The 240,399-nt window shown below is 40.6% G+C and overlaps 4 protein-coding genes and 1 long non-coding RNA gene across 13 annotated transcripts; 2 read left to right on the forward strand and 3 right to left on the reverse strand.

Moving 5' to 3' along the window:
* Positions 1 to 16,007: 16,007 nt before the first annotated feature.
* UTP25 (UTP25 small subunit processome component) lies at positions 16,008 to 31,907 on the reverse strand. The gene is made up of 12 exons (XM_052806554.1): positions 31,753 to 31,907; positions 30,214 to 30,253; positions 28,759 to 29,002; positions 27,770 to 27,976; positions 25,568 to 25,656; positions 23,788 to 24,198; positions 22,495 to 22,714; positions 20,237 to 20,439; positions 18,803 to 18,985; positions 18,027 to 18,139; positions 17,364 to 17,609; positions 16,008 to 16,549 (listed from the first exon to the last, which is right to left on the reverse strand). The coding sequence occupies exons 1-12, from the start codon at positions 31,851 to 31,853 to the stop codon at positions 16,303 to 16,305; spliced, it is 2,304 nt and encodes a 767-aa protein (XP_052662514.1). The 5' UTR covers positions 31,854 to 31,907; the 3' UTR covers positions 16,008 to 16,302.
* A 635-nt stretch (positions 31,908 to 32,542) lies between these two features.
* Positions 32,543 to 34,296, forward strand: LOC128150395 (uncharacterized). The gene is made up of 2 exons (XR_008238051.1): positions 32,543 to 33,029; positions 33,260 to 34,296. It is a non-coding gene; the product is annotated as an uncharacterized LOC128150395 (long non-coding RNA).
* Positions 34,297 to 37,756: 3,460 nt separating this feature from the next.
* On the reverse strand, positions 37,757 to 49,291 carry MRPS10 (mitochondrial ribosomal protein S10). Of its 2 annotated transcripts, none has more exons than XM_052806555.1 (8): positions 49,174 to 49,290; positions 46,278 to 46,336; positions 46,101 to 46,173; positions 44,759 to 44,898; positions 44,106 to 44,214; positions 42,340 to 42,429; positions 41,967 to 42,063; positions 37,757 to 38,704 (listed from the first exon to the last, which is right to left on the reverse strand). In XM_052806555.1, exons 1-7 carry the CDS (start codon positions 49,207 to 49,209, stop codon positions 41,977 to 41,979), a joined length of 594 nt encoding a protein of 197 aa, XP_052662515.1. In that variant the 5' UTR covers positions 49,210 to 49,290; the 3' UTR covers positions 37,757 to 38,704; positions 41,967 to 41,976. The 2 variants fall into 2 exon arrangements, with proteins under 2 accessions (XP_052662515.1, XP_052662518.1); XM_052806558.1 differs by lacking the exon at positions 37,757 to 38,704 and adding an exon at positions 40,401 to 40,927 and having other exon boundaries at positions 49,174 to 49,291.
* Positions 49,292 to 50,226: 935 nt separating this feature from the next.
* On the reverse strand, positions 50,227 to 155,070 carry TRERF1 (transcriptional regulating factor 1). Of its 6 annotated transcripts, XM_052806550.1 has the most exons (18): positions 154,717 to 155,070; positions 154,373 to 154,540; positions 125,102 to 125,157; positions 81,789 to 81,886; positions 72,012 to 73,652; positions 71,350 to 71,399; positions 70,431 to 70,581; positions 69,244 to 69,492; positions 65,446 to 65,815; positions 64,784 to 64,844; positions 63,855 to 63,994; positions 63,025 to 63,128; positions 61,765 to 61,840; positions 56,763 to 56,851; positions 55,835 to 55,948; positions 54,845 to 55,033; positions 54,148 to 54,356; positions 50,227 to 53,494 (listed from the first exon to the last, which is right to left on the reverse strand). In XM_052806550.1, the coding sequence occupies exons 5-18, from the start codon at positions 73,383 to 73,385 to the stop codon at positions 53,173 to 53,175; spliced, it is 3,498 nt and encodes a 1,165-aa protein (XP_052662510.1). In that variant the 5' UTR covers positions 73,386 to 73,652; positions 81,789 to 81,886; positions 125,102 to 125,157; positions 154,373 to 154,540; positions 154,717 to 155,070; the 3' UTR covers positions 50,227 to 53,172. The 6 variants fall into 6 exon arrangements, with proteins under 6 accessions (XP_052662510.1, XP_052662509.1, XP_052662511.1 ...); XM_052806549.1 differs by lacking the exon at positions 154,373 to 154,540; XM_052806551.1 differs by lacking the exon at positions 154,717 to 155,070 and having other exon boundaries at positions 71,350 to 71,396; positions 154,373 to 154,685.
* Positions 155,071 to 171,660: 16,590 nt separating this feature from the next.
* On the forward strand, positions 171,661 to 232,179 carry UBR2 (ubiquitin protein ligase E3 component n-recognin 2). Of its 3 annotated transcripts, none has more exons than XM_052805278.1 (47): positions 171,661 to 171,833; positions 177,278 to 177,537; positions 180,577 to 180,655; positions 182,196 to 182,309; positions 185,168 to 185,295; positions 186,319 to 186,457; positions 188,149 to 188,211; positions 189,463 to 189,583; positions 192,827 to 192,934; positions 194,622 to 194,710; positions 195,388 to 195,486; positions 197,999 to 198,162; positions 198,255 to 198,354; positions 199,391 to 199,519; positions 200,289 to 200,472; positions 201,535 to 201,596; positions 202,412 to 202,522; positions 204,427 to 204,492; positions 205,889 to 206,011; positions 206,396 to 206,459; positions 206,760 to 206,884; positions 208,172 to 208,224; positions 208,522 to 208,624; positions 209,198 to 209,246; positions 209,626 to 209,780; positions 211,791 to 211,893; positions 212,645 to 212,754; positions 212,975 to 213,055; positions 213,830 to 214,011; positions 214,709 to 214,908; positions 215,763 to 215,856; positions 217,294 to 217,455; positions 217,818 to 217,915; positions 218,139 to 218,211; positions 219,018 to 219,166; positions 219,262 to 219,317; positions 219,746 to 219,842; positions 222,018 to 222,085; positions 222,596 to 222,731; positions 223,355 to 223,445; positions 223,965 to 224,095; positions 225,862 to 225,970; positions 226,224 to 226,280; positions 227,807 to 227,884; positions 228,174 to 228,344; positions 229,020 to 229,121; positions 229,880 to 232,179. In XM_052805278.1, the coding sequence occupies exons 1-47, from the start codon at positions 171,756 to 171,758 to the stop codon at positions 230,019 to 230,021; spliced, it is 5,256 nt and encodes a 1,751-aa protein (XP_052661238.1). In that variant the 5' UTR covers positions 171,661 to 171,755; the 3' UTR covers positions 230,022 to 232,179. The 3 variants fall into 3 exon arrangements, with proteins under 3 accessions (XP_052661238.1, XP_052661237.1, XP_052661240.1); XM_052805277.1 differs by lacking the exon at positions 195,388 to 195,486 and adding an exon at positions 195,561 to 195,659; XM_052805280.1 differs by lacking the exons at positions 195,388 to 195,486; positions 205,889 to 206,011; positions 206,396 to 206,459; ... (25 more) ...; positions 229,020 to 229,121; positions 229,880 to 232,179 and adding exons at positions 195,561 to 195,659; positions 204,936 to 205,038.
* The last annotated feature ends 8,220 nt before the right edge of the window (positions 232,180 to 240,399 follow it).

Here is a 240,399-nt window from a genome sequence, read left to right on the forward strand (position 1 = left end):
AATGGTATATATAAATTCACCTTTGAGTCAGCATCTCGTGTTTCAGCACTTCTAGTCACAGCATCTTTCAGAGCAGTACATCATCCATATGCTTCATAGACATCTTTTACCTTCTCAGTAAATCAGAAGATGGATGCTAAAATCCAGAATGCAACCTTAAAAATTCTCTTGTTTTTTTAGCAGGTTTTATTGATACTGCTGGTTGAGCATATTTTGTAGTGGGAGATGGCAACCTCTCCTTTATAATTCAGGCAAACAAGTAATTGGAAATGAGAAAGAGGTTATCAAGCAAGGAACATCTGCAGTAGCTAAACAGGAATATTGTAAACTAATGGTGAAAACCAAAATATATGCAGATACAATAAAGAAGAATAAACTCCTTTTCACTGTAATTTGTATGAGGTGTGGGAGAGACATAAAAGCATCATATGGGTCCCAGTCCTACATGAACCTCAAAATGATGCTTTTGTTTTAAGGAAAATGGGTGGGGTTGGTTGGGGGGGGGGTTTATGGGTTTTTTTGGTCAGGATTTTTGCCACTGAGAAATAATCTCAAGATCAGGTTTCCAATAAAACAGATTTACTTGATCAGGAGCTAGAAGAAAATAGAGACCGGCCAGGAATCATTATGGATGTACATGGTAACTGATATCTTTGTGAGGTTTTTAATCAATCTCATCCTTGGAACTTTTCTTCAGATTAATTTCTTCAGATTAAAAGAGCATAACTGACAAAGTTTACTAAATGTCATATGGTGCATGATCAAGCCTCTTTACTTCTGTAACACTCGAACAAACACAAGAACAAACATTTATGGCTTTTAGGCCTGTTGCCGCCATTTTACCTGCATGTACTATGATCCACACATATTAATAATGCATAATAACTGCATTATTGCATGTCTTGGTGTCCGTCAACCAAGTGATGACATTGAGTCCTAAACCACCCTCACATCCCACTAATACGATGACCCCTCACTTTTACTATAAGAACATAGTTAACTGATAAAGTAAAATTAAGAGAGTGAGAGCACAGAGTCATTTACATCTGGAGCTTGATAAGAATGTCGTGCTAGGTAATTCTGTATGCTTGTTTGGGGTTTTGTTACAAAATTGAGATTAGCACACTAACTCAGCTGGTGATGCTTATCATGCCACCACTCCCACTGACTTTCAACTGAGTTTGAGTATCCACAGCCCTCCCAGACCCTCAGAATCACAACTTAATGCCATAAACATACTTTTCCAACTGTACTCTTACTCAAAAATCATCTGCTTTGTACTCACGGCTTGTCCTCTTCCCTATCTGCATCTAAGCACCCTGGTATAAACCTGACCATTTCTGTTAATGTTTTCTGGATAGCGAATGCTTTATATTTGGCATTTTCAAGCCTTCCAGGGGTCAAGAAGGAAGGAGGATTTGCTGTATTTCCAAACAATCCTTCTGATGACAGTTGTAAATGTTATTAACTAGATGAAAAGTTATACCTGTTCTTGCTGAGGATTTTGAATGTAATTGGATTTCTTCCTTCCGTTAGGTTAGGGAGAAAATTAATCCTATAATTCATCTGGTGAATATGAACTTTAGGAGCGCTGTCAATTTGCAGCTCGTGACTGAGCTAAAGGGTTGCCAGTTTTGAAATGTTTGTTCTTATCCAGTCCAGTCCAGTCCTCCTTATTTGACTTTGAGCTTTTACATTAAACAAACATGTTTTTCAAGGTGCATTTTATAAATTAAACAAGTAAATGAATCTGAGGTATGTGATCTAAGTCAATTTATCTTACGTTTTGAAATGCAGCTGTGGGTCTCAGTATTCAAGTAAGTTTCTTCATCATGTCATTCCTTTGGTTCAAGAGCAGGGAGGGCATAAATTGGCAATGATTCCAACCTCCTGGCCTGGTTGTAGTAATAAGATACTTAAAAAAATAATAATAGCAGTAATTACCCAAAGACCCTAAAATTATGCATTTATTAAGCTATGTAATATTTTGTAAGATAAACAGGAGTATATTGGAATAATTTCTCCCAGCAGTGGAATTTAATCACTTAGAAGAACAAAGCAACTGCTTAGCACAAGAGGCAATTATTATACTAACAGTTTAGGACAGGAATCGAAGAACGTAATTTCCAAATAAAGGTTCACCCAGAAATCTGGGAGGCAGAAGGTGTCTTCAGGAGTAGTACCTGGTCTTTACACTAGACACCTGAGCAGCAAAAGGTTCTGCAGACTTTAGGAGGAGGCAAATCAGTCTTGAGCTGAGCTGTGAGTTGCACAGTGGAAGGCTCCATCAATCCTCGTGCATTAAAAGCAGTGTCTTCCTCCTTACCAATACATATTTGTAAGAGCATGATTTCTTTTTATATTACTTTTGGTTGACACTCTACTTCCACACAATACAAATATTTTGTGTTTGTTCATAGAAATTAAAATAATTAACTATAGAATTTTTAATAAAGTATCTTTCAGAGAACTTAATATAGATTTACTGGATTGTTTTAATATCACTTTTGAATGCTTGCTCTCTAAAGAAGCAAAAGAACATCAAGAAATTTGTTTTCCAAGTGTAATCTCTGAGGGGACCCATTGACATAAGCATTTCTTGTATAGTTTGGTTTTGCAGCACTTTGACACAGAAATATTAAACTTTTTTCTGCAGATAGATGCTGAAGTGAGAACGTACATCCTCTCAAGATGCTTCAGGAGCACTGTTGCTCTTCCTTCAGTGTGAGCCCACTGTAGCGGAGGTCATGAACTGCTTCCCCCAGGTCAATTTTACCGTGACTGTTCTCAAACATGAAATTTTAAACCTCACCTTCAGGACTGCCAGCAGCAAAGAAAGCATTAATTTCATAGCAAAACAAGAAAATGAGATTTACTAGCTTTGTGGGACTCTACCTGGACATTGTAAGACACTAGAGCTGCAGCACTGGGGACATCCCAAAGACTACTCTGGAGACAGCACTAACACTTAGAGGGTAGCAGATAACTTCTTTCATTTCTTTCGTTTTTATTCCTGGCGGAGGTACACCACCATCCAAAGTCTCAGACCCCCGAACCTGCAAGGTATTATGGCAACTTTCCCCCTACACCCTGGCTGGTGATTACATGGCTGCCAAAGATACTGCTCTTGGTTTAGTCAGCACTAACGTTTTACAGGATAGTGATTTCTTAGTGGGACAACTTCTTTCTTTTTTATTCACAGAAGGTCTCCAAAAACCCAGAATAGATAACAGGACTTAGAAAGGAGGATGAGTAATTCAGTGGGTTGTATTTAGTTAGTGAATAATGATATCCTTGCTGAGAGAAGCATGTTTTCTATGTTTATTCCTCAGTTGATAGCATACTGCCTGTAATTATTGTTTTTGTACAATTACAGAACAGGGGGACAGGCAGGGGTAGAGTTGATAAGATTAACTAATTAGACTTCTGGTGGACATGTAAACAAACTGTGAAGGCAAAGAGCTATTCAGATGGACACAGTGGCTGAAAAGCAGCCTTCAGTCCTCCCACTAGTCCTCATTGCCCTGGCTTTCTGAGGTCATCCGTTTTGGTCTAAACACTGATCTGTGCCACATATTAAGTCGTTTGTTCGCACCAATGCTTGAGTAGATCCCACACTGGGTCCCACATGGGTTGCCTGGCAACTTAAATTCGTTTAGCAAAATTTAATTTCCTTTATATTATTACTTTTATTCTGTAACACGCAGGGCCAAGCAACAAATTCTCACATTTTGCTACCAAGAAAGGACTTAATTTCTGTTAAAACTTTCCTTTGGGGTGAATACAAAAGCAACCAGAAGAAAGAAAGGAGGGAGGGAGGTGCAGTAGAGACCAACGTTTTGACCTAGCTTTAAGTTACAGTGAAGCAATAGAATGTCACAGTATGCTAATTATTTAATCAACCCACATCTTCTCTGCTGTTCATGTATTATTCTGACTATCAATCGAACACCATCTGCCCTCACAGAAAAATGTTCCTGCAACATACAGAATATTTAGTTGGCAAGCAACTAGCACCATGTTCGCACTAGAAAGTCATGAACCTGAAAAAACTTGAGGAGCTTTGGGACATTGAAAACATCTCTGGCTCTCTCTTGGCCTTCCTCTGGAGAAATTTATCATTTCCATTTAAATTTCAAATAATGAAACAGTTTCATTAATGGCTTTGAATGCAAATAGGAGGCTGAGCTTTGGAATCCAGTGTTCCTTTTAATGAAAAATTTCTGTCACTTGAAGCGTGGGAAGCAGCAGCAGTGAGGAGAGGGAGAGGAGAGGAGGCGGCTCCAGCTCTTCTCTCCTGCTCTGCTCAAGCGGTGCTTCCCCCCTGGGGGGCTCCTGGCTGCCCACCTGGACTGGGCTCAGGTTGGCACCCAGTGCTCTCCTCCCCGGTCCCAGGCAGGGACCCTTCAGGGACCTGCCTCGTATACCCTGGGAGAAGGAGCCTCTGGCTATATTGATGCTCATGCCTTGCCTGGACAGCAAGTCCTGGCAGGGTGTGCATTTTATAAGGTAAAGAGATAATTCCAAGTCTCAGACAGGAGAGCAACTGGCTTTGTCAATGAGATCCTGGTAAAATACTCAAGGGAAAGGATTTTGGAAAGGTTGTTTAGTAAGTGTAGATTATAAACGGATGTTTACCTCAAATAGATAAAATGAAGTATAAAACCTTGCTAAGTGCAATGAATAACACAAAACCTGTGCCAAAGGAGGATAATACTACTTAATTAAGTTACTTTTTTTTTTTAACTACTAAAATAGGTAGGCAATTGTGAAACTTCATCCTAAATTGCTCAAGTTGGAAGTGCAGCACAGTTGGCCTCTTCATCATTTTCCAACCAAGCACCACCTGTTAAGGAATCCCAACAAGCTCTCCAAATAAACAGGTACAAGGATGGCATGTGCCGTAAGAAATACCAAGTACAGAGGCAGCCAAAATGTCTTTGGGTGCTATTTAGAAACAGTTTTTGGAAAAAAGCCACCATTTTTAGTTACTAGATCAGTTAGTAGGCTAGTTACTAGATGTTGAGTCACTCCCTCATCCCCTTCTGTCTCAAAGCCTGGCATGGAGCATCTAAGTAAGTCCACACCTGACCTGCCAGGACAGCCAACAGCTTTAGAGCTACACCCCGTACACTGGTGAAGAGCTGTCGATAAGGCATGGATGGATCCACCTACCAGAATAAAAACACTGGGCCTTGACATCTCTGTTGTCCTTATCCTAGATTCTTTGGAGCAGGACCAGGGATTTCCAGTGGGACTGGAATTTGGCCCAGTGTGCCACAATCCCATAAAACACAACTGTCTATTGGTTAAACAATGCCAAGCACGTCTCAGCCAGATGCCTGTTTACTGACTACTGAGAGAGGAAAAAAAAAAAAGCTCTCAGATGCTATTGCTTGGGTTTGCAGGATGTAGGACATATTAATTATGAACAAATGAAACGATCACAAAACAGAGATGAGCCATGTAACTCAGTTTGGCTGCAATTCTTGGTATATGAGAAAAATGACAGCACAGGGCTGGATGAACATAACAAAATAATTTATTTTTAATGCAGAATTTATCTAGTATCTATTTGCTTAAGATTGTAGTTCATTTTCTTCTACTATATAGGATAATGGACCATAAAATTGGTTAAATTATTGTCCATTTAGCACAGTAAAGGAAGAACCCTGGTTCATTTGGTCAACAAAAAGCTGTTCTAAAAATGTCTGTTCTTTCCTAGAAACAGAGAACTCCAGCAATATCAGGTGGTGTTCACTTGGGAAACATTGCTGAGGCACTTGTGGCAGGATGGTGGGTAGGTAAGCACTTTAAAGAGCAGCCTTTCCTGGGACTTCACCCACCTGACTCAATTCAAAGCCCAAACCCAAGCTCTTCATGTGCCCCTTGACAAACCACAGAGCAAGCCCAGCTCTGCCAGGCAGCATCACGCCAGGGCACCCCCACACCTTGGGCACCGAGGTCTGTCCATCCCTCCCCTGGGGCACCCATGGAGGAGAGCAAGCAGCAGGATGGGGCAGAGGTGATAGACCTGCTGGTGCCCTCAGGGCCCGAACCACTCTCCCATTTCAAAACACAAACAAAGACACCCCCCCTCCCATTTCTCCCACCCCCTGGCACAGATGTGCAGCTTTTCTGTCTGTGGCAATGCGCGCAGCAGCAGTTTTGCTTCCATTTATGCCAAAAAGGCAGCAAAGTTCACACAAATGCCACCTCCCTAAGCAATCAGTTCCCGTGCCTTCCTACCATCTCCATTAAAATGTTTCTCCTAATTTTGAACCTTAATTTTCCTTGTTTACCCTACCCACCATAAAGAGCAGGTGTTCCTGGTCTCTGCAATAGGATTTTATGCATTTGAGGACCTAAGTATTTCACCTTTCAGTCACCTCTTTTGTTTTCCAGTCTTCCCCAGACTAATTGGCCCACCTCTGCCTGCTCTGAATGCATGTCCCAGATTATATGGATACTCCAGGCCAGACAAAGTCCGATGTTTTTGAGTAGAAGGGATGGATTACTTCAAAAGTCCGAAAAGTTATACTCCTATAAAGGTAAACAACTCTGATATTTATTTTTTTTTAATCAGTATCATCATACTGTAGACTCCTGTTTAATCTGTGGTCCACAATACCACCTTACTGTATTTTTGCAGATCTTTTTGTTAAGCAGCATATTTGGTACCTCATATTGGGCATTTGATTATTTCAGCCTAAGACCATGATCTTGTCCTAGTTGAATTTTTTTTTTCTTTCCCAGGCCATTTTTCCTATTTGTTGATAACATCTTGAGTTCAAATCCTGCTCTTTAAAGACCTTGAAGCTTCTTTTCATTTGCAAATGTAATAAGCATAGGCCTTTGTCCAGCAGTGGCTATTAACAAACCCATTAACAGACATGCTCCAGAACAGACTATAATAGAAAGCTTGTAGTGTAATATATGCTGCCACCGCTGCCCTCCAGGGATGCTACCCATCCAGCTTGGCATCAAACCCCTCCCTCAGGCCTTTCAGTGTTTTCCTAGCTTTTCTAATGGGAATGTTGTGCCACACTGCGATAGCCTTGCAAATCAAGATAGAGAGCATCTATGGCTCCTTCTCTGGCCACTCTTTTCTAGAAGGAAATAAGCTTGGTGTGATATAGTTTCCTTTTTTTTTAAAAAAAAAATCAGTCACTTCTCTTGCAGGTTCTTTTAAACTGTTTGGGGAATTTGTCCTAAAAGTTTTGAGCTGATGCATACTGCTTTATCATTCCCTAACTTTGCTCTACCTGCCCTCAGATATACCTCTTAAAGACAGGCGTTGTCTTAGCTTTTCCCAATCTGCTGGTATCTTGCCTGTCCACAAGAAGTTTTCAGAAATCCTGCATCACATCTCTGTGTATTCAGGGATGCAGTCCACCAGGCCTGGTCAATCTTAAAACATTCTGCTTAAGTCTTCCCTGCCTTAGGCTCACCTTATCCCTTTGCCTGTAGCATTAGCTGCACTAGCCATCTGTTCCTTGTAACTCTCTTTCAGTGAACACAAATGTAGACTAGGCATCAAACACCCAATTCCTCTGCATCATCTGTACATAGCGCTTCTTCTCCATTGAGAGACAGGCCAAAACTTTCCCTGGTCTTCCTACTACCAAGGAGATAATTACTTTTTCTTGTAGAAGTTATCTTTTAATAATTGCAGAGGATGAAACATGACCTACAAGAGAACTCTTGAAAACCCTCCTGAAAGCTGCTTTCAAGGGACACTATTTCTTGAAGCCCTCAGTTCAAGGAAGCAGCCTAGAGAGATGAACAGAGCAAGGGAGAAGCAAAACAATCGTGTAAAACTCAGACCCTGTTGAGCACCTCCCTCTCACCAAAAGCATGCAAGAGGTGAGAGAAGAAGGTGCTGAGTGTAGCCATTTCCTTGCTCCCAAGACCCTGACTAGAGGCCAGAAAAGTCTCCAGGGCACATAGCCTGAACCACAAGAAAATATGAAAGAAAGTTGGCTTTAAAGATGGTAGAAAGGGAAGAAAAAAACCTCCCCACTCCCCCTTTCTTGAACTTCCTTAATGACAGTGAGATGTTTCTTTCCCAGCAAAAGCTAACTGCTACTCTTGACATGCCTGATGTCAGCTGGAGGAACAGATGGCTCAATGGTTCATTTCAAACTGTTCGCTCAGCCAAACAGCACAAATTGCATTAATTGCCTCACAGTACGAGCAGACAACAGAGCACTTTGCATGTCCTAGCCATGAATCACTGAGACTTCTCATCATTATTCGCATTTGACAGGTCAGTTGGGAACTTATCTGCATGCTGGGAGAGGGTAGCACAGCACAAGAAAATGCCTGAGGTAGAGGGAGCACAGCACAAGAAAATGCCTGAGCTGAGCACTCTGCAGGTGACAGAAGATCCCCAAGTGCTGATTTGGCCTTCGACTTTTGCCTTGGCATTAAAATGGTTTCCTCAGCACAGAGCCACTTTCTGAAGTATAATTTCTTAACATGGGAACGTACGTAATAACACACCTACTGACTTACCCCAGGGAGCAGGAAGCACAAGACCTGATTACTGACCTTCTTCTCTATGTCCACACGGAGACCAGGAACACCCTAAATGCACTGGATGCGTTTCTATAGTCTACCCCTTGCTTTGCCCCTTCCTGTGGCAAGGGTAGCTTACACACCATTGGAGGTCTTGGTAGGCCACCTAAGAGAAAGTGGGTGTCCCAGAACCTCCCAGCCAGAGTACCTGGGGAAGGAAACCATGAGAAAAGACTCTCCATGTCAGCCTTCAGCGAGCCTCTGTATCCAAGAACTGAAAAAACTGATGGAGCCAAAGAGTTCGAAACAAGTTACCCCAAATATCTAATTTTTTTGTTTGTTTCTATAAGCTGGGAGCCTTGTATATGTTTAATTTACTAGTACACATGCACATGAGCATCCGAAAAGTTCATGCAGAAGGTGAGTCCAGGCAAAGATCTCTCATTTAGGTTTGCTCTAAACCTTGCCTAATAAAGTGATTTATTAGATGCTCCCTATGCTGTTGAAAAGTCCTGACACCTTGGTCATCACTTGCAAATGGAAAGTGTTAGCGATTTGCCCACTGAAGACATTACATTTCTTTTGACCAAGGAAAAACATTTGGTAAATTACCACATAAGACCAGAAGGATACGGCTTCTCTGTTACCTACTGAATATATTTTCTTTATTTCAACAACATTAGTAAAATACAATACCGGGAAAAGACTAACCTTAGTCTCCCACAGACTGTTAAGATTCCTCCTGCAAAACTTACCAGCAAGTCCTGCTACTCTTTCCTCCCCTCTGCTTTGGAGGGAGCAGAATCATTGTGGTTTTACCACCAAGGGCAAAATTTCTGTACCACGCCTATATGCATTGCCAAATTCTGCCTGAGTCCCTTCTGCAGGAAATGAAAAGAAAAAGCAATACATACAGAAAACCAGCCCCCCCTGCTGTGCTGTAGCCCTGCCTAAATCACAAAGTGGCCTTAGATCTGGTTATTGTAAATGGGTGACAGCTGATGGGTGGTTCATTTGCTCCAGCCCTGCTTGGCAGAGGTTCTGCCTGCACCCTCCTTCACAGCTTGCTCTGTGCTAACCTCAGATCCCACATGTGCCTAGAGGAGAGAAGATCTTCGCTGTTTTCCTCTCTTAAGCACAAGTCAACAGAAGGGAAAGGATACCTCATTGTATCTGAATGAGGAAAAACCAGAAGTATTTCAGGGCTCTGCTTATGCAAAAGTTACTTTATACCATTAATTGCTTTGCGTCTCACAAAGTTTGGGGAAAAAAACCCATATCTAAGTTTGTTCCACTCTCTCTATTCTGTACCTCTAAAAGAGGTGCAGCAAAATTCCTGCTGCACGATAGTGTCAAGTGTTCTCGCACTGGGAAGCTTTGCTCTTGGTGCTCTGTGCCTTGCTGCTTCGGTCACGCTGTCTTGCTCACTCTTCGCTTACACTGATGGCTGTTTCTGCACTGCCAGAAACACCCCGTCCCCTGGCGCTCGCAGAACTACTGTGGGACCTCTTCTGGTGTGGGACCTCCCCACACTGCGGGAGCTCCTCCAGTAACTAACAGAGACTTTCCCTGGTATATTTTCCCCCTCAAAAGTAGCTTGTGTGGTGCATTTAGGTGCTCAAATTTTGAACACTATCATTCAGACTCCCTTCTTTGGAAACAGGACCTTACTGTGCTGCTGACATCTGCCTCAGTTCTCCTCATCCATGAGGACAAGGTGGCCTCTTTCATGCCTACAGGCTCCCCATCTCACCAAACATACCCGTGCCTGGATTTAAGGTGAGCTGTCCCACAAAGTTTGTAAGCACCCAGAGAGCCTCTGCACTGCAACACAATCTCTGAATGATCTCTCCTTCCTTTGGACTCAAGCAAGCAGCCTCTGAAGTTACTGGAAAGCTTCCAGCTTGTAGCAGGAATTAATTCAGACACTAATTTATTCCTTAGGGGCTTCTTCCTAGTTTAGCTGCATTTATACCAGCATTTAACTGCATTCCACCCAACTCTGCTCACAATACCAATGCGGGAGAAGGGGAATAAGAACTGAAGTACAAAGCAGCCTCAAAGATCTGGAATGGCAGAAGGAAATGGTGTTCATTACCACCGGCTCTACCCCTGCTCTGGGAGAGGGTAACAGGCAGCAGAGCAGCAGTGAGTCAAGCTACAGACCTGGAACCGCAACCGTCGTTTTCTCAGTTATTTTAATCATGTCCTTTAATGTAACAGGGAAAGAGTGAGACCACGCTTAGGAGCAGATAATTTTAAGTCATAGTGCTGTGTTCAGTGATGCAAGAAACACGAATTGTCAGAATATCTGGCTTATTCTCCAGCTACTCAAGTTTTCTGTCAGCACCAGCTGTGCCAGAGGAACCCACAAGGTCTCTTTTAAAGAAAGCAACCCCCAATTGATCATCCACTGCTTGATGCTCCAATAGTCTTTTCTGGACAGGTCTACCATGTTGACCCCAGCCCCAAACAGCTGCAAGGCCAGGTATGGCCACCTCCCTGCAAATTCTTTCCCAGGCTAAAGGACTGTTAATGATGTGATTAAGCTAATGAATAGGGGGAAGTGCCCAGACCAACACACAGAATAATAACAGAGAGGGAAATTTAATAGTTCATGCTATACAGGGTCAGTAGAGGCGATGGCACTGAAGTAACTTAGAGCCTTCTGCTGTGATCCTTCCAGCCTCACCAAACACTTTGTTTAGGAGTCCCCCATAAAGGAACTTCTCAAAGATCTTATAAAAGTCCAAATAAAATGTATTAACTGGTTCCCATTTATCCATTTTGTGTCTATGTTCATGACCTGGTACAAAACTGATCCAGCTTTTCCTGCTTTGATTAAAAAAAAAACAGAAAAACATTATTAAAGCTAAATATTCATTCTTTACTAACCTATTAATTAAATGGCAATGAGGGCTTTTGAAACCTGATGCCCAGCGCAAGTAAATAACATGAAGCATGCTGCTTCTTACCCAGTAATAACAAGGTACTGGCAACAGTTTTTCAGTTACAGCCCCTGCTACCAAATTTCCTTTTTGTAAGAGTGTAAATGAAGGGCTAATAATAGACCTTACAGCATCCTGATAAACCTCTGTTTAAGCAATTCTGGAAACATCTCTTTAGATTTATGCCAGTATCAGTGGTAAGAGTTTGACCCAGGAAACGTAACATCACATGCAGCACATAAGACTTTAGTATGATTTTGCTGTTTTGTCTGAAAGACTAAGGCCAAATTTCTGCTTTCGGTTGCAGCAACATAATTATGTTGTCAACTGCTCCAAGATTACCATCCTATTTTTGTCCCGTGTCCTGTTGTTTCTCTGTACCTTACCTTGATCTCTCTCATGTCCTTTACTGAAGATTCCTGCATCTCTCTTACATAATCAAATATTTATTTCTTAAGTACCACTCAATATTACAGCCATTTCAACATCTCCATTTCAGGTAACTAATTCACAGGACCAGCTCATACCTGTTAGCTGTTTATCCATCCAAGAGCTGGCGATCTCAGCCCAACCCACAGTCCACCTGGTGAAACAAGCAACCCCCAAGCACAGCTGAAGCTAATGGTTAATTAAAACGTAACCAGCCCTGTGCTAATCTATTACCATTTACTGTCAAGCTCAGCACAGAGGATGAGATTTAAAGCCACAGGGACTGAACTATGTCTTAGATCTAGTGTGCATGAAAGCATCCCGTTGACCAGAATGAGAGCTGGCTACAGTAATATACAAATATCATAAACCCTGTGCAGTGTTTTGCAGTGAGGCTGCTTCTGTCTTCGTGCCCTCCTAGTCCTGGGCTGTTGCACAGCACAACTCCGCTAGCGTCAGTGCCCGCCTGCATACCAGCAGCACCTCCACCTTCTCTATGGGATTAACGGTCACCTGGCACCTCCAGGGAGGGGAAAAGATGAAGCCTCACCCCAGTGACCTTCCCCGGGGCACCTGCTTCCTTGCCAGTGCAGAACCTCTGGGAGCTCTCCGAACAGATCGATCTGGCGGGGAAAGGAGCCCTCCGCCGTGCAGGTCAGTCCCTGGGCAGGACAGCAGTGGGGCAGCCCAGCAGGCTCTGCGACGGGAGGGACTGCCATCCTCCACTTGCTCTCACCCCTCTCTCTCCTTGCACAGACCCCTTGTACATCCACCATGTAGGCTTTTGTGGACAGGCTTTCTGAAACCGCCCCCACAAAGCAAACTCTTTCATCTGACACGCTTGCCTACCAAGTCCAAAAAAACCCCAAACCCTGGAGAGTAACTCCTAGGGCTGGGGCCATGGGAACATGACTAACATGGAGCTGAGAAATCCTGGCAGCCTGTGACAGCACAGCTGTAAAGTAATTGTCAATTCTGCTGTTGTTAACAAGAATGCTCCAGTTTCTCTCTCACGTGATCCATCCCATGTCTCCCAATGAATGCTGCAAAACTAACCTGCCTCCTTACAGGAGGCAGCTCCCCAGACCTGGAGACAGACTGTCCTTAAGTCACCTTTCCCTCCCTCCTCCACATTAATACAGTCAGCAGCAGAAGGCTGGCTCCTATCCTACAAACACATTTTCAGGGAAGGAAAAAAAAAAAAAAACCCCACCCAAACAAAAAAACCCCACACAAAAAACTATTGCCTTTCTGTCATCTTTGAAAGGAGCAACAAAATGTAACAAACCTATTATCCTGATTAGGTCTTAATGGTGAAAAAAGGAGCCGTTACAACATGAGCTCATTAGCTGGAAGAACAATCTTCCTATAAACAGGTATGTCTTGCTCTTGGTCATCAATTACTAGGATTTCCTGAGAGACAGGAGATGCTGAAGAGAAATTCTTGTTTAACATCTTAATCCCGGTTTATTTTTACCCTTGGGTTTGAATTCCCAAAAGTTAGCTGCTAATGCTTCAGTATTACCGTACTTCAGCAGTCGGTGCCCGGAAAGCCACCTGCCTGATGCTGGTCAGTCAACTCTCACACTGTGTTACGACGTCTTTCAAAAATAATAAGAACACAGGATTAGTTTTCAGTACTCTGAGATTCTCTTGAAACAGCAACAAAAAAAGATTCTTAAAAAACATCATCACCCCTTTAAAGGTATAGTACTGACACCAAAATGAACAGGGTTTTATTTCAAATTTGTTTCCTCAAGATGAGGAGTTACTCATGATTGGTGCATTCTTGTGGAAAAGTTGCAAAAAAACTTGCCATGCCAAGATTGCATGCTGTCAAGTAAAATAGGTAAAATGCTGTATTTACCAACATCTTTTCTTATTCCATTTGTCAGAATTTGAACTTTTTCCAAGTGTTGAACAATTAAAAAAAAAAGACAAACCCCAGATGTACATATTTCCTTTCTAAAATTGACTAAGAGTGTCCACAAGAATGCATTAGGTTCAGCCACCTCTCTGAAAGCTGCATTATTGTCAAGAAAATGCATAATAAGATGGGCTTTTAAGTAACTCATTTGGAGCCAGCAGTTGCCCCAGCAAGTGAAGCATTGCTATCTGTGAATGCACATCCAGGATGGGCCAAACTCTGACCTTGGCACTCACCATCTCCCAGTAACTCACTGACTTTGGAGCCGCTCTTGGACAAACCACTTTGCAGAGCCCTGCTGTGAAGTGCACCAGGGAATTGTTTAAAGTAAGATAGAAAGAGGGCAAAGGAGATGTTTTAAACAAGACCAAATCCTCTCCTCAGTTCACCGCAATTCTGCTATCAAGTGGGCCAACACCTGAAGTGCAGGAATATCACAGCATGGGGGTAAGAGGAAGCACCTGGGCACAGAAACTCCTTCACACCAGTAGAGACAGGCACCCCATGTCACCAAACCTGTCCGATCTGCTAGTGTGACCTCCTAGGCAGGATTTCTAGCGTTGGCTTATGAGGCTCCGTACTAAAGCAAGTAAGATTTTGCCAAGGCGGAAAAATCTCACGCATGAGCTCTCTAAAGGCAATTGCACATCAGCTTTGTGCCTGCATCTCAGAGCACTAGCTGAAGGCAGTGAAGAAGCATTTACATTTTTAATGTTGATTACTAATCATAACTCAGTCATTTCCAAAGTAGTGTGTAACATCAGTATATACATTTCAAATTTCAAAAGTATGCTTGTCTTAGGAGCAAACCCAGGTAGCCAATGTAAAAATTATGAGGGTCTTGGACTACGGTTTGGCCCTACTCCCATCAAGGCACTTTGCTATTAACTTCAGTGGGGGCAGAAAAACCCTTGCATAGTTAAGGCTCTGGCACAAAACTCTTGCTGCTTCTTTAAACAGTAGCTGCACTGCATCATGTTATCTCCCTAAGTAGCTATCCCACTTTAGCTTCCTCAGAGGTCAGCTATTCATCTCTGCTAAGTACATCCGGTGTAGAAAGAAAATTCCTTAATCCTATTTTGTGTGCTTGCTTTCATATGCACAGCCACAGTTCTCCCACATCGAGCCTAGGCCATACAAGAAAAATCCTTGTTTTCCACGGCTGCTGTCTCTGCCGTACAGCAGACAGATGTTCATAAGAACTTTGCTGTGGCTGGCTCTTAATTCTTGTGTGCTACGGCAGAGGTACATAAAATTAACATAACTCATTACTTAAAATGCAAAGCAAGAAACTGCATGGATTTGCATGTCTACTAAATGATTTCAGGACTTCAATTACTACCCAAGTTCACAGCCTCTGAGAAATACAGGAATCAAGAATATGATAAAAAAATTGGCTGAAGTTATGTGCCTCATCTACTCAAGGAGTTTATTTCACTTTGGTATATTTACTTAAGCCTCCCAGACAAGAACTCTGTCAAAGCTTATCACACCATGGATGTATCTGTCTTGCATTTGGGCTCACGCAAGGCTCACCTGCCCCTCCACAGAACAGTCTTCCTGCAGTCCTAGCACATGCTTACAAAAACTGTTCTACTTTTAAATTAGGCTTAGCTTCCTGGAAGGAGAACAAAAGAAGAGGCAGCACCATGACACTTCCATGCTGTCCATAAGCAACCATTAAGAGGAAAGAACAAACCAACCCACCCAACCCCACCCATGGTGCGAGATATGAGACCACGGGTATTTGCAACCGTACCGCATGGTACTCTGCAGCGCTGCTTTGGTGATCGTGGGGCTAGGTAGGCCTGCCAAGGTCAACTGTTTTCCTTTGGAAAAACTTACCCCTGGTAAAACTGACCGGCCAGAGGGGCTGTTGTAAATAGGAGGCAAGAGATATTTAGGTCACTCAGGAAAAAATGCAAAACCATAGCTCCTAACCCAGCACATTCACAGATTCCAATTTTCACAACTGTCAAGTTGAAGCAAGTTTAACTCTCATTCAACAATACACTTGTGTTGAAGAGCCTTCACCTGCACCTTCCTTACAAAGGCTTACAGAATTGTGACTGCATTAATACTTGGGCACATTTTTTCCCCTAGATTAAAGGAAAATGTTGCCTTTGATAAAAGAAGTTGAGTTTTCTACACCCGAAAATGAAGTGAAGCAATCCAATCAAAAGTTATTTATCACAGCATCGATCTTTACTGACTAGTGAGTTTTTCAATATACAAAAATAATAGTTCTGGATTGATTTTGTTTCTATGTAGAAGAAACCCCCAACCCCTGCTTTCTTGAATGACATCTTTCATTTCTTCTTGGACAAAGTACTGAAATACAAAATACTATATTAACAATTTCAACAGAATATTTAGTAAAAGGGAGTAAAAAGTTTAATACTTTTTTAAAAAGCAACACCAGAAAGTGCATTAGGAGTAAAATCCAGGTCCATCCAATCATCTAGTCTGCAATATCACTTATTCATTTTCTCCTGTAACAAAGAGGTGCACATTTTTCTTGGACTGTATCATTTGAGCTGTGCGATCTATGCCAACCACTGCAGCCAATTTCTGAGCATCATACTTGGAGTAAAGCACAGTACAGGTCCAAGTAGCATCCACTCCATTGTCTGTGGCCTTCATCATATTACAAATCTCACTGTAGAAGTGGGAGTAGGTTGGTAACTCATAGAAAATGAGGTTCCTAATGCCTTTTATCGTATACCTGTAGCAGGAAAAAAACAAAAACCAAAAAAGTGACTTTGTTGCCCATTTTTACAAAATGTGCATGTTAAAACATCAATCTTATCTCAGTTCTTCCAACTTCCATTAAATTCAACGCACATTAGTTGTAGCTCAAGTCTACCAACCCCGTGTCATAGACTGAAGGCTGAACACAGATGGGGAATTTAAGGGGGGGAATATCTAAGACTGCCAGGCAAAATGACTTCCTCTGAAGTACACACCACCACCAGTTTCTGCAGTATTCAGCCTCTTTGGCTTGGATTTTAAGAGAGTGAAGCTTGATCAGACTGAGCCTCATGAAACTTTTCATATTTGCCAAAACACCTTCTGCTAATAGAAAAAACTGTTCCATTCGGAACTTCTGAACAGCTCCAGTCAGGACATAGCAGATTCTCCAGGTGGCCTCAGCTTGCTGTGTTGCATTATGGAACCAATTACATACCCTTTTACAGAATTTTATGTAATTATTGTGGCACAAATGAACACAAATAAAAGGCACGATGAACCCCATTTTGCAAGCTATATCATCCTGTCCTGACATCAGTGGAGCTTGGCAGTGCTTCCATTCCTGAATAAAGCCCTGTGCATACCAGAGTATTAGAGTCTCTGCAAGGGACTGCTGACAACATGCAAAAATTTTAAAGTCAACTGAAAAGCTCTTACTTCAGTCAAAGAAGTCCTCAGAGAGATCCAACAGATTCAAAAAGCAATATAGCCCATCTATCATTAAGGTCAGACTCTACTTCCAAAACAGCACACATGAAACTCAAAAGAAAACTTGGTCCACAATTCACCTTTTGTAAAAGTGGAAGCGCTCAGTGAACAATAAAAACTGCTTCTCTCCCTTAAGAAAGAACCGTCTTGCTCTACAGACGCCAGCCTTTTTAGTGTATTCACAAATGTGAGTAAAATTCAGCTCCTCTTTCTTGAAGTAATTTCGAAGACGCACGTAGTCAAAATATGATGGAACGTAAATGAGGGTGTGTGACATGATGGCATCACGGTACTCCGGCAAAACTTTGTCGATGAAAAACTGAAACCTCAGTTAAGAAAACAAATAGGTTTTAACCAGAGTTAACATTTAGCTTTCCAATACTGATATGACCTCAAACAGGAGTATCATCAGACCACAGACTACAGAAGATTTTGGCTACATTTTTCCTTCTCTAACTTCATAGGATTTCTACATGTGTAGAAGATAAAAGGCAAAGGCTTTATCAGTACTACACAGTTATGGTAGAGACTGGTATTCCTTTCCCAGACTTTATTCTTCAGTGCCTTTGGCAAGGAGAAGTTCACTATTCCCCTCCACCTGTGCAGAGCCCAGCCTGCATCTGAAGACTAACGAAGGTGTACTTCTGTGGTAAAATCACATTGTGCTCTGCAAACAGTATGCTCAACTAAATCCGCAATTGCAGTCATTAAGGCATAGCAAAATAGTCTGGAACACAGAGTACCTGGTATCTATTACAGAATTGACATTTTCAGCTTCTAGCCTCCGAAAAACATGAGGAAGCTGGACCACAACGTGGCTAATGGAGCCACTGAGTGGTACGTTGCGGACGGCCACCTGCAAGAAGAAAGTAGGACATTTAGGGAAGCAGCATTTCATAGGCAGCCACACTCCAGCCAGCTTTTGGCTTGTAACTCACATTTCCCAGCAGTGCACAAGGCTGCTTTTAAGAAAGCTCTAATACAAAACTACATTCATGTATACACATACCAGATCTGTTAAATATACATGACCACTGCTTATGCCCTGACTTACGTATATTTGAGATGGACAACTAAGGTTTTTACTTTTCCTGTTTCTGTCAAAGTAATAATAGTTAGTGCTTCTTATACAGTAGGAGAGGAAAAAAAAAAAAAAAGGAAGCAGGCAAACCCTCCATTTAACAACAAAATAAATAAAACAAGATAACTTGTGTGTTTAAAATTAAGAAAACACAAAATCTGATTTCTGACATGAAACAGCTACCCATAAAAGAAAAGGATCAAATAAGCATCGCTGCAAGAAGAGTAGTTCTTCATGCCTTTGGCACAGCATTAGAAATTGTCATGCAGCATCATGGAGATTCAGACTGAAATACTTGGGTAATGGAAATGACTGGCACACAGACAGTCTTTCTGCAACTGAGTTATGGAATTTTTCCATGTGTTGGGTTTTCTGTTCCTCTCCCCCTCCCTTACGCCAGTATTTAAAAGAAGGCTTTCAGCTCATCTGTGGACTCACCTGCCCCACGTAATTGAAGCAGTGTTTGTTGAAGACAGAGTTAATCTGGGGATCCTGAAGAGCGCTGAACAGCAGCGTCTGGCGGTAGTACTTGGACCAGTTACTGAGATTCAGCATTCGCACTCGGGAAAAGTCTACCCCATGGGAATCCAGAGGCAGCAGGTTAATGTGCTTCATCAGGTGCTACATAGAGAGATGGAAACACATCGCTACTGACTGACATCCTTGCACCCAGACTGCAAGAGCCTTAACTGCAGCGAGAAAGTGGGCAGGGACAAGCAAGACAGCACAGAATATAAAACAATAGTGATGTCCCAAGACATGATTGTCTGGAATTTATTGACCACAGCAAGAGTAATTTACTTGATTTCCCACCACAGAACTGAAAGCTACCATCTCTTTAGTCTTCTGTAACAGTAACCTTTGCTTCCAATCTTCTCCCATGGGGCAAGTATAACGGATTTGTTTGTATTAAAGTCAATGGTCCCAAGGTTTCTGAGCTAAAAGAAGCCCAAGTGCAGTTCCCATCGTATTGAGGGAGAGTTTGGGTGCAAGTGAAGCAATTCACCTCATTTTGGCCTCACTGAATGATGCTTAGGTCTGCCATCACCCCCACTGTATGGCTGGCAGTCACACCCAAAGGAAAAAACAGGAAACAGGCTCCAGGCACTCACTCCTTGGATATGGTGTAGGCTGACATGCTTTTCCTGGGACTCCCCAAGAAATAATACACCTTCTGGGCTCATTCAAAATGTACAGTAACATCATGCTGTCAGAATGCCGGGCCCAGGTACCTCAAAGGTGTTTCTATGTGGAAAAAACCCCAACCTTTCAATCTTGAAAACTTTTATTAACCAAAAGCCAAAAAGCATGGATACTACTGCATACTAGCCACAATCCAAGAGCTCTATTTTCATTACACATACAGGAAAATCTTCATACTGTTTAACTTCAGACATGACTAACGCTTAGTATCTCTGCAGTCTATCTGTCCAGAGACAAGCACCAGCTCCTATTGCTTTCTGGAGGAACCCGAATTAGGTTGTACAGATTCCTCACATGGCTGCAATCTGAGACACTGGGCAGTCAGACAGCTGGCATATTTTCTCCCAGATGTGATTAAAGGAATCATCATTATCTCATGCTGCAAGATAATTAAAACTGTCAAAAAAAAAAAAATCTCTGATTAAATATGCCACTAAAGCACCAAATACAAAGATTTACAGAGAACAGGTGCTGAACACTACCAAAATCTGTAGAAACAATATTCTTAGTATAAGGAAAATATCAGGGTGGAGGGAGGAAAAGGAACAAGCATACATGTCTGGAATCAAGTCAGTAAAAAATAGCAATGCTGCTCACTGCCAAAACTAAGTTCTGTCAGACTAACAAGACACAGTATGACACAAAAATGAATACATATGGAAAACGCACCAGAACATGTTCCCAGTTCTGCATCAGGTAAATATCTGCTTGATCAATTATGAGAATTTCTATTGATGATAGAAAATCAAAGTCTCTCTTCTTCTCCCCCTCTGCGCCAATAATAGTCCTCATACCCAGGGGAGAGGCAATGATGATATCCGATGAGTAAAATGGTGCATATAGCCTCATACTCTTTTGAAGAATCGCAACCCCTGTCCAACAACAACCAAGAGCATTTTCTTAGTTAACGTCAATTATCAACCATATTCTTCCAGCAGCCTCTGTAATAGTAACTCCCTACATTTCCTCTCCCTTAACACATACTAACAATTATAGCTGGACGAAACCAATCTGTCTGAAACTCTTCTTTCCATGAAAAGTGCTTACCCACCCCACCCCCATTTAACAAGCATTTGGCAGATTTTCATGACGTTCAGCAAACTCTTTCAGTAGTACTTTTTTTCCAGATTTTTCATAGCCTGGACAACATTTTTAACTGAAACACATTTTTTGTGATTTTCTGCTAAAAAGGGGGATAAGGGGGCTTATCCTTAAGAACTTAAGAAAAAAAATTAAAAGCAGAAATTATTAACTACTCCTTTCTCCCTAAATTCTAGACTTTAGTCTCTGCCATTAGGTACTATAGTAACTGTTGCCTTAATCTGTCAGGAAAAATTCAGTGTGGACCTCTTGACTATAAACTGCCTTTATTCACAGGGCCACAAGAGTTGCTAATAAAATGCAAAAGGAAAAGGTTCTTCATGTTGCAATGACTGAAAGCATGACCAGTCTTGCACCTTCCCCAGCATTGCTTCTCACACCACATGTTGCGGTGTACGTGCCGAACTAGCTTATGCATCACCTCTCATGTTAAAGAAAGGAAAAGGAAGGAATCAGAGGCGTTTGTTACCTGCGTCATAACTACATGGCAGCATTGCTAGGATCCAGTTTTCTGATCTTAAAAATCCAGGTACTCAGAACCATATTCAAACCACCCACTACAGTCTGCCCAACAAAGGTGTCTCTTCAACTTCTCTCCGTCTCTGTGTGAAGCCAACTATCATGGGCACAGCTGAAGGCACTTGCAAGAATTTCACACAGACAGCAATAGGGACCCCTCCCGCTATCTATTTTAACCCAATCATAAAAATGGAGGAAAAAAAAAAGGCACAATTGGTTGAATTTCCGGGAAGAAGGTATCACTTGTCACAGCATATACACAGTTTAACAACATCAAGTCTTTTTTCTGTCTAAAGATGTGAAAGGGTGGTTTTAGTAAGGCATAACAAATATGCTTTAAATTAGATCTTTGTGCAGAAGTAACAGGGTGTGAGGCACAGTAAGAAAGAATAATTATTCTGCTTCTATGATTTGCTTCTGCAAGTAACAGCACTGAAAGTTTCTTCAAGCATTTCTCCACACCTCATAAGCGGATCAAACAGACTGTGGTATGGGAAAGGACTGAAAGGAAAATTACTATGCTACTGAAAGTAAGATGCTCTTAGCCAGAGAGATATTCACTGGGGAAGGAAGAAAGACTGAGTGGGACCTGCCTGCATCCTCCACTGTATCATTAAATTTCTTGGGATGCCAATTTATCTTTCACGGGGCAATAATTTCAAAAGCCTCTGATCTGTCAAGTTAAGTTAGAAAAACTGCCTACTCATGATGGCAGCTCCAGGAACCAAGCCACCAGCTAATTCTCTGCATACTGAGTTACTAAACCAGCATGAGATTACAATATTATGAAATAGTCTCAAATGTGCTGCTTGTCCAACAGTCCTACTTGCTGGCTACCTCTTTGCTTTCATGAAAACAATGGGCAGCACAGTAGAAAACCGCTTTGCTCAGTACTGACCTTTAATTTTGTTCCAACCATTACTGATTACAAGAGACATTGTGAATAGGCTGATTAAACCCAAAAGATTTTTTTTTTTTAATAACATGAAAGACTTTGCTGCATAACCATGGCTATCCTCTTTAAAATGAGGTGTGGGCAGTCCTGCTACAATAAAGCAATCATTGCATTTTAAGTGATTCTGAACTTGATATGAAAATCCTTACTTTTGTATTTTCTCTTCAAGTTCTGGTAAGGCGAGAAAGACTTCCAGAAAAATCCAAGTTGCCAGTGCAAAACCAGCATGAATACCACAGAGCCTAGAGTCTCACCAGAACTTCCAGCCCTGATAGCTCCTAGACATTTAGGAAGAATTTGTTACTTCTCGGTTCTTTACAAGCTAAAAATCATCTGTTCAGTAGGTCGTTACCAATTCTGAAATGGTCGTCAATGTTGCCAGCAAAGACAGCTTCATAATCTTCAGGTCTTTTCAGGCTGGGAGGCTTCTCTTCTGGGTCAGAGCCAAACTCCCCTTTGAAACGCTTTTTATTACTTACATCTATTTTTCTTTTGTCATTCACTTCAAGAAGACTGATGAAAATATGCACAATTCGCAAAGCACATTCCCTGAAGGGCACTATCATCAGTACCTGCGTAGATCAACAGTTACAACAGAGTAACCCATAAAATATGAACACTCAGTTAACTGTACGTTAAGTAATTTTTTTGACTTACATCTGCCCCCACAGGGCATCCCAACAATCAAAACAAAACAATTCTGACATGCAGCAAGGAGGGAGGATGCACTGGGACACAATGTGCTCATGAACAGGTACTGGCCAGTAGCTCAGTTTGGTTCCCTATCTCACACCCAGGGTACCATTACAGGGGAACTGAAAACTAAGCATGTTCTCCTCTTCTGCCTATCCCCCAAGCAAGCAAGAGCTCCCACAATACACAGGGTCAATGGCTGGCTCCTGGAACAGCACTCTGAAATGTAAACATCTAACTGGGGAGTCAACACAGAAACAAAAGGCATTTGCCAGACGTGCAGCAAACACTGAAACCCAACTTTGAAATCATTCAACGGGTAGTTGGCACCACCAGTGACAAGCTAGCCCTAGCTGAATCCACCTGGTTATCAACTAGAGGATGCTGTGAATCCAGGGAGTCTTAGTCTGAGGCCCACTCCACCAACTATGACAGGTGGCCTTGACAATGAGACTGGGATTCCCTGACGTCTCCCAGGTACAGAAAGATCCTTCCATGCAGGCAAGTCCTTACAAGTGCCTAAGGACAAAAAAAATTTCTGGGACATCCCACATTGGGTGACAGCCTACCACTACCTGCACTAATACTGAAGACTGATGTGGAGGCACCTTTCTGTACCGGTAGATTTAGAAATGGAAGCAGGAAAAGGCGACGTGTCAGTGTGTAGTGATAGGGAGACAAAGAAAAGAAAAGAAACTCGTAGCTCAGCACAGAAACAGGCTGGCTAACAACCCTGCGCTCATGGCTTCTCACAGCGTATTTGCCCTGGCCATGGCAGATGACTTCCAGGCACGATAAAGGGGATGTGGAAATGCACATGCCCAGGAACATGTCACGTGAGAGAGCAGCAACAGAAGTAGTTCTGGATAAACTACCAGAACGTTTATACAGCCTGGCCGGACAGCCAGGGTGGGGAGGGGATGGGGGAATCACGGTAACAAAGCTCTCTTACCTTAGGTCTAGTGAGCCCCTGATCCCTGTAGTCGTCATTGTCAGTCCCTGGCTTTTGGTCTCTTCGTTTGGCATTGTTGCTGAGCACCTGGGCATTTGCCTTCAGAACATGGTTCAAGGCATGCAAGCAGTAAGCATGCCGGATTTCTTCTCCATTTGTTAAAGCATTTCTTTCTGGATAGAACAAGTCCCGGTATGTATTCATGATACAGAAGAGCTCTCTTTGTAACGGAGTAAAAGAGGGATCACTTGGTTTGTTGACTGAGGACAGAAATTGTTTATTCACTTTTGGCCAAGTGGATTCTAAAGGCTTGTGAAGATAAAGCTGTTTCACATCAGCTTCTTTGTCTACTTTCAAAGTTTTATGTTTCTCCAAAGTCGAAGAAAAAGTTAGTTGGCCCAACCTTGGCCACTGAAAAAAAACCAAAACCAAAGAGGAGTCAGATCTACCAAACTTAGTACACTTAAAAGCACATCACCACAGCTGGCAGTTTAATCAAGCTCATGAAATTTCAGAAATTATCTTTTCATAATACAAGTTGAAACTTTTTTTTCAATATGCAATTTCTTTTAGAATCTGCCAGGGTAAACAACAATAAACTTGAGCTCAGTAGATCTGGATGTATTTTGCAGTAATGTGTCTAGAACTGTCCTCATTTTACAGACGAGAAAACCGAGGAAGAGGAAGGATGTCATTTCTGCCTAACCCATCCAGCAAATCAGTGGCACAAACCAGGGACAAGAGGAGAACACTGGAGTCCAACTACGCTTATAGATCAGCCGCACTAAGGTATGTACTTTGTTTAAAAATGAAAACAAAAACCCATCAGGAACTAAACCCAGAAGTTGTGAATCAGTTACTAAATGCAATCTTGTTGGAAGTCTGTCTAATTTCGAGGGCAAAAGCTATCGGTGTAGTAGGGGAAAATTCTAAACATTAAGCCTTCTGCCATGCAAGTTGTCCCTATCTATCTCCGTCAAGTAGCTAAACCAAGTTAAGCAAAGATACATCAATGCATTGCTTCAGGTGGCACTGGTATTTTTGGCCACCATATTACAAAAAGGAAAAAAATAAAATAAAATTTAAAAAATCACAGCTTTCTCTCTGACTGACTAACCATTGGATATCTTCCAATGAATGTCACTCAGCATATGGCTGACCAGAATGCTAGGCAACTCTCCAAAACAAAATCAGATGTGAAAAAGTTAGGAAGCAAAGGTTTGTCTAAAAATGACTATTTTGAAAACCAATATTCTCTCTCAAGCAATGAGGTGGTTTTCTGGTACTGTAATTCACCTATTATTTCCAGTATTAACAATCTAAGTATTAAATTCCCCTTTACCAGCTTGTAAGTGTGTACAGAGATACAGCCATCTTGAAGCAAGAACGTGAAAGTGCATAACAAGTACTTTTAAGACTGTACACGGTCACCTCAAGTTCAGCTGCAGAGCACATGCCTGGCATAGTGCTGTTACCACACAGAAACCAGCCCTGTTTCTACCTGGTGTCAAGAGTACTAAACCTGTGGGTCTGGGACAAACTCTAAAGCTATGTTTTTCACATGTGTCACCATATGCCCACATAAGAGCAAACCGTAGATTTCAACTCTCGCTCAGCACTAAGTGACAAAAACACTTCAGCAACAACACAGTGACAAAATCTTGACAATTCCACTCCCAACAGCTAATAGCAATTATGAATCTACTTCACTCGTATAAAAAAAGAATTATTTTAATCCAGGCATCTTTAGGATCTCTAGATGGCTACAGAACACTGTTACCTTGCTTTGACTTGAACTTTTAGGAAGCGTAGACATTTTTTCTACTTCTTTTTCTTCAAGTTCTTTATCCATGTGCTGTTTAAATGGATCTATTTATAACAACAACAACAAAAATATCCTGAGAACTATTGTAGCTAATACAGGAAGCAAGTTTCAGAAAGGATTTGCAAATGAGACAAACAGTTTCCATGCTGGCCAACACCACAGTTAAAACTAGTTATTTCAAAGCAGTTAGAGATGAGAGAAAGGATGTCAAATTCTCTCTACAAGAACGGAGAGAACAGATTTGACAGATTGCTTTCAAAAAAAAAAAAAAGAGAGAGAAAGAAGCACTTATGGAAGTACTAGAACTTTCAGTCACAAAACAAATGTTGGACAGGAAAGCAATATGTAGTAGAAAACATTGTGGCAATTTTCTGCCTTAAGCTCTGGCACATCCGTCCCTTGCAGGTAAAATAGGCTGTCAATAGTAAAGACCCAAGTGAACTTACTGCCCTTCTTAATTTATAAACAATTTTGCCCAGGGCTTTGCACCTTTGGCCATTGATATGAATACAGTTTGTGATAAAGCAGAGTAAGATTAGGCGGGTTTTGGGGAAGGGAGGCAAAAATTGCCTGAAGTGAACAAAAGTCTCATTTATCTAATCAGCATTTCTTTTTGCAAAGAAAAGGAGAGGAAAGGAACTGTAAAATCATATTATATTCAAAGACACTGGCATGCACAAAGTCACATGCAAAGCTCCAAGCCGCTTGCAGCACAGCAGCGCTCACTGCATAAAGGAAACTAATTAGAGACCACTAGTGCTTGCCAACAGATATCCAGCTCACATACAAGTTATCCAGGCAAAAGTCAAGACATTCACTAATCATGACACTGTTGAGAAAATCTTCCCAGCAACGCAAATGAATAGAATATCATTTAATTGTAATACAGGCTCTCTCTTTAGCTGAGTTTTACTGATTCCAGCATTCGTCAGATAAGGTAGAGGGAATAATGTGAAGCATTTTCGGGAATTCTAGTGACCTCAGGACCAGAGTAGAAATTCATCCCCCTTCCTGCTATCTTAGGTGACTTATTTTCTGTGATAGATTATAAAGCCACTTCCAAGCTACAGGAACCCACTGAAAAGTAGTACATCATTTATAGGTTGAACAAAGCTGTTAGGATACTTAGCATGCAGTTGGAGAGCTACGGTTCTCATTAAAATGCAATGCCAACAGCCTAAGTAATATTCTCATGGTAACAAGAACAAGCTGTTTTTTCTATCACATGGCCCTTTGATGCTTCCACACATTTCATGTATCAGCTAGGCTGCCTCCCAGATCTAATGTCAGCTGCTGCTCCAAGATGACAAGCCAGCATCACTATGGATGCTACAAACGTATTTCTCTCTCTCAAACTATGCCATTTGCTATTAAAACCACAGAGCACGAAAAATGAATAGAAGCTCTGCAAGTGCCGATGTGTGGCATATCACTGAACGATCACATACCCGTGCACACAGTTATCTGTAGTACGCATGGTGGGATGACTCCAACACTGGAGCTCAGATTGCACCCATCAGCGCACTGCAGCATTGAGATTCTGGGCTGCACCCTTAAAAGATACCACAGATGCTCCACTGATGCCTCACGCCCTCCCGATCCTGGTGCAGTCGGGCTCCTCTGCATAACCTTCAAAATTCAGAGAGCCCTGAGCATTTGTCTAAATTACTGTGGCTGCCCCAAGCTTCCCAGAATCTCACCTCTAACTCCACTGAGTTGTGAAGGATGCCCTCACAGGTCAGCTTTGTGATTATCTCCTGTGCTGTCTGTGCCAAGAATATCTTCCATAGTCAAGCACAGGCTTGAAGGGCCCTTCACATTACACTAGCTTTTTAAACTACTCTTAAAGCAACAGAACAAGATAACACCCTCCACACACATTTCTAGTTCCTGATATTTCAAGCTTTATCAGTCATAACAGAAACTACACACGAATCCCAGTCCACAGGGGCTACAGAAAACAAATGGTTCAGCTAGACATCTGCATTAGCATTAAGCGTCCCTTATGGACCCAGATCATATGTGGGCAATACAATGAATAACGTAGTGGAAGAACTCAGAAGCTATACAGCGTATCATTAGGGTGTTTGATAATTTACACATTTACAGATACTCCTCTAGAGACAGATCACTAAACACAAACATACTGTGTTTTACCTTCTGAAAAAACTTGTGAAGAATTGCTGTCTCTCTTATCTGCATTGCAATCTCCACTCTCTTCTTCCATGAAATTGGTTTCCAAGCTAAATTCAGATTCGTGTTTCACATCAGTAAACTCCTCAATTACTCTATGACTTGGGTCACAAGAGGTATCTGCGCCATCAGCCTGCTCCTGCCCAAGCGTCTGCTCTGCTGTGTCTGTAGCTGTGAATTGTTAGAGAGAGAAATGGGTTATATTCTCCTGGAAAAGTTAGTGTCTATAGCTACCTCTTGCTAGCTAGGTTGTCCCTTTGAGTTACCAATTTTTTTTCTCCCAGTACTCTATCCAAAAAGATAGAAGTGGGCCTTGTATTCTACAGTAAAGAAGACTTTTGGCTAGCATGCCAAATGTTATGCAATACACAACGCAGGTTATTTCTTTAATTTTCTCTGGGGAAATACATTTGGGGAATATAAGTTTTAGTTTCCAAAGACCCCAAATAACTGAAAGTAAGAAAAAGTTGACTTCTCTCTCCCAGAATTTCTTTGCAGACTTCATGAATGAAGATGCCTTGTCATAAAGGAGGAGGTTTCCTTCCAATTTACATATTCTTTCCTCTGCTACAAGGCAAACCTTTCCCTCCTCTCGGTGGCAGCAGCCAAGCCAGATGCTGTGCGAGAGAACAGCTTGCGTCTCCCATGAGTGGGTGAGAACCCCTGGTATGCTGCTCCATGTGGATTTCCTCTGTGCTGCCGCACAAACAACATCTGAGGAAGAAGCAGTGGGCTGTCTGCCGGAAAATGAGCACAGCTTCCCTCTCCCCTGCTAAATCCTTCAGCAGTTGTTGCTCCCACCCACGCAGAGGCAATGGAGCAACAGAGTCTCCAAGCCAGAAGAGCACCCAGCCAACAAGCCAGTCTACACCAGGATCCTGGCTAAAAACATACGTTATTCAAACTTTCTAACTGAAACAACATTTACCAAAGCATGGGAAAAGACGGACTACCTTTTTCCTGCTCTGGTACATCATTCTTATCTTCTCCACCTCCATCTGCTTCTCCAGTCTCCTGGGACCCTTCACTGTCCACTTCTGCCTCACTTTCCCCAGCTTCTTCTGATTCACTTTCATCTTCCTCACTCTCAGACTCAGGAGAGGTCTTCAGGGTAGCCAGGAGCTTATGATATACAGAGACCTGTTCCACTTCAGTTTCTGAATCACTTTCTGCGCTCGATTTATCAGAATTCTCAGACTGGAAGGGAAAATGCAAGTGTAACAGCAACAACAGTAACACTCTACTAGGCAGCAGGCAAATACCCTCACCTCTAGTTCCAATGTTATTTTTTCCCTCTCCCATCCTACCCTTATGCAGATGCAATGGCATTTTTCAAAAATTGCCATTTTACGCAAATAGTTATGTTGGATACCTCCATTTGGATTTTGAAATCATCTTGGTAGACTTAGGCCAAAGTGCCTCATTATGCACTGATTTGACTTAGAGCACCGCAAAATTTGGTTATTTCAGTCTCACGTGAGTGAGTACACTTGATGTCCACAGACAAGGCATTTAGTGAACTGGCACTGGATTTTCCTAAGAAAACCCGACACAGAGCAAAAATTGCAGAAGGGCACACACACAAGGGACAGAACACACTGAAAATGCTTCTGGCTCTCAAGAAGGTAAGTGAAATAGCCATCAGTTGACAACTAGACCACTGGGGAGTCGGTCAGGTTTGGCTCTGCTGTAAAGCTCTAAGCTTCAAACAAACCAGACTCAGAGCCAGTTCTGTCCCAGGCTCGCACAAGCCAATGACAGCCTGCCAGGTTATAGGCAAAATTATAGTGAAACCAGGAGTATAAGCACAGCACCATTTACTCCTTTCTTAGTTCCTTTTGGCCACAAAAGGAAAAAAATCAGTAAATACGATATTAATGCACAAAATTGCTAAAGGAAACAAATGAACCAGAATAATTATTTTTTCCACACTGAAACTCTGAAGTCTTTTATTAATCTGATGATAAAAGGAGGTCACCAAATCCCGACTGAAACAGAAGTAAAGCACTGGCAATCTGAAGAAGAGGAATGAGCATTAATATATTCCTTCATTCAATAGAGAACAAAACATCTCCTAACTCGTGCAACACTAAGTTTATTAACATTATTAAAACAACTTAAAGCACGATTTACTTTTCACAGTGACTAAGTAATATGCAAAAAACCCATGAACAGCTATGGTGTTGCCTGCTGCTTCTGCCCTCTCATAGTATTACAGTTTTGAGTTAGACGCTGTAGAGAACAATTCAGAGCCACACAAAAATCTCATTCATTTTTTTCTCTTAAACACAGGTTTTCTAAAGGAACAACTTAATCAGCCTGAACAACTTGGTAACATGAAATGGTAAGTGTTTCACTTCACTCAACTACACAAAGATGAAAGTAAGGAAGAAATAAAAATATATTACCAGTTCACAGATTTGAGTTGCTTCTGGTCTTCCAGAAACCCTGAAAAGAAAGCACTGAAATATCTTACTTTGTCAATCTTGCTATACACAGGATGAAAGAGATGAGAGGGAGAAGGAATTGATGAGTTACACAAGTCTCAGAGAAGTTAAAAGAAAGCTTAAACCCCACACATCACACAATTTTCCCTAAGAAAACAGACTTGGCACTAACCCTGAGAGCTCACCCTCTCAGGTGATGCTACACTCCATATGTGAAGCCTAAATGCTCAAGCGTTGTAACTGATCAAGAAGTGAAATGTTTTAAAGTAGAATCTGGCTTTAATCAGAAGACGAGGTGTTAAAAGGAATCTAAGAAAGCTAACGACAAGGGTAGTTTGTACAACAAAGTTAGCCAGAGCAAGAGCCTACCTCTAGCAGGAAATATTGATCTGTGAAGTGGGAAAAAGACAGATACTACAGGAAAAACAGCATTAATTAACCAGCGTTGGGACTGCAGTTCTGCAAACAAGACACTGTACAAGCTGGGCTTAAACTAACCTCAACTCTTTCAAAAAGATGCGGAGCCTTGAGCGGGACGGAGTGTCACTGCACAGGGGAGGCACCGGACACTGCTCCCCGGCAGGCTGGGACTCTGCCTTCCACCCCAAGCCACACACGCCGGGGAGGGGAGGGGGGTTCCACACGGGGGATACACACAAACAACAGACCTTAACGCTATCTGCCTGCTACTAAGGGCACATAACTTTAAAACTGAACAGGTGACCCGACGGTGTCTTCCTCGCAGGCTTCTAAGACTTTACAGCAGCACCAAACGACACAGCATCTGGACTAAGCCGCTCATTCCTCACAAGTTTACGTGGGGGTCCAAAAGTACGGTGCCCTTTTTGACAGAGGGGCATCCCGCCGAGAAAGCCACGGTTCTTGTCACACGAGACCTTCTGCGCTGTATGTCCGCAGCCTTTGCCAGATCAGAGGGCCGTGGAGCAACAGGGGGAAAGCTGGAGTCCCAGGAAGCCAAGGGACCAGCCCGGCCTCCAAGCTGGACCCTAACTCGCTCCTCCGCTCTCCGCTCTCCCGCTTCTCACGGCAGCCTCCGGGCTGCGCAAGAAGACCTGGCGACGTTTGTTGCAAGCAAATCTGAGCCCAGGCTCCCCGCCTTCCCGTCTTCTTTCGGCATTTCGAGCTCGGGAGCGGCAGCGCAAGCTGCCGATGCGGCTCCCCTCCTCCCCTCAGGAGCCCAGGGAAGGCATGAGCGGCAGCAGCCGCTGCCCAGGGCCGCCCCGGGCTGAGCGGGGCTACTCGGGCTCGGAGCCCCGGGGCAGCCGATCCCGCGCCGGGGGCCGCGGCCCCCACGGCCGCCCGGCGCAGTCCCCGGCGGAACGGAGCGGCCCGGCGCGGGCTGGCTTACCCAAGAGGAAGGGGAAGGAAGGGGAAGGCCGGCCGAGGGGATCGGGGCTCCCGCTCGGGGCCTCCCGCACGCTGCGCCCGGCGGATCCCGGGGCGGGTGGCCGCTCGGAGCCCGCCCGCCCCAGTACTCACTTGTCATAGAAAGGGTGCTCCTCCCCGAACTCCCGCAGGTGCTTCTTCTGCTTCTTGCTCAGGCTGCGCAGCAGCTCCCGCCCGCCCCGCCGCTTCCCCATGCCGGCCCCGGCGCCCACCCACCCACGTGGGGCGCTCCGCCGCGCTTTACGGCACGCTGCCGTACGGCAGGCCGGGCGGGGCCCCGCGGCGGTACCCGCGTCTCCCCGGCAACGCCGGGGCGGGTGTCGCGCCTTCCGCCGTTGGTTCAAGCGGCGCCCGGGGAAGGCGGGACCGCGGGCCGGCTGGAGGGGGAGGCCGCGGGCCGGGTCCCGCTGCGCCGCCGGCCAGCGTGTGGCGGAGGAGGTGGAAGCGTCCCGCGGCGGGCGGCTATGGCTGCGAGCCTCGCCAGGGAGGTCAAACTACCGGCAGGGTCTGTTTGTCCCGGATTGCTTTCGAAAGCCACAGCGCCCCGAAAACGCGCGCCGTGACCGGGATCTTCGGGTTGGCCGTGGGGCGCTTCCGCCGCCGTCACAGTGGCGTGGCCGTCGTGATGGCCGGAAGCGGCAGGGGGGCGGACTGGACGCCGGCCGCACGGGCCGCCGCCCCGCTCCCGCCGGCGGCCGGGCCGAGGTCGCTCTGCGGGGCCCGAGGGCAGCCCCAGGCACGGTTCACGCTCCCCGGGGCCCTCCCTCGATCCCCGCCAGCCGAAGGGGCGGCCGCTACGGTCCCGGGGGGGGGGGGGGGGCGGGAAGCGAAGCGCAGGCTGCGGCCGGGGCGGGGGGGGGGGAAGGCGGTGAAGCCCGGCGGCGAAGCCCGGCGGGTTCCCTCCCCGCGCTGCGCCCGCCGGAGCATCGGGAGCGTCGCGTTTTTGCCGTCTGCGCCGGGGGATGGGATCAGGCGAGCGCAGGGCCTCCACACAAGCTCCCGTTTCTGCTCTGGAAACGGTCATAAGAGGAAGCTCCGAGCTTTATTCTCGTGAAGAACATTTTTCTCGTTCTCGCAGCATTACAGGTTAACGTGATGTTACTTCTGATCTCCGCTAGATACAGAACCAGTAATAACCAGTCTAACCTCCCTAAGAGGCCGATCCTCTGCACGCGACAGGGAACGCCACAGACGACGCTATTCGTGCAGACACCGCTTGAGTTACGGCGTCTTCCCGAACTGACCTGTGGAATGCGGTGCTTTGCTGAAAGCTACACGTTCTCTGGGAAAACCTCTACCACAAGGCTAGAGGAGAAGGAGGAAGAGGCCCAACAGAAGTCCTGAATGTTCAGACTGCTTTAATCGAAAAGGTAAAATCAAAAGCTCCAAATGAAATCACACTAAATTCTGGACCTTCCAACACCTTGCTGCTGAATCCTACTGAACGCTGCTCTAAGGGTGAAGCTTAAGGCTTTAGCGTGTTCAGAGATACACAATTCCCCAGAAACCACCTTACATTACGTCAACTAAGAAACTAAATTCAAACTCAATTCTTTGCCTTAAAGTTCCTTACATTCCTCATGTCCCCGTGTTTCTGCAGGATCTCCTCTGATCCTCAGTATGGAGGGGCTGCACACAGGGTTGCAATGCAGGACTCTGCAGGCTACGGCTGCTCTCCCTCCTGTAAAGTATGCACAATAGATTCCAGTTTGTCTCCTGGAGAAGATACCAGTACTAAGTGAAAGCAGGTAATTACAAACAGGATGGAGGCATGGAATATTTTGGGGGGAAGATGGTTTAGCAGCTGGTGACTGTAGCTTCCAGGTAGTCTGTCTTGACTTGAGGGCATCCATGCATTTGCCTGAAGCAAGCAAGCATGTTAATTGCATTTCAGTTGCACACAAGCCTCCAGGAGTTACTCCTGCGCGTTGGTAATACCACTGCCTGCCCGGTGCCTAAAACCAGTAAAGTTGGCCAACTTTACAGATAAACCCTTCTGGTGTGGAGGAAGTTGTCTTAATCCCAATCATTCTACTAATCCGGTTTACCGAGTACCCCGCAGCAGATGTACGTGAGCAGTAGTCAGCTGTGGCCCAGCAGTAGAAATTTCCTTGGTAGGCTCCGTCAAAGCCAACACGTTATGTAACAACACTGACTGAAAAAAACTATTTCCAACTATCAGGATTTTTTGTGGAGTTGGCAGCCATGCTCTTTAAGAGGAAAAATACTGCAAATCAACCCTACCTCTGTCAGAAGTGTGAAAAAGGAGGTTTATTTGTATGTTGCAATAATTGTTTCTTACTGACTTCTACAATTTGGCATTGGGAGACAGCAGGAAGAACCGGAGCCTTTGTTCAGAGCTGAACCATGAGGGCTCGGGAGCTTTTTGGGGACTGAGCTTGGGCACAACTGCTAAGGCAGTGAACAGCGTGAAGCCTGTGCATTCATCTATGTGTTAAAACAAACAGGGGAAATTACAGGAACTTGGTGGTAGAGGTGGTAAGGATATAGCTTGGATTCAAGTGTTGTTTGTACACGCTTTCAAAAATTCTGGCTATGATAATATTTCACACTACTTAGTTGAGTTTCATTCTGCTTTGTAATGTTGCCTTATGAATTAAAAATGTGTTAACCTTGTTCTTCTGTGATGCTCTGAATGCCAGCACTTGCTTCTGTGATCATTTATTCACGCTTCCTTTGACAATAACGGGAATGGTTTTCTACCAGTTTACAGAACTTGGGCCTGTAGCTTACCATCTACTGTCGGGCGGGAAGAACGCCGCGCGGGGGGCACCGGCAGGGCTCCCTCAGGTCAGCGGGCCCGAGCCCACCGCCATGAGCCCGGTCCCTCTGGTCAGCGGTGAGGGCCCTACACCGGGCCGGGCCGGCTGCCACCCGCCGGCGCCTCAGCAGTGAGAGCGCAGGGAAGCCCGGCTCAGCCCCCAGGTGCCGACACCCTTTCGGGGCCGCGTCCCTTTCCTCGCAGCGGAGGGCCGGTGGGTGGGTGGGTGCAGAACCCGCCGGGCGCTCTCGAAGTCACCCTGGCAGCTGGGAGCGGCCCTCGCCGCTGCCGGGTGATGGCGGGGGGAGCGCCCACCGCCCACCCTGGGCCCGACAGCCTGAACAAGCGTTGAGGAAAGGGAAACGCAGCGGGGAGCGCTGAACCGGAGGCTCCCTCCACAGCCTTTCCACAACGCGGTTTAAAATTCTTAAACCAAGTTGCTAGCTGAGCTTGTGCTGCTGAAGAATTGAAGTCACATTAACTTGCACTGGAGCTTCTAGTTGCTAGCATGATAACGCATGGCCAGCAGTGTTCTTTTTACAGATTTCCTATGCACCAGTGTCTTTGATTCCAGCAATAATATTGGAAAGAAAACCAAGGCAAAAAGCTTGGACTGTTTGTAATCTGTTCTGCTGACCCAGTTCTGTCAGCAGCCAGGATTAAACCCCATCAGCAGAAGTCTGCTGCTGCTACCTGTGTATCTTCAGCACTTTTATCTGCGTGACATGTTCCAGAGACACATGGTTTGTAAAAGCTGCTTCATTTATTTCAGAGAACTCTGCTAATCTGAACATAACAGATTCCTCGGTCCTAGCTTGCTGCCTTCATTCTTTTGTCTCCTTTCATTTATCAGTGCAGCAACTCAATTTTATCCTTTTCTTCATCCCCGCTTTTCTACTTCTGCTTTTGCCTTTTCCATTGTGAGATGCCATTTTTTCATTTTAGTGTATATTTTTAATTGGAATAAATGTATTGATCACACTCTTTTCCTATCCAAATGCAAAAATGGAGAGCTAAACTTTATTTGCCACAAGTTACTTACGCAGTGTAAGCTACACCATGGACTGCAGCATATAGCTTACAAAGTTGAATGCTCATTTATTTACTATACGCTGGTTTTGTGGCATATAATAAAGATACATAATTTAGGATTCTGGCTTGAAGCAATGTGAAGGGTAAGAGAGGAGTTCATTTCTTCCTTCATCTCAGTCTACCCTTGCTCTTTCTATACATCACTCCTTTCCTGGTTAGCAGCTGGCATGTACACAAAGGCAAGTACCTTGATGTTGCCTTGATGTGCTATTTGCATAAATGTAGAGAATAACAAGAAAATAAACACCAGTGAAAATAAAAAAGCAGAGCCAGACCAAATATAGTGTTTGGCAGCTGCTGACTTAAAATATAAAATGAAATTTTTATCACAAAAACACCCCCAAACTTTCTACTTACAGGCTACTTAACAAAACTGAAAGTTCTCAGCACAAGAACTGAGTGCCTCTGGAGCTGGCCATTTCAGCAGGCCAGTTCAGTTGCAGGACTTTCAGGATGTGGCATGATGTTTTTTGGTGAAAGAACGATAATGATGCTATTATCTTCTAAAGGGTAACACAATCACCCTTTGAAGCTAATTGGAGGTGGTATGCTGACCTACTGAAAGAGCAGGGCATGGCCATATTTAAGGCAACAGATTTTTAGAACTTCTTTATCCCTCTTTCTCTAGCTTTAATGATCAAGAAGTTATTCAGGCAAGTATTTTTTACTTATGTATGCAAGTTACTTGTTTATTCTTAAGCAAAACTAATTTAGCTAAGAACAGAACTGCTGGGTGCTTTTGTATTAAACAGCTGTTTTCAAATAGCTGTATTTAGCCTTATATTCTTATTTTGCTAATGAAAACTAAGTTTAGAAACTGCTTTGCCACTGCCTTTTTCTTTTTTTTTTTTTTTGCCAGCATGAGCTGTATTTTGAGTGATGGTGTTGAAAATCAATCTGCAATTCTTTTGACAATAAAATGGCCGATATGTTTACTGACACTCTAATTTCTTACACTGCGGTTACTGTAATGTATTGTTAATGTAAAAACCACTGCAATGAACTTGGTATTTGTTAAAGAACGACCAAGCTTACACACTGAAAAAACAGGGAATATGGAGAATAAGATAACATCTTAAATGTAAAGTCTCTTAAAATTTTAGTCTGTTGGGGGGGGGAGCATTTTAGAAAGATCCAAGCTACACTAACCACATAAGCTGCCTGAATCCATGTGTTGTCTATAGCGACATTAGCTTAAAAAAACCCAAACCCACAAACATTTATATAGAAGCATATATAATACAGTGGATAGCTTAACTGACAGCTTGGTAGACACGTGCATTCCAGCTTGTACGCCAGAAATAGAAAACTGAATGTGAAAGAACAGGGTGAAGACATGGCCCCAAACCTTCTGTGGACACCCACAAAAATGGATACATTCTTTGCCATCTTTCAAACTAGTTCTGCGGTACATCCATGCCCAGTTTGTTGAAAATGGTTTGGAGAGAGTATGTAAGGCCAGGTTCTCCTACCCTTCATACCCTGCATTGGGACAGGTTACTCAGTGTTTGAAAGTGAAGTAAAGGTATAGATTTGAATGAGACACTAGACAAAAGAGGAAAGAAATCTGCATTAGGACTTTCTCTGCTTTTGGGTGGGTGCCAACGTTAGGGAAGAATTTGTCCGTTTAAAACTGATCCTGTTTACTAGAATTCATTTTTCTCTCAAGTAGTTACTAAACTAATCTGTGTTTTCAATTTTTTATGTTCCCTCTTGGATAACACAGAATAATTGTTTTGGTCTGAAAGTTTCATCACTGCATTGCATTTGATTTTTGATGGCAAACTAAACCTTCTGCTCTTGAATTTCTTAGCAGCATGACCACTACAGGCTAAAGCAGCTCTTATCAGTTCTAGGTATCTGAAGTTGCTGTACGTGTTCGGAGTCTTGTTGGTGTTACTCAGTTACGATGTCACAGCGCCTCCATAATCTAGGTATTTTAACTTTCTCTAAGCAAAAGGTGAAACTTCTGTACTCTTAATGGCTTAGGGAAAAAGCCCTATGAATATTTTCACTAAGTAACATCAAAAAACCTATTATTTTGAACTGGAAACATACTCTAATACTGAAGCAAAGAAGAGCTAGCATTTACATGGCAGGAGGGAATGAAAGATGAGTGATAATAATGCGCTGATGTATGAAAGACTTTGCATCAGCAGATGTGATACACTGATTGCATGCTTTTTGACACTATCAAGTGGCATTTTGTTTAAGTAGAAAGAAGAAAACATGGCCTTTTTATTAATCACATTTCTTGTAATTCAATAAATAGCATTTCCAAAGCAAGGTACTTTTTGTTACGAGAACTAGGAATTTTGGATTGAACAGTGAGACAGTAACTTCTTCTTCAGAGGGACGCAAAACCCCAAATCCCATAATGCTGTCCTCTTACTGTACAAAAGTATGTAGAAAAATGTTATAGAAGAGAAACATTACATGCACTGTGTGCACCTACCCAAACAAATAAATTGCTTTTATTAAATGGGTTGGTTTTGGTTTTGTTTTTTTTTTTTCCATATTTTTACTGTAAATGAAATACCTCTCTGATTCCTCTATCTTAAAGAAACTGGGCCAGTTGAGGTACTGAGTATAGAGGTACGCCCATTCCCTGGTGCACAGATACGCTGTCATACATTCAGATCCTCTGAGGGCCTTTGTGATTTATCATGGTTGACTTATGAATGACTGTCAGAAGTGTAACTTCCACTTTTTACCACACAAATGGACAACAAGTGAATACTAGTTTTTAGTGGAAAAAAACCCCTGAACTTGAGAAGACCACAGCAAACTAGTCAGAGGGAAACCTGAGGATGAAATGTTTTAAATAGGAGCAAGAAATCTCCCTAACTTTTATGACAGGAAAGATATTTTTTAAAGACAGTTGTGCTATTTTTGTGGCTGCAGAAGTGTGGAAACGAGAAAGGGTGGCATTTCCTAATGGTGCTTGCTGGGGAAAGCCATGATCAGTATGGGAGGTTCTATTTCCAAATTTCTAATTTGAAGGGACAAGTACTAGACTCTGCCTGTTTCAGTGCAGTTTGATTTAAGACAATAGCAGACTTGAAGCAGTTGTAACTACAGCTTTGTATTACACAAAGAGCAAAATCTTCTCATATCACAGCTTCCTGGGTGAATGACCTTCCCTTGGACTTGCTGTATTTCCAGTGCTCCCTGGAATAACAGATAGATTGTAATTAATTTACTGGTGCATGAAATTTACTGGCAGGAAAGGCTTCTAAAGCAAGAAGCTTGCAGTATAATCATATTAAAGCTAACATGACAATTAAGTTGTGGTAGTGGTAGGATTAAAACTAACTGTAGAAACCAAAATTGAAGTAACATTCCAGGCATGACTGATGACCCCTGGCATGTATAAGAAAGGGAAATACACAAGTACTTTCATGAAATGCTGAGAATGAATTCAGACTGCATCTTTAAATACCTTTCTAAGTGATACAGAAATTACTGTTCACAAATCGTTTTTGTACTGAAAGATACTGTCATATGGCAAATGAACCCTGGGTATCTGAGAAATGCAGGGTAATTTAGATAGTTTTTAAAAACTCTTTAATCCCATAAGTGATTGGATTCTGCCACAACTGCCTTTGAGCAGTGCCTTTCTCACAATTTTTAAATGGTTAAATGGCTCAAAGAAAAGTAACATGAATGCTCTGGATTTAGTTTTAAAATTACTCTACAAACCTGAAAATTTTATAAACAGCTGTTATATACTATTTACATAATATATTGGTCTGTATATTTTTTGACACCTAAAGTAGGCTGGCAGCTGTCAGTCACGAAATATTTGTGGAAGGAAATCTACCTCCAGCTTACTGGCAGTGACCAAGGATTTTAAAGATTGAATGGACTCAAGAACTTGTTTATCTTCGGTGCCAATATTTAGCACAGACCTAAAGCAATGTTGTGACACAAGAAGTGTTGTGTTGGCACTTCCTAAGAAAGGTGGCAGAAAAAGCAAAACTGGAGAATGGGAAAAGAAGTAAAGAATGGAAATAGTTTATCCAACAAAATAGTTTATCTGAAGTTTTGTAAGGATCAGGAACATGCTGTGAAAGTCAGAAGCCACATCAGTAGATGGAAAAAGGTTATCAGAGTCCATTGCATGGTTACGGTGTTCTACAAATGCATAACTAGAGATAAAGACAAAGATGCTGTTAGGCCTTAGGAAACCCCTGAACATGAAGGGGAAGACAGAGGAAGCAGGGAAGGATCGCAGTCTTAAAAGGGAGGAAGTTTCATACAGCGTAAAATATGGATGAGAAGTGTGGCCTACTAAGGTTAGTAAATGGCAGTGCTAGTAAATATTGGTCTGTAACAATCAGACTGTGCATAGGTCATTCTGCTTTTTTGGGGTGGACGTGATCTGTGATGGCAGTTAGCTATGGCTCTGTCAACATAGTTAAGGTCCAGAGATCGCTTTACATGCACACTGGCTTTCCCCAACATATGATGAGGCTGGAAGCAAGAAATTCTCTAATAACATACCCTTCCCAAGATCAAGCATCCCTTCTGCCAGGGGGTTGCTTACATGGGCTAATAATCTCTGCAGCTGTCTCCTAAGGCCGTTCCTATTGAGGTCTGATAACTACAACTCTGAGCCAACTGAAAAGCCATGCTGACTGGCCATTTAGCCAAAAACTGCAGGCTGAGCGGAGAACACTGAAGATAATAGAAGACAACCTCTTAATCTTACCATGCATCAAACCAAGATGTGGAAAGACTTAGTATTGAGCACAGTCATATTTTGACACTATATACAGCTTGAACTTGGCAGGTGGCTTATGCACAACTAAAGCATGGAAGCATGGCAAATTTGAAGAAAATACAATACAGACTTGAAAGAGGCTGTTCCTCTGAAGCACCAGCTTTAACCAGGTCAGCTCACAATTTCTCCCTTCACTTTATATAGTGTCTGACATGACTTCAAGAAATGCTATTATGACTGACTACTAGGAATGAGAGAAAGGAGGAATAGCTTGAAATCGAGGAAAGCAAACACCTTGAAGGGAGAACTAGGCAGTGTATCTTCCCATAAGGGCTTTGATTAACTTCCTTTTTTCTTTTTTCTGAGGCATATTGTAGAAAGTTCACAGGCAGCTTCCTTTCTATCACGAATGATACCAGCTATAATGACTCTCTTGAAATAGCTCTCCTAAAACAGCTTTGGGCCTCTCTACAGCTAGAAAATGCAGACGATCTCCAAGCACAAGCTTGGTTTCTTGTCTTTCAGCTATTTACCATTAAGATTGTCCATTTCTGTCTGATAATAACACTGGGCTTCTTTTCTTTTATGATTGTATAAAACTTTGAGTGGTCTTGGTAAGTATGATCCAGCCTCTCTGGTTGTCTTGTCCTGTGACCCAGTTGGCTATCCTGTAAATTCTGTTAATAGCAGTCAAATCAAAGCCACTCCCTTAATAGTGAAGCAGATTCCTGCAGCTGTGGCCTTCCTGCTAACCTAGGAAACGTAGAATTGCTTAACGCAATCTGAAGGTAAAGTGGATGATGACTTTGCACCTAGTATTATGTTGTTTGATTCATGGTGAACTAACCTTCAAAGCAGTTGAGCACTCTTTTGCTATTTGTACTGTTTTTCCCCTCTAAGTGTAAGTAGTGTCCAGCTAGGCTGGGTTTACAAAATAACCAACTGAGCCAGTTTAGAAAAAGGCCATGCCTTTCCCTGTAGTGAACTAAAACACTTAATGCACTGTTTGTCCTGTCCATAATGACACTTTGCAGTATCCATTTGCTTTGCAACATGATTCTACAAGCACTTCGTTTAAGTGAGAGATGCAAGCCTGTGGAATTTGTACTGTGATCACTGTGTTCTCTGTTAGCAAGCAGTTACTAAGACTGGAAATGAGGCTATTGGAACTATAGGAGCCTAGGAAAGGCTCAATATGCCTCGGTGTCCTCTAAGATTGTGGTTTTTGACTTACTACAAGTTAATATGCAAGCTGTATGTACACCTGGGATGCAGTTACTTCAAAGGAGCTACAGCAAAAAATGTGTAACAAGCTGTCATCCATAACATTAAATGTTACACAAACATGAAGTGGATTTTGCAAGTATTTCAGAATTCAGAAGCCATTTAGTATCAAAAGGAGATTGAGAATTGTTATATATATTTTTACATGTAAATACACTTTTCTATATATATAAAAATTTTTTAAAAATTACCTTTCTACAAACATATTATAGATTACCATAGCTCTTGATCACAGAGTATAGTCAAACTTCTTCACTTTATAGCTGTTCAGTCTACGTGTACTGGAGATATGATCAAGAATAACTCGATGAAACAAGAGTTTATATAATTACTTTACAAGAGGACTTTTATTTAACAGTAGACTTGTCTCAGTAAATTAGGTTGATAAGAGCAACTAATTTCAGCACTAATGGAGCAAAGTACCTGAGTGAGTTCATGACTTGACTTCAGTTTCTTCTACTTGAGGTAGTGTATCCCAAACTGGTTCCTGAATGTGTTCAGGTATTTTCTCTATCTTAGTCTAAAAGGAAAGCAAAGCAGCCATTTATTATACCAGCAAGTTAACATCTAACTACCTTGCTTTATTTATTCTGGTTTGAGAGATTTATCAGATTAAAAATGCCACCTAGTGGCATTTTCAAGCAATACAGCCTCTTTACCGTTCAACACTTCGGAAAAATGTTCCTTCCAAACCACACACATTTCCTCTGCTGACTTTCTAAAGACTTCAGTAGTTATTGGTACTTGCATCAGGACCTAGCCTCATAACAGTTAATAGTGTGAGGTGGAAACTTACCTTTTTTACTTCCATGGCAACCCCTTCAGGTAAGTTCCGTTGAACGTACTCCAAGTAAACTGCAGCAGTACTACTTGTTAGGTATTTTAACTAAAACAGAAGTAATGTTTTTTTTAATGAACTACTATTATTAATACTTCAAACAGAATTAAAAAAAAAAAAAAAAGAGCTTGCGCTTCTCTAGTTCTTGCTATGGGACCAAACATCTTACAGGAAGGCAGGTTCCATAATATTGAACAGAAGCAGTTGAGCTGTACACAACTCTCATACAAGTATAAAGTAGTTCACAGAACTGCGCATACTGCCTGTGACCACATGCATTGATTATGATGGAAGTGGTGGATCTTAACACTGCAGGTATCAGATGAAATTAATTACAGGTTATGCAAGAATCACCAGCTTTTGAATACTCTCAAAGTTCAAGCTGCTTATAAATCCTGCTACCAGGATTCAATTCCATTGAATTACTGATTTTCTAGTCTCTCCTGGATGGCAAAAATAGTGCTTACAGTCTGTGGGCAGCCATTTGTACTGCACTAATGTCTGGGGACTTAAAGCAAAGTCCTGTTTCGCTAAGCACTGTGCAAATATACAGTAAGAAACCCAGGAGCCACAAAATGCTGGCAGCAAACCTTTCTTCTAAGAAAATCAACCACAGCTGCATTCTAAACCATACAGAAGTCTGTGTCATCAGCCATAAAGCTAGTGGTTTGTATACACTTCCTTTCTGGTATTTCCCCCCCAAAGTTTTAGTTTGCCACATGATGTTGCACAGTGCAAAAGTATGCGTGTTCAAAAACATCAGACAAACCCTTAGTGACTGGTAATGACAATGATTTAGCTGCGTCTCCCTCTGTTCTTGAGAAAGCTCCTATCCCACTGATTCTTGGAAACCAAGAGCATAACACATTGTCGTGGTTTAACCCCAGCCAGCAACTAAACACCACGCAGCCGCTCACTCACTCCCCCCCACCCAGTGGGATGGGGGAGAAAATCGGGAAAAGAAGCAAAACCCGTGGGTTGAGATAAGAACGGTTTAATAGAACAGAAAAGAAGAAACTAATAATGATAATGATAACACTAATAAAATGACAACAGCAATAATGAAAGGATTGGAATGTACAAATGATGCGCAGTGCAATTGCTCACCACCCGCTGACCGACACCCAGCCAGTCCCCGAGCGGCAAATCCCTGCCCCCCACTTCCCCGTTCCTATACTAGATGGGACGTCACATGGTATGGAATACCCCGTTGGCCAGTTTGGGTCAGGTGCCCTGGCTGTGTCCTGTGCCAACTTCTTGTGCCCCTCCAGCTTTCTCACTGGCTGGGCATGAGAAGCTGAAAAATCCTTGACATTAGTCTAAACACTACTGAGCAACAACTGAAAACATCAGTGTTATCAACATTCTTCGCTCTGAACTCAAAACATAGCACTGTACCAGCTACTAGGAAGACAGTTAACTCTATCCCAGCTGAAACCAGGACACACATATAAAGATAACCCTCAATTCTGCCTTATTTTTTAATCATTCTTTCAGCTGTTAAGATGATGGTCAAAATCAGCCTTTTAATCCAAAAATTATATAGGCTGTACATTCAGAATAACTTGAGCTACATTTAATGTACCTAGGTCAGCTGTTTTCTGCTATTGCCTGCACTCTCCTCCCCAACCCAAGTAAATAGGAAGTTTGTGTTCACTCCTGAGTTAACATCTTTGAATTGTGCACCTAGAACACACTGTTTTGGGGTTTTTTTTACATCTTACCTCCAAACACATGTAATGTGTTCTCATTTCATACTGAACTCTGTGCTTCTTGTAAATGTGTACAGATTTTAAAAGTGTCAATCGTTCTATCTTCTTTGGAGGTTTATGTCTGAACAAAGCACAAAAAGAAAATTTCATTTTATATAAAGGATGCTAATACAAATTATCTGAAAGATTATGCTGAAATCCCTGTTCTTATTTGACATTTAGAAGATCTACAATAAAGTATTAAACACTGGTACAGTTTATTATTAACCCACATGGGCATGGTTAATACACAGGTATTAACAGCATTCATTCAGGGAAGCTAGAGCACTGACGACTGTACTTAAGAGTACTGTCAATATCCTTCATGTAGTTAAAATGCACTTCTACTATGGCAGTGCTGAGTGTAGAACTGCTGCTGCCTTCTCATCACTGTGCTGCTATCTACATGGTTTAGTGGGCATGGATGATGGTTGAACTTGATGATCTTGAAGGTCTTTTCCAACCTAAATGATTCTATGATTCTATGATCTAAGAAGTGTTAGATTTATAATCTGAGAAAAAAATGTCAGATTACACCTCTTTCTTCTGAAAAAAAGAAAATACTTCTAAGCACAGAACCTGAAGAAGCATTTGACACCACATCACTCTACAGATCAGTTACTTACACTTTTTCAACAGAGATGCCAAGTTCTTTAGCTGCAAGCACTGCAAAATATTCATAGCTGTCCAACACAGCTTTATCGTGGCCTTTAACTAAAAGGGACAATCTCTTGTACAGTGTTTCTGGTTCATCTGAAATAGATACCTGCATTTTTAAAGAAAGGACAAGAGTTACCACTCCATGTTCTCCTTTATTAATGCATGCACAGCATATTTTCTTAGCCTGTGCGCCCCACTTGTAAAAGAGGAAAAAAACCCACACGCTGTTAGCTGCTTATTTTAGTTTATCTGCAAGAGGCTGACAGTATTACCTTGATTGACAGTCCTCACTCTTATCAGGGAAGGCAAAAGTGTGAAGAGATACCCAACTTCTGAACATTTAGGTAAAATTTCTTGATCAGAAAAGGAAAGGGAATGCCAGATAAATATAAGGAGGACAACACTAGTAAAGGCAAGAGTGAAACTCATTGCTAAAGCAAGTCTGGAGCAGCAGTATCTGTATTTTAAATAGCAGCATGAGAATATGTGAAATTCTCAGACTTTGCTTGGGTATGGACAGTAACTAGAACCTTATGGGCAGCTACCAGAATTCTCACTTTACTAAGTCAGTTATAAGGCTACTTTAAACACAGTAGGCTTCCACAGGCATATTATCCTTCATGTTTGTCCAGGTAAAAGTTTATGACTTTCAGTTACAAATTTATGACTTTCAGTTAGAGCTTCAATTTCTCATGGCCTGGGCTCGCTGATCATCTGAAAAGCTTTGATGTGTCCAGGAAGCACCGATTTTCCCACAGGTTTACTCCCAGGCAGTTTTAGCACAGTAAATCCAAAATGTACCACACATGGCAGGAAGGCTGGGTCTGCACTGTAAATGTAATACTACCTATAAGATTTTGGCTTACTTGCATGTATTATACAGATTGAACATGTGCTTTTGAAGTCCGAGTCAAAAATCAAAGCATTCAGATTCTAAAAGCAAGATATCTACCACATGCCTTCATGAACTTCCCACCTCATCAGCCCTAGGCTCCCAGCTTCCAAGCCAAAGGCCTTAGGCTGCCTAAGCTGCTGCAGGCGCTGAACTGAATGTGGCCAAAAAGCTGGTATTTCATGAGAGTTACAGCTACAAAGAGAAGGAGGAAAGTGAGTAAGAGGCAACTGTGAGCTATAGAAATCTTGCTGGAAAAAAAAATCTCAAATACCAATAATCTGTTTCTTTCTCTACAGCAAATTTGACATCATTAAGACAGAACTTTAAAAAGCTGCAATAAAGGAATTCAAATTTTTCTGTACACCCTCTTTATTACTAAGACAACATACAAAGTATCATTATAAAACACTTACCAAAGGATTAGTCTTAACCTCCTGTGTATCAACATGGGATCCAGCCAGCCGTACTCCCATCAAGTTGGAGTTTCTAGAAATATGGTAATGGGGAAAGCATAAAATAAGTTGTTAAAGTTGGATTTTTTTAGGGAGTGTGGAGGAAAAGCAGGAAGAAGGAGGGTCTTTTATACTTACGGAAGAAAACACTGCTTTTGCATAATTCTGCTTGCATAATTGGCAGGAAAAGCTGATCCCTGTATAAAACAAATAGGTTATGGGGTTATTTGACCCAAACCAGAAACAGGTTTATTAAAGGTACTTTTTTGCATGCTAGAGCGTAACACATTCCTAGGCATTGATCTGCCAAACTAGAAAGTTTGCTCTGTTGGGAAACACAGGAAAACAGGAGCATGGAAATGTGTTTTAGTATACAATAGCACCCAAAAAAAGGAACACAGTAAATGAACAATGTAACAGTATGCACTTATTATTAACGAGGCACCTGAATAGCAATCACAAAGCTTTTTTTTTAGCAGAAAAATATATTTTGTGTGGCATCAGATTTCATCAAGTAACAAACCTAAGTAGGACTTGCTGTTATAAAAACAATTGAAAACAGTATCCTATACATGCAAAAATTCAACCTCTGAATTTAACTGGAAATTTCCTGTTTTTTCAGCAGAAGTTCCTTGTGATTTTGAACACTTGTTCTTTTGAAGAGAACATTTAAATAGAAATACATCTGACAAGTAAATGAACCATATTTAAAAGATAACATGATTTTTCTGTGTTAAAAAGGGAATACAACTGTTAATCAAGATGTAACATTACTGTCTTTCGTACTAGAATAATCGCTCCCTTCTGAACATTATGTGGCTTCTAGCTTCCTTCCACTAATTCTCAATCTGGCAAAGTTATAGACTACTTGAGGGAAAAAAAAAAAAGGAACCAGAACTTTTACTTGCTTAAGAGAAACTCAGGGCTGCAGCAGAATGCTGAAGCAAAATTAGCTACTTATCCAGCCCCTTGATACTCTTATTTAACAGATGCTGGAATCATAGCTTTAAGAGAGAAGACAGATACCCTGCTCATCAGTTATGTAGGTGACTGTATAATCAAAACATCAGAAAACAGCCAGAATTGACACTTTTCCAGGTAATCTCAATTTAGTCGCTCAAGGATGCACATAACTAACTAAATGATGTTATTAGGTCCCTAACCTTCTCCAGTATGCATTATACATTAATTACAGATCAGCAGTGAATGAAGTTGTTTCGTGAAGTAATTTGCTATTTGTCCTACAAATTCTGCATCCAACAAGGAAGATGACTGCAGGAAGAGGCAGGAGAGTTTCCAGTTTACAAAGCTGACTGTTGTTTGGAGAGCACAGCTGAATGTCTCCCCTTAGGCAAGCCTTTCAAATCCAGATGTTCACACCTAAGCACTGGTGTTACATTCTGAAGTGCACGACACAATAAGCAACTTTAGGAGCACTGAATATCTGCCACTATGGTTGAGGACCGTTCAGAATGTTTCAAAGTTCATGTTGAGAAGTAATTGAGCCTTAATACCTAAAAATAAAAAAATATATCTGATAAAATTACCTTGATATTTGCACCGCAATTCAGTATATCTGAAGTCAGAGTACTGCCTCCCTTTCATTCAATGCCAATATGAAGTACACTAACATCATCACCTGACACCACTTCAGGGAGCAGATAGGCCCATGAGCATAAAAGACTGTATTCAGTGCAGGGCTTAAACTATGTGTGCAAGTATATGGCACAGAACCTGACCCCAGATGACAAATGTAAGACTACTGACTGGAAACTTAACTAGAAGTTGTACCTGGTTTTGGTTTTTTGTGGGTATGCAGTCTCTGCTATATATTCTTTTACTTCTAACTGCTTAACCTTGTAACACGGCGTTGTTATTGCAAAGATATGCACACTCATAGCATACTGTGTTATGTGGTTTTGGATGCAAACATTTCAGTCTTCATATAATAAAAATGAATAAAACAAAACACAGAACAGTAGAGTCCTATCCCACATACTGAGCTCTGCAGCCTTTACAATATTCTATGATTGTGCTTATTATTCCCACCACATGCTGCCTCCTTTTGTTACTAATTATGCAGGTATGGATCAAGTCAAAAGTTTTTGTAAAATAAAGGTGCTCTGTGCAAGTTTTGACAAAATGATATGTTGAGTAGCTCAGGTAGTAAAGATAGCATTCAGCAGGCAGTTAAGTATATTTTAACAGCTTCATTCATTCTCCGATTTAAATACACTTGATGCACTCTTGCTAATATGACCATCATAGAAAGTGGAAAAGACGCTCAGACTGCAACATAACAGAATTAAATTTCCTGTGTGAACTAAGACCTTGCACAAAACAAAATTACACCTCTTCTAATGCAAAATAGCGTTCATTTTGTTTGGCTGAGAGATTCTGAAGTACTCAGGAAGAGACACATGCCCAAAAGGTAAGCAACTCCAGAACACAGCACATAGACAGAAAAGAGTTTAGGGCTTCAGAAGATGAATAGGAAACCCCCAACATCAAATTTTCTCAACTTGAGAGAAAGTAATCACCCTTCATAAGTCAAAACCAGTAGAAAACATCGTTAATGTAAAAAGTTTTCCTATTTTTTTTACGTTATAACTTCGAGATTTGAAACTTTAAGACTAGAAACAGACTTGGCACACGACCTCCAAACCCAAGTCATCTATTCTTCATCATTCCTTACACGCAGAGCAACCGCCGCAAAAACAGGACTGCAGGAAAGTTTTGAGGACCCGCTACGCCGATGACAGCGGGCAGAGACACAGCCCCACGCTGGAAAACCCCAACTCTGCCGCAGCCAAGAGGAAGCCACCGAGAAGGGCAGGCCGGCTCCAATACAGCTCGCACCGGGGACGCGATACCGGGTTTGCACAGCGCCGAGCACCGGCCCTCAGCCCTGCGCGGGGACCGCTGCTCCAGCCCCCTTTTTCCTCTCCCCTCAGCAGTGAAGATGCCGAAGGAAGGGAAAAAGAGATGAAGGAGAATGGGCCTCACCCGTCCCCTCTCCCGCCACACATCCCACCTGAAAGAGCCGCCGCCACAGCCACCCCGCCGCCATCTGGTCTCCGCCCCAACCCGCCGACCATAGCGAGCGGCCCGGAAGGAGAAAAGCGGCTTCATCCGCCGGGCCCACAGGCGACCGAAGCGCGCCCCCGCCGCCATGGAGGAGCAAGCACCCCCGCTGAGGCGGAGGCACTGCGGCACGGTCGGGAAGGGCCGCGCTCGGGGGTGGGGAGACGAGTTGGGGGTGGGGAGACGAGTTGGGAGCTCGTATGGCGCCGTCCGGCGCCATACGAGCTCCCAACTCGTCTCCCCACCCCCATCCCCGCCTCCCCCGAGCGTTGCCTCAGTACTGACCGACGATGTAACGGCTCTCCTCACCTCCGCGCGCGCCCAAACCGTTTCCCGCCAACGGTCGCTCCCCCCGCCCCCTTCCCCTCACAGACACTCTCCGTCCTGTTTTTCCAGGAGAGGACACCCAGTGCCGGAGGGAAGAAAGGAGGAATTGTTAATTTTTCCGACCCCGAGGCAGGGCAGGTGACATTACTTTTTTTTGCTGAAGGTGAGAGGTAAAGGGGGTTTCTTCAGCTTTCTCCCCCTTTCTGAGAATGCTTTTTACCACAACTCGTTCTTACTAAGAATACTCATGTATAGAGGTGAATACATGATTTTTTTTTTTTTTTTTTTTTTGCCTGGAACGAGTCAGGAATTCTTTGAAAAACAATTACACATGAAGCTAGTTTTCAACCGTCCCCCCCCCCCTAAAAGTACTTTAAAAAAAAAGTTATACAACCCTGTTAGCAAAACCCAGCCAACTATATTTTACCAAAGTATAAAAATGACTGGAAACATCATATAAACCCTTTCTTTTTACACATATAAATAGCAGTTAATATTATAACACAGGTTCTGATCAGTACCAAATATGTAAGGGTGGGGAATAAACAAGTACTAATTCATGCCACTAAAGCCATCCTAATACACACATCCAGGCAGGTAGTAACCTGAAATTAAGCTGTGTGCAAGTCAAATGCTAACAGCAGGAACCTGAAACCAGCATAGATCACAAGCTATATCAAATGTATATTTTTTTTATTTTGTTACTTCCTCTGCCACCTAAAATTACAGTCTGCTTTTTACACTAAAGCACCTAAAATATTTACAACCATCTTCTAATAAAATAACAGTTAAATATTGAAAATAAGATTTTTCTTATAAAATATGTTTTCCTATATGTACAGGTTTTATCAAAGAGGACTAAGTTCAATAGTGAACAGTTTTCCATCATCAACCATCAGCAAGAAAACAAATTTTCTGAAATAAAACTATGTCCAACTTATGTACAAATAGGCAGAACAGCATCTGTTTAACATCAGCCAATGCAACACTTAATAATAATAATGAAGTCAATGTTTGAGGCCTAAATCGTGTACTGCTTAAGAAATGTGCATTTTCTTTCCTTTATGAATAGCTTCTTTGGTTATCGTTGTTCTAATATCTTCTTGGCTGTACAATAAAACAGCACCCGATTAATGTTACAGAACCAGGCATATATATGTATATATATTTATATATACTAGGTTTAGCACAGATACCTGTCCAATTGTTGCTAGAAAAGTTCCACTGTAGATTCTTTAATATAGAGCTGCTCTTCAGAATCAAGCCCACAAGTTTCTACTATGTTTTACTTTTCTTCAAGCAGAACTCCCACTGACTTCAATTATCACTTTGCTTAAACACTCATTTTTTTCCCCACCACTAACAGGGGAATCTGAAAACATGTTTCCGTTTTCCAGTGCAGCAGCCTTTCTCAGAAAGATCTTTAAAAGTTCAAAATGATCGAAGTTTGGAAGAGAAAGAGTAGACTCTGCCAGGTTGTCTCTAACACAGGCTCCTAAAAGTCAGCACAAGTTACTGCTCACAAAAGCCTCTACTTTGCAAACCACTAAGACTTGAACAATCTACAAAATTTATTATCAGTGGATCTAGTTGGCAGCATACAGCTGAACACCCAGTCTGCTGAACCTGGGTTGCATGGCCCCTGTGAAAGTAGCATGTCACAGCACGGACAGGAACTGCTGGGAAGCCTGCTGCCTGGCAGTTCGTGAAAGAAAAGGCAACTGCTGCCTGATCTCCTGAAACTCACAGGTACAGTCATTGAGAACATGATCCCTTATGCAGCAGAGGGAGTGAAATTCCACCCGCTGATCAAAACCAACTAAAAAAACCTCTGAAACAACCCCAAAAAGCCCACTAAAACAAACCATGTACACAGGAACGTCACTAACCAGAAACTGTGAAGTGATTTCAATTCTCCTGAAGGGTTGTTCTTTAGTATCAGAAGATTTGATCTTAAGTAGAAACTTCAGGTCATTTGGCTTCACATACCTGGCTTTCACAGAGAAGGTACCTCTCTGCCAATGAGTCCCACTGGTTTTGAACTTGTGTGGTCCGGTACTCCTATACAAAAGTGCTGTGATTTACCCTCATTTTGCATAGTTATACAAGGAAGAAAGACAGTAGAAAATAAGATCCACCATCTCTCAGATTCTGTTTAAGATGTTAGGACATGGCAAAAAAACCCCAATAAACCAAAACCCAACCCATAAAAAAACCCAAACAACCCTGAAATCTGGAAGATCTGAAATCAGCCTTATAAAATATTTTATAAAGTCAGCAATACTCTTCTACTGTGCAAAATTCACAAGAAAATCAGTGCTGCTACCTGTGAAAGCTCTAAAATCAGTATTCATATTCTGTAATTAAAGGTCCACTCAACCTAACTCCAATTCTTCCTTAATTCTTTCATTCTGCAAGGTACAATTCTTTTGAGATCTTATTTACTTAGAGAACCAAATCTATATTTATATAAATGGTGTTAGACATCCAGCATATAGATCTGAACCTAAGGGAGAAGAAATGGTAATTAAACAGCAATGTGAACTCACCTTTAGAGTATGTTTTACTAAATAAACAACATTTGAATTTCATGTAATGAGGAGGACTGAAAATGGCACAAGAATAACATTTTTATCCCTACAAGTAATAACTAAAATGTGCTGAAGGCATATACTCCATCAATCTCTGTTCCACAGGCAAGAACCTCTCCCTATATTTGCCTGGTGAGAGAGCAAGCTCCTGCATTGCTCAAGCATACACTCTCCTAAAACCACTGAGATGGCTGTTCAACAGTGTGATTTATTGTCAGCAAAATATATTTCCAGTGCAATCTGATTTCCAAGGCGGTGTTCCTGATTCAGTGCTCCCATCAGATGATGTGAACCACAGTACAATCATCTTCTTTCTTCAATTCTTGAATTAGGTCATTTTAAAATCAGCAGATCAAAACCTTGCAAAAATGGAAGCTCTAAAATGTACAGTGTAACCAATGCTTTTACAAACTGCCTAACATGTATGCATTAAGGCAAGACAGAACTGAAAAAGTACTGCAGTACTACAGATGATACTGTCACTCCTGTAATTATTTCACAGTTCAATCAGTCCGTCCGTCCCCCCCCCCCTAAAATGACAGCACAAAGACAAAGAATGTAATCATCTCCTTAACAGAGGTGACATTTAGTCTCTAGAAGATGCTGGAAGTGATCCAGTATAGGCAAAAAAAAAAAAGTTCCATCAGAAGTGTGTGAAGATCACTCTTGTAATTGGGCTAAAATGAAAAGAGTTAAAGACTAAAGATCCTACCAGGATCATCTGGCAGGAAGTGATAGCAGAATCATGAACTTCTATAATTAGTGGCCTTGGAAGTTATCAGCAAAATGAGCTCAGATAAAAACACCTTATAAGAATATTTGTACCAATTATTTATTTTTTTCCCCCAAAACACAAATTAATAAAAAAAAAAAGGGAAAAAGCAGATTTCTTTTTTTTTCTAGACCTGGATAAAAGAATTCTCATTTTCAACAGGTAGTTTACAATCAATGGGGAATAAACAAGCAGTCCAGGTTTCCTGATTGATCCATTCAGGGTGTGCTCAGTAGCTGTCTTTATCAAACAACTTTATTTACAACTCAGCATCATCCTGCAGTAGATCTGCGTCTTCATCATCCAATAAAAGGTCAGCATCCATGACTTCATTCTCTTCCATGACATCACCCAGCTCCTGAACAACATCGTCGTCAATGTCACCAACATTTTCAACATGTTTAACCAAACTCATGTGATCCAGAGGGATCAAACTATGCCCAACTGGCCCAGTAGTTCTTGCAATAGTGGCTGCCATTTCTGCTGCCACAGCAGCTTTCTGAGCCTTCTGCCTTTGCTGTTCTTCTTGTTGTCTGTGAGTCTTCATATGAGCATTGCGGCTTTTGATTTTGAAAAATACCCTAAATTTTAAAGGAAAAGAAAATCAGATAAAAATGCATTGCTTTTGATGAAGCGAGCCAAAAAAGACTCAACAACCTATCAGTACATTTGCTTCCTTGTCCTGAAATAGAAGTCAGTGAAGTCTGCAATGCCATGGTGAGAATTTCAGGGACAGACTACCAGATTTATACATCTTGACAGTATCAAAATTGCCTATTCAGACTCTGCTGGAGGTATTTTGTAGCTCCCACAGTTGCTTCAGTATCTCTGCATATCCTAATTCTCCCTGTACTGAGTTTCACTAGAATCTTGCACACCAGGGAAGAAGTGAAGAAACCCCATCCCATGTTAGGATGGACAAACTCAAGCACTGAAACACAGAGAAAGTTGCCCACTGTCACATGCAAGTCTGTGACAAAGCAGGAAGCTGGACTGTCAGATGTAGAAATTCTAGCAGGTAAATGGATTCAGGAAAATTGGAGTAAGTACTGCAGGGGAAGCATCCAAAACATCATGCAAACCAATCTCTGAAGGCTTTGGTAAGAGGACACGTCATCTAAGGGGAAACTGTTCTTTTGAGACCATCAGAGCAAAATAGAGAGTTTGTTGCATTCATCTGGAATATAGATAAGCAAATGCGATGCGATACTGCAGACAGTCGTATTTCACTTACTTGCCACACTCCTTGCAAGGAAAAATTGTTGTTGGGTCAGTCTCACCGCTTGTTGTACTGTGGGCGGGTGAACTCTTGATGGAGCAGTATCCACTCTGCGTACCAGATTTCTGCTTAGTGCCTGGAATGGTGCACCGTGTTTTTGTCACCTGATTCGTACCTCCATGAATGCGAGCATGGCCATTTAGCGCTTGTCGGGAACTGAACACCTGACAGGGAGTAGGATGGAGGGAAGAAAAAAAATAAAAACCAAGAAATACTGCACTGGAACGGGAACTGCAGAAAGAAGTATGCTGAAGGCATATTACAATAGAACAACTGTACACATCTAATGCACACAATCTACTTGGTCAAATGCTGCTTGCTTTCAGCTATATCCCACTAGAGTTAAAGAAACTTAGTCATAATAAAACAAACCAGTGAGCTATCCTATTATTACAGTCGTATAACAAAAAGGTAATCAGAGCTGTTACCATATAGTATTTCTAATTGATACAACATCTCAGGATTCAATTTTATCTACAGATCAGCATAGTGCCTATATTTTGTGAGGTGGGAATTAAAAGCAAGTAAAATTATTTGTCCATCGATGTTCAGGAGATATCACTGGCCAGGAATAGTCTAAAACCCTGATTCCCCAAATCACAATCCACTAGTATACAAACCCCCTGCTATTAAAGATACTAAACACACGTACAGCGCCACAATTTGGCATTTCACAGATGAAGGAGGATGAAGAAAGTGAAAGGCTCTGAAGGGCAGGCAGATCTATAGGTCCAACAAGAGGGATAGCTGGTGGGTCAGGAGACTTCTGCATTTCCCTTTCTTCCTTTCTGTCTTCTTCGATCTCCTCATCTTCCTCTAACACTTCCTCTTCTCCACTTGTCTGAAATAGTGTATTTAAGAAATACTAGAAATATGGTCAAAGACAGACAGTACTGGATAGCAGGACATAGACAGTACTGCTACAGCATGCTGCTTAGTCAAGTCTGCTTCCAGGTTTCAGTATTTTTTTCCCATCCTGAATGAACTTCTGGTCTTGCTGGAACTACCACCCCTTAACGGACAAGCTACAGCTCATGAAGCTTCACTACAGGGCTCAAAACACCCTCCATCTGCATTACAGAGCTGTGGCTCCAAGAATCTACAGATGCCAAGGTGCAATACTCTCCCCCAGCTGTTAGAATGACAATGTATGCTATATTCATAGTCAAATGACTTATTTGAAAAAAAAAACCAAAAAAAAACCACCCCACAAAAAAAACCCCCGCCACATTTCTTAAGACTACTCAGAGTACCAGTAATACAGACCTTGCACACAAAGAACTGCATTGCCAGTCTGTGTAAATGGTTTTTTGTACTAGAATATTAGAGCAGCCTTCAGGAGCGCACACAGGCACAGGAATAATTTACAGAGGTTCACCTGCTTCATCAGTAGCAAAAGCTGTAACTGCTGGACTAGAGTTAGATAATGCACTAGTCAAAACACTTTTATCTCATTACAGTCCAGGAACACAAAATCGTGGTGTAGCTGAGGTCACAGAATGCTCATACAGAACAGAATTTAGAATTACGGAATAATTTCAGTTGGAAGAGACCTATGTCATCTAGTTCAACCTTCTCCTCCAAACAGGATGAACATAAAAATTATCAAGTGTCAAACTTTCTCATATTCTTTTAGACTTACCAGGCATTCCTCTCTTTTTTTCTCTAAACGTGTTCTGTGTTTCCGTCCCAAACGCAAGATTTTCTTCCAGGTATAGTAGTATTCCACACATTGTGCAACCGTCTTAGACTTAACCTGTAGTTAAGTAATTGCAGAAATAGTCCAATCTCAATTTTTTGCTTTCATTCAACACAATTTTAATATATTCCAAGAGGCAGACTTTATTTCTCAAACATTCAAATGGAGAAAAAAAGGCAGTTTGACTACAACAGGAATACTCTTATAGAATAATTTTTTTAGTTTTTCAGTCAAATTTGTGTTGATTATTTCAGCTTCAGTACATTTCTCCAGGATTCTCTAGACTCTAGTCAGAAAATGACTGAGAATATACTTTTGTAGCTCAAGTGTACAATACCACTGAGAAATCTAGGAATTAAGACTTGGTTCCCATAAACCCAAATGTTTTCAACATTTGAGCTAACAAGTGAGGTATTCTGCCCTGAGATGTATACACCTCATCTTTTCTGCTTTGTGGCAAAACATGAAAATTAAGCCCAAACACGTTCTCTCTTTATTGACCTTTCTGGTACAGGGCTCTACGCCAGTGACACAGGTACCTTTTAAGAAACTGCCACAGAACACCAAGATAACAGCAGAGCACCATACTTTTCCTACATATGGAATGCCATGACTTGGATTCCAGGTGTGAAAACTTTTACATATAATAACAAGAGGAACAGATTTTATTTATTTGTTTTTAAATGTTTTTTACTGGTGCTGCAGTTGCATGCATAGGTACACCAAATAGAATATACCACTCTTATTGGTGTTCTCGTAACCACTGCTGGCTCTATACCTGCAATAAGCTGGTCTGGCACTGGAGGGAAAATGAATGGGAACAGAATACAGCAAATGAAAAAAACAATTGACAGAACAGAAATAACCTTACCATTTTCTGTACAAATATGAAATCTTTGCTGTAGGTGGACAATGCCTCTTTGAACAGCCTCCTTTCTTGATGCGTCCATTTGTCAGAGCCTTAAAAACAAGAGTGAATTCATTATAAACAATAAAACCCCACCACCTTTATGTTGATGTAGTATCTGAAACAAAAACTAGGAAACCTCAAGCACATGCTAGTGATTGCTGCTACCCAAATACAAGTATGGCTGTACTGACTCAGACCTCAAGTCCATCTAACCAGTATTTGGTCTCCAGCAGCGATCACAGGCAGTTGCCTAGGAAACAGTAAGATCAGGGCAAGGAAATACAATGCCTCTCCCTAATTTTTCCTAACCTCTGACCACTTTCAGCACAGGAGATTTCCTGAGTCTGTTGCAATTTGCTTATTTAGTAACTGTCCTTGTAAGTGCTGACCGGCTCTTCCTTTCAACTAATTAAGCTTCTTGCACCCAAAACATCCTTTGCTGAGGAGTTTCACAGACAGTAGACCCTCTGCATGAAGAACTACCCAATTTTCTTTGTTTCCCGGCTCCCAGTAGCTTCACTGGATGACTGACCCTTCGTTCTTCAAGTGGAAGAGAAACTGAACCCAATCTCAACCATCATCTCCATGCTATTCAGGATTGCATGTCCTTTCTATCACTCCCACACCTTTGGTCATTACTGCTGTCCCTCTCAACCTTCTCCAGTACTAAAACATTCCTATAGAGTTGAAGGGACCAGAAAGGCACGTAGTAGTCAACATATAAGCAATCCACAGACTTGCACAGTGGCATCACCATGTTCTCTATCATCTTAACATTTGACTTGAGTTTTTTTTAGCTGCTGTAAAATACAGAGCTGAAACTTTCATAGAACTAGCATTATAATCCCAAGGTCTCATTCTAATTGAGAAGTATCACCACAGAGCTCATAATTTTATATGTAAAGCTTGTATTGTTTATTCCCATATATGCCACTTTACATTTAACTACACAGAAGTTCATCTATCATTTAGTTCTCCAGACAATAACTCCTATAAGGTCCTTTTGCAGCTCTTCACTTGCATGGCTTGAGGTAAGACACTTAAATCCTCTGTGACAGAGGTCACCAGTAGATAAAGATTGTAGCAATGTGCAATACACACAAAGTACTTTCTGATCATTTAATGGAAGCTGTATATAAAACTTTCAAATACTGTTATTCTGTGTTTACTTCACCAGCCTAACTGCCCATGAAAATGTGAAATCAACATTTAAATTGAAATGAATTTGTGCTTCCTCAGTATTAGTCAAACAGAAGAAACACGGGATTGCTCTACTGCATCAAAGCAGTGTCCTGTTTGTAAAAGTGGGCAGCATTACATACATTAAAGGATGGATATGCAAGAAGCCATAAAGTGGATGCCTTTGAAATGACTTACACTATGAGAAGATTCTACTTCAATCTGAGAGTTTCTGAAACATCTGAAACTTTTATCAGAAGAAATCCCTAATATTCCTGTCAATGTTAGCATTCTCCATAGAAATGCTTGCCTCTGCACTGAATTCAATTAACTTGGGCTTGGAACCATGCGTGGTATTGAACTCTACAGGTTACTTATGTCTATAAAAAAATATATAGATTTTGTTTTTATTAACTGCCAATGTTTTGCTTTTCAGTGTCAACTCCCAGGCTCACAAGCTTAAGAGCAGGTACCTCACCAGTCCTTCATGTGCTGAAAACTACAAAATTAACTTTTTTGCAACCTGTTTTCTGCAGGCTTTTCCAGTACTGGATGTAAGTATGCATTAGTTATTTCCACAGAGATTTACTCTAAAGATCTCTTAAGCATCAGAGAAAGGCACTGGCTTCAAGCCACGAGTTTTATTTATTCTGTTATCACCCAAAGATCTTTTTGCTGACACACTGCCTTGCCATCTTTCCCACCCTGAACCAGCATCATTCCCTTCTTACACAACTTGCCAGTCATTTGCATCTACCCTCCCTTTGGACAGGGGTAACTGAACTGATTCAGTCCAGGGGTTTGCTCTGCTATGCCAAAATATAACTTTAAAATGCATGACAACACCAAAGGAGATATTTTAGGTTTTGGCAAACCTCTCTAGTCATGCTCTCTTGCCTCTACCCCATCCTCCTGGAGAAAAAGGAAAAAAAAAAAAAAAAAAAAAAAGACTCACTTCTGTGAACTAATTTTGTTGTACACCTATGGAGGATTCAGGCCTTACAGAGTTTCCCCAATATCTGTGGTATTAGCCGAGACCCTTAAAAGATTATGCGGGTTAATTGGAAGTAACCTAATTAATAGAATAAATCCTGTGTAGGAAAAGAAACAGAAGAAAAGCTGTTTTTAACTCTGGTTGCTGGGAAACCGCTTTTGCTCTTGTTAGCTTGAGGGAGATATAGAGAACGTGTATAGAGAAAGATCTGCAATGCAGTAAGAAACAATTTTGGACTTTGGAATACAGATAAAATTTTAAAGCTGATCTTTATGGTTAGACATTTATTCTACATTTTGTTTTACCTGCCATATTGTTTTTGCACTGATTAACTGACAATAAATATCTTCTACAAATCTAGGGGCTTTGGGCCTAACCGGTTGGTTTCAAGGGGGCTACACCTACACCCAGGGAGCCCTCCTGAGAGGTGGCTCAAATCCATTACATACAGCATATGCTGAGCCTGATCCGCACCCTGTCACAGTATGCACAAGAAGTTTCTGGACCACCTGAAGCACATTATTTCAGAGACCATCTCTCCTGCAATTCTCGCTGCAGGAGAACTTCAGACCTGAGAAATTCCACTATTCAAATGAAAACAATACAAGTGTTTGCAACAGCACTGCTCTTGTATTAGACATGTGTTCCCTCTCTCTTACTTAAAACACCATCCTGACAGATGGCAAAGCATTAGGATAGAGAGATTAGGGTGTTCTTCCAAGCAGCCCTGGGTCAGGCATGCCCAGGTCTCTTGGCACACAACAGAAAAGCCTCAAATTTTACAACCTGCTTCCCTCACAAGTCAACAGGTTTCAAAGGTGAGCTATTTGCTTGTACCCTCATTCAAGGGCAGTGCTGAGGATGAGTTTGGATACTTATTGTTTGTGGTATCAATTAACACTCACTAGTCAGTACCATGCTCTGTTTTGGTCTATTCCACCTTTAAATGTGGTGGTGCCTGAGAGCTGTGATTTCTGACTACGGAGCAGAAAGCCTAAAGAGTTAACCCAAACAAATGCCACTTGAAGTTACATTAAGCTATTCATGCACTAGATTCTGAGAAATTCCCATATGCCTTGAGTGGCTGATTATCAAGCGCAAATAAACTATTATTCAAGAGCCACTGCATGATGCTAGAGCGTGGCTGTCAATATAAGTTACAATCACACGTTGCATTCAAGAGCATTAGTAAGTAATGCTTTGTCTTGTTATTTTATGGTACTTAAATCCAGATTGGTGAGATTTTGTTTCATGCTGTGATAAGCAGAATCAAACTATCAAACTTCCTCTCCTGCTTAAGAAATAGGGATACGCTGATGTCCACAGGTCTCAGTGCTAGTTAACAAGGATTAGTGTCATCTCACATGAAAGATTAAACAAAACAGTCTCTCCTGGCTCCTCCCTGCATCACAATAAAACACTTTCTGAAACTACTTCAGAAGTACTTGCTTCAGTAAAGACTGTTCCTCCTCCTCTGCAACACAGGCAGAAATTTCTTATCTGCTCTGCTAATTAGATCACTTAGTGAGGATGAGGCTGCTGGGATATCTCCTCATCTTCCTGCTCTCATGCCCTGGACTGTCTCACACATATGATTTTGTGTCATCTCTTCAGACAAGAGACCCTGATCAAAGTTCCTGGCTGACGTCCTCCTTCTTCATCCACCCCCATTGTCCACCCTTTGGACTGCAACAGAGCTGTTATCAAAGGCACTAGGCATCTTCCCCAGACAAGACTCAAAACCTGATCTACACATTTATTCACTCTCATTATCTGCTGCCATCAAACATGTTTCTGTTCTTGTTCTCAGGCCAAAGGGTTAAGGAGTTGCTTTACAAAAGAGTCCTTGTTACTTGGGAGTCTTTCCAGTGAGCTGCTACAGCCAGGAAGTAGCTTGCTTCTATACTTAAGTAGCACAATGATTGTAACTGGAAATGAGTATATGACCCTGGACATTGTCATTGACTGACCACCAGAAGATTCTTGGCTTGTTTCCTGTTGAGCCTAAACTAGAGATAAAGTCTTAAATCTCTTACGCAAAACCCTATTCTGTGTGTCCAAGCAGTTGTTAGCCACTGTGAAGCATTAAGCAATAACATGGAGGGCTGCAGAGGCAAGACATTTGCCACCTATGCTTAGGTGACATAAGTTAAGTCCTATGGCTTCACACCACCTTGTGTATTTCACAGGGCACTTCTGCTTCATCACCAAAATGCAGTTCTTGCTGTGTTTGTTAAAGAAGTCACTATGCCAGACCTGTTTCTTTTTGGCTAAATCCACTCAAAGAGAGCCTCTGTATTCAGTACTAAGACACTAGTGAGAGTTACAGCACTGCCTCTTTGGAAGGATGCTCACGATTATCATATTCACTTATGCACCATCACCTCAGAAAAGGAAAGCATGATGGCAGATGTTTACATACCAGAAAACGAAGAACTTACTGGTAGTAATACAATCTATGAATAGCAGCAGTTTTAAAAGGAGATCAACAAATTAAATGTTAGTTTAAAAGAGGAAAAAAAATTACTCAAGGCAGTTTTACATCTGTAGAACCCTAGACAGCAACATGGATGCAGAGTTTCTGTACATCGTCAGTCAGGTAAAAAACTGCCAAACTTGTAACAAAAGGCTCCGGAAGTACCACTTGGCAGTGTCCACATCACCTCTCTATTAGATGCTGCCATCCCTGCAGCAGACAGCAGAGAGTGCAGGGTGATCCCATGCTCCAGCCTGGGATGCCAGCCTTGGACTCTGTATACCAGCAGACACAGAGATTGCAAGGAAACCTACCGGCGTAGTGGTAATTTGCCAAAGGATGACACTTCAATCTCACTGGCTTTCTCAACAGCAGCTTCTCAAGAGCAACCTAAATGAAAAAGCAGGGAAAAGCAGAATTAGCAAATGCAGTCAGCTGCTGCATACAACTGCATTTAGAAGACTATTTGGTATGAGGATATGAATTAATTTTCTCTCTTTTTTCTCTTCTGTCATACAAAATCACATCAAATTACTCCAAGGCCCATTAACACTGCACCTAATGCACACCTGTCCTGCCTTAATTAGCACAAATGTGGCTATTACTTAGCAACTTCCAGCTCTTCCCTCCCTTCTGCTTGCCACATACAAATATGTTTATAGTGTTTGATTTGATAGTGTTAATTAATACTAATATTTAATGGTTGGTTTGATAGCATTAATATTTACAGCATGAAGTCTTTTAGAATATCTGTTTGGGTCAACATCTGTCAGGAATGACAGCAAGTATAGTTAATCCTCCTTTGGTTCAAGGAGACAGATGATTTGTGGATCCCTAAAATTTTTCCCCTGACAATGCAGACCCCCCCTATACAGCAAATTTCATGTCCTGACAGTAAGTTCAGTCACCTGTCTCAGACCCCTCAGATACAGCTAACAGAGCCTAAGGAAACTGGGACGTAAGCTAAAAACCACTGTATTAGACAACCCCGTGAGATTCGTTCCAGCCCTGTGTTCTGTTGCATTTTGTTTTAAATTGGCTTTCCAGGAACTGGTGCAGGGCCTTGTCTTTCCCTAACACTGGGCAAAATGGATGTTTTGCCCTAGTTAATAACATTCCCATCGCTAAACTAATGCAAATATTTGAAATGCATTATTTATATGAGAACTGTGTGCAATTACCTCACAGTTCTGAACAAATAAGTAGATGTGATTGTGGCTACAAAAAACGTTTTTTATAAGGGCTAGAAGAGGACTAAGCTCTCTGTGACCAAATATAAAGCTTGTGAATATCAGGGCTGGAGCAAGCACTGGGAGACATTCAAAGCCCCAAGGCTATAAACTAAGTAATCTTATCTATATGAAATATAGAGTAAGCCTTCAGAGAAGCACTGCTTTGAAATTTAAATTTGTTAAAGAATGAAAGGGAAAAGTCATTCCCCCAAAATGTTACAGGATGTTTAAAGCATCACTGTGAATCAATCAGAAATCTCTTTTTTATATAACCATATCTAAATCCATTTAATAAAGCATGCTAATTTATATCATATCTCCCCTTTCGGCTTCTTATCTTACCATAATATCTCCTTTCGCTTCAAAGAGAGAGTGCAAAGCGTATTCCGAGTTAGTTCCTCCACCAGGTAACACACTGGAACAGCTCATATTTAAAAGGTCTTCCACTGTCAGACACAAGTCAACATTTTACTGCTTATACAGTAGCCGATCAGTCAAACATCCAGAGCCAAGGACTCTGTAATGCCACTCAAAGACAATGTAGTTCAGGGCAGCAGCTTTTATACTCTCTCTCCCCAGCACCTCATCTCTTGGTTTTAGGATCACTCACTGAGGGGGGGATGTGATGGGATTTGCAGAGTGCATCCTTGGGATGGGACAGGCTACTGCTGAGCCAGAGGCAGAGATTTGGCTGTGAGGCAGTGGCTTGCACAGGCCAGTGATGCTGCTGTGCCAAGAAGGCTCCAGCCAGGGTAGAAAAACAGAAATGAACCATGCTGGAAGCAGGAGCAAACTCTGCTCAGGACTGGTAGAAGCCACTGAGCCCATCACATTTACTCTCAGTTATGGTCACAGGAGGAGCCATCAGCTGCCTCACGTCTGTGACCTCTTCCCTTATCAGGCAGTTCAGTACCCAAAAAACCCCCACTTCCCAGCAACGATCTATCCCCCTTGGCTGCCAGAAAGCAGTTCATCCAGACTTCACTTTAAGTGTCACTATATAATATTGTTACTCTAAACCTGTGACATGCAGTTCTGGTCTCCTGTTCTGCATTCTCAGTAAGTAATACTCTCTTGAACATTTTGTACAGTATACACATGAGAAATCAATGTCACTTTCTTCAACAGGCACAGGCTGACGTATGAACTTCTAAAATGGCAACTCATTGTACCTCTTTGTTGGAAGACTTTGTTCTCCAGTTCTGGCCACGGTTTCCAAACCAAAGTAGCCTTGTGCACATCTTTCTCCATTAGCAATCTGTCCTGCAGCTCAGGAATATCAGCCTGGAACCTGGACCCAATATTGATTCGTCTATAAAGACGAATAAATAAATAAATAAGTATTCAACTACACAACGTACAGAAAAAACAGAAGTCACAGTAGTGTTTGCTTTGTTTCCAACAAAATTTTTATTACACTTGAGTGGCAGGAAATTGTGTCAGATTGCTTTACACAATGCTTTACCCTCAGTGGGATAAGTATTTTGAATATTAGAGACAGCCAATCTCTTGTGGGGAAACAAAAATTTCAATACACAATTTAAACTATACTGAGACATCATACCTTACGGACAACCCAAGCTAGCCTATATGCGTGCTGACTAGCAAAGAGGCTAGATGCCAGAAACAGTAGCTTTCTGTTCCATAGCGAATGGCACTCTTCAGCAGAGAGCAGAAAGAGCCATTACTGCTGAGGGACAATCGTGTTTGTAGTCTGCCCTGGGGAACCTATCAGGTAACACCTCTCCAAAGCTCCACAGTTTTTATATATATACATACATACATAAATAAAAGCAAGAGTACTGGATCAGCCTATGTTTTCCTCACAGCCCTCTTCCCAGCCGTCACCAACTGTTGTTTCACCTTCAGTGGCTCCCACCAAGCCTCTCGTAGCATTTTTGAGCCATGACATCTACATCTCCCACAGCCACTTTGCTCCCAATGTCCTCAGCCACCATACAGAGCAACTTAAATGCATCCAGCCCAACATGATTTCAGGCAGTTGAATGCTACCCGCCCAGTTCAAAACACTTCAGGCCACATGCTCTATGCTGGAGCTAGTCTATAAAAGCACTGACAAAAACAGTATTGTTTTTCTTACGGTTCAACAGTCTGTTCTCCAGGCCCAGGTGTCACTGGAATGACACTTCCATCAATACTATCTGAAACAGAGATTGGAGTTTGAGTTTATAAGGGTAATTTGGTAACAACTGTATCGCTGCTGATGTTCCACCTCCCAGGCTGCATTGTTACTTCCCTATTAACATCAACATTACTCCAGTCTATTGAGCAAAAATTACCCTTTATCAATATTTAGACAGAAACAGTCTAAGTTGTTACAGGTAAGAGAAATGTCCTAACCTGCAGAGGTTTCTACTGCCCTGATCATGTACGACTAGACACCTTCTCTCATGAAGCACTGAACAGCAAATACTTAAAACGAACCCTGTGTCTCAAACCAGGTCTTTTCCCTCCATTTCAGAAAGCCCAGATGTAATGAGAGGCATGGTGGTCCTTACTTGAGGCAGACCACATTGCAAGATCACAGCCTTACTCGCTGGTTAGACTCCTCTATTCACTTTATGCTTTAACACCACCTCTACAAAATCCAAGGCAAAAACCCTGATAAAGATGCACCTTTCCTGTGAAGTAACAGAACCAGGCATGCATGTGAGCACATGTCAAAATCATCAATGCGGTAACATCAGAAAAGAGGACAGTATTATTTACTACGTACTGCCACTCCGCAAATGTAACACTTACTAGACCGACACAGGAGCACCCGTGGAGTAGATGTCAGTGGAGTAAGCGGCAGCTGAGTATGCGAGGTGCTATGAGATGATGTGATAACACTGCTGAAGAGACCAGACCCTTGCCGAACTGGACTAAGCATTGGTGGTGGAGTGTAGGGGGGGAGCTCATGCGTCCGGTCTAGCAGATGATCTCCGAGAACACGGGGAGAGCGAAGCTGGCTCTGGTACAGAGTGGCACCAGAGTGGGACACGCTGAAGTTGAAGGAAGGAGGAGGTATGAAAAGAGGTTCGGGTCTGTGCCGATACTTCTTCTTGTCCTGCAATGGTTTGAAGCTTTCTTCCAATTTCACAGCACTTTGATGAGGTTTTTTGCTAATTTCCTAAACGAAAACACGCAGAAATTAGTATTTAGGCATGCTTAAATGTGGTTTGCACACAATCCCCTACAGCTTAGGGCAACAGCCACAGAAAAGCTGTTACCCCCAGGCAGTTATTCAGGTACCACCATAATAAGCCTGGTCAGTACAGTGCTACACAGAAACCTCAGGGGAGCGAGAAAAACCAGGACAAATTACCCTCACCTCCCTCAGCAAGCCCTCTGGGTCAAGGTAGGGCTGAGCCACAGGCACAGACATGGAGAGGCTGCTGCCAACTTTTAAAGGTGCAGGGAACAGCTCTCCCTGGCCATGAGTCTCACACCCTTCAGCTCCACCCAAACACCCTGGGCACTTCTATTTGCACTGAACACACACAGGCTGTTGGGAGTTACTTCATTACCCAGCCACAGTTTATTAGAAACTTTATGTGAGATGTTTTCCTATGCATTTATTTTGTTTGACTAAGAAGGACACATGAGCTCAGTGAAATTACTGCAGTACTCAGCAGCAAGAAAGGAAGAAAAATGTAATAAATTCAAATTCTTTGCCTCTTATCACTACATTCCCATCAGCTTGAGTACAGTCCAGCTGCAACAAATCTTGAACTTAACTCTCTCCTCTTTCATTGGAAGAACAAGGGTAGTAGATGACCATTTGGGAAATTCACATACTATAACATGCCTAGAATTCTAGAATTTGAATATTTAAAATCATTTAACAATAAATCCCTAGAGTCCACAGAAGCAGAAGGCACAGAATTTGTGCAAACCTGGAATCTGGATTTCTGGGGTGTGGGGGTGAGGTGGGAAGAAACAGGTTCTCAGGCTGTGCTTTAAGAACACACAGAAGCTGGTAGATGAACACAGTATTAAATACACTGCCTTTAGGTGTTCAGATTGTAGATCTTTAGGATAAACTTGGAAAGCGGAAGAAAAATTTCTGACAGATAGGGTTGCAGAATGTCTGCATCATCTGGTAAACTCTACTACTACATAGAGTAAATGACTACAATGTACGTTTAGACAACATACATCTTTACACCATGGGCGGTTCTTGAGAATCACATTCACCCAATAAAAATCATGTTAAAGGAGCATTAGCACTGTCACCCTTTATCCCTTATGTTAATACATTCCAGCTTGTGGAAATGTTTTTGATTACAGAGGTCCTGTCCTCTCTGTTAGATCATGGCTGTATCCTCTCCAACAGCTGTTGACATTTTTTCTCTCCAAAAAAAATTAAGAAGAGTTTTCCTTTTGCAGGAAAAAATGCAGCTTTAGATAATTTTGTTGATAACGGACATTCAGAACAGTGAAAGGGTAAGGGTTACCTGTAACCACAGACATAGTCCCTCACAACAGTGAACATTTAGTGTTCAAAAAGGAGAAAGGGGAAAAAACCCTAAACTCAAGGAAAAAAAAACCAAACAAACCAAAACCTAAAAAAAACCCAGAAGGCCAGATCCAACTCTTTGATTAAGGGCTCATTTTGTTCTGCTCTTTAAATGTGAGAGAGCTGGTATTCCTTTCTCACGAGTGTAAAGCAAACTAACCAACCAAGACATGTTAGAAGTCCTATACATCTCCATCTCCTACGCTTTCACCTACAGTATACTTTAGTCTCAGCGTGGTTATGCCAACACTACTTTCAAAAGAGATCACATTGAATATTAAAGGAGATCGTTACGTCCATGGGCTGTCAATGCAGAATCACCCCAATACTTTTCTGAAGCTCCAGGAACTGAACGCCATTATCCAAGACTGAATGCATCCTTGTGGGCCCTGCTGCCGCACCTTGGTAGATCCACTCTGGGTATATCCTGATGGACCTCACTTGACTGCTAGCTTCAGCTCACTATCCTGTACCCCTGCTGAATATTTAGTTTCCTTCTGCTGTTTGATTTTACCAATTCCATGAGCTTTGTGGGAGCTTTTCTGGACAGCTCAAAGCACACTATAAATAAAGGCAACACAGCTCCAGTTCTTTGGTATTAAAAAAGTCTCCAATGGCACAATCTCTTTACAGAAGAAGAGGGAACTGTAGATCTTTTGATCTCTGAACATTTCCAATGCTACTGCTTATATAAAAGGTAGGATCCAGAGAGGAAACTGTGCAAGTTAAGTTTGCTTGGGCCATAACAAAGACTGCAAGCATAATTTTGAGTGAATGAATGCGCAGTTAGCCAAACACTGGCAGATTTAATCACAGTCACTTTACATACGCTGCAGAAATACACAAGCCCAAGCCACCTACTCTGATGTCTCTGGAGAAGATCTCCCACTCAGAGCTCAAGGATTCAGAAAAGACTGTCCCTTTTCTCTCCCGAAACTAGAAATAGAAAAGAAAAATTATACTGCTGAGTTACAAACTAAGTACTGTGAGATGCTGGCTTCCACAGTAAAGTGGAAGTTTATGTGTAAAACCTCGGTCTGAAAGGAAGAGAGTAAAAGATTTTATATATATTGAAAATTAGCCTGTATGTCTGAGTGAAGGGTCAGGAGGGGGGTCATAAATATATGAATATTATAAGGAGTCACCCAGAACGGTATATGCTGTCCCCTCATTTGGCCATCAGCCTCATGAGAAGGAAAAAAAAAAAAAAATCACAAGAGTATTTCTCTGCATTATACAGGTAATACCATACAGTACTTATACTCCCCAGTCATATCTTATCATGGAGTAGTCTGCAAGTGTGGATTTGAAGGAACAAGCAGCATCTATTCCTACACTGGAACATGAAATAAATACTGCTTGCTCCAGGACTCTTTCAGGAAAACAATAAAGAGCATTCTCACATCTCATTCAAGTACTCATAAATTCCTCATGCTGCCTGACAATTTCAGTTTTATGAGCGAAATGTAAGCACTAAGCACAGCTATTTTTCCTATATCAGAATTCCCAGTGATTAACCCTTAGATCTGATGCATGCAGAAAGGGAAAAATGACTTCATTGCAAAACTCTGAGTTGGCAAGCTTCATATTGGCTTAGAGCACACACTGTAAGCACTGCACAGTGCCCTCCTATCTCTGGCTGAAATGAGAAGCACATATATCTGACTTTAAAAAACAGGAAGAAATAAAACTGCTGAATTTAAGCAATAACATAAAAACAAAGCAGCCTGAAAAGGAAAAACAAAAACAGTAAAAAGATACTAAATCCCTTTGTTCTAGTGGGATAAAAGAATGTCACATTCCAATTTCAAATTATTTATTTTCAACTGAGGTCTTGATGCCCCAGCAAAGGGAAAATTAATATTTTCAAATGACTGAGGAAGAAATACTATGGTGTTACAGGCCTTTTTTTGTTTATTAGGCAACATTAAGATTCCAGAAAATATTCTAAAATATAGATGTTTTAGAAAGTAGCAGCACTACAAGCAAAGGGATTTAACAAGCACAGCACAGTTAGTGGCAAGAAACGCAGCACTCACAGAGGATGAGCAGGGGTTGCCCACTTTTGGACTGCACGGTGGAGAGTAAGTCATCTTCACGAGAACGGGCATCTCATCATCTGACACAGAGTTGGCAGGCTTGTCTTTGACTGTGGCAGTGCTGGCAGAGGGCTGCGTGCTGGGCTCGGGTGACAGAAGCTTTACAGGGACAGACACTGGCATGACGATGGGTGCGAGGCTATCCACCTCTTTAGGCAGCAGCTGCTGTGGTGGTTTCTCTCCTTCATCCTGTACAGACAATTAAAGGCTTTCAGCCCGAGTGAGGGAGGGCTACTTCTGGATCGATACGCTACACAACGTATGCACCGTGGCTGAAAAGAAGTGGCCAGGGTTACAAAACACAAAACAGCGTTGCTTCTTGGACTTTTCATTTGCCTTGAATGAAGTTGGCAGATTACTTATGACTCCTACATAGGATTCAGCCTCGGTGATAAATACCCACATTAAGCATCTTTACAAGATAACTTGCAGGAGGGGAGGTAAACACATCCTCTTTTTATTACTATAAAGACAGAATTCTCCATCACCCACCTAAAACCAGACACAGATGGTGTAACTCTGGTAGCTCTTTGCCTTCCTGTGGTATTCTTTGGTAGGACAGAATTTCTAAAATATCAGGACAGAGAAAGACTGACTGACAGGGCAAGTTATTTTTATGCAGAACAATTCAAACTGACATTTTTGGTTTGGTATTTGTTGATACCTATAGAAGTAAAACACTTGGGAAGAAAGCTGTCAAAGATTCAACAATCCTGCTCCTTCAATTAAAGCCTGGGAATGCGTCCAATAAACATCCCTTAGTCATCCAAGTAGCCCAAACGAAAATAAGGAAGACTTGATGTTCCTGATGTTTCTAATATAATAAACAAATATGAGGGGGAAAAAATTTAGACCCTCCTGACATGACTTTGTAGGGTGTTTTTGTAATGTGCGGAGAAACAGAGAGGGACAAAAGCTGTTCTGTCCCACCACTGCCTCTGACTTTAAAGCAAGACTTCTGGCCTGCAAACTAGCAGAATTATGTGCATTTCTACTTACACAGGGTATGACGTAACAAAATAGCGCTGGGAAGAACAAGTTTTGACAGCAAAGCAAAGCATGGCAAAGCAAGCAAACATCAACGTGAAAAGGAGAGCGCCAAATACTGAAGTAAAACGGACTGCTACCTGTTTGAAGTTAGGAGATGCTCTTACTCCTCCATGTGACCTCATGTGACCATTTAGAGCAGGCAAACTCTTAAACTCCTTCAAGCATATTGAACACGTTAGCTTGTTCTTCGCATCAGCTCTCTCAGGAAGCATTTCTCTGTTCTGGCCACTATTTTTATTTTCATTTTTTTTAGCATGGAACAAAGGAAGAGACATTAGTTTAGCATGTTCCTTCCATTGCAGAGGAAGCTTTTTAGTCAAGGAAGTCAATAAAATTTTACAGCTAGATGGTTATGAAGCCACAAGTAAGCACAGGGTGAGTGCTGGGGAATACGTGGGCAATAACCTAGATCAGCTGCTCCCAAGATGGGGAGAAGGAAAGTTTTGAGTAGGACATGCTCATCAAAACATGGCCCTTGGTATGAAAGATTCTGAGAACCCATGAGATCTATCATGACAGACCTACATTTCCCCACTCATGACATCAGTTAACAAGTACTTCAACACAATGCCCCTACTTATGGTAGACAACCATGCTGGAAGACACCTCAGCCCTGCAGAGGTAAGACCTTAAGAAAAACAGAAGAGCCCTGCTGGCAAAGATACAAATCCAAGCCACGCATCATCCCTTCTCTTACAAATGCAACACTGAGAGCAAACTGCTCCCCTGCTTTTGCTTTTTCTTTCGTTCCTTCCCCCCCCGCCCTTCTTTTTTTTGAAAGGCAAAGCATTTATTTGATTTTATTGCTGGGGGGGACATAGGGGACAGTGGAAATCACACAAACTTAAGTTCACAAAGCACAAAACTGAAGATGTTTCTAGAAGAGGGACAACTATTACCTACCCAGAGTACATTCCCCTCCCTCTAAACTGCAGCACTCCTTTGTATTCCTCTCATTTAAATTAGAAGACAAAAAGAAAAATCTTTTAAAAATACCTTTGGTCTGGGGACAGCGGCTGCAGTCTGCCATCTGACAGTTGCGCCTGCTATCAAAGGAGAAGAGGGGAAAAGAGGGGAAAAAAGAGAAAAGAATTTTTCAGGAAATATTAATGCATAAATGAAGGTCCTCACAGCATTATGTTTGCATTTTGCATATGATTTTACTAATACTAAAAGCCTCTGAGTTGAGAGCCTTACATGTCTCTACCGAATTAGTGCCTCTGTGAGCATGGCTAGTGCAAATTTTCTTACACTCACCTGCTGTTTGAAGCCTTTGACCCAGAAGTATTACTTTTGGCAATAGGGAGTTAACTAACTCTTCCTGAATAATCAAGCCTTCAGGTGTTGAAAAATCAGCAAGAGCACTTTGTTGTAACTGGGTCCCTCCTCCCCAGAAACCAAGGCAGAACTTCCCAAAGCCTCTTGTGAGGGAAACAGCAGCCCCACAGCAGCAGTAGTTCTGTGCTGCCACCAGCCTGGCCCAAAGCCAACCGAGCAATGTAGACAGAAGTCTGTTAATGCAGTTCCCCAAAACATCCCAGTGACGCCCACCACTCATATCCTAACCTTCCAGCTCTCCTGCAACCGTTTTGTTTCCACACCTTGCTACTCTTCTGCAAAACAAGTTTGGCTGAGCACAGATCTAAAATACTACCTACCTGAGGCCACACGGCGCTGGGAGAGTCTTGCTGAGAGCTTTTGTTGTTCAGATGAACTCCTGAGGGTGGCAAAAGAGTTCGATGAGGGACAGCATTACCTACAGAATTAATCTCCTGCCGTGCGGGATCCTCAGTGGTCCCTGGTGGAGTGAGGCCAACATGGGAGTTCAGAGATGGTGCTCTGCTCTCACTTGAGTATTGCTTCTGCTGATCTTGCTGCTGCAGTAAACTCTGTGGGTACAAGTGCCTGTACTGTTCATGGGGATCTTGGTAGCAATACTGAGGCACTGCTCCCAACTGGATAAGCTGCACAGGATGACCTGGATCCTGAGAGTACTGGTGTGGTTCATGCATAGTCTTTGGATCGGGTTCCCTGTGATATGGAGGAAGTGGCAATTGCATCTGTTGCTGCTGTTGCTGTAACTGCTGCATGACAGGTTGAGTTTGGTAATACTGAGCTATTTGCATTGGACACTGCCGCTGTTGCTGCTGCCGAGTTGGCTGTTGCTGCTGGATCTCCTGTATCGAGAGCCGCTGATGTACCTGCTGCGGCTGAGCGTAGTATTGAGTCTGCTGCAAGTGCTGCATCTGTTGCGGTAAGAGCTGCTGGGTCTGCATTTGTTGAACATGTGTCTGTCCTTGCTGAAATGCAGAATGCATCTGCGTTTGTGATAAATGCTGCTGGTAGTCGTAGTACAACTGTTGGTGCTGCATGACTTGAATTTGTTGCTTTTGCTGTGTGCTTGCAAAATTCTGGTGTGTTTGCTGTGGCAGTGGTTGATATCTTTGTACACTGGAAGTTACAGGCTGTTGCTCAACCGCTGGCTTCTGGGACAGTAGCTGCCTGAGTGCACTGTCACCAGAATTATCCACCATCGAAGACTCAGTGTGCAAAACCTGAGCCATGTTGTTGACTTGAATTCTCAGGTTTTGGTTAGCAAATACTTGTGTAAAGGAGTCCAATTTATGCAGGACCCCACTGGTGATTTTTTGTGATCGGTTTTCACTGGGTTGAGAGTAAGAATATTGGTATCCGTCATGGGACTCCCCCTGTCCGAGGGGGCTCCACATTGCGCTTTGATTATTCAAATTGTTCCTCACTGGGACATGGTTTCCTGAGCCAGAATGTGTCCAACTGGTTTGTCTAGATGTATCCATTGACCCAAGACTTTTTGAACCTACAGGCAAAGCTATACTGTCTCTTGAATCTTGGGGAAAATGGGGGGAGAGAGGGGATGCCTGGCGAGCATCCATAACAGATGTCCCATAGCTATGATTTAGAGATGGAAGGGAGTTCATTTGGTGTTGTTGGTAGTACAAGTTCTCATTGCTGTTGGCAGTATGGTTAGTTTTATACAATTGCTGGTCCCCCATTTTTGGTCACTTCTGTTCCAAACTTACAGGCACACAAACCATTGAAATCTCTATGAACCCTGAGATAACTGAGTGAGGGGAAGGGAGGGGAGGGAAAAAGAAGCTAGAATTACTTATAATTCAGCATGTCCATGTGCATCACAAGGACTAAGATTTCCTCCAGTCTGTCAGTAATTCCAATCTCAGACTCAACGTGGCTTCACATCTTCAATAAATGGACCACAGCACAAATCCTACACAGATCAATAGGTTCAGTATGCCAGGCACCTGTGGAGAAGGAGAAAGACAAGGTAAGTGCTGGCTCTCTGCATAAACTGTTATTGTTATTGTCTCAAAGGAAACAGTAAAATCTCCTAGTTTGAAATACATAATCAGATGCAAAATTGTAGCAGCTGGGCTAATTCAGAGCAGTTAGATTACTTCATCTCATCCCATTATCCTGACTCTTCTCTAGTGCTCTGATAAAATCATTCTGCCAAACCAATACAGGCTTTTTCTTCAAAACTGTTTTTTCCTTTAAAGTATATGAATATTCAAGCAGTTTTAGCTGGCCACATACTGCTCTCTCATGACTAGTTTTAGCCAGACAGTTGACTATCAAGCCAAGTCACCTTCCTAGTGTTACAGCCTTCTTGTCAGAAGCAACACACCCATTTTATAACACAAAATCAAGTACTGCGGACACCACGGGTGCCTCCACAAAGTCCTGAAAAAGCAGGTAAAAGAAAACCATGGCTTTGAACGAAGCTGACCGTACCTAGATACCAGCATCTAAAAGGACACACAGAAAAGTTAATTGCAATCTGGGATTTGCACAGAGCCTTCCACAGCTTCTCCCAACTTCCAGGGTAACTACAGGAGGTGTCCACTGGTAGTACAAAAATAGAGCAGCACTGAAGAGTAAGATGCAACACTAATGCTCATTGCTGTGACAATTAAAAAAAAAAAAAATCATGAGCATAGTTATCCAACTGCATCTGTGCACATAGATTTGTTTGCTACATCTGTGTGGAATCTGATTAATGCTAAGACCAAATCAGCCCATGGAAATCTTTTATCAGAAGCGCTGAACTCCAACTTCTGTTCTACCCTCTCACCCTTCCTTCTTCGCTTTGCATTATTTTAACAAAATAATTTATACCGAATGCAACCTTTTACCATTTGTACTGCATAAACTGTAATTCAAAGTAACACTTTGCAGATGTCTGTACTGTTTTCGACAAAATACATAGGTACATTATAGGGTTGTCTTACTACTCCACAGTCTGAAGAAATCACTGTGTCGAAAATCACATACATGCATAGAGGTACAATATGCCTACACACACATAAATATGTTTTAACATAAAAGTTGATTCTGAGCTTTAAGAAGAGCACAAAAATATTAGACCACAACCTTAACTCTGCCTCCTTCACATCTGCCTTTCTAAACATAATGCTTTCCGGCAAAGACTCCTGCGTACTGATGTCCTTACCTTTTTAAACTTAGGAGAATCCTTGATCTAGGTGGATGAATGTGAAGTTACTGATGGAGAAAATTTTAACCATTGCCAGATGCATATTAACGAGGTCTGTGCTAGCAGCAGCGAATAAGGGTAATACATAGCTGCAGGCAGAAAAAAACCCTTTTCCGTTCTAGCATAATGTATGACAGAAAACCATAGCTCCCAATGAAGAGGGCTTTCAGTGTGTACAGTTTTTGTGTAAACCATCTGCAGCCATTAGCATTTTAACATTTTCACGTTACAAATAATGGCTGAGAATAATTGCAAAGTTTATTTCGCCTTTCCAGAAATATACATTGCTTCATAGTTTCTCTGAACATACTCCCTTCCAGATTTTTATAGATGCACAATTAAAAAAAGATAGGAGTCAACAATGAATGGTCAGGCTGCCAACAAGATTTTTCAGCCACAACCCAACTTCAAAGACTTCCTATTAAAAATTATGAAGGGAAACTAAACAAAGCCTCCACAAAACATTCAAAGGGCATAAAAATAAACACTGTGTGATATTTCACACTGAAAGGCCATCAACTTTTAGAGGAAGAGAGGGATCCTACACAGGAATATGCATCTCCTCTTATGCCTGCCAAGTTAAGAAAGCTCAGCCGAGATGCTCTGAACACCTCTTCCCATGAAAACAGGGTATTATTGGATCTCTCGATACACCTTTTGTATAGGAGATATGTCCCATTTCACCCATTAGCAGTGTTGTAATTTACACCAAGTTTCTTGGTTTTGGCCCTTCCTTTTAAGGTTTGAAGTGACAAATATTAGACAAAGGACAAGAAATAATAGTGATACAAACCAGTGAGCGAGAATAAATGTCTCCAGGAGACAATTAAAAGACTGCAAGAATTTCAGGAGTAAGGACAGTAAGAGCACTTATTCTTAAGGCAGCAAACAATATGATTTCAGTATAAAAATGAATCAAGTGGCCAGCCAGGCCCCTGACCCCCTACTCTTCCCACAGGCAGGAGCACCATGGTGGCAGATGCTACCGCCTGTACCAGCAGCCACAGCTAGTTTTGTAGTCACCAGAGAAAATGTCAGCCCTTTGGCATGCACCAAATTCCACTTACTGCACCCCTTCACCTGGGGGTTACCTGTTACTGTTCTCAGGGTACTGGAAAACAGTCAAGAAGGTTTTATATCTGAAGCATTAGCACAAACCTCTCTCTTCCCCTCTCTCAGAGGAAAAAAACCCAAAGCTCAGAAATTTTCTATCCAGCAGCTTCAGCACCCTCAACTCACCTCCAGTTTGGTAGGTGGGACATACTGCTGTCTATTAGGTAGATTACAGAATTATCATCACAGTTACACAGAAACATTTGTAAAAATCTGAAAAAATTATAATGGAATATTATATTAAAATACCAGTCAAGTCACAAAAGGACTGGAAAGTTCAGTCACTATGAGAATCACATTTGAAAAAATTTGCATTGTTTTCAAACATCCATTTTCCGCCCTCCCACCCCCCAAAAAAGAAAAAAAAAAAAAGAAAAAAGAAAAATAAAACATTCCTTTCAAAAGCATCACTGATCTGGACGGAGAAAAGTGCAAATGTTTAAAAAGCATTGTTATTCTACCTTCAGGTAACAGAAAAAAACCCAGATAGGCACATTGATAAAAGCATAATCAGTAATAAACCCATCCCTTAGATAACAAAAATTTTTTTTTAGTACTTGAACAGGCTTAAATTCAAGGGCTTGATTCTGTATACACTGAGCATTTGCTGTCAACTTTAACAAAATGCTAACAGTACACATTTCTTGTTGGATTAAAATCTAACAGTATTTCAGTGCTGTACACATCATCATTAAGGCTTTAGGGGCACCAAAGTCAGTCTCCGGCCAACTGAGAAGCCATTGGCAGTGTACTGAATGATTTCTATTTCTTTCAATGATAGGAAGAAAAGGGTGCTTTTTCTCCTTTTTGTTTAGCACTCATGCCCATGCATGCATCCATCACTGCGATTTATCAGAACAACTCTAACTACTAAATGGTTAAATCAAACAACTAAAAGCAGCAGGAGTTTTAAAGCAACAATGGTTCTGCAGTTCTGTTTCTTCTCTTCCCAACAGTCATTTATGCTACTTAACCTATTACATTTCTGACATTACAGATATATCCCAATTACACAATCATTACAAAGAAACACGAAAACAAATGCAGAAGGACAGAAACATTTCTGTACACTGCCTAGAAAGAGAAATACCCTACTTAAGTTTATGCATGGAATCTGGACTCTAATGGGAGTTCAACTGATTTCAAAAGAGACAAGGTTTCGCTCCAACTCTTTTCTCATCATTTCAGCGTAGTCCCCTGCAACTTGCACAGCTCCATTCTCCAGACTGAAAGCCAGGGACATGCCAAGGTGGCTGAAATGCCTTTACACACTCCAACTGTCTCCCTCTTCAAACACAAGCAACTGTAAGGCAATACAAGTAGTAGTCTCTTCTGGAAGCATGCCATAACTTAATTCTGGTAAACATGAAATGGAAGAATATTCCAACGTTATCAGTCTTCAGTAAAGGTGATCTGATTTTCCTCCTTCATAAACTGTATCACTGGAGGGTAAGAAGAACTTAGAGAAGACAGGCAGTGAAATATCAAGGAGATGGTAGTTACATAAAAAAACCACTCCCAGCTTCATCACACACCACAGAAGCTGAAACCTGCAGAATTTTTCAACTCCAGTAAACAATAGATCAAGCCAGTCACATTATTGAACTGCCTGAATCCACATGAATTTTAGAGCAAGACATCCACTCCAAATAAGTCAGTGCACGAAAGTTGGGCTGGGTGTAGGCTGCAAAACCAGGACTGAATGCCAGCCAGCGCCAGTTTCAGAACTGAGTTAATGGAGAGGGATGACAAAAGACTGTAGGAGAGCAGGTGCTGAAGGAAGCAGACTCATTAAAAGGCCATAAAGTTATTAGAGCACTGATCTAAGCCATCTCAGTAGGTTGCATGGCTGTGTATCAAAAGGGAATTGGATCCTATGCTTTGTCCAACTTACTTCAAGTTTTTCAGCTGTCACTTTAAGCAAAAATCTACATGCTTTTATAGATTAATTACTAGTTAGCCTGAAAAAAAAGAAGACTGGATAAGATGGCAGATGCAAAAAAGACCTCCATGTTCAACCAGCTTCTGCAGAACATAGCATCTGCAGCTACTCACAAACAGCAGTATCAGCAGATGCTCATTTGCTGGGGCACCATCCCTCCTCATGTTCCTCCCTCCAGGACAGTAACACATCAGTTAAAGCAAGTTTAACCACCACCCTTAGCAGTCTGAACTGTTTTTTATAACACTTAACTCAAGGCATGCCTGCTTACAGAAATGTGTCATCGCTATGTGTTCTCCCAACACTGCAGACATGTTGTGCATTAATTGTGCCTTACCAACCTTCAGTCACACAGGCTGAGACAGGGCTTTCTCAAGTGGCTATCTCTTTGCTATTAGAATATAAGCTTCATTTTTAACTGCAGATAAGATGAAATCCAAAATCATAAGTTCTCTGCTTCCTTCCTTCCTTTGAATTCCTGCCCCCCCGCCTTAGCGTCAATAGAAACAAAATAAGATTTATCTTACTCAATTTTTAGTCTTTTTTATGAGAATGTTTTAATTGGCCTGTCTTGTTATCTTGTTATTCAGAACTGTGAGACCTTTTGCTAAGCTGTTCCTAAATCAAGACAGCCATCATTCACATCATCTTGCTCTCTGATTTCCTTTAGGACAGACACAGGAATACACAGCAGCTCCTTCCCTGATAGCCTCCGTTCTGCTAACACTGATGCTACCAGCAGCCCCCACCACGCAGGCCAACTGTAATCCAGCCTTTAAGCAATAGCACAGGCAGGCAGGATTTTCAGCTGGACACTACCAATGTACAACCACCACTAAGAACCCACCAAGAAGAGCAGCTTTAAAAACCAAGGGAATGCTACCTAAGAATGGACGCACGTGCATTACTCAAACCCAGCTCTTGGAAGCAAAGCCGGCACTACCGCTATATCTTCAGATGTGATGACAGCGGTTAATGCTGGATGGCTGAGAAGCACCGAATTGGAAGAGTGACATATTTCAGAGACTCCTGTGCTCTTGCAGGCTGTTTAGATACCAGGTTTGCCTCTGTAACTCTTTGTGTAGCCACAGTTCAAGCCCTAGCTCCAGGGTTTTTTTGGCACAGGAAATAAGCACATGAAAAAAGCAGCATAGGACTGAAACAGAATGAATAATTTCTAACACCAAGCAAGGTGGTTGGGTGAACTAGCAGAGAGAAAAGGGGAAAGAGAGGTGAGAAGATAACAACTCAAAGATCTACTTTTTTTAAAAAATATCTCTAGAAACCCTGAAGACATCTGATATGGCAACAGAGGCAGAGACTGCAAACAAGGGTCAAAAGGTATCAGGATCATTGCTATTTTGGTTAGAACAAACACCGAAATAGCAATATGGATTTCAAGGACCAACAATAATTTTCTATAGCTATCTCGAGGAAAAACGCTTATAGGGCTGAAAACCTTTTCATCCCCATCCAGTATACAACTGCTCGTATGTTTTCTCCTGCACTTCAATTTTGGCTTGCTTTAGATGGCAGATATCTCAAATCCATGCCCATATCTGCACACAGACCCCAAGGTTGGTGTCATTAGGCAAAACCAACAATAACAAAAAACCCACTTCAGTATATGAGAACATAAGCAAATAACTGCAAAAGTGAAAAGAGAATGGAAAGGAAGCAAAATATTTAGTACGCTGATTTTATAGCAAGCATAAGGAAGAACATAGTAGGAAAGCTATACACTCTTAAAACGGAAGAGGAAAAACAGATTAGCTGCTTTTTAATATTAATGCTGGTAATTCTTCAACAGTTGCACAAATCCTTCAAAAATTATCATTCGCTTTGCAGCTGAGCTCCTTCTGCAGTGCAGTTGGAAAGGCTACTGAGTCTCATGTGGCTGCTCATTTAAGCTGTTCCCATTTCCACTCTTAAGAGAGACTAGAATGTCCTAATTCAGTTTAATAAAGAACACATTGGACTTGGGGGAGGGGAGAGCAACGACTGCATTGGGAGGGGAACCGAGCAATTTCTCTACTTCAATGAAGTTTAAAAAAAAAGGCAACAAAAAAACAACAGCAAAACCAACAGTTGATCATCTCAGGAAAGTCTCTAGAAAAGGGGGAGGAGAAAGGAAGACAAACAAGCAGAAACATTTTCCTCTCTTTTTGATCTAAGTTCTAAGTAGAAAACACACTTTGAGGCACTGGTAATTTAATGACAAATTTTTTTTTTCCAAAACTAGCAGAATTCTGGTTATTAAAGAAGAGGAGGCTGATGTCTAAATAAAGACATTAACTCAATTTAGTTTAAGGGAGATAAAGTTCCATGAGTCCCAAAGAAATGAAGAAGGTTGCTTCAAAAAAATCTGATTATCTTTGCTGTCAGTGAATTGGCATTACAGTTTCAAGGTACTTTGAAGGGTTCAGAGAACTGCGACTGAAGCAGGTATCGCATTACTTCATAAAAACGGCAAATATAAAATGATGTGATCTCACAATAGTGATTAAAAATAAAAATAAAATAAAAACCTTGAATAAGGCCAGAAGGGCACTTGAATTGCATATTCCATGACTAAGTGACTAAAAAGTGTACAGAAGATAGCATTAATTAAAAGGGTTGATGACCTGTGATAAACACAATTATTTTTCTAATATTTACCAATACATTACTCCAGATTTGATCAAGGCTGAAGATGTCTATGAAACTTGATTTGAAATCTCTTCAACCAATCTCAGTTTACTGACTGCTTAGATGAAATAAATTGTAGTACCTTCCGCTGAGTCCTGTATCACGGGCAATACTCTCAAATGCTCCCTGGAAAATAAACATGTCCTATTACCAAAATTGCCCTCAATTTCATATTTTATTTTACTTCTATTACTGAACTGACTTGTTTTTCCCCAGCAAGATCTTAGTTCTGCAGACATGACAAGAGCCCAGCATGAAAATCTTGGGACAGAGAGGTTAGACCTTGCCCACTTATCCTATGTGGCTATGTTAGAACCTCTGGTCACTGCTGTTGGTTTGGGGCAGGATGGGAAATTTTTATGCCTTTCCACTCAAACATCAATCCATCAGCTATTGTTGTGACCACAGCCATGATAAGCGTACAATTTTAGTATAAAGTGAGCATCCTTACAATGCACTTAACCAGTTTCTTCCTGACCTCTGCAGTATTTACTCACTGAAGCCTGTAACGTGATTGCCTTTTTCTGTAACTGTAAATGCTGTGAAACAGTCGGAGAACATATGCTAGGATTTGCAAAAAGCGGCAGGAAGGAAACATCCTGAGACAGACAAACAATTAAAAAAAAACCAGGCAGAAGAAATAGTATGTAGAAAATAGCATATGGCTAAGCTTTCAGTAGGGAGGGAACAGCTATTTTGAGCCCAGTGTCTCCCCCAAAGGAGACAGTTTTCAGAAATGCAGCTGCAGGACCCTCTGAAAAGTCAATCCCTCTAAAATGCATCATGTTGGTACCTAGCAATGGAGCCAAGTAAAGTCCAATGGCTATACAGAACTGACCACCATGGCTGGTTTGTTTTTTTAAATTAAGGTAATGTCCATTTTGCTTGTATGAGACAATATAGCCAAGGTAGTCCTTCAAGAAAGATTTAAACGTGTGGGGATCTCCTGTGTCATACATACTGTGGTAAATAAAATAATGTTTTAACAGGACACAAAGCCAACACACTGGTCATATTTGAGAACTCCATCAATAAAGCCACAGAGGCTCAGAAGCCCAAATTCTGGAAAACAGTCAAAAAGCATTGAGCCTTATTAAATAAGCCAGCCTCATAGAAAGTGGGCATATGATGCTGTAACTTTACCTGATTTTTGAGGATTTGCAAGACTCCTGTATCTTGCTGTGCTGTCTTTGCCATAACATTTCATGCTGCTTTCATTCTGTGATCTCAAAGTGATGTATCTAAACATAAAGCAAAAGAATGGAAATTAGTTTTTCCCCCCATGTGATTATCTTATAAAATTATCACCAGCTTGCCCCAAACCATGAGCAGACCTGCAAGAATGAGCTTCCTATTGTAACACAACCAAATACTACCTTCTATTCAATATAGTATCTCCATGCTACTCTGTTCTTCAAGCCACTGTTGCAGAGGACATCTATCAGCACTGTAACACCCTTAAAGAACAACCAAGAATCTCTTTCCCATATCAACAGTGAGAGACTGCTTCACTGTCAAATCTTTGGGATTGATACATCCATGGTCCTTCAAATTACAGACTGAAATACAAGTAAATTCATCTTTTCTTCTTACTCAGCTTGGTGCCTACTGCAAAATGAGGAGTGGGTTATGTTGATGCAATAAATAAAACAAGATTGTGCCTCTACTGCAAAGACCATAAAGATTTCACAGCATCTTACACTGCTTTGACAGAACCCAAAGACAGGCTGGATGCTCTCATGGAGAGGAGATTTGCTGGCCCAGAGCCTGCAAACTACATGATGAGCATCACACAAACAAGAGAAGGTATAGCAATCAGGAAGGGAGGGATTAATGAAAGTCAAAGGTGTGGGAGATACAATCAGGTTGTCACCCAGTGCAGAAGAGATATCTAGACAAGGCATCTTAAATTATTTAAATGAAAACAACACATTTGTTTTTGTAGGTGCTGCTGCCAAGACGGCTTTTAGGGAAGGCCCTGAACACCCAAGGGTGTTAAGAGAGCTGGCTGACAACATTGAGAGGCCGCTCCGCATAATCTTTGAGAAGTTGTGGAGATCAGAAGACTGGAAGAAGGCTAATGTCATGCCCATCTACAAGAAGGGCTTAAGGGAGGATCCAGGAAATTATAAGCCCATCAGTCTTACTTCAGTCCCTGGGAAAGTTATGGAACGAATCCTCCTGGGGGCTATCACAAGTCAAACGAAGCACGTGATTGGGAAAAGCCAGCATGGGTTCACCAAGGGCAAATTGTGCTTGACAAACCTGATCACCTTCTACGACATAGTACCCTGCTTGGTTGATGTGGGGCAAGCACGGGACGTTGTCTACCTGGATTTCTCCAAGGCTTTCAATACAGCTTCCCACAACGTCCTCCTAGAAACATGGATGCATTATGGTCTAGACAAGTGGTCTGTGCAGTGGGTGGGGAACTGGCTAACAGACTGCACCCAGACGGTTGTAGAAAATAGCTCCTTTTCAAACTGGCAACCTGTCACAAGTGGGGTCCCCCAGGGATTGATATTGGGCCCGATGCTGTTTAATATCTTCATAAGTGCTCTGGATGATGGGATCAAGTATACCCTGATGAAGTTTGCCAATGGTATCAAACTGAGTGGGGAAGTGGGCACTTCGGAAGGCAGAGCCACCCTTCAAGGAGGACCTGGATAGTCTGGAAGAGTGGGCTAACAAGAACCTTATGAAGTTCAACAAAGGCAAATGTAAAGGTCTTGCACCTGGAAGAACATAATCCAGGAGTGCAGCACAGGCTGGGATCTACCCAGCTGGGGAGCAGCTCTGTGGAAAGGGACCTGGGGGTCCTGGTGGACAGCAAGCTCAGTATGAGTGAACGGTGTGCTGCTGTGGCAAAGAAAGCCAGCGGAATGCTGGGTTGCATCAACAAGGGCATTACCAGCACAGATAAAGTCATTATCCATTCTACTCAGCACTTGTCAGGCCACACCTGGAACACTGTGTTCAGTTTTGGTCCCAGCTATACAAAAAAGATGTGGCCAGGCTGGAGAGTGTCCAGAGAACGGCCACAAAGGTGATCAAAGGACTGGGAAGCCTGCTGTATGAGGAAAAGCTGAGAGAACTGGGTTTGTTCAGCCATGAGAAAAGGCAGCTTAGGCAACACCTTATCACCATGTTCCAGTATTTAAAGGGTAGCTACAAAGAAGATGAAGACTCCCTTTTTACAAAGAGTCGCATAGAAAAGACGAGGGGTAATGGGTACAAGTTACTCCTGGGGAGATTCCGATTGGACACAAGAGGAAGTTTTTTCACAATGAGAACAACCAGCCATTGGAATAACCTCCCCAGGGAAGTGGTGGATTCCCCAATATTGGACACTTTGAAGATTCAGCTGGATAGGGTGGCCATCTTGCCTAGACTGTGCTTTTGCCAAGAAAGTTTGGACCAGATGATCCTTGAGGTCCCTTCCAACCTGGTATTCTATAATTCTATGAAACAAGCCTGGAAGTTTAAGGTGTGATTCAGAGTTCACTGATGTCAGTGGGAAACTCGTCATTCGCATCAAGCCCTGCCAGGTTTGGAAAGTCATTCCAGTCTTAAAATGAAACTGTATGAATGACCACTTGTGGCAAAAGGGCACAGATAATCTCAGTGACCTCAGTCAGCATTTTCCTCCTCTCACCTTCATGCTAGATTCACTTGTTTAAATTATTCTTTAAAGATCTCTGATAATAGGTCCCAAGCCCTGCGACACTACTGCATACAGCAAGAAGCCACCCCCTAAGTCCAGCAGCTCCTTGCACAGAACAAGTGCCCCCCCTTAGCCCACCAGCAAGGTGGGGGAGACGAACCCAAGCAGCTCCCTTGCCCTGCCCAGCGCCAGCCTCTGCTCTCCCCCTTTGCCTTCCCCCAAGCCCACGGGAAACAGGACCGCAGCACAACCCAGACACCAACCCACTCCATCAAAACATACACCAGGGGAGACAGTGGAGCTCCTTAAAAAGCCTGACCTGCCCAAAATGTCTTTCTTTGACAGAACACCTGAGCTGATGGTAAATGCTGGTAGCATCGCACAGGGACACATGGATTTTCTTGGATCCAAATAAGTTTTTGCTGACAACACTATTGCATTGAGTCCCAGTAACTAAAACCTGTGCACATCCATGTCTTGCTACAAATGTGAGCTGAGATGCTACAAACATCCCCGAAAGCAAACCGTTCATTACCTGCTTGCATCCTATCTGCTGACAGCTTTTCTCTGCAAATCCCATGAATTTGCCTCTTCGTTGAAATAAGACAGGTTTTAATAAACCCACGTGTACTTAATGCTTTATCTAGTTTGTTTTTTATACTGGTATTTAATACCTTTAGGTCTGTAACAGGCATATTGAATCTTCTAGATGACTGACGACTATATATCATTGCTTTGTGTTTGTAACAGAAAATATTCAGAGACACAGGGAAAATCTGAGGTTAACATCAGTGGAGCCAAAAGAAGAAACAGGGGGGTTTGCCCCACTTTAACACAACTCTTTAGAACCTGCCAAGATGTTTAAATTTCATTAAAAAAATAACTGCTATATCATGAGCAGTGACCAAAGTCACAGTATGTAGTTTTGCTTTCTTTTTCATTTATCCATCTGCTCTGGAACAATGAACACTAGTATTAAACCTAAAAATGCCAAAGTATTCTGCAGACAAACCATCCTTGCCAGCTTCCTACAAAGGCCAGGCCAATGGACACTGGGAAAAGCAACAACAAGAATGACCAGGAAAACTCTTTACTGTTTTTCTTATTTGTTTTGGCTGCTTTTCCCACTATACCACCTTCATCATCAGAGCTACAATAGTACTCATATGCATTTGTATGTAAATTAGCAAATACATGCACAGCTCTCATATGTAATACCATCATTAAAGAGTAAAACTTTGGGCGTTTTAGAGTCAGAGGCAGTGAACTGATGGCTGATAAATACTGAAAACAGTCCCAACATAATTAACACAGGACCAAACGCTGCAAAAGTACATAAAATTCACAAATGAGGTTTTAATTCCTTTCATTAAATTTTAATCAGCATCTCATTTTTTGAGGTTTAGATTAAAAAGCAATCTAACTTTATGTTCCTTTGCCATATTCTTCAGTTTTGCTCCCATCCCAGCCCCTAGATTTTGCATATAACTGAAGCACAGTAAGGAGAAGCTGAGAAGTGAAGCCTACAGCAACATTTACAAATTAAGAGCTAAGTCAGAGATCAGCTATCCCATACACACAATATAAATTTTTGTTCTTCTCTCTTCATTAGGATTGATGACACTGCTGGAAAATAAGGAGCACATAATACCTTTTATGGGAACGTAAAGCACAGATGAATTAGCAGAGAGAGAATGCAGCTAAATCAATTTCTCATCTCAAGATAGTAATGGAGACAATTTCTTGAACTTTACTATGCTTGTAATGTATTGATCAGCAAAGCTTCACACTGAAAGTTAAACTAGGTATTTTTCCAGTGATAAAATGGAGGGTGGCAGTAAAACTCTAGGCAATGCACCAAAGAACGAGGATTTTCTCCAGCCATGTTACAGTTCAGAAACTCAAAGTTTCCACCTACCTGCCAGTTACTGCAATACACGAGAGGAAGATTTCTAGATGAAAGCTGAATTAGTCCTGCAGGAGCCTTCACAGAGCAGATTTAAGGAGAAGCAGAAAGACACAGAGCTGCTCTAGGAGTGATGGCACAAACGCCAGTACTGGTTACGCTACCTGTGGCATGAGCCTGCAGCAGCAGTTTAGAGGTAGCATTTTTGCTGCAACATTTCAGCTCCCCTTGGCTGCAGGTTGCCATAAAGAGCCATTTCCCAGAGGTCTTTCAGCCTCTGCTGTGACTACATCGTGCCCTAAGGTGCTGATCCCCTTCACAAACTTCTGCTACTCCTCTGAGGCCTCACAGCAGGTTAGGATGAGGAGAACCTTTGTCTGGCCGACGAAGATGCCCTACTCAACCACCATGAAGAGCAGTGACACCAAGGAAGGCCACGCATGTGCTCCATGGGCTGGTGAAGTATGCCTGGCACAGGCCATTTGCTTCCAAGGACAACACTACAGCTGCATGGCAGATTTTAGATATTAAAAGAACAATGCAGATCAAATATGAGGATACACGTATCCTCTGCTGAAGTAAAGTGAAACACTGGACATATATCCTTCTGGAATACCTATATTTACTTTAGCAGGATGGACTTTTGTATCATTTGACATTAAGAACTTAACTGAAGTGTTAAAATTGGGAACTCAGGCTTCCTACAGATCATCATCAGAGCATCCAAAAGGTGATTCTGAGAGAACACACACACAAAAAAAAAAAGTAATTTGGGATTTCTCTTCTCCTGCCCAGTGGCTGCCTGTCTACCTAACCATACACAAACACCAGCTGATAACCTTCCATGAAATGAATAAACCTCACCTACTTTAAATCAATGAAACACAAGAGTTTTCTCCACTGTATTTATCATTATTTTTATTACAACAAGGGTGACCAAGAGCATCCTGTTATCTAAATTGGTTGGTCATGATTAAACAGTATTTAATTATTTTGGGAGCAGAAAAGGGGAAAGTAAGCCACCTTAAGATAAGAAACATAAGAACAACAACAGAGTACATGTATTAAATGAGCAATACCAACAAAGACTGTAATATCAACTGGCAAAACCAGCAACAAAAAAGTTGACAGTAACAGAATTATCATCATCAATCATGTACCATTACTTTGGTTCACTTAACAGAATTACATCAGAGCACAGTCTCTCCCCACATGCTGGAAGTCCTTTCTTGAACACCAACATGATGATTTTGTTGCCCTTCCCTCATCTATGTTCAGCTTTCTGGTTGCACCTTCCTAGAAGAACTCCAGGAATTCAAATTCAAAGTAGGGTCCAATGCTTCAGTTAACAGATACTGTACAACGCTAGATTATGTTTAAAGTGGGTTTTGACTCGAGTTACTGGTCAGATGCCTACCAGTCACACAAAGAAAACGGGTACTCACGCTAGAAGAGACCACCACAGGTGTAACCACTGACTACCCAGGAGATGCCTGCCTTGAGCGACTGCATCAAGCGGCTACTCTGTGGCACTGGCGAGAATATAATCCAGCTCCCTTGGGCAGGGCTTAGCTTGTCCCATTCAGGAGAAAATAGTCTTTCTTGCAATTCCTTCCATCTTTCATTACATAACTTCAAACAGCCACAGCAAATGAATCGGGGATCCAATGCAGCCTCCTTCTACAGGAGTTTAATTTATCTTCACAGCAAATCCATCATATGCACCAAGCTGAACAGGAGTTTTGTTGCAGGGGAAAAACAAATAAATGCAGTTTACAGTTTTCTCAGGAAGTGCATTTATGTAAAACAAGGCTAAAATGAAGTTATAAAAGCATACTTCCATTCTAGCGTTTAATCTGAAAGAGGTTGGCTTAATATCTTATCTGTGTGGTGTCATTTAAAAAGGATATTCCACTACCTGGTATTGTCTAAAAGCTGGAATAGTTCTTCCATCAGTCTAATACAGCCTCTATGCAGTCAAGTTGAATAAAGCAGAATTATGGCACTGACAAGCTGTACCCACCGGGGGAATGCATGCTAGCGGGCTGCTCATCCGAGTTGGAGAGGTATTTGCCAACAGCAGAACCTCAGATTCACTCTGACAATCCTGTCTCCATCCCCACCTTGTACGCAAGTGTGTTTGAGTAGGTAGAGGTTTGCCTGCCCATTCCCACAACTCCTGCACTTGTCTGCTTCTTTCCTTTCTCTTCGTTCCCTAAGCCACTCCCTTCTCCAAAACAGACCCCCTCTCAAAAACACATTTTCTTCTCCCCTGTCATGCCAGGCTGTCACTCCTCCAGTACCTAGCCAGTCTCCTCTCCTCCGCCTCTACTCAGCTCTCTTCCTTCAGGTCCACAACCTATACCTCCTGCCACACAACCATTTCTTGTCCTCTCCTTACTGAATTCAGATAGCATCCTGGCTGGCAGTACAAGCTTGACACCCCGAGAGCTGCTGAGAAACCATCACGTTTCCCTTGACAGCTCTCACACTTGTTTCATGCTCATCTCCTAGGAAGGACAGTGGACACTCACTACCCATCTCCTTCTTCATGACGTTCATAATTTTTGCAGGTCTCTTCTATGTCAAGTACTTTCCAGACCAAGGACTCCTGGTAGCTCTTTGTCACCCCATACTTTGGATTTTTCTTCTTCTTTACATTTTGTGGACTGGGGAAGGTGAAATAGAAAACATGGAGGACCAGAGCTGCACATAGTATTGAAGACAGGGAAGCGCCAGGCATTTACACAGTGGCACACTCATGCTTTCTGTTTTGTTTTCTGTTCTTCACTAATGAGTACTGACACTTGTTTCACTAATCATTACGCTGCCATTTTTACAGGACGACCACAAAGTCTCCTTCCAGAGCAGTAACACCTGGTGCAGCACTCATCAGGGCATACGCTGCATTGTGACCCCCTCCCTCCTCCCACACGCATTGCTTTCTTTTATCTACAAGCAATTTCCTCTGGCATTTTATCGTCCAGTCATTCAGTACAAGGAGTTCTCCTGCAACATATTTCAGTCAGCCCTTCTTTTTGTTTTTCTTAATACCCTAAGCCTACACTCTTGCAAAACTACAGTTCCTTACTTTAAACTATGAGGTGACTGAAACCATTCAAACAAAATCATTGCCAAAAATGACATCAATAGACAACCCTGCTTCCTTGAAAAGCGCTCAAACTATTCTTTCCCTTCACAAAATTACTGGAAAACAGCCCCTCTCCTAAATGAAATTCCCCAATCACTCAAAAAAAAAAAAAATCTTCAAGCAGGCACTCCCCATAACAAGCTTTAGCCCTAAGCGTTCCAGTTTGGCAGAGTTGAGAACACTTTAGAGCAACATCTTCTGTCAAGAGCCCAACAACATAACGCTTGGACCTCTTGTGCCATGCTAACATGCCACCCCTGCCCCAAGAAGATGGAGCAAGAGCTCCACAGCTCAGGAAACAGCACTGCCAGGCCAAAAAAACCCCAACCTCAAACAAATAAGCAGACAAACCTAAAAGTCTAACAGCTACTGCTTGGCTCCAGATCTTCCACGCAGAAGGTAGGAGGGGAAAAAAAAAACCAAACCATCCCACCCCTCTGCAGACACGCTCCTATGCAGTGCCAAGAATATTTTGAAAGACAAGATGTATAATAACTTTTCAACTGAATATTCATTTCTGAATTGAAGGGAAACATCTTAAGGGAGAGTGGGTGTAAGGAATGATTCCTCCTCAGCACCACCGTGCTATTTATTAAAGGCTGTGAATACCCACAAGAATTCAGCTTTGGCCTTCGCACTGTACACTAACAAGCTTAGTTTACTGACATTCACAGAGCATATGGAGCTCTGCTTCAAATGATCCCTTTGAAAGAGACAATTAAATCAGACAACTGGAGATTGAACGACCAACAGAGCTAATTAAATTCTTACATCCTGTTTGTATATTTATCCAAATCTTTCTCACCATTCTTGCTGGGAAGGGGAATGGATTGGCTTGGGAGGTCAAGGGAACAAAAGCAAGCCCTTCATTTTTTTCCCCTCCCCTCCATAGTTACAGATCTGTTTGGAACAAAACTTGAGACACGAAATCAATGCACCCAGTGGTGGAATTCATCTTATTGTGACAGAAATATTCCATTTTCCCTAGCTTACATTTTAAATTGCTTTCTGATATACCAGGTTATTATTTTTTTAGCCCCTTTGGTTCCTTACATAATTAAATGCCATGCCATTCAGCTTTTACAATTACTTTTACCATTTTCAGAGGAACATTGACACTCAGCAGCTTTCTCAACTTTCTGTGAAGAATTTATTCCCCACAAGTATTAGCTCTGCTGAGTATTTTCTTCCTCATTACATTAAAAGCTCTTAGGCATCCCTATAGAAATCTTTTCCTTGTACAGGCTTTTCTGTAAAGTAGGTAGTATTTGCCCATCCTCAGTTTCCTTTCCTAGTTTTTCACGTAACCAGAAGTAGCATAGAAAAGGGGAAAGGACAATGCTTTTTAATACCATGGTGCCTTCAGCTTGCAGGCAAGGGAGAATGACTAAGCACAACTTACTGACACATTTTTGTAACAAGTTCAGATTTTGCATTTAATACTTGCAAAAATAACAACAATGCTCCCAAAATGTCTCCTAGGCAAAGCTAAGAACATTTTGCCCAGCTGCCCTACAGGTACAGATACACAGCCTCTGAAGCTTTGAGAACTGGCTTCTATGATTTCTCTTAGAAAACTGCCTAAATTTTGGAGCATGCATGTTCCCAGCCCTTCTAACTTCATTTTCAAGGTATTGCCCACACTAAACGCAGGTCCAGCAGCACAACGCTCTCTCCAATTTTGCCAACTTGTGAGAAAGCACGCAGGACACCTTACAAAAGTACTTATTGATATAGAAGTGACAAAGTAAACGTATCATTCTGCAAGGAGCAAGTTCATCCTGCTTAACACTTACCTGAGAAAAATATAAACATCGAAACACAGATTAGGGTAATATCTCCCTTCCAAGGTAGGCTAAGGAGAATTATTTGGCCAGTGGATTTTTTTGTTTTGGGTCTGTTTTGGTTTTGTTGTTTGGTTTTGTTTTTTTTTTAATTTTGTGGACCACTGGGGGAAAAAGAAAAAAAAAAACCACACACAAAAGAGCACCTTAAGGAAAGGGCCTTTTAAATAAATTAATGGCTAAAGCTTTATTTCTGACAAAATTGCCAGCTTGTTTCTTAGCAGAACAATAGGAAGGAGTTTCCAGAGAGCACCTAACAGGCACCAGGGAGAAAGTCTTCTCTATAACAAACACAGTACAACACCATAGGATCTTCCCCAGGAATGAACTATAAGCAGGAAACACTTTGAAGAAGGTGATAAACTTGCTTGTCATCTATGGCTCTACTTTATGTACTAGTTGACCAAGCCATCCTTCAGAATTACTGTAATGTTACCAAGCATCACCCTTCTAACTGAAAGCAATGTATGCCTGACCGTTTCATAACACTTTCAGCTCTATCACAGACAGAGCTTGAATTATTGTCCCAGACAATTCAAGAACCAAAAGGGTCTGCCCGCATTTCCCCACGACCCAACTGGCGTCCTGGCACAGTGCTTTGCATGAAGGTGAAGGAACTGGGGGCTCTGCAACAGGGAGCCCAAGGATCATCTCTCATTTCAAGTCCCAATTTTGTCTGAGGTCACAGTGACCTGAATCTAGCATGAATTTACGCATATCACCCTCTGAGCAAGTGGATCTGCGCCAACTGAACCTCATAAAAGTTTTGGTTGCTAGGAGGTAGCAGTGGACATATTCTAAAGTCCTGTTTACTCGAGCCATCGAGGTTCCCCTCTGGAATAACCTTCCACAGTCTGCTCACTGGTTTCTCCTTCTCTTCTTGAGACATCAGACTTCTGCTAAAATCTGCAATTTCCCATCTGCTGTCATCTAGAGAAGCCTCTCTATGAATTACGTCTCCAACTAGTCTGCAAAAGATCTCCAACATCTTCAGAACAAGCTCATATCTTTAAACAAGCTAGATAACACACCTAGCATAAATTCTGTTCAAGTCAGTCTTGCATTCAGACACAGTGTTGTTCAGATGCCCACGTATCAAGTTCCGAGTCTCAAATTCCACAAGACGGCACAGCAGGCAGAACCTCAGTACCCCTTTATAGAGCTTGCCTCAGCTTTTCAGCCTGCTCTCTCTCTCTAAAAGACTGTTATCTCAAATGGATACACAATATTTTTACATCAACGTTTTTCATCAATTGTTTTATGTGGATATTAAGTTTCAGAGTGTGCTATCTGGAAATCCAGGCTGCTCCAGATCATGCTTTTAAAGACTTACTCTATAATTCTCCTACCAGTTTGTTGGAGATGCATTTTAATCCTCTGATTTAGAAACGCATAAAAGGATTTTCCATGGTTATTTTAGCTAAGATGGGACTTAGAGTATTTATTTATTGCATTGTTTACATGTACTGTGAGGCACCCAATGAGGAAATGGAGAAATAAAAATAAAAACAACCTCTTCCTTTAGGCCACATGTCCTGGTTTTGGCTGAGATAGAGTTAATTTTCTTTCTAGTAGCTGGTATAGCATTATGTTTTGGATTTAGCATGAGAATAATGTTGATAGGAACAACTGAAAACATCAGTGTGTTAAGTAATGTTTAGACTAAGTCAATAATTTTTCAGCTTCTCATGCCCAGCCAGCAAGAAGGCTGGAGGGGCACAAGAAGCTGGGAGGGGACACAGCCAGGGCAGCTGACCCAAACTGGCCAAAGGGGTATTCCATACCATGTGACATCATGCCCAGTATATGAACTGGGGGGAGTTGGCCAGGGGCGGCGGATTGCTGCTTGGGAACTAACTGGGCATCAGTCGGCAAGTGGTGAGCAACTGCAGTGTGCATCACTTGTTTTGTATATTCCAATTCCATTATTATTATGTCATTTTATTATTATTATCATTATTATTTTCTTCCTTTTTGTCCTATTAAACTGTCTTTATCTCAACCCACAAGTTTTACTTTTTTTCCCCCGACTCTCTCCCCCATCCCACTGCAGGGGGTGGGGGATGTGAGCAAGCGTCTGCATGGTGCTTAGTTGCTGGCTGGGGTTAAACCACAACACCACATCATTTCTGACACCATTTCTACTTAGAGATCAGCTCAGTTTTGTTTGTTTTATGAAGAAAGTAAGCAAACACAGACTTCAGTTTTTTATCATCTACTGAACCTATGGCATGTAAAGCTCATTTATCATCAAGCCCTAAACTCAAGCTGAAATGTTAATTACAGACACAAAGAAAAGGTAATGTTTTTTCAATAATTAGTAAGCAAGCAATTCTCAGAACAGTGTTATCTGATTTATCACAGAATTCTGGAAAGAAGATGGTGGTGCTGACACACTCGCGGTTTCTCTTCTGTTCACTTTTCACTTACAGCAGATTCAAGCCTCTCTGGAGTATCTACTCAAGAGATCTGACCAGGAAAGTAATTTGTAACTCTGAGCAGAATAGATGCTAACCTCCCCACTGATGCATCCTTGGGAACAGCCCAAGGAACAGTGGCTACAAGCAATGTGACCAGAGGATTAAAAAGTAATGCCATGAACCTCAGGTATTTTTAGTTCTGACTGTGGACTTCTTCATGACTAAAATATGCAACTGATAATGACATTTCTAACAACCCTCATCACCGCAAATACCAGCAAACGTAACTTGGGGCTGTAGAAGGGGAGTGAGGAAGGATTCTGAGTTGATTTAAAAAACACCATTAAAACAGGAGGTAAAAACAACTGCAGCAGAAATGAAAGGTGAGAGACACTGCAAACGTGCTGAGCAAGTCGGAAGCAAAAGCAGCTCCTGCAATACCATCCAAACCTGAGCAGGCAGTGCTTCAGCCTCTCTTACCCAAAGTAAGCAGCGAAAGATCTTCCCAAAGCTTCAACGCAGCCAGACACAAGGGAAGGTAGAACAGGGCCACAAGTCTCCAAGAACCCCTCCCATGATGAAAAATATTCTCACTCAGAAAGCATGGTGGCACAATTCTAGAGTTAAAGCTGGCGTTACCGCTGTGTGGCCTGAAGTGCGTGAAAAGATTCTAAGCCTTGCCCTTGTTTCCATGCACTTAGCTCCAATGGCACAACACTAGCATTCACGTTAAGGAAACTCCATTACTCCTCTTGGTCAAACCTCATGGTCCTTAACTTAGGTGCAAGGTGCAAAACTTTCTCTTTAGAGTGGTGGGGTGGTTGTTGGGGGAATGGGGTGCATGTTTTTTTATGGTTTGGTTGGGGGTTTTTTTAGCATTGAAGTAAGTCACAGTAGCACAAGAAAAGCATCTCTTAGAAATTATTTGAATAATGAATTTAATAGTTATTATTGGATATTGAAATTTGATATGTTACTTTTCTTGAAAATTGATACAATATTACTGAAAAGAAAAATAAAAGAATTCTCTTAAAAAAGCATACAGGTTGCATGTACTACACTGCATTATCTGGGAGTCAGGACTCAGCCTTACCAACAGCAAGGCTGACAGTAGGCATACGGTGACCGAACCCAGGACAGCGCTGAGGCGTTCCAAAACAGCCTTCCTCCAAGACTACATCCAAAGGATGAAAGCATCAACCTGCATGAGCATAAGGTAGGTGTTCAAATAGCAGTCTCATCTGACAAAGATCTTGAGCAGAGACCCCACGGGGAAGGCTACAAAATCATTACAGCATTTTCTCCAATGTGCGTACAACCTTTATCTCGCAATGAAGAATTCTTATTACCATGCTTCAGTTAAAAGATAAGAAGGACGGATAATATATAATGAAGGTACTGCGTATATGATTTAAAGTTGCCTCCAAATACCTAATGTACAAACATTTGTTTTCCTTCAGATGCCAAGAATCAGGCCAGCACAACAGTAACGTGATTCTGGCTTGTGCAAAATAATGCTTTCTTTTTTAATAAAGCAATGGTCCTACCTAAAAAAAATATATATTTTTTTTTAAATCAAATTGTCCTTATGGAAGATTCAGAGACAAGCCTTCTGGATAAGAAGTAACTGCATGAGACAAAAGACAATCAAAAGAGTACTGTTTTCTGCCGTGTTCTTAGCATTCCTGGACTGCAAATTCAAGTTACAGGAAAAAGTCTGTGTATCAGATGCTGTACTAGATAATGTAACAACATGAATGTCTAAAGATTATCTTTGAAAAGTGAAGAGTCACAGTGAGCCTAAATTTTTTAATTTTATTTTTTAAACATTGAGATCCCCACTATAGATTTGATTTTCATTTTAGTTTTCCTACAGGGCATTGGCCTGGAGGAAGCCCACCTTACAGAAGAACCTTTAAGGCATTCTTTACTTCATCTCACCCTGCATTAATGTCTCCAGTAATCAGGACTCTGATAAGTCTACGTGGTCCCATACTGTCCTGCTGGTATATTTTCCAGTAATCCCTAGCCATCTCAAAAGCTGCACCTCTCTTTTCATCTTCTGGATATGCATTTTACCCAGGTCTAGATTCAACAGTGGACTGAAATTCCTTGCACACTGAAAGTTTCAGTTGTAATCTCATTAACTCCAGGCACTAAGTTTTTCAGGGCTGAAATGGTCTGAACGGACCCTCCATAATGCCCTGTTCCTTTGAGTTCTCCTGCCCTTGCCAGAAGGAGGGATAGTATAAAGTCATCTTCCATCACAGGAAGACCTTATGATTGATGAGATAACTGTCTTTTCTCAAATACTATTACAGTGGTTTTGCAGAATGCAAACAACTGTTGAAAACAGATGAGTGCTAGTCTGGTGTGCCTTACTTCTAGCCAGCTCCAGCCGCCTTTTTTATCCGTGGTGTACCAGCAGAAGCCACAACCCAGAGGCTGTTCTTCCATTCAGATGCCTTTTGGAGTGCCCTCCTTCCCAATGTGACCTATTGCAGGCCACAAATACATCAGGAGGATGATGAATGCAGACAATCTTTCTGTGTTTGTGTAAGAGGAAAAATATCTCTCAGGTACACTTTTTGCACAACTAAATGCAGGCAGTGCTGAGGCAGCTGGTGATGCCTCCCCATGTTCACCAGCAAACCAGGGTACAATTACAGATCATGGTCCTGGAGATCCATCTGATAAATTATTATATCCTTATTTCCAATAGATATGCCCATTCCTGTCAGGAGAACCCGAAGATGCAATTCTGATGATTTATTCACTAGTCTGAACTATGAAGTCCTGAACTCAAAAAAATTTCTTATAGTAAAACATACATTACTAGTCATTTTCTCTGGACAACATAGGACTACTTAAGACATGAAATCCTGAGATGAATAGACCTTAGACCTCTCCAATTTGAGGTTTCTGATTAGTTTGTTGAGGAAGATGAGATTTGGGAATGCTCATAGGTCTTCATTCTTTTCAAAGTGCAAAGAACAGCGAGTGCAGTCTGCACAACTTCTCCACCGGTAACAGACATATAGCTTCATTCTACAATCTGTGGTTGATCGCTATTTCTAATTCTTTAGGGGGTTACACAGTCCATTTAACCTACGGAAAAAATGGTATCGTAACTCTGTGGACATGACTTTACTGGTTTGCTGTCCAAGGTATAGAGCTTTCACACAAGCAAGAGACTGGTATGTTTTATATGCCCGCAAGCACAGGACACTAAGTCAGCAAGAGGTTTCTGGTTCATACTACCTGAACGTTTTCAGATACTTTAAACCACCATCATGTACTTCTTCCAGATCCTACTTCTATTTCTCAGGTTCTTACAGGCTCTTAACAACAAGATGATGCTCAATAAAAATAAAATCTTTAACAAGACAGTAGGCTCATTTCTATTTTCATTTTAGCCATATCCTCAAATGGACATATTGCCTCCTGGGTATCAGGTTAATATCAGAAGGAACTTGCTCTGGACTTGAGAATGTCACAATTTCCAGTGGGTTCATGTCTTTTGGAAATCCCTAAACTGAAAGACTTTAGGTAAGATGGAAAATCCTGACACAATTCAGGCTTTGACTCCATTCCTATGCCTAAAGGACCACCACAGATGGCCAGTTCTGGCCTCACAGGGCTGTTAGCATCTGCTTTGTTTCTAATAAGCAGGGGAAAGGAAAGACTCACATAGTTCCTACTCCTAAGTCTGGCAAAGTAGTAAGAAAAGTGTTCTCCCCCTCCCACCTGAGTGCTTTGGGAAAAAAAAAAAAAAAAAATCACCGATGTGAATCAAATAACTTACCAAATGATTCATGACTCACATCTGAACAAAAAAGTACCATGTCAATAAACAGAATCAGAAAATTAAAAGTTATAACTGCAGATGATTAGAGCGAAGCACATGAGTATTATGGATTCTGAGTCTTAAGAATGGATGACATACTCGCTGCATCTCCTTAACACTGGGAGAAAAAAAAAATTAAATCTATTTAGTGGCATAGCACCAGCCTTTGCAAAAAGGGTAAAAATAACATTCATCACAAGAGGCAGGAGTCCAACACGTTAGATAGTTTGTGATGAGAACTCTGAATACACCAGATAATATCAAATTAGTTAACTAAAAAACTCAACAAAACAGCCATTTACAGATAAAAAGAATTCTTGCCTATGTGTTTCCAAATTAACAACTAACTGGAATTACATGTATTTGCTGTTTTAAAATAAGAAAAGAACCAGATACACAAAAAGATCTGGATTTGCCCACCCTCTCAGACACATTGGGTTTTAACATTTACAGAGTACTGAAGAAAACACCCCACCTCTTTTCTCTTGATCTGATGTTACATTTGGCACAAAACTTTCATGTTCAGAAAGAGATTTGGCTAGACAACAGATGGAGTATTCCATTAAAACACGAGTGGCAAAATGTACCCACCCCCCCAGTCAAAAGCAGCAAACCACCTCTCAGTAATATCTGCCTGCAGATCGCAAGCTGCTCACACGGATGCTTTTCCACAGAATACCTTTTCCTTACTCCTATCTAGAAGTGTTCTTCTCTGTAAGTGAATTCTGTAATTTAAAAAAAACCAAAAAACCAAAAAAAACCAAAAACCAAAAAAACCCCACCAGCCTCAGGTATTCTTCCTAGCACCATTCACTTACCCAGAAAAGCGTACAGAAACACTAGCATCAGAGGTAGGCACACCTGCAGAAGGCTATAAATGTCAAAGAGAGGTCTGGAGCACTTGAAATAGTCACTTCTTGCTGAACCAAGTTAAGCGTAACTAGGAGGAAGAGAAACTTTGTTCACTTTATAAAGAAAGATATGTGGTAATATAAAAAAAAAAAAAAAAAAAAGAGAAAGAGAAAAACCAGAGGGTACATTAATTATAATGGTTCTGTGGTTCTCCTGTATTTCAATTAGAAACCACTTTATTTACAGCTCCTGGCTCAGCAGCAGGCAACCCAACAAAGAACATTTTTCACGCTGCAATTTCTAATGCAAATAAAAGTAAAGGTAACCCTAGAGTGGTTTGCTAACTTATATAATGAGACAGGAAACAAACGGTTCAAGTGAATAACGAACATGTCAAACGCATTCATAAAGACCACACGACTCAAATTCTTTGACAAGTACATTTACCTCAAAGAACTATCTAAAATAGCTCTTTTTTCCATAAATATATAAACACTTTTCCTAAGATATCATTTTAATAGTAATTTGAACATACAGTCCATCAAAATGTAAAGTTAAACCCATTCTCTCCACCCTCAAAACCAAGAAGTGACCACTAGAGATAGAAATCTGTCTTTTTTGCTCAGCAAGTCCACAGTTACTGATTTCAGACAAAGTGAAGAAGAGCCCTAAGAGGCAATGCTGGGGTCTGCCCAGGCATCCCCTTTTGCACTACTTGCAGCTAGAGCAGCATGCAGGAGGTGAATGGGAGGAGTAGAGAAGACAAGTGGAAAAATCCATGTGTGAGAGAAACTAGTGTACACAAGTAGGTCTCCCAACAATGACTGAAACATCTCCCTGAAACCAGGGCAGGTTCACCAATGACTGGCCTTCCATGTTTGAGCAAACCCTCAAATTTGCCACCAAATTCAGTTTGGTGATGGAGTTAAGGCACAGCCCCCTTGCAGACAGCGCCATATACTCCTCAGATGCCAACAGCACAGGTTGGAGTTCCACCACCTGCATCCTTCTGCCCCCAAGTTTATAGTTTACAGCCATAATGACCAACTCCAGCAATAAACAACAGACCTGCTTGTTCAGTAAAAAGGGTCACACCCACTCACACCACATTATTTCTCCCAACCTTTCCCTATGAGGACAGCCTTATACAGACAAAGCTTCCAGCAGCCAGCTACCAGCCCTGTCCAAGTTGTTATGCTTTTACTCAAAAATGTAACATTATGGGGGAAAAACTCCTACAGCAATTTTTCATTTCATTTTTAAAATGGAAACAGAATAAATTTTGTGTGGTTTAACAGCACTTTTCCAAATTGTGCCAGATACAAAATTTTCCATCTTTTCAAATTCATAAGGTTGCATCAAACACTGGCATGCTCTCTCAAATGCTCTTCTCCCCTCTGACTTGACAGTTCACTTAAAAATACCTACAAGAACATTTTGGGCTTCTGTTTGGCAGAATGTTTGGAAGCAGTTTCTAATATCATAGAAAATGCCTATCAACAGTTGTTAGCAGCACAGGAGTAATGTGTCTGTATACAGATGCTCATATGCTAGCAAGCACTTCACTGAAAGAAGTGATGCGTGTTACTTTCTGCAACCTATTTGACTACGGGTAGTTTCAATTTGTATTTTGCTCTCAACAGTGAGGAGATTCAGGAGTGGATCTTGTATCTCTATCAATTTGCAAAGGCCTACTGCATTTAGAAAAGCAAGAAATGCAGGTTCTTTAATATTTCTTTAAGATGTAAGCATTCCTTCAAGGCTGTAGAAAGTATTTTGCACTAGGTAAACTATTTAAACTAAAGACCAATGCCTTCATTATCACCCTCCAAAGATGTCCTACTTGACAACCGTGGGTGCAGCTGTGCAACTGATACCACCACCAATTTGGTTGGCTCATCTCTCCAGGTTTCCTATACAACCAATTAAAAAAAAGGAGGAAAAAAAAAAGAAAAAATAAAATTTCCAGAAAAGAAGGTGACCCATAGCACTGAAATTCAGTTCCTCCTGAGCTGCCCTAAAGAAAAAACCCTCTGTCTCTACTGATTGCAAAGGGGCCTAACAAAGTTAGGAGCCTAATGTAAGTAACTGATCTGGTCAGAAGCCTAAACTTAGGACAACTCAGAACAGCCTGTTATTGATACTGCTATCCTTTGCAGTTTATATCATAAGCTGCAACAGCAACAAGTTTGGTTAAACCTTTTCTATAACTAACCGGTATCGGCTTTTTAGGGACCAGACGTCATTTGGTTTGTAGATAGGCTCAACGCATTGCTAACGAAGACAAGGTTACAAGAAAGCAGGCTGTGACGAGGCAGGTGCAATGGTACAAAACGCAGGGGAGGGAAAACTTTATGCAAGGCAAACATCAAAGATAAAACACTTTTCTGCTGTTATGCTGGAGAACCACGAGAGCTCCACCTCTAGAATTGTATTTAACAGTATAACACGCCAAACCCACCCACCCAGCTGAAAAGCCCCCAAACACAGATATCTGCCCACTACACCAAACCACCCCTAAGAGCCACCTAAATCAGAATGACCACTGAACGTACCAAAGTGTCGTGTGTGCTATGAGACCACCGTGGCAGCAAAAGCCGAACAGCACGTAGCAAATGCCCGAGCTGCACCTCCCGCACCACATACAAGCCACCAAGCAGGTGGCCTTTTCCACTGGACAGCACCGTAAGGAAAAAATTTTGCGAGAATCTCAGCAGCCCTGAAAGCTGCTGTCACATCTCTGAAAAAAAATCCTAACACACAGTACCACTCCCACAAAAAAAGGCAATAGAGCTTGTCCTTATGTAAGTATGTATATTATTTAACACTCAAAAACAACAGTTCCATCACATCTATACAAAACCAGAAGTGCTGAAGAGCGGGGGGGGGGGCGGGGGGGGGCGGGGGGGGGGGCGGGGGGCGGAGAAGAATTTCTACTCTGTTGTACCTATCCATTTTGTCTATTTGCCTCAGGGCAAGTCAAGGGCCCTCAACACACTCCAGAACAAGGACCACTGTGCATTTTCTTTCTCTTCTTTTGTTGTAGCACAAGGTGACTAATGTGAGTATAATTCACACAGTATTTGCATCTATTAACTATTATCTCCGAGGAAATTATCTTTTGGATCTAGGAAAAAGTGATTACAAAACACCTTAAAGGTGAGCTGAACAGATGCATGCCATCATCTTCAGGCAAACAATTGTTCCTGCTTTTGCAGTCATCTGAACAAGTTTTGCTGTTCCTCAGATTAAACAAACACATGCCACTGAGATGCATGCATTGCTTCTGAGGTAGATGTGAAGGAGAAGGCCTGGGTGACAAAAATAACTTTCAAATAGATGTTAGTATATTCACATTGCAAAGAACATGAAAGGAGGCAGGAAGCAGGGGAGGGAAGTGTGTCTCTCATATCATATTTAAGTGACAGTAAAAGTAGCAGTAACTTTTTTTCCCTGAACTGCTAACAGATATGGGACCATTGCATAATCTTCAATAATCTTGTAAATTCTATTCACATTTTTTCTGAACATTACAGGAATTCACAGAATTAAAAGCAAAAATCATGATTTTTTTTTCACTCATCACTCAGAAGAAACAGATGCAAAATAGAGCAAATTTTCCTGTAAAAACAGCTTCGTCCTACTTTATGAACTAGTTATTCCTAACTGTAACCACCTCCCCTCGCACAGAATATTATGTAGTGCTAAGAAGCTCCTCCAGTCTCTACAAACCAGCCATGATAAACAAGTTGGTTTATGGCAAACAGAAATCCATACACACGCAGGACTGTAACAGCTCGCTGATGGAAGCAGATGTGCCTGTGCATCCCCAAGTCATCTGGGCAAGTAGCACTAGGAAAGGACACCCAAGGGAAAGGAGAAGAGGCACACCTTGCCATAGAACCGGAAAAAAGAGGGTGACGGGAATGAATGCATACATTTTTGAGATTTTGCCCTGGTAAAATCTGGGACTAAGATAAATTTCACTGACATTTCTGCAGATACAGGGATAAAAATCTCAAGAGACTGAATGTGAAAAGTTATTTAAAACATGCACAAATTTAATTTGATAGTCAGCCTTCCAGTCAACCTATTTTCTGCACTTCGGTGAGGGCAACAGGGGAAAAAAGATTTAAATCTTATAAAATAATATGAAGAAACACATTTTCCATTTCAGAATGTATTATTTTTAGGACCACATGGAAAATATCCTTCAAGGATACCATCCCTTGGTGGCACCTTAGATGGCCTGCATGACATGTATATATCCAATAAGCAGGTAACTCAGTGTCAACACAATATGATTCTAATATAAAGACAAAAGCAGGTCAAATTCAATTTTACTTGAAGATGTGGGTTTCTAAAATACCACAGAGGAAAAAAGGCATTTCTGCAGTAAAAAGACAGGGCTTTGCGTGGCTTACTTCAAGAGCAGAAACATACAGTCTTTGTTATATCAAAACCAAAAGCATTTTGCTTGAACCTTTTCCAGACCATCCTTGTTCTCTGACAGTTTTTCTCTACCTGATGTCTTTTCTAGTTTTTCATTCACATTTCTGATGATTCTTGACAGTTTCCCAACATTGTTCTGGAGGACTTTTTAAAAATAAACCCAGAATTCGAATCAATGTACTCCTTAGTCCATCTCCAGGCCCCTTTGCTATTTGTCATACTGGTACTGCCACATCCCAAGCAGTCCCTGCAGCACACGCAACCTGCTTCTCCATCCAGCTGCATTACTCAGTTTGCATTCCTGTAAGGGTCCACTCCAAGAGAAAGAATGATTTCCACCTTAATTTAACTTCCTCTGAAGCACCTAATGTGTCTTTCATAATTAGTTTTCCTTACCTGGCCTATACTAATCTACTGTAATCTATTGTACAAATTTCTGAACCTACCTTTAAGAAATCTGCGAGGCCATTAAATGCACCAATTGCAGCGATACGTTTTCCTGATTCAAGATAACATACAGGAACAAAATGCCTAGAACTGCTCTAGTTAACCATCCTGCAGAGTTTGGAAGAAACTTTCTTGTAATTTTGTAGAAAAGCATGCTGCATCTTTTCTGTGTGAAGGATTTGAAATTTAGAAATAACATTTACTGGAAAAATATATTTTGAATATGTCCGAGTACGCTTTTGAACATATGAAGCACATTACAAAAGATGGTACTTCATGATTTCTGAAGTTAAATACACAGTGTTAGAGAGTCTCTAGCCAGACCAGCTTAGCGTGTCCCCTCCACAATCTTACCCCCTCATCAACCCAGGCTTTCAAAGTTGAACTCACAGTGCTGTTTGGGTGTGTGCACATGTGTGTGTGCATCCCTGCACATCTGTGTAACATCATTTTCAAAGTGCCTCTGAGGAGGCGTATTCACTTTTTCTCCAGGAAAGCCATGGACTGGAAAGAATAAGCTCTTGCAGTATTAACTTATTTAATACTACGATACTGTAACAGATTAAAAAAAAAACAAAAACCAAACAAAACCAAACCTTGTACAAAGACCTTTTCCCACAGTGGTTTTAAGGCAGAACCAAAATTGGTTTACATCAGTGAAGCCCTCCAAGTGAAATCTATAACTGGGTCAGAAATTGTGTCTTGGGAAGAAGAGTGGGTATTCCTTAACTCCTGAACTTCAAAGAAACTTTAATGTTTCCTTCAACAGACCTCAAATCATCCTCAAATATTGCCATCTTACACTAACCCAAACAGAACAGGCTAAAGGGAATCAAACCCCTCCTAACAACCACAGATGCTGGGAGATCACTGATGTGAGTTACAGAGGCTCCCTACCACTTGCCTTAGTAGTATTTACTTGAAAAAGATGAAGTGGCATTACTTGGTAAATTTAGTTCCAGTGAAAGGCCTGGTAAACCCCACTTTACAGGCAGGGGAGAAACATACATTTACAAGCTAGGGCAAAACAGCATCTATGTTAAACACCAGAAGGGTTGAAGTCTATCTTGACAACAGAGTAACAGCACTCAGCGGGCTTATGGCAAGATGGAAGAAGTATGACATTTCTTCTAGGGCTCCAATACTTTCATAAGCAGTCTAAAACATATATAGATGTCCTGGCTTCAACTGACATGTACGGAAAGGGAATCTTTTCAGCAGAAAGCAGGGGTGGAAAAGCTGAGGGACCTGCTACGAGAACCAAAATCCCTTCAATAAACTCAAACCACAACTGTCCTTCAGGTAGACAAATAGTAAGGCAGGACAATTACTGTCACTAGAAATAGTTTGAAAGTCAGAAAAACAGTGCTCTGCATTCAAAACAGACTGATCCTAAATGAAGGATTAGGATATAACAATCAGCAATGCAAACAAAGGCTGAAGCAACAGTGTCCTGACGGTGGAAGAGCTATTGACTTGGTGCACACAACTCAAATATTTCCAGTATTTCAGGATACAATTTTCCAAGCCTAGTTCCTCCAACAGATACACACTTCCATACTCTTCTCTGCTGTTCATGAGTATTTTTTGCTTGTCAACATAAGTATGGATTTTAAAAGGCTGGGAATTGGACTTGCAAACAATATTTGACAAAATCCTTTTACGCTACTAAGAAAATTGAGGTTTATTAGGAGAACATCTATGCAGATTAGAAAGCAGCAGAGAGAGACAGAAAATACATGAGAACAAAAGAAACAGCTTTCAATAAGGGAAAAAAAAAAAAAAAAAAAAAAAAAAGATCAAGGGAGGGATGTCCTCAGCTCTATACCAGGATAGCAATGATTCATATACTCTTGAATGAACTGGCAAGACATGAAGGCACCACCTCCTCTCCCCTCCCCCCCCAAAAACCTGAATAGCTAAAATCCACAGATGACAAAATTATTTACAGTTGGTCAAAACCAGAGAAGACTGGAAAGAATTCCTGATGAACCATGCAAGCCCAGGCCAAGGGGCAAATTAAATCCTCTGCAGTTCAATAAAAAGCAAAGTGCATTTAAATGAAAAATGTGAAGCACTCAAAACTGATTGTTGGGTTTAACAGTTCTGGAGTAACTCAATATTTGAATCAAGTCTTCAGCAAATAAATGAAAAACACTGCTAGATATGCAGATACAACTTTAAAATGGAGAAAAAAAAAAAAAGAATATTTTTAAGACAGAAACATTCACATGATTACCTAAAGGATAAGACCTACAACACTGTTGTGCCACAGTATAAATCAGAAACGTGTTCTCCATCGGAGTGCTTGTGTTCAGCTCTTATCATCTGATCTTTTCTTGAGATAGCAGATGTAGTAAAAGGTTCAGAAAATGGGGACAAGAATAATTCCAGACAAAGACATATTTCTGTACAGAAAGAGACAGAGAAGTTTGAAGCAACCACACTAACAGGAAATGGATAAATTACCAAGGATATTAAAAAAAAAAATAAAAAAATTAAAAAAAAGAGATGTGGAAAAAAGACTAGAGTGCTTCTATACATTCTCCTCATGCAGAAGCAAGGGCGTCTTTGAAACAGCAATACCCTTAAAGCTGCTAAAAGGAAATGTGTGTTTGCTTAGTTGGTTTGGTTCTGTGGCAGTGCTCTGTTGTTCTCTTTTTATTTTATTTTTATTCAGTGCTCCGTTTGCACAATATTTTGCCACAAGCTATGACGAAGACCTCTGAAAGAGTCAGAAGACAGTTTTATATAGCTCATGACAACAAGTAATTTACTTTATGTAGGGGAAAGATCAGAAACGCCCACCTTTCCACCCTGTATTTGCAAAATGTAAGATTTTCATGGTACAGGACCAAACTAACAGAAAAGGCTCAGAATTTCCCCTTTGGGACTTGAACATAACTGTCTATCTTAGGACAAAGGACATGTTAAAGTATCAGGTATGGCCCTTGCAAACAGTAGGCAAAGGACACACACACAGGTTGCAGAACTGGTCCATTAAGATACCTAACCCTCTGCAGAAGTGTGGAGTTGTATGTCCAAACAGTAAAGCAGAAGAAGCCAGGAACAAGGAAACACATACAGCTTTATTACGAGGCTTCAGCCTAAGGATGCTAGATATAAGGCAGTTGTGCTCTCTGTTCAGAAGTGGTCTTTGCAATGTTTGGGACAAGAAACTGCATTGATTTCTCATGAGAGGGCTGACACTGAAGAAGCTGCTTGGTTGCATCAGGGCAGTGCCATTGCAGTGGTCCGGCACAAACCACATCCTTCAGACACCATACCTTTGCAGTGTTCACAGAAGTACTCATACACAAGGTATTTACAACAGGAGCAAGGTATTTTTGCCATTAGTACTACAGTGTACACTCTTCACCAACTTATTCCTTAGTGTATGAACCCTGTGTTATGCATGACAGCATGAGAGATTTTTTGTATCTAGAAACCACCCCAGAACTAGGTTAGCCCGGCAGGCTTGCAGCACTTCATTTACATATGAGTCAATCCTTCTGCAATACAAACATTAATGATGCATTCCCCACTGTCCTTCTATTTATACTTACTATTTAACCTGCAGGCATCCCGAGTTAATTAAACAAATCAATCCCATTGAGATAATTGTGTCTCAAGCAAATTAACACAATTAGCCTTTTAAAAAGGAAATCCAAGCACTAGCCACTATATTTCTTCACATAAATCATGTGCTTGTTCCTCCAACTCTAGGTTCATGGCTATCTAGGAATCTGCATTAAAATGAAAAGTATAATGACACATGAAACTGGCTGATGTGTGACTGTTGCAGACAGCAGCTTCTCTGTTTGCATCATTCACTTCCACTGAAATCAGAGGTGCCCGTCAGAAAGAAACGTCCTTAGAGGAGAAAGAAGCAAGGAAGGATCCCACTGCACTGGACACTTGACAGCTGTATCACTTTGAGGACAGTCCCTGCTCCAAAACAGTACATTACACTGGCACTTACAACCACAGCAAGATAAGCAGTAAGCTAGTTAATTGGATATACCATGTGTTAGAGACATTCTTAATGCTTTCTTGTCCAGCTCAAGTTTACAGAAATCCCTCTGGAACAAAGCTGGTTCTACAAATGACATCCTGGTAGCCATCCTATCAGAGACCTGCACCTCCATCACTCATGTGCACCAAAGCCACTGTGGCGGTTTAACAGACACCATCATCCTTGTCCACCCACTGTGTTTTCAGGGTGTTTTTGTTCCCTGGGGCAGCCTCAGAGTAACCCAACATACCTCAGCCTCCCTGGTCACAGCTCACCCTCCCTCCAAGTTCCCAACCACCCTGTACCAGCGTGGCCAAGGCAGGCGTAGGCATCCTTTTCTACCAGTCCTGGTAACAGAAGATGCCACAACTTTCGGCTGAAAGCTAGAGACATCTCCAGCTACTACAGGTACATTGAGCAGAGCTACTCTGTCAGAGCCTCTAAGGAAAAGCAGTGAGAAGCGCTGAGCACACTGCACCTAAAAACAGAAAACTTAGTAAGAGGCCGGTGTGCAAAACCATGACCTCGTCAGCTGAAGCATCAACTCCACTCTTTCAAGAGACAGTAAAACATCTATGCAGTACACTTGCGACACTGCAGACTAAGACCTCACAGTCGCCGGCGACGGTTACTGCGTTATTTCACATGAGCCTGTGAGCAGCAAAGGTTGCTTGAGTGCAGGAGACTCCATTTCACAGCTCGTGAGAAACTGCTGAGCAGAGGCAGGAAAGTGTGCGTGTGTTTATGTGCGTGCGGGAGAGACAGAGAAAAAGCTGTTAACGAACCTAACCAGTAATAACTGTCTTCTCATTTCTCTCGGCAGATGATTCAATGAGGGGTGAGCCGCTCCTCCTGGTGCCTCCCGCCGGCTGCTAGGCAACTGCAGCAGCTGCACAGGGGCAGGAGGGCATCCAGCATTAACTTCTTTCTCTTTTTGAGGGAATTAAAAAGGCTTACTAGTACATTAGCTGCAAAACTGGTAACTGGTACTAAGTTCCCAAGAATAATTACAGGGAGAAAAAAGGGGAAGAGAAGATATGGGGGGGGAGAGGGGAAGACAGCAGGGGACCAGGCTGGTGCACTGCTGCCTGGGCACCATGGACCAATGAGGGAGGGTATGCAGAAGGTAATTTAATGGAAGACTCCCCATCCTCTTTGCAAAGGGAAAATACAGCATTTCTTTGGTTTTTTTAACATACCAAAACTAAAGCATTTTTCCCTCTTGGCACAGTGCTCACCCATGTGGCACTGTAACCAACGTATCACATCGACTCAGCAAATGTGGCTAAGACGGTAACGGTGCTGCTCCCTCCGCAGTCGCTCCAAACATGCCTCCGGACCATGCTGCCCAGCAACCGGGTCAGCCAGCCTCCCACCTTGCCCAGGGCTCCACTGCCAATTTGCCCTGCAGAGCTCCCAGCCTTGACCCCGGCCAGCTGCCCCCCTCACGGAGCTAGCAGTATCCAGCCATGGACCATGCAGAAAAACAGGTTACTGAAACGGGCTGGGTGACAAACTAGCCTTTTCCTCATGGAAAATTATTTTTCCAACTTGGATCTTTTCAGTGGCTTGGTTCACCGGACAGCTGCGCAAGTGGGTCAGTCAGCACAAGCAAGGTCGACCCCTTCAGCCACCCCCTGGTGGGCCATGAATCTGCAGTCCCCCAAGGTGGCAGCTTCTCCTGTGCCACCAAAACGCTCCGCATGCTCACACAGGAGATCACAGGCATGTGGCAAGAAGTAACTAGGTGGGATGCTTCAAGGGTGGTATTAACATTTTGCAGAGGGTACACAGTTTACACTCAGTGTTGCCACTGACTATCCTAAAGAGCTGGAGAAGTTTCCCTAGTGTCCTGTTACGGAACACACTAAAGGAGCGTCCTACACAAAAACAAGCCTTCAAGTGAGTCCTACTCAGACTGCGCAGACAAGCAAGGGAAGAGGTTAGCCCCAAAGTCACGTACTGGGCCAAACACGCAATCATCCCCCATTTCTTGTATGACCATTGTGAATTGCACACTGCACTTAGCATTTTCATTACCTCCACAAACCAGTGACATAATCAGGAACTAGTTCTTATTTAAAAAAAAAAAAAAAGTACTCTCTTAAAAAAATATGGACTCTTCAGGAAAGATAGAAGAAGCAAACTTAACTTATATGGCACATAAGTCTTCCACTAACCCGATTTTACACAGCACAAATATCAGAATGCTTAAAGATACCTACTTACTATAAAATGAACTTAACACGGTATCATCTCACAATAAACAGCAAAAACTTTTACATATGTATCTATGTATCATTAACGAGTCAGTCAAAATGGATAACAGATATAGCAGGAATACAAAAGTACTTTATTACAGGGCAGCCTGGGAAAAGGGATAGATATCTTAGAGTGTATTTAGTAAACTAGTTCTGTGACACAGGATCCACAGATGCAGATGTCCTGTCAAAGAATTCATTATTTACAAATATATTACAGAACACTCCATTTGCAATAAAGTACCATAAATAATTCACACTCAATACATGTCAGAAGTGAAGGCAGTGGCATTTTCTCTGCCATCCTCACGAAGTCCCCCATACTCAGTGAAACAGAGCTCTGCCATAACATCGTAAACGCAACAAGTACACTGAATTTTCATTAAAACACAACACTTCATTCTCCACAAAAAGTCTCCCCAACAACACAATTTAGATAGAGACTTCTACACAAGCATTGCCACTGTGGGGACAAGAAATGCAATTCATTTGTTTTTAAGACATTAAATTGCACATATGAATTTTATTTCCCCCCCTGTAAATAGTATCGAATTGCCAACTTAGGTCCACTGCCCAGGTGCAGCAGTGTTGCACAGCTCTACCTTGTGTCCTCTGCTCCAACCCAAAGAAGCAAATCCAGAGGCAGGCAAGAAACTCAACTAGTGTGATCTCCATCTCTCTGTGGAGACATTGGGCAACGCTTATTGCAAAAAGTGTGCCAGAAGTTTGACACAGTGATGGAAACATGCCTTTATTTGAAATTAGATTAAGACAAACTTTATTTTATATGGGTAAACAGTCACCAGAAAAAAAAGTCCAGTTGCTACTGATATGGAATGACTCTGGAGAACCTACCTAACAGCAGAGGGTCCCTAGTGCACGAGCTTTTAATTTTCCATGACCTGCGCAAATTCACCTATTTCCCAAAAGATCAAGCACAAATTGCATAAACCCCTTGATCATAAGTTCACTTTCCTCTCTATTCTACTTGTACCGTTCTTTACTCCAGCAGGATACCTGCATGGATGTAAAACTTCGTTCGTCTGACTCCTTTAATCTTCCTAAAAAAAAACCAAACAGAAAACCCCAACTCCCCAATACTGAAAAAAAAGCCAAACAGAAGTCCCTCAGAACTCTCCCTGCTCTAACTACAGATGCCCTCTCCACATGGATGGGTACGAAGGACTTAAATTCTGTTTTCTCCCTTTTGAGTCATGAATCAAAACCCAGCAGATTTGCCAAAGAGAGAAAAGCAACAACAAAACAGAAAACCTCACCAGCCTACTAGAGATGGTACTGGGAATAAATATGAGCACAAACACCAGACTTGCCTGGTGCATCATTGCACAGCATCAGGTGGTCTCTAACCACCTCCCACAGACCTGGAAAGCAGAACAGACCATTGCGATCACCTGTCTGACCTTCCACCCAAGGTGTGCCACAGACCTATATGCAGATATATTACTTGTTAAAAGTGCAGAACATATACACATTACCAATAATCTCCCTTGCTAAAAAGGGAGTTCTAACTCACAAGCAAGTGATCAAGAATCCATCACATCCAAAGGGAGTTGTTTCAGTGAGTAATTTATCCTATTTAATAATTTGTGTGTTACAACTAGCCCAGATTCATCCGGTTTTAACTTTCAGCTATTCGATCTCATTACACCTCCTCCTACTAAACTGAAAAGCTTTGTACTCTCTTTCCTCAATAGATATTTGCAAAATACAGCTCAGCCACTTCACTTAAAGTAAGCATGCTAGGCTTTTTATTTAAAAAAATAAGCCTAACAGTAAACCAGATTTTCCAACTGTAATTGATCTCTCAGCTCCCTAAAGCCTTTTTTTTTTCCTTTTAAAGCATTTTTTTCTAAAGCAGGCACGCAAGAACTGGACTCCATATTCCAGTAATGATCCTGTGCCATCATACACTGGTAAAATACTATAAACTCCTACAGGACATGTTTGACTTTTGCATCCAAAGACCGTATCCATTCTTTTAGTAGCGCTGCAAGGATTCTGTATTTTGTTAGCTTTTTGCCATCACCCCACCTCCCTTCCAATGTAAACTGCTCTCCAGAATGTAGCAAGCCCTTCCCTCTGCATAATGTACAGAGATGGACTAGTCTGTGCTAAAACTCATACTACTCAGAAAAATCCATACCAAAAGGAAATTAATCTCATGTGACAAAGGACATGTCATTATTTGTCATACCCCTGATTTTTTGGTGGCATTTTCAAATTTAAGAAAAAATAACTTTGTTCAGAATAATTATCAGTGATCTTGAAATAAAATTATCTCATTTCTACCAACTAAAGGCTTGTATTTACTTCTCCCTTCCCTTTCCACATAATCCCATTGCCTCATCACCCATTTATACTCACTGCCATTATTTCTCTATTGCTTCATACATATAGACATACATAAATGTGACAGAAGTCCCAGTATAAAATGTGCTCCTCTTTGCAGAAAAATGCTGGAGAGAACTGCGTGTATATTTGATGTCCTCACAAGCAACAGTATGGCATTGGTCCATTTTGAGCACTGAATACAGTATTTTTAAACATAACCGTCACTTTCCCCTCACAGAAAAGCTTCATGAGTTAAAACATATCCTGGTTAAGTGAATGCAGGATTGCGGTTTGTTATTTTGTTTTGGGGTTTTTTTTTTAACGTAGTATCTAATAAAGCATCAGCAACATTAACATTATGGTTATTAGTTTACTTAATATGATGATGTTCCATTAGACAAAAAGATAATACAATTGCAGGCTGGAAATTAACTATGGAAACATGTTGATATGGTTATATGGAGTCATGAAACTTTTACAAATGCAGGAGCACTGTATTTACAATACAGTTTAAACAAGTTAACTTATTTCAACTGTATATACATAATAAACTTTTGGTCTATGCTGTCATATCAGATACTCATTCTTCCAATACAAAAGTCTTTTTGTTTTGTTTTTTATATACAATAAAACATTTAGTGATTATTAAAAAAAAACTATGGTTGAAGTTGAGTCAGAACAACTTGTCAGAACACAGTGCTTCTTGTGCTTTCAGCTCAAAAAGGAGAATTCGTATCATTAAATAGCAGTAATATTTATAGACAAAAGTACCAATTTAGTTGTACTACTTCTGCTTTTCTAGAGTAAGAGAACTTTATCTTTTAGACAAATGGCACTGGCGTTTCAATGGTGTACTGGAAAAGTAGCATGCATAAAGAGGAGCAGGGCCAGAAGAATCCGAACCGATTGTCACAATGGAGCTGGATGTCAGTTGGTTACAGTCTGTATGAGACACCTCGAAAAGCAGGGGTCTAGACACCAGACCCATGTACCAAATGCTGTTTTGCCCACATGGATTTATTTAGGGGACAGAAACACCATAATGTAGACCTAAAAGTGTTCTTTTCCTAGGCTAAAGTTTAATAGAACTTTAACTTTTTAACAAAGGTCAAAGAGGCTTCAACACATCTCAAGTTAGCATTGCTTAAGTAAAACCAGTGCAGCCATTTGTTGAACCCTAGTTCAACAGTAGAATTAATTACCAGAATTAATTACTAGCCACAAAGCCTTCCATAGGATATTCAACTGATTAGCTAAGAACATATGTACCAGAGCTTATTTAAAAATAAAACGTTTCATTGGTCAGAACTAACAAAGGACAGCCAACTTGCCATCAGAACACCCTGATCATTACACAGTTGCTCCTAAATAGCTAAGTTGAGGACTCGCTTCTCTGAATAAGAGGGTTTGGGGGTTTTTTGTGTGTTTTGACCTCCATCACAAAGTTAGAATAGCAGTTTCCTCATTTCTAAGCATGCTGGTATCCCAAGCAAGGGAGAAGCAGGCCTTTCACTTCTCACCTGCTCACAGGAAGTTTACACCTCACACTGTTACCAAGTGAAATAACTGAAATAAAGCAAGAAGCTCCAGCCATCCAAGATGGCATGAATCTTTCCCATTCTCTGTCAGCTGGCTTCAAGTGAACCAAGAGATTTTTGTAAGCCCATATCAAGCATCTGCCAGAGGAGAAACAGAGCCTGGGCAAGGCAGACAGAGACACTCCAAAGCTGGGGACAGCTCAGACAGGACAGCAAAGATATCCCCCCCCCCCCCCCCCCATGAAGAGGGCCTGCATCTCAGTGACACTGAGCGGAGCAGATAAAGGCATCACTTGAAAGGACAACCCTTCTGTGGACACGCATCTTGAAGTGCCACTAATTGTTATTCTGCTTCTGGGTTGCATATTGGCCTTTTTTTCAGCTTTTGAAGTATGATCCAAACGGCAAAGTAGGCTGAGAGACCATTTCTTGTAACTTCAGATTTCTAATATAGGTTCCAGCCAGTCACTTAGCTCTGCGCTTGTCTTTTGTGGTTGCATGTATTTCCTATTTAAGAAAAGGACTATAGCAGTTCCTGGTTTGTCACATTTTCTTCAAATAAAGCATTTGAGCAGCAGCTTCCTCTGCCGTGCATTACTCTGCATTGGTGAACACTCTGTTCCCTCTCACCCTGCTCAGAAATGCTCACCTACCTACAAATTTACAGACACAAGGCAACAAGACGAAGGATTTCAAAACCACACCCATGATGACAGTCCATGGTATTTTTTCCTCCGTACCTAGATTTCAATCCTCCCTTCTCCATCTGCACTATCCAGCTCTTTCAAAATAACGAGCAAACGTTTCTCCAGCTTCACAAATCTGGCACACTTCATTTTCCTTGTCATTTAAGAGATACACACAAACTATTTGGTATTAATAGTAAGAACACTGTGCACTTTGTAAAGCTTTATTCAAAGCATCCTGTGATCTTCCACTGAAAGCATTAATTTGGCACCTTCACAGTACTTCTGAGGCACATATTATAATTCATCTCACGCAGGTGGAAACTCAGAGGCACACTCAGTCTGAAGTGATTTGCTGTTGGGCTAACCACCAGAATAACTCGTTTCCCACCTCCCCAAATTAATTCTGTACTTCAGCATTTCTGGCCAATGCTTGCTCCAGCGCTTCCTGCCCCACACCTAACTTCAGAAGAAGTTGTCCCTTCCCTCCTCTATTACCACACCTATGTAAGTCTCTGACAGAACTTCTCAGACATCTTTTTTTCCCCAAGGATTTCCTGAGATTAAGTAATTAAATCATTAAGGAAGAAGTTCATCACCTGCTAAGGAAACTACTTATACAAACAACATGCTCACCAACAGCAACCTGTATGGCTGTGTTTCTACATCCCAGATACCAGTCACACTGGCTGAACATGGAAAGCTGACGTTAACCCCTTCCAAATGAAAAGAATACTCTGAGGGTCTGGTCTTTAAAAATAATTTCCCCGGATAAGCGAGAGACTGCTAGTAAAATATCACGTAAGTCTCAATTTGTTTTAAATGGGAGAAAAAGAACATAGAAGGTCAGTCTCTCTATCTCCTTCAACTATTCTTCAGATGTACTTTTATGTAATTGTATAATAGTATTTCTTTGATAAGAAGTAAATATAAACATATACAAAAGGGGACAAGCAACCAGAAGAGGATTAACACTTCAATATTACGGCAACATCTGAAAACATAAGGAAATAATTTCAAATTTAATCAGTAGTGAAAACTAAAATCATGTATGAAAAGGCGGCAGGCTAAGCAAATGTGAACTTGTCTTGCATGACAGACAGCACAGGAGCTCCTAACTGTATGTGACTCACTAGTGCTTAAACAGCATTACTTGTTTTGATTCTTGCACCAGGATCCACCAACATGACATCTGCACACACAGCCCTCTTTCTTGTTTTAATAAAAGTACTTTAATAATGTGAGAGAACACCTTGTCATTAACCACTGTCAGCTACAGTTCTGGTTAACAGTGGCCATTGCTACTTTTACTCAAACCTCATGCAACAACAGGTCTTGCCAGAAACCAATGACAGAACTTCAGGTTATCCTACAGATGACCCTTAAGCACCTGCTGAAATCTAAATTAAACAATAGTTTTCACCTCCTTTTGTGTCTCAAGTAGTCAGAGCCACAAAGCATCTCAAGACTCCACTCTTCACAAGGGTATTCAGAGCATGCCATCTCATCCCTTTCATCCCTGCGCACCATGTCTGAAAACTGGAGAAACAAGAACACGCTCTCATCTGGCTCCAACCCTCAAACCAGAACTGAGGAACAACAGCTGGTCTCTCTGAGTAAGTGACACATGGAGCACGCATTTATCAATTGCTGGAGAGATAATGCAGACACTACTCGATGGCTCTCCAACAACCTCTCTTGGTAGAAATGGGAAGCTTTCTAGACAGCATGGTCCATCTAGAATATCATCAAAGGAAAAAGTTACACAGCAAGCTGCACAGGTACATCCCAAGCACATTTTTCATGTTTTTCAATCAGTAAAAGCTTGTTGGATATCCTTCTAGCATTGTGTCAAATAGTTCAACTGAGTTTTGTTAGTGGGATTGATGGTGTAACTAGTTCAACTTCAGAGAACACTTCTAGTGAAGACTTCATCATCACCCCCTCTTAAGGCTACAAAAGGGCATAGTATTTTAAGCTGCAAGCCAACAGAAGAAAGCAGAGAGGAAAAGGACAGGAGAATTTGTTCTTCCAAGTTGTCTATTCAAGAAATCCAGCGGAAGTTTAAGTGGGACATAGTCAAGTCTACTCATTTGCCTGTCTGTTTTTAATAGCACAGAATAGGATAAGGGCCAGAGTGTACACTTTTCCTTTGCATAAGAAAAAGCATGCAATCATTAGTATAACATTCAAGTTTTCAAACCAACAATGCACAGAATCAAAGCGACACCACTAGTATTTATTAGAGGTAAAATTCATCTGAACCTATGACAGACAGACCAAATGTAGAGTATTCCCTGACCATCAGAAGATGGCTTTGTGGGAGGGTACCACTACTCCAGTCCCCCCAGGCTTCCTACGCTAAGCAAATTACTCGAGTCACTTCAGAAATGGGCAGAGTGAGATGCATAAAATGAGGCTGTGTACAACATCCCTACAGAAGTAAAGGTCTTGACCTTTTTAATCTCCAGGTGTGTTCAAATACTATACTCACAGGCAACTGTTAGAATAAATCATGAAAGCAATATACTGTTAAGGCTCAGCATCTGAAAGCGAAAGGCTAATGAAGTACTAAAGCAACAAGCTTTTTTTCCTCCTGATAAAATGGAGGAGGAAAAACAGACCCAACCCTGTTGGCACACTTTGTAGATAAATTCCTTTTGACAGTTTATGAACTTTTTTGTTCCTCCTGTTTAACAAAATTACTTCAACAGTATAAAAGTTAACAACATAGCTATCTCAGAACAGGTAAGTTGCTCTATTCCTTATTGGTAAGCAGTGCACACACAAAAAAACCACCCACAGGAAATTGAGAGCTATTCATTTAGTTTTAGCCAAGTCTTTGCAAGACTGTACCTTTTGACTATTAGTTGATGGTAAATGTGCAACTGTCTGGTACTTAATCTCATATAAGAACTAGACCAAAAAAAGTATCAACATTAAATTTTACCTTCAAAAAAGAACACAAGTGGTATGAGTACAATTCTCTAGAAAAATGCTAGTTAGCAAAACCAAAACAACTACTCCCCCACATACATGCAATATTTAAAAGAAAGAATTCAAAGCTGTAATTATGTTCACACAAACCCAAACTGCAAAGTACAAGAAGTTCAATTCAGGGATTCAAAATCCTTTAAGTGTCATCTCTAATGACACCATGTACCCGACTTCCTCTCATATTTTTTCTTTGGTATTTTGGGGGCCTGATGAGATGCTGTCCATTGCCATTACCAGGGATCTGAAAGAAAATATGAAATCACTTCTTGTCATCTGCACAGAACATGAAACCTGGAGCAACAGTAATCGAAACTCAAATCAGGTTACTTTCTGGTAAAGTGTATTTTTTGCTACGTATAGTTTATCTGAACGACAGCTGGTTTTAACAGAGCAATAACACAAAAGTTACAGCCTCCTAGGACTAAAAAAAGAACCACAACAGTTACCCTTGGGGAATTGCATTGCAAAGGCAACAATCCTGTAAAAAAGACTGGGGGTCACTGCAGACACAATCTAGATGCTAAACTTCCTGCACAAATCTGCAACTAAGCAAGGAAACATAGCCTCTGGATGGATAAGAACATTATTTTGAATCAGGCAAGGCAGGGAGGGAGAGTATTATCTAAAGAACAATAACAGCAAGGGCAACATGCATTTCTGGTCTATTCACTTCAGAAAAGAAAATACCACAAGAACAGCTAAAGATTCAGAAAATACATCTTATATCGAGAGTTTAAAAAGTCTGCATATTTGGCTTATCAAAGAGGATAATGGTTATCAGTGACTTACAAAATGGCTAAATGTCTCTACCAAAATTTAGTCAGAAGTTAACAATACATTAGCCAAAACTAGGCCCCAAAAAGATGCTGCTGGGCAGAGGAAAAAGGTTTGAAGAGTTCAGAATTAATCTCCTCTGCCTGACTGTACATAATTACAGTTGACTGATGACATGTAGTATGCTCAGAAGCTCATCAACAGCAAGCTTTCAAAATGCAGTATCCAGAAAAACCACTTTCTATCTTATCCAGCTGACTAAAACCCTGTACAATTTCTCTGGCTTGTACATCTCCATTTTGCAGCAATGCTATCCGTTCAGAAATACAGACCTCTGCATTTAGGTAACTCCAACCGGTATGGCTCTTGGAGCATATCTCTTCAGAAGCACCAGCTGCTCCCTGAATATTAAAATCAAAGTTCATTTGTCTTCAAAGTGCTCCACAGCCTTAGTTCAGGGTATTCAAGGCTTTTCCCAGAGCTCCAGGACAGACTGTGATCCACCGTTCTGCTGCTTAGCTATTGTTAATTGGTACTGGAGACTCAAATTTGTGTGTGTCTAAATGAGGAACATGAAGAGATTTCCAAGTAGAATCACTCATGGCAGATCTGAGCACCAAAGCTTATGATACCCAGATCTTCCTCTCAACACTTTTTAACTCATAGCAACTTGTATTAAACAAACATACCTGGACAATGCATATTACATCCCTCCATGGATAAAGAAAAACCAGAAAAGTTTGCCATACTACTACTACTACAATCATGAACAAAACACCTAAGAATCTCTATAGCACAAAATAGAATTGCCTAAAATTCTTCCAGAGGCAAATTATTGTAATTTACAACTGGGACGTCTCCTTCTGTCATTTATAGTCAGGAGTGGGTATCTCTGTAGAGTAACAACAGAAGTTATGGACTCACTGTAGAAATGACTGAGAGTTCATGATCTGCACTAGTAAGACAGGAAGAACAGATACCAGAAGCTCATTGTGGGGACAGAAGTCTATGAATGTATTTCACAGAATATGTTTTCTAAAACTAAAGCCCATTCCTCAGAGTTTATGAAGTCCACAAGTCGTGAGTAGCCCCTGTAATTTCAAGGCACACTGGCTGAGCATCAAGAGGGCAACCAGAGAGTAGACAAGAGTCGCAGTTAGCTTTGCTTCTTCGGCTGCAGACTGGCACCCACCCAGCAAGAACACCGATGGCTGCCTGCCCCATACAACCCCACCACCCAAGTGGGTGGACTAGGGAAAGCCCTCAGCTTCTTAACACATCAGCTCTTTCAACAGGAGCAGGAAGTTACCACCTGCAGCTGGGGTGTCAATCATGAACCAAGACAGCACAGTTTTTGTGGGAGATTAACAGCAAACAAGCTTCTGCTGTTCTCAGAGCTCTGTCTGGGTACCTTAACTAATATTTTCCTTTAATTTAACATCTAGGGGCTTTTAAGTTTAATCTCATATGTTAATTCTGCAACTTTTCACTCACTGGGCTCCGCCCAACATTATTTTTAGGTTTTAAAAAAAAAACAAACAAAAAAACCCCAGCATGTTAGTGGCATGTTTTAGGTTGGCAACCAAGCCAGAGCCTGGAAACTACACAGCCTCCATGCAGAATGGGTTTCAGAGAAAAAAGCAGGACATTTCTCTATCTCGTTGCACCAGCAGCAAACCTTTAGCCTCACTGCTAGGATTTCACCTACAGCCTCAACTAAAATTTCCCTTTTAACTCTATTTGGTACCCTGCCTTTAATTCATTTAGGAAAGGCTTGATATGAAGAGTGGACAGTCAAGAAGGCAGTTGTGGAGAGGAAGGAAAAGGGGAGGGGGGGGCAAGATTCAAATGGTCGGTAGTGGTGGTTAGCACTTTGGTACCAAGAGTCAATCTGATCTGTTTCATAAGTTAACAGGAAAAAAACCCCAAACAGTCCCCAGAACCTGTTGTGTTCTTGGAGCCAGGGCTTCTTAACAAAAGCCAAGAGGCCTCTCCATACCAATGGTAACAATACATGGCAGGACCTTGACATCTGAAGCACAATAATTAATCATTTCAACAGTAAGTTACAAAGGAGTATCATCCCCTTTTTACTGACAAGGGAGCTGACTCAAAGACAACCAAGGGAGTTGCCCAAAACCACAACACCAGTCATTAGCAGAGCTGCAGTCAGAAGTTCCTGACTGCCAGCGATATTTTCAAGCACTGAAATTGGCAGCCACCCTGCAGCCACAGAACTGGTACCCTGCGCACTCGCCATGTAGAGGGTCACCTGCTCCCCACATGATGCCTCCAAGCTCCAGTCACGCCACCAACATCAGAGAAGGAAGAAAGAAAGAAGGGTGCGTCCAGCCAGGGTGGTGGGCTCAGTGATGAGCAGCAGCAGTGATGCCCATGTCACCCTGCAGACCTGCTCTGGCAGGTGCCTACCCCAAAGGGCCAGCTGCAACCCCCAGGGTCTGCCCTAAAGGCTCCCTCTGTGCCTGCGTGCCCATTGGAGCCCAGGGAACTTGAGTCAGAAGAATAACCCTAAGGAGAAGTCAGAGCTAGTAGTTTCACCAGGTTTAGGACCTTGCATTGGCTCACTGAGTGGGGTGGGGTGAAAGACAGGCAACATGCATCCCAGAGACTGCAACACTAAACTACACCCAACCTTGTTTGCGCTTTATGTACTCCAAGGGGAACTTCAGATCAGTTCGACTCTCAAGCAAAAGCTGAAATGGCTCTTTCCATCTTAGCCCTATAGCTTTAATGTGCATTTTACAGTACTGATTTCAGTTTCTCTCAAAAATTACTTACTTCTTACAGAACCAGCCAGCTCACAACGAGGATATTTTACAGTGAAAGGTGGCCTTTTTTGTAAGTGTAGTTTGAAAGTATTAAATAGGTTAATTTTCCATCTCAATTTTTATAGAAGCAGCACAATTCTTATAACAAGCAGCTTGGGAAACCCAGTGTGACAGAGATGGAGAGGGGGAAGTGTGTTGCCACTTTTACATTAAAAGCAGAACCACAGAAATTTGCTTTTCGTAACATGATTAGTCTTAATTTATATATAAACTTACATCTAGGCCTCTGTTATATAGCTGAATGTATTCCCCTCCTTTCTATAGTCTGCCTGGTACCTGCCTATACCAAGTTCTCCAGACATTCCTTCCAACTCACTTGATCCTTTGAAGCTGACAGTTATCTACACATTCAGGCACTGAAGTAATTTATTCTTTTAGAAGTGTTAAGCATTTACAACTTGCAACATCAGATCGTGCAAATATTCAAATTTTCTGGAAGAAAAAGAAAAGGAAAAACCATTTACCTTGATGTCTACATTTACGTAGATATTTTCTCCACCCACCCACCCCCAACTTCGTTATCTAGAGGCTTTTCCTTATGCATGAGATATTTCCCATTTTTCTCCCTGTGCTTTCCAGGTACTTTCCACATATTGTGACAAACCAGCTAAATAACATAAGAAAAGGAACTCAAATTACCTGATACTGTTTAATTGAAATTAGCTTTCTTATTTCGAAAGTTTGCCTAAGATGGCTTCTGTGGAGACAAAAATATTCATAGGCAATGTCAAAGGAAGTTATTAAAACTAGCAGTGATGCAAGAGTTTTGCACTGATGTGCACTAACACAGGAAGAAACCACAAGGTACCAGTTTAGACAGAAATCATCCCTGGACTTTGCCTCTATTTGATCTCATCCAAATCAAGCGTTACTCCTTGTAAAAAATAACAACAAAACCACACCGAAAATGCAAAAACCCACAAATACTTCAATGAGCTGCTGTAGTTCTGCATGTGTTAAACCAGGGTTTTCATTGCCAAGACTCATTAAAAAAGAACAACCAGAAAACGTTTGCAAAACAGATTGCTCTTATAAAGTGCGTTAACAGCTATTAATAATAGAATATACATCAACCTACTCCTTTTCAGTTAATCAATACTAATTAGCAACCTAACTTGCAACTGTTAAGGCAAGCGACCTTGGAGCTGTAATTCGTCAGCTCTAAGCTAACAGTGGGTGAAAATAGGCCTGATAACAGTTACTTCCTTGTCATTTCCTTCCAAAAATGACACAATGCCATTTCGCGCAATCGAAGTAATTTTTATCTCATAAACATACCTCTGAAAATAGATTAGGCCTTATAGAACAATTTTATATTTATGATTGAGCTATCGGGCAGACATCATGTGAAACCTGACTTGGAGTTCACAAGGGCCCCAGGTTCCTTGGAAGGAAGTAAGATAAAGGCACAGGGAAATATGGGGAAAGAAAAAGAAAATATTGGGGGAGAGGTCTGGCAACATCACTGCAAGCTTGAAGTCTTATAATTTCATCATTAGGCTTCAGGCATATTAAAAAAGCTGCTATTAATTTTTTTTGACCCCATCACATAATCAATAGGATGGATGCCAAAAGCCAGCCATTACAAGGAAGTCACCATGGCTAGGATTAAGACAAGATTACTCCCTGCACAGACTGGACCATCTCTCATTGGTTTAAATGGGACTAAAAGATAGCAACCTCTTTAATTGCAATGGCAGCAAGAAACATGTGAGTGCTTCAGAAGTACTCCCCCAGAAGAAGAAAACAGCAGGGAATGAACGGGGTCAGGAAATATCCATGAAAACTGTAAGCAACCAAGGGAAAACAAGGACAGGAGGCACAGACAGGACCAGGGGGCATGTTTGGGGCAGGATCCAGATGCCTGTCTGGAAGGAGGGAAACCCAAATGTAAATGGGGAGAGGGAATGCAGAAACAGAACAGAAGGTTAAAAAAATAAAATAAATAAAATAACACTGATGCCACAGTAGTAAAGGATAGTTGGAAGAATGAGAGTCACCTGACAACTGTGGCCTTGAGAAGGAACATGACCAGGACAGCCGCTTCTTGCAATACAGGAGGACCTGGAGTGGGACAGTGGCATTTCTCCAGCTCAGGCTGCTGGGGAAGGGATAAACGAAGCCCTCTCAGAGAAAGGGGAACGAGATACACACATTCATAGCTCAGGATTAATTTCAAACCTGAGAAAGTATCACACAAAATGAGGCCAGAATATTTTCTTCTAGAGGCAAAAAGACAAGAGCCAGTGGAAAGTGCTACTTCTTCCTCCCAGAATCTCATTTTAAAGCCAGTCCTGCGATTGCTAGGGATCTGGCTCACAATTTGTACATGCTGGGGGCTGGTAATAAAGCTGTGGTGAGAGAAGGTGTCATGGCCTCAAGCTGCAGAGCTTGCTAGAACCAGAGCCTCCCTGGCGGTTGTTTTATGAGGAAAGGGGAGAACGAGCTTGCCCTGGAAGAGACGGTACAACAGCAGCCAGCTGCTGTGCCACAAGAGCTGCCCATGTTATAGCACACGGATTTAGCAATATCCACTTTGCAGAACAGTACTTAAAATTAGAAAATATATGGATACTATATATGTATAATGCATGAGGAGTAACATCTTAGGAAAACACTAGCAGCTGAGTGAGTATGACTAAAGTGCTGTCCCATGTGCATGCCAAACAAGTCCCCAGCATTGCACTGACACTGGACAAATACACTTCATCAACTGAATCTGCTAGAACAAACCAGCCTGAACACAAGCATTTCTACCTAACCCATCCTGGCCATGGTGCTCTTTGACGGGAGAGTACACATACCGTTGGTGATGCCATAGTGGGCACCGCACAGCCTCCAGCCGCAGCAATGCCAGTGTCAGGCGTGCGATGGCAGCTGAACCGCCTGCGTGCAGAGGGGTGCTGGCACAGGTCTGACTGAACATGCTCTAAGAAGTCCTGAAAGCAATTTTAATTGCCCATTCTTGGAGCATAGGTAGACCAGTTCAAACACGTGCAAGTGAAGAAGCTCGTTTACATAACAAACAAGGCATGCATGCAAGGTGCTTTGTGTAATAGCACTGCAGACTGCAAGACCTCTTACCTGAAGAGCTGTATTTTACGAACTGTACACATACAAGACCACCTTCAGGTAGAGAGTAAGCCATTAAATAAAATATTCATAACACAATTCAACAGTGTCATGAAAGAGGGTAGTCTGAATGGACAAAGTGCCTAACACTTGCAAAAAAACCTAAGCAGCAAGCAAGTCTGATTCTTGCATACTCCACACAGTGCCAAGAGCCATTCAAAGTTTTCAGTTCTTGCTTGGGCAGCCATCCTCCAAAGGTTAACTCTACTTGGCAAACAAAACTTAAATGGGGAAAAAAACCAAAAACAAAACAAAAAAAACCACCACGAAACCCTCAAGAGTGTCTACAAGGGCTAAATCTCTGAATCCAAGGAAGAAGTAATTTAGTCCTGGTCCTCACACAATGACATCATGCATCTAGCTGTTTCCACTGCACTTTCCAACCAACATCCAAAAAGAACAACAGGGATTTTTGAGGCCTGTAAATGGCACAGAGCTCAGGAAGACAGAGGATACAAAATGAAACACGTAAGTGATAGAGCTGGATAGTCACAGGGTAGATTGTAGGTTGAAAGACAGCAACAATCCCCATGTAATACTACTATGGTGTTTGGCTGTTTGTTATTTGAATATGGTTATTCTAACACCTAAGAGTTTTAAAGACATCTACTCCTCTCTGCCAGTGGAAGCCTCTGAACCAGAAACCAAAAGAAAAAAGAAAAAAGTATCTAAACACCGACTTTTAAGAACACTATTTAAAAAAAAATTTAAAAAATCAGCAAACCTACAGCTTCCTTCAGCACATTAGTGACAGCAAATACTCATTTCAAACTCAAAACTAGAGGTTTTCTATTCATATACACTCTGTCCTAATAAAAATAGTCCGAATTCAAAAATACTGCAACAGGAAAAACAAGTTTTAAAGCGTAGAAGTTAAAACAGCTCAGAGATCTTTTTACCTTTCAAAGGCCGGGGGGGGGGGGGGGGGGGGGGCACAATATCTCAAAACTGACCAAAAACTCTAGCTCATCTGCTACTTTATAAGAAGCTCTAAATTAGTAGGATAAGCATGACCTATCTTGCTAACCCCCAAGCCTGGAAAGGCATACATTTTTGTCTTCTGGACTTTGTACATCAGTTCAACAGGAGAAAGGACTGGGACAGAAGCTGTACAGAACAGAGATGGTCAGAGGCAGATGTAACTTAAAAATAAGTATCTCAATTATTTTCAGGGTTCTGTTGGGGAAAGAAACAGTTGTCTTCAACCCAAACAACAAACTGGTGAGACTGTTTTGTGTAGGAACATGTTTATCTTACCCTCTCTCTTACCTTATCAGACACATCTCCTCGTCCTATTCAGAATCCAGCAAGTCATAAAATTCCATCTGTAACAAAAGGAAAAGTCCATTAATACCTCCTGATAATCTCACAACAAAAGGCTAATAAGCAGTTCAACAAAAAAAAAGTTAAACTTCTGCTGCCATTCCAGTATAATCTATACCCCAGGCAAGTTGCCCTCCCATCTGTGGCAATCTGGGAAACCTGAATACAAAGGTATTAAAGATGTTGTAACATGTTTGGTAAGAAACATGCTCTTCCTCCTTCAGCAAGGATAACAGAGGTGGCCAAAGCATACAGGTTGCCCTGCCGAGTCATAAATAAGTCTGCAGCATCCTCTCGTTAAATTACATGAGCATCAATTTACATAATGTGAATGGTTGTAAAATGAGACCAGTGGTAATGGCTAGGAATAATCACAGCGGTGTTATACATCATGGAGACAATTTTCCATCAATGTATCAAACCTGGGTATGCAGTACCTTTTATCTCCAGGCCAAGAAACTGTCAGCATGCAGACTTTCTTAAATACAGTAAAGCATGCAAGAAACGGATGGAACAAAGCTCTCATGCACGAGTTTAAATGATGCCTACCCTGTAGAAGTACGTTTAATTTCCTAACACCTTTACAAACCAATCTTTCATTGCAAAAAAGATGTTTTTATAATATAGGTAAACATGACGCAGTCTGGCATACCTTAGATCAGAGGAAAGAGTACCACGTGCCTAAACAGCAAAACTGCAACCTTGGAATTGTCAATAAAATTTACAGTCACGATAGACTCAGGCTTGAACAAACACTTTTCCGTGGCACGATTAAGAAAAGGATACATGACCTGCAATCCAGCCAGTCTGTAAGTCACTAGGCAGAAGAGAGACCTCCCATCTGGCAACTTTGAAAGGCTTAACAGCCTGCCTAGAATGAGAAATGTGGATCAAGGATCTAAAAAACCAAACAAACCAACCCCTCCACACACCCTTTTAGACTTTTCAGCGTCCTGCCCACAAGCCCTAGAAGCCTGTTAGTCCAGTGCCAGGCTGGAAAAGGCCAGAAAAGTGTAAGAGTGAAACGGCACACTGTATGAGAGAATACTATTTTTAAAAAAACACCAAACAATCCTTAATTTTTCAATCCAGTTATCCAGGGGAAGATGTGGCAGGAATAGAAGTATTTGAAGGAAAGAGTTTTCGTGTTTGCTTACTCTTCCTGTAGTGATGCTACTAAGAGTATCCCTGTGCCTAAAGTACAAAACTAGATGCAAAGACAACATTGTGTTTTAGTGGTCTGACATCCCTGATTTGCACCCTCACTTCATTTTCCTTGGACACCGGGCAGCTGCGATGCCAACAGACCCCAGTGGGAACGACAGGTGCTCAGCACCACGGAAGGATGACATCCTTCACTGCACTGCACTGCACTGCCATTTCCCTGCCAGCAGAATAGGGACGGCAGCACACATGTCCCCCAGCCAGGAGGGCTGCCTGGGAGCCAGGGTCCAAACTGCCTGCTCTGAGATGCTTCTCTTTCTCTGCTTTCTTTAAGTGTACATTAGTGTAGACTTTAAGTGCTAAAAATAAACCTTTCATCCAGTGAATACCATTTTCTTATCTTCTACTGATGATCATTTATTTTTTGGCATTACCAGAATAATATGACAACATACTTCCACCACTATGGAGGCTTTTTGGATTCTTTTTGGTTTTTTCTATGAAGAAGAGATCTTTTATCCATGTGACAAATATTTGAACAAGAGAGAGCCACTGACCAACAGCCCACCTGAGTATCCCTACCCTACTATTCCCCTGCCAACCGAGTAAAATTCCTCAGAGCACAACCTCTTCCTGGCTATTTTCACAGAAACTGCAGCAATCATACAAGAACAATGGGGAAGTTTGTTTTACTCAGAGTAAATGTTTTGCAGCTTCCAATGTAAATATTTTAATTAATGGGGTTTTGGGTTTTGGTTTTTTTTTTTAACTCTCTGCTGCCTTACTTGTGTTCACATTCACACAATGCTATCAGGACAGAAGCAGTACTCAACTTCTATAATAGAGAGGAAGAGAGAAATACAACATAGAAAAATGACACGCTGACTTCAGAAAAAGCACCATCATAAACAAATCAAAATTCACTGGGCATTTGCTGGGGGAGATCTGGGATGAAAAGAATTAAAGAAAAATGAGCCTGCTCATTTCCTGCGTCCGGCTGAGGACTTGTGTTAGTTTCCATCAAGATAGTGGGCCTATTTTAATAGCCAACTTGTAGAAAACCACAACCTAATCTGTTTCCAAAACAACATTACCAAAACAACGACCAGGCTACAAGGAGAAAGAGATTACTATCTTTTTGCCTCAGCCATCAATACAGTGGCTCCTAACCACCCCATCACTCCACATCCACTTCACAGAAATGCTCAAACCTCCTCTCAGTGATCCATAAACCAAGTGTTCTGGTCTGTGTCAGCAGCATGGGACTCAGATTCACTCTCTCTGTGCAGGACTGTTTTGGTACTACAGAAGGTGGCTGGACAGAGATGCCAAGCCATCCTGCACATGCTCCTCTGGTGGTTTCTGGATCCAGCAGCAGCACCCCCAGGTGCAGGCAGTGCTTCCACTCTGAACAGCACATCTCCCCGCAGAAACCATCTCTCTCCTCTGCATCCAGATACAGGGATAGAGTTTGGATGCAATATCAGCAGATGGCTGGCATTCAAGATTTTTTTTTAATTTTCTTTTTCAAATGAAGTGGGACACAAATGGTGCTGTTCCTGCTTTCCCAAAGCCTGACTGAAATGTGAACACAGACCTGTTCGAACTGGGAAGCTCAACCCCGTAGTATGTTTCTGAAGAGCTGCAGAAACTACTGCACAGACCAGTTTAGCCTGAACCAGTCCCACACGTGGCAGTGTTTCCCTTTCCCTGCTTTTATCTGAATGGGAGGTTTTGTTCCTCTTGTACCAACCTCACCACACTTGATGCCCGTTACCAACACCTTTCCAGAAGTTCAACAAGCAGCTCCACAGAAACTGCCTGCCGCCGTCAGCAATACGCACGCTACCCTGGGTGAAATCCTCACCATATCTTTCAAAAAATACTGCATTTGTAGTCGTCCACCACCTCATGCAAGATGTTGTTTGCGTGCTCATAAGACTTCCCAGATTCTGTGATTCTCACAACCACCATCCACACCAGCAGCTCCATCAACTCCAGGCCACCATGGTGTGGCACTTGGCCCATCACATCCCACTGGGCAGTGGCTAGCGCTGGAAAGGATTGGAAGAGGCCCACTGCCCTCATTCCTGCAGGGGCTACTAACTGAAGGAAGAGCGATACTTTCTGATTGCAGTTCATTGATAACAAACCTCCCACAGTCCTAAATTAGTAAAGGCTAACTATCAACCACTCCCTATTAGGATGGGGGGTAGTGAGGAGAAAGAACACCTAGCTGGTAATTGCAAGAGATCCTCTAATTTGGTAGCAGCAGAAGATGACAACGAGGCAATTGCTGTTTCTGCACAGGCAGCCTGAGGCTGGTGCTCACACAGAAGGAACCAGACACGAGCAAATACATCACCCCTTCATGGCGTGCACCCACCTCGGTACCTGTCTCCTGTGAAGGGTAAATGGATACCAAAGGGCAACGTCAGCTCCCCTTGTGGCAGGGTGATTCGGAAACATGTGTTTGCAAGACCTTTCCTGTCCCTGCCAATGCCACAAAGTGAAACTAAATCTCCTGATCCTGCATTTGAGTGTTATCAACCACTGCTATGATTGTACACACATGTACAATATCAGCTTTAGCTTCCACACCAGCAAAGACTTTTTTTTAAAAAAAAAAAAAAAAACAAACACATTTGTTTCCCCATATTCCCCATCAGATTTCCCGGCTATAAACGCAACATTAAAACACAGAGTAAGAATCAAAGTAGTAAGTATCTCTGCTCAAAACAGAGCTCTTGCAAAATAAACTCATACCACTTTTCATGAAAAACCCAAGTGAGGAGGCAGACTTTGCATTAAGCCCTCAATGTGCATGGAGTCTGGAAAAGGAGATCTCTTGGCAAGTGAGCAACCCAAGGCTTATGCCAGTCCTTCCATCTTCCTCTCTGACCTCTTCTACAGAGCTGCTGCACTCAGCTTTTTCATGTGCCAATTTAATCAGCAACGTGAAACTCACACAATCTTACCGGTGTCTCTGTGGTCTTCTCATCAGGGCAATGAGTAGAAATGCTCCCCCAAGGAGTGGCACATTCATAAGTCTCCCATGCCCACAGGATGGAAAAGAGAGTGAGGAGAGAACAGATGAATGTTAATCTCTCCACGTTGCCTCCAGCAGCAGTCTGTACTCTCCCACACAGAGAAAAGGGAGGCTGTACAATTTGTGGAGGCCAAACTGGAAAAATGTAGAGAGAGAGAACTGATGGCAAATTCTCTTCTCTATCGATTCTCTTACCGTAAGGAAAGCGAAAGTCAGTCATTGAGTTGCCGATGGAAGATGAGACCACAGGCTCTTTAAGCGGCTGCTTTTATGCAAACTGCAGAGCTGGACTACGCAGGATTCTATCAGTTCAACATATTAGCTACCTAAAATATTCTGCTTACACACTGCTTGCACTGTATGACTTCTTATGGGGATTACTTTTATTAACAGATTACATTTTTTGTCTGATCATAGGAACACACAAAAAGGACCCAAGACCACTCTGTTATGGATGTTAATTCACAAATGTAGGATTCCTCTCTAGCCTATGTGACTCCAAACACCTACTTCCTAACCATGAGTAGGTACCCAATAAGCACATGAAATACCAAGCTTGGAGCAGTTGCCACCACACACACTTCTTTAACTGATTTGTGTCTCAAAGGTGTCTGTCAGCACACAGTACTGTACATGCGCCAAACGAGAGCATGGGGGAGAAGCTCTAAGCAGGAAACAGAAGCTCGTCTTAGATTAGCACAGCTCACTCAAGCGTAGTGCTATGCTCAGATTTGGTTTTGATTTGCAAACCTTGCTGTCATTGGCTAAGAGGATGTTTGAAGTTTTGTTAAAAAAAGCCAGAAAGCTAAAACAAACACACAAATGAAGTTGCCCTGGCAGCAGTTGGTACCTTTAAAACCTATGTAAGATGCACCTTTCTCAGCCCCTGTTTCTCAGCATCCTGCTTCTTGCTTTCCCATCTCCCCTTCCAGCTGAAGGCAGCCACTCTGATTGCCACCTCCCAGGTTTCCAGCACATCATCTGCAAAAAGATGCAGGAGAGAGAGCAAAAAGTATTTTCCTGCTGCAGGCACCTGAGGCAACACTAGTCACCTCTGATCTTGAGAGTCCCTTTCCACCACCCCCAAATCCCTACTACAAGAAGAGTACTTTGTTGCCTGTTGAGATGTCTTACAAATAAGCAGCAAAGCCCAACACCAACTTGGCTCCAAAGAAATTTTAAATGGCACCCTGGTGAGCTGGTGGGCAGGCTTCCAGCTCTCACCATTAATTCCAAAATTAACAGACCTGGAGTCATCATATTGCCTGAAGATGGCAGATCCTACTCTCAAACGCATGCACCAGCAATTGCAGGCATGGTTTCGATTACGCTAATACCTGCCCAGTAGGAACAACTCCAAAAGAGTTCACTTGCTTACCCTAACTCATGATAAATCACAGTAACAGAGACATACTGCAACTACTAACTTGATCAAGGGCAAGGTGAAAGTTTTTCTCTGGGTAATCTAGAGAAGCAATCTGAGCCTTAAAGGGAAAACTTAAATGAATATTGAGAGAGGGGAAAAAACCCCACTATTTAATGTTAGTATTTATTAATATTTGGGCTTCAACTGTGGATAAACAGACAAGAATCTCTCTGCCTGAGCACATATTTAAGACTGTTTACACATGAAGTCCAAAAGGATGTCCTCATTTTATAAATAATGTGATCTGATGACTACATCAGAAAAAAAGTGCAACTTGAGGCTACATACAGAGGCAAAACACTTGGCTACTGATGTCTAAACGGGGGGGGGGGGGGGGGCAAAGACTAAACATCAGAGTCACTAAAACTCAGCAAATGGTTTATAGTTGAAGCTAAGCACATAACATAGTGCACATTCAACACACCAAACTGTGACTCTTCTTAAACTTCTAAAGCTGTGCTTACCAGTAAGTCATTTTAAGTATTCAATATAAGATTCTCCTAAATGTAAACACTGCATCTGTTACTTATACCTGACCACATAAGCCATCCGGCTATGCCTTACTCCTCCAATGTGGTAGGCACAACACATCAGAAAGAGCGCTTGTGGAGCCGCAGGGCCAGGTTAACACACAGACAACATCGGAAGAAGTTGAAACTTCTCTCTCCCAGGAACAAGGAGAAAAGGTTCCCAAAAGATGTACCAGCTGAGCTCAAACCCTGCATTTTTGTTTTGCTTTGTCACATGCTCCCATATGTGCGCATATATGGTTGTAGTTACAAGTGTATGTAATTTGCTTAAGATCAATCACTTTGCATGCTAGGACAGCGGGGGAAACAGAAACCTTGCACGCAAGAAATTAATTATCCTATAAAGAAATACTATTTCCAGCTAAAATTTGCTCTAAGTTTAGTCAAATGCACAAACTTTGTTTGTTTCCAGTTTTGTTTCTCAGCTGAGAACCTGTGAACAGTAACATAAGAATACCACAAGCAATCTCAAAAAATGGTCAAAGAGGTATTTGCTACCCAAAATTTTGGTTAGACTTCCTAAATTGAGCAAATGATGGGGTTTTTGTGATGTTCCCTATTGTCTGCTGCAAGCCATAATGCCAGGTCATACTCTGAATACATTGCACAGGGGCACGCTTTGAGTTTAAAAGCGAGAGGCAGTTGAGAGGTCTGTATGCAGAAGGAAGGAATAGAGGCTTTGTTTTTAAAAAAACACAAGCAGTATACATGTAATTTTGGTGTAGCTAAATTTTGTATGGCTACTGATACTGTATATGCAATATCTGATATACAGTATCAGGAGAAAGTATCTGATATTCCTTACTGATACTGTGTATCTCACAATAAAGTAGAAGTCTGTGCTTTTAAGAAGACCTACATTTCTGACCCAGAGGAGCAATGAGGACTGCAAGCATTTAACTTGAAATCAGTGACCACATGTGGTAAGAAAGGCTTGCCAGGATGTGATACTTAATTATGACTTCATCCTACACAGCTCCCTTGAAAAAGGCTCAGCTGAGACATCTTGCCCAAAGCAGCTCCTACAGAGCACAGCCCAACCAAAGAGGAGACCAGTGTGCCAAAAATAACAATTAAAAAGTTTTCCCCTCAAATAATGAGGTATCCCTTATAATTCAGCCCTACAAAACCGGATTTGTCAAGTTCTAAATTGGGTTGCAGCAATATTTCATTACAGCATAAATCTTTCTTACACCCTAGTAAAGATGCCTAATAATTTAATATGCTGTAATTTTTTTTTTTTTAATCTGGAACTCGTCAAAAGTCGCCTGAAATAGGCATCTCTCTTACAGTCCATTTTCCATATAGGTATAGATTCCAAAATGTAACTGGTTCACATTCTTTGCATGGAAAAACGTTTGCACAGTGCATTTACATGTAGACTAAGAAAGGTTGTAATTATCTCTCTTGGGTTTCTTAGGTAGGTCAGTGAACATCCTACAAAGGCTTCTGTATTACCTACCCCATGATATTCATTGAGCATCATTTTTTTTCTGAAAGCAGCAGAACTTCTTGAAAAGAATTACACCAACAAGTAAAAATTTCGGAAGAAAAAAGTGGGATTCCAGAGCCAGAACTTTTGGAACTTTTTTTTTTTTTTAACTTTTTATTAAAAGTTTCACAGCCCTTTCTTTGCTGAAATGGATTACTACAGAAAATGCTGAATTACAACTGTCTCACGTACTACTACTTCAGTGGATAACTTGCACAGACTTCACATAAAAAAAATAAAAGAAAGGGGAAGATATTTAAATGGATGGGGGAGGAGGGAGATACTGCCAGTAGTTGTTGTTATTAAAATCTTTAATTCTCATTCCCTCCCAAATAATCAGGTCTGTAATAAAACAAACACCATTTCAAAGCAGTTACCATGTCTGTATAAGCCACCACTGTAAAAAGTTAAGAATACAACCACATCAAGCACTACGGAATATATACATTTTTCTTCATGAAACAGATATGATGAAAATGGCTACATAAATTTAAGATTGCTCAAAGCTTGAAAAAACAGTGATGTCATCATTTTCCTGCTGCTTCTGAGAAGTAAGCACAGTTTACATCCTCACTTCCTGCTGTCCCGCTTTACTTTTCTTAACCCAAGAAACACAGGACTGGCACTGCAGCACTTCAGTGCTGGGATCATCCAAGGAAGTTGGGATAAGTCCATTTTACTCAGCAATTCTCTTTTAACAGCAGTTCAACAAAACCTGCACTGCCAGGAGTTGAAATAAAAGGTGAACTGCCCTCTTATTTGCTACATCTCTGTGAGCATGCACGCTATTTTTTTCTTTACCCTGTTCAGCCAAGGGTCACACCAGTAGTATATGGAGAAGCTAATTCATGGTCCCTACAAAACCCTGCTAGGAGAAGGCCCCTGAAAGCATCTAAATCGAGTATTGCAGCCATTAAGACCTGTTTGACTAGTCTGCTTATCACATGATTGCACTCCCTGGAGTAGAGTCTTGATACAGGCTTAAGTCAAGACAGTGAGTGTCACAACCATTTCACAGCTTGCTGTCAGATCTTTGAGACAATTTTGAAGACAAAGGAAGAGAAAAACATAGTGGGCTTTTTTTGTTTGGGTTTTTCTTTAAACTTCAAGTACTTTACACTGGGGCAAGGCTTTAGCAAAAATGTTATTTTAAGTAACCGACTGACTCACTTTTCCCCGAGATTAAATGGTATCAACCAATTCCTAAAGAGCCAGGCAATCTAAAAGCAGCTCCCTGCAAAAAAGCTGGGTTCATACCACCCAAGGAACTTCCTAACCCTGTTTTTAGACTAACATATAGCCAACCCTGATGATCTCTTGGTTCCCACACTAAAACAGCGGGAACTCTACTTTCCCCTTTACTTCATTCACCAAACCGCTAAATTTTCTGTGCTCCAGACTCCCCTCAGGGGTGCTCAGGCTGGGGTGGCCGCAGGAAAGGGGAGGCTGTCTACAGGGCTTGGGCAGGCTTCTGAGAGGCTGCAGGGGGTGTCTGTATTTTGGGTTTTTGGAGTCAAATGCTCAGATTAAGACTGGTAACAGGAAACTCCTTAGTTAACCATTTCTCCCAGCATTCCTAGGAAAAACTGTCTGAAAAACTTTTTTAAATAAAAAAATAAAATAAAATAAAAAAACCAACAAAAAACAAGAACCCAGTTGTCTAAGATTAATGCCCAGCCAGTTTCCCCACAGTTTTTAAGAACTGGGTTGGCTTTTCCAGCCTAAGAGGAAGCGAGGCCAGACTCCAAGAGCCATTGGGCTGATACCGATCTGCAGAAACTCCATGGAGCTCAGTAAAATTATTCTGCATTTATTTATAGCTCCACCAATAAACGCTAAATCTGGTAAAAGTAGTTTTCAGATATTGAAACTGTACTAGCTTTAAAATTACTTCTACCTGATTTCTGGCTTCTGAATTGCTCAGATAAAGGAGGGACCTGTCTTAGTTCCTGTCTTTCTAAATTCGCTTCCCCAGGCATGTCAGTTAATTCAGTGCATCTGCTACAATTAAAGTTTACTTTTGTTGTTCTACCCCGTACTTTGTATTTTACAACATCTGCAGTTGTATAGATACATGAAATGCACATGTTTGTTTTTAAACAACTGGCACACAATATAAGTAATGTAAGTATCTGACCTGATCACTAATACTTCAAGGAAGGATTTTTATTCAGTTAGCATTCTTCTTTAAAACACACACACATCCCAAAGAAAAACTACATAACGCAAGAAAACACAAGACCTTCTCCCTACAGTAGTATTTACTTGCTGAGAAAAATTAGTATTTCCCTTAACAGGAACATTTTTATAGCTGGGAAAACAATGCATAAAGAACTGGCTAAATTCACATGCTTGTACATTTATTAGTTAAAATATTTCTTCAAGGAAGTTTAACCAACAGTTATGTCTAACACGCATAGTCACAATAAGTAGTGCTGTCCACAAAATACTACCAACAAAAATATTTGTATAAACAGCAGAGGAAAGACATGGTAATGTTTATTACACAGGTGGATCATCTTGCCAATCAGACTCAAGAGCTTTCACAGCATTACAATTAACAGTACAAATTTTTAATGATTACAGCCTTGGTTAGTCTTCATACCTGGCAGAGTTTGCATCTAATACTTCCAATGCACTTAGTTGTGATTTTGAAATTAAGGTACACCAATTAAATTATTAAAATCCTCAACATTCACCACTGCCCTCCCTTTCTTCAAATCACCCCCCCCCCCAAAAAAACCCAACACAAAAAAACCCAACCCATCTCCAACACCTCTTCCCAGAAATATGCTTTCTAGGTTTTCATATACAGAAGAGGCTGAAACTTGCCCCAGCTGATCTGCGCAACTTTGATGACTGCATTTTCAAAATAAAAGCCAGGAAATTAGTCACGGTAGAGCAGCATCTCTAGGGGACAGTTTGGGTGGCCACCAGCAAGATGTGCGTGGAAGGACGTGCGAGAGAGAGAGAGATTGGTATCTACCACTTCCTCCCTTCCGCCTCAAAAAATTAGAATAGGCAAGAGTCCTTCCTCACTTACTGTGCGCTCAACCCCAGGTACAGGAGAGGGCCAATGCTGGTGTTCGTGCACAACACGGAGAAGGGGCAAGACCAACAGATTTGGTGGGGAAATTCCTCAAAGCCACATGGGTTCACCAGTTTGGTTAAATGGTAATTTCTTCAAGCGTCTCAGAGAGCAGTTTTTACAAAAATAAGACCACAAACCTGCAAGGGATGGGACCTCCAGAAGGACAGTCGTTTCCAGTCACCAGCAGCTACATGGTACCTGTTTAGCTCAGGAAGGTCATCAGAACATCCACACCCATTAAAAAATAAAAAAATAATAAACAAACAAAAAAAACCCACAAAAAACCACAAAACAGCCTAAACCACACCAACTCCCCCCTAAGGCAGACCCACAAAACAGGCTCCCCCCACCCTAAAAAGAAAGGGGGACATCACCATGCCCCAAATCACCATAATAGGAAAAACTCACTAGGTGGAAGAGGCTATTTCTCTATGAGCCGGCCCATGCCCCACCCCCAGCAAAAAGAATATGCAGTGAAATTTAAGTGCCTGACTGGACTCACTCTGCAGGCAGCCAGCAAAAGGCAGCGCTCTTCCCAAAGAAATTTTAGAGGCTAAACCAATCGGCAGCTACCCCTTGCACAAACCTGAGCAGCTTCATTTTGGGTATGATCCAGAGCTAAACCAGAGCTGTTCAGCTCTAACCCAGCAGATTTCACCTGTTGCACAAAGTACAAGCCCCCTGTTCACCGTGGCAGCTCAGCACACCTTGCAAGTCTGCTCTCCTCAAGGACATCACCAAAAACGGTCAACGCCCAACAAAGATTTTTTTTTTTTTTTTTTTACCACTACCTGCAGGTCAATGTTGCAGGCAAGGAGAAAAGCGTCAAGTTTTCCTCCAGAGACCATTTTGCTTGTCCTAGCACCCTGCCAGACCCACCCAGCTTTCCAACATGACCATACCTTTGCAGATGGTGGGTTTTGGGCCCTGGACGCTGCCGAGTCTCTCTGTGGCCAACAGGCCTCACGTCCTCCACCACGTGTCCCACCAGCGAGAGCAGAGATGCTACCAACGCTGGCATGGAAGGAAAAGGAGGAGTGATAGCAACCCAGGATCCAGCCCTGCCTGCTGAAAGATGAGGAGCTGAGCAAAGAAGTGGCTCTCACTGAGAGAGGACCCACTCCTAGCACGCCCTCAGAGCAGCGGCACACCACAGGATGCCATACACAGGGCCCAGCAGCCCTACCCTAGTGGAAATGTTTAATCAAAGCCCACTTTTCCCCACACTTCCACATCACTCACACCGGATGACAAAAGAACAAAAAGACGCCCTGGGAAAAGGAGGGAAAACTGTGCAGAAAGGCCTCCCGCTAGACTGAGAACATGCCCACCACCAAGAGGAGAGGGAGAAATGGAAACCAGTGGACTGAATCACAGGGCCTTAGAAGCTTAGTGGACAGCTGAGATAGTCAGGGAGTAACTTCCACAACAGCTCTGAGAGCTACAGGATGGCGAGAGAAGACCCTCATTTCTCTGCAAGGGCATCACCCCTTCCTAAATGATCTCAGGCAGCCTCCACACCACTGCAGCACCCTGACCTCACAAATGCCTTCCAAAGGCCCCAGCCTAACGCTTTGGCCCGCGTTAACTTGTCTCATTTGCCTCTTCCCACTCCTCCCACCGGCCTCCCCTCCCTACCTTGTGGTGCTTTGCATGGGTCTGGGCACAGCAGCATTGCCCAACACCAAGAGGTGAGGGAGCCAGTGTACTCCCTTCCCAACCAGAGCAAGCCCAGGAAGAGGAAGAAGAAGATGATGATGGAGGAGCCCCAGGAGGGGCCCCAGGCAGAAGAGCTGAGTTGGGAAGCCAACCTCAGCTGGCAGCAATCACAATTTGACCAAACCCAATTAACCCACCTGCAATCCCAGTTTCTGGTGGGCTCATGACTCCAGACTGTAAGGGCTTCCCAGGAAACTCCATCTTCCTGAATAATGCTCTTCTCCTTTATCCTCATTAACATCACTTGCTTATTTTTTCAAAGCAGGGAAGCTATCATTTCTGCTCAGAGCTGTATAACACAACTAAAGTCTTTGCTTTTTACACTGAGAAGCACCTTACGGAATAGATTTTAGTTGTCTTTGCTTAGAAAAATACACATTGTTTTCAAGCTTTAAGGGTCTCCCTTTAGCATCTCCACTTTCCAAGCACTAGTATGAGTTTTCCACAGATTTTTAACCACACAGTAATTACACAGGCTAGATCCCTTTCTCTGAAACTTCAGATGTTAATTAACAGTGAAACAGCCACATTAATAGTTTGCTTTTTTTAAGCTTGCTGGGATCATTACTCCAAATTCATACTGCCAAGAAAGAGGAAAATGTATGCAAGCAACGACAGCAAGAAGTAAGCTAGAACTAGGCTGTGGATTAGTAAGAAAAAGAAAAATTGATGGATGAATTATACGGGAATGATGGATTGGGTTATTGAGTTGTATGCATGGATATGACTGTGTGACAGGGCGCATATTTATACCACACACACAAATGTTTGGCAAGTTGGAGTTTCTCTTTTGCCTTCTGTCATGTTCATTTATGTAGACTGCTCTCATGGCTCCTACCAAGAGCCATGCTCTCCAACAGTCTGCACTATCTCCTGGAGATGGAAAAGCCTGCTTTTGTCCCAAATAAGAGTTCACCATTTTTTTTTCTGGGCATTTTTGGAAGTAAATAAAGGGCATTTCCATTAGAAACAATGCTCATCATCCCAGGATAAAAGATGATACAACACGAAACCATACAATGCCATTTGTATTCAAAACACAGCAGCTTCAAGATCAATCTTCTTCAGCTATTAAAACAAGTTAAAAAGATGGTGAGGGGAGGTGAAGCTTACACTTCAGATACACTGCTTCTGATATTTGAGAGATTTAATACAGATACTATCCCATAAACTCTTCAGCATCACATTTATGAGCAGAGGGACACATTTATTTCTGTGGATAGAAAACACGGAGTAGATGACCATCACATCACTGGTGAAAACTGCTATGTTATAAAATAACCCACAGCCACTGAATTTATAAGTTCCTCTAACGAAGTAGCATGTGCCAAGCCAGGCAATCCTGATGAATTACATTAGAAGCCTATAGACTTCCCAGAAATAATGAATTTGCTCAGAGCTGCATCTGCACAAAGACACACATACACTCACACTTCTGAAGGAAAATAAATTCTGACTTCTTACATCCACGTATTTTCACTTGCGCATAAAACTGTAAGATTATTAACTATAATAAAGCTCAAAAATGGATGCTAAAATGGTGTTTGAGGGCAGCATCAGACACTCCAAAAACATATATAAGCTGAAATCCAGTGCACTATATAAAGGCAAGTTTCAACTAGAAAGCTTTACTGTGATTTGTGGTACTTTAAAAGCACTCTTGTAACAATTTTAATAGTTTAAAATATTGGAGCTTAGTCCCAAAGAGATGTAGCTAGCACTAAACTGCCATTTTAATGGAATTTTTGCACCCTCTCTCCATGCTCTACTTTATAAATAAGCCTCTAGACTTCTTATTGATTTTTTTAACATGATAGATTGAGCCTCTCTGGCAGAGAGAACCAAAGAACAGCACATGAAAAATTACAGGTTCACAGTTTGTGAAAGGGACAACAATAACAAAAGCCCCAAGGGAAAACAATTGTAATATAATGCATATATGCCTGTGTTCATTGCTTTTCAGATCTGCACTCAGTGTGTGTGTGTGTATACATATCTCAAGACCTCTTTATTAAATCTACTGTCAGAAACAATTAAAAGAATATCATACACAGTTATATCACGTGCTATACATCTTTTTCAGTTACAAAGCATAAACTTAACTTCAGTGTCTGACTTGAGTAGCACTTGCTCTGAAGTGGTATAGGACATGCCATCAAAACTATCTCAAAGAAGTTTTGTAGTAGTTCAAGGTCTAGGTTCTGGAGATGCAGAAGTAAAAACATTCAAGAAAGTTTTTTATGGTGTACATATAGCAAGAGCTAGCATAAGTTAATACAGTTAGCCAGTCCTGTGCCAGACAGCTCATGAGGATACTGTCCTGCTGACCCAAATTCTGTAACCAGCTCTGCCCGTGTGACCATCACCAAGTGCATTTGTGGTCAAGCTGTGAGATCACTACTCCTCCTGCAACCCAGCTCAGAAAAATACTACAGAAACATACAGTGGCAGAATAAAAACTTACTACCCATGTGCACAGATGCAAGTGTATGGATTCATAACCCACCCACATGAAAAAGACACTGTTAGTTTTCTGACATAGAGAGGGACCTACTTTGGTCATGTGATCCAGTTTTCAGTTAGGAACATTTTGCAAGGGATATGCAGAACAGCTGATACAAGTTACTTTCTAACACATGGAAGAACATGAAGGAGAAAAAAAAAAAAAAAAAAAAGAAACACAACGCAATGCCGGCAGCAAAACCTAAACTTAGTAAGTACAATCATAGATATTTAGCAGTCTCTTGTCTTTATCCAATTTGGTTTGTCTCTCCTTACTGCAATGTACTTTTTTAGATCTGGATCTGTTCACTATATATGTGACTAGATTAAAAAGATTCCTTGAACACATGACTGTACAATATCATTTGAATTCTTTGCAGGATCTTGCAAACTCCCATGTGCTTAATTTTAGAAACAAGGACAACAAAAAAAATTCAAAAACCCGACAACAACGTCTGTCATTTCCATATGTGCTCTATATTTTACTAGTTCTTTACCAGAAATGAAAAAAAAACCAAACAAACAAAAAAAACCCCCCAAAACCACAAAAAGAATGTTAGGGGCATTATGTCTTCCCTGACACTTTGAAATACAAGAAACTTCTGAATTGTCAGTCTCCTAGAAATCTGTTACACCCAGCTATAAGCTCCCCAACTGATATGCAGAAGGAATGGCAATTCAGAGAGCTATCTGTGGGGATGTGAAGATGATGTGACAGGAGTATCAGGGATACTGGGGGACTGGCCATGCAATGCCCCGAAATGATTTTCAGTGGACACAGCTGCATCGTTCCAAGTCCAGAACAACTACAAGTCTCCCCACATCTTCCTCTCAGCGGTTGTTCTTCAGGTGATGGAAGAAGACGCGAAGTCAACAATTACTATCACAGTAGTAACCAGTGGGGACCTAATACACATGCATGCAGTGCAACGGCAACCAGTAATACAACCCAAACAGCTCAGGATGCTCGACAAACATACACGGTAAGGTGGGTTCAAAGAGTGGAAGACTACCAAACTAGAGATTTCATGTCATATCTCCAACCAGCCGATACCACCTAAGTCACCAAGCAAGGGTGCAACGCATATCCAATACAGTTCCTGTGGGCTGGTGCACAAATCAGAAGGGACTGTGCTTTTTCCTCGATTCAGCCAAACCAGATATACAGAACCAAAACCAGACCTCCTGACTTGTTCTTGAAGGTCACACCTCTGCAGGTGAACTGTGGAGCTGAAGGACCAGCACTGCTACCAACTGTGCTGTTGCTCTGTGAGGAACAAGACCTTCAGAGGCTAACGGTTTCAACCTGGCCTTTTTGCTGGTGCTAAACTCACACAATTCTTTATCCCCATTAAGCATCTGATTTTTAAATACTGCTCTGCCTTGGCTTGCAGGCACCTGCTACTGACAATTTTCAGAGAACATATGTAAGAAAAAAGAATAGCATATGGCTACACAAATAACTACAGCGATGAAGTGCTCCTTGCAAGCTCTAAAAGGGACAAGTAATTTCACCATAGTTTTCCAATGGGCCACCTCCACAGCGTGTGCGAGCACCTGCCACTCAAACACATGCACATAGGGTAATACCGACACGTGCCCTCCCAGGGTATCCCTCAGCTCTTCCCCCTCCATCCCCTTCTCAACTGCTACAGAAGAAGAGCTGGGCCAGAATAGACATTAAAAAAAAAATACAAAGTGTGTGAATGGATACCCATAGCTTTTGCATGCTAAGAGCCCAGCCCAAAGCTGTTCCTGCGAGCCTTCCCATTAAAGGCACCTAGAGGCCTCCTCGCCTTCCTCCCAGGGCAGAGCATCGCTGACAAGAGGCAGGAGGAGAAGGGAAATCTCTCCACATCCATTTTGGCGATAGGTGGGTTTGTTTCACTGTATTTTTTTTTAAAGTAATTGGGATCAGTCCCTTTCTCACTGCCTCAGACCTCCCAAAATAGTAAAGATAATAAAAAAAAAAAAAAAATTCTGCATATAGGACATTATGGCTGGAAATTTAGCAACAGGAGAGTCAGGACAATTGTTATCCTTTTGCTTTGTCTCTGTGCACATTTGGTATACCACCATCACAGTACCAAGTCTGCTACATTCAAATACATAAATTCAACATCACATTTCCCCCTTTTCTCTTCTTAATGTATTTATTTTTCCACTGGGAAGTGACTTACTTTAAAAATTGCTTTATGATTAAAAAAAAGCAGCAATCAACTTTTCGAAATGTCAATTTTAATGTGATTTCTGTTTCCCTCCTCCCAGCTCCTCAGGCTCTCACAGGAAACCCCCATGCCTCTATTTCACACTTTGCCACAGTTGCAGCCCTAGCAACAACCCCAGAAGGGCAGCCCCCAAAACCTTGGTGTTTCTGGCAGAGATGAGGCACACTCTATTCCCTGCCATGGAGCTCAGCTTTTTATGGGACATTCAGGCACAGCCTAAGAGCTTTAGTTCAAAAAACCTACTCAATCTCAGAAGGGCAGGAGGTTTTAACCTGCAGGGCTGAGGGGACATACCTGTGTGACAACGTGCCACAGCAAACTCCAGACCTGGTCACCAGATCTGCCAAAAGGCAACACGCCATCCCCTTGCTTGCTTACGCTGCACCAGCGATCCTGGGAACAACATGGTAGTAGGGGGCCACCCAGTCCAGCTGCACGCACAGCAATGAAATAAGTTACGTTCCCACTGATTTCAAAAGGCTTTAGGCCTTATTTCTCTTCATCATACAAAATTCAGAGCATTTATGATAAAGTTGTCAATATGCCACAGTCAGCAAGGGAAGACTCACAGCACAGAGCTAATACTCAGTTAATAACCCAACAGGGAGGAGAAAAACCTCTGAATTTAGCATAGCTGACATAAGCTGTGATGTCATTTCCACACAAAGGCTAGTGAAAAAAAAAAAAAAACACAACATCTTTTTTTCAGATCCAAGATACAGAGATATGTAAATTGCTTGGCCTCCATTTCAAATAAACAGTGTGAGATAACCCAAAAACTTAATAACACTTTCAGCATTCATTCCTTGCTCTTCAGAGGACTCAAAGCCTATGACAGGATCAGATCGCTGGGAGAGCAGCGAGCCAAACCACTTGTACAGGCACGCAGCCTCAGCGCCATCCCACCCAGCAGTGCCAGCAGAGTCTGGTTCTCACTCTTCAACAAGATGTTTGGGTTGGTTTTTTTTATTTTGGAGGAAGTAATTTTAAACAAACTATAAAAAAAAAAAAACTTGCTGTAACAACTCTAAGGGATTTTTGGTATGATTATGGCTGAAATTAACAATTCTCTAAGGACTGATTAAACAAGCCAAGCAAAACAGCTGAAGATCAGAGAGAAAGGGCATCTAAGAATTATAAAAGATGCCCAGCTAAATTAACAAAAAAATAAACTTCAGTCAAACAGGGAAGAAACCACTGAAAAAGTCTGAAAGTACAAAAAAACCCCCAAATTACTGAATTTGGGTAATTCAAAAAAGGCTGCAGAATAATTTTACCATTTTTAAAAAATACTTTTTTTTTTTAATGAAAACCCCCCACTTTTCCCCCCAAAAGTAACTCCTTAATACAAACTTTGCTTTAAGTGCTATGCATACCTATTATGCCAGTAAATAATTTTAGAACTTGAAAACATTTATGAGACAATTCAACCTGGAGGGTAATTTTCCTGAAGTTTCTGCTTGGCAAACGAAAATAGTGTTTTCAACAGATGAATATCCTTCCCTGTAATTGTTATTCTGTTACCATCATGTAAATTGGTGTTTTACACAAATGCAGCTTGAAACCTACCTAATGAAAAAAAAAAAAACCCAACCAAAAATCAAACCAACCTGTACAGGACAGGGCAGAACAGCATTAATAACATGTAAGCACAGGCTTCTAAATATAAAAAAAAAAGTTGTTGCATAATTTATTCACTTTCCTACTAGTTTCACAGATTAAGATAGCAGTACCATGAGATAACTACAAGATTTCTTTTGCCTTTAGCTCAGTAATTTACAAGTCTTCAGGTTTCATTGGGTTTTGTTGTTGTTGTTCAATGGGAAAATACTGTGGAAATAACGCTCACCTGCATTCCCAGTCTACAAAGCTCGCTAACTGCAGCTTGATAGAGGCACATGCCCACCAAGCACCATAAAGAAAGATTTACAGTAAGTGGTGACTAATCTTTACAGCATATACTGTACATGTATCACTGAGTCAGCTTGAAAGTTCCTTCATTCACTCGAACACCGCTTCTTCCATTCTCCTTTCTCTCTGATCTGCAGGCAGATCTGAAATCTGCCTTCCCTTCATTCAAGGAGAGCTTCTTATTGCCTTAATAGGCAATAGGTGCAGGTACAAAAACTTACTGCTATTGTACAGGATTGAGCTAAAAAACATGGAGTTGCCTACACAGCAGCATAAAACCAAACAAACAGACAAAAAAAAAGCCCTACATTTTCTTTCAGCAAGAAACTTCTGTGTACGCAAGGAAGGAGCCCTGCAGGAAAGGACTCTCTAGGGGGCATAAGCTGACCCTGCTACTGGAAAAACTTCCCAGCTCCAACATTTGGCAATCTGATCATACAAAGCCTGTGAGAAATGCCCAGTTTAAGCGATCTGGTTTACTGGTAACAAAAGCAGTAGCAGAACAACACAGGCATGTACTATAGACAGCTGGAATGGCCACATATGACTTCGCATTTGCTTAAGCCCAAAATAAGATGCCCCGCTCTTTTGTTCTCTTTTTTCATTTCTTGCAATTTACATAATTAGCAGTACAGATTTTCCAGAAATAACCTGAAAGTAAAAGTTCTACCTGAAAAAAAAAGCAAGCTGTTTATACTAAGGATAGTGTGGGGCTCAAATGTAAGGATTTTCTTTACATAATTGAAGCCTATCATCCACTTTGTAATTACAATTCTTCAACTAGAAGAATACAATCATTAGAGAGTAAAACAATTACACCAAAAAGCTGCATTCATATACAGACCCAACCTTGCACCTTCTTGCAAGCAGTCACACAGGTAGTTCAACTGACTACAATATGAGCAGGCATTGCTACAGATGACTAAAAATTGAAAAATTTGGCCCAATACTGAGCACACTTAATCCAACGGAAGCCTTTCCATCAACCAGCTTTATGTAGTAATCTATGTGCCACTGCCACAACGTCTGCGCTGCAACCTTATTACTTTTGGACCATCGCCTACTGGCTGAGAGCTAGTCTTTAAAACCAGATGAGCCCATGTTATTTTAATGAACCCTTACTTTAACTAACAATCAAGTAGTTAGCCAAGGGATCGTATGCTGACAGACTTCCAGCATGAAAGTATTGCTCCTTTCATAAATTATTGTAATTCTGTGGTATTAGTCTATCGTTTATATATGTGCAACATCCAGATTAAAATTTCTTCTGAAAGTTGGAAATCGTTGAAATAAAAGTCTGCTAGGACATTATTTTATCACCCTGCTCATGTTAAGCGGTACCTTACTATGCAGGCAGCCACATTTGGCTTAATTTACGTTCTTTTCATTAACAAAACAGCACTTAACCCAATGTCTTTTTTCTGTGCACCTCCCTTTTCAGGCATATTATTTCTTTAAATCTAAAGCTGTTTTTAACTTCAAAGACTAATTTTTTACTACAAGCAAAATGAAGGGTAAAATTCATCCTCTGCAGTGCATCTTCGGTTTTTGAGCATATAAACGGCGAAGGCTTTTTTTGTTTTACCTGCAAGGCATATTCTCTTATTCATGATTTTTCACTATAATAGAACTTTAATACTTTTCTAAAGTTGCTGCATTATGAACCAGCTCTTTCAAAATTTCATAGTCCTAAGAAAACCACTTTTCCTCACTTCAGAAAAATTTTGCTTCTCATTCTCTACTTCTGTCAAACACATGCAGGCAGCAGCAATACTTTTTCACCATGATCCATGCAGCTCAGATACCAATATACTGAACTCTGACAGCATAAAACAAGCTTATCTGATGAAAAAATATAGAGAACTACTGTTCATCACCACAGCTGAGAAGCCTCTTCCAGTTTTGGAAACACACGGCATCAATGGAAAAAAGAGGGAAAAGCTGCCTGCCTGTGCTTCTGCAAACATTTTGGCTTAGAGGGATTATTACCACCTTAAATGGAGATATGTCCCTACCATACTGAGAAATATGTGTTTAATGTAGTTATGAATATGAATCTCACTTTTCCAGACGTAAATTATCTGCTAATTTAGAAACCTCCCTCCACTCGCCCCACACTGTACCCGATGCTTTGCCATACAGGCTTATTGAAACACATGGGGATGGTTCGCAGGGCATTCCTGCGGATGAGGACTGAAAGGTAATTAGTGCTTCACTGCTTGTGTTCAGAGACACCCTCTAACAAAGTAGATACCTGGTTCCTACAACCTGTCCTACCTCGGCATGATCAGGAGGGTAAAAGTCCTTCCGCACAGAGGCAAGAATGCCATTTCTGACACTCAAATGCCTACAGAAAAGACTGCATCCTGCCCTGCTTGGCATGCTACTGCTCGCAGCAATTGTGTTGCCAAAGAAAGCTGGAACTTCAAACAGCTTTACTCAGTCCTTTTATATAAAGTATCCTGGTTCAGCATCTCACCACTAAAGCACGTCAATCTCTGAGATGGTTTTCTGCCCTATTTTTGCCAGGAACTCATTAGAATATCACTGCAAGTACTTGTTTATTATCATTGCTGTGATGCTGAATTCACGTTTTTACACTGATCAATAAAAACTAAATCAACACACTACACACCCAGCCCACACATGAAGAAAATTCATTTAACGAGAAGATCAAAGTTGTCTACCTTCTATTGCTATAAAATCACAACCAGCCTGTTGGTTTTTGCCAGTTATCTTTGAAGAATGATTGGAAATGAACAAAAATAATTCTGGAAGCACATACTGAAATGGCAGATACAAAACAGAGATAGGAGGATGCATGCAAATAACCACGTGGGAGACCTTCGCTTGAATTTGAATTGCATGGCAGGCCAAAGAGACAGCTGGAGTATCAACGCTCCTGCAAAGCTGCACCATTCAATGTAGCTTAACATTAACAATTTCTTTTGTTTTACCAAAATACACAGGGGTTTCTTTGCAACCCTCAATAAAAGCTTTTGAAAAGTAACCAAAAAAACCCCAAAAGTGAGCCAGCGAGTTAGCATCTGAACCGCTTCCACCCATTTCCCCCCAATATATTAGGGGGGCAAGCAGCAACAGAACTGCTGTGCTCAATGCTGAGCTACACGTGACATAAACTTGCGGTTCAGGTGACTACAGCCTGCTGTGCTCAGCTTTGGTAATGGCCACAGAGCTCATGGTTATTTGAAGTCCCACTGTGACCTAGGAGCCATCACAAAGGTGATGCTTTCAGTCTCTGGAGAGAACACAACATGCAGCCCTCTCCCTGCTGCAAGTAGCACGTCACCAACTCCAAGACCACCACCCACCCCTCTGCAAGGTAAGCCCAGCTTTGATGCTCAGGACAGAACAAAACATAAAAGAGGCAGGCCAAAAAGAAGCAACTGGGAAGATATTTACGGAACTCTAAGTCAATGTCCTAAATATTTCAGGGCTGTGGCTGACTACATTTTGGGGAAAAGGAAGCTCAGTTTAGCTATGTAGGGTCTTCTAACTATTCATACTTGTGGCAGATGTGAACCATTTAAAGACTGGTCACCATCCATTTTTTATTTAATACACTGCTATTGTTGCTAACAATGCAAATCTTAACATCATAAAAAGAGCAAATCGCTCGCAAATTTGCTTATGAAATAACAATGACACTATTTACTAGTCGGGGGGGTGGGTGTCTGGTACAATCAGGATCTTCCACCAGGACATCTTCTCCACCAGCAGAAAGAGAGACAGCAGGGTAGTGGCAGAGACAAAGCACTGGCCGTAGAAGTCCAGAAGGCAGCAGCAGTCCTAATCGAACACCCAGCAGCTACAGACTCTTGCCAAAGAAGCCCCATTTACCTGCTCCTTCTTCATGCACTGCTGCACTGTCCAAAGGAGTAAATAATCTTTAGTCTCTGATCAAAATAAGTATTAATAGCATCTTGTCTTATGCCTCCAAACTTTCACAAATTTATATATAATGCAGTATTTCCTAATCTGCAGGATTTAAAAACTGTATTCAAAATTAAAGTACATGGGATCTCTTTGAGGAAAAAATAGTATGACATATGAATAACATACTTCATAATGTATTTCCTGCTCACCAATAAATTGTATTCAATTCTGCATGCAGAGCAGAGGGCTATCTCAACTTATGCAAAGCTCTAAGACCATTCATTTCACTAGGATCCACTTAAGATCATATTCTTGCAAGAGTGCCCGTATGCATTTGTGCCACAGGACAGCAGGGTTTCCCCTGCTGACCAGTCCAAAACTACATGCCAGGATTGTAGTGTGTATTCTGTTAAGAAGATGAAAGAAGTTACTATTTAGGTCAAGTGTAAAATTAAAAAAAAAAAAAGGAAAAAAAAGGAAAAAAGCCTTACTAATATAGCTGTAATTGGCATAACCCTCCAAGAGTAAACAGAGATCCTTCCAGGAAAAGGCATTTCTAGTTCTGATTTGGCATATGAAATATGACAATACTGGGAAAAACACTTTTCTGCTAGCACAACTGGAACTCAAGACAGGACTCTTACCCACACAGAAGTGTTGCAAAACCCCTTAATCCTCTAATATGCACTATTTTACCAGCAGAATTTTTGGTTTAAAGGGGAGGGTGTATTTAAGGTCACTCCTAAACACACCAGCATTAGCTATTTTTTTTTCTTTTAAATATAAAAACTAGAACACAAACTTCCCTCCTATCCTCCCCCACCCACCCCCAAACACACATACACTAAAAATATATAAATAAAGGAAATGAAACTTCCCCATCAATGAAAATGGGGGGGGGGGGGGGGAGGAGAGTGGAGAACGAAGACAAAAATGGGTCTGTACAGCATCTTTTATGGCCAACTAAGAGTCAAATTACTACTTTTTTTTTTTTTTTTTTTTTAATGACAGAGAACTTCAGCCCTTATCACATTTTAAACTTAATAGCCACTTGCTTCACAGGGCTGGATACTTTCTTTCCACAGTCCCATGTTGAAGTTATTTAGGATTTGATATTCACTTAAAGAGAAAGTACCCAAAATAAATTCTGCACCTCAAATGGACCCTGTCCTTTAGGAGCCCTGGTAAGCCTTGTTCTAGCCAGACAGTGTGAACAAAAACCTCTCACTGTCTGGGACCTTTTAAAAAAGAGCTGCTGATAATTTAACATTTAACTTACACCCCTTCTGCTAGGGCAATCCTTCCCCAATTCATATTTTTGCAGTCTTTACATTCCAGGGTTAGCTGGAGATTTTAGTACCCGAGTCTGAGCTTCTCCTCATTACTGAAGAGGAGATTTTTGACAAATGAAAAAACCCGCCCAAATATCAAAAAAGACCATCTGCAACAATCTTGCTTTGCTATAGATGCAATGAAGTCTAAACATGAATAGAAAAAAAAAAAAAGACAAAGCAAAACAAAACCTTGCAGCACTGCACTTCAAGGACACATCACAATGCAGGCTCTATCAAAAATCTTACCATGAGCAGTTGATGAGGGGAGGGAGGGGAAAGACAGCAACCATTTTCTTGCTGAACTAAAAAGACAAGAGAAAATTTGTGATAAGGCCCAGTAAGGCTGCTCTAGAAAGGTCGAATCTGCAGGGTAGGGAAACTCAGTACTTGTGGCCTTGTGCCTGGAAAGTGACCTACACCAGCCCAGCTGACCGGCAGATGGGAAGCTGAAGATCAGTGATTCGCATGAAATTCTAACAAAATTTAAACTGCAAATTGGAGAAAGGCAAAGCAAAAATAAAATTAAAAAAAAAAAAAATCAACTACCTTTTGAGTCTGCATCATATCAGCATTTTGGGTCTTTCCAGAGCAAATCATCAGTCAACTATGAAAACTTAGGTGGGCTGTTTGTGTGAGACACATTGCTCTTTGTTACAGAGTAAGCTGAAACCACAAGACTCATTTCACTCAGAACCTCAAAATATACCCAACGCTACACGACTCCGCCAAAACCCTGCAACATTCCCACTCTAATATGGAGAGTTTAAACTTTAAAAAAAATCCCTATTACAAGCATGCCCTGGGTTCCCCAAACCATTATCCTCTTGAGAAGAAAGTAACATAAATGATGTATTTGCCCTCTAGTTTCTGTGGCAGCAGGTTGTAACCTGAGCACATTTTCCAGTTTTTCCCCCACACAAATCAATGTCTTTTTTCTTTCTGCTGCTGTTCTGAGCAGGACCAGGTGAGCCTGCACCCTCACCACCACGGAGTGATGACGCCAAGCCAGAAAGAGAGAAAATAAACCGCTGTCAGATATACTCTTCCTTCTGCCCACAGAAGCCAATATCCAACAAGAACCAGCATTGATGTGACCGCCCACGTTACCCACTTCATCCTCCCGGCTGGGCTGGACCACATGCTACCTAGTGACACACATGCAATGGCAGCAGCAAGGACATGATGGCGTAAAAGCCCATTCTCAGCATCTCCAGAGCTAAGGGGAAATAATCCCCCAAGCTCTACAAGATAACTTGGCACATAAATAAATGTATGCTGCTCAAAAGCAAATTCAATGGATCTCTTAAATCTGTTTGGTTTCATGCAAAGAGTTAAAGAACAAACCAAAACTGATAAAATTCTTGCTACCTTTCTTTAAACTACGCTCAGACCTACTCTTTGAAGGAAGAGCCGCCTTTCTTAAAATATATTTGAATGCGCTATTTTTGTCTTTATCTTAGAAGGCCTGATTTCCCCTCACAGCCCTGCAATTGGTTACAATAACGGGTTTCTCAGAGCCAGACAAGTTAAGAAGAGGTTTTATAACTTCATATGCAGCAAAACGTAAGGAATTTGCTGCCTTAATTTTTTTAGTTTCGAGTGCAGCCCCCTCGCTCCCCACCCTACAAATACTCACACGTGCAGTAACACTACTCTTCTAAGCCGTGTCATGGAAGTCAGCGCTTCTGACCACTCATGCTTCTCACCTTACGTAAATAACCAAGCGCGTGGCAGCCACGCCAGGCAGAATTTATACGTGCACTTTAAGATGCTTCTGCCTACATCTTACAGGTGGAGGAGAGGCAAAGGGATCCCTTAAATTTTAGGGACAGAAAAAATTATAATTCTGATAATAATTTTTCATTGGAAGCTATGGAGCTTCAAAAAAATGCAAGAGGAGGAAACAAATTGTTTCCATATCAACGATTATTTTGTATCTGTCAAACACTGCTTGCTTTTTTAAAAAAAAGCACGTATTTTTAAGGAAGCTGAAATGAAACTGCCTTATCTCACAAGTTACTATGACACATCATAAGGAGACACAACCTTCCAGCACCAGAATCTCACAATGACATTATGGATCCCAGGGCCCTTCTTCTTTAGTCTACTACTGTCCTATTACGGTATTGGGAAAGGGAGAAAAGAGCCTTCTTGAACACTTTGCTGAGTAAGTTTTTAAGCGACATATTCCCCACCTGATTAGAACAAAACAACAAAAAAAAAAGAAAATATTGACAGCAAAATATTATCTCACTGCTTTAAGAAACCTACAGTACATTCCAGAACTGCTGCTCTTATACTTTGCCCATACTCCCTGCCAGATCCCAAGTTACAAGCTCAATTTACAATGGCAAGCCTCACTATATCCCTGGAAGAATTAAATGACCAGAAGAAGAGAAGTAACAAGAGTTTTGAGTTTATAATCTAGGAATTCTTTTTTCCTACCTAGGCTAGTTGAATGCTACCCAAAAGCAAAACGAACCTGAAGTGAGGACTCGCTTTACGGTCTTAAATGCATACTGGAGTATTCTCAGAGGCGGGCCATCAGCAGTAACATAAAGGTCAAGAAAATTAAATGGATAAGACACGGAGATTTTTTCAGTCTATCTAAATACAACATGAGTTAATGTTAGGTAGAGAGGTTAGTCACGCTGCGGTTTATTTATGCTCACGTTGGCCCATGCGGGAGCGATGTAAACACTAGAGGCAGGACAGCTACCAAGCTACCCCCTGGCCTTATCCCTCTCTCCCAGGGGAGGGATGCCAATGGCAGAACATAACGTTAATAGCAGCGTGATTAAGCTCTGGCCTTATCATTTCACCAAGAGGCCGATTCTCCACTCTTCACTCAGGCCAACTTCCACAGTGAAAGGCATTACTTGTATTTGAGCTTTTTTGGCTTTTCAAGATACACTGGTTTGACTACCATGCCGACGGTGCTGCTCAGTTCCTTGTTGGAGTCTCCCAACTTCAGAAACGCAAGCTGCTTATCAGTGGTAGTGGAACAGATCACAAGAGCGTTTATTTGCGCCAAAACTTTTGAGTAGGGTATATTTAAGCCTTAAATTTTTCCAAAGCGTATCAGACTACCAGGTATAGAAGAAAAATGCATACAACACATTTTCTTCATATGAAAAATCACTTATCTAAATTCTAAACAAATATATTTGCTTCAAGCAAAGCTGCATAGCTTAACTTCCATGCCACATACACATGCATAGAGCATTGATGAAGCAGCACGTTTGTTGTTAAATATGTGCCTTGGACATGCCTTAGGAAAAAAGGTAACACACCAACCAGGGCACATAATGCCCCGCCACTTCAGCGGGTAACAAAGTGAAATGGGTTATTTCCAGATAGATGCGTCTTATTAAGGAAATGGCTCCATTCTGATCCAATTTAACATCTGGACAAGACCACCAAGTAGATAAGCGATCACAGCAAACAGCTGCCTATACCTATACCGCATGCAGGAACGGTTCACGCATACAATGACATTATACGGCTGGGTCACTTCATCGTGACACGGGACCCTGATCAAGGGCAGGGGGCAGGTCCCTGGGGGAGCTCTGCGGGCCAGTGCCCCAGGCAGGAGGGGTACAGGCGGCAGGGGGGCCCTGTCGAGCAGCCCAGCAGGCCAGGCCCAAGCTTGCCAGGTAAACTCTTCCCTCCTCCCATACTTACAGTAAAATTACAGCTGTCAAAGACATAAAACGTCACCCCCAGCGATTACCCGCTTAAAACATTAATCACGCAGTTAAGCACTTTGCAACGTTTTCCATACTTTAGTTAGGGATCATCATATTTATTTTGCTGCTATCATATTGGTCTATAAAAATCTATGAACCAACAACTAACCACTTGAGTCACGACCCGTGTTGATGCACCGGGACAGCAGGTACAGGTCAGATTTTACTGGACAAAGGTATTAACCCTGCTAAGTTTACATCTTGAATAGTCGAGCCGGCTAGTTGATTGGCAGATGTGAAAACCACTCTGTAAAGTCAGCAGAAGGATGAGTAGGCATTATCCATTTATTAACTGGTTAACTGCCAATTAATTTTACTTGCAAATCGCCTCTCTGGTATTTAAACATCTGGCTAAGAGTTTTTGCTCATTACCCCCCGTATTTTGACGGGCCAGAAAAACGAAGCACTTCTGAGCCCCGCCGCACGTTCCGCTCCCGCGGAAAAGAAGGAGAAATCCACGTTTCTCCAAAAGAAGTTCGCACCCAGCGGTGCCGCCCGGCCGCAGGGAAGGGCTCCAAAGCCCAGCCCCGGACCTCCTCGTTGCTAACACCGACTGATACCGAGACCCGGCCGACCGCGCTGCCGGCAGTCGCGGGGCGGGGGCGGGCAGGGAGAAGTCACGCGTGGGCCGGCCACTCGTGTCAGGGGCCGTGACGGGTACGGCGAGACCGCCGCTCGGACAACTTCCGCGGCAAGCCCCGCCGAGCCGGCCTTCCGCGCCTCCACTGCACTCCCCTCCCCGGCACGGCACGGCACGGCACGGCACGGCACGGCGGCGGGGCGCCCCGCGACCGGCCGGCCGCCGCCCCCCTCTCCCCGCCCCGCCCGGGCAGGTACGGGGCAGCGCCCCGCCGCCGCGCCCGCCCCCCGCCCGCTCCCGCCGCCCCGGGCGCCCCCCGCCCGCCCAGCTGCCCGCGGCCGGCCGGCGGGGAGCGGCGATGAGTGAGGAGGAGGAGGAGGAGGAGGAGGCGGCAGCAGGCAGGGCCTCGCCTACTCGGCGCTGCAGACCGAAAGTGAACTGCAAACTTTTCCCCCCCACACACCCTTTATTTTCTTTTTTTTTTTTTTTTTCTTCCAGCGCAGCCCCAGCTCGTGCAAAAATGAAACTTCGAAGCATTCGCCTACCTGGCGTGAAGTCCGCAACAAGTGCAGGCGCGGGGGCCGGGCGCGGGGAGCGGCGGGGCCGGGCGCGGGGCTTATGTCGGTGTCGGCAAGGAGGGAGCAATTGCGATATTAATTTATTACAGAGCTGCCCGGGCTCGGTCCTACTTCACTTACAGTACGGCGCTCATCCTGTAAACAAATATCGCTCCGCCAGGAAACATACTCCCCCCGGCCCGGCCCCGGCCCCGCTGCCAGGCACCCACCCCGCCGGCGGCACATGGAGCGGAGCGGAACGGGGCGGGGGCCCGCCGCACACCACCACCCCCCGCCCCGGGCCGGGGGAGGCTCCGGGCACCGGCACTTACCTCCGGCACGGCCTCCCCCCGTCCGCCGCGCTGCCTTTGCCGAGTCCGTGATGCAAAGAAGAAGAAGGAGGGAAAAAAAAAAAAGAAAAAAAAATCCCGGTGTCAGCAAATCGCTGTCAAATTATTTTCTTGCAGGAGAGAGAGGGGAAAGGGGGAAAGGGAACGGGGGGGGGGGGAAGCAGAAGCAGAAGGGGGAGGAGGCTGCGGGAGGCGGCGGGATCCCTCCGCCGCGATGGGTCTGGCCCTGGGTAGCGAAGCAGGAAGTAAGGTGTCGGCGGCGCCGCGGCTGCGGCCGCCCGGCCCCGCGGCGGGGCGAGGGCGAGGGGCGCCCGCCGCCCCCGGGGGCCCGCCGCCGGCCGTGCGCCGCCGCCGCCGCCGCCTCCCGCCTCCCGCTCCGCCGCGCCGCGGTCTCGCCAGCAGCCCCTCCTCTCAGGGCGGCGAGCGCAGCGCAGGTGCCGGGGCCACCGGCGGCGACCTGTCAGCGGCTCCCGCCGGCGCGGCGCGGCCGGGGCCGCGGGTCGGCGGGAGGCGGGCGAGGGGGTGCCGCGGGCTCCCGCCGCCGCCGCCGCCGCATGCCGCAGGGCGGTGGGGCCGGGGCCGGCTCCCGCGCCCGCCCGGGCGGCGGCGCCGGGGGGGGTGACAGCGGCGCCGCGGGCCGACACCGCGCCAGCCCTGGGGCTGAGGGGGGGGGGCGGGGGGGTCCCGCCGCCGAGGGGCTGGGGCGGGGGGGTGAGGGAGTCTCCGCGCCGGCGGGGAGCTGGGGGGGGGCGGGGAGGGGCGCGGGTCTCCCCTGGCGCCGTGGGGGTGTCATGCGGGGCCGGGGGCGGCGGGGGCTGCGGCCGGGCCTCCCCCAGCCCCGTGGGCGCCGGAGGAGGAAAGTCGCTGCGGCAAAGGCGCTCTCTCACCGGGGAGGTCTCCCGCCTTGTGCGGGGAAGGGCTGCCGCGCCTGCCGGGGCCGCCTCCGGCTCCAGGGAGGCTCCTGCGCTTTGGGTTAATTCGGAAGTTAATTCTCTAATACGGCGAGCCTTGTAGGAACTTGCTCCTGTGGTCACTGGTCTTCGCCACTGGTAGTCTTAAATTATCTTTTTTTTTTTGGTTCGTTTTTTTTTGATTCTACAGAAATGTTTTTGGTGAAATACCTCTTCGCTCCTGCCTCCCTTGAGCTCAGAATTTGCATTAGATTGCACCAAAATGTTCCCTTGCAGGGAAGGATTTTGCATCTTGGGGACGGATATGTATGTGATGCATACAGCTTACGCAGTGCTCTATTTAAGCTCATGGACAATGACAGACAAGTTACTGTAAGAAGCCGTAGCTGGGAAGAGAGAAACTGAAACGGGGGTGGTTATAGGGCCTACTTCTGCCTTCAGAGAGGGGAAAAGAAAAAAGCAACAGACAAAACTCTCAAGGGTTATAACTGGAACAGAAAAAGGTCTTTGGTGTTAGCGTTTGTGATTCAGCCTTACATTATAATGGTTACCAGCAGCCTCATTTTCTTTTTATGGTCATCCTGGTTTCCTGGTTGCATGACACTTCCATTGGGCCACTGTTCTTAATAATTTAACCTTTTATGAGATTGTTTTGATTTACAGTTAGATTAGAGCAAGAGTGAAAAAGTATGATATCACCCGTTGGCTATTAAACTCCTTTGTACTGCACGGAAAGGTCTCAGTTGTTTAAAATGTTGAGAGAAAGGTTCTTTTTTTTTTTTTTTTCCCAGCCAGCTAGTAATTTTCTAATTTTATTTTTACTTAAGTGAAAAATACCATTCAGATATTGTAACTTCTCCATGCTGAGCTATGCAAAATCTACGCTGAGTTTTAGATTCAATGGTTGGCTTGTTTGCTTGCTGGAGTCCTAAGTCATATAAACTATGTTGAAAATAGAATTAAAACCACAACTCGACATGTGCCTTGCCTCTGTTTGTTTTTTGTGTCTAGTCTGAAACCCAGAATAGCCCGTATTACTTGTGATATCCAAAATGACCTTTGAAAATAAGCAGTGGAATTTAACACAGTCTTTCTAGGTTTGTCTCAGCATCTCGACTTGTCCAGCTAATCAATACAAACAAATCTATATTGAGTTGGCTAGGTGTTACTTGGTTTACCTGAAACACGCAGCTTTGTGCTGTAACTCTCAAAATAGAAGCAAATGTATAATTTAAATTTGAACAAAGAATCATTATCAAGCAGCCTTCTGACATACTATAAACTGGACCCGTCTTACTCTGCCGTAACAAGTTTAGCTACGCAAAACTTCTGAATGAAGTAAACTAGTTTATTAGCTTTGGACAACATTTCAAGAAAACTGTGGGGGCTGGCTATAGCCAGACGGTGTTGTTTGTACTTATCCTGCAACTTATGAATTGGTCTCCATCAAAAGCTCAAAGCCTTAATTTATGTTCTCGGTTTTCCTGATCCTTCTTCTAATCTTCGGGGATTTGAGTATCAAGCTTCCCGGCTTTGAATAACAAATCATTTTACTATTTACACTATTAAACCTCAGAATAATTCTGCAGGCTTGTCGGGATGTTGTTCAACGACATTTTGGCAATGATAACTGGCAAGTGGGTGAGCGCTGGGGGCCCCGAAGCTGGGGTGAGGTCCTGGCCGGCCAAGCTGCCCGCTTGCTGCTGTCAGAAGAGGGAGACCTTGCTCTCCCTTCTTTGCCCGCTGCCCTGCCCCACCAAGTTGGTTCAGCTCACCAAGCCGGAGGACTATTCCCTCTCTCTCTGGGTTAATTTCCTGCCATTTTGGTGAGCTCCCTGGAAGGTCAGCTGGGTGCCAGGGGCAGCAGAAGGGGAGCTGGGGAGCTGTGGGGACGTGGGACGGGGAGGGCCCGGGGAGCCACCGCTTGTAGCAGCAGCAGCAGCAAGCTGGCAGGGTGGCTTGGCTGCCTCCTGAAGCCTCCCACCGCTCACAAACAACAGAAAAGCAGCAAATGTCTTATGGCAACTGCCATCGCTCTGTCAGATTTTTGTTAGAGATTAATGAATTTTATTTTTTTCTAAGCAGGGCTGTTTTAGAAATGAAAGAATTACGGAAGTTTAGAAGTGACAGAGGTCTGATCATCCTCCTGGTTCATTCCTTTCTGACGCAGGATTGCCGTGTCATTTTCTTCCCAAACGCCTTAGTTCCTATTAGGAGGCTTTGCTTTAAATTTGTGGGCTTTCCCAGAAAGGCAATGCTGAAGAAAACATAGTATGACTGTGGTAGAAGGCAACATACCTTTCGTTCAACAGCTAGAGTCATTAAAATAAAACCCCTTAAGACTCCTTAATGAATCGCATTTATGCAAGTATCCTACTGGTCAAAGTCACAGCAGCCAAAATACAGATGTCCATCCAGTTTCTCAGTTTTGGATGCCTGTTTCCAGATTGAATTTTGAATTGTGGATGTCATCTTAAAAAAAAAATAATCAGACCTTAATTATCTAAGTTGGTTGGACAAAACTGATGACAGGCTTAGTTTTGTTTTAATATGGAGCTTTTGAGCCATATAGTGTACCGATGCAGGATTTAGGATTAGAAGCAACTTCAGTCTCAGAATCTGACATCCTACATAATGTGGACTGTAGTATTTGTAACTGAGATTATAACCTGCTTAGTTAAAGTTAATTTTCCAGAAAAAAAGAAAAGTCATTATGGAGATTTCAAGAAATGGCAAATACGCCTTCTGCTACCAGTTGTTCTGGTGTAATTACCGATCACCTCTTGGTTAAATGTTTGAACTTGATTTTTCATTTCAATTTGCGAGTGTTCCAGCATGACATTGCTGGCTCTTTGCCTTCTAAATTGTTTGGTATCATCTGAGTCCCTTGGATTTAGTCAGTCATTTACCTTTGTCTCTTTCCTGTTACATAAATAAGAAACACTGGGGCCTTACAGGAGTGACACTAGTAGGGTCAGAATAGTTCAAAAAGCCAAATGTGTGTTTTCTGTGATCACATTCCCTGTGCATCATAAGGGAAGTAGCCACAGCATCCCACATACCTGAACACAAGAAAAATAAATGACAGTTGGCAATGGGCTTGCTCAGACATCAGCAAGTACACTGTTCCAGGTATCCCTGTGCTCAAGAAACTCTGCATCTCTGTTTGAAGGTAACGTTAGCAACCTTGTTCTCGCCTTGATGCTCCTTGCCTTCATGTACGTTCAAGTACGGTGTTTCTCCCTCTTAGGTCCTCTCCCTGGGAAGCTCAGGACATTGAGAGCTTCCAGGATAAAACAGCTTGCGCTCTTTGGTGTCGCTTCTTACCGCATCCATTGCAAGTTAGGAAAAATGGCCGAGGTTGAAATGGAGCCAAATAATTTTTAGCAGAAATGCATCAGGACCCCAGCCGCTGCGAGCAACCACGTACTTCCCTTTGGCCGCTTCTGCCACCTGGGTGAGGAGCAGGCCTGTTTCAGACAAGCAGCAACCCAGGCTTGCTGGTCTGAGTTGCCTCTTGTCCAGTGAAGCGGCTGCTCTGATCCCAGACGCGAGGCGAAGTCACGGATTTCACCAGCAGCCTAATCTGATCTCAGACCCTGCCGCCACCATTTGAAAACTAATACTGGAAGTAAGACTTTTTTTTTCATTCTTCACTCTCAGCCAGATCAGTTTGCTGAGTGCACAGCCTAAGGAATGGTGCAGAAAATGTGCCGAGGAGAGAAGAATATGAAAGCATGCTGCTGTCACGCAGACTGCTGGTGAAAGCCCTGCCTGCTGGGTCTCCTTCCATGAAGGCTAAACCAAAGTAAATTGCCATGGCTAAGGTGCTGCTGTCCCCTCTGCAAGTTACTGCCTCCAGCTGCGTGGTTTTGCCTCCTGTTTGCACCCGACGTTGACACTCACCTCTTCCCGGTCTGCCAGATCCTCTCCCAGCACTGGCAGAAACCCTGTGTAATTTTTCCCTGAACTGCTTCACTGAGTCAGCCAGACGAGTAGCAGAAAAAGGAGGCAGGGTTGTGTGCCAAAAAGTGGGATTTGCAGCCACACTAGTTTAAATTGCCTTTAATTGTCATGAAGCCACGGCTGCTATCTCATCTAGCAGATCAGATGCTCTGTAGAAGGTTGGTCCAGGCAGTGGCCCAGAAAAAAAAAGGGAAAAATGAACCTGCATGGCTGTTTGCACCGTGGTCAGCTCTGGAAGTCCACAAGCACTAGTTTTCTCTCAACTTGAACCTTGGAAACTTTTCCACAAAGCTCAGAGCCACCTGTCTATGAGTCGGTCACGAAGCTGCTCCGCCGGTGCAGCCTGTGGGAGCTGCGGAGCCCTTGGGGCTCCAGCCCGGCACTGATGGAGCCGGGTGCTGCTGAATGGGTGCTCCTCCCAGCAGGTCTTGGCAGGAGCTGGCCTTGACTGTTCTGCGTCTCCCTGCAGTTGTGAGAGATATGATACTGCAGGGATGCTCCGAAACACATGAAAGCCTGCAAAGTGCTTAGGAATGTTTCGGTAAAGAAGTTACAGATAAGCAAGTTAGAAATAGCGACGACTCAGATTTTTTTTCAATGACACTGTTGCTGTTTTGCAATCATGTGGGAGCCCTAGAGAGGGAAATAAGCTAGAGACACTGGGAGTTTTAAAGGGGACATTCTCCTACATTTGGTTTGTGTCAGTTCCCGTTCCTCTTGGAAGAGTCACTTATACTATCATGCTGTCAGGAATAATCTGCGGGCATGTACATGTGCGTGCAAGAGAGACAGTGACATGGACCATCTTGCGGGATCACGTCCTAGTGAGCAATGCTCCAGTTTGTGTGGCTTTTGCACATGCTGGAGAAGAGGAAATGTTTTATTTTATAAAATACACTGACATATGTATTTTTAAATTTACAAATGTGTATAATATATACATAGTATATAAATTATATTACATACATTTGTAAATTATGAATGCATAAATGTATAAAACTCATGTATCTTTATAAAACTAACATAAGTGAAAATATCATCTTTTTATTTTTTGAATAATTTCCAAATTTTAAGTTGATGGTGTCGTTTGACGTATTCCAAACTTTAAAACCACTCACTCTGTTACAGCTTTCTGTATAAGTAGATCTGAGAGGGTCTTATAATCAGGGGCCAGTAATACTGTCCCCATTTTACAGATGGGTAAACCAGGGAACAGAGGTGGTCCAATGTCATCCAGGAAAGTAGCTGCAGAGTTCAAGTATGAAACCAAGTCTCCTAAGTCTTTGCACTTTGTTGTGTCTTAAAGACAGGCCAGTATTTTTCAAGTAAGTCTTATGCCCAGCTCAAAATGGTTGGAGCATTGACTGATGTGCAAGAAGTTTTATCCTCCTGGCTTTGTATGCACTCCCAGTGGTAACAGCTGAAAACTGCTGTATGAAGAAACACACCTTATTCTAAATGTCCTGCTGTTGTACTACCAGAAAGAAATACACAGTCCTGTTTGCAAAGATTCAGTTCAATTACAGTATTCAATGGAAACTGCCTCTACAGAGACACTGTCAACTTGAAATCCAGTGACATATAGTGACAGATTTAAGATAGTGTCTCCTACGACTTCTTCTGAATGCCCCTACCAATCTTTGTGAATTGTTTTTTCTTGGCTTTAAAAATCTGTTATGTGGTAAAATTGACATATACAAAAAGAGGCTTTAGGATGGCTTGTTACACAGAGCTGTACTAATTTCTAAGGTGTTTGCTGAACAAGAGAAATCACGCTTTTGAGTACGGGAAGGAAAAATGAAGCTGACTGTATGCAAAAATTTTCTAAAGATAAAAGGTAAACAGTTACGGAAAAGATGTGTGATGAGAGTAGAAGGAGGCCTGGCATCTTCACTTTAAGTTGCAGTTAATCTAAATAATTTTCTATAACAGAAGGGTAATATCTAAATACAGATATGATTAAGTCAGTGTGGTTCCCTACCACAATGTGCAACACATCCAAGTCCACACTGACAACTGAGATCAAGATGAAAGTTTTCCAGTGTACGTAGTGAATTTCAGTGCAATGGCAGCAGTGTTATTTTTTCAGGATTTTGTCCATCAGAAGTGGGTACGATACTGGCAATAGCACACCGCATGTTGTGTGGAAAGAGCTCAGGCAGCCATCTCTGATCAGAACTCTCTCAGTCATCGTATCACCCTTCTTTCAGCAGTTTCTCAGTTTTCTATTTCATATTCCTCAGCGCAGAAGCAAATTATTTTGCTGATTTTATGCAGAGTTGAATGTACTCTGTGTAGGGTTTGTTGAAGGAAAACAAGCATCCGCATCTTCTGCTCTGAACTTTCCCATTCAGAACTGTAACCTGAATTTTTATACAAGTCTTGTATAGTCATAGATACCAGTCACTCCTAGGTCTCACTGTGTCTTACTTATTTGTTTCTTACATATGTGACAGCGGGCAGATAGACATTTAAACTGTAAGGATACAGCTGTCATGATTTAAAAAATACTATTAACTAACATGGCTAGACTCATATTGTATATCTAATGTATATACAGTATATTCTGTTTATAGTGATGTAAGGCACTTTACATCATCAAATTTAAATAAGCTGTATCGTTTCACATTTTTATTGTGATGGAAAAGCACTTGCAGTAGAAGACATGCACATTTACGTTTCTGTGTCAGTGTTTTTGTTTGATGGCCCCAAAACACTTGAGGAGGTGAGAGCTGCACTGATAAACAGAAAGCAGAAAATGTGATGGAGTTACTGTATAGCTGCAGTGAGACAGGGAACTGCAAAGGACCCCTATAAAGCAGGTTAAAAAAATTAATAGTAAAGGAAAACCAATTTGCTCTATAGCTGAGACAGTTTTGCCAGTAGCAGCTGAAGGGCAGCAGATGACAAGTAAATCCAAGGATATGTAAATACGTGAAGTCTTACAGTATGTTTTCTGATGGACAAATTTTGCTTCTAGAGATGGAAAAACTACCTCCATCCCATTCAAATGGCCTGTGAGTCTCCAAACAAATATGGAAGTTGGGAAATTAGACAGAGGGTCCCCAAAACAATCTCCGTGTACTGCTCCAGATGCAAGCTTAGGTCTGTGAGACTAGAGATCTCAGACTTTTGGGTCTGTTCTGTTGAGAAGAGAGCTAATGGTGCAAATTGGGAATGAGATTGTTTTCAGAGGGGAAAAAAAAAAAAAAGACTCTCTTGTGGGTCAATAATGTGTGGAATTTTCCTATAAAAGTCTCCAAAATTTTCTTTGAGCCATGCATAGTACCAACTTGTCCTGTCCTATCTGAGAACTCCCTGGGAACCCACCAGTGATGACTGGATAACCTAGGGACCAGAAGGCTCATCTCTTAGTCTGCAGTACCCACAGCATTGCCAGCTTGCTAAAAAAGCTGAAAATATGGGGAGTCACATCTAGGGAGGGAAAAGAGATTTCTCGAATCGACATTTGCTTTAGTTGATGCGTTAGTCTGCAAAATCCATTTCACTTTATTCAGAAATTCTAACAATGACGAGGCATGCATTTGTGTTTCTCTGAGTATATATTTTACAGCTTCTATGTCCTCTTACCGTGCAAACATCTCTAAACCCCCTTGGGAGGACAGGTACAGCTCCATGGCTTTTTGTTTTGAGTCCCACACCAGCTGACTAATCTAGCAGCTAGTGATAGCTGAAGATTGAGACACTGATAATTCCTTTGCACCCCAGAGAGAGGCAAAGGACCTAATTATACATTGGTTGTATATCAGTTGAGGAAGTCCCCAGATGAGGAGTTGTGGGTGTATTTCACTTTCTTTGCACTACTCGAGTGAAGCACTGGGAACAAAGGAGAACAAGAAAATAAATTCAGCCCTAATTATTCATACTGAACCTGTGGCCTTCTTAAAACCTGCTCAACGCAGGGAGCAAACCCAGGGTTGAGTGAGGCTTCTTCCAGACTTGTTTTAAGACTGCACCATTAGAGGCTGTTCCCGCTGAAGTGTTTGCCAAAAACCTCTTGAGTCTGTTTAAGGGGCAGTCCTGTGCAGAGGTCCTTCCCTAGTGGTGTGCCAGTGTTTTTCCCTTCCTATTACAAGGCTATCAGAAGATCTTGGACCTGTTCCACACTTAAGGTCCAAGCATCTTTGTTGTCTATCTGAGCTTGCAATATGATAGGCTGGAAACTTTTACTGTCTGGCTTGTTGTAAGGCTTGTTTCACAATCTGGGTAATGTAGATTTCCCTGCTTCCCATTTCCACTTCTGTAATGTTTATTATATTCAATTGTATGTCTGGTTTGGTGTTCATTTCTGCAGCTCCTGCCTACGTTGCATGCAGTTCTTCATCTTATCTGCAATTGCTATCTGCAGTCTCAATCAGCTCATCTCTTTTTATTAGTAATAGATTGTCGGTTCATACGCTTGCATACGCTCTAGGATGGTAATGCCTTGTCTTGCCAACAGATAGAGATTTTAAGGTTGTGATAACCTATATGCTTGTCTGAGGGATGTGAAAATAATGTTATGAATGTTGTTTATGAAAACCGGGTTTTGCATAGCTTCAGTAGTTTTCATGTACTGTAGTCAACTGTCCTCAAAGAAGTGACAAGTAGAACTGATAGCGTTGCAAGCCCATATTTTACATCTGATCATAACTAATTGAACATGAAAATTGCCAGCATTTTCCCTCAGTTACCTCTGTGTAGATACCATTGTGAGGACAGTTTTCTTTAAATTATCCTACGCTTTCTTTGCTCCATTTTAACCTCTGATTACACCTTGTTTCCTCTTCCCAATTTTTTCTTCTACTGACCCTGCACTATGCATAAACATTCTTCGTAAGGAAATCAGTGAGATATTTGTAGTTAATTTTTTATGTCTTAGATTTTGTGCCCAGCACATAATGGTCCAGTTACATCTCAACTTGCATGCTGTAACCCCGGCTTTCCACTTCTTCTCTCTACTGCCAACAAAGCAAGTTTATTTTCTAATAACTTGAAGTACCTCCTTTCATCCTTAACTCTCTACAGATGCTTCCCTCCTTTTTCCTTACTAATTCAAGTCTCTCTGCTTCCAAGTATCCTCTGCCTAGGATTGTGCCTGTCTCCTTCTGTGCCATTTTCTGTGCTGAGATGGAAGGCGACAGGTAGCTGCTTCTGTCCCCCTCCCATTCCTGAGCATCGCAGAAGAAAGATGCCAGCTTGCCTAAAAGGGGCTCTCAGCTGTACTTGTAACCAGTTTTCAAGCAAGTATTTTGAAAACTAGTTAGGCAGTTTTCCCAGTGTAGGCAGGCTCATAGAAGGACCATTAATTACTCAGCGCAGGCTTAACCATGGGCAGAAAAAGGGGGCTTTTGTGCGATTGTCAAACCCTCACCATTATTTGTACATGTTGGTTTTGTATTTAATAGGATTACATGACTTCTTCGCTCTATATGCCAAAATGGATGGTTCCTTTCAGTAATAAAACAAAGCCAATAACCTGAAAGGAACCACGGCTCAAAAGCACAAACTTGACCTCTGATTGACCTTGACATTTACAGACTAAAAAGAACTTTTCCAAAGAAAAGACAGAACAGACAGAAGAAGTCAGAGAGCCAGCAAGAGCCAGGAGAAAATGGTTTTGTTGCTTTGTGATTACATTGTTTAAACCAACATACTACATGGTTTACAATACTTCATTACAATGTATTAGGGCCTGGAGGTGATTTAATGTCTGTTTATAACTGCGACTAATCTTGAAATAAACAAATGAATGTTTGGAAAATGGATGAAGCTGTTCTGCTGGAGACAGCGTTAAATGCATCTCTGAAGAGTAAATCATGGCTGTACAGCACTTAAATGCTTTTTATTTCAACCTTCAGTTGTATTTCAGTAGTTTTATCTAACAAAATTAATCATGATGCAGTAAAAAAATTTCTGATTGGTTAGGACTGTCTAGCAGCCATACATTCTATAACAAATTCACAATTTAAAAACTGTTTAGCCCTTTAAAATCGGAGAAAAAGATAAACTAGAAAATGCTGTAGCATTATACTAGGCACCATGGTGATCTAAATTAAATCTGTTACAACCTGTTCTAATTTAAAATTGCTCCGTTACGCGAACGAAGGGGAAAAGAAGAAGAGTTAGTTCATTTGTTCAAAGCATTTTTTATATTCCCAGATAAATCTTTCATCTACCCTGCCTTTGCCTGTGGGCTGTATGTTCCTATTATTTCCTCTATGTATCCCCTGCGTAACTGCACATAAACAGAGCCGAGAACCCTTCCTTCGGCGGTTTGGTATCAGTTCTCGTCTCTATCAGCTGAGAACAAACAATGTCGTTGAGCATCACCATTGTGGTGTCCAGCTGCTCACAACACCCAGAAGCTTCTCTGCGCTGCTGTAGGCAGAGGCCTTGCTAGAGGAGGTTGCTCCAGTTTCTCCTGCTGTCCACCTCTGCGGGCGACTCCTTGGCCTCTCCTGCTTCTCTCCCTCTCCAGCCTCTACCACCCAAGGCCCTTTCCGCGCCCCCAGGCATCTCACAGCACAGTTCTTGTCTTCCAACACCTGACTCATTCCAAATGACATTCAAAAATGTCTTGAATTTTCCTAAGTACCAGTCACTAAGCAGTTAAAGCCTGATTTGAGAGACAAAAAATCTGAAGTTGGATGGTTCCTCCAGTCCCACCACCCACACCCTTCCGGTTGCAGACTGGAGTGAGTGGGAGCTGGCGAGGGCTTGGAGGGGAAGCTGCAGAAGAGGACTTGTGCACCGCCATGCCTGTGCAGTGTATTGCCACCTAGTGCTGCGAATATGGAAAAGCAAGCTTTTTTCTTCTGCTCACGACCGAGACTCCAGCGAGGCAGCCACCAAAGTGGTCCATGACTCAGAAGGTCCTCTTTCGTTGTAGCAGCACTGTTTAACCTACCTACTTCACCATATCCTACACCCATTCTAGCAGGTTTAGAACTCTGAACTTTGACAATGCACTTTCTTGCCCTGCACTTCATGCTAAATACCATGACTGCTCTTCCCTAGTGCAGGTGTTTCAAAAGTCTGGTCCTACAGCAACATAGCATACACAATTACACCTCATATGGGTGGCTACCTGTCTGTATACTTTCCTTCCTATCGCTTTGTTTGCCACACAGACATGAGTGGCAGAGGTCTCAAGGATAATTAAGTTTGTTCAAGCTTGAAAAATAGTCAGCCACATGAAAGAAAGGCCTGCTAAAGGGAAGGTTGCAACATAAACTTCTATGTTCATTGGCATCAGTGAATAAGTGGGGGGCGAAGGGCGTTAGCTACAGCAAAAATTTCAAGTGCTGCTTGCGCCTTCCTGGGTGTCAAAGCTGACCACCCATGCGCCACAAACGCAGGCTTTCTTGGTACCACCTCACAGACCTATTTGTATTAACTTCTGTGTCTAAATATACACTAGCAGTGTTCTGAATTTACAGTGAAAACAAATGAGATCGGGGTTTTTTTGTGCGTGTATTTTTTTTCCTTTGCTCCCATGTTAATTTCTTCCCCCTGTACAACTTGTTACTATTATCTTAGCTCCCCTTAAATCTCTTTTAGAGGTTGGCATTTTAACTTAGCAGCTTGAGCTCTAGACTGTTGACACATTACACCGCAGAAAGCAGCAAAATTATCATGGACTGACTTTGCATTGTATTTTTTCTAAGACACTGTGTGATAAGAATAAATCATGTTGTCACCCTGACATGATCCACTAATGAAGATGCACACCCTCTTGCCCTGCCCTCTTACTGGATGTTAAGTGAGAACCCTTTTGCTGTCTTTTTTCTTCATTTCCACTGTGGAAGAAGCTTCTAATTCTGCACATCAGTTTGCTTAGCAATATTGCTGTTGCCTAATGCAATAAAAATCAGTTATGTAACTGCCTTTGCTAAGACTTGCAGAGAGCATTCACCAGACGGGAAGATGGCCGCAGTATCTTTAGGCTTTCCATTATGTCTCCTGTGTTCACTGTTATTATGCAATATGCTCTGCTTTTAGTATCTTTTTAAAATCATTTTTCTTGACATCATGTTTAGAATATTATACACCTATTATCTAAGATCATGCAACGACAAAGCAGGGAAAAGAAATAAGCTGCTTCTGATTTATTGCTAAAAGGGCTGGTATTATAGCACTAGTGCCTCCAAGAACAAAGAATCGCCTACAGTTTGTCAGATAGTATTTTTAATACTCTAAATCTGAACCAAATTCCTAAAATAACCTGTGTTTTCAGATTACCGTGTGCTCTTTTGTTCTGAATAATGTCTTGCTTAGTGAACTATGTCTTATCAATCCACCAAGTACTGGGTGTCATTGTTCACCTCATTCACAATTCATCTTTTAATTAACATTATCACAGGCAAAATTCTATTTTGGTCAGCATAATTTGTCATTGGAATTGGCAGTACAGAAATAAAAGAATTACCATCTGAATTTATCTGAAGACGATGTAGGAGATGGTGACTACAAACCTACCTCATCTGGCACTGAAGAAGAAGGGAGGGAAAGCATGTAAATCATAATGGCTTTAAAAATTATATTTGCAGTGCAAAAATCACTACTTTGGTCATTCAGTATCTGCTAAGCAAACTGTTTTATCAAAATTACAGTTATTGAAAATATAAACGTGAATCCTACACTTAGACACATGCTTTGTTTGGTGGAAAGGGTTGCTGACTTAGGGAAGATTAAAGAGATACAAATGTCTTTGCAAGGTGGTGATCTTAGATACAGGTATGTAAGATCAACTTAATGCAGCAAAATGCTGATCATTTTCTTTAACAGTTAATCTTTGAAATTAAGTTACAACTGCAGCATTGTTTTAGAGAGCAGGCAAGGAAATAAATGCTTTTAAAATGTTTTTTAACTGTACCAGGAAATGAACCTCTCCCAGAGAATAGAACACATTTCTGAATCCTTCTCACAAGATTCGACTTTCATAATGATTGCTAGAAAACTCCATCAATGTGGGGAAAATTAAATAGCTTTTTGGTTTTTCGAGTCTATAAAGAAGACATCTATCGCTGCAGTCTAGATATGCAATATTTTTCTATTTACATTCAAATTAATACAGTGATATTAAATTGACTGCATTTAAGGTACAGTGAACACACCAACAAACCAGCCACTTAAAAATTCCCTGCAACATCCCTTTACCTTATGATTTCATCCATTCCTACTCACAAATGCAACAGGCCCTGAAGATGATCACATTCAAGCAGTAATCAGCCAAGATGACAATAATTTCTGTAAGCAGAGCACCTCTTTGGAGCATGCTCTACTGGAGGCCCTTTCTCTTTCAAAATAGCTAGGCTTCAGCTTGCCACTGACTTCTGTTGGACTTGCATCAAGAGGCAGTCTTCTAGTGTGGAAGACCCTGTTTCATTAGTAGCTTCTATAACAGTTTCTAGAAAGGAAATATCAGTCTCCACTGTCATAATTAATATTTTCTCAGTTGCGCCTATTTACATTGTGTTTTTAATGGATGCAGCGTTTATTAAAAATACTGGAACCTAATAAAGTTAATTGACCCCCAGACAAAGTACCATTTAGTTTTTTGGTTTCTTTTTTTTTTTCTTTTTTTTTTAATAGCAGAGGCAAAGTGCTTAAACAGACACGTCAGGAGGTGAAAGAGATACAGATGATATCTGCATCTTTCATAACCAGAGTCTGTAGCATTCTGTGGGCTATCTTGTGTGTTGAAAGCAAGGTGAGACCCAGAAACATTTCAGCTAGAGCAGGAAAATGCTATGAAGGTTTACTATTAACCCTGTTGAAACATTAAATTCTCTAGATTTCTTTTCTTCAATTTCTATCGGATAATAGACCTCAGAAGAGTTAGGCTTTTTGGCAGAAGATAAAGGCAGTCTCCTCAACCTTAATTATTGTTCCTGAATTTGAATAATATCTTTGCTTATGAAGTTAATGGCACAGGCTAAAAATTATGGAAAATTCTACCTAAAGTAATAAAAAGTTATACCCAGGAAGTTGTTATGCTCATATTGAAATAATGGCTTTGCAATCTAATTTCTGTTTGGGTTGCCGACATTTCCAGGTAAAATAAGATGCCTTTCACGTTACTAAACCCCAGGATTTTTCTAACATTTTCTTCATGCAGCCCAGAAGGAGAGACAATTAAATCATACAGCTTGCTTTCACCCTCTGCCTTCTTCCAAAGAAGCGTCATGTTCTGTGTTCCTTAGGCATCAACAGCGCATGGATGAGAAACAGTGTGGGCGTTACTGATCTTCTAAGGAATATATAATCATTTTCTGTGTTCTAAGAACGATTACTCAAAAAGTGGCAAACAATATAAAAATAAATACAGTAAAAAGATGTACCCTGCACTTAGTAAGGTACAATCAGACAAAAGGAAATTACGCTTATTCTTAGAATATTAGGAGGTGAAATTAATATTCTAAAGGCCATCCTTTTACCATTCTATGATTCCCTCATAGCACTGGCTAAACCCATCTTTTTCAGTTCTTGCAATCAGTCTTTCCAAACATGTATGTTCCCTTCATCTCAAAATTCCCCAGAACTCCCAAACACAGTATGTAAGTAAATGCAATGATTTATAAACCCTCGAGGTTTCAGAAGCAAGTGCTTATACAGTATGACTAATACACGAGCATGCGTTGCTGCCCCCTGATGCGGGGAACGTTAAATCTCTTCGAGAGTAGCCAGGCAATGGCACGCAGCCCACCTTCCTTCTTATATTAATATATGGCCATAGATGTATTTGTTACTGCTCGGACAGATATAAGATAATGTCTCCCCCTTGGGTAACTCAATATTTAAATTGTTAGTTGAGGGGAGAATGAGGAGAAGGAAGAAGAAAGAAATGAGACAAAAAAGGGAAAAACCGACTATGCCTACCCACTGGTGAGAATGTTTAAAAATCGTTAAGGAATATAAGCTGTGAACTGGGACTCACTTTTAATGCACAGTTTTGTTGTAGGTTAATACTGTTTGCCAGAGGCAACATTTATGGCCCCCTTCGGCTAGTACTTCAGGCAATTACAACTCCGTTTGTCTTTCCTGCCTGTTTATTCCCCTCCCATGCATTGCCTCGATTTGGGAGTGTAAGTTGTCCAGAGCAGAGACTTCCTCAGCAGGGTTTGCTGGGCTAGGCTCCTGCAGGGTGGGTCCTTATCTCCGTGAAGGCTGACAGAGGGCGCGAGGTGGAAATATTGTTTAGTGTGTGCGTGACGCTTAGATCCGTAGAGAAATTCCCAGCAAGCAAAGGAAGGTGTGGTGTGAAGCCCTCCGGGTGGCTGGCGCAGCCGCTCCGGTGCCGTGTGGCCGCACACAAAGTGAGGCACGTCTGCCCGGTTCTTGGCCCGGCTGTAATTGCAGTGGCGCAGCCCCGACGCGCAGGCAAGCCCCTGGGTACGACAGTGGTACGACAGGTTTTCGGAAAGACCTCGTAAGAAGCAGAGCCTGTATTAAGTAAAAGGAAGTACAGTTACGAGGATGATTGCTGGTTTTGGTGGTGATGACTTTTTTTTTAAGTTGCAAACCTGGAGCGCTACCCGAATGCGCAAGGCTGAGCGAGGACGCTACAGCTAGGGTGGTGCGCGGCCCCCGTGGAGCTGAGCCACAGGATTTATAGCTTCTGCAGTCTAGTAACGTTTGTCTTAAAGCCGTAGTTGCCCGATTCACGTAATTTACTGATTTTTTTTCTTTTCACCCATGCTGGGGTGCCCCCTCGCCTGCGGGCCGCGCTGGCGAGCCGGGCCCGCCAGGGACTAGCTGGCTTCAGCCGTGGAGGCCACCCGGCTTTGCCAGCGAGACGGGAGATGCCCCCCGCCCCGGGCATCGCTTCGCCTTGGAGGAGACGAGAAGGGCGTCCGTGGCGCGGGGGTGCCGAGCCGCCGGCCCTCCCCGGCGCCGGGCTGGCTCCCGCACCAGGGCCCCGGGCAATGGGCGCCGTCTCCCGGGAGGGGCGGGGGTGGGGGTGGCGGGGAAAGACTACAACTCCCAGAATGCCCCGCGGGCGGAGCGGCGCCGCGGGCGGCGACGTGCCGGGCGGAGGCGGGGCGGAAGTGGGTTCCCCGGGCAGAGCGGCCGGCCGGGCCCGGTTCCGGGTGTCCCTGCCTTGGCGGCGGTGGTTCGGTGTGGGGGGGGGGAGAGAAGATGGCGGCGGACTTGGAGGCGGAGGTGCAGGCCATTGACAAGAGCCTGCTGGAGTGCTCCGCTGAGGAGATCGCCGTGGTGAGGCGGCGGGCCTGGGGCGGAAGGGCGAGAAGTGCTTGGGGCGAGGAAGGAGCGGGGGCTCGCGAGGCCGGGACCGGCCTGCCCGGCCCGCGGTGGGGCCGTGAGGGCCGGGGGCCGTTCCGGGGGCCGGGGCGAGGCTGTGCCCGGGGGTGGGGGGGCGAGCAGGCTTTCGGGGAGGGGGTGTCGCTGCCCGGGCTGGTTATAAGGGCACCCCGGCTGGCAGCGGCCTCTCGTTCTGGCCTTATCCTGCTGTTGTTGCCGGCGTCGCTATTGCAGTAGCTGAAATCGATGGCAGCCAGTAGCCAGCTTTTCCTGTTGTTCTGGCTGGCGCAGGTGGCTCTCCAGCCAGCCGCCCGGCCGTGGTCAGCTCCTGCCGAGGGCGGCCGCGGCTCCCCGCCGCTCGTGGGGGCTTGGCGGGCGCAAACGGGAGCGGGGCCGCTTCTCAGCATCTCGCTCCTTCGTGTAGTGCTTCCTCGCCTTCCCCGAGCAGCTGAGAAGTTTCGTTCTCCTACCTAGTTTGCTACTTTCTCACACCTCTCTACCGGCAATCATGCCTCGACGTGAGAAGATCTCCCTCCCCCCATTAATTTAGGTGGACGTCTGCGCCCGAACATGCTTTGTAGCGTTGAATTTTCATTACAGGATTCTTCCTTCCTCCCCGGTATTTAGGATGCAGTTCTGGCAAAAGCTTGCATTAGTTAAGCTTCAGACTATTAGAATGGGACGCTTGTAGAGGAAATATTAGTAAAATTAATGTAATATTTGAAATAATCCAGTTCTGTTTATATATTTTTCCAACTTTTATGAAAAGCAGTTGAAAGGGAAAAGAAGTCTTGAGGATAAAGTTTTTAGAGAAGCTTTTGTTTCTGGTATAGGTGCCAGATCTTATAGACGTTTGTGCATTTGAGGAACTGGACATATATGTTAAAATATTGGGACTGCTGATGTGCATGTCTGTCGGGTAAGACCTTGAAGAGCTGTCTGTGTGTATTTAAATGGAAATTACATTGGCTGCTTTCCAAAAGAAAATAAAAGACAATGTTATAATTAAGATTATCCTCAGATTATGCTGGTATCTCTACAGTGCAGACAAAGGTATGATTAGATGGGCAAACGTGCATAGTTAGCTATATCCTAGCTAGTTTAGCTCCAGAATTAGTCTTCCTTCCCCTCAACAGCAAACCCAATAATTCCGTCAAATACTTCATAAAGTAGCCCAAACTGAGCCCAAACGACCTTGTCTGTGTGAGTAGCAGATGGGTTTTTTTGGGTCACACCGTAGATAAACCCAAGAGAGACATGCACGAAGTGGAATTCATTTAGGAATTCGCTATAGGTACAAGTGCCAGCATAAATTTAGTCATTTCTTTCTCATTTTTATTCTCTGTCATCACCAGCGCAAGCTACAGTTCTGAGATCTATCACTCTCAAACCTACAATGTGCTAGCAACTAAATGCTGCTGGTGCTGCCTGATTGTATATGTAAACAACGTGCTTGGCTTTTAGCGTTGTTTTTTTCCCTCCTTTGCTGATAGCATTATTTTGCTGATAGCCCAGTATTAACAAAACAAATGCCAGCCCAAAGCAATAGTTGTAGCACTTTAAGCTTCAGTTTCTCATTGCAACAACTAAACGATAAACTTCCAAAGAACAACGATCAAAAGAATAAATTATCTGTAACACAACATGAGCCTACATTGCAGCTGTTTATTTGTATAGCTAAGAAAAACATAAATTATACCTTTAAGCTTTTGAAGCAGTAAACTGAGTTGTTTTGTGGCTTATTTGTACTATATGTTTTGTTCTCCTGGTATCTCTTTCTTAGATCTGGATTTAAAAGAAACCCTGGTGGACCATTAGGTATTTACTTACATAAAATGTTATTTGATCAATGATTTTTGGGTAGGTGTTTTTTCAGGGCAGTCAAAAATTGCTGCAGGAGAGCAAGTTTGAGGGGGTAGGAAGTGAGGAGGAATGCACTTCCCTTTTTAATAAAAACCTTTATTGGGAGAGTAGAATGTTAGCTTTTCTTACATGTGACTTCAGGTTAGAAGATAAACAAATACTAACTGAAAACTTGCCTAAATACAAAATGCTTTTGTTAACAAATTCCAAAGTTTTGAGTAGTTTTGCTGGAGTTCAGTGCCTCCCAGGTAGCAATTTGGAAAGGCAGCACAACATATGGATGCATACGTATATATTTCTAGTAACAATTTCACATGCACAACAATACTTTGAGTTGCTTTCCTGGTAGCTTGTGGAGTGACATCTGTTTCCTTGTCCTAGTAGCCTGTACTTCCTTCTGATATTCTTTTAGCCAGGATCTGATTTTCAAAACTGTATGCACAGTTATGTGTATAGAACTGGCTCCACAAAGAGATTTAGGTGTGATGATGTTCAGTGTTGCCACACCTAACTTTCAGGCAACTACTGCCAGAATGTTTGGGATGGGAAAGATATTTACTCGAGGAACAAGAATCTTCTCTGGCTAGGTATTTGTCTGAGCTTGTAGTGTAGCTAATATTCACTGTGTATTTTCTAGATAGAAGTTAATGATGTACTGCTGAATTAAAAGGCTGAAATTAAAGGTATTTTGCTGAGAAAAATGCAGGCATAATGACTAATATATGCCCTAGAAAATAATCTAAAAATTATCTTATTAAATGGAAATCATGGAAGAGACTAAGTCAGTTTCACTGTGATTGGGTCAGTTCCTGGCGGTAGTAGGTATTTGGCGCAAAGGATGAAAGGAGAGGAAAAGCTTAATAAGCTAGGGAAAAAAAAATCAAATTCTTAGTAATGAAAACTTGACTTTTTTCATTTTTGTGCAGTATTCTCTGAATCCTGGTGGCAATGGTGAGATTATCTGTAAACTTCTAGGTTGTTGGATATGGCTTTTTGGCAACCTTTTTGCATGGACTTCCTTGGAAAAAATCTGGGCTTTGACCATCAAAGCTAGATCAATACAGAAAGATTTAGTAGACTGATCATGATTTTAAGAAGTCAAACTTAGGGAAAGAGAAGTGAGGAAAGCATATTATTCTACTAAGAGCTGTACTGACAAATATATTTTTTTTAATATGAAATTCTGCTTTGGAAAACATAGTCTAGTAAATGAAAATACTACAATATAGTTAAAAAAAAAGGCAATAATGCAGCCATTCTTAAATGGCACAAATGCTCTGCTGACTCTTATGTCTGTATCCTGAAGAACTTGCTATAATTGCATTGTCTCAAACATAAGTTCTTTAGAGTAAGTCATAAATAATTCAGAGTAAATTAAGCTGTCACAATTGATTACCAAACCCATTTATTTTGGTATAATTAATTCTCGGTTTTCATGTACAGTTTTAGGTTGATTCTGAATTCTTTTTCTGAAGTTGCCAGGGGTATCTGGTTGTCATATTTACAATGAGAAATGGCATACTAAGGCTGTTTATGTAACACGGGATTTAATCAGTGCACACTTGCAGTAAGTGCTTGCTCCCATTTGTTTATGATAAAAACTTTGCAGCCTTAACTTGCAGTTTAAGCCTTTATAACATTGTAATCCACAAGGCAGAAATAAATGTTATCCTAGAGGATTTTTTTACTCTGTGTGTGTATACAAGAGAAAAAAAACAAACTGGAAAGAGCTGCGAGTTTTTCAGCAGCTTATAGCAGGTACAGTAGTTTGATGGCTTTTAAAAACTGTCAACATTGTTTTTTACAGTTGATTGACTAAGAGAATTGTGGTGGGTTGACTCTGGCTGGATGCCAGGTGCCCACCAAAACTGCTCTATCACTCCCCTCCTCAGCTGGACAGGGGAGAGAAAATATATCAAAAGGCTCCTGGGTCGAGATAAAGACAGGGAGAGATCACTCAGCAATTACCATCACGGGCAAAACAGACTCAACTTGGGGAAATTAATTTAGTTTATTACCAGTCAAATCAGAGTAGGGTAATGAGAAAGGTAATGAGAAATAAAAATTAAATCTTAAAACACCTTCCCCCCACCCCTCCCTTCGCTGAACTCCACTCCCGATTTTCTCTACCTCCCCGCCCTCCCCCCAGCAGCACAGGGAGACAGGAAATGGGGGTTGGGGGAATGGGGGTTGGGGTCAGTTCATCACACCTTGTCTCTGCTGCTCCTTCCTCCTGGGGTACCTCCCACAGGAGACAGTCCTCCATGAACTTCTCCAGTGTGGGTCCTTCCCACGGGCTGCAGTTCTTCACGAACTGCTCCAGCGTGGGTCCCTTCCATGGGGTGCAGTCCTTCAGGCACAGACTGCTCCAGCGTGGGTCCCCCGCGGGGTCACAAGTTTTGCCAGCAAACCTGCTCCATGGTGGACTCCTCTCTCCATGGATCCACAGGTCCTGCAGGAGCCTGCTCCAGCACAGGCTTCCCACGGGGTCACAGCTTCCTTTTGGGCTTCCACCTTCTCCGGCGTGGGGCCCTCCATGGGCTGCAGGTGGATATCTGCTCCACCGTGGACCTCCCTGGGCTGCAGGGGGACAGCCTGCCTCACCATGGTCTTCCCCACGGGCTGCAGGGGAATCTCTGCTCCGGCACCTGGAGCACCTCCTTCCCCTCCTTCTTCAGTGACCTTGGGGTCTGCAGGGTTGTTTCTCTCACATATTCCCACTTCTTTCTCCTGGCTGCAATTGCTCAGGTGGGTTTTTTTTCCCCTTCTTAAATATGTTATCCCAGAGGCGCTGCCAGTGGCAGGTCTGTCTTGGAGCCGGCTGACATTGGCTTTATCAGACATAGGGGAAGCTTCTAGCAGCTTCTCACAGAAGCCACCCCTGTAGCCCACCACTACCAAAACCTTGCCACGCAGACCTAATAGAAGAATTCATGGATCTAACATCACATTTGAAATAATAATTCAGATAAGTTATTTTGGTGGTAGGAGAAACCAAAACCCCCTCATTTTCATAGGTTATTTGTTGAAATTAAATGAGAGAGGGGCTGTTACCTAATGCTGTGTTTGCCATTCTCCTTGTGCTTTTTGTCTTTGCCTGTTCCTTGCCAACTCCAGGCTTCTGCTGTTCCTCTCTGTCCCCAGCTGGCAGCATCAGTCTGCTTTCCAAAAAAATGCAACCAGCATAGTCTAGGCCTTATCCTAAAAGTCACTGCTAATGTTGGGACATTTTACTGGTCATGCATCCTGGAGGAAAATTTTTTAGAATTTTGTCTCTTAAATCTTGTGGTTTTGAAAAGACTTTTGTATGTCAAAAGGATAAAATGTGCAAGCAGGGAAACAAATTATTCCTTTCCTAACGTCTGTCTTCTGTGATCATCTAGATTTAACACTTAGAAGGAAGCATGGCTTTCTAGTTTTGCAATGCCATTTTAGATTTTTGATTTAGAAATAAAAAAATCATCTTGATGGATTGAACTATGTTTTGTATTTTTATTAACGAACAATTTGTGTTCTCATTCCTTTTAATTTAAAAGAAATGGCTGCAAGCAAATGACCTTCAGAAAGAAGTGTACCAGCATCTGGCCTATTATGTACCAAAAATTTACTGCAGGGGTCCTAACCCTGCCCCACAAAGAGAAGACATGCTGGCACAACACGTTTTGCTGGGACCAATGGAATGGTATCTTTGTGGCGAAGATCCTGCATTTGGTTTTCCAAAGCTTGAGCAAGCGAACAAACCTTCCCATCTCTGTGGCCGTGTTTTTAAAGTGGGAGAGCCTACATATTCTTGCAGGTAGTTCAACTTAGCATTGTGAAGTGTTTATAATTTGTGAAGTCATGAACATTTTTCAATAAGAATATACTGTCCTAATGAAAAGTTAATACCCCAAATGTATTTTTAAAGTAACCTTGCAGTGTTTCATGACAGGTGGACCAGGGTAAAATTAAAACACTACAGATTTGCAAATGGAAGAATATTAATTAGTATAGTCTAGAGTGTTTTCTGTACAAAAGAAATACAAGATCAAGGAAGTGGTTGGGGAGAACTGTCAGTGTGATTTAAGGGCACTAATCAGAAGTAAGCAGGCAGGTGTATGTGTGTGTAGTTCTGGTGTTTAATATCAGCTGTTAGTGTTGATCCTGTATTTTAGACCTCTTTCCATGACCTGTTAAACCAATCTATTGGATGCTAAACCAGGCATACCAGCTTCTTGTTCCTTCCCTACCCCTATCTCTATATCTCTCTAAAAATACCATTTTACTTGAAAGAGGATAGGAAGTTACTAACCAATTACAAGTATTTTAAAAATCTTCAGTTTTAAGCCAGTGTATTACTTGCTGTATATTCATTATCTTATTATCTTCTCTTTCCTGAACCACCTGTAGTTTAAGTTTGGTTTGTACCCTCTGTCACAGATTCTTGTTGTTTTGTATGGTTTCTACCACTGGCTTGGACACTTGAACACTTGGTGGGGTGACGGGGGGAGGGAATGTCTGTCTTATTTCAAGGGTTTATTTTTCTGGGTTTCCATCCCCTTCATTTATAAGGAGAGAATGACTGTAGAATTTTACTCTCTAGTGCTCTCCTCTTCTAGAAACATGATTGTTGATGTTCTGATTCAGGGTAGACTTGAGATACTTAGCAAACTGCCTCTTCGGCATTTCTGTTTTAACGATCAGTTAGAATAGGTAGTTTTGAAATGTTTTGAGCCTTCTTATCTTGAGATGGATGAGATTAAACTGGTAGGTACTTTAGATACTTTGAACCACTAAGAAAACTCCATCTCCTCTCAGGTGTTCTTAGGTTCTTCCTTCACAGCTGTGAAAAAGTAGAGATCTGGGCAGGGAGGCTGAAGACTAACAGAGGCTATAAAAAGAATTTCTACAGTTTCTTTAGTACCTTTTCATGAAATCTGGTCCCAAAGACCTAAAAAACAAAACCTAGGAACTAGTGTTTTAATTCAAGTCAAATTGTGTTGCAGCCTAGACGTAATATGTTAATGATCAAATACTCTTCATATGGACTAATAAAAACTGTGGGACTTCTGTTAATTTCTTCTAAACACTTGCTTTTTCAAGACCAGCAACTCAGTATGTAAAGTATATCCTTGAGAATACTGTCAGGTGTGATGAAAACACAGAATAATGCAATCCATTGGTGTAGAATTTAGAGAATGAGTTAATGTACTGTTCATAGTCAGGGTCTTTGTTTCGGTAGAAAAATGATCTAAATACAGAAATATAATCATAATGTCATTCAGGTTAGAAAGGATGTCTTGGTAGGCCATCTTGTCCAGTCTTCTGCTCAAGTCAGGGTCAGCAGTGAATACAGAATATTTTTGCTGTTGCTGCTATCAAGAGGGAGTCTCATCTTCTTTCGATTAAATACTGAACATAGATGTAAACCTGTTAATTATTAATGCACAACAAAAAACATTTTCTTTGACTTATAGGTGGTAATGAAGAATAATGAGAGCTTAATTTTAAACTTTTGTGGGATACAGAAAAAAATTTTTTTCTGAGCCCATGAAATACTTTAAAAACAGTGGCTTTTCTGTCCAGTTGTGCAGCTTACAGGTCTGCCTCTGCTTTAGGTATAAGCACCCTTACTTGTTTGATAAATTACTTCGCAAATGGTACTGGGTTTATAAGTATATTGCCACAAGTTCAGGGCTCTGAAGAATCAATACCCAATACGGTAGAACTGATCTATATCCTGTATGCATATTATTGCAATAAATATTTTTATTAAAAAAAAATAATGCCACGAACATGAATTATTCTAAAACAGAAGAGCTTTGTATAATTTTGCTTTGACATTTTCAGCTTTAGTGGCTCCTATGGAGAAAAAAAATGTGAAAATGGTACGTTATGCATAGTGAGTCATGGGTGTCTGATTATCTTTCGGTGATTACCTGGTTTGATTTATTTGGTGAAATGAAATGAAGAGAATTCTTGATAATAACATTTCATAGGTTCTCTGGTGTTTTCTTTTGAACAAAATAAGTTGTGTCTCTGAATTCTTGTTTTAATAATAACCATCATAAGACATGCATTCTCCTGGTAGTTTTTTTTTCATTGCAAAACCTGGCTCCCTTCATCTTGAGGTGCCTTGAAGTCAGTTGCATTACATAGGTTCATGCATTTTCAGTGTTTCTCAGGGAGACAGTTAAATGTAATGCATAATTGTCTCATTCGTTTCGCCCCTTTTACTAGAAATATTACTTCTATCTAATATAGCAGTGCTTGTAGACAGGATCTTATTATGGTCTCTGATCTCCTGGTTGAGGAAATTGCATTGTTGGACCTTTTCAGTAAGCTTGTAGGGCTAAACTTAGAAGCAGAGGTTTGATCTAATCTATTGTGTGCTCTCTTTCTTTTCAGTGTTCAGTGAAAAAACGTCTTCTCTGATTGCTGAAGATTGTTAATACTTGTACTCTGTACTTGAGAGAACTTGCTTGGGTTTATATTGTTTACCTGTTCGTACTGTGTTCTGTAATTCATCTGTTTACTTGCTTATATACTTGTCTCACCTCTTGAAGGCAGTGGCTATATTGCCCAAATATACATACTACCCAGACAATATTTTAAAGCCTCTTCTGTTATGAGGACAGATTTTGGTTTTTTTGTCCTTCATTTGTTTCCCCCTCCTTGGAAGCCATCCCCTTTCTCTTTCAGAATAATACATACATTAGTTAAAAGGTTCATATTGGTGATATTTGAAAATTACCTGTTGTAAAATGTGTAATTAAAGGGAAAACCATTTGTTTAATGCTTCTCTTTTTTTGTTGTTGTTTTTTTGTTTGGTGGTTGTTGTTGTTGCTGTTTTCAGAGACTGTGCAGTTGACCCAACTTGTGTGTTATGCATGGAGTGCTTTCTTGGAAGTATTCATAGAGAACACCGATACAGGGTTAGTAATACTGCTGGAATATATGATGTAGTCATTAATAATTTTGTATGTGTATGAAACTCCTTGTTTAAATTGTAAGAATATATACATAATTTCAAAATGTTGGATGAACACAAAGTTTGGAATTATGTCTGCAATAATCTTAGAAGAACTTGAGTGTTTTGATCTGAGTGTAAATTCTGAAAGTTAACACTTTAAAATATCGAGCAATTAAATTTTATGCACAAGTTACTTACAAATTTATATTTTTAACATGTGCCCTTTAGTGAATTTTACCGCATTAGAGTTGTTTTTTGACTTGCTTTGACCTTGATGTTTGACTATTTTTAAAAGGCATTGAAAAACCTTTATGAAGAAACCCCTTTTATTTAAAACTTATTTCTTTTAAACATCAATCATTATCAAATTCTGTACAATAGCAGGATTTTTGTTTGTTTTTAAACATAAAGTTAAAATAGAAAACTAAAACTGTAGATGCTCTTTGTTTTAGTAATATACTGCTATTAATAGTACAGATTAGTTAAAAAAAACTTACAAACAAAACCAAGAAGGCCTTGGTGTGTTTTTAAGCTAAGAAGCTAAGTGACAGCTATTGGTATAGCCTTTCTGTAAATCTATTTTTGACAATACTGCACTGCTGTTAATGTAAATCTGATCACTGCATGGTTACCCTGAGCACCAGGTTTTAGGAAAAAAAAAAAAACCCAAACACAACAACTTGCCCCAAGAAACCCAATCCAATTTGCTGATATCAGCATACTTCTTGTATGTAGGTTTTTTAGTTTGCAAGCTTAGTGAATTAACAAGTCTAGGTGACATCCAAAAGTGTAAGCAAATGTTCTTTTAAATGTCCATCTAATTTTGTTGTTACTGTAGGATGTACCTATAGGTACAGAATGTACCTGTATGCCAAAAATAGGTGAAAGAAGAATTCTTCTATGAATCAGTTAATAGTTGTGGTTCAAAAAGAGTATTATTACACTTATTAATTTGAGGTGGTCTTAGCTTTAAAATAAATTTATTAAAACACTGCAAATATATCATTACACTTTTCAGATGCTTTTTTCTGTGCTTACTAAAACTTACATGAACAATTCAAGTGTTGTCTGTAAAGCCCTTTTACTATAAACAGCACATCTTTTACTTGCTGTGTAATAATAATGTGCTATATGAAACAATTTATCTTTGTTCAGATTAAAAATGTGAGAATCTGAAATAGTGCAGATGGTGTTGAAAGTAATATATTTAGAAAAACTGAAAAAAACCCCAGCCTTCAGGTGGGGCAGAATGGGGGTGTTTGAAGGTTTTTGTCTGTGTTTTTTTTTTTAATTTTCTTTTGGCATGGGCAGACGAAGTAGGTAAGCTTTCAGCCATCATAGAAGCAGACATGGTTTCACTGTGCTATTTTAACAGGGTACTGGCTAAAGCTATCAGGTGTTGTCATCATTCTTTTGTAGTTTAGCTATGACTACTCGTTTCTTAGTGTGCATGTATGTATATGTATAGTCATGTGAACTGTTTTGGTTTTAAATAATTTTAGATGACAACGTCAGGTGGAGGAGGTTTCTGTGACTGTGGTGATACAGAAGCTTGGAAAGAAGGTCCTTACTGTCAAAAGCATGAACTTAACACTTCAGAGACTCCAGAAGAAGAGGTAATAACAATTGAGGCATCATGTTTCAAAACATTGTTAACTGTGTGTATGTATATAAATCATTCATATGAGGTTATTTTTAGTCTTGTATACCATGCATGAGAGATGGGAGGAAATTTAATGGTAATATTTGAACCACACTGTGTTAGACAAAATTATTGTCTTGTCTAAGTTAAGGAGTTACTTAGAGTGACGTTTTCTACTTCAAGGCTTCATTTTTTATGTTCTTGGTCGCCTCTGCAGCTTTAGTTCTGTTTCTTTTGTTTTTCTGTCTTATTTTGAAAGGTGAAGGGAGTCTGCCATGTGGAAAAAAAAAAAAACAAACACAACTGTATGTAATCATGTGCGTGAAGAAGCCAAATTAAGCTGTCTGTGCAACATATGTCCTGATTTTTACCAAAGTGAAGTGCACAGATTTTTTAAATCAAAATAACTTGCTGTTACAGGAAAGCCATAATGGAGATACAAGATAGAGGTCTGTAAAAGCTTGTTTGGTATGGAGAAGGTAAATAGAGAACACACCATCACCATTTCTCATAGCATAACAACTTGGACATATTAAATGCAAACAGACATGCTACTTCTTACAGTATGAATTCAAGCTGTTGCACTAACCATTACAAAACACCGTTGTTGTTAAAAATTTATATATGTTCAAAAGGAAATTTATTACGTTTGTGGAGGGAAAAAATGATCAATGGCCATTTAAAATTGCAGATACCATCTTTGGTGTGGGAAATATTAGTGTCTTAAGTTACTGGAGGCCAGAGGAGCATTCTGTCCTTTTCTTATACTCTTCCCTTGGTATCTGTTATTACATCTCAGGTATGAGAGTGGCTAGTTGGGCTTCTGGTCTAGCTGCTCACATCTGTTCTTATGTAATATAATTTCTGTGAGATTTTTTTGAAGGGAAAATATAAGGCAATTTTTTGTAGTAATTTTGCTCATCTGATGGTTTAAGTGAAGCAACTGTAACTGTATTTGCAGTGACAGTGGTCCTTCTAAAATCTGTTCTCACTATCTCAACCCTAAGACTCCAGCACTGCTGCATGGACTCACCACTTGGTCTACATGCCAGTTTACGTTAGTCGGCAACCTTAGAAAACTCTTGTTCTGAAATCTTGGGTGGACTGCTACTTGCATGTCCAAAGATACTCATACAGTGAGTGTGACTGACAGAAAAAATTAAGGCACTGGGCAGGCTTTGTGTTTCTTCCCCATGAGTAATGGGGATTGAGATCTCTTATGTTACGTAATGTTGTGTTCAAGGTAGATCAAGGATCATTTGTTGAGCATTATCGGAACCTGTTTTCTGCCTTGCCCAGATACGTGTCTTTGTTGAAAGTGCTGGGAATGGAGGCAGTGCTGCTGCTTAAGGTTTGCCTTTGCTTTTGGTGACTGATAGTTCTCCATACCCTAGAAAAGTTTTAAATGAAGCAAAAAAAGAGTAATGGCAGTTATTAACATTCCTGTAAAGCTTCCAAGTATTCCCAGAGAATCTTGGGTGGGGTGGATAAACTTTACTAGCACAGGTGAACTGCTGACTGTCAAAGGTCACCTGTAGATAATGCAGATAAGTTCTGAAAAGATTATTGTAGCTATTTCTATACAACATTAACTGTAATGAAACGGAATTTGGTATTAGGTAATCCTAAAACAGAAACTGGGCTACTGTTAAATAGTTTAATTGACTAACAATTACACATACTTCAAAATACCAAATGATGAATTGAGTCAGTGACCCAATGTATAGTATATGTCCAGGTGACCTGCAGGGCATGCAGTGTTCCCTTTCCAGCTTTGTAGCAGAGGGACTAGTTGTTCTGAACATCAAAAATTTCAAATAGTAGAAGAAGAATCCTTTCAGGGAAGAGGTTTTTAATGTTTTCTCTTCACATACAAATCCCTTGAAATGGATTGGAAGGAAATGGTAGTGGTGCCTGTACTACCTAATTCAGAGTTGGCAGTGGTTTTCATTTGCTGCTCCAAAAAGTAGCCCCTTTAACTTTGCAGACTGAAGGAGCACTCCTCTTCCTCCCCCTCCTCATTTCAATTCCCCCACCTGCAGCAGCAGCCATTCTGCTCTGACAGAGAGAGGAGGGCTAGTTTATAGTGGCTGCTGCAGACTTCAAATGGAAGGCACCTTGGAGAGTGCAGAATGGGCACAAAGTGGATGCATTGTCCACATACAAAAGGGGAACAGCTGTCTGTGAACAAGACAGACATGGGCAGATCATTATGAAATACCCAGTTACATTTAAGCATTTAATTATTTATCTACCACAGCATGTAAGAGGCGTGCATCATGAATCATGATACCAGTGTGCTGGATGTTGTATAAGCTTGGATAGATAAGACTTCTGCCTCTAAATGCCTGCTACGTATGAAACAAGGCAATAGATGTATAGTTGTTTGTATTCTGCAGTTTACTAATATTGGTAAGTGAAAGAAAAGATACAGTGATTTCAAATTATGTTTTTGAAGGCATTGCAGAAAAAGCAGATTTTAATACAGCTGAGGTTAAAAATTCTTCAGAAGAACTATGTTAGAAGGTGTGCAGAAGTGGGAACAATGAAAGTGAAATTGGAGACGTGTGTGGAAAATTTAAGTGGGTGATCAAAGGCGAGTTAACATTTAGGTATAGAATGTTAGATTACTGCTTTGGTGATTGTCAGTGAAGAACTGGAAAAAGAAAACAGGATGATTATTGACTCTATTCGTTTCAAATGTAAAGTCATTTAAAGAAAGACATCATTAAAGATGCTTGCGTCATCTTTGACAGAGAGAGTTGCAAATTTGACAATTTCTGTTTTGAATGTCATTTAATTTCTCAATTGCTATTTATATTTATTTTCCAGGATCCTCTTGTGCACTTACCAGAAGATCTGGTAGCAAGAGCTTATAATATTTTTGCAATCACATTTAAATATGCAGTAGATATATTAACATGGGAAAAGGAAAATGAATTGCCTGGCCTAGAAATGATGTAAGTATAGTATTTGTCTTCTGACTTTTAAAGGCTTGCAGATATTTACAATAGAAAACACAAATTCTGATTTTCAGTATCTTTTCTGCCTTCCTAAAATTGTCAGGAACATTTTGTAGACAATGGACTAAAGTAATTTTAATAGATCTGTTTTTCTCCTATTTTTTACTCTTGTGATTATACAGCCCATTTCTCTCCATAGCAATGATGAACCAATGTCTCTGTGATACCTTCATTTTCTTAATATTGAAAAAGACATATTAGTAAAATACAATACCCTAAAACAAGTGGTGGATTAATTTCTTATGATCAAAGTTACTGACATTCTGATGGCAAAAGTATGTTGTACTTTTGGTGATCTACTTATTACAAGTTTTGAAGCATTACAGAACGTTTAAGTGTATTGTAGCATCATAGTTATCATGGATTCATTTGTGACATCTTGTTAGTATCGTCTTTTACTTTGTGTTGTGTGAGTAAGAATGCTGTGTAAATAAATGATGGGAATCAAAAGATTGCACTGAATCTATGTAAGCTTAATAAGTTGTGGTTTTGAGGATTGTGGAGTTTGGGTTTTTTAAGAGACTGCCAAGTTTTTGTTGTCTGATAGACCTTTATGCAATATTGGGGAAACAGGTGTGGCAAAATAATGCTAAGATGGGTGAAATCTCTTAAGAAGCTACGGGGGAATGTATTGAGCACAGCTGCGCTGGAAGGAAATGTGTTTTCCTTAGTAGGAAACTATCAGTTCATAATCAACAGATGTTAAAAAATAATACTTAGACTTAAGTATTGTCTTTAAGACTTTGCTCATTTTGGAATTAATTCTGCAGGGAAGATGCATATTCCTATAGAAGTTAGGTGTGGTCAGTCCTTTTCAAATAAACTGTTCAGATATGTTCCAGTATAGCAAAGGAAGCCTAGGCTTGGGTTGTATGCTTGGTGGAAAACTTTGTTAAACTAGAAGTTGATTTTTTAAATTGCATTACTTTGAATTATATAAATTCAATCCTTGCTTTCAAGTGAGAAGAGTGACACTTACTACTGCATGCTGTTTAATGATGAAGTCCATACCTATGAACAAGTTATTTATACTCTGCAGAAGGCTGTCAACTGCACGCAGAAGGAAGCTATTGGTTTTGCAACAACAGTAGATAGAGATGTAAGTAAATTAATTGCTAGAACTTTTAATTATACTTACCCTAATGTTTATTTTATATGACTACACTAACTTGAGTTTGTTTTCCCAAAGAGTGTGGTTAATGTGATTGAGCCCTGTGTGTCAGGCCACCCTAAAATGTCCTAACTCATTGGCCAGTCCAAACCAGACCTAATGTTGAATGTATGTTTCACTGTAACTCTATTCCAGTAAGTCTTGTGAGTGTAGATAGTAGGGTGTCTCTCACTTCTCTGTCAAGGACAGGCAGCAGCTTTAGCTCATCCCTTACTGTACAGCAGGGAGCTGACATTGAAAGAGCCTGTATACGTGCTCCAAGCATGGAAAATGCTTCTCAGAGTAACACCAGTCAACTGTGAGGGATAAAATCCATAATTGACTGCTTTTGTTCTGGGGGTCATGGAACTATTTGTGGGTTTTTTTAAATTTAATTTTCTTTTTCATAATTGTCAGATGATAATGGCAGAAAGAGGTAAAGCATTTCATTCAGCGTTTAGAAAGAACAATGAGTTCAGAATCACTACATGCTGAATACAATTACAACTAATATGTCGGTCTCAGAAGCACTCCGTCAGCTGTGTTTGTATTCTGGCTTGTGTGCATTTTTTTAAGAAAGGGACACTTTCTAGGGATAACTAACTGCATCTTGTTATTCGTGCCATGAGCCTGTAAGCAGTTGCTGTGAAAATGAGTGTGCTTTTATATTGTTTTGTTGGCTCGTGCGTCTTTTGGGAGGATGGCTTGGCAAGGAAGTCTCTTCCAAAATGGCAATGAGAGTGTAATTTTGGTTTATTAAAGTACTTCAAGAAGGTGAGTGGAAAAGGAAATATAACCACTTTATATTACTTAACACTGAACTAGATTTTGGTTTTGTATTATCACTACTCTATTTTTGTGATATCAGTAACCAAAAGATTCCTGTCCGATCCCTAAATATGTGCTGACTTGAGCACATGCTGTGTATCGTAAGATGAGCTTTGGAGATTTTCCCTACTGTTGATCCTTGTCCTACTTTTAAATACATACATGAGTGCACATATACACGTGCATGTATGTATGTATGTAAAAGAAATAAGAAGGTTATGCCTGAAACAATGATTTGGCATCAGACCAGATCTAAAATCTCAGTAAGCTGTTCTGTGTAATACACTATGAATTGAATCAACTATCTATTTTAATGTATGCATTGACAGTACAGAAAGACTGGAAACCTTCGAGTTTTGAAATAAACAAAGTGCTTTAGTTGTATGTTTAAAAGACCAATTAGCTTTAATATCTACTTTTAAAAAGGCATTGAAATGTCTGAAATATCTTTAAGTTCTACCAAAACTAATGATTGATGCATTAGTACTAAAGATAAGTTTTCAGTATTTTAAATAAAAGAAATGTGATGGTTACATCTTAAAAATGGTATTATACACAGAAAATTTACTATACCTGGTAACTTCATATATGATATAATTTTATTTTCTTTTAAGTAGTACATGGTGCGTTTTGGAAATCCAAGTATGTAATCATATACAGTACTTTAAAATTTGAAAATAGCATGAAAGAAAGAGTGGTTAATGGTCATCTGAAACTTTTACTGTGTCTTTTATGCTTGCTAATGTAAAACACAGCATTTGAACCTCTTGTTTAGAAGCTGGTGGTAATGTTACTTCTTTACAAATTTAAAGGGACGTAGGTCTGTTCGATATGGAGACTTTCAGTACTGCGATCAAGCAAAATCAGTAATAGTGGTAAGTAGTGTTATCTACTTATTTGCCTAATTTTAAGCAAAAAGAGGCTTTGCTACACAATTTTGTGATATTGTTACCATAATGGCTCTTTATATTTTAATAATACAAAGTGTTGGAGATACTGTTTACAATATGCACAGTAGAGGTGTCAAAATACAGGTTTATGCTCCATTCTTTTTGTTTTTTCTACTATGGTCTACCTTGCACCCAAAATCATTTCCTAAAAAGAAGTTACTAGACAACCTTTCCCTTCAGAAAACAGAGTTTGATCAGGAACCTCAAATGTAATCTTTTGGAATTGCATGTCAGTTCAGATCGGTGAAGTTAAACTATTTTAGTTTTTTTGCTATACTATGAAGCTGTTTGTCTTTCATGGCCACAACTATGGAAATTGTTACTGATTGAATCCAAGTGTGAAACTAGAAATACACTTTCATTTTGCATGTGTGTATTTGTATGTGTATATATATTCATAATATCTGTATATTATAAGGTTCTTCCATGTAAGTAAGAACATGGGAATAATATTTTCTGTTTTCTAGTTAATTTTTCTTTAACTGCTGCAGTGCAGTACTTATACACGAACTATTTATTTAATGTGATTAATACTGCTACCACTGAAAAACAATACTGTGACTAGTTATTGGCCTTAAACTATTTAAGGTATTTTGAAAACATTAACATATCTTTAAAGATAAAGATGTGCAGTATTTTTCATTTGCCACCTATGCAGTCAAAGAACAAACGGCTTTTATGTGTAATGTTTAACTATTAAAGTTTCTAACACAGAGATGAGGGGAATTGCTTTCTTGTTTTAACTCTGTGTGTTTAATTTGTATTTTTGAAAATAGTCAGTGGACAATCAGTTTCTTTCCTTGGTGAGCTGCTGTGTGACTTGCGTGTCATGTTGCGAGGAACAAATGTGCATGGCTGTCTTGGGCTGTGCATGGGGCTGCTTATCAGTAAAATGCAGCAGATCAGTGTGTATGTTGATAAGAGGCCAAGAGTGGAAAATGGATTGGCCTAAGTATGTTGGTATTGCATAATAAGGTCCTTCAAATATTAATAGAGTAAACAAAGTTCAGAATTCTTTGGTTTTGTTTCTTCCCTGTGTAGGTGTTAGTAATTAGAATATGTATTAATATTATAAATTATTGAAATTAATCATAGGAATACCATGTTTCTGTGCAGAAATATATGCTAGTCCTCACTTAAATATGCAATTACCTCCTCTTTCCTTTTCTTTTTAAGAGAAATACCAGTCGTCAGACAAAGCCATTGAAAGTACAAGTCATGCATTCATCTATTGTTGCCCATCAGAGCTTTGGTCTGAAGCTCCTAACTTGGCTTGGCAGTGTTATTGGATATTCAGGTGGGCAAACTTGAACTTTTTTGAGACATGTTAGAGAATATTTGTGAGGCAAGCTGAATTCCTGAAGCAGTTTTGTCTGTTTGTTTCAGATATGTAATAAATAAGGCAAAGCTATTAATAACTTGTTGGACTTCATTCTATTTTCTCTTATTGGAGTACTGTTCAGAGTTCCAACTTCTGTATGAAAGTGCTACCAGTCTTAGTCTTCTCGGATACCATCTTCTGTTTAGCTGCTGTTGAACAGAAGCTGAGAATAGCTGTCAAATGCTGTATGCCAACAAGCTATTTTTCAGTCCCTAGTTCTTTTTAAATGAATGCAGTAAGCTGAAAATAACCTGTCTGATTAGATAAAACAAAATTATTCAGAAGTAATTTGATAAATGGTGATGAAAGTGATTGCTTAAGATTTTTTGCTAAGTAGAACAACAGAGAAAATGCAAGGATGTGTGGAGGTTTTTGGGTAAGTATAGAAGCCAATGAAGTATTAATCAGATATTTAGAAAGAGCTTTCTTCAAAGGAATCAAGATGTACAGTATAATTTTTATGGGAAGGCTCTATGTTTGTTTTGACTTGGTTCCTCCTTTGTCCTGATGAATCATAAAGTTGTGAAGATGTGGACCATGAGGGGAAGTAAAAGGAAAATGTGTCACACTGCTGATACATAGAAATGTAGATACAGTCTCCAATGCACTTTGTGTTCTATGCATCTGTAAATGTTAACAAGACCTAACTAGCAAAGCACACTCAGCTGTAATATTGCATATATGTTCTGCTTAGGGGCAAGATTTCATCAGAGATTGTTTTATTAGACTGATAGTTGAAAATATAGCCAAGATTTCAGGCACAGGATCTCTATATCATGTTATCTTTTTTGAAAGATAAGTAGTTTATGTTTGTATAAGTTAATTTTTAAAGATAGATACATAAATCAAACTTCTGAAAAGTTATGGTAGCAGTTTGTTCAACTATTTGCCAGTGTTGCTGGCAAATAATAGGTATTAATAGAAAGGAAAGACATGAAGATACTTAATTTCTGAGATAAATTTTCCTTTCAGTGTAATGTGTAGGCAGGCACTGTCTTTCTCATTTTCTTTTAGCCAAGTTTTGTGCCATGTCATTTGTGCCAGGTGCCAGAGTCACTAATTTTCAGCACTAAATTACAGTTGCAAAAAAGTAACTTGAATATGTTAATGGAGTATCAAATTACAGATTAAATCATTGAATTTATAGTTTGATTAGTGTGTGTGTGGTGTTTCTGAAATTCTGCAGAGTTTACTTCATTAAATGCAGTGTCCTTTATGATTCAGAAGGGCAAAAATAATGTTTGATGGTAAGCACTATGCATATGTTTTGTCTGTGACCTGCGTGCTCAACTGCTTGAAATGCCTTATACACCTTGGGATGCAGTCTTGCAATGTACTCTGGAGTCTGGTTTTGTGAAATGCACTTTTGAAAAAATTGGTTTCCCTTAGCTTTTTAACAAACACACTCAAACTTCTAGATTCTGCTCAGTCTTTGAAACAGCCTGTTACTGTTAATCTGTAACATGGGGTGATAGAATTGCACTGCTTAGGTGGTTACACTCAAATGTCCCTGACCAAAGGGCACTTGGCAGGTGGAGGGGTCTTCTGCTGTGCCACAAAGTTAGGTTGGATGATTGCTGTGAAATGCGTGTCAAACTCTTGTCAGTGAATAAAGGTGAAAACCTTGCTATGGAACTTTGTCACAAGCTTGACTACCGCATCCTTTCTAGCGGATGTCAGTTTTTCAGGTATAAGTGTCTGTTTGCTATTTGTTGACTAATGCAGTAGTTTCCATTAATTTGTTACTGTTCCTAACAGTAGTTGGAATCGAACTCTGTGTCGTGGTTTAACCGCAGCCAGCAACTAAGCACCACGCAGCCGCTCACTCACTCCCCCCCACCCAGTGGGATGGGGGAGAAAATCGGGAAAAGAAGTAAAACTCGGGGGTTGAGATAAGAACGGTTTAATAGGACAGAAAAGAAGAAACTAATAATGATAATGATAACACTAATAAAATGACAACAGCAATAATAAAAGGATTGGAATGTACAAATGATGCGCAGTGCAATTGCTCACCACCCGCCGATCGACGCCCAGCTAGTCCCCGAGCGGCGATTCCCTGTCCTCACTCTCCCCAGTTTCTATACTAGATGTGACGTCACATGGTATGGAATACCCCGTTGGCCAGTTTGGGTCAGCTGCCCTGGCTCTGTCCTGTGCCAACTTGTGCCTCTCCAGCTTTCTCGCTGGCTGGGCATGAGAAGCTGAAAAATCCGTGACTTTACTCTAAACACTACTTAGCAACAACTGAAAACGTCAGTGTTATCAACATTCTTCGCATACTGAACTCAAAACATAGCACTGTACCAGCTACTAGGAAGACAGTTAACTCTATCCCAGCTGAAACCAGGACACTCTGCAAAGCAAAAAAACACCCCAAACTGCTATAGGGGTTCACAGGCTGTGTAGAATTGCACCATGTAGCGCACGGTATGGTATACATGGCACTAAGCCACTGCCAACTCATATCTAAGAAGCTGAGATGGCTAAGCGGCATGCAGAAATAAGGGCTAATGTGTGTAAGTCATATAGTTGTGTTAGTGAATATGCATTACCTGCAGTGCTAAGCTAGATTCAACATTGTTAATATAAGCATGTCTGTGTTGTGTTCTGTTGCAGATGCAGGCTTGTCTGCAAGCATATAATAACTTATATGTTCACATAATAACAATTCTTACTGCTTTCCCTTAGAAAAAAATATGTAGAGAAGCTTTAAAATAATAGCAGCTAGTAACTGTAAACAAAAAACTCATACATGAGTATATGAGTTGTTTGATACGTGAATTATATTTTCCTTTTGGTAGGACTTTAAACAGGAAGAATATAACCTAGAAAATTAGCCTGCTGCATATTTATTTCTTATATTAGTAAGCCAGCAGCACTTTTAAGAAAGCGCATTTTTATTTGATAACTTTGAAACAAATTGCTGTGTTTGGCAATTTTCACAAGGTTCCTAATGTTCCGTAAGGTTAGTGTGAAACTTGCAAGGTATAAAATATTTGTGTTTCTATCAGCAAAATATGAGCAGCGTTATTCAGTTGTCAAGGAAAACGGGGCCCTGTGGTTTCTACTGTGTCTTACAAAAATTCCAGTATGTCAAAATAATGTGCAAGTTTGTATTTAAGCTATAATTAACTTATATAATTTCTCTTCATTAAGATGGCCTTCGTCGAATATTGTGTCAGGTTGGTTTACAGGAGGGGCCAGATGGTGAAAATTCTTCTCTTGTGGATAAGCTGATGCTGTATGATTCTAAACTATGGAAAGGTGAGTTTTCTCTAACTTCTGGAAAATACTAAAGAATGCTATGCATAAAAATTTTCCCTTTACTGTATCTGCTAATGTTTGATCATTTTTACTGTGTTGTATTATAGATAGAATTGCCTGATCTGTTATAGTCTGTCCCTTCATGATGCACTCCAAATATATTGCAGACAAGAACATAAGGAGACTATTTGGAGATAGGGTTGAGTTTAGATCTAATTTTTCCAATTAGTCTGAAATTAAGGCTGACTTGAATATGCAGATGACAGTGGTAGTTAAGAGAAATTGAGTAAACAATACAGAGATTTGGAGTTTGTCTGCTTTATAGGATCTCAGCATCTATATCGTATCTACGAAAATGCTTCTTATTAAGGGATAGGGCAGAGGTTTTCTGCTTTGACTTATGTTTGTAGGTATTCATGAGGTATTCTTCAGTGTTCTGAGAACATTCAGTGAAAACTACCGTTCTGTTATTTTAGAGCCCTTAAAATGCTAAAAGCCTGATTGGTATAATGGGATTGACTAGACAGTTGTAATTTTGAGGAAGTGGAGGTAGTTAATTTCTTTGGATCTCATGGATTCTGTGTCTGATTTGGTATCCTGAAAGGGCATGTAAGGCCAGGTGTAAGAAAGAGAAGCACAAAGAGAAGGCCGAGAATGATGCAATACATATGTCCTTTCCGTATTTAAACACAAATATAGTATTTTTAAGACTGCTACCCTCCCCCCAGTATCTTTCATTGTTCTTCAGTTCTGAGGTACAGATATCCTAGGCATCAGTAACATCTCTTTGTAGTCTGTCTTGGAAACTTCTTGGTGCAGCAATAAAAGAAGAAAGGTGGAAAGTGGATGTAGTATGGAGAAAATGATTCCTTTAGGTTTTGTTTATTTAATACCTTTATCTTGTGTGAATGAATTCCTGGCAGTCAAGATTCCCCCCCCCCCCCCCCCCCCCCCGCAAATTTCGTGATCTGGAAGGTACTGCTTTTGTGGACCATTACAGCATTTTTAATACAGGTTTTGTAAGGATAATGTCTTCAATGTAAGCAAGGAGTAGCTTCTGGATTTCTACTTCAATATCAATATTTCTCTACTTTTTCATGTATTCCATAGTTACTCTGCATTAAGGAAATGGTGTAATGGCTTTTGACTTAAGTGACCTACAGAAAGAAATGGTACATATGTGCGTGTATTTCCAAGCTACATACAGTCAATTCTCATTTGTATTGATAATATTTTCTGGGATGCTGCTCAGACAGACTAGAAATTCAGATATAGCTAAGCTGATTATTTTGCAGAGTTGTTCGCAACTAGCAAACTTTATTGCAGTTCCCAGGATTTCTCATAATAATGTGTTCTTTTTTTCCCTGGGCCATCCAAATCCTCTATTTATCCTAAGGAGGAATAGAGTTCCGTTCTTATTTGCCTGACATGCCTTATATTTGATGGTTTATGTTCCCATTCAACAGCTCAGTGTTATCTTATACAGGAATAATAAATAATGCTGCTTGAAGAATTTTGTTTTATGTATTCTTCATCCTTTGCTACCACTTGACAGACTTAATCAAAGCAACTTCTGCTCTGAAATGCACGCTTACCTCATTCTGTAGAAGTTTACTTTTCTAAATGTTTCCATAATATGTTGATAGAAAATAGTGACATGCAATATTTCATTCATTTTTCTTGACAGGAGCTAGAAATGTGTATCACCAGTTATTCATGAGCAGTCTACTTATGGATTTGAAATACAAGAAACTTTTCGCTATCCGCTTTGCAAGAGTAAGTATCTTTCTTACAAAGAGCCATTAAATGCTTAAACTGTCTAGCGAAGAGAGTTTAGTTAGCATACAGTGCTTCAAATGAACTGTTATCCAGATTTTTTTTTTCTTTTTTTGGAAATGAAAAGTTGAAATGAAATGCTGACTACCTTATTTCTGTCTTCAAAATATTAGTTATAATGGCATCTCATCTCCTGGGAAGAAAACGGGCTTTCCAGGCTCCCCAGAACTAAAGCAGTTCAGATGTTTTTGTCTTCACCGTCAGCTATGCAGGCTATCACTTCCTAAGAGCTAATCGCTTCTCATTGTTGAGGTGTAAGATGTTACAGCACTACTCAGAAATAGTGCTGAAATTCAGTTATGCTGATTAGTATTTCTGCAATAACTAGTATTTGAAGTGCTGTAAATCAGCACTGCAAAATTCTGCTCACTCTGCTGAAGACAAATAACTTTTCTGAGTAGAAAATAACATACTAGCCTTTATTGTGAAAAATGAGAGTGAGTAGATCTCACGTGTGAGCAGATTAAGTTGTCATGTTCTTTGTACAAAATACCTATATAATAATCCGTAAGAACTACTCTTCCCTTTTTCATGGCATTAAAGTCTCCCAGAGCAGACATTTAAATTAAAAAATCAGGTCAGTGTGGATTAGAGGTGAATTTCCCCTTGTTGTTTAGAATTACCGGCAATTGCAGAGAGATTATATGGAGGATGATCACGAACGGGCAGTATCGGTGGCTGCTCTGTCTGTCCAACTCTTCACTGTACCTACTCTGGTGAGTAGTGCCTGTCTTTCTTTTAAAAACTGATAGTTGGCACTCCTTGCCTTTTTTTGCCTCCTTCTTAATAGAACTATGAGCGATTGCAGAGTGATTTTATGAAAGATGACCACGACAGAGAGTTCTCAATTGCTGACCTCTCGATACAGATATTCACAGTGCCTTCTCTTGTAAGTACTAAAAGACCAAAAAAGGAAATCTTTATTTGTTAAAAGCCACTCAAGGTTCTTGAACCAGGACTGCAGATTTCTTTAACGTTACTGTGGAAATGCAGGGCACTGCTGCTGCACAGCAGTCAGACTGTTTACATACATTGCTGTGGGTTTAGGAGTTAAAGTGTTCAGCATTGCAAAGTTTGAGTCTGACTTCCCAGAGTGGGCTGGGTATTTTTGGTTTTTCTTTTTACATTTTTCTTTTACTTTTTTTAGAAATGTACTTAAAGGTTTATTTAGAGACACACACATAACATTTAAATTCCTCATCATACTGAGCCACAGTTACTGTTTGTAGAAATCTACATTATGGTTTGCATATCACAGTTTCAGAGCATACCGTTCTGGTGCAGTTTTATAAATGATCCACTTTATGTTAATTTTCCAATCAACACAAGTGCAAGCAAGAATTGTCTCATGATATTCCCTACTTCCTTGGTACTTCTAGACTCAGACGATGCCCGCTTTCAGGTTTCCAGTTAATTTTTGTTACAGTGCTTCAGGCACTGTTACTTCTTCCAGCTCACTAACTGCTGGTCTTTCACAAGCTTATGCTTGTTTGGGAAACGTCTTTTTTTGGTCCAGTCTCAAAATAAGTCTGTCTTTGCTTATATTATGAACTAGACAAATTAAACTTTGGAGCTGTACTGGAAATAATAGTCTGAATTTCATAGTCAGAATTGTTTGAAAAATGAATGCTTCTGAATCCTTCCAGATTGAATCAGTTTAATTGAGCTCTAAAATTCAATAGTAGCATGGCAGTTATGATACTGAGCAAAGTTGTTTTTCAGTTTCCTAGGGGTGGATGTTATTCATGGGAGTTCAACAAGACTTCAGGATTTTGTTTCCATGGTTCAGGGCAATATTGTGTTACTACTTTTAATTTTGATGCTGTCAATAAGAGTGTTGCCAATATTCAGACTTACAGTTAGACTTAACCAACTAGTATTATTCAAGTGGTTATGGTATTATTTTTCCCTTGGCAGATGGGGTGGTGGAATATGTGTACTAATACTTTTTTTTTTTAAAGGAATTTCAAACATTTCCTTAGAGGAGAATAATTGCAGTGTCCCTTTTATATGTTTTCTGTTTCAAAAGCATGCAAAAAAAGTAAAGCAAATTGGTTTTGACTGTTTTATAGAAGGATAGAATAGACTGATGACATGAAAGTAGTTATGATAAGCTCCTACCATATGAATTAAGGATTATTTTTTATATATTTAGAGCCATTCATTCTTAACTGAACGAATAATTTGAAGAATGTAAAACCACCCCACTGCCCACCAGTAACATTTTCAAACTGATCTTAGTAATTTCAGAGTTTGAGCTCTCAAGTAACTGAGGCTTTTTGGTTTGAGGGAAGATGGGTGGTTGGTTATTTTGGGGGGGAAAATGTTAACCATTAGATTCCCTCCCCCCTCCAGCAGCATTTTAGAAACTGTATTTTGGAGTATCATTAGCAACTGTAGAACCCAGAAGATCTAGTCAACAACCACAGTGCCGTTGAGGTAGATCAGAGCGGCCAATCTTCTTAAATCTACCAGCCACATCATAAAATCCTCATGAAATCTGAGAACTGCAAGACTCATCCCATTTATCTTGGAGAACTAACAGAATGGGGGAGTTCTGGAAGAGCTCACAAGTACGAGATGGCAGTAACTTCTTAGTGCCCCTTACTCTGTTGTGGGGTTGGGTTAGATTGGGTGTGGAAGATGATCTTTGTCAGGCTTTGTGATGCCTGTTGATTTGTTTCCTACAACACATGGATATACGCAGTAGCCCTTGAGGGGAATCGTAAGTCATTTCACATAATTTTGATGTGGAAATTGCACTATACAGTTCCTTAGCAGTTCAGAAGACACTCTTCACCACAGCGCTTGACAGTTTGTGAACAGAAAACAGAAGAGCTGTCACTCCCCTAAAGGGCTCATACTTAAATTATATGAGAGGAGACAACACATACTTAAAGGGAGGTACAAGTTAATTATAAGACACATAATAATATACGTCTTGTGCCATAATTATATAGGTCATTAGGAGCCTAACTGTAGTCAAACTTCTGTACAGAAGGGATCTGAAGAAAGAGATCTGGATTGTGATAATTTCTGGCTAGATGACTGTTTTTTTCTTCTGTGACTGTTTGGAAGATTGGCTTTCAATATGTTCTTCCATTTTAATTATTGATGTAACTATTTTGGATAAAAAAATAATGTTTTTTATAAACTTCATGGTGCAGTGTGAAACTCTTGTTAGCTGTGTCTGTTAATTACAGCAAATTTCAATGTACTTTGGCATAGGCTCGAATGCTAATAACAGAAGAAAATCTCATGACCACTATCATCAAAACTTTTATGGACCACTTAAGGCACCGTGACATCCAAGGCAGGTTTCAGTTTGAACGTTACACTGCTCTGCAGGCTTTCAAATTCAGGCGTGTTCAGAGCCTTATTTTGGATCTCAAGTAAGTATATTAACTATGTGCTGATTTGATCAATTGAGGAGGGGGGGGGAAAAAAAAAATTTAACACTCGCATCTTTTTCTAATGTACCCAGGTATGTGTTGATAAGTAAGCCAACTGAGTGGTCAGATGAATTGAGGCACAAGTTCCTAGAGGGTTTTGATGCCTTCTTAGAATTACTCAAATGTATGCAGGTATGTAAGTCTGAATTATAAAATTATGCAAAATTAAAGCAGGAAGTTAGCTATCATGATATAAAAATGGAAGAAATTTAATGTACTCTCCATTTTATACCTTTAGTACAGTATAACTTTTGGAGTTGTCATGTTTTCCTGAAACATAGCATCTCACCTAAGTTTTTTTAAATCTGGTTTGTTGTAGAGGGCAGTAAAAAGGAAGAGTGATTCAAAAAGAAAAATGTCATTTGGGGCATATTTTGCAGTTGTAGAGGCAGACAAGACACAATTAATTGTGTGAGTGAAATCTGGTCCATCTTAAGCAACTTTCCCTCTTAGCGAGAGCTCCAGTTACTGCTTGTGTCAGCAGTTGCTCCTTGTATTGAGGAATATATAGTTCCTGACATACAAATAGACCTCTTCACTGTAGTTGTTTTCCCCAGCACCTTTTTAAGGTGCTATGTTACCTTAAGAGGAGTATTTTAAAAGCAATGCAGCTTTTACAAGGACAAATCAGAATCACTTCCATTTTTCAGTACTTCAGTAGCATACCTTTCTCAGTACTTTTGTTAGTCCGTTTATGATAGTCTCTTGCATATATTGTAATCCTCAGATCATGCTGGGTTTTTTTCTTCTTATGCCAAGAGCTGATTATGTACTGTAGTACCCAGTCTTTAGTTGGTACTTAACTGCATTTAATAGCACATCCCTAGAAAATACATTCAAAAACAAAATGGGTATGTGAGATAATGTATGTATGCAAACGTTGTTGTACTGCTCAGAATACTGAAATCTCTACAGGTGTTAATAATAAATAGAGCTCATCCAAAACCTTTCTTATCCCAGTATTCTTCTCTTCCAATTCCTGTTTCATTTTCTTGTTATTATTTCGATGCGTGTAATTCCTTTTCAGATGGTCCCAAGCTACTTTTTTCCTGTTGTAGCAACAATATATTTATTATAAGGACAGGTAACCACTGTCTCACACTTATGCTAATGTTGTCAATGTATTTCAGTGATATATTGTTGAAATGCATAATTCTTTTTGTTACAGGGTATGGATCCAATAACTCGTCAAGTAGGACAACACATAGAAATGGAACCAGAATGGGAAGCAGCATTTACATTGCAGATGAAATTAACACTTGTTATTTCAATGATTCAGGACTGGTGTGCATTAGATGTAAGTTCCTTCTGAATTGTTTTTCCATGTGAATATGTGAAGGGGGAAGAAACCCAAACATTAATATGTGTAACAGTTGACCTAAACACATAACTGCACCATAAGCCAAGATCGTTTTCTCTGAGCAAGTGCAAATCTTTCCTGTATTTAAACACATCTTTTATGGCTTGAACTGACCAATTCATAAGAATGTGGTTAAGCCTTTTAAAAAATCATGCAGGGAGTTCTATCACACATCTGAAAGTTGTGATCTTCACAACACGCTCGGGTTATAATTTTCAGAGAAGAGGGAATAGAGGAGAAGGCCCTGGACCTACCAAATGCTGCCTGATTATAAATTGGGCTTCTACTCCATAAGTGTTTCAAGTTTTAGGAGTACAGAACTTAAGCATGGTAAAGTATGGCTGTGGAACAAGTGATCCTAGAATATTTGAACATTCATGCTGGCTTTAATCTGTCACTGTTAGTTAATGTGCAGGTTTTACCAGCCTAGCATGATCATTGCTCAGAAAGTTCCCATAATATTAGTTACAGAAAAAAATTTAAAAAATACTAGTGGGTGTTTTTCTAATCAGACATACTGGTATAAGTTTCGCAGTCTGTGTCCCCCTTAATTCAGCTCCTTTTGTTGGATTCCTTATCTAAATTTTGCAGGACTGTTAATAAAGGTAAAACCCCCAAATCCGTTAGACTTTTTTACATTGGCTGTATTATTTTGCAGAGCTCTGGTTTTTTTCATAATCTTTGTAAACTGTGATCTCTCTTTTAGGAAAAAGTGTTAATTGAAGCTTATAAGAAATGCCTGACAGTGTTGATGCAGTGTCATAGTGGTTTTACTGATGGAGAACAGCCTATTATTCTCAGTATGTGTGGACATTCAGTTGAGACCATCAGATACTGTGTTTCTCAGGAAAAAGTTAGCATTCATCTCCCAGTTTCTCGTTTACTTGCAGGTATGAACCAGTTAAAAAATATTTCAGGAAATGAAAAATATTGTATAAATGTGATTTGTGTATGTGTGTACATAATGAACCACACAACAGTTGTTTAAAGCCTGAATAGGATGCATTTTGGCCATTTTCTAGCTTGTTTGATAGCCTCTAGGCAAAATGTTCCCAAGCATTGGAGAAGTTGTTATTGTTTCAGGCTTGGGGGAAGATTGTCTCATGCCTCTGGATTTGTACGTGAGGTGTGTTGCAGGCAGTTACTGCTGCTTTTGCCACTTGAGTGATGCAAAAGAAATGCAACAAAGTGTGGACTGTACTTGCCTGTTTTAAAATATGTTTAGCTGTCAGATTGAATAGACTAATCAACATTCTGTTAGAGAACAGATTTATCAAACAGATGTGTCACCAGAGAATTAAGCTACGTCTTTCTCTTTATATTGTGCCTATCTTATTCAGCAGCTGTGTTGAAAAAAGGTTGATGAATTTTAGTTTACAGAATCAGAAAGTCATATGATGAAAAACAAATTCACAGGTAATGAAGTGAAAAAGGTAATTCTTGGGTAAAATACTATGCAGCTCAGTGTCATATAACTTTGAATGTTTGAATCTTTAAGCAAAACCTTGTAGCTTTAAAACAAAGCAAACCAGAAAACCCTTATGTATTTTGTAGGGGTCTCATTATAGTTCCTGAGGTATTTTATAAACCTCTAAGGACTGATAGAAAGGATGAGGTATCTGTTGTTGATAATTTGTCCTGATAGACCAAGGACTCTTGGCTGTTGCTGAGGGGACATGACAGAGTGAAAAAAAAAGGCAAAAATCTCACTTGTACTGCAGGTTTTATACAGATACAATGGGAAAACTTTAATTCTTCTAAAATATATGCTTTGTAACATGTCTCTTCAGGAAATAGCTGTGTAGCTCCAGGGTGATAAATCTGCAGACTTACTTGTAGCTGTGTCCAGAAAATGGTCCAATAGTAATTTAGATGACCTTTTTTTCCTATTTGAATTGTATAAAATATTGTGTGTAATATTATGTATGTATTTGTTTCATGTATTTATGTAGGCTTGCATGTTTTGCTGAGTAAAACTGAAGTGGCATATAAGTTTCCAGAGCTGCTACCCCTGGTATGTAATTAAATATAGCATATTAATTAAATATAATTAATGCTGAATGTGAAATTGGTCAAATAAGTGTAGGATATTATTAAGTAAAAGAAAGTATGTTTTTGCTATGAATTCTGTTCAGAGAGACTGTCTTCAGTAGATAAAATTACCTCTTAAAAGATTAATATCTAGATATTCATGACTGGAGCATAAGCAATCAGTATTGCTCTCTTAAATAACTTCAGACTCAGGCTTAAGTTTTGTATTTTGTTCTTCATGCATTACCTTCTTTTTGTAGAGGAAATCGTTTCTAGGAACTCCTGGCAGGATCTGATACCTTCTCCTTGGCCTAGGTTCTAATTTTCTTCCCCAACTGTTTCTTGCTTCCTGCATGTTCTTACTGATATGCTATTTCTTTAAGAAGAAGTTAAAAAGAGTAAGATAAATTAATAGAGGAGAAAACATAAATGGGAGCAGAAATCTCAGTGTCTTTTGAAAGTAGTAGTACTTAACCTTTGAGTGAAAGAAAGCAAATGATGATGTTATTAAATTGATGGTGTTGATGTTTTAAAATACGAAACCTACTGTCTTTAAGAATAAACTAAAGCCCTTGTGGAGTATTTCTGTGGAGCAAAGACAGAATGTAAGGTTGGTTAACAACGATTGGATAGATTGTGAATAGGCTTATCAAACTTTTGTAATATGTGTGTTGGATTTGCTTCTCTTTTGTATTGCCCAAATATTTTCATGATCACAAATACCATCCTCCTTCATCTCAGTCCCATTTTCTTTTATTTTCTCTGTATATATCAAAATATTGCATTTTCTTAATGCAGAGTGAACTTAGCCCACCTATGTTAATAGAACATCCTCTACGATGCCTAGTCCTATGTGCCCAAGTGCATGCAGGGATGTGGAGAAGAAATGGGTTCTCTCTTGTTAATCAGGTAAGTAGATAGTAGCTGTAGAATGACTGTTTTCTGCTAACTCCTCCAAGATAATTTCGGACCTCAAAACCTCTCCTTTCTGTATTGATTTCAAATTTTACTTATGTAAATCTTACAGAAGGCAATGCAAGGTAGGCATTTTTATCAGCAGTCACATCATTTGAGTATGTTTGTTTTTAAGCTGGTCTTTGATTTCTTAGTCAGAAGTTGCTTTATTGTTTCAGGACTGCTACAGTGCTCAGTGAACTTAATGCTCTATGCATAAAGAAGTTTTAGTATAATGCAGTTAATGACTGCTAGCATTTTTACTGTATACTGTCCAACAGTAGCATGAAGTGGAGAATTAGATCTGTGCATATTCGGTAATGCATTCATCACCTTCGCATAAAAGTGTCTCAAATATAAAAATACACGCCGTTAAGATATTATTCCTATTTATGTTTATAAAGTAATTGAAATCCGAAGACCACACAAAAGCATTAGAACCAGTGTAGAACTGAGTGTTTCTTGGCTTTTATCTCTCATACTTCTTTCATACTTCTGGAGACTAGCTCCATCCATCTCTAAACTTATGTTCTCTGTGTTTGTACAAATTAGGTCTTAGGTGTTTCAAGCTTAACAACTATAAAACAGGTGCTGTAGTGTCAGTGCCACCCACCAGGGTGATCATCTGAAATGATTTTTTCAGCAAGACATAGGTTACAACAGAAGTAGGATTTAGTTCTGTGATGTGTTAACTTGATTTATTTGCAAGAAACTTATTTCCTTCCCACAAGCCCTCATCTTCACTAGATATTTGCAATGCATGTGTACCAGGAGGTTGAATTAAGCTGCTCAAACATACTGTATTCTGACACTTCTTGCCTCTTAACTTGAAGGATTTTTATAAGGTGATGTCCTTTATTGTCATTATTAAAGCAAAAGGAGCTCTAGTTATGTACAATTACAGCAGCACCCATATTGCTGTAGACACACATCAAATCTGAAATTTCAGCATAGCTTTTGATGGAGAAATAAGTCTCTCTGTTAATTTCCCCTGGCTGTCAGCATCTTGAAGTTAAGAGCCTGCTTTAGTTTAGGTAATACGGCTCCCACAGTCTGGAAGTCCTTACTCTTTCCTTTGGCTATGGAGAGCTTATGTTCAGCCAGCTCCTTTTGGGAGTTTTCCCAGAAGATTGGAATGGGCATGTATATGTGTGGATTATTAGTGTGGGGAAGAGAGGGAAGGCATGCCTAGCTAGCTGTCTTCCATGTAATTCTGGTGAGAAATGGTCTGTCTCTAGAGAAGAGTTTAGCACACTGAAGATTGTTCCTAGTCCCAGGTAGGAACTTGACAGCCCTCTTTGTTTTTCCTTAATTGTGGTAGAATCAACTTTTCCCACGTTTCAGTGCCATGCAGTCATTGCAGTGTTGCTGCTGCTTGCTGCAGTGCTGTTGAGTTCACTCCCAGGATGGTTTGGGTTAACTATGATTCTATCACAGTATTAACATTTTGCTGAAACTGGCAATTCCTGAAAGATTATGTCTCAAATAATTAAAGAGCAATTCATGGAGCAAAGAAAGAACATTTCTGCAAATGCAAAGGCTTTCTCTCCTGTGAATTCGAACAGTTAATTGTGAAACAAGTAGATGCATTAAAACGCCCAAAGAGGTCCACAAGATTTTTCCTTCTAAGTGTATGCAATCTAGACATTAGATCAATACAACCCAGCCAGCAACTGTGCTTGTTTTGTGCTATATAGAAATGCTTTTTGCATACAAATATATTTTTATAATTTTTTCAAATCACAGGTTCATTTTTGTTACTAATACTGTGTAACAAAGTTTATTTTTCCAGAATGAAAATAAGTTTAGATTAAATATGATGTTTGTTAATTATTGTGGTTTGGGTTTTTTTGTTTCAGATTTATTACTATCATAATGTGAAGTGCAGGAGGGAGATGTTTGACAAGGACATAGTAATGCTTCAGGTAACCACATTGTACAAGTTTGCATTTTTATTAAGCATTTTCAGGATATGTGTACATTTTTTTTTAGCTCCATCAGAACCTTTTAATGACAAGGGAAAAAGTCAATTTTTGTGGAAGGACTTTTATTTTTTTATTGTATCTGTGTCTTTATAGGATAATTTGTTAAGGAAATACTGTTGTTGTAATCCTTGTTTTTTAAATATACTGTGGAAAGTGCAGAATTTTCTGCGTAACATGTATGTAATGCTACATCTTCAAGAATATAATATTTTAACTAATGGGTTGTGCTGTACTGGCACTTGTCTGAGTAATGGTCTTCAGTAATGTAGTCAGTGTATCTGTTGTTCTCCCTCCCTTCAAAGTTGGCATCTAAAATGCTGGATAGAAAGTGGAACCCCATATAGTAGTTTGTGATTTTTTTAATTTTTTTTTTTTTCCTTCAGAAGAGATTTTTCAAATCTGGCAGTCTACTTAGCTCTGACACAGAGAGGTCTGATGCATTACTCCTACACGGAGAGTGATGAAAGTTAAAATTTGCAGCTCTGGGTGCATAGTTCTAGACAGCAGTCTACCTGTAGTCTACCTAGACAGCAAAATCATTTCTCAGGAAGTCCCTCAAATCTTACCTAGAGTTAGCAATACCCAACGTGGTGCAAATGTCCTGAGTTACTTCTGCTTTCAGACATACTGCCTTGAGGATTGATCTGCCCCTAATTTTTAATGATCATCTGCAGCTACCCATTTGGGTAGATATCCTTCAGTTTTGTTGGAAATTATTCTGTCCTAAAGATGGTCCCATTAGCAATAGTAAATTAACATCAAATATTTATTATTGGCTAACTTAGATACATTGTTTAATAAACAGAAAAGACTTTGGCCAGTAGTTTTCTAAAATGGAAATAAATGTTTGTGGCTACATTGAAAATTAGTATTCTTCTTTCCAGGAGGTTTGGAAAGTCTTGCTAAAGTCTTCAGTCTTTGTTTTGAGGATTGGAATTTGTTTTTAAAATCTTTGTGCTATATACTTAGTGATATTATGCCTTCTAAAAGTTGAGCCAGCAGGAACAGGATTGTAGAGACAAACCCAACCAACCAAAAGTCTTTCACTGAATTTTATTTAGAGTATTTGAGATAGAAGGAATAACCCTGAATATTTTATACTTAAAAGGGCATCAGAAATTATTGATAAAGCATAGGATCCTACTTGTCAAACATGCTGTCAGTTGTGTTATTGGAGTCCTAAGGAAGTAAACTTAAGTAACTAAATCTTCATGCCCAGGATAGAGAGGAATGAATTTCATAAAGAATATACTGTGAACATTGTATGTGAATATACAAACACGCTATAATAACACCCAATCTATTTTCTGTTTATAATCGTTTTTTTCTTTAATAGACAGGTGTGTCTATGATGGATCCAAATCACTTCTTGATGATAATGCTGAGTCGCTTTGAACTTTATCAGATATTTACTACTCCAGACTATGGCAAAAGATTTAGCACAGAAAATACTAACAAGGTATTTTATGTACTACTGCAATAGAAAATCTGCAATTTTGTTTTTGAAAGTGTATCAGATGCTGTTGTACTGAGACTGTGCAATTTCTTGATAAAAAAAGCAAAACCTATCCTATTTTAATTTCGTTTGACCAGTTTGAATTATGCATAAATATTTTTACCTGTCAAACTGGTAAATTCAAAAACTGATGCATAATTTTTGCATTGTTTAAGAAGTTTAAGGCAGTTGTGATTGCATTTCAGCATAGCTTAATTTGGGAGTGCTAAGGGTGAAAAGAGGCAATGTTTTGAAGCACTGAAAGAATATTTTCAGCATATGGAATAATTCTTTTACCCTTAATTGAAAAACGTAAATTCTTTTGTTTGTTTGTTTATTTTAATTCAGGATGTTGTTCAACAAAATAACACTCTTATAGAAGAGATGCTATACCTCATTATAATGATTGTTGGTAAGTTTGGAAGACATTTAATTAATTTTTAAAATTTAGTCTCTTTAATGGTCTGGAATGAGCATTCTTCATTGTCATCTCAAGTTCAGTTCTATTTTGAACTTCCTGTAGTTCTGACTTCTCTCCTAGGAGAAAAGTCTTGAAACTAGCTTAGATGAATGTAATGAATTTTTGAACACTGGTGGGTGAACACCAGATTTCACAGAAGAGACTTGTTTTCCAGTCTTTTCCTTTAAGTTGCAAAAGAAGAGAAATAAATGCTTAAAATCCTAAGAAAAATGTTGTATTTTCTTTTTACAGGTGAAAGATTCAGTCCTGGAATAGGACAGGTAAATGCAACAGATGAAATCAAAAGAGAGATCATCCATCAGCTGAGCATCAGGCCAATGGCTCACAGTGAATTGGTAAAGGCATTACCTGAAGATGTAAGTAACTTGGGTGGGAGTGGGGGGAAGCAACTTCAACTTTATAAGGCTGATTGCTGAAAATTTTTCTACGCAAGTTTATGCCACTTAATGTGGAATGGGAGCAGCATGATTATGCTAAGAGCAAGGTTAGCATGAGTACAGATTAATAGTTGTCATGGAGAAGGTAGGAAAGAGCTATAGAAAAAGAAACAACATATGAAAGAGGCAGGAGCCTGAGAGCTTCTTCACCTCTTTTCTCTTTTTAATACCGTTTCTTATCAGGCCATCTGGCCAGCAGTCTCTGCAGTCTGCTTGTAAACCCTGAATAGTGGTATGGAAGTGGGTTGTTGGAGCTATCCAGAAATATAAGCTGTTATATTTTAAAGCCTAACAATAATTGAAAAGACATGGAATCAGACACAGTGTAATGACTTGTGTAACATAAATGCTTCATTTGCATGGACAGAAGCATTTATCTGAATTCTGGTATGAGTGGTTTTGTAGGATAGCAAAGCTTTTTTTTCTTCAGAATGTTTTTGAAGTAATCTTTTAAACATAATTTCTGAAGGTAGTCAAAATGCAAAAGTTAGTCTTTTACTATACTGGTAGTACTTTTAATGATAAATTTTGAAATAATTGTTCTAAGTATTTTAAACTTAAACAATTTGAAAAGTCAAATTTTAGGGTAGCAGTATGATTTTTTAAAAATAATTTAAGGTTGGATGAAAGAGCAAACTAGGATTTAAGCTAGAGTTCTAAATTGTATTGTCAGTCTTAAATACTTCTTCCCACGCCTGTTAACTGCTATGAATATGTATTGCAGGAAGGAGACGGGAATATGAAATGGTAATTTGTATATGAAGTAGTGTTACATATTTGGGCAGATTTCTCCTGCTGCCTTCTATGGTTGTTTTACCATTTTTCAGTGACATGTCTTTTTAGCTTTCCTATATTTATTTCATTTTAAAGGCCTAGAAACCAGACATATTGACTGTCTATTCCTAAGACAGCTGAGTAAGCTAACTTAGAGTTTTCTTCTGTTACTGTTACATCCAAGTTTATTATGACAGGGAAAACCAGTAAAAATTAAGCATTTAAAATGGCATGATTTTTTAAAAATACTTTTTGCAGAGGTGGTATTTCTGAATGTATTTTCATGTTACGTGCTTTAGTGTTCTCTTGAGTGCCAGTAAAATGACTTTGTGCTACATTCATTTTGCATGCTTATCTGGTTTTGTATGATGTTTGAATGTGTTTAACCCAAGAACTACAGTAACACACTGTCTTGCCTTTCACTCAATGTAGGAGAACAGAGAGACAGGAATGGAAAGTGTGATTGAAGAAGTGGCATGTTTCAAGTATGTTGCCCTTTATTCTAATATTTCAGCTTTAAAAATGGAATATCTAAATTCATGAAAATGAGAGGATAGAAAAAAGAGGGCTGGGTCGTGGTGTTTTCCTATGGCTTTACTCATGTGCATCATTCTTAATACTGTTACTTATCTGATTTCTAGAATACCTGTCGAGCAGTGTTTTTTAGCTGTTTTAGTTAACCATTTATGCTCAGATGTTAATAACCAATGAACATGTTTGGTTTTGTTTGTTTGTTGGTTTGGGTTTTTGATTTTTTTGGTTTGTTTTTTTTTTTTTTGTAGGAAACCTGGATTAACAGGCAGAGGGCTGTATGAATTAAAACCAGAATGTGCGAGGAACTTCAATCTGTATTTCTACCACTTTTCAAGGGCAGAGCAATCAAAGGTAACTAGTAATTTAACTTTCTGGTTTTTATTCTGTGTCTTTTTTGTTTTGCTTTTTTCCACAGCTTAATTCTGTGAAGCAGTATTATCAGCTGGTTAAAAGTTGACTTTTAAAAGTTAACTTACTTGAGAATGTTAACAAAATTTGCCCAAGACTTTGCAGTGATTTTGTGCCACCGGATGCTGTGCCCTATATAGAGCTGCTGAAATCAGTGGTCCTTCAAGAATTGTCTGTGGGTTCTCTTACATCTTATTTTACTGAAAGTATTTAAACAATCTGTATTTTTGCTTATCTTTATGGAAATTACCATTTTAGCTCAGACTTGTCTTATAATTTTATGCTAGAAAAAGAATCCAGGCTGACTCAAGATGAAAGATTAATTTTGAAGATGCATGCCCTACTTTACAAGTAGAATGTAAGACAAACTGCAAAAACATGGAAGCTTTCTTGTTTTATTTAAGGCTGGGAAAAAGGGGAAAAATCAGTAACAATGTAATAAAGCATGAATGCTTTTTTATTAGTTTTATATTTGTACAGGTTTTGAGTAATATTGGCATCATTCTTCTATTTCAGGCAGAGGAAGCCCAAAGAAAGCTGAAAAGACAGAACAGAGAAGATACAGGTATTTCTCTTTGAGAGAAGATGGGAGAAGAGGGAAGCACCTATAAACTGTGTATTGCCCTGGCACTTAGACTTAGCATCCTGTTCTTGGGCTAGCCAGAAGTTGGTTGAAAATGTAGCAATTTCCCTCATGTCTCCCTGGTTATATACAGAAATCCGATACATCATGGAACCAGCCTTCTGAACAGCTTATTCCTTTGGCTTTTCTGTTACATGCAAGCCATGTTGAATGATACAGCCTGTTATCTGTAGTACTGTTTGTCAAGCAACTGTATACTGTCTTGGCTTAAGCTGTTAACTGTTTGAAAGTCAGACATTTTATATGGGTGTTGCAAATTTTAGAGATGCTGAAATGTCAAACACACAAATTTCCTTTTCAGCGCTTCCACCACCAGCTCTTCCTCCTTTCTGTCCACTTTTTGCAAGTCTGGTTAATATTCTGCAATCTGACGTCATGCTGTGCATTATGGGGACTATACTGCAGTGGGCAGTAGAACACAATGGCTATGCCTGGTCAGAGTCCATGCTGCAAAGGGTATGTTTCCTTGTTTAAAATTATGCTTATGCTAATGGAAGGAATGTGTATTTTAGCATTTTAACATGGGTTTATAGATTTGTGTTGGCTACTTGGTATCTAACATATCCAGAATACTCTGAATGAGAAATAAATGGCATTTTCTGATATACAAGACTAGGGAAACCCCTCTGCCTTCGATGCGATTTATTTTTAAAAGTGGATGGAAGACAGAGGTGACTTTCTAATGGAATGCACACGAGAGGGAAGAATTCTGCCTGAATCAGTTGAAATAGTGTTTATTGTGGTAGAGAACCAGTTTATCTGAGTTGTTGCATATTAAGTAAAGCACATTGACTTTTTCTTGACTTTGCTTATTTTCAGTTTAGGCTAGATCACTTTAGAAAAAATCATAGAAGTACAGAAAAGAATTTTCTAACTTGAAAATGTATCAACTTTGGGAAACTGAACTGAGCTGTTTGTTCCTCACTATTTATAATGATCTTTAGAAACCTGGGGGGTTACTGTAGATTTTGTTGTCCATGATGGTAATTTTCTGGGGTGTGGAGAGATAAGTGGTGAACTGCCATCAAAAGCCTATTCATATTGGTCAGGGTTGTTGGTTTAGTGTCCAACCTCAAACTTTTCAAAAATATTGATGAATTTTTAAATAACATTTTGCAGTGAAACCCCAGCTTTGAAACTGAGTATTAATTTTTTGACACTCAGTCTTACTGAGTGTATATTAGCTGTTATAGCTAAGTTTAAATTAACATAAGCAATTCTGTATAACACAAAAAAAGTTGAAAATGGAACAATATATCAGTGTTATAAATCACAACAAAAATTGAAGTATGTAGTTACATTTAGGTACTGTAAGAATGCTAGGCTTTGGTATAACTGTTTGCGTAGAATAAGGTTTTATTTTTATTTTTACTTTTTTTGAAACTGAACTAAAGCATGCTCAGCCATTTGAGTAGCTCTGTGTTGTTCTCAAAAATGTGCAATTCATTAGGGACCTATGACTTGTTCAGAAACTCATGGCACGTTGTATTCTCTGGTGCCGTGCAGTTGGACTGCATCTTTCCCTAGTCAACTACTCTCGTCTTGGAAGCACCATGCAAAGGTTGATACGAGACATCTGGAAGAGGTGGCCCATATCGGATGAGACCGTGTTAGACAGATGTGATAGACTGAGGAAAAATTGACTATTACTTCTTAAAACAAATTAAAAAAAACCTTCAAGACTCAAACCAGGGTTTACCACTTTTTCTGTAGATACTTCGACTGTTGCATTCCAGTTCTGCTACAGATTTTCCGATGATTATCCTTTCCTTACACAGGTTTCAGTGTTGATTCTAGGCATTCAGTAATGCCTTTTGTCTAGAGCATCCTGAAAATTTGTGTGGGGTGGCAAAAGTGGTTGATTCAGCATGACAGAGTTCACCACCAAGATTTAACTATTTCAGCTTTAAAATGCCATTCAGACTATTTTAGTGCCAAATAGGGTAATTTCAATTTTTAAGTTCAAGGAGATCACAGCTTTTTACTGACCTAAAAGTTAACATTATTTTAAAATGTGTTCCTAGAGTGTTAGAATGAATTTAATTTAATAATTTTAACTTTTTGTCAGTTAAATTTTGTATGTAAAAAGGAGTTAAAGTGTGCATCATGCTTCTGTCCAGAGACTTGCAATAATAACATGCAATTGCTAGGGGGAAAGCTAAGAAGCACTGACTTCTCACTCACTAGACAGGACAGCAGACAGAAAGATACAAGTGGTATAATGTGATTTTTATCTGGCAGAGTTTCAAGAATTTGTAAACAAATACTGTTAATCCTGTGTAATGTAGCTTTGGAATTATGTGTATAGAAATAACTTCAAATATATTCTTATTATGTAACTTTATTGTATGAATTCCTTGTCTTTTAATGACAGTGACTTTTAATGAGTAAAAACTATATAGAAAAACTCTATAAAGAGATGATATGAATTATTTAAGAAGAACTAAATATATAACTTTTACCTAGGTTTTGCATTTGCTTGGAATGGCACTACAAGAAGAAAAACAGCATCTGGAGAATCTCAGTGAGGAGAATGTTGTAACATTTACCTTCACTCAGAAAATATCAAGTATGCCTTTCTTTTCAAATGTATAGCAAATTTAAATAACTGAAAATGACAGTATCTCATATTTTATTCTTATGAAACAGTATTTACCAAAGAGTATATTTGTTTATCCATCAAAATTTCACCAAATTGACTATACATATGCACTTTACATATGTGTAGATTCTACGATAGTAGCAATACTAAAGGCCTTTTCTAGAGGAGAAATCCAAAAGTTGAATAATTCCCAGTAAACCTGATTCTTAATATCTTTAAGTAGTATCTCAACAAAGATTGCTGTACATGATCAGATGCTACAATTGCAAAAACTGTAGTTGCATTCTTAAATGGTCTTGTAATCTTGACTCTCCTTTGTATCTTCTGACTAGTGCCTCTAGATTTGCTAAGACAAGAAAGTTGCTAAGACTCTTCCATTTAAAATAGGTGGGAAATAAAATATTGGAAGTTCTATATGGAAGCTCCCAAGATGAAAACGGCCAGGGAGCACATAGAGTGCATTTGTCTTGTAAGAAAATATAGTCAGTAAGCAAGACTTTTGAGACTATTTCCTTTAATTTTTCAGGATTTAGAGGGTATTCATGAAAATGTTTTCAGAGGGGGGGAAGAAAGTTACATATTGCACCTATTTGTTGAAGGAATTCTTCAGCAGCTGAACATATACAAGTATTGGTTTTGGGGTTTTGTTGCTTTTAAAGTTAGTGAATGGTTAATTTGTGAGGTAACAGTATTATCAATTGTTGTAATTTTTTCTCAGGACCAGGAGAGGCACCCAATAATTCCCCTAGTATACTAGCTATGCTAGAAACACTGCAAAATGCACCTCATCTGGAAGTGCACAAGGACATGATCAGATGGATATTGAAGGTAAATCTATTTTATATAACTGCAGAAAATCATGGAAAGAAGATTTTTGAAACTTTCCTAATTATATTGTGATGATTTCCTTAATTCCCATGTTGATTTGTTGTACCTACTTTTTTCCTCTTCTGGAATCCAACACTGTGCATTATCTGGCCAGCATTATTGTATACACAGTCATATTCACATGTCACAAACAAATTAAGTGTTGTTTTTTTTCTTACAGACTTTTAATACTATTAAGAAACTAAGAGAAAGCTCTTCTACAAGTCCTGTGGCTGAGACAGAAGGAAATATTATGGAGGAGGTAAAAGCAAGCTGCAACAGTTATCTGATCTGGAACAGGTCTGGGTTGTGACTAGCAAAGGACTGTATTTCTAATTGTAGCTGTAAATCAAAGATGGGAAACATCAGTTATTTCTGAAATTCTGTCTCACATCTTATAGATCAAACCCATTGTTTTTGAAAGATCTATTGGGAGAATCCCTGGACTATTTTTCTTTGTTTTATATATTGTAGTCTCCAAATAATTTGCAAGTTTATTCCTTAGAACTGTTTGTAGTACTGATCACAGCACTTAATGATTCTGCTCTTCCCATAATTTCAGACTCCTTGGAAAGTTGTTAGAAGAAATGGTATCTATGCATTTTTACCACGCAGATCATTCCAGATAAGCTCTGCTGATTCATTTAGCGTGACATGACATTCTAGATACTACACAAAGACCTTGGAGCACTGTAGTGTGTTTAGGAATACAGCTAGTATGGAAGAAGAGCAGCACTAGAGACAAGACCTGTCACTTACCTTTTTATCTTACGAATGCTCAAAGGGAAGAGAAATACAAAATACAGTTAAAGGTTGAGGGGGAGAGATACCCTTCTGAATCTGCAGTTCTACCTGGCATTGAACATGAGCTAAAGAAAAGAGGGCACAAAGTAACCTTTTGGTAGACTTTTCTTTTGTCTGTTTATGAGACTTTCATTGTTTGGAGGTTAGTACAAGTTACACATAGCAGTAGCTAAAATAAGTTGTCTGTTGCAACAAGATTTTAAAAATTACTGAGTGAACAATACAATTTCAGAGTTCACGTGATAAAGACAAAGCTGAAAGGAAGCGAAAAGCTGAGATTGCCAGATTGCGCAGGGAAAAGATCATGGCTCAGATGTCTGAGATGCAACGGCACTTCATTAATGAAAACAAAGAACTCTTTCAGCAAACTTTGGAGGAGCTAGACACTTCAACCTCTGGAGTACATGAAAATAGGTAAAGAAATCTCGTTTAAATTTTTTTCCTTTAACTTTTGCATCAGATTGTCCTATTGTTACTGCTTAAAAAAGTGCTTTTTTCAGTCTTGATGGAAAACTTATTAATAAAGTTTTTTGAGACCAAAAAAGCAGCAGTAAATTGAATGGTTTCCTCCTCCTTTTCTGTCAATGTGGTAGGATAAATATTGATTCCTCCCTCGTCCCACGCTCATAATGCTCAACATAGGCAAATTTTTTTTTTTTATAAAATCATCCAGTAAATTGTTAATAATACTGAAGAGACTATGCTATTAAACATAGTAAATTGGAAATAGCTGATTATATGTCTGTTGAGGATCTGGAAGAAAATCTGCTTGTAGCTGGAAATATAAATTGAAGCATGCTAATGATTTTGTGGGGAAGTGGAGAGTATTTTCAGAATTTATGTCAGGCACTTAAGGGATGGTGATGATGGAGGGTCACAGATACAGTTTCTGTGTTAAAATGGAATGGGTAATACTATTGGGAGGATATGAATGTTTTCTGGAAAATATGTTCTGTTTCTGGGGACACAGGGATTGTTGTACAAATGCCAAAACTATTTTTTGTCAGCATTTGTCATAAAGCTAGAAAGCTCATTAATCACATTTAAATCATGATCTGATTTGTAATGTTTTTCAAATAATTTGCTCATTAGTATTCTTTGAATATTCTAGCCCTGTAATTTCAGATGCAAAACTCACAGCCTTGGGACCAGAGCAAACTAGAGTAGCTGAACACAGACAAGTTGTTATGTGTATATTGTGTCAGGAGGAACAAGACGTTAAAGTGGACAGCAGGGCTATGGTCTTGGCAGCATTTATTCAGCGATCAACTGTGTTGTCTAAAAATAGAAACAAAATTACTCCAGAACCTGGTAAGTAGTGTTCATAGTTGTATTTAATATTAATGAATGTCAGAGTCACATGCTTTCTTTTGAGACAGTGGCGTCACCTTCTTATGTTAACTGTATAATTGTGAATGACTTCATGGTATCAGTGGCAAAACTCCCATGTTTTTAGTGAGGTAGAAATGTATGTTTAAATAATGTAAAATCACTGCAAAGCATTATCTAAATGTTCTGCCAGCCATTTATGACAAATTATTTATAACTGTTAAAAAAGCTTTAAAATCAGAAGTGTTTGTTCTTAAATTACGCCTGTAACATTGTAGAGAGAGGAGGTGTTGATGTAGTGCTGTAAAAGCACAAGATACATGTTTCCTTCCTCTCAGTTATATGATCTGAAATGCCTCTTAGCAATAATAAAAAATGCTTGGATTTAGGTAACTTTGTGAAACAGATCACAATGATCACTGGCATTGTTACAAAGGTTTCACTGGATTCTGTATATGCAAACACAGAAAATTTCTGCACTGAATCATTTTGTGCTCTCAGTCTGAAGTTTAATGTTCTTAGGCTCATTGTTTAATGGTACTGAACCACCAAAACTGTCAGTAGATCTTGGGGACTTTTACCATGGCCCAGCACCTCCGAAAGCTTGGTTTGCAGTCTAAGTACAGTACATACGCTCAAAACAAAATGACATGATACTTGTAAATGATCTAAACAGTTTAAGTTGTTGTGGATTAGTAATATGTTTTATACTTCATCAAATGAATTATACTTTTGTGATAGAGTTTAATAATAATGTAAATGTGGTAACATATATCTGCAGTTAAGTCTTTTCATAAATGTCATTTCAAAGTTGTTTTGTTTTACTTTAAATACAGAAAAGTATGACCCACTATTCATGCACCCAGATCTGTCATGTGGAACACACACGGGTAGCTGCGGACATATTATGCATGCTCATTGTTGGCAAAGGTAAAAATGTATATTTAAGTTTTTAGTCCAAATAGCACGTCATGCCATCAGTTTGCCTAATGGCACTAATTTTAATGGCAAAATTACTACCATGTAGTAAACTTAAAAAGGAATTTCATTAAGTGATTAAAACAGCTTTCTGTTGAGGAAAAAAAAAAGTAGAAAACATTGTAATAAATACTGTAAACATGTTCAAAATAATTTTCTTTCACTATCTGTTATCTTGGTAAGGAAGAATCCAAAGCCACATATGGCAGCTTTCATTCCCTTTGGTTGTTTATCCCTATGCGTAATCCCCTGTGGTGCACATATATCTGAACACTGAAGCTTGGATTTTGGGGGACTTTTTTTGCAGTTCAGCAATAGACATGTTCCTGCTGCTTCTTGCGCTTTCTACTGAAGTTCTAAATGACAGTGCAACCCTTGCACTCTTAGTTCCTCCATCATGTTTAATTTAAAGTAGAAACATCTGCGGTCTAGTTCAGGTTCATCTTCAACATAAACTCAATTTTATCCTTTGTCCTTAGTTTTTTTTATAAAACCTTTTTCAGTTATGCTTTTACTTTCAGAGGGGGATAAACATGCTTAATGCTATGTGATGCCAATGCGATGTAACAAATGCAAACCTATTAAGCCTCTGACTTTGAGCAGGCACTTGCTTTGGTCCTTGGCATAGCTCCTGAAGCACCTCATTTCAAATTCTGCCTTGTGTGTGAAGATTGTTAGGAGCTCCCAGAGATTCTGTGGCCATAACCATGCACAGGTTTCATTTGTGGCCTTTGATATCACTGCTCACTGAAGACGTGTTCTTCATCTTCTTGTGTAGCTCATGTACAGTCCTGTGTGGTTGCCAGTAACTCCTGGAAATGTCCTAAGATGCCTGTATTCAGACCATTTTTGGGTCATTGTTGGGCACGTTCTAAACCATCCCAGAGGCTTCTGGAATAGCAGTTATGTTTAGCAAAGCGGTGAATTCACTTCCTTTTCATACAGGATTCGGAGATCAGCCACCAGTTTTTCCATTTGTTGCTCTGTTGTGGCCTGTAATGGAACATGCACATGGATAATGCTCATGGCACCTCCCTTAAAATTTTATGTAAAGCTGAAGGATTTTTTTTTTTTTTTAACCCTTCAACTTTCTCTTTACCTCTTCCCCTTACCCTTTTTTTCCTAAATGGAAATTGCTAAAGTTCAGACTTAAATGTGATTTTAACAGCCCAGTGAACTTCAGCACTTTGGGGGATTTTGGCTGCCAAAAACGGGATAGCCTGCAGTTAGTAATACTTTATCAGTCAGAGAGTAGAGCTTTTTCCTTCAGATAATTGTCTTACGTATATCTGGGAAATGGCAAAACAGTGTCTTCATGAGAATTCATGAATTTATATGTTAAAGTAATGTTTTAATAATTTGCCACTATTATCTTGCTCTTTTCTAAAGGTATTTTGATGCTGTCCAAGCGAAAGAGCAACGAAGACAACAAAGATTACGAGTACACACAAGTTATGATGTAGAAAATGGTGAATTCCTTTGCCCACTTTGTGAATGCTTAAGCAACACTGTTATTCCTCTGCTTCCTCCACCGAGAGTTTTGTTTAATAGGTCTGTTTGCTTTATAAATGTCCTCAATAAATGTAAAAAACCAAAATCCCAAACAAGCCGCACCCCAAAACCCCCTTTCAAAATGTTTATTATCTTCTGCTTTGATAATCTCAAATGGATTGCCTGCCTGCTTATTTTGGTTTATGGACCTTCCTTGGTTATTGTATAATATGGAGTTTAAAGTATGAAAGGACAATAAAGTGTAGGACCTGCAGGAAAAGAACTGAACATAGAGAAATACATGGGCAGCAGAGAAAAAGCCTGTTGAGAAACAGAAGAACATGGAATGCCTGTGAAATACTAATTCCATATATAGTTTGTTTTAAACTAATGTTATGCATTCTGTTTATATTTTTGGACAGGTTAGACTTTTCAGGCCAACCAAACCTAACTCAGTGGATCAAAACAATATCCCAGCAAATAAAAGCTCTGTATTTACTTCGAGATGAAGACTGTGCAAGTAAGTCTGAAGAAATGTGTATATTTGTATGTGAAAATGCTATAATATTCATGGAAAAGATCGAGTATTTTGGTTCTACCACAGTAGAGTTGAGAGATGGTGGCAAAAGTGGCAAGAACAGCTTGGAATTTCAGTTTCTGGTGATGTGCTCCTGCACCTTTTTAAAATGTAAAAATTATGTATAGATGAATAATCAGTGTTTTATTACTTCTTGTTTGTACAGGCAATTCTGGTAATTCAGAAAAAATGGATCAGCTGCTATTACCTGAAGGATTTAGACCAGATTTCAAACCGAAGTATGTATTTACATCTTAATAAATCATTAAAAATTCATCATGAAGTAGTGACATGAAAATTGAATGTGACTTCTGTGCTATAAGTTCTCAATAATTAAGGCAAATATATTAATTTTGCTTTAATTAGAAAAGTTGATCCTATTATGATGATGGTATTGAAGTCCAACCCACAAATAGTAAATAATGCAGTAGAATTTCAGAGGTGGATGTGGTAAGTGGATGTGCAGAGAAGATGCTTCAGTTGTATAAATTTTGACATCAGGATTAGGCTTTGTTTCCCTATTACTTGTAACTGGATGAAGGATTCATCATTATAGCTCAGCACTACAAGTAAAACATGAAGAAAGACTGTGAAGTGGAGACTATGTTAATATGTAATTTCAGCTATTACGCTGTGTTTGCATTTGAGTCTACCCTTTCTTCACTTGAGGAGAAAGTAAAAAAAATTCATTACGTGGTACAGACATCTGTCTTCCAGCTGCACACAAAAATGCAAGACACCTATCCCAGCTGATGACAGATCACACACAATTCTTTTAATTTAGCCTGAACTGTATCTTTGAAGACTGGATATTCGTAACACTAAAAAATGAGATTGGTTCCAGTCAAATAATAAAAAAATAATTGGGAGTGTATCTGTCTCAAAAAAGAGGCTACAGAATACCAGATCCAAAGAAAGATACTGGAGTTCTCACTTAAATTTTAATAATCTAGGTGTCAGCTACAGGGCGAATGCTCTTCATTAAAAGTACTATGCTGCCAGTGGAGAAAACAATGAATTATTAATATTGTTTTCTTTGTTTCAGGAATCCTTATTCTGAGAGCATAAAAGAGATGTTGACAACTTTTGGTACAGCAACATACAAAGTAGGCTTGAAGGTTCATCCAAATGAAGAAGATCCACGTGTACCTATAATGTGCTGGGGAAGCTGTGCTTACACGATACAGACTATAGGTACTAATGTATTCATTTTGCTCCTGTATATGTGAATTTCAGAATTCAGTTAAATTCATGGCATTGTAATATTTTGGGGTTTTGTTTTTTTCCAGAACGAATTTTAGCTGATGAAGATAAACCATTATTTGGTCATTTACCTTGTCGACAGGTAAGGATCAAGTAGCAATTCCTCTCTGAATCAGTGGGGAAAAAAGGAATTGTGCTTCTTTAATGCAGAATATCTAAATTTTAAGTTACAGTTATTTGATATTTTATTTGTTGGATCTCACTCTTTAGTCAATCAGCATCTGATTATTAATCTATTTAAAAATCAAATCTAGCAAAACGTATTTTTTTTTTTTCTATAAATGCATAGTTTAGTAAGGCTAGGGTTTCTCATGGTAACAGTAGAAGTAAGAATGCTGAAGGGAATTTGTATATTTGCATAAACAGAAATATCTGTCATGTACTTAGATACTCAAACTGCTCCCATAAACTGCAGCTGAGGGGCCTGAAAAGAATGCTGTAAGTCAAAAGACCTTTTCATATTGAGGAACTTTGTTAACTTTGGCAGTGTCTCTTTCTTTGTTCTTAAAGGATGACTGCCTTACATCATTAACAAGATTTGCAGCAGCTCACTGGACAGTTTCATCTCTTTCAGCAGTACAGGGTCACTTTTGTACTCTCTTAGCATGTAAGTTCACCGCTTTATGCTGTTTTTTACAAAGACATGGATACAGAAAAATGCTTACAGAATGATTGTTAGTCTCGATTACAAGATTGTTTTTTGTAGTGGTTTTAAGTCATAGAACAAGAGCTGGTATTTTCACATCTGCACCTATACATATTTTGTCACACTGTGGAAAAAAAAGACTTTTCCTTTTGGTCTGTAGTTCCAAGATACATTTCGAGAGAAGCATGGATATTTTGCTGTGAAGGAGTTCTGTTGATTCTTCCCAGCATTTATTTTGTTGCTTTTAGAAAGATCTTGAGCAAAGGAGAAGGAAGCATGGTCCTTCACAAAAGAAAAGTGATACGCTGGAACTTTAAAGAGGAGGAAATTAAGATTAATACAGTATTGAAAGGAAACAGGATATTTGCAGAGGTCTATAATATATCTGCAAACTTCTCTATCTTTGAAAAGTAGATCTGTGATAAGACAGGACTTATTACGTAATGTCATATATTGGTTGAGAATTTTAACGAGAACAGCCAAAATGTTCCAAGCTTGAAGCATTTGTAGAATACAGGTGAAAAGTCTGAAGTTCAGCCTAATGCAGTAATTACCCATGAGAGGACTATTCTGAAAGGGTATTATAAAATGGGATAATTTTAATATTTACAGTCAGTAGAGTAAGGAAACTTTTAAAATGCATTCATATACTGAAATTACTAGTGGAACTGGTAGCACCTACTTCAGCAAACAGTTGGCAGCTTTATGGGGAAGAACTTCCTTGACATCAGTTTGTAGCAGTAGTGATTGAGCCATTTTCTGTGTGAAGCAGAAGACAAAATGTTGCTAGCTATTTGACTGGAACTTTTTAGTATATGGTGTTCTGCATGGTTTGGGTTTTCTTGAAAACTTGCATCAATATTTCTTCAGCTTTTCTTCCTTCCAGCTGATGGAAGCAAGCAGTACGGCTTTTATTTTTATGAAGGAGAAGTGTTTGCTATTTTATTTTTCCAGGCTAGGAATAAGGAAAATTACTAGCCTTTGATCTGTCAGTATTCTATGAACTATACATAAGATAACTTATCAAATACAAGTTTGGTTTTGGAAGTCCCTTGCTCTGGTCGTGTTTTTGGTGGAAGCATTTTTCACACTTTTGTGTTGAGTTCTGTAGCTATATGCTTACAAAAGTAAAAGCATTTGAAATCTGAGTGGTGGTGAAGTGTTTGCTAATAGAAATAGCTTCAAAATGTCACAGATCTTCAGCTGTTAATTTTTTGGCCAGCAAGGCAGCAGTCTTCAACTGAAGTATTTTTAAGTTATTATGATAAGACTATTTTTTACTGTAGTAGTGTTTTTAAACTTGGCAGCTTAATGCTTATAGCTACATTGCATAACTATTCTCATAGCTTTAGTTGAAACTCTTTTATTGTAAATCTAATTTTACTGCTTGGAGTAAAGAAGTTTGCAACTATTCCTCGATTGTTATTTTACATATGTTGTAACATTTTCTAGGCACTTTATTTATGTTTGCTTTTAGATGGAGGTACTTGGAATTTACTAAGTGTGTGAATTTCTATTGTCAGCTGGCGTGTTTTGGTTAATACCTACCTTGTGGTTACTGTGAATGTGAATGCTACAGAGATGGAGAGACCAATACCTAGCTCTTTCTTAGAGATAAAATAATGAATTTAAGAGACTCTTTAGCAGTGTATTTTTGATGCTGTAAGGCAAATAAGTTATGCGAGGCAAATTTAGTGAACTTTGTAAAGTTAAGCGAATTGCAAGTTTCCTTTGAACAGCTGTCCAACAGACAACAGTTAGTGTTTAGTCACTAGTGTTTGAGCTTATTTCTGGGTCAGAGCTTGAGATACTGTCTCATTTTATCTCCCACCAGAAACCTAAGCAATGCAAGAAAGTCACTGTGGGAGTAGTGATGGCAGCACTTACTTTGTTATAGTTACTTTGGGGTTGTTTCATTTCAGTACAGTATAGTCAAGTAGGCAAGAGTCTTTTCCAGTAATGTTGAACAACTCTTGAATTCACACCTTTCTGGCCAAAACAGGTACCATTTGTATTTTAAGTACTTTAAGCATATAAGCCAAGGAGATGCTCTCATTTTGTAACTGAAGTACACTAAAATATTTTCATATATAAATGTTCAATTAATAAATTTATTTTTCTCTCTAAAATACTCAGCACTGGTGCCTAATGAAAAAAATGGAAATCTTCCTTGCATACTTGATATTGACATGTTTCATTTATTGGTAAGTATTCCATAATATATATTAATAATGTTTTGATCTAGTAGGCACTATGTAGAAACTTAATTGGAAACTTTCTCTTTACTCTGGGTTAGGAACCTTTCAAAATGTTCAGGTTTTTAGTATTTTTTCACTACTTAATATAATTTAAAGACTCTTTTCGTTTCAAGTATTCTTATCTGTAAATAAAAAAAGGGGTAAAATGAGGTGGAATGTATACCCTTTGGATATTAAAAAAACCAAAACAAAACAAAAAACCAAAACCAACCCCCTCCCCCGCCCCAACAAACCAGAAACAAAAAATAGTGGGGAAAAAACCCCAAACAACCAAACAGACCCCCAAAACCCCCGATAGTTAATCATTGTTCCCCGAAATAGTGGCTGGCTAATTACCTTCAAAATTAGCCTTATGAAGTATGCTGCCTTCAAAGGGTGTAGTTGCAGCATGAGCAGAGAAAATGGGAAGATTCAAAAAGAAAAGGAATATACTAGCTTTCTTGTTTTCTTTTACAGGTAAGCTTGGTGCTCTCTTTCCCTGCCATACATTGTCAGGATTTTTCAGGGGTTAGTCTTGGCACTGGAGATCTTCACTTGTTTCATCTTGTCACTATGGCACACATAGTACAAATTTTACTTACCTCATCTACAGGTAAGGCCACTTTCTTTCAACTTTTGTTGAAATGATTCCTCAAATCTGTACTTGCAAAACACTAAGGTGCTATTGGTAAATGTATGCAGTTTACAGTTGCAAAATAAAATTGCTGGTGCTCTCTCTTTCAGCCCATAGGAAATGTTGATAAATTGTACTCATGAAAGTTCAGTCTTTTGTCTTTGTTGCTAAACACTGGAGTTTTTCTGGAGCATAGCTAGTCATGAATCCTTGCTTTCCAGCTGATGTAGCAGTGCCTGGAAGTGTTTATTGCATATAGTCGTTTCATGATGAGTAACTTGCAGTTAGTGAAGTAAGGAATCAATGTATCTTCCAGCAAGAGGAACTAGATAAAGTGTAGTATGCCAAAAGTAAAGAACTCCAAGCAAGTTTATTAAGAAACCAAACCAATCTAACAAGTAAACCAACACCTCACTGGAGTTGACAGTAGCGTAAACTTACCACATAAGATGTGCAGCAGAAAACTTTTTCCAGTACATCATATTGTAGAACAGTGGAATGTTTCACTTAGTTTTGGCCTTTTTCTCAAAACTTGAAAAATTACATTCTTGCTGTATAAACATGTATGTATGAAGTAACTTGCTTATTATTTCTTTCTTCAGAAGAGAATGGCATGGATCAAGAAAACACTAACAGTGAAGAGGAAGTAGCTGTGCTTACACTGTATAAATTTCTTTGCCAGTGTACAGGAAGGTAGTGCGATCTTTTGATAAAATTTTATAATGTCTTCTTCCCCCCGGACTCAACATTAACTACTGACTGAATTCTGTATAATAATGCTGTCAAAGATGAGACTTTTAACTTGGAAACTCTTGCATCTTGTTTCTTATCCACTACTTCTAGATTTACTTTTCAAGTAACTATTCTTATAAATTCCTCTGTGCTCATGAAGATTTTGCTCTGGAACAATTTTTTTAGTCAGTTTGCAGATGTGTCGAATCTGGAATCGGCAGTGTCTGAGTACAGAAAACTTGCTAGAATCTGAAATGTCTGCAAAATTTTTCTTAATTTACTGTCCCAGTTGGTTACATTTTTATGAATCTCTATTTCATTGGTTTTTTTGGAGTTAGCTTTGAAATAAACACTTGTATAATGCTTGTTTCAGCTCATTTCTGTCATTTAATATGAAATTTGACTGAAGACTTGCTAAATGTAGTTCTCAAACTGAAATGATTAAATAAAAGCAAACTTTTTTTATTGTGTTCTCTTAAGTGCCTTGAAAGAAATTTCCTCAGGCTGGCACCTGTGGAGGAATCTAAAAGCTGGAATCATGCCTTTCCTGAGATGTTCTGCTTTGTTTTTCCATTACTTAAATGGAGTCCCAGCACCTTCAGAAATTCAAGGTACTGTCTGCTTTGTATTAAAGCAGCTTTTCAAGACATAAATATTTATGGACTAAGTAAATTATGTTTAAACTTTTTTTTCTGAAGAAGCTGATTGAATGGGTATGGGCTTGTTACCAGTGCAGAATCATATCTGCGTAATGAAAAAGGCCAAAAAAAAAAAATTTTTTTTTTCTTTTTAAAAATGTATTTTTAATGTAGGGGCAAATGCCATTCTACGTTACTTAAAACAGAAATTGATGCTCTTCTGTTAAAAAGTGAGATTTTGATTATTTCAAATCTCCTATTGATTACTGTTTTTAAATGAGACCTGCTTTTGCTTGTGTTGTTTTCATTCAAATCAGCATCCACTAATAAATATCTGTCTATAAATACACTTATGTTATGTTACACCCCAAATAATCGATGTTAGTAACATACTTTACTGTCCTCCACATGTGGTGTATGTAGGGATGGAATGTAAGTCTGAAGGTGTTAATAATAAGTAGGTTCACATTGCTTCAGGAATCCCGTGTTTAAAACAAAGTCTGATACTTGGTGCTGAGCTGACATGAGAACAGCAGTTGTCTCGTCATGGGTATCTTTTTGATTTGGTACTTGTTGTAGAATGTTTCCTTGACATGTGCCTCCTTGACAAATTGTGTTTAAAATGTAGGTTTTTTTTTTTTTTTTCATTTAACAATCGCAATACTTAAACATTTGGGCCAAAAGGAAAGAAACCTCTATTCCTGAACTTTGATTTTCTGTAGTAAGGTTTCTCAAGTTCATAGTCTGGACCAGTAGTGACCACTTGAGTTCTTTGTGTTATGGATACTCTAAAGATGAGGTACAAAGTGCAGATGTACTTCCAGGCAGTAGGTCCATGGGCTTTAGAGAGTTGGTTGTAGGAGAGGGGAAGAGGAAGGCTTAGCTTTGCTTTTTTTACAATCCTCAAGTCCCAGGTGTTTGGATGGCCCAGCAGGTCCCTGCCACTGAGGGATGTCCTGACAGTGACCGTGCCACTGGGTGTTTTGCTTTCCCTTCCCACTCCCCCATCCCAGGACCCACTGATCCCACAACTGGCCTGTATCACTCTTCTCTGGTGTTTTACTGGGGGTTGTGAGGGAGGTACTGAGGGTTTACTGGGCATAACAGGGAAGTGAGCACAGCTTTTATTGTAATTCTCTTCACTCCTTCATTCAGGAGCAAAAGAGGCCGTGCCATGGAATAGGTGCTGGTACTTTTTGCCCTGAAAGTTGGGAGAGCAGGGGCCCAGGGAGTCAAACCAATAGACTAATATGAATATGGCAATCTGGTGGTTGTGTCCTACATATTTTAGTAGAGTTTGGCATTGCAGGCATTTGCAATTTCTGTATTTCTGAGGCTGTGGCATACTGCCTGTCACTGACCACCTGTCTTGGTTTGTGTCACGGACTCCAAGGAGCACAAAGTAGCCATTTAATGGGTGACATTAAAACAAAGACATACTAATTTGTAAAGGCTATTGAACATTCTGTTGTGGTTCTTATATGACTAGGCTTGAAACATGCTTAGCAGGGGAAGTTTGAGGAAAGTTGCTTTTCATTACTGGCAGTTTTCCAACATAGCTGTGTGGTACCTTTACTAGCACTTTCATACTTCATGCTACATTTTGGGTGTGGGGGAATACAGTCTGAAAAAAAAAAAAAAAAGATAGCTGTCCCATTATTTAGAGCTGTATTTCATTTATTGTAGATAATGTCATTTAAAAAAATGTAATTATGAGAATTATACTTCTTTTTTTACAGTAAATGGAACAAACCAGTTTGAACACTTATGTAGCTATCTTTCCTTGCCAAACAACCTCACTTGCCTTTTTCAAGAAAATAGTGACATTCTGAACACGTTAATAGAAAGGTAAGTCGTGTTTTTATGCTTAGTTTAAATATAATAAAGAATCCTGCACAAGATGGTAATAGAATTATTCTCCCAGGAGCGCATATATGAAAGTGAATTGTAGCCTTTGAAAAGCATTTGTGAAAGAAGTGTTTTGAAATAATTACTTTGGTTGTAGAGATTATTGCATAGACATACTGTGGATTTTTTGCTTATTTGTTTTTGGAAAGTACCATCTGTTGGAGTTCAAAGCCAATTTTTTTCTTTCTTGTAGTTGGTGCAGTAACAATGAAGTAAAAAGATATCTGGAAGGCAAGAGACATGCTATCAGGTAAACATGGAGAAATTTTAAGCAGAGACAGGGGAGAAACTTTAATGTTGCCATTTTCTCCAAATATTTTTTCTAAAGGGTGTTTATAATAACATAGTATCAGTTCTACCTTACTGAATGACAGAGATATTAGTGGATAAGCAAAAGAGATTTTTGGAATTTTGTAAGAAAAGTGACATATAATACTAAATAAATTAGTAGATTTTAAAGGCAGAGTTAAATATTACAGTTTTATTTAGACTGATGTGCAGTAATCAGAGGCCATAACATTTCTTCTCATGTTTCCTATAGTAGATTTGTACCTTCTGATTCAAAAGATATGCTGTTGCTAAAAGATGTATATAAACTTTGTTTAAAAATACCAGGCATTGAAGAGCTTTTTAAATTCTTTTTAAAGAATCCAGATTCTTCAGTGAAATCAACACTGAGTCAGTAGCTACAAAGAAAATTTGCTTTTCATACATTTCTACTTGCTAAGCAATTGTTTTGAATTCAGAACGCATTTAATACTTAGTGGGCATAGAAAAGCATTTGGGGTGTTTTTCTTTATGAAGCCTGGGTAAAAATAGTCGTTATCAATTATCCAAATAATTATAAATGAATGTGAGGTTCGCAGTGCTGTCATTAAAAACATATCCCTGCATTTTAATCTCCTATGCTAAATACATAGTCAATCTTTCAACATTGTACATACAATAAAGCTAAGTGACAAAAATAAAAATTAATAGTTTCATCTGTTAAATACCAGGCTGTTAACAGAATTTCTTATACAGTAAGAATACTCAGATTGCATAACTGATTTCTTGTTATGTGTGATGGTTGGGATTTTTTTCCATGTGTTCTGTTTGCTGATTCTTAACTGCTCTTCCCAAGATTATGTCTAACTTGACAGTGAATTTTTTTTTTCCTCTCAGCATGTTCTTCTACATTGCTTCTGTTACAAACCTCTATTTATGTTTCACAGTCTCATTTCTATAATTCCTAGAGTTGAAGATTGTTAAAATTTAGTGTATAGCATCTGCAAAAAAATTAACTTTTAACTGTTATTTCTAAAGATATATTTGGTATTAAATAGGTCCTTTTCGTGGCATGAATATTTCATTCTTTTCAGGCTACAAGTTCTCTGAACTTGAGAGTCAGACCACTTTCCATTCAGTATTAGTGACAAAAGGAAAATATAAAGCAAACTGATAAGGGAGCAGAACAAATATTCGGTTAACCCTATAGTAACCTCATCACGATGTTTTGCTAAAAGCGTACATAAGACATGTTTTTCTGACTTTCTGCCTATGCTTTTTCTCAAATTCATAAAAAATATGACTCAGAAAACTGGAGGTGGTCTAGCTGAGAGATGTTGTGTGTTCCTTTTTTTTATGTGCTCTATGAATAGCAGAGAAGAGGAAAACTTTAAAAATTTAATTATTCACAGATGCTGTTTAGATGAGTCAGGAAAACATGAATGAGTTTGAAATCACTGTGTATTATTCATTGAAATATGAGTGGTTAATTTGATTGCTTTATTCTAGCTATGCAAGAGAATCCAACAAATTAATAGACCTTCCGGATGACTACAGCTGCCTCATTAACCAAGCATCCAATTTCTCGTAAGTTTTGTGCAACTACAGTGAGGACCCCTAAAGTCTTCTGCTCCTTTTGATGAACTGGGAAACCTCTAACCTGAAAACCTCAGGAAGTTGTTTACAGTATCATAAAGTTAATGGCACATATTGATTGTCATCTCTTCCAGCAAAACTGCTGTGTATTTCGGTGAAATAGAAATTGCAAGGATCTGTATAACTGTTAACTGTATAAATGTTCAAAAGTACTTTTGTATCTTTTTACCATCTAGAGTTAATACATACAATGGATTTTACTTTTTTTGCTTAACAAAAGGTGTCCGAAATCAGGTGGTGATAAAAGCAGAGCCCCAACATTGTGCCTTGTGTGTGGGACCATGCTATGTTCTCAGAGTTACTGTTGTCAAACTGAATTAGAAGGAGAAGATGTTGGAGCCTGTACTGCACATACATACACTTGTGGTTCTGGAGTGGGCATATTCCTTAGGTAAGGAACTGAACACCTCTACGTACATTGCTAGGTTAGATGGTGTGTGTAGACATGAAATGAATAGTTCTATAAATGTGATTGCAAGGGTGGTTTGTAAGGCAGTGTTTTGTTAATAACAGGGTTGCCTAAAAACCAGAGTGTATTCATCTTCCTTATACTTTGGTATAAGGTTCAGAGGTTGTATCGTAGAAAATTTGAATTTAATTTTAAAGTGAATTTGTTTTCTCTGTGCGTTTATTTCCACTCAAGTACTACAAAACAATGAGGGTAAATGCCTTGATTTTGTTGTTGTTACTGCTGTTTAAAAGATTAAAATTCATTTAGTTGTCTTTCTGCATACAAGGAAAGGTTAGATAATATCTATTTTCACTTTGGCAAAGATTAGTGAGAAGTGAATTTGTTTTATTTTCTTGTTGTGGTTGTGTTGAGTATTTTACGCAGACTGCAAACAATATGACATGAAACTACATTGTTTTTAACTGCTATCAAGAATTATAACAGGAAGAGAATAAGATCTTTAGCCTTAAAAAAAGAAGTACCTTTAAAAATCTGTGCATGGAGATTATACAGAACGAAAGTAGGTGAGGATTGGAAAAGCAGTGTCTATGAAAATATGTGAAACTATTCACCTAAAAATCAATACCTAAAAATCTTCTCTGTGTTTCTCTCTAGAGTACGAGAATGTCAGGTGCTATTTTTAGCTGGAAAAACAAAGGGCTGTTTTTATCCTCCTCCTTATCTCGATGACTATGGAGAGACAGACCAGGGACTCAGGTAAATATTTAAAAAAATACTTCTTTTAAAGACAGGAATTCTAAAACTATCTGGTTTGTAAAATACACTTTCTATGTTACCTTTTTATTTTAATTATATAGGTAATATATTTTTACATTGCTGCTGCATGTAATATCTTCAAACATTTTAATGCTAATATGTGTTTTTAGGTTAAAAATATCTAATGGAAGATCCTTCCCAGGTTATAAACAGTTGTCTTGAGGTGTAAAAACTTAAATCTTTTTAGCATCTGTGAAGTTGCCTAGAAACTAAGGCTGAAAATTTTATTTGTATGTAGTGCATCAATTTGTATAATCTGTGTAAATTTAATACCAAGTGAAAATATGATGAGATTATTTAATGTGGTAGTTTTTTGTCTTAACTCCTATCTCTCCTTCCTATGAGAATAGTTAGGGGACTTGATATTGTTAATGCTTGCTACTTATGAAACTGGTCAATATCATAGCATATGAACTGGCTCAGCATGGAAGGATTGCTGAAAACCTATGTTCAGACTTCTGTGGGCTGCATGTGGGATTCCCAAAGGCTTGAGCAGTAAGGGTGGGGGATCAGACAGGGTAGCACTCCAGTTTACTAATCCAAGTATCTGTTGATTTGCCCTGACAAGAGAATAATGTTAAAAGGTTATCTAAATATCTAATATTTTAAAGGGTTATCTAATCTTTTATGTCACACCTGAGTGTTTGTGCTTAGTTGCAGTGTTTTATCATTCCTGATAAGTATTATCTCCTTTTCAGACGCGGGAATCCCTTACATCTGTGCAAAGAACGGTTTAAAAAGATTCAAAAACTCTGGCAGCAACACAGTATCACAGAGGAAATTGGACACGCACAAGAAGCAAATCAAACACTAGTTGGCATTGATTGGCAGCATTTATAATGGTTATCTATTGAAGACTGGAACTTTATTAAGATTTTTTGTAACTCAGTAAGCTTTTCAAAGGAGAGATTAGGAAAAAAAGTCTGAGGAAAAAAACCCACCAAACCCAGTCCTGTTATTTAATCTTTGTTTTACAATGTATTTCATGAAAATACCAGTTAACATTAATCAAGTAAACTTCTTTCTATGTAAGCAAGTTTTATTAGTCATATAATTTGCACTGTGCTTCCTTCACAGAAATGTCTTGGGTTATAAACCTGGGCAAATGAACTTGAGTTTCTGATAAAAAAAAAGAATGACTCTTTTTGGAAGTCTGACTATGATTTTTCTTATAAACTGCAAGAGAAAAAGACTGCTGAAACAGAAACTAGATAGAGCACAATTACGGATTGTGTTTTGCCCCTTGCTAGTAATCTGAGCCGTTTTATTTATTCTGCATTTTAATACTTAAGCTGTGTGTACATGCAATGGAATGAAGTAAGGAAGCAAATAATGTAGCAAATGGATGTTTCTGTCTGCATCAGTGGATAATTCACTCTTTCACTTGGTGTATCTAAAACGATTTTGTCATTTGTACTCTTGCAGCTTTCTTGCTTCCAGTTGTTTTTTAACTAAAAAAACCTAACACTAGCTTTACAAGTAAAATAATTTAATTTAAAGCTTTTTCCAGAGGATTGCACTCCTTAGAATTATGTAGTTTGTAATTTGAATTTAGCTGGGAAACCCTTTAACTTTCAATTATGTGATTGGTTATTGGTATTCAAGGGTTGACATTGTGTTTTAGAAGATATTTTAAGATAACGACAATACATAAAATGTCATGAAAGCTAATTTTATGTTGATTTGCAGAAGCACAGAGGATATTTTCTTCATTTTTGTTAACAGTCAACTTTTAAGGTGCAAATCCCATATCCTTTTTGTTGCAGACAAACTGAATGGTTTCCTCTGGCTTTGAAGGGCCGCAATCCCACTGCCCACATTTTTGCATCGATTCATTTTTTTTCTGTTGTCCCATCAAGTATATTTACTTTTTGGCTTGATTTAAAGCTCTGTAAAGATGTTTGCATATAGTATATTTTATAAATATATTCTATAACTGCGCAGATTTGCACTTGATATGAGGGTGCCTGAAGGCAGTGAGTTTTCTAGTTGTATGTAATTAGACCGCCAAGGTGTCTCTAAAAAGTGACATTATGCTTACTGATTTAAAATAAAATCCATTATCTTTATCTCTCCTATCTTCTGACAAATTAGTAAAATCTTAATTTACATACTTCTGTTTCCTTAATAATCTGTGGTTCTTTTAGTTAAGTCTTACTTTCTGACTACATCTTCAGCCCAGATAAGCCATCCCTTTACTGTCTGCTGTGTCTTCAGTTACACTTGGTCTGACTGAATTGTTTCTATTTTTACAGATTTAATGCTTCAGATAAATTTTGTATATTCATGGTGTACAGGACAATTTTTCAAACATTCAGTAACAGTATTGAGTGAAGATGTGAAGTATGAAATAAAGTAAGTTGGCCAATGTTGATTTCCTTTTCTTAAAAATGGTACAGACTACTTTTGTTTCTTTTACCTGTCATAGATCAAATAATTTATATATTGCTGTCACTTTTTACAAAGAGACATGCAGAAGTTGCAGGAAAAAATTGCATTAATGCTTCATCTCTGCCTTCCCCTACGCAAGCTGGTTGATGTATCAACAATTTTCTGTGCGTGGTACTTAGAAATCACTTTTTTTTGACCTTAGTATTCCTTTGCAGAGAGTCTTGCTTCTTAAGCTGCGTGCCACATTTTCAAATAATGTGTAACTGTGCTGAAAAATGCTCTTTTCCTGTAAGCATAATATTAAAAAGATAATTGATGATATTGACAGATTTCTCTGTGCAAAGCAAAATATTGACAGTGAGAAGGATTTTTTTCCTCTGGGATCAGAGTCGGAGACTGCGAGGTTGAATAGGTTGGTAAAATTGTGACCACAAATAATTGCGAAGGACACAACTTATCATTTTTTTGCAATTTAGTCATTCTTTATTCAAGACTTCTATTTTCTGATTTGTTTTGCATGTATTTATATTAATGTAGAAATATTTATATATAACATTGTTTCAGTATCAGGGAAATAATATCTGTAATAAATTGGCTATAACTTTAATATTTATGGATTATGTGTACAATCTAGAATGTATTATGTGTTTGGGAGGAGAAAAAACCCAACAACAAAAGCCCACAAAATACCCAAACCTGAAACCATCATAACAGAATACAAAACAAAGCTGAAAGCATCAAGTAAATGCTTTTGGTGTTGACATTCAATAAGTACTTTTTAAACATTGTTTTTAGAATTTTGCTGAGCTTGTTCCTTCAAGTGTGTCGCCTTGTTAATCACAAGCTAACAGAAATACCTGGATGTGCAACATCTGCAATTCCCTGGCTATAAATGTAAGGTGATTATATTATTAGTGTCATTTCCTTCAGTCAGCTAAACCTTTCTTGACCTCTACCAAAAAGTCTAATCATCTTTTTAAAGGATTGTAAATTGCATTTTGTAAAGGGACAAGGGTTGAGGTTCACATCAATAATGTTTTTTACTTTGTTCATACTTCAAGATAACACTTTGTACTCCCTCCAATCTGCCATAGGAGGCTCTTACTCTGGTGGAAGTACATAACTGAGAGAACACCTGGTACCCTCTGACTTATGCCAAGAGCCAGTGCTCCCCACAGTTCTCTAACTACTTCATCTGTAATGTTATTGGGAATTTGTTGGTTGAGATGAAGCGCTCGTGGATTCTCAGCCTGTTTGCATCTTGAGCTCTCCCCCAGTTCCCTACAGCTTCCTGCTATGTCTTTCAAACTAGTCTTCATGCTGATGACTAAGCAAGTAAAATTGGGGCCTCATGTCCCACTCTAGCATTGGGAACAACCTGGACTGAAGGGTTCAACGTGTTGCTGCACTATACGGTTAACTTCTTTTACTGGACAGCAGACATTGCACATGCAGCTGCACAGACCCTTTTCTGTCCTTTTATATTTGACATGAAGCCCTACCAGCTCTTGTGCTCCAGCCCTGGCATCTCATTTTAAGTGCATTTTATTTTATGCTAAATGACTTGGTGCTTTGTTTAGAAGCTCCATCATTGCGATAATTTTATGTCCTGAATGTGTAGAGGAGAAGCTGGATGCTCGACCTACTGTGCAAGTACCTTCAGCACAAAATCCCAGCTGTTTTCCTTTCTGGAAGATCGAATTGCACAAGGGGAGTTGCATCTCAAATCTCTTCACAGTAGAATCCTGTTACCGTCAACTGAGTGTGCAATCTGCCTCCCTTCTGCCCTGCACTCTCCTTCTCTGCTCCTTTTTAAGAATTGCCTTTGGCAAGAAGTAGTGGCTCCATATTTCCATTCCACTGTTAGGATTATTGATTATGTAAGTCAAATATGACAGTATTAAACAGTTTTGGCTTGAATGTGAGCCCTTGGGGAATGCCACTTGTAACTGCTTGGTTTCCAACTGTTCATTGCTTTCCTCTGAGCCTGAAAATCCAGCCAGGTTTCTGTCCATCGTGCAGTCTGTCTAGTCTGCATCTCCCCAGATTGGTTATGAGGATGTTGTCTGAAATCATATTGAAAGTTTTTCTAAAGACAGACATCTACTGTACAGAGAAGGTGGTTTTACAGCAACTTCCATTTACTAAGAAGCAAAAGAGGGAACAGTCCTTTAAACTAACCCAACAGATGAATGATTTTGTGTATGACCAGGACAGGGAGGCTATCTTTCGTAACAGCAGGAGATACTGGGTTGATCTTTTTGGGGCTTCTATGGGTCTTCTGAGCTTCATGTTTTTGTATTGCAATCTGCCTTGCTTTTGGTGAGCCAGGACCGTTAACCTGGCCAGTCCTGCATCTTATTGGGAGTGGGATGGTATTCTTCATATCTTAACTGGCACTAAAGGAAAACTTTCTTAGGGAGGCATCCACTTCTCTACCATTAGCTGTTAAGTTCCTCGGCTCCTTACGGTGAGTGTCCCAGGGTCCGACTTGGCCCTGCATGGAGAAGGTTAGAGACTTCATGGGAACAACACTGGATTCAGTTATTATCGAGGCTTCCCTTCTGCAGGAATGCTTCCAGGTGACAGCCAGGGAGCCTGCCAGGCACACCTCTGCGTACATAGCTAACACGTCACCATTTGACTGTCTGCTTTCTCTGGGTAACTGGTTCAGGTTGTATGGTACTGCTTCAACATATCCTCGGGGTCAGGCACACAGAAACGTTGCTTACCAGTGATGGGAAGTCTTACAGACAAGTTCTATTTAGGGAAATGTCTCTCCTTACCATGAATTCCCTTTTTTTTTTTTTTTTTTTTTTTTTTTTCTCATGGGATTTGAATGTGGGAAGGAGGAGAGTTGGCTTCTCCTTTTGGGCTATGTTCAAGCAAAGGTGGGAAGAGTCCCACAGTAAGAACATTGCAAACAGGTATTGCTGAGGCAAAAAAGTCTCTATCATTTAGCACGTGATGAAAGTCTTCTTTGTGTGTGTGTATGTGTCAATAGCACATCTTAATCTCCAGTTGCTGATAACGTCTAGTTACCAGTAAGCAGCTTCACCTTGTTGGAGTGTCATTTGTTTGCTTTGGGGAGCCAGCAGTGACTGGTGGAAGGGTGTTACTATCAGCCTGGGATAACTAAGTAGAGTTGCCTTCTTGGCTGCAGCGAGAGCACAGGCCGCAGGCAGCTCCAGAGCGTGGCGGCATGCCCAGAAGGAGCTGGAGCCTCCCTGCCTCTCTCTGCTGCCTGCCAGCAGTGCCCATGCAGTTTGGGTGTTTGCTGTCGTGGAAGTTTGAACTGTTGGGTAAAGGACAGTGAAGAACTCCATGTCAGGTGGGTGCTTGGGGATCCCAGGCTTGACTGAGGCTCTCAACCAGTCAGTGCCTGCACCCAGACCAGGCTCTGGGAGTTCATCCCCTGGAAAGCCCTCTGAGGCCAGACTGAAAGTCCCACAGAGCTGTGCTCTTCAGACTTGGGCGCAACTTCCATTGCCAGTAAGAGGGAGAAGGGGTTTTATTATTGTCCGTTTTATTCTGAGGCTAACAATGGTCAGGGGAAATAGTGATTCCTGGTCCTGTTCTGGGAGAGTCAGCTCAGTGTTTGATGGCTAATTCAGGTGTGACTTTTATGCAACTGTATTGAGCTAGTTTTGTCAATAATATTACTTTTACCTTATATTAATCAATACATATTTTGTTAAACATGTTACAGGCTGATACAGGAACATAAGCTACAATAAAATAGTTCAGACATTGACAAAGCAGGGCCCTGTGAATACCACACATTGAACGTGTGTTGTACTTCTCTGATCATGTAGGGATTGTTCCGATGCTGTTTAGTACACTGTTTCACCAGCTGGCCCTGAGAAGTAGCTGAGTATTTATGGTAACAGGTGGGAGCTTCGTACTAAAACATCCTCTTGCTTCAGCTTGAGACCTTATGAAAGGGCATGGTGATTTTATCTTATTTAATTCTTTAAGTTCACTGTATCCACCCGCACACTTGCACCCACAGGCACCAAGACGTGTGTGTCCAAGTGGTCTGGCCAGGACTATGTGCCAAAGAGGACAGGAGCAGTGGCTGCTGAGTCCTCCCTACATACCCCTTGGTTAGTGATGGCAAGCTGGCTTTTGGAAAGATCTTTTATACCCATTGGGACTCAGCAGTAGCTGTGGTGCCATGTTTTGCCTCAGTACACTGCTTCATCCTTCATAAATCTTAAGTAAGGCTGCCCGTTGTCTTTTCTTGTTTTGGGGTGCCTTGGCTAGAATATAGTAACGTGAAGAGGAATGGCACACACACACCACACTATAACCGCATTTTCTCCCTCATTACCAAAGTGCAGGTCTGCTTCTGAGAAGTCTGCTGTACTGTGGCCACTTGGAGCTCAGGCTTCCTGGGCTGGGTGTGTACACAACACATTTCTCAGCATCTACCCGCTTTATTGCTGTCAGTCACACCCCTCTTTATCTAGACATGCTGCTCTTCAAAGGCTTGCTCAATTATTTCTTCTGCTGTTTCATACGTGTACGTTTCTATTCATACTTCATTCGTAGCAGTTTTGCATATTCTTATCTTGAGGCTGTTGCGTGTTCATCCTCTATTTTTTCCTGCTCTTCTGCCACCTTCCCCCCTCTCCAGGCATGCAAACGTTAAATGCCCAAATCTTACATCTCTGTGTCTTGATGGAGAGATTTGTCAAACGCTTTTCTCTTGGAGGAAAAAAGAAGAGGGAGAGCACGAGGAGTTTCACAGTGCGCCTGGTGTAGGAGCTAAGAAATGGCAAGTACTGATCTTCGTCTCCATGACAGCAATGATTAAATGTTACTTTTTCATCAGTTTGTGAATATGTATTTTCACAGTCTCTTTCCAGACAGTGTGAGCTTGGAGGTGGTAAGTTTTCCAGCTTGTCCTTCGTGTAGGATCTGGGAAGGAAAGCCAGACTGGCTAGTCAGCCTGGGGCAGGGTGGGACACCTGAGCTCAGCTTAGTGACAGCATCTGTGCAGACCACTGCGGGATGTTTTAGTGACTTACAAAACCAGGGTGTTGATTTCAAATCAACCACATATTTGAGGAATAATGTGTGGAACATATTTCTATACTTGCAGTAGTCTAAACATGGAGGATGCTAAAGCATGTTAGTAAATCGGAGAAAAGGTTATACAAAAATAACGAAGGCAAGGACATCAGCAATATGTTCACTGATGTAATCCACTGGTGTCCTCTAACCAGAGATGCCTGCATTAGAGAGGTGGCGTTTGCTCCCCATAAAGACAGCTCCAAGGAGCCTGTGTTTTCTTGGAATGATTGTAGCAGTCTTGGAATGAATGTGCAATTTGGCAGACAGTACACTAGGAGAAAAAAAATCTGCAGTAATTGTTGGGCGTCTAATGCTGTTGAACTAGTTGGGCATCTCATCTGTATATCATGAATCTTTCCATGTCAAGCTTTGGTAATTCATAAAGTGCTCTAGTAGCTGAAAGCTCAGAACATGGCATGAACTCTGAAACAAAGTACTCTGTGTTATATTTTCTTTTTCTGTGTGCTAACTACTTCACAATGTAAGCTTTAAGCTCCCCTCTACTGTCAGCTTGAAGAAGATGGAGCTGAAAATAAGGAATTTTGAGGTGTTTTTTTTAATGGAGAGGTAAATGCTATGTGATAGCAACATCTATGGCACTCGAAGCATGCAGAAGCACACAGTGTTCAGTTGGGAGGCTAGGGAGTAACTGCTGTTAATATCAATGTATGTCAGGTAATTAAAGCATTTCAGCATGGGTAGCACTTCAAATGGTTGGGCAGATGTGGAATAAAGGTTACGCAGGTGTTGAAAGGTGTCATATCTGTCTAAGACAACAAGTGCAAGAACCAACACGGTTGCTTCATTGTGCTGGAGCATAACATGTGCTCTGGGTGGGAAGCCCTGCTCCAGGCAGGGCTAGTGAGGTACACGTGGTTTCCGGGGCTGTAGTAGCAGTGATTGTACTGAAAGGAGGATGGGGTTGCTTCCTGCTCTGAGAGCTTCAGGATCCACTTGAAAGTCTTCACCAGTGACAGAGACCTCGTTACGAAATATTTGAGGAGGGTATGCGGCACTGGGGATGCGTACCTGCACGAGCAGCACTCCTGTTGAGTGCCAGCTTGCAAAGAGGGAGGGGACAGAAAGTTGTTCTGTCCCACTGGAGTTGGAGACATGCTGCGGTAGTAATTACTTGAAATCTAGATGTACGATTGTGAGTCTCTTCCTGAACAAAATGCTTCCTGAAATGAATTTAATCCATTTTTAACATTACCTAATCTCAAGAATAATCTGAAGTACTCTAAAGTTAAAAAAAAAAAACTTGAGTAAATTTAAATTTTAGATCCTAATTACATTTAAAATTCTGGGGTGAAAACAAGAAACGCTGTCATAATTTACTTAGAATATGCTTACAGCAATGTTACAGAATCAGTGTTACTTCTGTTCTTGATTAATTTATGTAATTATTGAAAGATTCATTCATATGAACTTGTGAATTCACCTTGTCCTTGTTTGTATTTTCCACCTGTGTTTTTTTCCTATCTTTGACCTTAGTCTGTTATTGGTGTCAGAGAAAACACGTGTGTAAATGGGAAAGCTCACACCCATTTGAAAAAGCATTTGTCTAAGACAGAGCTGTACTACCCTCTGAACAGGTTACTTGGGCAGCTGGGAAGGCAAAAAGCAATTCTTGAAAGGAAAGCTTCGTATTTGGGGACTATGCGTGTCTTGGAACAGATGAATGCAGTGAGCCATCTCTTTCCAGTTTGCGTATACTGACATTGCTGCCTGGCTGGAGAGCAGGCTCGGTCTGTCTCCAGCTGGGAGGGATGCACAGCTGGGAGGGACGGTGGTTCTCTGATGCTGATGTTAAATTCTGTATCGTTGCATATTTCAAAGTGACTTCTATGGGTTTTTTTCAAGATTTGAACTTCATTTTCACCCTCTTAACAAGACTGTCGGTCTGGGGAATTGTGTGCCTTGGACCTACTGCTTTGGTCTCCTCCTTTCACTGCCTCTCCAGCTGCGGTCATGTCTCACCAACTTTCACATGCCCGAGTCTCCCCATTTCTGACTTGCCATGCTTGACCCTGTTTTGCCTGGGAACGTGATGTAAAACGTGCGGAGGCTCGGTTGCCTGGTGAAGCGGTGTGCCTTCAATCGGACGACAGGCTGCAGACCTGCCCTTTGGTCCTTGTTTTGCTGAGTTTGCCTGGTATCTCCAATTCGCGCACCACCCTTTGCTCTGGAAAAATTGGCTTTGAGAATAAACTATCGAAACACACCTCATAACGAACTTAATAGTTGACTCATGCTTATGGACTACCCTTCTTTGTAGTAGAAAGAGGTTAATTAGGCAAGACTTGTTCTGTGTGTGTGGCTTTGGAAGGGGCTGGTGGGATGGGAGGTGGGAGCCCTGCTCAGCCCTTCCTTTGGCACCACGTGTCGGGGAGACTACAAAAGGGGGTGCGTTCCCCAGAGAAGGGTGCTGCAGAGGTCATGCCCGTGATGGAGAACCCACAAAGCTGAGCTCCAGGCTGGGGTTTCCTGCAGCTTTCCCACCTCACAAATGTGCTTTGGATCAAAATTCAGTAATACCTGTGAAATGACATGGGATCAGCAAATGGAGGTGCTTTGAGAGAGGTGTTTTACTATTTCAGTGTTTCAGTCAGTCACTGAACACTATAGGTCTGATATAATTTAAAAAAAAAAAAAAGTTTCACATACGCATTACTTCAGATTTGCGATAGCTGCATTGCCGTTACCAGAAATAAATTTGCCTAAGCCTTTGTCTCCCTGCAGGGGGCTGTTATCACATGGCACCATTCTGTGTTTCTGGCCTTATCTCTTAATTAACTAATCTCTAATAATGCTCTTTATTTTTTTTTTTTAAATAAGCATTTGTGATCTGTCCCCATTTTACGTTGATTATGGTAAGAGCAATGTTTGTTTTTTTTACAGAACAAACAAGTCAGGTAGAAGTAAGCAACTGTTTTGCTGGGATCCCTTTTTCTTTATATCAGCTTGAAAATCTTCCCTGACCACTAGTTAGGAAGTGCGTGGTGCCTACGAGCCTGATATAGCATTCCCATGCTCTTTGCTAAGCTGCACACATGCATTTGTCTGGTATTATAAAATGTCCAAGCTCATGTAATGCATAGAGGCTAATCTTATCAATTGTATTAAGGCTACTTAGGAATTAATAGCTTTAAGGAAGCTGTTTATATTTCTTCCTTTAAAGTACTTCAATGAATGTTCTGGGTCCCTTCAAATAAATGTCACCAGTAAACAGTGCACTTTTTATGATTTCTTTTAAAAAATAAATGATATTTCTTAAACGTTGACACTTCAAGGCCTTGGGCTGGCTTTCAGATCTGGGTACTTGGATTTAAGCCGGTAATCCATGTGGAGGTACCTAAAAAGAAGTGGCCTGGTTTGTATGAATTAAGCTCACATCCTTCTGAAGTTTATTAGTTTGAAAATCAGGGCACGGCTCTGGAATTTGTTGGATTGCTGCAGGCAGATTTGACTACATGACCTTTAGACTTAAATTTAAAATAACAACAATGCTTTCTTTCGAATGTCTGTTCCAAGTTAGATTTAAATGTGGAAAAAAGATGTTATAAACCCAGTTTAGCTGATCATCAAAGATCCTGAGGATGCCGGTGGTTTCAGTTGTTGAGCACGTCTAGAAGCGAAGGCCTGTGAAGGTGTTTTAATTCTGATGTACTACAAGAGGATATTATTAAAATGGTCCAGCAAATTCTGTTTCTAGTAAGAGGCAAGTGATTTAGGGGTCTATTTGCAC

Source organism: Harpia harpyja, chromosome 13, assembly GCF_026419915.1.
Source record: "Harpia harpyja isolate bHarHar1 chromosome 13, bHarHar1 primary haplotype, whole genome shotgun sequence".
NCBI classification, from domain to species: Eukaryota; Metazoa; Chordata; class Aves; order Accipitriformes; family Accipitridae; genus Harpia; species Harpia harpyja.

Coding starts and splice junctions, on each gene's coding strand:
- UTP25 (XM_052806554.1), bottom strand. CDS start 31,853: ATGGGGAAGCGGCGGGGCGGGCGGGAGCTGCTGCGCAGCCTGAGCAAG. Junction 25,657..27,769: donor TTCACAAGTTTTTTCAGAAG/GTAAAACACAGT, acceptor TGTTATAAATAG/ATCCATTTAAACAGCACATG. Junction 22,715..23,787: donor AGGGGCTCACTAGACCTAAG/GTAAGAGAGCTT, acceptor TGATCTACGCAG/GTACTGATGATAGTGCCCTT.
- TRERF1 (XM_052806549.1), bottom strand. CDS start 73,385: ATGGGGGACCAGCAATTGTATAAAACTAACCATACTGCCAACAGCAAT. Junction 69,493..70,430: donor CATCTCCTAACTTCAAACAG/GTAGCAGTCCGT, acceptor TTGTCTGTACAG/GATGAAGGAGAGAAACCACC. Junction 55,034..55,834: donor AAAAAAGAGAGGAATGCCTG/GTAAGTCTAAAA, acceptor ACACTATTTCAG/ACAAGTGGAGAAGAGGAAGT.
- UBR2 (XM_052805278.1), top strand. CDS start 171,756: ATGGCGGCGGACTTGGAGGCGGAGGTGCAGGCCATTGACAAGAGCCTG. Junction 198,355..199,390: donor AATTACTCAAATGTATGCAG/GTATGTAAGTCT, acceptor TTTTTGTTACAG/GGTATGGATCCAATAACTCG. Junction 223,446..223,964: donor CTTTGCCAGTGTACAGGAAG/GTAGTGCGATCT, acceptor TGTTCTCTTAAG/TGCCTTGAAAGAAATTTCCT.
- MRPS10 (XM_052806555.1), bottom strand. CDS start 49,209: ATGGCGGCGGGGTGGCTGTGGCGGCGGCTCTTTCAG. Junction 46,174..46,277: donor CAAAAGCAGTGTTTTCTTCC/GTAAGTATAAAA, acceptor CCATATTTCTAG/AAACTCCAACTTGATGGGAG. Junction 44,215..44,758: donor GGCATCTCTGTTGAAAAAGT/GTAAGTAACTGA, acceptor TGCTTTGTTCAG/ACATAAACCTCCAAAGAAGA.